General features: G+C 37.9%; 5 protein-coding genes across 17 annotated transcripts; 4 read left to right on the plus strand and 1 right to left on the minus strand.

Moving 5' to 3' along the window:
* The first annotated feature begins 20,151 nt into the window (after positions 1-20,151).
* On the plus strand, positions 20,152-61,486 carry SCYL3 (SCY1 like pseudokinase 3). Of its 7 annotated transcripts, XM_037825384.1 has the most exons (14): positions 20,155-20,349; positions 25,512-25,725; positions 42,178-42,363; positions 44,181-44,294; positions 46,201-46,257; positions 47,326-47,428; positions 48,572-48,683; positions 50,616-50,693; positions 52,773-52,912; positions 54,057-54,241; positions 56,827-56,998; positions 58,843-59,004; positions 59,871-60,562; positions 61,095-61,486. In XM_037825384.1, the coding sequence occupies exons 2-14, from the start codon at positions 25,561-25,563 to the stop codon at positions 61,149-61,151; spliced, it is 2,223 nt and encodes a 740-aa protein (XP_037681312.1). In that variant the 5' UTR covers positions 20,155-20,349; positions 25,512-25,560; the 3' UTR covers positions 61,152-61,486. The 7 variants fall into 7 exon arrangements, with proteins under 7 accessions (XP_037681313.1, XP_037681315.1, XP_037681314.1 ...); XM_037825387.1 differs by lacking the exon at positions 58,843-59,004 and having other exon boundaries at positions 20,153-20,349; XM_037825382.1 differs by having other exon boundaries at positions 20,154-20,349; positions 59,871-61,486.
* C2H1orf112 (chromosome 2 C1orf112 homolog) lies at positions 58,079-149,645 on the minus strand. 6 transcript variants are annotated; one of them, XR_005215167.1, is made up of 25 exons: positions 131,296-131,428; positions 128,203-128,242; positions 127,053-127,141; positions 125,077-125,181; positions 124,458-124,598; positions 123,523-123,688; positions 122,415-122,499; positions 113,143-113,281; positions 110,869-110,949; positions 109,475-109,539; positions 95,678-95,826; positions 95,294-95,423; positions 93,332-93,518; positions 92,428-92,510; positions 91,983-92,034; positions 90,606-90,695; positions 86,912-87,097; positions 75,197-75,319; positions 67,695-67,790; positions 65,903-66,016; positions 65,364-65,468; positions 64,657-64,737; positions 63,431-63,550; positions 61,834-62,101; positions 58,079-61,439 (listed from the first exon to the last, which is right to left on the minus strand). XR_005215167.1 is itself a non-coding variant. In XM_037825377.1 (24 exons), the coding sequence occupies exons 1-24, from the start codon at positions 131,404-131,406 to the stop codon at positions 61,901-61,903; spliced, it is 2,739 nt and encodes a 912-aa protein (XP_037681305.1). In that variant the 5' UTR covers positions 131,407-131,428; the 3' UTR covers positions 61,812-61,900. The 6 variants fall into 6 exon arrangements, 4 of the variants coding, with proteins under 4 accessions (XP_037681305.1, XP_037681306.1, XP_037681307.1 ...); XM_037825377.1 differs by lacking the exon at positions 58,079-61,439 and having other exon boundaries at positions 61,812-62,101; XM_037825378.1 differs by lacking the exons at positions 58,079-61,439; positions 128,203-128,242; positions 131,296-131,428 and adding an exon at positions 149,617-149,645 and having other exon boundaries at positions 61,812-62,101.
* Positions 131,563-133,910, plus strand: METTL18 (methyltransferase like 18). 2 transcript variants are annotated; one of them, XM_037825392.1, is made up of 2 exons: positions 131,563-131,684; positions 132,534-133,910. In XM_037825392.1, the coding sequence occupies exon 2, from the start codon at positions 132,748-132,750 to the stop codon at positions 133,864-133,866; it is 1,119 nt and encodes a 372-aa protein (XP_037681320.1). In that variant the 5' UTR covers positions 131,563-131,684; positions 132,534-132,747; the 3' UTR covers positions 133,867-133,910. The 2 variants fall into 2 exon arrangements, with proteins under 2 accessions (XP_037681320.1, XP_037681319.1); XM_037825391.1 differs by having other exon boundaries at positions 131,590-131,702.
* A 55,404-nt stretch (positions 149,646-205,049) lies between the features above and the next one.
* On the plus strand, positions 205,050-212,026 carry SELE (selectin E). The gene is made up of 12 exons (XM_037825393.1): positions 205,050-205,086; positions 205,720-206,106; positions 206,581-206,688; positions 207,111-207,296; positions 208,055-208,240; positions 208,344-208,532; positions 209,484-209,672; positions 209,782-209,970; positions 210,186-210,362; positions 210,883-210,993; positions 211,767-211,788; positions 211,895-212,026. Exons 1-12 carry the CDS (start codon positions 205,050-205,052, stop codon positions 211,950-211,952), a joined length of 1,839 nt encoding a protein of 612 aa, XP_037681321.1. The 3' UTR covers positions 211,953-212,026.
* Positions 212,027-221,660: 9,634 nt separating this feature from the next.
* SELL (selectin L) lies at positions 221,661-240,652 on the plus strand. The gene is made up of 9 exons (XM_037825389.1): positions 221,661-221,813; positions 222,673-222,754; positions 224,579-224,965; positions 225,862-225,969; positions 229,162-229,347; positions 230,482-230,667; positions 232,066-232,194; positions 236,166-236,184; positions 240,483-240,652. Exons 1-9 carry the CDS (start codon positions 221,811-221,813, stop codon positions 240,499-240,501), a joined length of 1,119 nt encoding a protein of 372 aa, XP_037681317.1. The 5' UTR covers positions 221,661-221,810; the 3' UTR covers positions 240,502-240,652.
* Positions 240,653-279,995: the final 39,343 nt, after the last annotated feature.

The raw sequence follows: 279,995 nt of genomic DNA on the forward strand, positions 1-279,995 counted from the left end.
GGGTGCACCCAAGGCCACTGTCCACTGTCCCAGGCAGGAATGTCGCCAGCATGCAGGGAAGCTGGCTGCAAGGGGCATGGTTTCTTTCTCCTTTTGGCTCCCCTCTGTCCCTCTGGCCCTGGGACAATCAGCTGCATGTGTGTGTGGGGGGGGGGCTGTCCTCCACGCCAGACACCAAGGCATTGACTACAGCCCGCTCCTGCAGTGCTTCACTGTGCGGTTCTCACTGCCGTATCTGCAGCTGCTCCTGGGTTTTTTTGATTTGTTTTTTTTTTTAAAAAGAACTAGTCCGTCTCCAAACGCCACCCCACAGTTTCCCCACACCACGGTATGGCCGCGGGACTTTCAGCTGGCTTACCCATTTCAGAACGCAGACTCCCGGTTTCACCAAGTGCACGTTCCCTGTGGTTTTAGCAGACCTTGTCCAGCTGGTGCATTCCTGGAAGTGGTATTCTGGATCACTTTCTGGTTTTTATCTAGTATTTTTCACAGAGGTGTTTTTTTCCCGTCTCACCTAGCTGCCATCTTAGGTTCTCCTCGGAACCTTAACTTTTTAAGCCTTAACTTCCCATTCCCTATCCTCTGGTAGCCTATATTCTAGATTCTGACTCCATGAGTTTGTTTATTCTAATTGTTTCAAAACAGTAAGCTCATACAATATTTGTCTTTCTGTGTCTGGCTTATTTCACTCAACATAATGTCTTCAAGTTTCCTCCATGTTGTCACATGTATCAGGACCTCATTCCTTTTTGTGGCTGAATAATATTCCATTGTATGTATATACAACTTTTGGTTTATCCATTCATTGGTTGACAGACACTTAGGTTGCTTCCATCTTTTGACAATTGTGAATAATGCTGCTATGAACTTTTGTGTGCAAATATCAGTTTGAGTCTTTGATTTCAATTCTTTGGGGTACATAAATAGTAGTTGGCATTCTGTATCATATGGCAGTTCTATACTTAGTTTTCTGAAGAACTGCCAAACTGTCTTCCACCATTTTATATTGCCACCAGCAATGAATGTGTTCCTATTTCTCCACTTCCTCTCATATTTTTAATATTAGCCATTCTAATGGGTGTGATATGGTATTTCATTGTGGTTTTGATTTGCATTTCCCTGATGGCTAATGATGTTGAGCATCTTTACATGTGCTTTTTGTCCATTTGTATATCTTCTTTGGAAAGATGTCTGTTCAAGTCTTTTGCCCATTTTTAAATTGGGTTGTCTTTTGTTTTTAAGTTGAAGGATTTATTTACGTATTCTGGATATTAATCCTTTATTGGATATGTGGTTTCCAAATATTTCCTCCTATTGTGTAGGTTGTCATTTTATTTTCATGATAAAGTCCTTTGAGGAACATAAGTTTTAATTTTGATGGAGTCCAATTTTTCTTGCTTGTGCTTTGGGTGTAAAGTCTAAGAAATCATTGCCTAACATAAGATCCTGAAGATGCTTCCTTACATTTTCTTCTAGGAGTTTATAATCCTGGTTCTTATATTTAGGTCCTTGATCCATTTTGAGTTGATTTTTGTATATGGTGTGAGGTAGGGGGTCCTCCTTCTTTGTTTTGCAAATGGAGATCTAGTTTTTCCAGTACCATTTGTTGAAGATACTATTGTTTACAAAATGAGTGGTCTTTGCCATAAATCAGTTAGCCATAAATGTCAGGGTTGATTTCTGAGCCCTTAATTCTATTCCATTGGGGAAGATGGCAGAGTAGGTGAGGCAGACGGGCTTCTCCTCCATCAGAGTAACTAGAAAGGGGCAGAACAGGGACCATGGTTCCAGAGTGTGACTGGCCATAGAGGGTCTCCCACAGTATGCGGAGGGGACACCCAACAAAAATGGGGGAAAGACAGTGGCTCAAGGAACGGGATGAGTTTGTCCTGACCAGACTGCCCCACCTCACCCCAAGCCAGCAGCAGCAAATCTGCTGCTAGACAAGGGAATAAAAAGCAGCTCTCTGCTCCCATTCACCTACCTTGACAGTTTGCTGGAGGTGATCCTCCACAGCCAGGTGGCAGGGAGCACCTGTGAGGGAGCCTGGCAGGCTGCAATTGCTCTCCCTCCATGGAAGTCCAGGGGGATGCAGTGGTGAGAACGGGGGAAGGGAGAGGTGCCACATTTGTGATCAGGATCCTCTCCCACACCCCAGAGACTCTCAGGTGCAGGGCAGGCAGAGAACCTGCAGGCAAGGCCCATGTCCCACCTGCAGGGTACCCTTGATCAGGCTCCCTGCCTACCTGCTCAGGGCCCATGTCACTGCCCCAGGACCAGGATTCCCAAGAACACATGGACATCTAGTGCACTGATTGGTTCCCCACCCAGTTTGTATTCGGCTCACCCCAAGGGAGAAGTTCATGGAAGATGTACTTGAGAGCTCCACCTGCTGGTAGGTTAGTGAAACTGCATGGCAGCAAGCTGTGCCTCAAGAGTACCACCTGCTAGTAGACTTGGGAAACTGCACTCCAGCAAACAAAATAATATATAAATACTCAATTATTCTGCACTTCCCAAAATAAACATATCAAGATAAGCAAATGTCCAAAGTCAGCAGAAAATTACAAAGCACTTGAATGATACAGAAAATGTGGACAAGTGAAACAAACAAATTAAAAAGCCAGAAGAGACACAAATTTGTAGCAATTGATCAAAGAAGTACTCACAAATATCAATATTATGGCTAAGGATATAAAAGACATGGAGAAGACCCTAGAAAAGCATAAAGAAGAATGTGTAAGAGTAAATTAAAAAAAAAAAATAGTGGATCTTATGGAAATAAAAGATACTGTTAATCAAATTAAAATATTCTTGAGACACATAACACCAGATTTGAAAAAGTAGAGGAACGAATTAGTGAACTTGAAGATAGGCTGATGAAAAGTGAAAGCACAAAAGAATGATTGGTGAAAAAAATCAAAAAATTTGAAATGGATCTCAGGGAAACGATGCACAACATAGTGCACGCAAATATAAGAATCATTGGTGTTCCAGAAGGGGAAGAGAAGAGTAAAGGCTAGGAAGTGTATTCAAAGAAAGTGTTGGGGGAAAACTTCCCAACTCTTCTTAATGACATACATATCCAAATTAAAAATGTCCACTGAACTCCAAAAAGAATAAATCCAAATAAACCTACTCTAAGACATAATACTGATTATAGACTGTCAAATGCTGAAAAGAAGGAGAGACTTCTCAAAGCAGCAAAGGAGAAGCAATTCAACATATACAATGGAAACAACATAAGACTAAGTACTGACCACTCGGTGGGCATCCTGGAGGCAAGAAAGTGGTATGACATATTTCAGATTCTAGAAGAGAAAAATTCTCAGCCAAGAATACTTTATCCAGTAAAGCTCTCCTTCAAAATTGAGGGAGAGATTAAAATCTTCACAAACAAATGCTGAGAGAATTTGTTAACAAGAGACCTGCCCTGCAAGAAATACTAAAGGGAGCTCTACCAGCTTAGAAAAAAAGAATGGAAAGAGAAATCTGGAGAAGCCCACAGAATTGAAGAGTTGTTAGTAAGGGTAACTTAAAGGAAAAAAAGAAAGGGGAAAAATATATCTAACAACTAAAAACCAAAGGATAAGATGGCTGGTTCAAGAACTCCCTTCACAATAACTTAGAATGTGAATGGATTAAACTCTCCAATTAAAAGATACAGACTGGTAGAATGGATTACAAAATATAACCCAGGGATATGCTGTTTCCAAGAGACTCATCTCAAACCCTGTGACACAAAGAGACTGAAAGTGAAAGGATGGAAAAAAATGTACCACACAAACTGCAATAAAAAGAAAGCTGGGGTAGTGTGCCAATTTGAATGTATTATGTCCCCCAGAAAAAGCCATATTCTTTGATGCAATCTTGTGGGGCAGACATATTAGTGGGGATTAAGTTGGAACATTTGGATTAGATTGTTTGCATGGAAATGAGCCCCACCCAACTGTAGGTGATAGCTCTGATGAGATAATTTCCATGGAGGCATGGCCCCGCCCATTCAGGGTGGGCCTTGATCAGTGGGGCCATATAAATGAGCTGACAAACAGAAGGAACTCAGTGCAGCTGTGAGTGACATTCTGAAGAGGAGCTACAGCCAAGAGGGACACTTTGAAGAAAGCACAGGAGGTGCAGATGAGAAACAGTTTGAAGACGGCTGTTGAAAGCAGACTCTTGCTCTGGAGAAGGTAAGAGCGGACAAATACCCCAAGTGCAACTAAGAGTGACATTTTTGAGGAACTGCTGCCTAGAGAGTAATGTCCTGGGAGAAAGCCATTTTGAAACCAGAACTTTGGAGCAGACTCCAGCCACGTGCCTAAGCCTAATGAATATAGATGCAAAAATCCTCAACAAAATACTTGCAAATCGAATCCAAAGACACATTAAAAAAATCATACACCATGACCAAGTGGGGTTTATTCCAGGCATGCAAGGATGGTTCAACATAAGAAAATCAATCAATGTATTACAACACATTAACAAGTCAAAAGGGAAAAATCAATTGATCATCTCAACAGATGCTGAAAAAGCATTTGACAAAATCCAACATCCGTTTTTGATAAAAACACTTCAAAAGGTAGGAATTGAAGGAAACTTCCTCAACATGATAAAGAGCATATATGAAAAACCCACAGCCAGCATAGTACTCAATGGTGAGAGACTGAAAGCCTTCCCTCTAAGATCAGGAACAAGACAAGGATGCCCGCTGTCACCACTGTTATTCAACATTGTGCTGGAAGTGCTAGCCAGGGCAATCCGGCAAGACAAAGAAATAAAAGGCATCCAAATTGGAAAAGAAGAAGTAAAACTGTCATTGTTTGCAGATGATACGATCTTATATCTAGAAAACCCTGAGAAATCGACGATACAGCTACTAGAGCTAATAAACAAATTTAGCAAAGTAGCGGGATACAAGGTTAATGCACGTAAGTCAGTAATGTTTCTATATGCTAGAAATGAACAAACTGAAGAGACACTCAAGAAAAAGATACCATTTTCAATAGCAACTAAAAAAATCAAGTACCTAGGAATAAATTTAACCAAAGATGTAAAAGACCTATACAAAGAAAACTACATAACTCTACTAAAAGAAATAGAAGGGGACCTTAAAAGATGGAAAAATATTCCATGTTCATGGATAGGAAGACTAAATGTCATTAAGATGTCAATTCTACCCAAACTCATCTACAGATTCAATGCAATCCCAATCAAAATTCCAACAACCTACTTTGCAGACTTGGAAAAGCTAGTTATCAAATTTATTTGGAAAGGGAAGATGCCTCGAATTGCTAAAGACACTCTAAAAAAGAAAAATGAAGTGGGAGGACTTACACTCCCTGACTTTGAAGCTTATTATAAAGCCACAGTTGCCAAAACAGCATGGTACTGGCACAAAGATAGACATATAGATCAATGGAATCGAATTGAGAATTCGGAGATAGACCCTCAGATCTATGGCTGACTGATCTTTGATAAGGCCCCCAAAGTCACTGAACTGAGTCATAATGGTCTTTTCAACAAATGGGGCTGGGAGAGTTGGATATCCATATCCAAAAGAATGAAAGAGGACCCCTACCTCACCCCCTACACAAAAATTAACTCCAAATGGACCAAAGATCTCAATATAAAAGAAAGTACCATAAAACTCCTAGAAGATAATGTAGGAAAACATCTTCAAGACCTTGTATTAGGCGGCCACTTCCTAGACTTTACACCCAAAGCACAAGCAACAAAAGAGAAAATAGATAAATGGGAACTCCTCAAGCTTAGAAGTTTCTGCACCTCAAAGGAATTTCTCAAAAAGGCAAAGAGGCAGCCAACTCAATGGGAAAAAATTTTTGGAAACCATGTATCTGACAAAAGACTGATATCTTGCATATATAAAGAACTCCTACAACTCAGTGACAATAGTACAGTCGGCCCAATTATAAAATGGGCAAAAGAGATGAAAAGACAGTTCTCTGAAGAGGAAATACAAATGGCCAAGAAACACATGAAAAAATGTTCAGCTTCACTAGCTATTAGAGAGATGCAAATTAAGACCACAATGAGATACCATCTAACACCGGTTAGAATGGCTGCCATTAAACAAACAGGAAACTACAAATGCTGGAGGGGATGTGGAGAAATTGGAACTCTTATTCATTGTTGGTGGGACTGTATAATGGTTCAGCCACTCTGGAAGTCAGTCTGGCAGTTCCTTAGAAAACTAGATATAGAGTTACCATTCGATCCAGCGATTGCACTTCTCAGTATATACCCTGAAGGTCGGAAAGCAGTGACACGAACAGATATCTGCACGCCAATGTTCATAGCAGCATTATTCACAGTTGCCAAGAGATGGAAACAACCCAAATGTCCTTCAATAGATGAGTGAATAAATAAAATGTGGTATATACACACGATGGAATACTACGCGGCAGTAAGAAGGAACGATCTCGTGAAACATATGACAACATGGATGAACCTTGAAGACATAATGCTGAGCGAAATAAGCCAGGCACAAAAAGAGAAATATTATATGCTACCACTAATGTGAACTTTGAAAAATGTAAAACAAATGGTTTATAATGTAGAATGTAGGGGAACTAGCAATAGAGAGCAATTAAGGAAGGGGGAACAATAATCCAAGAAGAACAGATAAGCTATTTAACATTCTGGGGATGCCCAGGAATGACTATGGTCTGTTAATTTCTGATGGATATAGTAGGAGCAAGTTCACAGAAATGTTGCTATATTAGGTGACTTTCTTGGGGTAAAGTAGGAACATGTTGGAAGTTAAGCAGTTATCTTAGGTTAGTTGTCTTTTTCTTACTCCCTTGTTATGGTCTCTTTGAAATGTTCTTTTATTGTATGTTTGTTTTCTTTTTAACTTTTTTTTTCATACAGTTGATTTAAAAAAGAAGGGAAAGTAAAAAAAAAAAAAAAAAAACAACTGTGTGACGGTAATACACTATTGTAAGTACACTGAACAAAAAATGTCTGTGAGTGAAGCTCAGAGGGGTGGGCTGGGGGCATGTATGAACCAGAGGTAAAGATAGACAACAGGGACTTGGACTGTATGACTTGGTAAAAGCTGGAGTGGTCGATGATGATGATTGACAAAATGTACAAATGTGGGGATGTTTTTACATGTGGGAGAACAAATGAATGTCAACCATGCAAATTATTGAAAAAGGGATGGTATTGGGGAAAAAATAGAATCAAAGAAAACTGGAGTCCATGGTCAACAGTAACACTGTAATATGCTTCCATTAAATGTAACAAAGGCAAAATACCAAAGCTAAATGTGTATGAGAGGGGGATGTAAGGGAAGGATATGGGATTCTTGGTAATGGTATTGTTGTCTGACTTTACTATTATATTACATTGTATGATATTTTATTTTTCTTTTTATTATCTCTTTCATTAATCATTTAAAAAACTTTTTTTCATAGTAATCAATATGTTCAAGTGCTGACTGTAGTGATAAATGCACAACTGTATGATGATACTGTGAACAACTGATTGTACACTGTGGATAATTGTATGGTATGTGACTATATCTCTATAAAATTGTAGGAAAAAATATAAATAGGGATAAAAGTGCTAGAGAAAACATGGAGAAAGGGATGTACCTAATTACTGTTGGTGGGGAAGTAGAATGTTGTAGCCTTTCTGGAGGACAGTGTGGTGGTTACTCAGGAAGCTAAACATGTGGGTGCCATAAGGTCCTGCAACCTCATTATGGGGTATATACTTGGAAGAGCTGAGAGCAGGTACATGAATGGACATTTGCACACTGGTGTTTATGGAGGTAGTATTCATCATTTGCAATGGGTGGAGGTGGCCTAAGAGTATCAACTGAGGAAAAGAATGTTGAAATGTGGTGTATGCATACAATGGAATATTGAGCAACTGTAAGAACGAGTGAAGCTGTGAGACATGCAGCGAGGTGAATGGATCCTGTGGACAGCATTTTGTGTGAAGTTCACCAAAAACAAAGACAACACTATAATGCCTCACCAATATGGACTAACTGCAATGTGTAAACTCAGAATAGAATCTTAGAGCACAGCTTATCAGGGGAATGCTTATTGTAATGGTCCCTAGATTGTAAGCTCTTACAGCAGTCACATCTATTCCTGAATTGTAATGGCTATCTCCAAATTCTCAGATGCTGATCCCTTTGTGTATAACCTAATTGGTCTCTGGAACTTTGGATATCTGAGTGACACCTGAAACTCAAGAGCTAGAGCTCGGCAGATACGAATGTCAATATTAGCGCATACAGCCACTGTTTTAAAAGGTGAAAAAGAGTCTCCACTTCAATTAGAAATATGAATGAAACAAATCTCATTAGGACTAGGGCAAATCAGGCCAAAAGGTAAAGGACGATACTGTGTTTTAAAACTTCAACTTCCATGTGAGACCGAGGGAAGAGATGTTTATCTGGTTCAGGATCTATATTTTCTGTAGTACCCTAAACAATTTGACTTGTCTAGTCAACTTGTTCAAACACCATAATTGCATGGAACTTTGAATAGGAAGTGAGATCTAGTAGCTTTGCACAGGTTAGTGTGAAACAGCAATACATCCCAAAGAATTTGGGCAAAGAAAAAATATATATATGTGCAGGACCCCTCTGAGGAGCTGGGGGAAATGCAGAAGTGTTGGACTTCCTCACCTGGGTTGTGGCTCATGTTCTCATAAACGTTGAGGACTGAAGGTTTGGTATGCCAAGCCATCTCTCTTGGGGCTTGCCCTTCTGAAACTCGTTGCTGCAAAATTGCTTATGATTGTGCCTAAGATTCTCCCCCTGAGTACTTCTTTGTTGCTCAGATGTGGCCATTACTGCCTAGCTAAGCCAACTTGGCAGGTGAATTCACTGCCCTCCCCACTAGGGGGGACCTGACTCCCAGGGGTGTAAATCTCCCTGACAATGCAGGATATGACTCCCAGGGATAAACCTGGACCTGGCATCATGGGATTGAGAACATCTTCTTGACCAAAAGGGAAACAGAATGAAACAAAATAAAGTTTCAGTGGCTGAGAGATTTCAAACGGAGTCAAGAGATCACTCTGGTGGGCATTCTCATGCACTATATAGATATCCCTTTTTAGGTTTTAGTGTATTGGAATAGCTAGAAGTAAATACCTGAAACCATCAAACTGCAACCCAGTAGCCTTGACTCTAGAAGATCATTGTATAACTATGTAGCTTCAAGGGGTGACAGTGTGATTGTGAAAACCTTGTGGATCACACTCCCTTTACCCAGTGTATGGATGGATGAGTAGAAAAATTGTTTCAAAAACTAAATGCAAAATAGGGTGAGATGGAGGGGATGATTTGGGTGCTCTTTTTTACTTTTACTTTTTATTCTTATTTTTATTCTTTCTGGTGTAAGGAAAATGTTCAAAAATAGATTGGGGTGATGAATGCACAACTATATGATGGTGCTGTGAACAGCTGATTGTACACCATAGATGGTTGTATGGTATGTGAATAAAACTGAATTTAAATACCAAAACAAAAACAAACAAACAAAGACTAATAAGCAATCCCTTTCATTCTTATTCACCTTTAATACAGCTCTGATACTTATAATCCCATTAACAAACAATTGTCACCCCCATCCATTACCACACCTTTGAATTCACCATCATTAACATATCTGAACATATAAGACTATTTATTCCCCCTTGCTAGCTACTGTCCATTACTAAGTCCTCAATATTCTTACATTATAAGACATTGATTTTACATTGTTCAGATAGTTCATGGAAGTGGTAACATACAATATCTCTCCTTTTGCATCTGAGTTATTTCACTCTGAATTATATCTTCAAGGTTCTTCCATGTTGCCATATGTTTCAAGACCACATTGCTTCTTACTGTTGCATAGTATTCCATCATATGTATATACCACATTTTGTTTATCCACTCATCTGTTGAAGGACATTGGGTTGTTTCCATCTCTTGGCAATTGTGAACAATGCTGCTATGAACATCAGTGTACAAATGTCTGTTCGTGTCATTGCCTTCAAATTTTCTGGGTATATACCGAGAAGTGGAATTGCCAGATCATAGGGTAATTCAATATCTAGTTTTCTGAGAAACTGCCAAACTGTCTTCCAGAGTGGCTGTACCATTATACAGTCCCAAAGCAATGAATAAAAATTCCAATTTCTCCACATCCTCTCCAGCATTTGTAGTTTCTTGTCTGTTGAATGGCAGCCACTCTAATTGGTGTGAGATGATATCTCCTTGTGGTCTTGATTTGCAAGTCCCTAATAACTAGTGAAGATGAACATTTTTTCATGTGTTCTGTATTTCCTCTTTGGAGAAATGTCTTTTCATATCTTTTGACCATTTCATAATTGGGCTGTTTGTACTATTTTTTTGTTGAGTTGTAGGATTTCTTTATATATGCAAGATATTAGTCTCTTATCAGATACATGGTTCCAAATATTTTTTTCCATTGAGTTGGCCACCTCTTCACCTTTTTGACAAATTCCTTTGAGGTACAGAAGCTTTTGAATTTGAGAAGTTCCCATTTATCTAACTTTTCTTTCATTGCCTATGCTTTGAGCATAAGGTCTAGGAAGTAACCTCCTAATACTAGGTTTGGAAGATGTTTCCCTACATTATCTTCTAGGAGTTTTATGGTACTGTCTCTTATATTGAGGTCTTTGATCCACTTTGAGTTGGTTTTTGTATAGGGTGTGAAGTATGGGTCCTCTTTCATCCTTTTTGTTATGGCTATCCAGTTCTCACAGCTCCAGTTGTTGAAGAGACTGTTCTGTCCCAGTTCAGTAGAGTTGGGGGCCTTATCAAAAATCAGTCAACTGTATATACAGGGGTGTATTTCTGAACTCTCAATTCAATTCCATTGATCAATATGTCTATCTTTATGCCACTACCATGCTGTTTTGACCACTGTGGCATCATAGTAGGCTTCAAAATCTGGAAGTGAAAGTCATCCCACTTTGTTCTTTTTTAGAATATTTTTGGCAATTCAAGGCCCTTTTCCCTTCCAAATAAATTTGATAACTAGCTTTTCCAAGTCTGCAAACTAGGTTGTTGGAATTTTGATTGGAATTCTGTTGAATCTGTAGATCACTTTGGTAGAATTGAAATATTAAAAATATTTTGTCTTCCTATCCATAAGCATGGAATATTTTTCCACCTATTTAGGCCCTTTGTTATTTCTTTTAGTAAAATTTTGTAATTTTCTGTGTAGAGGTCTTTTATATCCTTGGTTACATTTATTCTTAGGTAACTGATTTTTTTAGTTGTGAATTTTTTTTTATTGCCTCTTCAATTAGGTCATTACTAGTGCATAAGAACATTACTGACTTACGAGCATTAATCTTATAACCCACCACTCTGCTGAATTATTAGCTCAAGTAGCTTTGTGGTTGAATTCCCAGGATTTTTCAAATATAAGATCATATCATCTGCAAATAATGTCAGTTTTACTTCTTCCTTTCCAATTTGGGTACCTTTTATATCTTTATCTTGATGAACTGGTCTAGCTAGAACTTCTAGCACAATGTTGAATAATAGAGGTGACAGTGGGCATCCTTGTCTCATTCCTGATGTTAGGGGGAAGACCTTCAGCCTCTCACCATTGATTTATGCTGGCTGTGGGTTTTTCATATATGCCCTTTATCATACTGAGGAAGTTTCTTTCAATTCCTATCTTTTGAAGTGTTTTTATCAAACAGGGATGTTAAATTTTGTCAAACGCTTTTGTAGCATCTAACTAGATGACAATTTGATTTTTCCCTTTTGATTTGTTAATGTGTTGAATTACATTAATTGATTTTCTTATGTTGAACCACCCTTGCATGCCAGGAATGAACCCCACTTGTTCATAGTGTATAATTCTAATAATGGGCCTTTGGATTCAATTTGCAAATCTTCTTGAGAATTTTTGCATCTATATTGATTAGAGAGATTGCCTATAGTTTTTCGATTTTGCAGTATCTTTATCTGATTTGGTATCAGAGTGATATCAGCTTCATAAAATGAGTTAGGCAATGTTCTTTTGTCTTCAATTTTTTGAAAGAGTTTGAGCAGGAATGGTGTCAATTCTTTTTGGAAAGTTTGGTAAAATTCCCCCTGGGAAGCCTCTGGCCCCAGGCTTTTATTTGTAGTAGATTCTTGATGACTGACTGGATCTCTTTGCTTGAGATTAGTGTGTTGAGGTCTTCTATTTCTTCTTGGGTCAGTCTAGTTTGTTCATGTGTTTTCAGAAAATTTGTCCATTTCCTCTAAATTGTCTAGTTTGTTGTCATACAGTTGTTCAAAGTAGCCTCTTATGATTTTTTTTTATTTCTTCAGGATCCACAGTTATTTTCCTGTTGTCATTTCTGATTCTGTTTATTTGGATCATCTCTCTTTTTGACTTTGGCAGTCTAGCTAAGGGTTTTTCTATCTTGTTGACGTTCTCAAAGAACCAACTTTTGGTTTTATTTATTCTATTGTTTTTTGTTCTCCAGCTCATTTATTTCTGCTTTAATCTTTTTTATTTCTTTTCTTCTTCTTGCTTAGGGTTAGTTTGCAGATCATTCTCTAGCCTCCTAGATCTTTGGTTTTAGCTCTTTCTTGCTTTCTGAAATATACAGTTAGAGTTATAAATTTCTCTCTCAACACTGCCTTTACAGCATCCCATAGGTCTTGATATGTTGTGTTCTTGTTTTCATATGTCACTAGATATTAACCTATTTCTCTTGCAATTTCTTCTTTGACCCACTGATTGTTTAAGAGTATGTTGTTTAACCTCCATATATTTGTGAAAGTTTTGGTTCTTTGGTAGTTAGTGATTTCTAGTTGCATTCCATTATGGTCAGAGAATGTACTTTGAATAATTTCCACCTTTTTAAATTTATTAAGACTTGTTTTGTGTCCCAGCATATGATCTCTCTTGGAGAATGTTCCATGGGCACTAGAGAAGAATTATATCCCAGTACTTTGGGATGCAATGATCTATAAATATGTTAACTCTAATTCATTTATCATATTGTTTAGGTTCTCAATTTGTTTATTGCTCCTCTCTCTAGTTGTTCCATCTATAGAAGAGAGTGGTGCATTGAAGTCTTCCACTATTATTGTAGATGTGTCTATTGCTTCCTTTAGTTTAGCTAATGTTTGTCTCATTTACTTTGGAGCTCCTTGATTGGGTACATAAATATTTATGATTGTTATTTCTTCTTTGTAAATTGTCTCTTTTATTAATATATAGTGTCCTCCTTTGTCTCTTATGACATCTTAGCATTTAAAGTCTATTTTTTCTGATATTAGTATAGGTATCCCCACTTTCTTTTGGTTGCAGCTTGCATAGAATATTTGTTTTCATCCTTTCACTTTCAGTGTCTTTGTGTCACAGGGTCTAAGATGAGTCTCTTGTAAACAACATATCGATGGGTCAGACTTTTTTTTTTAAATATTCATTTTATTGAGATATATTCACATACCACACACTCATACAAAACAAATCGTACATTCAATTGTTCACAGTACCATTATGTAGTTGTACATTCATCACCAAAATCAATCCCTGACACCTTCATTAGCACACACACAAAAATAACAAGAATAATAATTAAAGTGAAAAAGAGCAATTAAAGTAAAAAAGAACACTGGGTGCCTTTGTTTGTTTCCTTTCCCCATTTTTCTACTCATCCATCCATAAACTAGACAAAGGGGAGTGTGGACCTTATGGCTTTCCCAATCCCATTGTCACCCCTCATAAGCTACATTTTTATACAATTGTCTTCAAGATTCATGGGTTTTGAGTTGTAGTTTGATAGTTTCAGGTATCTACCACCAGCTACTCCAATTCATTAGAACCTAAAAAGGGTTGTCTATAACCTATGCATGGGTCATACTTTTTAATCCATTCTACTAGTCTGTATCTTTTAATTGGAAAGTTTAATCCATTCACATTCAAAGTTATTACTGTGAAATGAGTTCTTGAACCAGCCATCTTACCCTTTGGTTTTTAATTGTCTGATCTATTTTTCCCCTCTCTCTCTTTTTTTCCTTTAAGGTACACTTACTAATAACTCTTCAGTTCTGTGGTCTTCTCCAGACCTCTCTCTCCTTTCCTTTTTTCTCAGCTGGTAGAGCTCCCTTTAGTATTTCTTGCAGGGCAAATCTGTTGTCAACAAGTTCTCTCAGGATTTGTTTGTCTGTGAAAATTTTAAACTCTTCCTCAATTTTGAAGGAGAGTTTTGCTGGATAAAGAATTCTTTGCTGGCAATTTTTCTCTTTCAGAATCTTAAATATGTCATACCTCTTCCTTCTCTCTTCCATGGTGCCTGCTGAGTAGTCAGTACTTAGTCTTCTGTTGTTTCCCTTGTATGTGGTGAATTGCTTTTCTCTTGCTGCTTTCAGAACTTTCTCCTTTTGAGCATTTCACAATCTGATCAATACATGTCTCAGAGTGTGTTTATTTGGATTTATTCTATTTGGTGTTCATTGGGCATCTCTGATTTACATATTTGTGTAAATCAAATCTGTGTGGGAAGTTTTACCCAACTATATCTTGAAATAGGTCTTCCTAGCCCTTTACTCTTCTTTTCTTCTTCTGGGACATCAATGATTCTTATATTTGTTTGCTTCATGTTGTCCATCATTTCCCTGAGCTCTACTGCAAATTTTTTTTTCACCATTTGTTCTTTTGTGTGTTTGCATTCAATTGATTTATCCTCCAGTTCACTTATCCTTTCTTCTGCCTCTTCCAATCTGCTCTTCTGTGTCTCTAGCATATTTTTAATTTGATCAAGAGTATCTTATTTCCATAAGATCTGATATTTTTTATTTACTCTTTCAAATTCTTCTTTACGCTTGTCAGGGGTCTTCTTGATATCCTTTATGTCTTTAGCCATCTTGTTGAAGTTGTTTTGGAGATTTGTGTTTACTTCTTTAATTAATTGCTCCAAATTTTGTGACTCTTCCAGCTTTTTAACTTGTTCATTTAGCTTTTACATGTCTTCTAGAATCTTGAAGTGCTTTATGATTTTCTGTTGGCTTTGGGGCATTTGCTTGTGTTGATAAGGTTATTTGGGGAAATGCAGGATTATATATATAATAATATATAATATATAATTATATATATAACATATAATTTGCTGGCATGCTGTTTCTCTATCCTACCAACAGGTGGTGATATTGAGCCACCTTTTACTCCCAAGCCAGCCTTCCCTAAACTCCTCCTCTGAGCTGGGTGGAGCCCAAATGGGGTGGGGAAACAACAGTGCACCAGTTCTCCATGTGCAGTGCGGAATACCTGCCCTTGGGGTGCAGTGTGGGTCCTGTGCAATTCATCAGGGAATTCACTGAAGGGCACCCTCCAGCTCAAATGTGCCCCACTCCCTGACTGCCTTTTGTCTGTGAGCCTCTGGGGTGTGGGGGTGTGGGGCTCCTGATGGGACTGTATGCCACCCTCTCCTATCATTGCTCTTGCCAGCCTACCACCCAGGCTTCCATGGAGAGGAGAGTAAATGCTGCCTCCCAGGTTCCCTCATGGGAGCTCCCAGCCATACGGCTGTGGTGTATCACCTCCCCAGCTAACTGCCAAGGTAGGTGCACAGGAGTGGAGAGACACTCCTCACTCCCGTGCTGAGGTCATCTCCTAGCTGCCAGCCCCGGGAGGCAGTCCCAGCCAAACCAACTCTATCCCTGAGCTGCCATCTCTCTGCGTTTTTGTCCACATCCCCACCACATACCATAGGGGTACCTCTTTAGCCAGCACCCTCCAGCCCTCTCTACTTTCTTTCACAGAGGGGAAGCTCGCCCTACCTTACCCACTCCACCATCTTCCAGAATGTCTCATTTTTGCGAAAAGGAAATGGAAGAAAATCATTTTGTCCAGCCTTATAAAAAGGAACCATGGCTCACACCAACACACAAGAGCTTACTGTTGGCTTCAGGAATTTTGCAAGCCAGTTGTTAAACACAGCCATTATTGAAAATTAAATTATACAAAACTATTAACTAGATTATATTTAAAAAGGTAATAAAAACTAAAAATGCATCACTTCTAATTATTGTACTATGTTTTATTACTATTTATGCCCATGAGGTTACTTATATCAATTGTATCTGTGTGGTGGAAATACTATTTAATTGTGGATGGAGTACTGCACATCTCCTAACTCTATGTTCAGTGACATCACATTGGTATTTTGAGAGTGGTCATGACAGGAGCATTTACATACAGATACTGGCAAATGTTAAACATCAAGGACTTTGTTTATTGTTTTGTTGATTTAGAAAGTGATTTAGAAATGTCAATAGTAATGCAGATTAAACTTAAAATTGCTTTTTGCCTATAGCAACTACATTGTGATAACACAAAAAATAACGGAAATACTCTTATGTTTGAAAACTATCAGATTCAGCATGAAAATCACTCATGTCATTCATGAATGAGTGAAATTCCAACATACATTTTTGCCACTTCATACTTGTCTAGTTGTTTATGTAAATGAAAATATTAACCAGTATCCATGTCAGAAACTACACTCATTTGTCAGTTGCAATCATAGGTTGGCTATGGATGCAAGAGTATGGCGAAAATCAACAAAAGCATTTTTTAAGAATCGATTGGTTATATGAATTTACAATAAAGAATATTATATGTTTTAGTATATTTATAAATTATTTTATGCATCCTTCATATCTTTTATATCAGTAAAAAAACACATAAAATTCCCTGCAGAGACAGTTGTTAAACATTTAGCAGCACATCACTGAATAATGGACAAAGAATCTTGCAAAGAGTGAAAGTAATCTCTAAAGATTATTTATTCAGATACTGTGTTGTAATTGTTTTTCTCTGTGTTGATGATGAAGCTGAAAAACATAGAATATTTACAACCTTGTGAGTCCATGGCTCCTAAATTTATATCTCCTGCCACTAAGAAGCTCTCCACAGAGCTTCAGACTTTTGAATCCATCAACTGACTTGTTAGCTCCACTTGGATGTATAACAAGTTCTACAAATTTGATATGGTTTATACCAAACACCCAATTGCTCAAGGCAAACACCAAAGCATCAACCTTGATTCCTCATTTCTTATCAGCAAATCCCACTATCGCCAAAATATGATTCTGTCCACTTAACTCCATCTCTACTCCTTCTCTCCTAGTCCAAGTCACTATTACCTTCTGTATAAACTATTGCTGAAATCTCTTAACTGGTCTGCCTGTTACCATTCTCACTTCTTCATGATCCATTCTCCATATAACAGTTAGTGTGATTTTTTAAAAATATAAGCTAGATATTACTCTCCTACTTAAAATCTTAAATGGCTTCCAAATGCCTCCTCATGAACCACTCTGTCCTTCACTCACTGCACTCCAGCCACACTAGCCTTCCTGTTATTCCTTAAACAAACCAAGTCAATTCCTGCTGTCGAGCCTTCACAGCTGCTGCTCCCTCTGCCAGGAACTCTTTGCCTCTAGATCTTCATATTCCTTCAGTTTTCAGATTGAATGTCACCTTTGCTGAGAGGTCCTATTTGGCGGCCCATTTAAAGTAGTAATACACCCCCCCCCCCCGGGTGTGCCTTTCTTCCCTCCCACCCTGTTGCTCTCTATCACAACAGTGTGGAGGTGAGGCACAGCCATCAAGAACGTGAAATCTGTAGATAAATTCCTTGGTATCATTACCAGCCGTGTGACTGTGGTCCAACTTACCTAACCTCTCTGTGATTCAGTTTTCTCTTCGGTAGAGTTGCTGTCGGCTTATAAGAATTAATACATATAAAGTATCTGATACATAGTAAGTGCTCAATAAGTGTTAGCTGCTATTATTATTACTAAATTACCCTGTTTTACTTTTTTCATAGCATTTACCATTATCTGAATTTATCTTTGTTCAATTATATTCTTATTGTCTATCTCTTCCCTTACCTCCCAAGTAAGATGTGAGAGCAGGGAGCTGATCTTTTTCATTCACTGGTGTTTCCCCAATTTCCATTCCCAAGAGCAGAGGCTGGTACATAGCACTTCTAAGGTGTTTACTGACCAAGTGAATGAACAAGGAGTGAATATCAGAGAGGCCTGAGAAGAATCAGGGAAGTGCAGAGTCATTTAGCACATATCCAGCATCACACACATTAGCTTGGAACTGATATGTTGGTGGTGGGGCAGGGCACTTTCCAAAATCAAAATCAAATTCCTAGGGCTAAAGTATTGACACATCCGCAATCACTTAATAAAAAAATTAAGCCACATTTGGGCCCCACAAAGAACCCCATTTTCTGCAGTGATTGGGTCTTCTTCCTTCTTTTCTTATGGGGCAGTTTAGTGCCTAACACAGAAAAAGTGTGCATTAAATATCTGTGGAAATAAACAGTCTCCAACATGAAGTTGTAAGATAAATGTGTGTAGTGTTTCACAGTTTACAAAGTAGGCCAGTATTCTGTATAACAATCACATAGGTGTCATCATGTCTGAGACTGACTTCAAATTACTTCTGCATCAACAGTGTGATATTCAGCATGGGTTAATTGGTTGAAGCTATGCCCTAGGAACAACTTATATTCTAATAGTCAAGAATCAACACTCCAGGAGAAGTCAGGTAGCATCATACCAGAAAGGCTACATTCTGGAGATGGATCTACAAATACTTCAGCCAACTTGATCTGTGATGACACCAAATGTTTTGTTATCTATCATGGTAAGTGTTGGAAATGGATTTTTATTGCTTAAAATACAGGCTTCTTAATTAATCCAACAAATGTTAGAAATGGGCTCTCAATTAAAAGATAGATAGATTTGCTAAAATAGTTTATAGAATGGTCTCCATACTTGAATAAAGAGGGTCTAAGAATTCAAGGAGGTCTCAGCCTTTCCACTGGGGATTCCATCCAAGCCTTCATCACTAAATGGACCTGGATTTAACACTGGTCTGGAGGATTTTTGGTTGCTGGATGTTGATGCTGACTACGATGGTAAGAGAATGTGACTCTGCAGCGCTCTACCTCTGCCTCCGAACTTTCTAATGCAAGGTGGTGGTCAGACCACCCAGAACTGCACTCTTCAATGTGGTGGTCACTAATCATATGTGGCTACTGAGAATTAAAATGGCTAGTCCAAATTATAAAAAATATATATTGCATTTTAAAGGCAATACAAAAAAGAATTTAAAGTATCTCATCAATGATTTTTATATTAATTGTATGTTTAAATGATAATCCTTTGGATATATTGGTTTAAAATATAATATTACAATTAACTTGTTTTTACTGTTCACCTCTTTCTTTTTACTGTTTTTAGTGCAGCTACTAGAAAATTAAAAACTACACATGTGGCTCACATTTTATTTCTATAGGACAGAGAGTTTGGTTAAATTAACTATTGTGCCTATCTTCTAACAAATATTTGTTTAAAACCTTTCTGATTAAGAGGTAAATTTGGGCTGAAATTTGCTTTCATTTAACCTGGCGAAGAAATTTGGAGTCCTTATCCATCTTAAACTTTCCCAGCAATTGTTATCGACCAGAAAGGACCTAAAAGTTGTACAGGATCAAATGATTTAGGCCAGTTGCCAACTCTAAGATGGTAGAAACATTAAGTTGTAGTAACGATGACTACTACAAAGATAATGAAAATAATAGCTATCATATAGTGAATTACTGTGTGCTATGCACTGTTTTAAAACCATTACTTATATTTCACCTAATTCTCAACAGGATTAAGTACTATTAATATTAATATTCCCAATTTTACTTTTTGCTGAATTAAGAGTGATTTGGGACTTCCAGTCTCTAGGCTTCAGCCTGAATCACCACGAGCTCTGTCATTTTCAGCTGTCTTTCCGTCCACGCAGCTCGGCCAATCGTAACTAATTTCCTTACTCCTATTTTTTGATTCCCGCCCCGCCCCTTTGCTATAAGTAAAAGGCAACAGGCGGCCATTTTTGTTTAGGGCGGAAATCAAGTTAAAACCGCGGGGTTATGCCTAAAAATTAAAAATCAAGACAAATTTTTGCGTTTACTGAAGCCCTAGAGAGGAGGAATTGTTACAGAACAAGTAGGCTGCTGGAGGAAGGGAGGGAAACAGGACCGGCGCCGGCGCCCGCACTCAAGATGGCACCTGCCTGAGAATCACCTGTGCGGGCCGCTCTATCTCGGTTCCGGGTTCGTTCGCTTTAGTGGTGTCGGAGGTGCGAAGGCTGGCATTCTGTCCCGTTTCCGGGTCCGTCTCTATGGTGTCGGAGGGACGAGGTCCCGAGAAGAGTGTGGTTGTAGTGGCTACAGCCTCACGGGGGAGGCGAGGGTGGTTGGTGTCAACAGGGGGACCGGAGCCAAGACCCTCCGCCGCCTGCCCCCGCCACCCTTCCGCAGGTAACTCGTTGCCCTGCGCTGTGTCCTCCGACAGCGCGGATCGGCGGCTGGGAGGAGAGCCGGGGCAGGAGGGCAGGCGAGGGGCGCGCGCCCGGCTCGCGAAACCGCGAGGGGTGAGTTCGGCCCGGCGCCGGCTGCCGGTTGAGCTCTGCTCTCCGCCTCCCGCACCTTCCTCCTGCTTTATTTCGGGGGCGCCCTTATAATCTGGGCTTTGCTGGGTGCGGCGCAGGCTGCCGGAACTGTCGGAGGAAACTACGAACCGGGCCTCGCTTGGAGGTGTGGAAGGTGAGGGGCCGGCGCAGCGAGAGCGCCGTCCCCGCCCTTCAGCGACCCGGCTGGTCGCGGTTGTACTCCCCCGCACCCAGCCCACGGGCCGCCCTCCCCGCTGCGGGTCTGGCTGGTTTGCGCGGCGGGGATGGACACTGCCTTGACAGCAACGTTGTCCCAGCGGTGGGGAGCTTAGGGTCGCGCCGGTCCTGGGAAGGCGGCTTCAGCCGGGGAGGCTTCATTCTTGACCCAAACCCGTGTCCGTCTCCACTGCCTTCCTCCTCTTTCCTCAGGCCGGCTGGCTCTTGACTTCGGGTAATGCATTTTATTTAGAATAAAGATGAAATACATTTTTAGGAAGATCATATTTAGGAAACCATGTGAATACTGAGAGTTGGGTCCTGCATTTTGGAATAACCGGTACTGCAGTTTTTACAGATCCCTATGCATATCCACATAAAATCTCATCTTTTAACAGAGATCATACTTCATTCTCTTGATGCATAAAGGCTTCATTATGTATTGCTTGTCAGCTAGCAGTGCTAGACAGAGTACAGTATAGGGCCTGTACACCTGAAACGGATCAAAGGAAAGGGCCGGGAGTATAGTTGGTAACTGATGACCAGATAAAATATCAGGCAATACAGAGTGTTCTTAGAACCCACAGTACAAGCCTCTGTACTTGTCCACAATACACGTTCCATTATCTTCGGAACTTCCAGGCTAAGTGAGCTAGGACCTACATAATCATGATTAATTTCTGGGGAAAAAAAAACAGATATTTCCCCCATAGGAAAGGGGTTTCTTATTGAGCATATGAGTTACCCAGCTACCTAGACAAGGGCTTTTGGAATGCACAACTGGTCGGGAAACTTTATGTGCCCCCAAGGAAGCAAAAGGATGGAGGAAGATAGATGAACACATTTTTTAAGGCAAGACTCTGATGCACATTCAAGTTGGAGACTGCCAACTCAATATTTTATTATAGAGAGTGGAGATGATAAATTCTGCAAAATATCTGTGCTGTGGGAATATCCTTTTCTACATGTGACTTTTTTTATTCTAAAGCTAACAAGATTTCATTTTCCCCTTCACTTCTCAGAGCAACAAGAAAGAAAACATTTTGGAAATCCAAGTGGTCTTGTTTATCAGTCTTACATTTCAGCAAGTTCATTTTAACTGAATTATTTTTTAAGCACTGTTTATGTCAACAGTCTTTATGCCTCTTTGGATACAGTGTGTGTCATAGAGAATTAAAAATTATTGCTTTTAAGACATTCTTAAATTGCAGTCATCAGCACATCTTTTTATTTCCTCCTGATAAAGGCAAAACTTTTAGAGGACATAGAATATAATCACTCCTTCTACTCTGCCAGTGTGGCATTCATGATATCAATACACTTCTGTCACCGTTAACCATACTTTCAAAACAATAAAATGACACCTTTTCTCCCCAGTCCTCGTAAGACACCATGTATCCCTTTTAAATTTTTAAGTGCTATTTACTAGGGTTTTCGACATAAAGTACACCGTGAAGAAAAATTACCATTTTTTTTAACCTCTTCCTAAAGCTTTCATAGCCCTATCTTAGTTATCTTGTAGTGGAATTCATAATATTAAATTAAAGGTTAGTAGATATAAAGCAGACTTTTCTCACAAGGAAGTATTTTGCGATTTAGAAATGGCTAATTAAATTAAATGCCCATTGTTATTGCCTGTGCTGGCTGCCATTCATCTAGCCAGAGTCCTGGTAACCATTTTATCTCCTTTGGGAACTAACACAATTTATAACTAAATAACATGATTTTCTGCCAAGAGGATTATCATTTACTTGCAGTTCCTTATTCTCGAATTTTCCCTTTCCAAATATATATAGAGTCAATACTTTATTTAATATTTTTGAAGGAATCTTTGGACAGAGGGGTCTGTTAAATGATACCATATGGATGCAATCAGCAAAATCCAACCTGGGAAATCATAAGACAACCCAGTTTCTCCAACCAATAAGTTGCATGGAATAAAAGAGAGGAAACCTATCCATTAAGAGGCTTAAGAAACATCAAATAAATATGTAACTCTAGTTTTAATTTGATTTAAAAAACAAAAGTTTATGAGAATCAGGGAGATTTGAGCAAGAATTGTCAGTTTTGTTGAGTGTGATAATGGTTTTTAGTCTTTTTTTTTAAAATGAATCCTAGAGTTGCATACTGAAACTGCTTACTGATGACATGGGGGTGGGGACTTTAGAGTACTTTATATCACAGGAAAGCTATATTTTGTGGCTAAGAGAAAAGGAAGTTAGACTAGCTGTAGATAAACATGTTTCAAAGTAACACTTCTGTAACTCATTCCTCTAGTCTGACTAGTTTTTCAGGCAAGAGAAGCTGAAGAAGAGTTCAGTATTCTGCTTATTAACTAGCAATTGGATTCAAAGAACTAGACCCACTCAAGCCACCTTGGGTAAAGGGGGTTGATTGTAAGGCTGTCAGGGAGGCCTGAGGGAAATGGATCTGAAACTGAAACTGGGCTTCCTGTGGTCTTGAGATGGAGGGTGGTAATGTGACCTGTAAATATTACTAAGAACACTCTCCTAGTTTTGCTTTTCTTCTACCAGCTGGCCTCCTCTGCTTCCACATGGCTTTGCTTGCCATAGCCTGGACTCTACTTCACCCTTTTACCTTTAGCTATGCTAATAGACAAAAATATCTCTCATTTGGAATTCCTGGGGGAGACAAGGATCTGGCCATTTTAGCCCTTCACCCAGGCCATGGGTCCTAGAGATGTCCAGTCTGTGGATTAACTGCTCTTTGGCACAGGGTAGGCACCTGACAAGTTAATTATTCCCAAGAAGGGGTGGCAGTTGTGTGGGCAGGGGCAAAGTCAGAGTACTAAACATGACCCTCCCTACTTGGCAGGGGATTGTTGGAGGCTGGGCAACACCACATCTCCACAATAGGGGAATTCACAATAGCTGCTTTTCTCAGTGATCCTACATAAACACACTCTTTTTTTGTAGCCCCAGTAGAAAAGTGAATGTTCCATATAATTGAGATACTTGGCATTTTTTGTCCTGTTTTTACTGCTCTATCAATCTTAAGGAAGATACATTGCTAGGTAGGTGGTTAACTCAGTGGATTTGTTACAAGGCAGACTTAATTCTTACCCTCAAAAACATTCTTGAATTTTGCAAATCTTCGGTTTTGGATGACTTTAGTCCTTGTACATTTTGTGTTCTCTATGATAATGATGTGTGGGAGCCTATAGGCACTCTAAATTCTCCACTTTAGGATAGTGCCTTGAGCAGCATTGCATGCTCTGATGACAGAGAAAGCGTTTCATGAACTTCACCAAAGTGGAAAAAAAAAAAAAATCCAAGTAGAGGGTCTGTTTGTAATGATTATTGGGTTTATATTTATCTAAAGAATAAAGATTTAAAAATGAAAATTTTGGGGTGCATTGTTTAGCACTGGCGTTTACCACATTGCCAGAATTAGTAATTTTTTTTTTTTTAATTATGGTAAAGTCAGAACTAAAATTGGCTGTTTCAACTTTGCAGACATATTTTGTTTGGTTTAAACTTTTTTTGGAGCCAGCGTTTTAAAAACCTGGAGACTTCCACATAAGTATTCAGGCTGCTGGCTTCTCATGATAAATGGCATGGAACTGCAGGCCTGAATGCAACGGGAGGCTGGAACTTTGTGATGGCTGCTTCCTTCATGGTGCATGCCTCCCACAGTAGGTACCCGTGCACACAGTAGGCCCTTTGCAACTCTGCAGATATCAGTGGACTGCTGTGCGTTACCTGCTGTAACCACGTGAGTTTGTTCCTCTGTTGTAAAGAAAGGTTCAAATTACAGAAAATTTGGGATATCTAGGCAAATCTGCATATATGTATGCATGTATTTATGTGTGTATGTATATGTGAAGGAAAAATTACCTATAATCTGACCATCCACAACAAACTCTGTTAAAACTTAAGCATATTTCTTTCAAGCCTTTGTGTATGTATTTTTAAAACAACTTTATTGAGGTATAATTGATATATAATAAACTGAATATATTCAAAGTGTAGTTTTATAAGTTTTGATGTTTGTAATCATCCATCCTCATGATGATGATCATCAAGATAATGAACATATCCACTTCCCCAAAAGCTTCCTCATACCCTTCAGTAATCCTTCCTTCCCCCTAGCCTTTCCTTCTCCTACCCCAGACACCTACACCTCCTGATCCCCCCCTCACCCCCTTCTCTCGCTAGCATTTGAGATTATAAATATTGCAATTTCCCTTTTTTATTTAGTATTACTTTGAAGAGTAGTGAGATTACTTTTTTTCTCGTGGTTACTGTCATTTGTATTTCTTCAATGACTTTTGTGTTTCCTTTCCCATTATTCTACTGGTGTTTTGGTCTTTTACTTGGTTTATATGAGCTCTCCATTTGTTAAACATGTTTTTTATTATTACAAATATTCTCCATTTGTGTTGTTTTCCTTTATAATTTTAAGTTAATTTTAAAATACAGAAGTTTTAACATTTTTGAATAAAATTTTGCAATATTTTCCTTGTGGAGCAGCCTTGTGAGTGGTGTGAATTATCTTACTCTATTTTTGACTGCTTTTCCTCACTGAAAGTTCTAAATGTGTGTGTGTGGTGGTCAGTGGGGCAGTAACTGCATGTGACTGTTTAGTCGAATACATCTGCTCTACAGCTATTACTTCATAGTACTCGTGGTAATTTGCTGAACATTTATTGTTTTCCTTGTCAGATTTCTTAGTTTATGAGGATTGCAGAAGCTAGTAGTTTCAAATGACCATATCAGCTGACTCTTAGATACATTTCTCTTGCTCATATTGCAGGCAGATTTAATGTTTGAATATTTTTTATATTTTCACTAGGTCTGTTTGGCTTAGAGGAGGAGCTGCAGTACACCTTACTGCAAAAGTGATGGGATCAGAGAATAGTGCTTTAAAGAGCTATACACTGAAAGAACCACCATTTACCTTACCCTCTGGACTTGCTGTTTATCCAGCTGTTCTGCAAGATGGCAAATTTGCTTCTGTTTTTGTGTATAAGAGAGAAAATGAAGACAAGGTTAATAAAGCTGCCAAGGTACCGTAATAGGTGACTACTTAATAGTTAGTACTTTTTACTATCTTCTTTTCTATTAAAAAAATGTGGAATCAATAAAAATAAAAGTAGGTAAGGTCATAAGGAATAGTTTTTATTCATGTTCTTCAAAAACAGTTGTCCTTACTTCACGGAAATATCTCCAAATTCCGTGACATGGTCAATTACCATAGCTATAGCCAAAAAGCTTCATAAAACCCAGTGTGATGGCATTTATCATCATTTTATTTTGTAGTGAGAAAGTTAGGGAACCTAATTTTACATGGCTAATGTAAGATAAAGGAAGTTAATTTAGCTTAGCAAAAATGCCATAGAATTGACAACATTTTTATTAGTGTATTTATGGTGGGCATGAAAATAAAAGTAATACATTTTAAGAACTTTATTATTTTTTCTTTTCCTGAAGCACTGTGATGTCTTAGAAAGAATGTTGGACTGGAGACCAAGGGACTTGGGCTCTAGTTCTTGCTGAAGGACCTGAGATCATTAACTCTGGAGGCTTCAGTTTCCTCCCTAGGAAGGAGGTCTTTCTGGGTCTCACCTTCTAATTGCTGCTCATGGCAAATAGTACTAGTGTGTTAGCATGTTGTCTGATGTATCAGGGGACACCGGTCTCTTCTTAGAATGATTCTAAGTTGGAATGTAATTCAGTGACATGACCTTAAGTCTTGGAATTGGAGAAGGAGGCGGCATTAGTTGATATTGCCTTTGATAGTTAGCACCTTAGATTTTGGGCCATTCAAATCATTTTCAGAAGGTTTCTGAAAAGGCAAATATGGTTGTATTAATTAATTCTGCAGAGTTCACTATGGCAAGCACAGTAGTTTCAGGTGAAATGTATTTATTTATTTATTTGCTCACTCACTCGCTTACTTACTTACTTACTTACAATCTGTATTACCTGGAGTTCCTTTGTGCTATCAACAAGTATGGAACATTGATATTTCTTCCATGGATCTCTTTAAACGTTCTGTTGTTCTCGTTTTTTAACAATTATATAGACTTAGATTGGTAATATAATTTTGGCATTTCATTGGTCATACCAGTTACTTATTTGCTATTGTTGTCTTCAGTCAGGCATAAAATTCACAGTTACAAGATGGTTCCTAAGGAAAAATACATCTATAGCAATCCTCTCAAGATGTGTTTTCCAGTAGAGCATTGAGATAAAAAGCATAGCTGCATATTTTATTGCTAGGTAATTTTGCTTTTTGATAAAAACTGTTTTCATCTCTTTTCCACCCATCTAGGTATTGTTAAGAATTTCTTTTGTGATTTTGCAAAAGATCTAATGCTTTCCTTTGCTGTCTTATTTTTATGAGCAGTTAATTTCTGATATAATTCCTGTTCTTTACATCTAATAAGATTTCACATATTGTTTTTCTTAATAAATTAGAATGGAGAACTAGAGATTTATAATCTTTCTTAGGTTCTTTTTTTTCCTTAAGACTATAAGATTTTTTGAATTGTATTGCCCTTAATGGCATATGTACCAAGAAAGTTGAATCACTCAAGTTATGTTTTTAAAGGGAAAAAAAAACAAACATTCACTCTCAATGTTTGAGGACTTCTGTGCTGTAGGAGTTGCAAGGCTTGAAAGAAGTTTTCTCCCTTAGTGTCTATAGGTACCCTTCTAAGCATGACCAAGTCTTTGCAAAAAGTTCAAACTTGTCTCTTTATGTTCTTCAGGCTATCCTGTGGTTTTGAAAATACCAGGCATGAATCTGGGAAATTTGAAATGCCAACAAGGTGATAAGGAGTTTAGATTATCAGAATGTTTCTGAACTAGGTCACAGTACTTAAGAAATGTGTGGCATTTGATACCCTCTCTCTCTCTATATATATATATATACACACACATTATTTATTGTGAAATTTAACATATATACATAACAGTGATAACTTTCAAAGTATGATTTAAGGTAATTAGCAAATTTCAAAGAATGTTATGGGTTACTGATGCATTGTATTTTGGAACTTGATTTCATAAGCATCTGAAATACTAAAATATATAGTTAGCTTGCCTCTCTTTCTCCTGAAAGTTTGGGTTCCTGATCCTAGAATTTGGTTACTGTAGTTTGCTGTAATCCAAGTGTTCAGTTAGGTCTTCATGGTAAGTAGAAGCTTATAAAAACTATTCCTGCATGTCCTTATACAAGGCAGTCACATAAGACTTTAGGAATATATGTGCTGTACAGATATTCTGTTTAGTGACTTGGACACATTTTGCCTTCTTCATACTAAATTCAGGCTGCTGTGTAAGAAGCGTTGGTCAACATATCTTGAGAACCCACAGTGGACTTGCAAGAGAAATGGAAGAGATGATTGCAGTGCTCAAAGGAACTTTATTTGGGGAATATTGTACTGTTCTTTCTCATATTGACATTTCCTTAGTCCTTTCCTATGTTATTTACAATCCTTATTCCATTGTAAATCAACTTCCCTACATTCTTCACTTTTTAAGAAATAATTTCCTTCTTCTCATAATAGAAAGTGACGATCTTAAAGGCTCCTGGGCATCATCGATTCAGGAGAACTTCAAAGGCATTCCTCCGTCCCTCCCCCCACCCACCACCAGCATAGTTTTTAGACTTTGCTTTATCAGCCTTTCTCCTTTGATGCCACAACCAACCAGCCATGTCACCTTCTACCCCAAACTAATTATCTGCCAAAACCTCGTCTGAGCTCCACATCTATATTTCCACCTGCCTTTTGTCTGTCTCCACCCTGCTGTTCTACCAGCACCTCAAACACAAGCACTCCAAAATGGAATTCTTTATCCCTTCTTCGTTCTGCATTTTATTCCTAGTTTATGGTCTAATCTCCAGACCATGAGTGTTTAAAAACAGCATGTTCTTCCATCTCTGTCCCAGATTTTCATCCTCAGGGAAGAAGAAAGAACGCTTTTCCCTGAACTCTTGCTCTTTGTCGCTTGGGCATCTTGGTTATTTTGTTATATTTATCTGACAGAATGAAATCATAATGAACTTGTCACTGTCAAAGGCTTGCAAGTGAATGTGAGTTATAGATAAAAGCACTAAGCCAGTTAACTTTGTTTAGTTCTTATAGTCAAAAACAAACAGGCAGAACAGCAATGAAAAGTTAAGCCTCTAACCCTTGAGTTAGTTCTCTGGATAAGTGAGTCATAACTGATTTCTGGAAAGTGGGAAAAATTTATATTGGAGACAAGAATCTAACACTTTAAATCTCTGTATGGGGATAGATAAGCATAAATATTGATGTATTATGTAGTACTGTTCTTATTTATCAGTAAAGGTCCTTACTTAGAATCCTCTTTCAAAGAGGAATCTTAAAACTAGCACATACAACAGTGTATGATATGACATAGATATTCACAATAACTTTGAGGCATATATTTTCAAGGCACTTTCATTCAACAACAGTTACCTGTCTCCCTTAGAATAAGAGCCATTTATTTGTTTAACTGATGCTCATTGAAAAAATATCTAAGTTACGCTTAACCCACAGTGCATCTTGTTGCTCCCTTGTTCTTTTGAGCAACAGAAGTTTGAATCAAGAAATGTTTCTATTTGATTCTTAACTGCTAGCCTTTCCTGTGAATATTTATGCATAATTTATGCCTAATACTGAGTGTGCCAAAGAGGAGTGACAAATAAGATTCCTGCTAAGTTAGTGCCTTACATCAGAATGATGCAGTGGCTCATTCCTTCTCTCCTTCCTTCAGTAAACAGGGAAGAAGTTACTTTGTACAAAATATTTTGCTGGGCATTGTTCTAGTTTGCTAATACTGCCAGAATGCAAAACACCAGAAATGGATTGTCTTTTATAAAAGGGGGTTTATTGTGGTTACACAGTTACAGCCTTAAGGCCATAAAGTGTCCAAGGTAACGCTTCAACAATCGAGTACCTTCACTGGAGGATGGCCAATGGTGTCCGGGAAACCTCTGTTAGCTGGGAAGGCACGTGGCTGGTGTCTGCTCTAAAGTTCTGGTTTCAAAATGGCTTTCTCCCAGGACATTCCTCCCGAGGCTGCAGTTCCTCAGAAATGTCACTCTTAATTGCCCTTGGGGTATTTATCCTCTCTTAGCTTCTCCAGAGCAAGAGTCTGCTTTCAATGGCCATCTTCAAACTGTCTCTCATCTACAGCTCCTGTGCTTTCTTCAAAGTGTCCCTCTTGGCTATAGCAGCTTGCTCTTTCTGTCTGATCTTATATAGTGCTCCAGTAATTTAATTCAGACCCACCCTGAATGGGCAGGCCAACACCTCCATGGAAATTATCCAATCAGAGTCATCACCCACAGTTGGGTGGGGTGAAAAGAATTATAGTCTAATCAACACTGATAGGTCTGCCCACACAAGATTACATCAAAGATAATGGCATTTGGGGGACATAATACATTCAAACTGGCACAGGCGTGTAGGCTAAAAAAATAAGCAGAAATCAAAAATGAAATTTCCTTCTGATTTACTTGTCTGCCCTGGATACTAGATGGAGAATGAAAGAAGGTACATAAAATAAGAGCCTAAAGATTTAAAAGCTGAGTGAGTTTTTCCTGAGCAGGCAAAAGTGAAACATACCGTATTTGGTTTGAAGATTATTTGTAATGGTTCTTAAAGTGAAAACCTGAAGGCAGTTGAATAATTTTTACACATTTGTAAGAAGTTCTCCCCATTAATCACAGTAATTTGACCAACCTGCTAGCACAGTTCTTGGCTCATCTGTGTCTGTGCTGTATTTATATGCATATGTGGATTGTTTTAAATGCACATACATGTATTAATAGTTCATAATTCTAGTTAAAGACACTTTTGTTCAGTATTTTCTTAATCATCTTTTTGTTTATTGGAGTAATCCAGGGGAGGGAAACAGTGTCCCATCTAAAGAATAAACAAAAATACCTACTGGAGCTATTCCCCGAGTTAGCAAAATTTGTGATTCTTGAAAGAAAAGAAGTTGGAGAAACCAACCCACTCAGAAGATCTTCCTATAAACTCTGCCTGGGAGAAGTTGATAGACAAGTTACAGGCAAACTGATAAAAAATCGTACCAGTGCTGGGTTTTGGATGCTTCTGCTATACCATATTCTCCTGAGGAGGTGTTTTGAAACATTCTGTACTACCTGCTTATTTGAAAATGAAACCTGGTGTTATATTGAGGGTTATTCCCCTAATGAACAGTGTTTACCAATCTGATGATCGGTTTATAAGGTTTGCCCCGTGGCCACAGTACAGGGTAAACCCTAGAGATTTAAGATCATGTAATTTCTTTTAGAAAGCCTAGGTGATTTGTAAAGAAAGCCACTATTCCATCAGTTTTAAGTTTTATTGTAAATACATAATACAATTACTGTTGTCTGGACTGGAGTGGGAATTTTAGACTATAGGTCTCTTAAGTTAGTCAGGTCAAAATTTTCAGAATATACAGTATTGGTGGGAATAGGAAAATCAGGGATCTGGTCGGGCTTTTACAGGACCAACCCAAGAAGGAAAGAAACCCATGCAAATACCGATCAGATCGGGTGATTTCTATTGTTCTAGTTTCTAGTTCACTGGAATTCTTTCCTCTGTCCCCTCCAGTCTGCTATTGAACCCATCGATTCAGTTTGTTATTTCAATTATTGAAATCTTCAGTTATAAAATTTTTATTTGGTTCTCCTTTATACCTTCTGTTTCTTTGTTGAGCCTTTCTCTTTTTTGCTGACTCTTTTAAAGTGTTTGTAATTGTGTATTGAAACATCTTTTATGATGGCTGCTTTAAAATATTTATCAGATAATTCTACTATCGCATGTCTTCTTGGTGTTGGCATCTATTGATTGTCCTTTTTCACTCAATTTGAGATCATCCTGGCTTTTTGTATGACAAGGTATTTTGTTTTGTTTTGTTTTAATTGAAACATGGATATTTTGGGTATTATGTTTTGAGACAATAATTTATTTAAATATCCTCTTTGGCTGGCTTTCATGGACACTGCTCTGTCAGGGGAAGTGAGAATGTGCCATTTTGTTACTGCCAGGTGGGGCAGAAGTCTGAGTCTCCCTCTCCGTTTCTGTTGACACCCAAGCAAGTAGGTCCTCCTTACGTATGGGCATGGGTCAGAGTTTGGCTCTCACCAGTTCTCCACGGAACCTTCCCTGACTATTAGGGGAAGGAACATCTCACTACTGCTCCTCACAAAGCCTCCACTGATGCCACAGAGTTCGGGGGTGACCCTGTTACCTCTGGGAAGTAGGGTGAATGTTGACTCTCCACCTAGTCTCCTCTGACACAACCTACTGTGGGGAGGCGGGGGGTTTGCCATATTGCCACCAGATTTGAGTGGAAATCCAGGCTCCCCAAGGGTTTCTGCTGGCACTGCCTGGAGGTGGGCTTGTTACTGCCCTGTGGGGATGAGTGGCCTGGAGCTCTACTTTGCCTCCTCTGGTTCCACCCTGGCTGGTGGTTTTGGGGCCTTGTTCCAGCCTGGCAAGGAGAGAAGTCTAGGCTCCCCACTGGGCTTTTGCTGGTGTAGGTGGGGACAGGGACCACAGTTTTTTCCTGTCTTGTATGGCTGACTAGAGTGATTATTGCCTAAAATTTTCTATCTTGCTAAGCTGCCTTTTTTGGTCCTTTGGCTAGAGAGCGCAGGTTTTCATTGGGGCTGTTTTCTCTGCACCTGTTGTTGTTTTGGGGTTGCCACCTTCTTCAGCTCCAAATCTGGGTTATCTGAGATTAAAAGAAAACTCATAGAAGTCACCACCACTTCATTTCTTGGGTCCTGGTTCAGTCTGCCTTCTGCTCTCCACTTTTCAGAGTCTTCCTTTGTTTGTTTTATATTTATCAATTTTTTTCTTTTATCATTCATCCTTTTAATATTCTGTCTGTGAAATCTTTGGCAATCTCTGAAAAAGCTTGTATAAGATTTGTATTTCTTCCTTGAATTTTTGATAGAATCACCAATGAAACTGTCTGGGTCTGTAGTTTTATTTTTTGGAAGGTATTTTTTTTTTTTTTTGGAAGGTATTTTAAAAGAACAAATTCAATTTCTTTAGTAATTTTAGGGTTCTCACAATGTGAATTTTCTTGTGTTTTTTCCAAGTTGTATTTTCAAGAAACTTAACCGTTTCATCTGTGTTATTCAATTTGTCAGCATTAAGTTTCTCATAGTAGTCTCTTATCCTTCTTATGACTCTGGAGTGATAACCCCTTCGATATTTCTGAGGTTGATGATTTGTGTTCTCTTACTTTTCTCTTGATTCATTTAGCTGGGGATGTGTTCCTATTTTTGTCTTCTCAAAGAACCAGCCTTTGATTTTTAAAAAATTTTCTGTTTTCTGTTTTGTTGAATTCTGCTGTTATCTCTATTTATTTCCTTCTACTTACTTTGGATTTACTCTGTACTTTCCTAGCTTCGTAAGGTGGAACCATAGGGTCATTGCTTTTTAGATCTTTCTAAAAATTTTGTAATATTTAGAATATTTTTAATATTCCTAATATTTTCTAATGTAAGCATCTCTAGGTACTGTTTTAGCTGTATTCCACAAACTTTGTATTTGTTCTATTTTTCATTGTCATTTGGTTCAAATGATTTTCTGGTCTCTATTTTGATTTCATCTTTTATCTATAGATTATTTAGAAGTACATTGTATAGTTTCCAGGTATTCATTGTTTTCATAGACATCGTATTGTCTAGGCATCTTACTGATTTCTCATTTAATTCCACTGTGGTCAGAGATCACAACCTGAGTGATTTTGGTCCTTTCAAATTCATTCAGAATTGTTTTATTGTTCAGAATATAGTCAACTTTCGTGAATGTTTCTTGTGCATTTATAAAAAATGTGTATTCTGCTGTTGTTGTAATGTTTTTTAAATGTCAATTACACCAAGGTGATTCATATTCAGATTTCCTGTGTTTTAATTTTTTGTAGGGAGGGGATAGTGGCTAGTTCTGCTGATTATTATAAGAGGGTTGTTAAAATCCCCAACCATGATTGTGGAATTGTCTGTTTCTCCCTTTTACTTTGCCTGTTTCTGTTTCATGAGTATTTTGAGCCTGTGCTATTATGCATGTACATATTTATAATTATGTCTTTCTGATGAATTGTCCCTTTATTTTTTGAGATTTCCTCTTTATTCCTAGCAATTCTCTTTGTCTTGAAGTCTGTTTTGTCTGATATATAGCCCCTCAAGCCTCCTTATGTGCCTCATTTTCATGGTGTATCCTGTTCTATCCAGTCTGCTTATCTGTGTCTTTATATTTACAGTGTTCCTTTTTAGGCAACATACAGTTGAGTCTTGTTTACTTGCTCTTAATTGGAGTGTTTAGCCCATTAAAATTTAATGTAATTATTAATATGGTTAGATTTGGTCTCCTAGTCTATTATCTTTTTTCTATTTGGCCTCTTCATTTCTTGTTCTGTTCTCCTTTTCTTCTTTTGGATTATTTGATTTTTTTTTTTTTTTTTTTTTTTTTTTGTATTCCATTTTAACGTATCTGTTGATTTTGGGGGGCTATGTTTCTTTGTATTTTTTAAATGATTTCTCTATGGATTACAGTATACATAACTAGTCTTTTGTAGTAACTAGCCTACTTGGAAGTAATATGGTATCACTTCACATAAAATGTGAAATTCTTACAGTGTTATAGGTATCTCTGTCTCCCACCACCTACTATCCTTTTGTTACAGTTGTTATATACCATGTTCATTCATTTAGTATATATCATATATACACATATATTTGTCATTCAGTTATATGTATTATCACATATTGAAAACCTCACTGGGCAGTGATAAAATATGTGCTTTAAAGTAATTATGTATTTTAAATAACTTAAGAGGAGTAGCCTTCATATTTATCCCAATGCTTAGCATTTTTGATGCACTTCCTTTATTACTGAAGATCCTAGTTTCCTTTTGCTATCATTTGTCTTCAGCCTGAAGAACTTTCTTAGCATTTTTTATAGGTCATGTCTACTAGAAACATATTTTCATAGTTGTCCTTTATCTTTTTTTTTCACTTTTTTTTATTGTGAACTTCTAACATATGTACCTAACAGTGATAACTTTCAAAGTATGATTTCACACGTTAGTGAGCAAATTTCAAAGAATGTCATGGGTCAAAGTTTCACAACTTCAGCCATTTCCTTATTGTAAAATATAACATGCATACAAAAAGGTGTCAACTCTCGATGTACAGCTCAACAAGCATTTATACAGGTGATTTCAAAAATTGTTATCACCAGCATCTTTTTTTTTTTTTTTTTTTAATTTTTATTGGGATTGTTCAGATACCATACAATTATCCAAAGATCCAAAGTATACAATCAGTTGCCCCTGGTACCCTCACACAGCTGTGCATTCATCACCGCACTTAATTTTTGTTCAATTTTTAAAAACTTTTCATTACTCCAGACAAGAAATAAAGTGAAAGATGAAAAATGAAAAAAAAAAAAAAAGAAAGAAAAGGAAACTTGAATCCTCCCATATCCCTAACCAGCCTCCCTCAACTGTTGACTCGTAGTGTTGGTATAGTACGTTTGCTACTGTTTATGAAAGAATGTTGAAATACTACTAACTGTAGTATATAGTTTGCAATAGGTATTTATTTCTTCCCTATATGCCCCTCTGTTGTTAACTTCTAGTTTTATTGTCATACATTTGTTCTGGTTCATGGAAGTGTTTTTCTAATATTTGTACAGTTAATCATGGACATTGCCCACATAGGATTCAGTTTTATACATTCCCATCTTTTGACCTCCAACTTTCCTTCTGGTGACACATACGACTCTGAGCTTTCCCTTTCCACCTCATTCACGCGCCATTCGGCACTGTTAGTTATTCTCACATCTTGCTACTGACACCTTTGTTCATTTCCAAATATTTAAGTTCATCCTAGTTGAACATTCTGCTCATAGTAAGCAACCACCCCCCATTCTTAAGCCTTGTCCTATATCTTGGTACCTTACATTTCATGTCTATGAGTTTACATATGATAATTAGTTCTTATCAGTGAGACCCTGCAATATTTGTCCTTTTGTGTCTGGCTTATTTCACTCAGTATATTGCCCTTGAGGTTTTGTCATCAACCCATTTTTTTTTTTTTTTTAAGATGGTTTTGTTCACACACCATACATTCCATCCTAAGTAAACAATTGATGGTTCTCTGTATGGCCACATATTGATGTGTTCACCACCTTCACCACTATCTATATAAGGGCATCTACATTTCTTCCACAAGGCAGGAGGGAGAGTCAAAGAAGGTAGAGAGGCAAAAGAAAGAGAAAAAAAAATGACAGCTAGGAAGTAGCAAAAGGAAAAGTAACTTTAAATCAAAGTAGAGTAAAGAGTCAGACAACACAACCGATGTCAAGTGTCTAACATGCCTCCCCTATCTCCACCTCTTATTTGCTTTTATCTTGGTATATCACCTTTGTTACATTAAAGGAAGCATAATACAATGATTCTGTTAGTTAAAGTCTCTAATTTATGTTGATTGCATCCCTCCCCCAATGCCTCCCCATTTTTAACACCTCGCAAGGTTGACATTTGCTTGTTCTCCCTCGTAAAAGAACATATTTGTACATTTTATCACAATTGTTGAACACTCTAGATTTCACCAAGTTACACAGTCCCATTCTTTGTCTTTCCTCCTTTCTTGTGGTGTCTCACATGCTCCCCACCTTCCTCTCTCAACCGTATTCATAGTTATCTTTGTTCAGTGTACTTACATTGCTGTGCTACCATCTCCCAAAATTGTGTTCCAAACCACGCACTCCTGTCTTCTATCACTCTGTAGTGCTCCCTTTAGTATTTCCTGTAGGATAGGTGTCTTGTTCACAAAGTCTCTCGTTGTCTGTCGGAAAATATTTTGAGCTCTCCCTCATATTTGAAGGACAGCTTTGCTGGATATAGGATTCTTGGTTGGCAGTTTTTCTCTTCCAGTGTCTTAAATATATCACACCACTTCCTTCTTGCCTCCATGGTTTCTGCTGAGAGATCCGCACATAGTCTTATTAAGCTTCCTTTGTATGTGATGGATTGCTTTTCTCTTCCTGCTTTCAGGATTCTCTCTTTGTCTTTGACATTTGATAATCTGATTATTAAGTGTTTTGACGTAGGCCTGTTCAGATCTATTCTGTTTGGAGTACGCTGTGCTGCTTGAATCTGTAATTTTATGTCTTTCATAAAAGACAGGAAATTTTCGTTGATTATTTCCTCTGTTATTGCCTCTGCCCCCTTTCCCTTCTCTTCTCCTTCTGGGACACCAGTGATACGTACATTCTTGTATTTTGTTTCATCTTTAAGTTCCCAGAGATGTTGCTCATATTTTTTCACTCTTTTCTCCATCTGCTCCTTTGCATGTAGGCTTTCAGGTGTTTTGTTCTCCAGTTCTTGAGTGTTTTCTTCTGCCTCTTGAGATCTGCTGTTGTATGTTTCCATTGTTTCTTTCGTCTCTTGTGTTGTGCCTTTCATTTCAATAGATTCTACAAGTTGTTTTTTTGAACTTTCGATTTCTGCCTTATGTATGCCCAGTGTTTTCTTTACAGCCTCTATCTCTTTTGCAAAATCTTCTCTAAACTTTTTGAATTGATTTAGCATTAGTTGTTTAAATTCCTGTATCTCAGTTGAAGTGTACGTTTGTTCCTTTGACTGGGCCATAGCTTCGTTTTTCTTAGTGTAGGTTCTAGTTTTCTGTTGTCTAGGCATCTGACGTCCTGGGCCACCCCAATCAGGTTTTCCCAGACGAGAACAGGCTCAGGTCACAGCAGGAAAAATATTCAGTATCCAGTTTCCCTGATGGTTTTTCTTAGAGGATTGATACACCTGTGCTTTTCTGCCTGGCAGGTGCACCTGTCAGCCTGTCACCAGCTGTTGTAAGAGGGTGTGGCCTGTGGCTCTCCACCCCCAGGCTTTGGGGTCTGGTTCCGGGAAGGCAGGCAGTGGAGCTGGGCCCCTTCCTTTCCTTTTGGGAAGCTATGCCCCCTCCAGAGAGGTCAGCTGCATATCAGTAAGTTCTTTGTTTCTCTGACTCTGCTGATCAAAGTGTTTTGATTTTAAAATGGCTGAGGCTGTCTTTACTGCAAAGCACTGCGGGCTGAAAACGGCTGAGGTTTTCTCCACAGAGAGAGAAAGGGACAGAAAAGCTCCCAGGTTCTCCCATCAGCCAGAGATAGCACACGATCCTCTGGGCTTCTGGTCCTGAGACAGATATGTTCCCTGACTCTCCCAAGGTCAGTTGTCACCAGAAGCTTCTGTCTGCTTGTTGAGGATTCGCTGTCTGTATTGAGCAGTTAACATTAAAACCCCAGTTGGAGCTGGGCTGAGAGAGTGCTGCTCTCTAGCACCGCGAGGCTTCCGGGAGGGAGGGGCTCTCGGCTCTCGGCTCTCAGCGTGGGTCCGCAGTTTTACTTACCGATTTTATGCTGCGATCTCAGGCATTCCTCCCAATTCAGGTTGGTGGATGATGAGTGGACAGTCATGTTTGTCTCCCCGCAGTTATTCCAGGTTATTTACTAGCTTTTTGGTCATTTATGAATTGTTCCAGGGGGTGACTAACAGTCTTCCACTCCTCTCTATGCCACCATCTTAGCTCCTCTTGTCCTTTATCTTTTAAAATGCCTTTATTTACCTCCATTCCTGAAGGCTGTTTTTGCTAGAAATAGAAGTCAGGAGTGATAATTTTTTTCTTTCACTACTTAAAAAATGTGTTCCACTGTCTTTTGGTCCTCATGTTTTTGGATGAGAAATTTGCAGTCATTAGAATTGTTCCACTCCATGTAATTGTTGTTTTTCCCTAGGCACTCCCAGGATTATTTCTTTATTTTTAGTTTTTGGCTGTTTGGTGGTGATGTGTTTGGGTGTGGCTTTCTTTGAATTAATCTTCTTTGATAAATTCACTGAATCTCTTAAATCTGTAAATTTAAATATTTAGGCAAGTTTGAAAAGTTTTTGTCCATAATATTTATTATGCCTGTTTTGGTTTCCCAGATGCTAAAACAAGTACCATAGGATGGGTTGGTTAAATAATGGGAATTTATTGGCTCATGATTTGGGGGCTAGAAGAAGTCCAAAATCGAGGCATCCTCAAGATGGTGCTTTCTCCTCAAAGACTGTAGTGTTCTGCGACTGGCTGCTGGTGATCCTTGGTCCTTGGCTTTTCTGTCCATGAAAATACACACAGCTGTCTTCACCATTCTCTTCTGGTTCTGTTGACTTCCAGCTTCTTGTTATTCCCTTGGCTTTTTTTCTGAGTCCAATTTCCTTTGCTAATAAGAACTTCATCCATATTGGATTAAGGCCCACCCTCATTCATTTTGGGGACAATTTAACTAATAATGGATGTGTTCATAACCTGTCTACAAATGGGCTAACCCCACAGGACCAGGGGTTGGGACCTGAACGTGCTTGTTGTGAAGGACGTGATTCAGTCTGCAACAGTCCACTTTCTGGACTCCAAAAAGACATTCTCCCACATGCAAAATACATTCATTCCATCAGAGAATTCCTGAAGCTTTAAGTCATTTCAGTAACAATGCTAAGTACAAAGTCTTATCAAAATCAGTTGTGGGTGTGGTCTGTCCTGAGGCAAAATTCTTTTCTGTCTCTGGTCCTGTGAACCTAGAAAACATGTTATCTGCTTCCAATATACAATGGTAGGACAGGCATAGGATAAATGTTACCATTCTAGAAAGGAGAAATTGGCAGGAAAACAGGGGCCACAGGTCCCAAAGAAGCCTGAAACTTAGTGGAGCAAACTCCATTAGATTTCAAGGTCTAAGAGTCATCTCTGGCTTGATTGTTTGTCATTGGGACCTGGTGGAGTGGCAGCCCCACCCCTTCCAAGAACTTAAGCAATGGCCATGCTCTCCTCAAATTCTGGGATATAGGCCCCACCCTCTCTGAGCATCAGAATGGCAGCCAGAGTCTCCACAAATGCTGGGGCACAGATCCCACTCTGTCTGAGCATTGGAATGGTAACCAGGTCTTTGCAAACACAGAGGCACAGTCCTCACCATCTCCAAGCATCGTGATGGCAGCCAGGTTCTCTGCAAAATCCAGGCCCCGCTATCTCCGAGTATTCGGGTGGTGGCACTCTCCCTGAACAAGGGGTTGCAAGGCCCACCTCCTCCAAGCACTGGGGCAGATAGATAGGCTGTCCCCTCCAAGTGCAGTAGCAAATCTGCCCTGTTTACACATGTGGATGGACCTGCTCTCTTAGCCTGAGATCTCATTGGTCCAGACCTCACCTTCCATGGTTCTCCCTTCGAGGTCATTCTTCCTTCAGTGTGTCCCTTCTCTGTCCCTTTCAGGCATTGTTCATACAGAGTCCACAGAAATCTTGCTGGCTTTGTGTGTAGTTCCAGGGATTTCAAACCATCAGACAGTAGAGCTTTTGGCAGATCCTTTCTGCATTTCCAGACCTGAGTTCCACTGAAATGTCTTGACTGTATCCATGTTTAGTCACACCCTCTTTAGCAAAGCGTTATTCAGTTAAACCCTCCCATAGAGCCCAGCCTTCTGGGGACTCAGTTCCTGAAAGCTCAGGAGTACTTCTGATAGAGATGCTTCTGGCTCTAGTCTCAGCACACACTATTTGAATAGGCTGAGAATTTTCCAAATCGTCATTTGCTGATTTCTTTGCGTTTAACAGTTCAGTCCTTAGTTTATCTCTTTCTGCTTGTATTTCATTATAAGCTGCAAAGAGAAACCAGGCTGCACCTTCTACAGTAAACTCGGAAACCTCTTCAGCTAAGTATCCAAATTCTTCACTTTCAAGTTCTGCCTTCTGTCAACACAATTTTGCCACATTCTCTAGCCCTTGATAATGAGGATCACCTTTCCTCCAGTTCCCAGTAACACACTTATTATTTCCTCCTATGTCTTTGTTGGAAGAACCTTTAATTTCTGTATTTCTGCCGAAAGTCTCTTCAAAGCATTCTAGGCTTTCTCTATCACGTGCCCCACAGTTTTCCATCTTCTACCTGGTGCCCAATTCCAAAGCATTTTCCACTTGATTAAGTATTTGTAATATCAAGACCCTTCCTCCTGGTACCAAAAACTGTTTTAATTTTCAAGCTGCTAAAACAAATACCATTAACAGTGGGTTGGCTTAAGCAGCAGGGATTTATTGGCTCACAGTTTTGAGGGTAGGAGAAGTGCACACTAGAGCCAGGACAATGCACATGGTGTGTCTTCCTTTTCTTCCAGGTTCCATTGACTTCTGCTTCTGGCTGCTCCCCATGGCTTCCTTTCCGTGTCCAATTTCCTTTGTTTGTAAGGACTTCAGCAATACTGGAATAAGGCCAACCCTCATTCAGTTTGAGCTTACCTTAACTAATAATTTCAAAGGTACTATTTTAAAAGGAGTCACACCCACAGGACCAGGAGTTGGGACCTGAACATGCCTTTTGTGAGGGACGTGATTCCACCTCCACATTGTCCTGATCTTTTTCTCTCATTTTGGGACTCCAGATTCATTGTTCTTTTGTTATTTTTCCAGAGGTTCCTGAGTCTCTGTTCATTTTCTTCAGATTGTATAATTTCCGTTGATCCAGTTTCATATTCACTGACCTTTTCTTCTTTCATCTTCGTTCTTTTATTTAGCTCATCTATTGAATTTTAATTTTAATTTTTAAAATTTTCTGTTTAGTTCTTTTTTGTATTTTTCATTTCTCTGTTGAGAACTTCTGTCTTTCCATTTATTTCATAGCTGTTTTCCTTTACCTCTAGGAGAATGGTTATAATAGCTGCTTTAAGTTCTTTCTTGATAATTCCAACATCTGGATTATCTTGAGGTTGGCATTTGCTGATTGTTTTTTCTATTAAGAATTGGTCACATTTTCCTTATTCTTTGTATACTGAGTAATTTTGGATCACATTCTGGAGATTTTAAATGTCATGTTGTGTAGACTCTTGGTTTTATAATCCTCTGGAGAATGTTGATATATTTAACAAGCATTCAGTTCCATTAGGCTCAAGCTTCATATTCTTGAACTACTTACCCCCTAACTGTGGGTGGTGGTTCAAACATCAGTTCAGTCCTTCAAACTTTACTGTTTGTTTTGGGTATGTCCTGTTCATGCTTAGTTCAAGTGATAGAATTGTGTTGGTGTGCACCAGATTAGGGCATCTCATTCTCCAGCTCCAATCTCAGTTGGTTGTTTTTGGTACTTACTTTAGAGTTTATAGCAATAATTATTGGGAGGTCTAGGCTCTAGGAGGCACTGCCATAGTGGAACTGGAAGTCTCTGTAGAGTTATTTAAATGTTGGTATAGTGAAAATCAGAACAAGCCATAGATTCCTCTTCATCTTACTTGAAATTTGGGGGATAGAAAGGGGGAAGTAGGGTGTTGGAGAGGACCTTGAATCCAAGTGTACTTTTTCTGATTTTTACAGGAATAAATATGAAACTATAATTAATCTGGTTTAGAGTACATTAAGTTCATCAACTCTTCTGTTTGCATTCTTAAAGCACTTGAAGACACTACGACACCCTTGCTTGCTAAGATTTTTGTCTTGTACTGTGGAAGCAGATGGCATTCATCTTGTCACTGAGCGTGTGCAGCCTCTGGAAGTGGCTCTGGAAACATTGTCTTCTGCAGAGGTCTGTGCTGGGATCTATGACATATTGCTGGCACTTATCTTCCTTCATGACAGAGTGAGTAACCCATGCACCATCTGCATCATAGACCTTGGTGTAGTCCAGAGAAGATGATTTGTGTCGCTGTGCTTGTAAATTATACTATGTGTAGAAATTATAAATTACTATTATTATTAAAAAACTTCCTCAGGAAAAACAGCACATTGGAAAGCACAGGAAGTGCTACAGATAGCTGGTTTGTGGAATGGGGTCTTTGTCCCTGGGCAGTTGTTTATGGAACTTTATCAGTTTACTGTAACCTACCTCTAGTATTGGATAAGTCTTTGCTTAAAAGTAGCTGCAGCTGGTATTTGTTATTAAGACAAAAAGGTTTAACATCAGTCCTTCTATAGACCAAAGTTCATATTTGTTTTCAGGCGTTTTGTCCCATTTTAGATTTTGAAGTAAGAAACAATCATTTCTTAGGAAGAGGCAGAACTTATACACATCCCTTCTCTTTTGAGTGGGTGGAGCCAACGGAGACAGCCCCTTTACCATGTTACAGCCAATGAGCTTTGCTCTCTGGTGCTGTGTGCTATTATAGGGAAAGTGTGGTAGTTGCTATGTTTACTTCTGGTTGATTTTTTGATGGTTTTATTGAGATCCTGTTTCTTAATGATTTTACACTCTGAAGTATTAAGGCCCTTGGTAGCCATCCAAGATTTAAAAAAAAAAAAAAAAATCACAGGTTAAAAGCACTTGTTTTTTGTTTTTTTCCTGTTAATGAGAGACAGACTCTCCAAACATCAGGTTCAATTTATGGTCTCTTAGAAGTATGTTTAAGTGTTCAAGTAATAACAACTAATATTAATACTTCACTGGGTGAAATATTTTCTTTGTTGAAGAAAGTGCATGCACATGGCAAAAAATTCAAATGGTATGCAAGTGGATGCAGGTTAAAGTACCCTGTCCCGCCTCTGATTCCAGTGCCCTAATTCTCTCCAGAGGCAACCATGGTTATCAGTGAATTATTCCAGAGAATGTGTTTTTTGTATATATAATATCTGTGTATCTATTCCACTTTTTTTTTCTCAAATGGAGACATACCATACATACTATTCTGAACCTACTTTATACACACACACACAGTGTATATTAGAGTATTCTATATAAAAATACACACATTTTTAGTGTAGCAGTTAGAATATTTTAGTGTTCTTTTGTCTATTGGCATGATTTCTAGTTTGGAAAAACTTATATACTTGAACTCTGTTCTCATTTTCTACCTCTCTTTTATTTATTTGTGCTATTTTTATAGTTGAAAAATGGGCTCTTCTATGGTTTGTGGCATATTTCTGGTGGTCCTTATTCCATTTTCCTCTTCTTCAGGCAGAATTTTTTTAATGTCTACTGACAAGATTTCAGGTGAAGTGGATCTGGGTTCGTGATAGAATGTAGGTGAGAAAGAATTTAGAGGAGAAAATTAATAAAATAATCTATGGGAGCAAAATAACTTTTATCTCTAAAGGCATTGAAACAATATAGGCTATAAAGACTTGTAAATTTATGTTTAAGGGCACTTGAATCTCCTGACTCCTTTAGAAATGGGGATGTGACTGTGTCTGTTTAATAGCTTTACTGTATTAACCTGCCCACCAGCCAGGAGTAGCTAATAAACATAAGCCCTTCCATTGCATTTTTCCCTTTTTTCTAACCTCATAATGCTTAAACAGCCTCATTCAATTTGTTGTTCCTTAAAATTGTAGTTGCATTTATTATGCCGCAAGTGGGAAGACTTGTCAGAATCTTTTTTGGTTATTAGTACTTTTTCTTTTAACTTTTTCTTCAAAGATTGGAGTGTCAGCCTTCTTTCTGTTTTTTTTTTTTTTTCCCAGGGAAACCTAACACACAACAATGTCTGCTTGTCATCCATATTTGTGAGTGAAGATGGGCATTGGAAGCTAGGAGGAATGGAAACTGTTTGTAAAGTTCCTGAGGCCACCCCGGAGGTAAGCCAGGTGATAGTCCCTCTTTGTTACTCAAGGTTTGACAGCATCTTGGTGTGTGGTTCCTGCCCAGGGACCGTCCCTCGGTGTTAGGTGACTTATATTTGAAGACTTGACTTTTTTGTCAGTGCTCATATTCATAGAATGGTAGGATTTTAATTACTCAAAGGGGTACTAGAGATCATTTCTTCCTTTCTCCTCATTTTATAGATGAGGAACCTGAGACAGAGATAAAATGGTTTGTTCAAATATTTTAATTGAATGAATTAATCACCCTCCTGCTTGCTGCTGTAGCACCTTGTACTTCTTTCACGCCACTTAGTGCTTAAGACTGAAATCACTTTGAACTGTCTGCCTTCTCTACCAATAGTGAAGCTCCCTGAGGGTGTGCTAGTGTCTTATATTTTATCTTTGTAGCTCTCCTTAGACTGGTGGTTGGCACATATTAGGTGCTCAAGAAATGTTCATCAGTTGTCCAAGTTGCCCAAAGTCATAGATTATGTCACAGGAGAGCTGGAATTAGGACCACTACACCTTAACTCCTCCTAGTGGGCTGTGCTGCTGTTGCTTGTGGTACTTCTTAATCATTTTTTTCTGAAAAAGATCTACTTTTCTGTCTTAGGTAGTTAATGAACCTTTTTCTTCCCTGTTCGTTTCTTCTTTTGAGCATTATGCATGTTCTCCTAGATTCCTTTTAAAACAAAGAGAAAAAAAAAGAAACACACACTCCCATCATAATACCCCTAAGGAAGTGGTAGCTCACTGTTTGACTTATTGGCTCCACCTTAATTTCCTCTACTCTCTAGGGTGCATCTTTCACACTTAACTGGGCCTTGTCTCATGTGCACCTTCATGACTTCCTGCTCAGTTCAGTTACTGCTTCTGCCACGAAGACGTCTCTGATTATTTCTGCCCCACTGATCACTTTCGGCTTTGAATTCAACTTAGGCTTAATTAGTATAATAAAGTTGAGAGTGTAATCACTCTTGTGGTGGGTATACTCAAAATTCCTTACCATGGCATAGAAGGCCCTGCACCAGCTCTTCCCCAGTGTACCTTCAGCTTCAGATGCTCTCACAGTTATTGAGCCACACTCTGGTTACATCCTGCTCCACACAGCTCACTTCTTCCTTTGTATGCCTTTCTGCTGCCCGAATGCCTTCCTTCCCCTCAGCTACCTGGAATACGCAAACTCATTTGAGATCAAGCTTTAATTTCCTCTCTGTGCAGCCCTCCCCCGCAGTCCTTCCCCTACTCAACAAAATCGGTCACTTTTCCTCTGCTTCCATAGCACTCAGCACATTTTTTTTTTTTTGAAATTTTTAGTTTGCATTCTCGGTTTTGAGAACCTGGTTGGGGGGCAGGGAATTTATTGCACTCATTTTGTTTTCCTAATACCCTAAAACCCCAAATCTTTGAGCAAATGAATGTGCTTGTCCTCTGGGTGTTAGGGCTGTCTCCTTAGCTCATAAGGTCTTCAACTTTTATATCTCATGTGGTGGTCAGCCTTAGGATTGATAATGAGAAGATTAATGATAGATTCATTCTAGGCTAGAAAAGCCTCATATTTGTTAATATATGTAGAAGTAGAATGAGAAGAAAGTATTCTAATTTTCATTTGGGGATTCAGATGCAGAGCTGCTTCTGAACAGCAGGGGGTGTCTGTCAAACCATGAAAGCAAGAGGAAAGGGAACTCAACATATGTTTTCTACTAAGCCTTGTGCTCTGCCAGCTGGATGTGTATTTTTTAATCAGGAAGATTTTAAATTGGTGTGTTTAATGTGTGGCATTGTTTTGACAATTTCATTACTGTTATATCCATTGCTTTGCTTTTGTAACTTGGTGTTTAAGAGATTGGGTCACCAAACTATGTATGAATTATTTTCCTTAATTTATTTCTCTGTCCAGTTTCTGAGGAGTATTCAGTCAGTAAGAGACCCAGCATCTATCCCTCCTGAAGAGATGGTAAGATGATACATTTCAGATGAAGCAAAAGCTTCTTTGTATGAAACTTAGAACAACTTTCCTCTGCCTACCTCTTTCTCTGCTAAATTGTGGATACTTCATAATTCCTTTGGTCTTGGAGAGAGAATCTTATGACCATAGCCAGGGAGCCTTTTTCTTCACACTCAGCATACATTTTTGGTTGTACTACTTAGAGATACTCAGTGTGAACAGGGTTAATGACTCATAACTATTTCATGGTAAGTCTTTTGCTGGAAGCCATAATACTTAGGGAAGCAGCATCCCTGGTCTTTAACTGTGTTTTATTCAAGCCATTCATCTTATTTGGCCATTAGTTAGGATTCTCTAGATGCGTAGAAGAGTGATTATTAATTGTGTAGTGCTGGTAAAGAAGGTTACATTTACTAATAAATTAAAAAGCAGATGCTCTCTCTGAACTTGTTCATATTATAATCACTTTTATTAAACATTGAACCCCAAAGAATTATTTAGTGTGCTTCAAAGGAAATACAAACACATCTTTAAACTTACGTAAAGGCCTAAGACTTGAAGTAAGTCAGATTTATCCAAATCATTGTTATGTATATATGTATATACTAGTGTTTTTTAGAGTGGTGGTTTATGGGTTTTAAATCAATTTAGGGGTCATGACCAGCATTTTGAAAAAAAAAATAAAAGAGAAAATATCATTGGCATCTGAGGTAGTAAGGCAGGGTATTATTTTCTGAAACTTTTGTTTCTATATGTGTGTATTTACACAAATGTATGTGTGTATACTGGGTTATGATTGAAATAAATTTTTTACTCTCCTACAGTCAAAATATTTTTGAAAGCCACAGATGTATATCATACTCTGACCTCTTATTTTTCCTTTTTCCCTGTTTGATATTTTAAAATCTTTTATTAATTCCATTCACTAATAATTTAAGAGCCTATAAATTAATGTATGCTAATATATAGTTAGCTTTGAGCATAATAAATGTAAACATGGGAGGAAGTGCTTCAGAGAAAATTAGGAATGACTTGTAAGGCAGATCTTCTCATTTTAATGGTCCTAACTGCTTTTAGTCTCCAGAATTCACCACTCTACCAGAGTCCCATGGACATGCCCGAGATGCCTATTCATTTGGAACATTGGTGGCAAGTTTGCTCACAATCATAAGTGAACAGGGTGAGTTCATCTACAGAACAGTAGGAAAATCATGTATGGTCTGTTCTTTGTGGAATTAAAAGGACTGCAGTCTTTGGTCAGAGTAAGGACCCTGTTGCTTATCAAGTAATTCATTTAGGGCAGATGTTAACATAAGGAAAGAAGCTTTGAGTCTTACTGGTTTGCCTAAGAATTTTAAGTAGGAAGCACTTTGAACTATGGGGTGATTGTCTTATTAACTGGTCTTAGTATTTCTGGCATAAAGACTGCATTGTTTATTAAAGCCAATGAGTAAATAAATGCTACTCTTGATTTATATGTAATAATCTGAAGTAGAGAGTAAGATTCTAAAATTTTTATTAATTTCTACATCAGGCTTAACATTTCCTTGTTTTTTCAAAGTCTTTTTGATTTTTTTTTCTCTATATAATTTACTCATTACTTTTTTCTTCCATTGCTCCTTAAAGTCCCAGCTGCTAGAGACATTGATTTCTACTCTGCTCCATTTTCTCAGATTGCATTCTTTGCAGCGTGTGTTACTCTCCTCCAACCGCTCCAGGCCTTTATTTTGCACTAAGTTTACCAGGACACATGCCACATTAGGCCCCTTACTGGCTTATATCTCACATTGCTGAAGCTTTGTGCAGACTAGAACTTCTAATGCAGTTTCTTCTCCCAGGCTTCTGCAGTGTTCTAATGTTAGAAGCACCATTCCGTGTCAGCTCTGTGTTGTCACAGCCTAAATACTTAAGAATTAGACTCTGAAGGTCCTAAGGCTTCCATTATGTAATGAATTTATTTCCCTCCTAAGTATCTAGAACAGTGGCACTGAAATAATTTTCTGTGTTCTGTGGTTCAGATGAAGAGCCCTGGTTGAGAAGATTCCTCAGACCTGCCACTTATTCCTTCTTGGGTTTGAGTGAATTAAACTGAATAGCAAGAAATGAGAGGGCATAGAAGGGAGGGCTTGGGTGTGCTGGCAGGTCAGTTCAACACCAGCCACGGAGTTTGGCTTAAGACATCAGTAACCTGTTTAGCAATAGCCAGGGCTTTGTTTGGGTTTTTACAGGTTGGTTTTTGCTCTCCAGCTATACAGTCTCCAGCTATAGAGGTCCTGAAAAGAGGGAGAAGGCTTTGGAAACTAACTGTAGCTCTGGATTTCAGTTTCAGCGGATGTTCTCTCCAGCTTTCAACAGACCTTGCACTCATCTTTCCTGAATACCATTCCAAAATGTCGGCCAGCGCTCTGCACCTTACTGTCCCATGACTTCTTCAGGTGAGGCTGTCTATCTAGTGTGATACTCTGGCTGCTTCCTGTGGCTGCCTGCTCTCTCTAGTACACTGAGTTCCACTGGTGGGCCTCAAAGGACCAAATGACGCAGTTCCTTATTTTGTTGTTGCTAATTATTAATAGAGAGTGAATCGTGTCCACAGGAGAAAACAGAGGGAGAAATTGGAGTGCCTGTCACAGATAGGAAAGTTTAGAAATCCTTAATTGTCATGAAGCCTTGGGTTTAGAAATTATAGCGATTTATTAGGGCTTCTGATTGTGAAGAAGCTAGCCTGTGTCCAGTGTTTTACATTTGTACGTTAATTTAGAAAATGATTAAATATAGCCTCTCCTTTCTGTTGCCGTTGTATTATTGTTATGAGTATGTTATTGTTAAATGTGTTCTTGTCTTGGGGGAAATGAGCTTGTTTTTCTTCAGGCAGAAGATTTGTTTTCTTGGCCCATGATGGTTTAGAAGGAGATATACAATATAAACTGTTGCCACTTTTGCTGGATTCAGATGTATTTTGAACTTCTCTTCAAGATTAGTTTTAACTATGTGTCCTTCATTTTTAACTTCCATGACTGCAGAACTTTCACACAGGGTAGTTCCATATTCATGAGTTATATTAAAAAAGGCAACCTTATGTCAGTTTTGAAACTAAAAATCCTTAGGTGTTTGCGATAGGAGAGGCTGGGAAAAGCCAGAGTGATGAGGAAGCTAGTATCCTCCCTGGAAGGGAAAAATTTACCTCTAGAATAGGGTTGAAGGATATATTAAGGCAAAAGGGATATTTTCATTGTAGTTATTGGGCTTATATTTTTATCATTTATGTTTCAAAGAAAGTGTTCAAAACCCTGCCTATTACAAGGGTCTTTGAACCAAGGTATTTCCTTTCAGATGGTTCATAGAAATATTTATCTTATTTGAATCTCTACAAAGAATAATCCTTTACTGCGAGGTAAATAGATTCTCTAATGTATGTGAGTAATAAGAGATCTGTTTTAAAAATTGTATTTTAAATAGGGGAGGGAAAGGTAAACACACTGCCCCCTTCCCAAAATCCGATAGTAACCGGTGAGGAGAAAACCCAGAAGCAACAGGAGGAAGCAGTGCCAGCACCCCTAATGAGGCAGCTGAGCCAGTTTGAGCAGACTTAAAACTAGTGTTCTGTATAAACTAGTCTGTTCTATGCTGTTGAGCCAGAAGGAAATAGGGGTAAACAGAAGATGTGAAGACCTCAGTGGTCAAGCTGAGCTTACCAGGACCACAGTGTAAGGCTGTGCACGTTGTGTGCTGATCCATCCAGAGGCAACATTCCCATACGATGTGATGTGAGTGTCACTCCCTTGGAGCTGAGCAGAGCACAGATTTTGTGACCCCCTCGTGGCCCTGTAGGAAATTGACCACTCCTCTCACACTCGTGCTTGCATCCATCACTGAAAAAATGATTACAACTTACAAAACAGGAAAAAAAAAAATGAGAAGATTCCTGTGACTTGTACAAGAAATTCCTTTTTGCACAACTCTAATACTTTTTTCCTTCACTAAAGAAGACTCGGGAATCACTTGTTCTTCCAGGATATTCCATTTAACCACATCCTATTATAAAAAAAAATTTAAATGATTATAATGACCATTAAAACCATAAAGCTTGTTAGAATGTGTGTGTTTAAACTTATGTCATCTTCACAGATCTCTTTTTGATACTGTTAAAATACTGTATTCCCTATGGGCTTGTTCTGTTGCATTTGTCTCCTACATTACTTAGTTACAATAATCTTTTAAATGGCATAGGAGAATGTTTCTTTATTGAAAATTGTTATGGTGTGATATTGAAAATTGTTATGGTGTGATCTGTGGTTATGGGTTTAGTATTTAGCATGCCTTCTCTAATCTGATGTCCTGAATATTTTTTTTTTCTTTTTGGCATTTAGAAATGATTTTCTAGAAGTTGTCAATTTCTTGAAAAGTTTAACATTGAAGAGCGAAGAGGAAAAAACTGAATTTTTCAAGTAAGTTAAGAAAATTTAGTAACTGTATTAAGTCCACCTAATCACTTAAAGTATTCTAGAGAAGATGGGTCAGACGTTTTATTTATTTAACAAAGTTTATAGACCATTTCCTATAGGTCAGGCTTTTGCTGGGCCCTAGGATAGATAGCTCTGGTGTGGAAAACAGGGCCACAGACTGATAATCATTAAAAAGTGGGTGAGTGAAGTGATCAGGCATGCATGTGGAGTACTGAGAGCAGAGTAAGAGACTGATTAGCAAAAAGGTCTTCTAGGTCTGCACAGGGGCAGTGTGAACAAATGCACAAAGGCAACACACAGTATGTTTGGCACAGGGAGAGGCAGTTGAGTTCTGATGGAGTGCAAATTCTAAGACAAGGAGGGTTGAGAGGTGAGGCTTACAAGGTGCGTAGGGCCAGATTACAAGCACTTTATATGTGGTGGGCGGTGAGCAGTGACACAGTTTTGTAAGTAGTGGCCTTCAGGCGTTGGAGCCATCGAAGGGTGCTTCAGGCTGTGAACCAGGTAGATTGTCCTTCTAGGTGGGTCACTCTGCTGTCTGTGGAGGGGATGGACTTAAATCGTATATGACTTGGTCCAGTTAGTAGACCACGTGAATCCTGACAATTGATGTGAGACCTCAACGTTGATGGTAGCAAGGAAGAAGGCACTGAGATAAGAAAGGTAAAAGGTAAAACCGGCAAGCTTTAATGATTACCTCCGACTGAAATAGAGAACACTGGAGGGGAGGACCTACTATGCAAAGAAAGTGATGAATTCAGTGTTGGATGTGTTGTGTTTGAGGTGTCTGTGGGACTTTAGCTAGAGATGGATGTGGGCATTTGGCCAGGTGGGTCTGAAGGTCAGAAGGGATCTTAAGCTGAAAAGCTAGAAGTGAAATATATTAGGGAGTCATCAGCCTGTTGGTGGTGATGTTTTTCCAGAGAAAATGGGAAGGGACAGTGGGGCCCAAGTTGGAACCCTGAGGCCTCCAACCTTGTAAGAGTGTGGGTGTGAAGGAGTGGCTGATGAATGTGACAAAGACATGATGGTCAGAGGAGATTCAGAGAGCCACAAAGGCTGTGGTACTCCCAAAGGAGTAGGGAATGTCAGAAATATCAGAGGAATCAACAGTTACCTGTTCATTTAGCAATCAAGAAAGCAGTGGGACCTTGTCTTAACAAGAGCAGTTTCAGCAGAGTCAGACAGCAGTGGTTTGAGAAGTAAATGGGATGTCAGAAAGTAGACAGTGGGTAAAAACTCCTGAAATCTGGAAGAGAGAGAACATATTGCTAAAGAAGGAAATGGAGTCAAAGAAGGACTTTTTTAAGGATTGAAGAGATGTGAGCATGTTGATAGGCTGAGGAAAAGGATTAAGTGGAGGAGTGAAGGCGTTGAAACCCCAGTCATGTAGGGGGTTCTGTCAGTGCATGGTCCTGGAGGAGAAAGAAATATCTGAAGAGGCTTGGTGGGGATGGCCTTTAATGGGAGGAGGCCCTAATGTCCTTGGTAACTGGAAAGTAGGTAGGAATAATGAGTATGGATGTTGATCGTGGTCTGGGAATTTGAAGGCGATCACATGTGATGTGGTCTGTTTCCTTTAAAAAGCTGGAGGCAAGATTTTTTATATAGAAGGGTGATATTGCTATTAATGTCTGATTATCTGTGTATTCAAAGTACTTTTATACCATTTTATACCAGTGCTTTTTTACCATTTTAATTTAGTGAGGTTAGTAACAAAAGCCTGCATTTTGTTTGCTATGGAAACTAGGTAATCTAATTTCCAACATCTTTTAAATTTGAGAAAGTAGCTTTTATTGACTAGAAAGTCTCTGGATTATGAGGCATTTGTTTGTTGAAAACATTTCCTAGCTTGGATTTGAGGTTGTGTATGTGTTGACTAGCTGGTGTTGCCTCATGCCTTCTGCATTTTTCTTAAGTACCTGGGGACTGACCTGTTCACATTGCCTAGCTAAATTTCAAAATACATCACTTTGATAAAGTGGGAGAGGTATATGTGGCTAAACTGTACAGGTAAATTGATACAGTGTCACAACCCAGGCTTTCCTTATTTGCCCTCAGGTTTCTGTTGGACAGAGTCAGCTGCTTATCGGAGGAATTAATAGCTTCTAGGTTGGTGCCTCTTCTGCTTAACCAGTTGGTATTTGCAGAACCAGTTGCTGTTAAAAGTTTTCTTCCTCATCTGCTTGGCCCCAGAAAAGGTGAATTTTTCCAAAGTATTATTGATAATTAGGAGTTTTGTGATTATTAGTCCATATTGAGCAAAGTGAGATTACTGCATGGTATAGTTAATATTGTCTAGTTTTAAAAATGGAAAACAATTATTGGCCCCGATGTGATACCTTTGACTCAAATCTGGGTACCAAAGACACATAACAAGTATAGAGCACCTTTCTGAGGAGCCTGTGCTTCTTGATTTCCCAAGAGCAATCCATTTATTTTCTATTTTCAGTGGAAAGATTGAGAAGAACATGAAAGTATTTAACTTCTTGTGACTTCAGTTTTTTTCTGCATGTGAATTGAGGTTATTAACTCTGAAGCTTTCTAGCCCTATAGATGATAACACATTAGGTTAGAGAATATAACATTAATATAATACTATACACTTTCACGTTAGGAAGGATTCTGCTTTCAGAATGTATTTTCTTAAAAGATTTCAATCCAACAAAACAGTGTTACACGTAACTATGGAGAATTTCCTTATATCTCTACCTTGATGTCATTGACTTAATCATGAGTTCGTATCTCTATAGTATCCTTACTCAGTAGATCATAGAAAAGGTGGTATCTCCAAATCACCTGGGGAACTTTGTAAACATTTCCCTGTATGCCTTATCCACTGGGTCAGAGCCAGGGCATGGGTATAGTTTTTAAAAGGGTCCCAAATGATTCTGAAGCATATCTCTGTTTGATAACCACAACGTTACTACAAAGAGAGGAGTATCCAGTACCAAAATCCTGTTGTAGCATTTAACATCTCCCAGTTTTGCAAATAAAATTGCAACAATATCAATGTCACTCATCTAATCTAGTATATGAAATTCTTCATTGAGTAAACATAAATTTATAAGTTAGTGATTCAGGATTCTATTAAAATACAAGCTTTCTTTGTAGTGCATTAAGTATGGGCGATATTTCAAGAACATCATTTTTACAAGGGAGTGTATACTTATCAGTGAGATAATTAAACCTTGAGTAATTCTGGGTCAAAAGAACTTTCCTTACTAGAAGAGTACTTCAAGTGTACTGAGTCTAGTGTCTGGAGTCAGTTTATGAATAGTGCTTTGTGCTCCTTTCACTGACATGACAATTTTTTTTTCATCTGTAACCTGTTTTCTCGGGTAGATAATGCACAGGGAGAAACTGTTTGCTTGCTGTCACCAGCCCTGTTCCAATCCCGAGTGATCCCCGTGCTTCTGCAGTTGTTTGAGGTCCATGAGGAGCACGTGCGGATGGTGCTGCTGTCTCACATTGAGGCCTATGTGGAACACTTCACTCAGGAGCAGCTGAAGAAAGTCATCTTGCCACAGGTCAGAGACAGAGGCGGCAGTTGGGTTGTCACAGAGCCTCCAAAGGAAGGGCGAAGCTAGATTGGGCAAAACACTTGCTCATAATTTGGGGAGCTGAATAGGAAGAGGTTTGGGGTATTCCAATACTAGCTTAAAAGGCCTTGGGGCAGCAGTCTGGTTTAGAATACAAAGGGCTGAAATTCAAATTGTACTTCATTCCACTCATACAAACAAATTAGTTAAACTGACTTATATTTGGTCTTAACCTGGGAGAAACTATAATTCCGTTTGCTAAATCTTCGAAGGAAAATAATCATTTATGGGATGCTTTGTGAATATAACTATAAGAGAGTCTATTGGTAATGCCATAAAATAATTAAATTAGAACCAAAAGGAGCCTGAGATTATTCATATCAGTAGTTCTCAACCTGGTAGCCACCAGGAACTTTCTGTGATTTGCCCACTCAAGGCTTCCAGGTTTTAAAAGATTTTGTTAATCACATGTTACTTTCAAATAATTTGTTTTCCTATGAGGTTAATTTACTTTAAAAATCATTATGCCAGGTCTTGTGCTCAGGTTCTGGGGCCATCAAGGTATGTCATGATGTTTTGGTTTGACTGGGCTCGCTTAGGGGTTCTATTAGTCCACCTGTCAGCTGAGGCTACAGTCATCTGAGGCCTCACCTGGACTGACACATCCAGGCTGGGTGTAGGTGGGACAGGTCCTCTCTCTCTGTGAAGTCTCAGGACCTATATCCCACCACGTGACATCTCTACATAATTTCCCTAGCACAGAAGCTAGACTAATATATGGCTGCTCAGAACCCCCCAAAGCACAAAAGCAGAAGCCTCTAGGCCTTCTTAAGTTTGGGAAATGGCAGTGTCAGCACACAAGGACATGGATACTAGAGTTGTGGTTCACTGGGGGCTAACTTCAGAGACTAGCTACCACAAAATAGCACTTCACATTTCCTTCCGCAGCAGTAATTGTTATCTATGTAGAGTTGCTTGTGTCTGAAAATACAGAAGAGGAATGATGCACCCTAACTCTGAAATAGAGGTTATCATCATAGGTCTCAGATTTACCCTTGAGCTGAGGTCAAAGAATGAGCAGATGTTTGGCATGTGAAAGATAGTGAAATTGGTTAGGAATTTGCATTTCCCTACAAGGAAATAAATAACATGGCTAGTTTGTATAAGTAAGTTAGGAAGTTCATTTTATAGTGTGGAAGACAGACTAGAGAAAGAGATCAGCTAGGAAGCATTAGAATAGTCCAGTTAAGAGATGACAAAGACTGGGGGAAATGAAGTGGCAGTGGATAAGGGCAAGGGGCGAATAATGGGTAGAGGGGCAGGACTTGGTTTCTCATGAGATGGAAGAGGTATTGAGGATGACTGTTGGATTTTTGGATTCGGTGGATTGTTTTATTATTACCATATTCAGTTGAAAGAATTCCAGTCATATGCATGAGAAACTTGCTTTAGCTTAACTTGTACAGCTTTGTCTTGAGAACGTGCCTGCTCTGTTAACATGGGACCTATTAACCACTTTCCTGAGTCCTGTCGGAAACCTTTGATCTTACTATATAAATGAGGAAATTGGACCAGAAAAACAAAATGATGGATTGGTCAAGTCATATTGAGAATTACTGGCAGAACTGAGACCAGAACACATGATACTTTGCTGCGTCCATTAGGCAGGCTGGTCACCCTGGCTTTTTGTCTAGCTGACACAGATGCTTTGTGTATCATCTCCTTCCATGTATACATCTTTGCCAGTTATGAGCACAATTTCCGACGCTTGGATGTGACTACCTTAGTTAAGTTTCTTTTGGTTTCAAGTAACTGAAACCCACTTTAAACAAGTTAAAGCACAAATAGAAGAATGTTAGACTACCTTAAATGGAAACCAAATGCATCCAGTTCTTACAAGCCAGATGGTCTTCATTTCTCTGCATGTTTCACTTTCTGACTCTCTGAAGACCATCTTTCATTGTTTTGGGGTATACATGGCCTGGTTGTCCCATAAGTCCCCATTTTAAGCAAACCACCAAGATTACCAGTTTCTCTAATTTCCAATTTAAATTACTGGGAAAGAGATCACGATTGGCTCAGTTTCAGGCAGGTGTTATATGTGCATCATATAGTACAAAGAAAGTTTTCAGGGTCCTACCCTCTGGGTATATTAAAAGCTCAGAAAAGAGCGGTGAGGACTGGGACAGTTATTCTTAGTGACCTAGAACAGTGGTTCAAAGTGTGGTAGGCAGAAAATTGCCAGTCAGCCAACTGTTAAGGTTCTGCAGTGAGTATAGATTTAAAACCTTTTACATAAATTGGCAGGAAAATTTTATGTTCTTTTTCGACATTTGTCTATTTAAATTTTATTTTTATTATATTTTAAAAGGTATCAGTCCATGATGGATTGGGAGGAGAAAATATTGGTCCTTTACACAGATGGTCTGAGAGCCACTGACCCAGAACACACATTTAAGAACATGAAGCTCATGAGAACAAGCAGAATTTGATTGCAGCCCAACTGCATGTTTACATGGGAGAAAAAGACAGGCAATGTGGTTGTCTATACTTATTACCTGATTTGTTCCTAGGTATTACTAGGCTTGCGTGACACCAGTGATTCCATTGTGGCGATTACTCTTCATAGCCTCGCAGTGCTGGTCTCCCTGCTTGGACCAGAGGTGGTTGTGGGAGGAGAAAGAACCAAGATCTTTAAACGTACTGCCCCAAGTTTTACTAAAACTACTGACCTTTCCCCAGAAGGTAAGAATAATTAAAAAGTCTAGTGGTGGTGTTGCTTTAGCTTATTAGATTTTTTAAATTATACAAGTAATGTAGATGGGTTGTTTTCAGTCAAGTGACACAGAAAAGTATAAGGAGAAAGTTAATAATTTTCTCCTCCCAACTCCTTTTATGGGGTAAGGTAACCAGTGTTAATAGTGGGAATCCTTTCATACTTTTAGACTATAAAAAGGCACACAGATGTATGTATATAAATATAAATAGGCTTGTTTTTTTAAAAAAGAGAAAATACTATACACAATTCTACAATGTGCTTTTTCCATGTAGCAATATATCAGGGGTCTGTCTTCTGGTCAATACATGGAAATCTAGCTCACTTTTTTTGATAGCTGCCTAGTATTTCAGTGAATATAATTCATTCAGTGATATTCCTGTTAATGGACATTGCATCCTTCTCCAGATGTTTACTACCAACAGTACTGCAATAAATATCTTCATACATACATCTGCATACTTCAGGTTTTACTTCTATAGAATAGATACTCAGAAATGGACTTGCTGGATCAAAATATGTCATTTTGGAAGATGAAGTAATTCTCATTAACACTAGATGTTAAAGTTCTTATGATGTTGTTATTAGCCTGTTGCGTGAAAATCTGTTAATTTAGATACTTTAAGAAACCTATTTCTGGTATGCTCCCATTGGATGTTACCTGGGAGGCTATAAAAATCAGGGATAAGGATTCTATTTTAATGATGTCATTGCTTCTTTGTTCCTTTGTATAACCTTGAATGGGACTGACTTTGTTATAAAACTCTAGATCTCTAATTCACTTCATATTGATGTTCAGAAAGCAAGAAAGCAGTCATTATAAGAGAAAGACTCATCACAGGCTGTTCTCTAATTTTGATGCTAAGAGAATTTTTAAAGTACTAGCTTACTGAAGTTTTGAAGAAAGTGCAACTCTTACTTGATGCTAATGAAACCAGTGTCAATGTGGCTTGAAAAGCATAATATAAAGGTCTCATCTTCTTCCATGAAATGTACTTATCAAAATGGGTAGATATCTGTTACCAATTCTACTTTTAGCAGATTGCACCAAAAAGCAAATGAGAGATTTATTTAAATATCATACAAGAGGAATTCTGGGAGGTGTGTGGGGGATACAGTTTTGAGGCAGAGTGTAGAGCAACTTTGCATGCTAAATTAACAATAACAAAAAACCCATTCCTAATATTAGTTTTATTTGTTGAATGGAATTTTCTAGTTGTTCGCATTATACTCATTTATTTGCATCCAAATGGATTACCCTAATCTTAGTAAGAAACCAGAAAGACACCAAAGCACCAGTAATAGATTAGTTTTTCTTTAGACATTAATGAAAATATAAGACAAATCGTAGGTCTAATCTCACTGACTTTTAAGACTCTTCATTGAAGATGAATTGTGAGCCCTGGCTGCAGCCTACACTCCAAAAACAGCCTTCTACTGAAGGACTTGGGAGAAGGGGCAAAAGGTAGAATCAATTACAGTTTCAAATTACCATCAGTATGTATTTAAAGGCTGTAACTATTATAACGAGATATCCTAAAGGTTACCTAATTCAACTCCCATCTAATATTTGAATCCTTTCTGTTCCATCACCACCATGTGGACAGCCAGCCTGTGTTTAAACATCTCTAGGGCCAGGCAGTCCATTTCATAATAGGTATATTTCTTCAAATATTTGAAGATGTGCTATCCCTGCAACTTATCTTTTATTTGTGTTAAATATGCCCATTTCCCTTAACCATTTCTTACCTAGCATGTCACAAGAAACAGTTTACTATCCCTTTCATTTTATGGATTTTTTTTTTACCTTCAGATTCTCCCACGCACGTCGTCTGCAGCCAGCACAGTCAGATCTTGCCAATCTCAGAGAAACCCTCCTCTAGCATGTTCCCTAAATATTTATTTTCTGGCAACATGCCCATCAACAGCAAGAAGCACATGCAGCAAGATTACTACAATACTGTTTTGCAGACAGGTAGAAATATTAAATTTATATAGCCTTTCTATTGGTTGAATGAATGCTTTCCCGAGAGTAATACGTTTAAATTCTGAAAGTAAGGGCACTTGGGGAATTTTGAGACTGATTTCTTTCATTATTTATAATTATATAGTCATCTTTGACCTTATCTTGTTTCCCTGGGTTATTGGATATATGCCCACCCTCTTTCCTCTTAACTGATGAGAAGAGCAGGTTGACACTACCTGAATTCTTTTTTGGGACTTGTGATGCCTTAGTGCAGTATATCCCAAATTGTACTGAAGAACAATATTTCTGGAAGATGTAAAGAGTTGTCATAATGAAAAAAAAAATAGAGTTCTGTGGTTAAATATGTTTAGCAAAATGTTGGTAGCAGAAATGCATAACATTTTGCATAAGACTTAGTGCCTTGATTACATGTAAGGAAATCTGTTTAAAACTATAGACTATGTTGGGTTAGGCAAACTTATTTAAACACCCAACACTTTTTCAGGGTATATGTAATTAAAATCTTGAGGGAAACAGTGTCTGGTTTAGAGTATTCTGTATTGTTGAAAGACAAGTATACCAATAAATAGAATGTTTGAATATTTATTAAAGGACTGGATGCTCTGGTTAGTTGTTACTTAGTATGTTTCCAATGTATTACAATTCAAGTATTTGAGTAACTTACATGACATCTTTTATATTGAGTTATATTCTACTAGGATATCATCTCTTCTGCAGTTTAGTGTGCATGGATATTTCCAAATCATCATATCTGTAATTCTTTAGCTTGGGTTAGTGCTAACCTTCCCCTAAATATATATTGTTTGCTCTGAACCAACAATTTATCACAATAATTCTTGTACATATCCCCTTAGGTGATCAGTTTTCTCAGCCTATTCATTTTCCCATGAATGGCATCTCAGATGTGGAAAATATTAGACAGGACAGTGAGAACTTCAGCTCTAAAAAGTCTGAAGAGTGGCCTGACTGGAGCGAGCCCGAGGAGCCTGAAAACAAAACTGTCAACAAACAAATTTGGCCTAGAGAGCCATGTGATGCTGCCAAGTCACTGTTTACTAACCTGAATGCAGAGGAGGAGTCATGGGATGACTTTGAGCTCAGTAGCTTGGATTCTAAAATAAACCCAGGAGGTGGGATCACTGCTACAAGACCTGTTACCTTAGGGGAGCAAACATCCATTCCTACTTCACTTCCACTCACTGAGGAGGCTAAGCCTTTGAAATCAAGCCTGTCCCCAAAAACCAGTCTTGTACAAAGCAGGGATGACTCAAAGCAGATAAAGTCACCAAAAGTGTTCTCACAAGAAAGGCCTCGTAAGGTTCCATCAGAACTTGGTTTAGGAGAGGAGTTTACCATTCAAGTGAAAAAGAAGCCAGTGCAGGATCCTGAATTGGATTGGTTTGCTGATATGATCCCAGAAATTAAACCTTCAGCTGCTTTTCTTATTTTACCTGAACTGAGGACAGAAATGATGGTTCCTAACAAGGATGATGGCTCATCAGTGATGCAGTTTTCCTCAAAATTTGCTGCAGCAGAAATTACTGAGGTGAGGATTAATTGTGCTGTTAGTTTAAGCATTTCCTTCACAGGTCTCAGTTACACTGCCTCATTAATAACAACATGCTGTTTTCCCAGTGAGGGAAAAGGCTGATGTATACAACTGGTAAAAATGACTAAGTACAGCATAAATTGAATAAAATCAGTTCCTAGAAATGCTCTCTTTCCTTCATCAGAAAAACATAGTGATGCTTGTGCTAAGTATTTAAAGGTTCATTTATTACATGAGTAACTTTTGTTTTGGAAGAAAAGGGATTAAACCAAGAATATGGTGTCACCAGACTGATATTATTGGATTATATGATCCTTGAAAAGTTACTTGCCAACTATGTGGTTTTGTGACCCTGGAATAAAAGTAATCCTCTTTAGTCAGCTTTCAATTATAGCTTTAAGTTATTTTACTTAGCCTGAGAAATCAAAGACAAGTAATAAGCCCCTATTGCTCTTAAGCTCCTGATTTTTAAAATTTGGATATGATCTGCTTCAGTAAGTTGCTTTCGGTGTGTTTTATCTTGTTGCAGGGAGAGGCTGAAGGCTGGGGAGAAGAAGGGGAGCTGAACTGGGAAGATAACTGGTGACACCAGTTGTGAATTAAACTTTAAGAAAAAAAGATTCTTTTTTTCTGTCTTTAAATCTAATACCTCAAAAGACCCAAAAGGAACCTGTTTTTCCTATACCAGGAGCTCTTTTTCTAGTCTGCCCACATGTGTGAGACCTCAAGTGCTGGCTAAAAACTATACATGGGAAAGAGACTCACAATACTAGTTTCTAGGAGAAAGAGCCTGTGTGCATTTGACTGAGGCCAATTTCTATGAAGAGCAAGTAGCTGTGGAAAGGTTGAATTTTCTGTTTTTTCCAGGACAATTCTGGAAGTAAAGAAAATAAATATAAAAATTCAAGCTGATTAGCTTAATCTTGTGCCATTTCTTTAACAGAAGAATAAGCTCTATTGTGAACTATGACAGTGAAAAATTTTAGTTATAAAGTATATAAATGATTTAAATTAGTAAGGTTTCCTTAGGCAGCTTATTTATTTGTTTACAGTTGTACTATCTGAGTTAATGGTCCTGAGTGGACTTGGACAGTTCCTGGCTGTTCCAAATGTATTATGTTGTACCAAAGTTCTTTATGAGAAATGTCCCCAACAATCCTGTTCTCTAAATATCCAATAAAGACTATTTTCACTAGATTCAACTTTACAAAAGCAGTTTCATGTGCTAGAAAATGTACAGACATAATTACATCAGTATTTTTACTTACAAAATATAACATGGATTGACAAAGCATCAAGCCCAGTTCTGTCCAATGATAGTATGGTCCAGTCCATTCAAGTTTCACCTTGGAGTATATGATGTTTTAGCTTATCAATCCTTTCCTGAAATGCATCTATTTCCATTAGGAGCCAGTCTGGAGCAGGAGATTTTTGGAGTAATGACTCAATTGTCTCCAAAGCCCCTTTTGCTGTTTGTAAGGCTGACTTGTACTCTTCTTTCAAGGGGAACTCATGACGAGCTCTTTTTACACAAGGCTGCAAAGTGAGAAAAATATGTGACAGGAAATGCCATAATACCCACACTAAAATGATAAAAATAAAGAACATTCCTTTTGGACTACAGTAAAACTTATTAGAACAAATTGAAATTCTGTAAGAAAGTTTATGTGGAAATTTCATTCCAGTTCATTGGTTCTCCTTAAGGGCAGAGAACAACCTTTCCCATCCGTCCTTCCCACCCCTGCCCCTCCCCGTCACCAGCTCACCTGGAAAAATATGTAAAGTCACTTTTGGTTTGCACAGTGATGATATGGAATGTTATTACCAATTATTGCCCAAGGGCCAAGGAAACTAAATGCCTTGCTGTATGTAGTATACAACAAAGAAATGTCCTGTCTAATGGCCCCCATGAGAAATGCTGCCTAACCAAATAATGACAAATGAGTATTCTTCAGACATATCTCATAATTTGTCCTTACAAAAAAAGGGCAGAAATGTGAGTTTTCTAAATGCTTCCAGTTTTTCTTTTTAATGCTAAATTTGTATTGATGCACTCTGTAGTCTTCCAGATGCTTTTGGAGCCAGTTCAATAAACTGTCAGCCTCTCAAATGTCATAAGGAGCGGGGGGTGGGGGGACATGGTATTTTGGGGTCAAGACATGTTTATAATCACTCTTCCTAAGGAAGGTCATGAAGGCTTATTTAAACTGCTGTGATACATTTAACTTTATAGATTTCAGGCATGAAAGTTACATAGCTTGAAAACAAGTTATTGATATACACTTTAACTTTTCTTTTTATAAGAGTTGTAACTAAAACTTAACAGAACATTGTTTCTTTTATGTTTTACTATTCTAAATATACTGTTGGTGTTCAGAATAATAGTTTGATTATCCTTAGTGGTGTCAAATTTCTGCCTTTCAATCGGTAGATATGATTTTTAGACAAGGTAAAATATTAGGATGTTAGTGTGAGGAATAAGGCAAGGGATCAAACTAAACATTTTGGAAGGTAAGTTAACTGGTTTTCTTCTACCGTATTTATAACATTATTAGTACAACTTTTCCCAAAGTTTACTATAAATAATTGAAAGTTGTCTTTAGAGTATATTTGATATGATGCTTAAAACTATTTTTTTTTCTAGTTCCACCTATATACTATGTATTGGTAACCTTTCAGGAAGAAGAAATGTGGTTTTTAAAAGAACTACTATAAAATAGGAAAATTTTACATATCTAGTCTATTTGATTTATTTGAAATTCAGTATGAGGCCAAGAATCATATTAATTTCTGTTTTTATTATCACTAAGTAATAAGGCAGACTTCCCTTATTAAAGTTTGATCCATACTGAAAGAAGCTCATACCTGTAAGGATGACCCCCTTGCTTCTTCTGTAGTCACTTTAGCAAAGGGTCCCCAGAAAATACCTTTTTCCTGTTTAACACGTTCCACTCTGGCAGCCTCCGATTCATCCACAAACACAGTCTGCAAGAGACCATGAAAAGTAAGTAAAAATCAAATTTTAAGTGTTCTCTACTAGATAGCAAATGGTATAATATTCAGAAAATGAAAAGGCCAACAATTTGTGAATTTTAGTGTAAGATGATGAGTGTTAAACCATTCTGGCTTAGCCTCTGAACCAGGCAATCTTGGCAAGTTAGTTAAACTCATTTGTAACTCTGGCAGTTGTTATTAAATGCTTCTTAGTGTACTTTGGATAAAATCACTCTGCAATGCTCTCCGTCCTATGGAAAAGTTGTAGAGTCCTGTTTTCAGGAAAAAAGGAGTCTGCTAACCATGTACAGGCTGAGTAATTGGCAATAGCAATGTACACAAACATGTTCTTAAATCCAACTTATATACAATATATATTATGTATAATTATATATAATACAATATGGATGAAATGAATTGGATTTGATAGGTCTGTCAATAAGCATATTACAAAAAACAAAGAAATGTAGAATTTAAACATAATTCATTTTCTCCCAGTGTTCTAAATTTGTGATCGAACAGTTCTGCCAGTACTTAAATTAACCATGAACTTACAGTCTAACAGTATAGCCATGTAAGTTTCAAAGTATACATTAACATAGGGACCAAACTATTCAAAATTTTGGTTCCAACTATAAAAATGGCTTTAAAAATAATGTCATGGTCTTTGGAAAAACAGATCTCAGTCTCAGTCAGTGAGAAAAGCTGTGCCTAAATTATATCTGAAACACAGTAATAAAGGTGATCCTCTCAGGACTGCTATTGTACATGTGTAGCTAATTGTGATTAGTAATAACATAGGGAGGGATCCTCAAGTGCAGTGATTTTCCACATTAGCCAACTCACTGCTTGAATTATCAGTGCTATGCTATCCCAAACCCAGGCCAGGTAACCCCCAGTGTTTCACTTCTGTAACTTGTCATATGTGACTTGTAATATGGCCTCTGTTATTTAATACTCTGTGTCACCACTGTAAACACTGAAAAGATGAAACTAAGATGATATTCAAGTTGTTTACAATCATAATTTCAAAACCAAAGTTAAAGTGATAAAGAATAGAACATGGAATAGTACTATTTTGAGTCTATATAAAATACCTTCTCCAAAAAGGATACAACTTTGTTCTTAGTGTCTTCAGAACTGAGACACTGTGGAATTATCTCTTCATGATTTGTTCCCTATTAAGATTGATAAACAAGACCAATTTTAATATATTTTAACAATTTATATATACATACATTTAAGAGCTACTTTAAAAACTTTAAAAGAAAATAACTCAGTGCCAGAGGATACTCAAAAGATGATAACCTCATAGGTCTTTCCGAGTGCCTTAGGATAATGTAAATAATAACTTCTGCCCAAGTATAGTGTAGTAAGCTTTAATTACTTTTGATTAATTACTTTTGATCAGTCATAATTCCTCTGGACTCCCTTATACCAACGACATGACTGCCCAGCAACAGATAAAAGTGAAGGTACATGGAAGAATTTACTTCTTGGTAAAACCAAACAGGTTTAGGTCCATCAAACCTAACCCCTGAGTGTGAGTTGTATTATTATTCATCCCAGAAATGCTGTCAGGAAGAAAGTGCCTGTCTTAGTTTGAATGCTGTTTTGGTCCTTGCTAAATAAATAAATGGGAAAGTCACTTCATTTCTTGATCTCACTTGTAGATCCCGTAATTAGATAGTCAGTCAGTAATGTCCACCCCTGCAGAAAATTCTATGTCTAAGATATAGAAACACTTAAGAAATGTTTTTGGAATATTAATGAGGTCATACTGATTGATTGGTCTTATGCTTACCTCAGCAAACTGAGTAAATGCCTCTAAGGTATGCTGCTCTAGCAACCAATTCCTGTCAGCTAGCAGTAAGGCAAAAATACAAGACAGGCTGGGCAGAATTTTGTCCTAAAAAGAGAACCAAACCTTATTAAATAGAGAAAAAGAAACCTAAGATACATCCAATATGTCAGTTTTCTTAATTCTGTCCCAGTGAAAGCATTACAAAGAAGATTGCTGAGATAGCCCTTTGTCTTTATATTTCTTCTAAGAATCTTGGCTCAGCTGCTTTTAAGGAGCTACTAGCTGCAGGTGCATCTGAAGTCAAAAGATATAAATAAAAACAAAACAGGAAAGTAACTCCAGAACGGACAATTAACTTTTTATTACAGCATTCCTGCAAAAGCACCCTCTCTTTGTAAAATATATTTCTTTTTTTTTTCAAATTTCATGGTTAGCAATTCATGGAATGTCAGATATTTAAGGCCTAAAAATCCCTTAATTAATCTTACAGAGGTTTTCGGTTTAGTAACATAGGAAAAATGGAGTTGAGAGAGTACTACCTGGATAGCTTGCGGTATAAAAAGCTTTCCTAGAGAAGACAGAAAATCCAGCATTGCCAAACGTACATGGTCAGGAGGCTGTAATTCAAGTAGTGAGGTCTGCAAAGTTACCATCTAAAGAAGTGAAAACCAAAGAACAGTTATAAATGAAAACAATATTTTGTATCGATACAATGACTATCTAAGATTTGGATGGCAATGCAGGGGGAGAAGAAAAAACAAAACCCGCAACAGACAAATATTCCACAAAGCCTAAACTTCAAAGGTGGAATTTGAATAAAACAAATTAATGAGTCAGTTATTACAGTATTTCTTCCTACAACATCCTCCTGCCTCTAACCACTATAAAAATCACGTTTCTGAAAAACTTTATATACCGAGTCTTTAAAAATTATTTTGTATTTTAAATGTAGCAAGGGAAGTTATTATTTAAAGCAGGGATTAGCAAACTTTTCCTGTAAAGGACGAGCTATTTTCGGTTTTGCAGGCAACATGTTCTCTGTTACATATTCTTTATTTTACAACCCTTTAAAAGTGTAAAAACCATTAGCTCTTGCAGAGGGTCGAATTTAGCCAGGAGGCCAGTTTGCCAATCCTTGATTTAAAGGAACACTGAGGAAAAGGCTTCTATAAAGGAAGCAATATATGAAGCAAATGATCGCCTTCTCTTTGAAAAATGTACTGATGTTGAAATTTTAGAATTTTGGTTATTAATTTTTCAATAAAGGATTTTAGAACCTTTAGAAAATCAGTGAATTCATATTGTTGTATGCAGTATAATCTGAGTTATTTTACGGTATTCCCATTCTTTATAAATTAGTAATCCATGTTATACATATAGTAATTAAGAAATAAATTTAGTTAATAAATATCTGTTAAGGCTAACTTCTTGTATGTTACCATTAAGCAGAGCTACTAAAAAAAAATTTACTAGTTTCACTTCTCTTCCTCCTACCAGAAGATGTCATCTCTTCCATCATTTTCCTAAATAAGAAGAATTAGTTTCACCTTTTAACAGTTTTGGTCTTTTTCTTTTGCTACCTGACCCCAAGCTTAAAACAACTCTTGATTTTGGGGATCAATTCTGTCTAGCAAGGACTCATGGCAAAGTCTCTGAATCACTTCTGATAAGAATAAAATCCTTCCGTTTTCTCTCTTCATTGGCTTGGAACCTCCAAAAGAAGTGCATAACCAAGGAGCTACCAACAAGGGTACACCAGACAGTGACCCAAACTCTGAATGTCCTGGCCATATAAGCTGGTGGCCAGAAGGAAAGGTCATTTTATTTATTCAAAATTATTTTTGAATAAATTATTTTATTTATTCAAGATTATTTATTCAAAATTATTTCATTTATTCAAGGAAAGAATGAGAGTTATCCTTGATGTCGGTCACATGCCACACTTCCACAGTTGCTGAAATGCCTTTGAAAATGTTATAAATGCAAGTTCAGCAGATAAGCTGTTTACAACTCCTCAGGAATTTTTCTTGAGCAGTTAACAGCAACAACAAAAAGTTTTAACTGCTCAGTATCAGGGTAATAGTGAAGAAAATATAAGAGCTGAATTAACAGCTCAGTACACTAACAAGAATACTAGATGGAAGAAAAGAAACAAGAAGACATCCTTGAGAAAGACAAGCAAATGTGTGAAGCTTATGTTCAGTTCAATAATAAAGGAGTAACAAGCACACCGAGCAATAAGTCATTAAAAAGGACTGTAGGAAAATTACTTCAAAACATACCAGTCTCACAATTTCCTTAGCAAAGTATCAACTTGCTCACTTTTCTTACCTGACTTATCAGCTTAGGATCTAGAGTTTGAATGAAAAATCCCAGTAGTGGAAGTAAAAGGCTGAGTGTCTGTTGAACATAAAGTTGAGCAGTTACCTTCAATAAGAAACACAAAATAATTTTGGTGAAATTTTTTAATTACATGAGAAGAACTATAATAATAGCGACCTTTTACTGAGCATTTATTATACACCAAGTAATATGCTAAGTGCTTTATAGTGATTGCCTCCTTTAGGCCTTACAACAATTCTATGAGGTAGACATTATCCCCACTTTACTAATAAGTAAATAGGGTCAGAGAAGTTAAATAATTTGCTCAAGATCACATGGCTAGGAAAAAACAAAACCATGATTCAAACCCAACCTTGAAAGGGGATCCAATTGCTTTTGTCTGCCACTGGAAAACTTGTATTTTCTTTAGTCTTCTTAAATTTCTCTATTTTTAATTACAGAGGTTGTGGGTTCACAGAACAATCATGCACACAATACAGGACTCCCATATTACCACCCTATTATTAACACTTCCCATTGGTGTGGCACATTTGTTACAATTAATGAAATCACATTTTTATAACTGCACTATTAACTATAGTTCATGGTTTAACTTAAGGTTCGCTATTTGTGTTGTGCAATTCCATGTATTTTTTTAAAATGTTTATTCTGTTATATATACAATGTAACATTTCCGCTTTTAACTACATTCAAATATATAATTCAGTGATGTTAATTACATTCACAATGTTGTGCTACCATCACCAAAACTTTTACAACTGAAATAGAAACTCTGTACCTTTTAAACATTAACTCTCCATTCCCTACCTCCACCCTACCCCCTGGTAATCTATAATCTAGATTCTGACTCTAAAACTTTGTTAATTCTGATGATTTCTTATCAATGAGGTCATACAATAGTTGTCCTTTTGTGTCTGGCGTGTTGCAGTCAACATCTTCAAAGTTCATCAATACTACTGCATGCACCAGAAGTTCATTCCTTTTTAGGGCTGAATAATATTCCATCGTGTGTACATAATACATTTTGTTTATCCACCAGTGGAGGGGCACTTGGATTGCTTCAATTGTTTGGCAATTGTGAACATGCAGCTATGAACATCAGTGTGAAAATATCTGTTCAAATCCCTGCTTTTAATTCTTTTGGGTATATACCTAGAAGTGGGATTGCCAGGTCATACGGTGTGCCGGTTTGAATGTATTGTGTCCCCCAAATGCCATTATCTTTGTAGTTTTGTGGGGCAGGCGTTTTGGTGATGGTTGGATTTGCTTGGAATGTGCCCCACCCAGCTGTGGAAGATGATTCTGATGAGATATTCCCATGGAGGCGTGGCCCCGCCCATTCAGGGTGGGTCTTGATCGGTGGAGCTATATAAATGAGCTGAATCAGGGGGAGGAAAGGGAGTGCAGCTGGGAGTGATGTTTTGAAGAGGAGCAAGCTTGCTGGAGAGGAACGTCCTGGGAGAAAGCCGTTTTGAGGCCAGAGTTTTGGAGCAGACGCCAGCTGCCTTCCTAGCTAGCAGAGGTTTTCCGGACACCATTGGCCATCCTCCGGTGAAGGTACCCGATTGCTGATGTGTTTCCTTGGACGTTTTGTGGCCTTAAGACTGTAACTGTGTAGCGAAATAAACCCCCATTTTATAAAAGCCTATCCATCTCTGGTGTTTTGCATTCTGCAGCATTAGCAAACTAGAACATACGGTAATTCTGTAACTTTCTGAGGAACTGCCAAACTGTCTTCCACGGCAGCTACACCGTTTTACATTCCCACCAGCAATAAGTGGAACATGTTCCTGTTTCTCCACATCCTCTCCAACACTTGCAATTTTCCTTTTGTTTTAATAGTAGCCATTCTAGTGGGTGAAATACTATATCTTTGTGGTTTTGATTTGCCTTTCCCTAATGGCTAATGATGTTGAGCATCTTTTCATGTGCTTTCTGGTCACTTATGTATCTTCTTTGGAGAAATGTCTGTTCAAGTCTATTGACCATTTTTAAATTGGGTTGTCTGTCTTTTCGTTGTTGAGTTGAAGGATTTCTTTATATATTCTGGACACTAAACCTTTGTTGGATATGTGGTTTCCAAATATTTTCTCCATTGTGTAGCTTGCCATTTTACTTTCAGGCTAAGGTACTTTGAGGTGCAAAGGTTTTAATTTTGATGAGGTCCCACTTATCCATTTTTTCTTTTGTTGCTTGTGCTTTCAGTATAAAGCCTAAGAAACTATTGCCTGACACAAGGTTCTGAGATGGTTCCCTACATTTTCTTCTAGTTTTATAGTTCTGGCTCTTATATTTTAGGTCTTTGATCCATTTTGAGTTGATTTTTATATAGGGTGTGAAGTAGGGGCTCGTTCACCTTCATTCTTTTGCAAATGGAGATCCAGTTTTCCCAGCACCATATATTGAAGAGACTATTCCCAATTGAGTACCCTTGTAAAAAATCAGTTGGCCATAAATGTGAGGGTCAATTTCCATTGGTCTGTATGTCTGTCTTTGTGCTGGTACTACGCTGTTTTGATTACTGTGGCTTGTAATAAAGTTTAAATCCTCCAACTTCATTCTTCTTGAAAATTTCAAGATGGCTCTGGTTATTTGGGGCCACTTACTTTTCTGTATAAATTTGATGATTTTGCTTTTCCATTTCTGTAAAGAAGATTGTTGGTATTTTGCTTGGGATTGCATTAAATCTGTAAATTGTTTGGGGAGAATTGACTTAATATTTAGTTTTCCATTCCATGAACACAGAATATCCTAACATTTACTTTGGTCTTCTTTGGTTTCTTTTAGCAATGTTTTGTAGTTTTCTGTGTACAAGTCCTTTACATTCTTGGTTAGATTTATTCCTAGATATTTGATTCTTTTAGTTGCTATTGTAAATGGAATTCTTTTTCTTGATTTATTCTTCTGGTTGTTCACTGCTTATGTATATTAACACTACTAATTTTTGGGTGTTGACCTTGTACCCTGCCACTTTGCTGAATTTATTTATAAGCTCCAGAAGCTTTGTTGTAGATTTTTCAAAATTTTCTGCACATAGGATCATGTCATCTGCAAATAGGGAAAGTTTCACTTCTTTCTTTCCAATTTGGATTTGGATGCCTTTTAATTTCTTTTTTTTTTTTTTTTTTTTTTTTTTGGTCTAATTGCTCTAGTAGAACTTCTAGTACAATGTTCAATAATGGTGGTGACAGTGGGCATTCTTGTCTTGTTCCTGATCTTAGAAGGAAAGCTTTCAGTTGCTCACCATTGTGTATGATTTAGCAATTAGCTTTTCATATGGAAAGCTTTCAGTTGCTCACCATTGTGTATGATTTAGCAATTAGCTTTTCATATATGCCCTTTATTGTGTTCAGTAAGTTTCCTTCTATTCCTATTTTTCTACATGTTTTTTATCAAGAAGGAGTGCTGGATTTTGTCAGATGCCTTTTCTGCATCAATTGGAATGATCATGTGGTATTTTTCCTTCATTCTGTTAATGTGGTGTATTACATTAATGGCTTTTCTTATGCTGAACCACCCTGCATAACAGGGATAAATACCACTTGACCACAGTGTATTATTCTTTTAAAATGCTTTTGGATTCAGTTTGTTAGTATTTTGTTGAAGATTTCTGCATCTATAATCATGAAAAATATTGGTCCGTAATTTTCTTTCATTGTGGTATCTTTATCTGCTTTGGTATGGCCTTGCAGAATGAATTAAGAAGTGGTCTCTCCACTTGAATTTTTTAAAGATTATGAGCAGGACTGGTGTTCGTTATTCTACGCATATTCAGTAAATTTCCCCTGTGAAGCCATCTTATCCTGAGCTTTTCTTTGTTGTGAGGTTTTTGTTAACTGAATTCTCCCTTCGCATCTGTCAGCATTAGCTTCATATATTTTGGGGTTCTGATGTTAGGTGCATATATATTTATAATTGTTACATCTTCTTGTTGAGTTGCATGTCAGTAAATAATGACAGTCTTTGTCCCTTGTAACTGTTTTTGTCTGATAGCCTATTTTATCTAATATTAGTAGAGCCACCACAGACAGCCTTCTTGGTTACTACTTGCATGTTATGTATTTTTCTATCCTTTCACTTTCAACCTACTTATGTCTTTGAATTTAAGGTGAGTCTCTTGTAGAAAGCAGATGGCTGGGTCAGGCTTTTTATTCATTCTGCAATCTCTGCCTTTTGAGGGGAGAATTTAAACCATTTTCCTTTAAAGTCTACTGATAAAGTAGAACTTTCTTCTGCTATTTTGGTATTTAGTCTTAGTACATCGTATACCTTTTTTGTCCTTCAATTCTTCCATTAATATTTACTTTCATATTTATTCAGTTTTTTGTATTGTAGCGTATTGAGTCCCTTCTCATTTCTAGCTATATTTTTCAGTTATTTTCTTTGAATTTATCATGGAGTTAAAATTTAACATCTTAAAAATATAACAAGCATATCTGATTTGATACCAACTTGATTTCAATAGCAGACATCTACACTGTACCTATGTCCCTCTATCCCCTACCTTTTTTATACTTGTTACAGATTACACAGATATAATGGACTGTATATCCAAACCATAGATTTATCATTACTTTTTATGCATTTGCATTTTAGCACCTGTATGAAGTGAGGAGTTACCTACCAAACAATACAATAATACTGGCATTTATAACTACCCAAATGGTTAACTTTACCAGAGATCTTTATTTCTTTATGCTGCTTTGATTCACTGTCTAGCATCCTTTCCTTTCAGTCTGAAGACCTCCCTTTAGCATTGATTGTAGGGCAGGTCTAGTGGGGATGAACTTCCTCAGCTTTTGTTTTTCTCGGAATGTCTTAGTCTCTCCCTCATTTTTTGACAGAAAGTCCCTCCATATACATACTTCTTGGTTGGCAATTGTTTTCTTTCAGCACTTCAAGTATTTCAACCCACTTCCTTCTTGCCACCGTGGTTTCTATTGAGAAATTGGCACTTAATGTAATTGGGACTCCCTTGTACATAAACACTGCTTTTCTCTTGCAGCTTTCAGAACTCATTCCTTGTCCTCTGCATTTGGCAATTTGATCAGTATGTGACAGGCATGTATTTCTTCAAGTTTATTCTGTTTGGTGTTCTCTGGGCTTTTAGATGGGCATATTCACATCTTTTGCTACATTTGGGAAGTTTTCTGTCATTCTTTCAATATTCCTTCTGCTCCTTTCTGTCTCCCTCTGAGACTCCCATAATACATATATTGGTACACTTGATATCTCACAGGTCTCTTAGGCATTTTCACTTTTTAAAATTCTTTTTTTCTTTCTGTTCTCAGCTTGAGTCATTTCAATTATCTTGTCTTCAAGTTCATTCATTCTTTCTTCTGCCAACTCCAATCTGCTGTTTAAACCTTCCTGGGAATTTTTCATTTCATACATTGTGGCCTTCAACTCCAGTAGTTCTGTTTGGTTCCTTTTTAAAATTTCTATCTCTTTATAAAAATTCTCATATTGCTCATTCATTCTTTTCCTGTTATCCTTTGATTATTTCTCTGTATATTTCATTATCTCCTTGAACATACTTAAGATCAGTTTTTTAAAGTCTTTGTCTGGTATGTCCAGAATCTGGTTTTGTTCATTGGTATTTTTTTTAATTTTTATCCTCTTCCTTTGGATGGCCCATCATTTCCTGTTGTAATCTTTTGTTGCACACTGAACATTTTAATATTTTAAGATGTTAACTCTGGGATTTATTCCCTGAGATGTCTGTTTCTTTATTTGTAACCAGCTGGTTTTATGACAGATTTTCTTGAGTGTCAACCCTCCTATCCATCCAAGGTGAATGCAAAGTACAGGATCCTTCCTCTCTTTTGTTGGGCACGACTTATCCTGAGCTTATGCTTGCTAGTGGCATTAGGAGTTCCCCTGTTTGCAGAAGACTGACCCCTCTGCTTCCCAGGAGACAGAGCTTCTCCCTCTCCTTCAACTCCTGGACTAAAAGCAGGTAATTCTTTGCCCCAGGCTGTCTGCCTCATTGCTTTTTTACACTGCTTTCGTTGTCTCAAGCTGCTTTTGTCTGGATTGCAAAATCTGGTGGATGGGGTGCAAACTGGAGAGGAGTTTCCCAAGTCAGTCTTTCTAAGCTGGAAAAAGGCCAGGGAACCACAAGGGGAGTGCTGGCCAGCTCTAAAGTGCCCTGGAGACAAGATGAGGGAGGGGCCAGGAAGGAAGCCAGGGGTGTCTTCCACTTCTCCCCAAAGCTGTACTTTCTTGACCTGCTGAACAAATTCAGCCCTCCAACTGTCCTCCACAGCCTTTGTCCAGAGTGGGCTGGAACAATGGCCACCCTCAGCGCGAGTACCCAAGCGATCAGAAGTAGCTTATCAAAAGCTGGGATCAGTAAATAACCCTTGCCCACCCTGGATCCTGGGGAAGTAGATTTGTCTGTCCCTTTCTGGCATCAGCAATCTATGCCAAGGGCCAGACAATACTTCTCTCAGGTACCTGCCGCAAGAGTGGGGGGTGGGCAACCTCTGCAGAGAAATCAGTTCACTGGTATTTACCATAATTTACTAGCCTCTTCCTCCTGCTCTTCCCTGCATGCTATACAGTGTTCTACTGGACTCTGGAGTTTTGAAATAGTTGATTCAGACAGTTCCTGTCCGTTTAATAGATGTTCTGGTGGAGAGGCTGATTCTTGGAGCCTCCCACAATCCTCCTCCTCAAATTTCTATTACTCTTTTCCATAATTACTATTTATATCATATTGTAAGCTTTATCCCTGGCACAGAGATACTCAATGAATACTTGTTGAATAATTTTTGAAGAGCAAAAGAAAGCACTTGTTGAAGTCAAAATACTGCAGCAGGGAAGTCTCTGACCATACATATACACTAATGATAAAACCTTATCTGCAAAATCATTTCTTTTATATCCAAAAAGTATGGATGTTGCCTTCAGCTTCCACTGGTTTAGTCAAAGAAAAATATGTTCCTACTTAGTCAAAGAAAACAAATGGCATATTTGTTATATTTTTAAACTTAGAAACTTAAGTGAAGTTTATCACGTGAGATATATATCATATCATATATCTTAGTAATTCTACTCTAATCATCACTCAGTCTCTTGGTGGTGCTGGGAAAGAGGAATATAAATTAGCAAAATCCATTCATTTGTCTCTTCAAGCCAGATGACGCTCTGTTGCCCAAAAGACTTTATAAATGATCCTAGAATCACAGAAATAGGTGACATTAACTTAATAGTAAACAGGAACAATTAGTAGGGGCAGAATTTTTTGTTGTTGTTAAAGTTTTAGAGTTCAACTGACTGTCATTGTCACTAGTAATTATATTACAGTACAATTCTATCACATTCTAAAAAAGAATACAAATAGGTAGTTTAACTTCATATTACACATTCTACCAAGCATACAAAGAAATGAAATTAATTTTACCTTATAGAGAAATTCCAATTCTGTTCTCTTTTCAGTATTCCTTTATTTGTTCTTCAAGCAAATAATGAGTTGTTTTCCTTACCTGTTCAATATTTAAAAAAGCCCACAGCTGACTTCCAACTTCCATAACTGCAGTTTGTTGTCCAATATCCAAAGCTTCACCAGAAGAATTACAAACAGCAAGTAAAGTGGAAAGTGCAGTGTTCTAAAGGGGAGAGAGAGAAGGAAAGGCCTTTAGACACTCTCAGAAGCCCAATTACCCAGAGGTTATAAGAGTTAATAATTCTTTGCCAAAATCCATAATAATAATCTCAAGAATACTGGTGCCAAAGCCATCTTTTCAGTTATTTCTTTAATAAAAGTATATTTTATTAAAACTATGTACAACACCATTTGCTTCATTTTTCTAAATCTTTTTTCTTTTTAGGATGAAAATAACTTGAAATGAAACTAGCATTATATTTCAATAGTTTTCATAAAAATGGTCAGTTATTGTTAAGCTAATTGATAATATTCAGCATTTAAAACTTTTTCCCCCACGTTATAGACCCAAAAGTGTTTTCACTTTAGTAGATTTTTAGTTGCTGTTGTTTTATAATTAATTTTTAAAATTCCTCACAAGAGTGACATCATCAACATGGTGATGTAAACAGCTACTGAAAACTTCTCTCCAGAGATTCAACAACAAAAAAGGACAATTCTGAATTACCTGAAACTCTAATATAGACTGGAGAAAGACCGTGCAAAGGCCGAACTGAAGAAAGAGAAGAAACATCAGCAGGCAGACAAGCAAATAAGTGTCCGGCCTGGAAAACCGCCAGGGATAGGGCAGCCAAGCCATAGATGAACAGGTGAGGGTCCAGCCTGGAAAGTCGCCAGGGGAACAGACAGCCGAGCCACAGACAAGTAGACCCGCAGCAAAGAACCCCTGTGCCAGGGACAGGCCATTGCAGCTGGCAGAGGAGAGTGGAAGGGGTTAGCTCTCCACGCCCTATGCAGCCATCTTTGCAGCTGGCTGGGAGACACCACTGCACAATGCCACAGCTGAAAGCCTCCTTAATGGAATTCAGGATTTGATGGGCTTGTGACAGCATCCACCCTTCCTCCACAGGAGCCTACAGTGTGCACAGACTAGAGGCAAGGGTTCCACATGGAATTGCCAGGAACCCTCCCCAAATCCAAATCTCAGGGATCTGTGGTTACCCCGCAGAGGGACTGCAGAGCATTTGAACTGGGGGTGGGGGGAGGGGGAGATACACAGGTCTGTAGCCCCAGGGTACACTACCTGCAGCCCCAGGAAGGCTTGGATCACTGTGTTCTGAAGCGGTCTCCTTGCCAAACTACATAGGGCATGCCCCTTCACCCCAGGTCTGGCGGTCCCCACTGCACAAGAAAATTGGTACACTGATAGGACTTCCACATGGTTTGGACCCCATTTAACGCAGAGACGAAATTTGAGAGACCTAGCTTGAGGGTAAGAGGTGGCTCAGGAGTGCCATCTGCTGATAGCTTAGGGAAAGTGCACTCCCCCAAGCTGTAGCTCTGTCAAATTATAGATAAGCATTCAAATAAGCCTACATACCCTAAAAGAACCCTTTCAAGATAAGCAAATGCCAAGAGGCCAAAAACAACAGAAAATTATAAAGCATATGACAAAACCAGAACACATGGGTAACCCAAATGCCCAAGTTAAAAAGCCAGAGGAGAATTTGGAGCAATTAGTCAAAGAAGTACTCACCAACATCAATATCATGGCTCAGGATGTAAAGAATATGAAGAAGACCCTAGAAGAGCATAAAGAAGAATCTGAAAGAGTAAATTAAAAAAAGAAAATAGCAGATCTTATGGAAATAAAAGATTCTGTTGATCCACGTAAGACCATATTTGAAAAAGTAGAGGAAAGAATTAGCAGACTCAAAGATAGTGTGGTAGAAAGTGAAAGCACAAAAGAAATGATGAAAAAAATAGAAAAATTTGAAGTAGATCTCAGGAAATGGACAACATGAAGCACACAAATATAAGAATCATCGGCATTCCAGAAGGGGAATTGAAAGTAAAGGGCTAGGAAGACTACTCAAAGACACTGTTGGGGAAAACCTCCCAACCCTTCTAAAAGACATAAATATGCAAATCATAGATGCCCAATGAATTCCAAATAGAATAAATCCAATAAACCCACTCCAAGACATATTCTGATCAGATTATCAAATGCTGAAGAGAAGGAAAAAGTTCTGAAAGCAGCAAGAGAGAAGCAATTCAACACATAAAAGGGAGACAACATAAGACTAAGTAGTGACTACTCAGTGGCCACCATGGAGGTGAGAAGGCAGTGGTATGACATATTTAACATTCTGAAAGAGAAAAATTGCCAACCAAGAATTATTTGTCCAGCAAAGCTCTCCTTCAAATTTGAGGGAGAGCTTAAAATTTTCACAGACAAACAAATGCTGAGAGAATTTTCCAACAAGAGACCTGTTCTACAAGAAATACTAAAGGGAGCTCTACTCTCTGAGAAAAAAAAGAAAGGAGAGGTCTGGAGAAGGGCACAGAACTGAAGAGCTTTAGTAAGGGTAACTTAAAGGAAACAAAGGGAGAGGAAAAAATACATCTCACAAATAAAACCCAAAAGATATGATGGCTGATTCAAGAACTGCCTTCACAATAATAACATTGAATGTGAATGGATTAAACACCCCAATTAAAAGATATAGATTGGGAGAGAGATCCAAGATGGCAGCACAGAGAGGAGTGGAAGACTGTTAGTCCCCCCTGGAACAATTCATAAACGACCAAAAAGCTAGTAAATAACCTGGAATAACTGTGGGGAGACAAACGTGACTGTCCATACATCATCCACCAACCTGAACTGGGAGGAATGCCTGAGATCGCAGCATAAAATCTGTAAGTAAAAACTGTGGACCCACACCGAGAGCCAAGAGCCCCTCCCTCACGGAAGCCTCGCTGTGCTAGAGAGCAGCACTCTCTCAGCCCAGCTCCAACTAGGGTTTTAATGTTAACTGCTCAATACAGATAGCGAATCCCCAAGAAGCAGACAGAGGCTTTTGGTGACAACTGACCTTGGGAGAGTCAGAGGACATATCTATCTCAGGATGGGGAACACAGAGGATCAGGTGCTATCTCTGGCTGACGGGTGAATCTGGGAGCTTTCTGTCCCTTTCTCTCTCTGTGGTTCTCCAGCCTCAGCTGTTTTCAGCCTGTAGTGCTTTGCAGTAAAGAAAGCCTCAGCCATTTTTAAATCGCAGCACTATGACCAGCAGAGTCACAGAAACAAACAACTTATTGATATGCAGCTGACCTCTCTGGAGGGGGCACAGCTTCCCAAGAGGAAAGGGAGGGGCCTAGCTCTAAGGGCCTGCCTTATCGGAACCAGACCCCAAAGCCTGGGGGAGGAGAGCCATGGGCCACACCTCCTTATACCAGCCAGTGACAGGCTGACAGGTGCACCTGTCAATCCTCTAAGAAAAACCGTCAGGGAAACCGGATACTGAATATTTCCTCCTGCTGTGACCTGAGCCTGTTCTTGTCTGGGAAAACTTGATTGGGGTGGCCTAGGAGGTCAGATGCCTAGACAACAGAAAACTACAACCTACACTAAGAAAAACGAAGTTATGGCCCAGTCAAAGGAACAAACATACACTTCAACTGAGATACAGGAATTTAAATAACTAATGCTAAATCAATTCAAAAAGTTTAGAGAAGATTTGGCAAAAGAGATAAAGACTATAAAGAAAACACTGGGCATAATAAGGCAGAAATCAAAAGTTCAAAAAAACAACTAGTAGAATCTATGGAAATGAAAGGCACAACACAAGAGACGAAAGACACAATGGAAACATACAACAGCAGATCTCAAGAGGCAGAAGAAGACACTCAGGAACTGGAGAACAAAACACCTGAAAGCCTACATACAAAGGAACAGATGGAGAAAAGAATGAAAAAATATGAGCAACGTCTCCGGGAACTTAAGGATGAAACAAAGTACAAGAATGTATGTATCATCGGTGTCCCAGAAGGAGAAGAGAAGGGAAAAGGGGCAGAAGCAATAATAGAGGAAATAATCAATGAAAATTTCCCATCTCTTACGAAAGACATAAAATTACAGATCCAAGAAGTGCAGCCGTACTCCAAACAGAATAGATCTGAATATGCCTATGCCAAGACACTTAATAATCAGATTCTCTAACATCAAAGACAAAGAGAGAATCCTGAAAGCAGCAAGAGAAAAGCAATCCATCACATATGAAGGAAGCTTAATAAGACTATGTGCGGATCTCTCAGCAGAAACCATGGAGGCAAGAAAGAAGTAGTGTGATATATTTAAGATACTGAAAGAGAAAAACTGCCAACCAAGAATCCTATATCCAGCAAAGCTGTCCTTCAAATATGAGGGAGAGCTCAAAATATTTTCTGACGGACAATGAGACACTTTGTGAACAAGACACCCACCCTACAGGAAATATTAAAGGGAGCACTATAGAGTGATAGGAGAAGACAGGAGTGCGTGGTTTGGAACACCATTTTGGGAGATGGTAGCACAGCAATGTAAGTACACTGAACAAAGATAACTATGAATAAGGTTGAGAGAGGAAGGTTGGGAGCATGTGAGACACCAGAAGAATGGAGGAAAGATAAAGAATGGGACTGTGTAACTTGGTGAAATCTAGAGTGTTCAACAATTGTGATAAAATGTACAAATATGTTCTTTTACGAGGGAGAACAAGCAAATGTCAACCTTGCAAGTTGTTAAAAATGAGGAGGCATTGGGGAAGGGATGCAATCAACATAAATTAGAGACTGTAACTAACAGAATCATTGTATTATGCTTCCTTTAATGTAACAAAGGCAATATACCAAGGTAAATGCAGATAAGAGGGGGGTATAGGGGAGGCGTGTTAAGACACTTGACATTGGTTGTGTTGTCTGACTCTTTACTTTGATTTAAGGTTATCTTTCCTTTTGCTGCTTCCTAGCTGTCATTCTTTTTTCCTCTTTCTTTTTTCTTTCTCTTTTGCCTCTCTACCTTCTTTGACTCTCCCTCCTGCCTTGTGGAAGAAATGTAGATGCCCTTATATAGATAGTGGTGAAGGTGATAAACACATAAATATGGGACCATAGAGAGACCCATCAATTGTTTACTTAGGATGGAATGTATGACGTGAATAAAACCATCTAAAAAAGAAAATGGGTTGATGAATAAACCTCAAGGGCAATATACTGAATGAAATAAGCCAGACACATAAGGACAAATATTGCAGGGTCTCACTGATAGGAACTAATTATAATATGTAAACTCATAGACATGAAATATAAAGTACCAAGATATAGGATAAGGCTAAAGAATGGGGAGTGGTTGCTTAGTATGAGCAGAATGTTCAACTAGGATGAACTTAAATGTTTGGAAATGAACAGAGGTGTCAGTAGCAAGATGTGAGAATAACTAACAGTGCTGAATGGTACGTGAATGAGGTGGAAAGGGGAAGCTCAGAGTCATATATGTCACCAGAAGGAAAGTTGGAGGTCAAAAGATGGGAATGTATTAAACTGAATCTTTTGGTGGGCAATGTCCATGATTAACTGTACAAATATTAGAAATCTCTTCCATGAACCAAAAAAAATGTATGACAATACAATTAGAAGTTAATAATAGAGGGGCATATAGAGAAAAATATATACCTGTTGCAAACTATATACTACAGTTAGTAGTATTTCAACATTCTTTCATAAACAGTAACAAATGTACTATACCAGTACTACGAGTCAACAATTAAGGGGGATTGGTTAGGGATATGGGAGGATTCGAGTTTCCTTTTTTTTTTTTTTTCCCCTTTTTTTTCTTTTCTCATCTTTCGCTTTATTTCTTGTCTGGAGTAATGAAAAGTGTCTAAAAATTGAAAAAAAATTAAGTGTGGTGATGGATGCACAGCTGTATGAGGGTACCAGGAGCAACTGATTATATACTTTGAATCTCTGGATAACTGTATGATATATGAACAATCTCAATAAAAATTAAAAAAAAAAAAAGGATAGATTGGCAGGATGGATTAAAAAATACGAACCATCAATATGTTACTTACGAGAGACTCATCTTAGACCTAGAAACACAAAGAAATTGAAAGTGAAGGATGGAAAAAAATATTCCATGCAAGCTATAGCCAGAAGAAAGCAGGGGTAGCAATATTAATCTCAGACAAAATAGACTTTAAATGCAAGGATGTCAAAAGAGACAAAGAAGGACACTACACACTAATAAAAGGGACAATTCAACAAGAAGAAATAACAATCATAAATGTCTATGAGCACAATCAAGGTGCCCCAAAGTACATGAGACAAACACGGCAAAACGGAAGGAAGCAATAGATGTTTGCACAATAATAGTGGGAAACTTCAATACTTCACTCTCTTGTATAGATAGATCAATCAGACAGAGGACCAATAAGGAAACTGAAAAAGTAAACAATGTGATAAATGAATTTGACTTAACGGACTTATATAGAGCATTACACCCCAAATCACAAGGATACACATTGTTCTCTAGTGCTCATGGAACTTTCTCCAGGATGGATCATATGCTGGGGCATAAAACAAGACTCAGTAAATTTAAAAAGACCAAAATTATTCCAAGCACATTCTCTGACCACAATGAAATACAACTCGAAGTTAATAACTATCAAAATCTAGAACATTCACAAATATCTGGAAGTTAAACAACACACTCCTAAACAATCAGAGGGTTAAAGATGAAATTTTAAGAGAAACTGCTAAATATTTAGAGATGAATGAAAACAAGAACACAACATATCAAAACTTAGGGGATGCAGCAAAGGCAGTATTGAGGGGGAAATTCATAGCTCTAAATGCATACATTAAAAAGGAAGAAAGAGCTAAAATCAAAGAACTAATGAAGCAACTGAAGAAGCTAGAAAACGAATAGCAAACTAATCCTAAATCAAGAGGAAGAAAAGAAATAACAAGTATTAAAGCAGAAATAAATGATAAAGAAAACAAAAAAATGAGAATAAATAAAACCAAAAGCTGGTTCTTTGAGAAGATCAACAAGATTGACCACCCCTTAGCTAGACCGACAAAATAAAAAAGAGAGAAGACCCAAATAAAATTATAAATGAGAGAAGGGACATTACTGCAGATCCCGAAGAAATTTAAAAATTCATAAGAGGATACTATGAACAACTGTACACCAACAAACCAGATAATTTAGAGGAAATGGACAACTTCCTGGAAACACATGTACAAAGCAGACTGACCAAAGAAGAAATAGAAGAACTCAATGAACTAATCACAAGCAGAGATCCAATCAGTCTTCAAAAAGCTTCCCACAAATAAAAGCCCAGGACCAGATGGCTTTACAGGGGAATTCTACCAAACTTTCCAAAAAGAATGGACACCAATCTTAATTAAACTCTTTCAAAAAATTGAAGAAAATGTAATACAACCTAACTCATTTTATGAAGCCAACATCACTCTAATACCAAAACCAGGTTAAGATGCTACAAGAAAACTATAGGCCAATCTCCTTCATGAATACAGAGGAAAAAATTCTCAACAAAATACTTGCAAATCGAATCCAAAGACACATTTAAAAAATCATACACCATGAGCAAGTGGGGTTCATTCCAGGCACGCAAGCATGGTTCAGCATAAGAAAATCAATTAATATAATATAACACATTAACAAATCAAAAGGGAAAAATCAAACGATCATCTCAATAGATGCTGAAAAAGCAGTTGACAATATCCAGCATCCTTTTTTGATAAAAACACTTCAGAAACCAGGACTTGAAGGAAACTTCCTCAATATGATAAAAGGCATATATGAAAAACCCACAGCCAGCATAGTACTCAATGGCAAAAGACTGAAAGCCTTCCCTTTAAGATCAGGAACGAGACAAGGATGCCCACTGTCACCAACGTTATTCAACATTGTGCTAGAAGTCCTAGCCTGAGCAATCCAGCAAGACAAAGAAATAAAAGTCATCCAGATTGGAAAGGAAGAAGTAAAACTGTCATTATTTGCAGATGACAGGATCTTATATTTGGAAAACCCTGAGAAATCGATGACACAGCTACTTGAGCTAATTAATTTAGCAAAGTAGCAGGATACAAGATTAATGCACATAAGTCAGTAATGTTCCTATACACTAGAAATGACCTAACTGAGGAGGCAAGCAAGAAAAAGATTCCATTCTCAATAGCAACTAAAAAAATCAAGTACCTAGGAATAAACTTAACCAAAGATGTAAAAGACCTATACACAGAATATTACATAACTTAACTAAAAGAAACAGCAGGGTACCTAAAAAGATAGAAAATATTCCATGTTCATGAATAGGAAGGCTAAATGTCGTTAAGATGTCAATTCTACCCAAATTCATCTACGGATTCAATGCAATTCCAATCAAAATTCCAATAACCCACTTTGCAGACTTGGAAAAGCTAATTATCAGATTTATTTGGAAAGGAACGATGCCTGACATTGGTAAAAACATTCTAAAAAAGAAATAAGAAGTGAGAGGTCTTACTTTGAAGCTTACTATAAAGCCACAGTAGTCAAAACAGCATGATATTGGCACAAAGACAGACTTATTTATCAATGGAATGAAATTGAGAATTCGGAAATAGACCCCAGATCTAGAGTTGATTGATCTTTGATAAGGCCCCCAAACCCACTGTGCTGGTTTGTATATATTATGTCCCCCAGAAAAAGCTATATTCTTTAATGCAATCTTGTAGGGGCAGACGTATTAGTGTTGATAAGGTTGGAATCTTTGGATTAGAATGTTTCCATGGAAATATGACCCACCCTACTGTGGGTAAAAAGTTTGATTAGATTATTTCCATGGAGGTGTGGCTCCATCCATTCAGCATGGATTTTGATTGGTTACTGGAGTACTTTAAAAAGAGCCACATAGGCCCAGACGCTTGCTGTAGCTTACAGATACATTTTGAAGACAGCCGTTGAAAGCTGACATTTTGGAGAATGCCATTTTGAAATGCAACCTGGGAGCAAGCCGACTCCAGCCACGTGCCTTCCCAGCTAACAGAAGTTTTCTGGATGCCAATGGCCTTGCTCCAGTGAAGGTACCCTATTGTTGATGCCTTACCTTGGACACTTATGCCCTTAATACAGTAACTTTGTAACCAAATAAACCCCCTTTAAAAAAGCCAATCCACTTCTGGTATTTTACATGAATGGCAGCATTAGCAAACTGGAACACCCACTGAACTGGGACATATCAGTCATTTAACAAATGGGGCTGGGAAAACTGGATATACATATCCAAAAGAATGCAATAGGACCCCTACCTCATACCCTACACAAAAATTAACTCAAAGTGGATCAAAGACCTCAGTATAAGCGACAGTACCATAAAACTCCTGGAAGATAATATGGGGAAACATCTTCAAGACCTCATATTAGGAGGTCGCTTCTTAGACCTTACACCCAAAGTACAAGCAACAAAAGAAAAAATAGATAAATGGGAACGCCTCAAAATTAAAAGCTTCTGTACCTGAAAGGAATTTGTCAACAAGGTGAAGAGGCAGACAACTCAATGGGAAAAAATATTTGGAAACCATGTATCTGATAAAAGACTGAATCTTTCATATATTAAGAAATCCTACAACTCAATGACAATAGTACAAACTACCGAATTATAAAACGGGCAAAAGATATGAAAAGATATTTCTCTGAAGAAGAAATACAAATGGCTAAAAAAGATAGGAAAAAATGTTCATCTTCACTAGCTATTAGGGAGACGCAAATTAAGACTACAATGAGATATCTTATACCAGTTAGAACGGCTGCCATTAAACAAACAGGAAACTACAAATGCTGGAGAGGATGTGGAGAAATTGGAACTCTTATTCATTGCTGGTGGGACTGTATAATGGTACAGCCACTCTGGAAGACAGTCTGGCAGTTCCTTAGAAAACTAGATATTGAGTTACCCTTTGATCCAGCAATTTCACTTCTCAGTATATACCCAGAAGATCTGAAAGCAGTGACACGAACAGATATTTGCACACTGATGTTCACACGGGCATTATTCACAATGCCAAGAGATGGAAACAATCCAAATGTCCTTCAACAGATGAGTAGATAAACAAAATGTGGTATAAACATATGATGGAATACTATGCAACAGTAAGAAGGAATGAGGTCATGAAACATATGACAACATGGATGAAACTTGAGGACATAATGCTGAGTGAAATAAGCCAGACATAAAAAGAGAAATATTGTATGTTACCACTAATGTGAACTCTGTGAAAAATGTAAAATAAATGTTTTATATTGTAGAATGTAGGGAACCCTTCAGATAGACAGCAACTAGTGAAAGGAGAACGATAATCTAATATGAACTCATAAAATATGGAGAGTAATCTTAATGATATGGGAATGCTCAGGAATGACTATGGTTTGTTAAATTTCTTGGGGTATGGTAGGAACATGTTGAAAGCAATGTAGTTAATTTTAGGTTATTCGTTTTTCTTATTCCTTTGTTTTGTTTTGTTTGAAATGTTTCTTTTTAATTTTTTGATAAAGTATTAAAAAATTCCTCAGCAACAATGCATTTAATAATCAAACACAGCATGTAAGAAATATAAATGTTTATAACTTGAAACTAAAAGTCTTTTCGGTCTTTTCTGGATTCACTCTTATCGACATGTGAAAATATCCAAATCTCTCTGAAGGGCCAGGCATAGGGTTGGTTGAGATACTATCGGGGTAGGGAGACGATCATACAAGAATGCAATGATCAGTAACAATGCTTTTATTCCATTATACTTCAACAACCACACCAAAAATTATGTAATTACCATACAACTGTTTATTTAAGATCTACCTATTTCTTTTACAAATAAACATGTTAAATGACCTACTGGACTAAAATTTTGGTCCTAGCCCAAACTTGTATTCAATTTTTAAAAATTGGTGCCTTTATTTTACCTAATATAAAACAAAATATCTTTTGTCTTTAGTGTAGAAATCAGTACACATTAAATGCAAAACTTGGACAAATCTAACACACTCCTAACCAGGTATTTAAAAGATTTCCCAAAATAAAGGTATATAAAAGGTTATATATTCCCTTGCTTGCTTTTTTCCAATTATTATAAACCTGATATATGTTTCTTATTTTATCTGTACACTGCTAATCTAGACTGTAAGTCCGTAAGAGTAGGAAATGTTTGTTTTTTTCCCACATATATTCCCTTTACCCAGAAAGGAGCTTGACACAAAATATTTGTTGAATGAATGAATAAATGAACAAATACTAAAATGAAAAATTCAACCACATGTCCTATGTTCAATCAATTGCAAAAAATTATAAGTTGCCTACCTTCTGTAGGTCTCAGTCACTTTCTTATTATATTATTTTAGGAGGGAGCATTTGAAGTAGAAAGGTACATCAAGGCTCAGAGTAGGTTTGCACAAAATGGGAGTTGTACTTTGTAAAATAGAATCATGTCTAATGCATCAGCAAACATACTATAAATAATTTCACTCTATATTTAATTTTGCTCCAATATGTCTTAAGAAACAAACCATGTTCCCTATTACAATTTACATCATTCAAGATAATAGTAAGCTTTTCATAGACCCTTTTATGGTCAAGAAATCTGAAAATCCTGCCAGTTTCCAACCTGAGAACAAAGACTGTGTGTCCATCTTATTTACAACTTACTCCCAGTACGTAAAACAGTGCTAAATAAATTGCTGCTGAATGAATCAAATCAATCAAAATTATCTTACCAGAGACTCAAGTTCTCCCAAAGTATGACTGCTACTCAGCCATTTCCTGCAAAGTGCAATGCTCACTCTTGTGACCTCACTTGCAGTTTGTTTCCTAATGTCAGCAGATAAAGCCTGGAAGGAAATATACTGCCACAGAGGCAGATTTTCTGCTTCTTTTGGGGAAAATTTCTGGATAAACTCTACCTGAAATAAATTGTTAAAGAAACAAGAGGAAATGAGACTCTCTGATGAATGGATGCCCAAAACCCAAGCATTAGCCTCCATATTTAATATTTTAGAATAGTTTAATTGCATGGTAATATTGCAAGCAAACATTATATCTGTTGTATTTCTGTTTCCAAAATAAAAACAGTTTAAGTAGAACACAGTTTAAATGCAATAAAAAATGTTTAAAAATGTAATTCATTATTAATGTCAGGTATTTTATCACACTCCTACCAGTAAGTCCATCATTTTCCTAAGTATATGTTTATTCCTCACCTCATACAGTTAAAAGCAAGATTTCAAATATGCCAACAAGACTGACTCAGCAAACCTCTGTGGTTTATTATTATTATCTCAGTCAACTACAGCAAAGTACTCAAAGCAGCAAAGATCCCAGTTCCGTTTTCATGTGGGTGAGCTGGCTCTAATCTACTTTAGACTAACTCAGTTTTAGACAACATACTAAATTAAATTCACAAACGTAAGTCGCCAGAGTGTGGCTGGCAAATCCATTCTACCACTGAAATAATAATTCAAAGTGCTTGCCCAGTTAGTAAAGAAGCAGTACTCTTTTGCTAAAATGTAGGCATCAGCAGACTAGATTAAAATGGAAAACAAAAGCTCTGAAAAATGTTAAATTAGTTTTTGGTGGAAAATCAAAAACAACAGGGTCCTTAGTTACTAAATTAAGTATAATCCAAATAGGAAATATATTAGTCTATTTTTTAAGAACTGGCATAATTCAAATTACAATATCCAAAATCTGCTTGATGAATTAAAACTTTTCCTACCTCAAAAAGTTTTTTTTAAAAAAAAGCTGCTTTAAGCCTACAGCAATGAAACACTATATATAGCACTTGACAGAAAACTCTCATGTTATATGCTATATTTCTATTTGAATTATACTTCTTTAGAAGAAAATAGTTATCTGTCAAAACAAGGGAGAATCCATGTAGCTACTATAGCCAGAAAAATGGATACCTTGACAACCTACATGTCTGCTATAATAAGCAGTTTTATATGAATCAAACTGTATCAAAAAGCCACAAGAATTGCATCAACTGATTTAAAAAAAAAAAAATCACCTTTCTTTATAATAAAATCCAATGAGTATATGAACTAGTTTCCTTCCTAAAATAGGAACTATAAACAATAATGCCATGGACAACATAAAAGAGTAGGTGCTTTTACTCTTTCATGCTACATAGAAAGAGTTAAAGATTCTGAGGTTGAAAACCCTGGTCTTAACACAATTTTAAAGATTTAAAACTGTTAGAGTCAACAGCAATAGTTCACTAGAGTGAAATATGGGTGGATAATTCACATAGAAAGCCAAGAGAGCCAATTTTCTCTGATTAAAGGAGGCAGAATCAGCAACCCACAAATGGAAGAGGGCCCTGAAATAGTTCATAGAACAGTTGGAAAGAGCAGTGGAAAGAGCACAGACTTTGGAGGAAGACAGATCTGATCCCTGTCCAGCCATTTAACTTCCTGAGATACTATTTCTTCATTTCATCATCTGTAAAATGGACATATCACCTATTCCACAGGGGTGCTGAGTAAGGACTAAATAAACTAAAAGTGCCCACTACAAAGCCTAGCCCATATTATAGTCTTGAAAATGTCAGTTCCTTCCTCTTTCCTTTAAAGGGAGGGACCATGTCTTAAGGGAAAGGAAAAAGAGCTTGGTGGAGTAGAAATAACATTTAAGTGCCCACTTCATACCATGTGTGGGTGTGGGTGTATATACATGCTTTATCTCATTAAGTCTCAATTGCCATGAGGTAAGTATTAGTATCTCAATTTTATGAATAACTCTCCCAAGGACTCTCAAGAAGGAAGGGATTCAAATTCAGGTTTGTCTCCTAATCTTAAATTTTAGCACAGTGACTTATTCACAGAAGGAAATCAGTACCTATTTGTTGACAAAGAACAAATTAAAAGCAACTCCTCATTTATCTATACCTTACATATCTGATAGCCTCACTCATTTGGAAACATTTAGAAAACTGAGAAGTATGCAAAAGAGAGCTCTAAGCATAGACTAAAGTTTATCTACTTTATTTATAAACAGTTCCTAGACCTTACTCAGAACAATCTGAGTATAATTCAATCTGAAATATATTATTCTCAGGTTAAAATTTACCAGCCAATATGGAAAGATGGCAGTTTTATTCCAAAATTAGGTAACTGAAGCTAAAAGAAAAAAGACTTGCATAAGGTCACATGGCTAGTAAATACTGGACTCACTCATACCTACCTTTCCCTTCCCAATTCCATTTCTTCAGGAAGGGCCTCCCAGTTAACAGGGCCTCTATGAAGAACATGTACAAGGAACCAAGGGCAAGCAAGACCTTTGATAGGGGGAGTGAAAGGGATTAAAATTCTAAGAGACCTGAAGTTGACACCTCTTGTGGAGTTCTGAAAGGAAGAACTGTGATTGTTTCTGGAAGGCTAACAGGTGGAGCCGGTGTGCTTTCCGTCTTGCAGACACTTTTAAGGAAGAGAACTAAGTAGGTCAGAATGGTTCCTCTGGTGCCTGGCCATCTTCTCTAGGGCAAGGAGGCAGACATGGACTTGGGGTAAATACCCTAGTCAAAAATAATTCCTAGCATTTATTAAGTTCTTCTCTTGAGGCTAATACTACATAAATATTTTGCATACACTGTCTCCTTACAAAATTAGTCCTTATAAAATATTTCCAAACAGATAAGCATCTCCCACATCTTGAAGACAGGGAAATTGTGAAGTTCAGAAAGGATGACTTGCACAAGGTCACAATGTGCCAGGATTCAAACCAAGACCTGTAAGAGGTCAACTCCCATCACTAACATAGTGGTTCCCAAGCTTGGAACCACGTCAGAACCATGTAAGAACTTAACAACAACAAAAACAAATTCCTGAGCCTCACTCCTACCCATGACATTCACAGATTAGGGTCCAGGGCCTGTATTTTTAAAAAAGCTCCTACAGGAGTTCTGATGTGACCAGTCTGAAGGATACCCTACTCTACACTGGTTCATGTAACTGGATAATATCCTCTATTATGGCTGAGCTTGTTTTCCTTACAATAGCAGACAACTAAGGCTTATCATACTTTCAGTGTTCCCCTACAAATTCAACTTATTTACTATAAAAAAATTCTCTAGAGACATTATTAAGGGCATTAATAATATTGTAGCTATTTAAAGTAACTTAAAAGGGGCAGGGATATAGAACCATTTCAAATATGTATGAAAAAACAGGGGAGAGATATATTTCAAGAAGACAGAATTAGAATGATTATCTATAACTTGGAGCAAGGATATTAGAATCTAAACCCAGGTAAAACAATAAACAAATCAATCAGTACATTAAAATTTTATGCTTAGATCATGTCAACATTCAAATTTAGAATAAACAGAAAAAGGGGGGGCGGGCATTCAAAGAAGTCTGAACTCAATTCTCAGCAGTTGCTCAAAGACAGTCACAAAGATAATATCCTTGCCTGATGGGGTGGGGCCATGAAGAAGAACAGACGCCTCAACAATACTGATAGTTTAGTGCGTTGATAACATTCTCCAGGGCAAGATTTTACCTGGGAAAAGAGAAAGAGGAGAGACTGAATGATATATTAACAGTAGCTCTTTCTGTTAATTTTAATTTTTACTTTGGGACTTTTCTTCATATAATTTTTTTCTTTAATGAACCAAGATTACTTTCAATATCAAAAAATATTTGTCATTATCTTTAAAAATAACAGTTTTTAATTTCTATTTCCAGTCATCATGTTGATGGCAACTGAGGTAAGTTAATCCTCCTACTCAAAGACTATTCATGGAACTTTTTAAGATCTAAGCTCTAGCAAACACTATAAGATGGTAGAAACTTCAGAAAAGATTTTAAACTCAATTTTCTGGAAATCAATTCCTATTGTAATGCACTAGATCTTTTATTTAAAGAAAACCAGTGACAAAATACACAATATAAAAATCATTCCTTATTTAACTGTTTTGTAAATTCAGGCTTCTGCAAGATGTGTTAAGGATTTAGTAAAGGTAAGTGATGATCAAGACCATTAGCCATAGAGACACAGATGTCAGTGGCTCAAGCTATTATACATCTCACTGGATTTAGTCCACAAAATCCTTAAAAATGCAAACCAAGAACTATATCTAACAGTAAGTCCACTAGGAAACAAAAGTGGCATGGAACCACATAAGTTCTTTATCAAAGGACAAGGATGGAGAGAAAAAAACACAAAACAGGTCAAAACCATCTAATATGGAACATATCAAACATTTCACAATTTAAAAGCAAAGAAACTTCTACACTGAAAAGATTAAAAGAAATCATTATGAAATCATTTTGCTCTTTGTACCCATTCACAAAGCATTACTTCTTTTTCCAAAGGGCATCACTCTTTACTAGATTTATCCATCCCAAATAATCCTAACAGAACAAGAAACAACAAAATCAAGAGTTAGCTTCTCTAAGTCATATTAAAAACAGAGAGAAAGAGAGAGAAACAGAGACAGAGAGAGAGAGAAATATGAACTCTTGGCTTTCAACTTACAACTATTTTCTTATCCTTTAGTTTGCATTTAATTTTAAATTTATTCACAAATAATCTAGTCTTCCTTTCCTAGAACAATTACTGGAACTCTAAAAATTTTGAAAACATGAGATGATTTCCCCAGTTTTACACATATTGTTTCTAGTCTGCCTTTCTCAATAGCATCCGCATTAACGCAGCAAAGAAAATGTCAATACAATTTTAGCAACATGCCATTTCTGCTTTTGATTTTCACATTTTCAAAGATTATCAGATCTCCAAAGGAACTATATGGCAAGTGAGTGTTTTAGGCCTTGTAATTCTACTCACCAAATGAGCCACTATGCTGACATGGTGTGCACAGAGTTCAGCAGTCCCGTATCTAAGATATAAAAAGGCAAACAGGTTTTATACAATTACTCAGAAAACAAAGGAGATGAACTTCCATAAAGTACAAAATATTCTGATGGGGGAATATAAACTGCAGTTAATTCCATGGCCAAGAAACAACATAATAGTTTTGACGCACTATTATGGTCAAAACTATTTTGGTTCAAGCAATAACCATCTATTGGCTTGAACCAAAGAAGGGAAAACCATTTCCTAATTAGCACTGTGATATGAAATCAAGTCTTTTTGGGGGAGGGGGAAATAGAGAGAAAGGGGTGTTAGAGGATTACTGAAACAAAATTTTTCTATAAATTTACAGGTATAAAATCATTTACTGTTGGTTACCACTATAAATCAATCCAAAAATCAAAGAAATATGTTGTACCGAGCAAGGAAACACCACGCATCCATTGCTAACAAAGAGGTGATCATTTTAGCACTAAGCACAGCATTCAACAGAGCAGCATCCTAATGAAAAACAGAAAGGTTACATTAAAATTATTATTAATATGGCATTTCTTAAAACAAAGCACTATCAGAATCCAAATAACAACAGAGCCTCACTGGGAAGTACTACTGTATCGACAGAAGCTATGCTGCTATTCCCTCAACATTTATTGAGTACCAACTAGATGTTAAGGATTGTACTGAGCTATGGGGATTCAGTGGTTTTAAATGTGGTTACTCACTCACTAGTGTCCACAAAGATTCTCTACGTAGCCTGAAATCTCTAAAACAATGTATAAAACAGTATGCCTATCATTTTGTTTCTGCCTTTTACTATTCAAATATAATATTTCATATGTGCCAGATATTACCCAGTGGTATATCTTAATTGATACTGATCCTTTGTAAATTACAGAATTTTTTTCCAAGAATTTTCTCAACTTTGTTTCTAATCCAATTGCATTTTTTTTTTAAAAAGTCTACATCATACCAAATAACTATAGGAGACCTAGTACTACATCCTTCCCATTTTATGAAACTGAATTAGGTGAAATCCTACACATTTTTCTTCTCACACTCTTTCATTCCTCCCAATCCAAAATGTTTCCCCAAATACTTTAGTTAGTATATTTTAATATATTAGTATCTAAATACTACAGGAATCTAGGGTAGCCATTTCCTAGGGACAGGAGAAAATGAAAAGGCAAAATGTGTAAGCCAAGAGAATGACATTCAAAAATGACATACATTGGCTTTTCCCACATATTCCTCTGTTTCTGAATTATAATTTCAATAAAAAGAAGAATGTAACCTCAGCTTAGCCCAGCAAGTCACAAGCTTACCAGTTCAGGAAACAGTGAAGGATGAAAAGAAGCAATAAATGTACATAGATGAACACAAACATGCTGATATAAGGTGACAGCAACCTCAGCTTGCCCTTTACTCTTTACACCCTGTAAATGAACAGGTAGAGAGAGTTCACCAGAACACTGCTCAAAACTGTAGAAAATGGCTTTGAGTAGAGATACCCTGCAGGGAAAAATGAGAACATTGAACCCAACATTATTAACATTTAATAATTAGCAGCTATAATAACAATATGACATTTTGAGGGTTATTTTAGCAAAGCATAATGTCTTGAGAGGTATATATCAACAATAGTTTCCAATATGTGTGAATATGCATACATAAAATAAATATATTCACTGACAGAGAAATTCCTTCAATGAGAAGAATTTTCCTAGACATTTTTTTTCTGATCATCTGTCAAGTGTTTACCATAGTACTGAGCTGTAAATGGTCAAAGACAACGTTCCTCTAGAAACGTCAACTTTAAATTACTAAAGTAGATATCTATATCTATATAGCTCAGACAAGGAGGAATCATTTTAAGACTGAAATGACTAAAGAAACTTTCATAAAGAAATTAAATACTTTAAAAATTGGCAACATATAAATAGGTAAAGATGAGAAAGCATGAGTAAAAGGCAGACATGAATAACCAGTCTGACAAAAGCAAGATATGTGTAGGAAATGAATTACTGGATGAGGAGCGAAAGTAGAAGCTGGTGACAGACTGAAATAGGCTTTAAATGCAAAGCTGAGGAGTTCTAACATTATGCTTTGGATTTTGAGCAAGAGAACAGAAAGCTCAGAGCCAGGCTTTAGGGAGACTAAACTGGTTGTGGGACATAAAATATGTAAAGGAAGGGGCAAAAATCTAGAGGATAGCAATAATCCAGGCAGAAAGAAATGAGGGCCTGGATTACAGTGCTGGCAAGGTAGATGAATACAAGTAAAATTTCCCAGGAGATAACTTATTATAAAGTATCCAGCATTCTATTTATGATAACTCATTCCTAAATGTTATTTATTACATCTACTCTATTAGTCAATGTTTGTAACACTGACCATTTGGCAATGCCTTCTAAAACACTGAACAAAAAACATGTTATACCTTTATGCATTTGTGCCAGTTTGAATGTATTATGCCCCACCAAAAACCATTACCTTTGATGTAATCTTGTGTAGGCAGACCTATCAGTGTTAATTAGGTTGTAATTCTTTGAGTGTTTCCATGGAGATGTGCCCCACCCAACTGTAGATGATAACTCTGATGAGATAATTTCCATGGAGGTGTGGCCCCACCCATTCAGGGTGGGCCTTGATTACTGGAGCAGTATATAAGCTCAGACAGAAGAAGCAAGCTTACTACAGCCAAGAGGGACACACTGAAGAAAGCACAAGGAGCTGCAGGTGAGAGACAGTTTGAAGACAGCCACTGAAAGCAGACTCTTGCTCTGGAGAAGCTAAGAGAGGACAAACGCCCCAAGAGCAAATAAGAGTGACATTTTTGAGGCGCTGAAGCCTAGAGAGGAACATCCTGAGAAAAAGCCATTTTGAAACCAGAACTTGGAGCAGACGCTGGCCACGTGCCTTCCCAGCTAACAGAGGTTTTCCGGACGCCACTGGCCATCCTCCAGTGAAGGTACCCTACTGTTGATGTGTTACCTTAGACACTTTATGGCCTGAAGACTGTAAATGGGTAACCAAATAAACCCCCTTTTATAAAAGCCAATCCATTTCTGGTGTTTTGCATTCCGGCAGCATTAGCAAACTAGAACAGTATTTTATATTAATCTAATTATTATAAGGTAATAATATATAAGAGGTCTATGCAATAACTATGAAATAGAATATTTGAAATAACAAAAACCTTGACTTCAGGACCATCCCAAACAAGGTATTCACTATAGTAAACCACCTGTAACATAACTGGATATAAACAACAGCATGCTTGCTACCTGGCTGTGGCTTCTGAGAACTGGCTTTCTGTGCACCACAGAGTCTGCACATCCAAAGGCTGAGAAGGTAGCTTATCCATGATGGCAACCAGAAGTAGACATTGTGGTAACTGTAGTTCACATGGCAGGTCTTAGAGGAAATGAAAAGACAACAAATTATGACAAATTGGGGCAGAAGAAAAATATGAAACTTTTTCACCAGATATCTGATTGATCTGTAAAGAACTTACAGAGATTTTTTTTTTTTAAAGAGAAATATGTTTGGAGAAAACTAAGTTCAAATGAAAGTAGAAGGAATTTTAAAGCTACATAAGGGAAAATAACCTTGTTTCTAATATTTCATAATTAATAGATGATAGAACATTAAATCTGCTCTGAGCTTACCTAATTTACTGTCCAAAACCACTTGCACAAAAGGTTGGAATGTGAGAAGCTGAGTGATGAGTGGATCCAGTGTCACTAGGAAAATACCTGCTATTTCCTCCTGCTGTGTTTTCGAAACCATGGCAGCATATAGGCTCGGAGGAAATTTGCTGGAAAGGGAGCGGAAAAAAACCACATACGTTAACAGTTATCTTCTAATTTCAGTTAAAGGTAAGTCCTGGACACAAATGTTCTTCTATAGTGAAAATATATAAAAAAGAAGTACTTTGAAACAAACTTCAAAGTACTGAATTGGAACTGGAATTATATGAAGATTTCTGAACTAAATAACATGGCTATAATTCTATACAAGTAAGAATTTATAATCTTAGAGAAATCTTTGGTATTGTTTTGATGCATTTTTTTAATACCACATTTTGACAATGGTTTCCTTAAAAATACTCTAAAAATACGAATCTTAAGTCAACTAGTAAAACATTAAATAAAAAAATGACATTTCTGATCCATTCTAGCTTAAACAATTCTATTAAAAGTTCATTTAGAACAGGTTAGAATGCTAGAATTTGCCATGAATCAATGCTCAGTTTCTCCAAAGCAAGCACTGTACAAGAAATAAATTGTGCACTAACACTAAAGGAAGATAAAAAGACTTTTTCATGTAAAATATCTCTAACTGGAATTTAAACTAAACTTCAAACCCTATGTGAAATAGGAAGAGATTTATTCAATATTTCTGTCATTATTTTAATTCTGGTAAATTTCACAGCAAAGGACAACAGCATTTAAAAGGATACACTTAAGCACTTATAAGCAATGAAACTTCATAGACTGGATGCTAAAGTTACAGAAGATCAAAGCAACTATTTAAGCTTTGCAATCAAATGATGTATTTTTTAATTTATTTTTCAAATGTTTATTAAGTGCCAATTATAAGCCTAACATTGTTTGAGGAGTAAGTGATAAAACATAAACAGAATATACAAAGTCACTGCAGTTGTGGTTTACATTATAGTGATGGGACAGTTAAACAAGTAAAAAAGATGAATAAATAATACAGATGTTAATAAGTGACTTGAAGGAAAAATAAAACAGGGTAATTTGGACAAGTAGTTCTAGAGATTTTATTCAGATGAAAGCCACTGGAGGCTTTCAGTAGAGAAGTGCCATGATCTGACTCATGTTTTTATCACTCACTTTTGCCACTGTAAGGCAAACAGTCTATAGCAAGGCAAGCATGGAAACAGAGATTGCAGTTAGAACAGACTTTTGCAAAACTCCAGGCAAGAAAATCATGGACCAAATCAGTAGTAGCTAAGGTGGTGGGAAGTGGATGGATTCTGTGTATATACATTCTGTATGTCTACATTACTAAAGCTAATGCTGACAGAATTTGCTAAGAGACTAGATGTGAGGCAAAGAGCAAGAAAAGAGCATAGAAGATGAAGACAAAATTTGACTTTATCTATTTGAAGAATGAAGTTGCCATTTAAACTGTGATGAGGAAGACAACAAGAGATGGGGTGTGGGGATGAGAGGTGGCAATCAAGAGTTCAATTTGGGACTGGCAGTTAAACATACACATCTGACATTCAGGAGAGAGACACAAATTTAGTCTAGAGACTAAATGCTGAGAGAGAAGGAAATGTGAGGACTAAGCACTAGGCCACACCCAACTTACAGAAACTGGGGAGAGGAGAAAGAACATGCTAAGGAGACAGAGAAGCAGCCAGTGAGATCAGAAGATAATCAAGAAGATAATCAGGAGGGGGAGGTACCCTGGAAGCCCAACAGAAGAAAGTGTCCAAAAGAAGCGTCAAATGCTGACAGCTGACATAAGATGAGGACTGGATGACCACAGGATATAGCTACATGGAAGCCACTGATGACCTTGACAAGAACTGTTTTGATGAAATGGTGGTACAGATGAAATGGTAGTACTGAAAAGGCATCAAGAAAGGAGGAACAGTGGTATAGAAACTTTTTAGGAGTTTTGTGTAAAGAGGCAGAGAAATGGAAAGATAGCAGGAGGAGGATATAAAGTCAAGAGATTTTGTTTGTTTTGTATTGTTCTGAAGATGGGAGAAATAGCAGTGTGTTTATATACTCATGAGAATGATCCACTATGGAGGAAAAATTGGTGATGTAAAGAGAAAGGTCATAAATGCTAGAGTGAGGTCCCTGAGCATGCAAGAGAGGATAAAATCCAACAAGATTCAACACACAAATGGAGACGCTGGCCTTAGATAAACACACAGACAGTTCATTCAGTAATGAGGAAATACGGGCCTAGATACAGGTAGAATAGTCGATGTATTCGAAGGAATACAATTGCTTTCATTTTTCTCAGTGACATAGGAAGTAAGGTCATTGAGTAAGGTGCTGCATACAGGAAGTTTGAAGAGGGAGAGATGTCAAAAAGTTTTCTAGGAGACTAAATGGTTTAGGGAAATGAATGACTGCTGGATAAATGGGCTGACATTATTTTAGTGTCAAATTTAGGACTCTCTAGATTAACTGTCTATTTCATATGTCACTTAGCCCCTATCTAAATTATGATACTACTTTGTAATTCAGGTTTTTCTTTCATAAGATGAAATTTGCCAAAGAAGAAATACAAATGGTTAAAAAACAGGAAAAACTGTTCATCTTCATTAGGTATGAGAGAAATGCAAATTGAAACTACAATGAAATATCATCCCACACCAATAAGAATGGCTGCCATTAAACAAACAGAAAACTACAAATGCTGGAGAGTATGTGGAGAAATTTGAACTCTTATTTCTTGCTAGTGGGAATGCATAATGATACAGCCGCTGTGGAAGACAGTTAAGCGGTTCCTCAGAAAACTAGATTTCAAGTAACCCTACAATCTGGCAATTTCACTTCTTAGCATATACCCAGAAGATCTGAAAGCAATGACACAGACAGACATTTGCACACTGATGTTCAAAGCAGCAATGTTCACAACTGCCAAGAGATGGAAACAATCTAAGTGTCCTCCAATAGAAGAATGGATAAACAAAATGTAGTGTATACATATAATGGAATACTATGCCAGCAGTAAGAAGGAACAAGGTTCTGAAACATATGACAACATGGATGAATCTTGAAGACACAATGCTGAGAGAAATAAGTCAGACACAAAAGGAGAGATACTGTATATTACCACTTATGTGAACTCCCTGAACAATGTAAAATAAGTGTCTTATAATGTAGAATATAGGGGACTGAGAGACAGAGAGAAGCTAATGAAGAGGAAATGATAACCAAATATGTATAGACACCATAATGAGGGCAAACTTAAAGATACAGGAATGGACAGGGGTGATGATTGTTCGTTAATGGGATTATAAGTATCAGTGCCATACTGAAGGCAAACATGACTGAAAGTGGTTGTTTAAAGTCATGTAGCCAACAAACTAGTACTATAAATATAAATAAGTATTTACATGATATACTTCTAAGGTATGACACTGGTACAAAGAGTTAACAACAGAGTGGTGTATGTAAAAACTACCCACTACATATTATAGACTGTATTTAATAGGAATATCTTAACAGCACTACACCAATACTAGGGGTGAATAATTAGTGTCTGATAAGAGCTTTGGGATGTTTCGTATTATGATAATTGTTTCAAATTGAGAGTGATGATTTTGTACGACTAAGTGAAGATAATGTGGGATACTGATTGTTTACCTTGGACAGACTACATGCTATGTGAAATTAGGAACCCCTTACTTAATAAGTCAAGCCCTCAACCTTCAGGTTTGCTCTTGCGAAACTTATGACTGTAAGAGGGAGGCTAAGCCTTTTTATAATTATACCTAAGAGGCACCTCCAGAGACCCTCTTTTGTTGCTCAGATAAGGCCTTTCTCTCTCTAAGCCCAATTTGGCAAATAAACTCATTAACCTACCCCCTACGTGGGACATGACTCCCAGGTGAGTGATTCTCCATGGCGACGTGGGACATGACCCCCTGGAAGGGGCCTAGCCCTGGCATCAAGGAATTGAAAATTTCTTCGCCAAAAGGGGGAAAAGAAAGGTAACGAAATAAGGTTACAGTGGCTAAGAGATTTCAAATAGAGTTGAGAGGCTATCCTAGAGGTTACTCTTATGGAAGCTCCAGCTGGATACCCCAAATGGCCACAGTATGCCAAGCACTAACAAACAGTAGTCCTAAAATACCTAGGTCCCTATCTGAGACTCTATAAAAGTTTCACTCACTAGGTTTATTTTTTCAGAAACTTAAATCCACCAGAGGGTTCCTATGCCAGATAAGTCCTAAAACCCAGAGGCAACAGCCTCTTTAAGAACATCAAACAGATGCAGATCCTGCCCCATAATGTCAACCCCCCATTTTTAATATGAACAAGTTAGGGTGGTCACTGCCTAAATACTGCTGAAGACTGAGAAAGTGATTAAATGAGAGGAATGGGCTAGCAACAGATGAGATAGGATATAACAAAGGATTATGAATACTGAATGTTTATAAAAATATATATATATAATTTTATTTGAGATGCTTGGTTATTAGAATAACTAGAAGGAAATGGCCGAAATGGTGGAACTGTAACCAACGGCATTCTTTGAAATTTGCTCTATAGTTACTTGTTTAAAACTTACCTATTTAACTACTTGTTAAATCATACTTTGAAAGTTAACACCTTTCCATATTTATGTTATATATGAAAATAAGGAAATACCTGAAATTGTCGAAATGTAACCCATAGCATTCTTTGAAATTTGCTCTCTAACTACTTGTTGGGACATACTTTGAAAGTCGTCACTGTTCTGTATATATGTTGAATTTCACAATGAGAAATGTATTAAAAGAAAAAAAAGATGAAGTTATTACTACTCAACTGAAATCTCATAGAAGTAAGATAAAAATTGATAAAGATAAAAAAGATCATGCCAATACAATATACGAAACCTATTTTTTGGCCTTTGATATTACATGATACCACTAGATAAGACTACAAAGAATAAGTAAAACTCACATGGAATCTATCTTTTAAAAGCTTCCATCCTGATTCAGCTGTGAAGGGTGGGGCAAGATGGCGAAGTGGTGAGGTGTGGAATTTAGTTACTCCTCTAGGGCATCTGGTAAATAGCCAGGAACTGTATAGAACACCTGTTTCAGGTACTTCTCTGACCAACACACATCGTACAACAGTCTGGAACAGGTGGAATGGCTGAGATCGCAGCAAAGAACTGTAAGTTTCCCTGGCCAGGGGGATGGTGCCCACCCCACCCCTCTGCCCCAGGCATGGCAGACTATCTTGGAGCTGGATCCCCAAGGGAAAAAGAAATAATCTGTGCTGGGAGGAAGGAGGGGGGCTCAACCAGGCCCCAAATGCCAAATTAATTAACAAATTTGGACTGCTGACTAAAACCTTCAAACACAGATAAACCAAGAGCAGGCAAGAAAGGAACTGGGAGGATTCAGCCCAGCAGAGAGAAGGAAGGGCTAACAACAACAACAAAAAAACCCAGAGACTTTTGGAGTTGGTGTTCAGAATACTGGGAAAGGGCTGGGCTCCAAGAAAACAGGGCATATAGAAATGGGTACCAACTCTGGCTCTCATTTACAAGCCCAGGGAGCTGAGGTCTGGCTCTGAAAAGGGTTTTTCTTCTTTCATATCCTTTTCTTTCTCTCTGACTTTATTTTTTTACTTTTCAGTAGCTCATCAGGCTTTAGCACCACCATGAGCAAGGGTGGAATTTAAGTTGACTAAGAGTAACAAGTCAGGTGAAAGAGATATTTCCCTAAAGGGCATTTTTTCAAATATTCTATACTGAGACTGACAAAACATGGGGGCTGGGTAAAGGCCTGGAAAAGGGATTTCTTTTTGTTGTTGTTGTTTAAATTATTCTAAGTAGCTCATTAGAGAAAGGCTCAGAAATTTGCTGTTGGCAGTTGGACCCAGGCAAGGACAGAGCTAAGATAGGTCGGAGAGATAATCCCCTAAAGAACATAACTTCCCCAAGACAAGGGGAGGCAGGGCCCTGCTCAAGTGGTGGCCTTTATTCAGAGAACTCAGACACCAGGGATTGGATAACAGAAACAGCTTGAGTCAGCCATGCACCTGGCAGGAACAAGATCTGCTAAGAATTAAAGGCACCACGCCTCTTTACATCAGTGGGGAGCTGTGAGCCAACAAGTGCCACTTGCTGGACAGGATAGGAAAGGAACAGAGCCTGGAGGCTTCACAGGAGGGTCTGACAATGCGCGGGGTTTCATTCTCAGGGAAACTTCATGCGTAATACACTCTCCTCCTGAGACCTGGGCCTGTCTGCACTGGGAAAATCTGACTGGGATCGATCATATTTGGGAAGACCCTCTCAGAAAAAGGTTACATAGAGACAGGGCAAGGAACAAAAATCAAGAGCTGAAAAATTCTGATCAACTAAACATGTCAGAGGTCCAGAATAAGTTGAACTGAGTACCAAATGGAAAAATACAAGGTTCTTAGGGAACTGAGTGACAAAATGAAGTGCATGAATATATGAGCTATGGGCATCCCAGAAGGAGAAAAGGCGCAGAAAGAATATTAGAAGAAATAATCATTGAAAATTTCCCAACTCTTATGAAAGACATAAAACTACAGATTCAAGAAGTGCAGGGTACACCAAACAGAATAGATCCCAATAGACCTACTCCAAGACACTTACTGATCAGACTGTCCAATGTAAAAGACAAAGAGAGAATTCTGAAAGCAGAAAGAGAAAAGCAATCCATCACATACAAGGGAAGCTCAATAAGACTATATACAGATTTCTGCACAGAAACCATGGGGGTGAGAAGGCAGTGGTATGATATATTTAAGATACTGAAAGAGAAAAACTGGAAACCAAGAATTCTATATCCAGCAAAACTATCCTTCAAAAATGAGGTGGAGATTAAAATATTTTCAGACAAACAGACACTGTGAATAAGAGAACTGTGCTACAAGAAATACTAAAGGGAGTGCTATAGGCTAATAGGAAAAGGCAGGAGAGAGAATTTGGAGAAGAGTGCAGAAATGAAGACTATCAGGAAGGGTAAAAGGAGAGAGAGAAAAACAAATGAGAAATGACATATAAAATACAAAAGACAAAATGGTAGAAGAAAGTACTGCCTTTACAGTTATAACACTAAATGTTAATGGATTAAACACCCCAATAAAAAGACACAGACTGGCAGGCTGGATTAAAAAACAGGACCCATCTATATACTGTCTACAAGAGACTCACTTTAGACACAAGGACAAAAATAAGCTGAAAGAGAAAGGTTGGAAAAAGATATTTCATGCAAACAACAACCAGAAAAGAGTGCAGGTAACTATATTAATATCAGACAGATTAGACTACAAATGTGAAATAATTAAAAGAGACAAAGAAGGACACTGTATATTAATAAAAGGGACAATTCATCAAGAAGACATAACAATCATAAACATTTATGCACCAAGCCAGAGTGCCCCAAAATACATGAGGCAACACTGAAGGGAGAAGTAAATACCACTACAATAACAGTTGGAGACTTCAATACATCACTCTCATCAATGGATAAAACATCTAGACAGAGGATCAATAAGGAAACAGAAATGTTGAATTGTACAATAAATGAACTAGACTTGACAGACATCTATAGAACACTACACCCACAACAGCAGGATACACATTTTCTCAGGTGCTCATGGATCATTCTCTAGGATACAACACATGTTGGGTCACAAAGCAAGTCTCAACAAATTTTAAAATATTGATATTATACAAAACACTTTCTTGGATGATAATGTAAGGAAGTTGGAAATCAGTAACAGGCAGACGGTCAGAAAATTAAAAAATATATAGAAGCTAAACAACACGCTCTTAGAAAACCAGTGGGTAAAGGAAGAAATTAAAAGAGAAATTAGTAAATATCTCGAGTCAAATGAAAATGAAAACACAACATGTCAAAACTTATGGGATGCAGCAAAGGCAGTGCTGATAGGGAAATTTATTGCCCTAAATGCCAATATTAAAAGAGAAGAGCAAGCAAAAATTAAGGAATTAACTGTTCACCTGGAGGAACTAGAGAAAGAACAGCAAACTAACCCCAAAGCAAACAGAAGGAAAGAAATAATAAAGGTTAGAGCAGAAATAAATGAAACTGAGAACAGGAAAACAGTAAAGAGAATCAACAAAACCAGAAGTTGGTTCTTTGAGAAAATCAATAAACTCAGTGGACCCTTAGCTAGGCTTAAAAAAAAAAAAAAAAAGGGCAGCGGCAAATACTGTAAACACAACAGAAACGGGAAAGGGGACAAAAATACTGACCTTGCAGAAATAAAGGAGATAATTAATGATACTATGAGAAACAATATGCTAACAAACTAGACAACATAGATGAAAATGGACAACTTCCTAGGAAAGCATGAACCAACATTGACTTGAGAAGAAATAGATGACCTCAACAAACCAATCACAAGTAAAGAGACTTGAGTCAGTCATCAAAAAGCTCCCAAAAAAGAAAAGCCCAGGACCAGATGGCTCACATGTGAATTCTACCAAGCATTCAAGAAAGAATTAGTACCAATCCTGCTCAAATGCTTTAAAAAAATTGAAGAGAAGGGAAAGCTACCTAACTCATTCTATGAAGCCAACATCACCATAATTCCAAGGTCAGAAAAAGATACTAAAAAAAAAAGAAAATTACAGACCAATCTCTTTAATGAATGTAGATACAAAAAATCCTTGACAAAATACTCACAAAGCAAATCCACCAACACATTAGCATAATAATAAACCATGAACAAATAGGGTTTATTCCAGGTATGCAAGGCTGGTTCAACACAAGAAAATCAATTAATGTAATATACCACATCAATAAATCAAAGCCAAAGAACCACATGATCATCTTGATCGACGCAGAAAAGGGATATGACAAAATTCAACATACTTTCTTGATAAAAATACTCAAAAGGATAGCAATAGAAGGAAACTTTCTCAATATGATCAAGGCAATATATGAAAAGCTCACAGCTAACATCATACTCAATGGGGAAAGACTGAACGCTTTCCCTTGTAAGATCATGATCAAGACAGGGATGCCCACTGTGACCACCGTTATTCAACATTGTGCTGGAAGTTCTAGGTAGAGCAATTAGGCAAGAAAAAGAAATAAAAGGCTCACGTGTTGGACAGGAAGAAGGAAAACTTTCATTTTTGCAGATGACATGATCCTATATGTAGAAAATCCAGAAAAATCTACGGCAAAGCTACTAGAGCTAATAAATAAATACAGCAAAGTGGCAACATACAAGATCAACACGGAAAAATCAGCAGTGTTCATATACACAAGTAATGAGCACCAGGGGTAGAAAATCAAGAAGAAAATTCCATTTAAAATAGCAACCAAAAGAATCAAGTATTTAGGAATAAACTTAACCAAGACCACAAAAGACCTATACACAGAAAACTACAAGAACCTGCTAAAAGAAATCAAACAGGACCTAAAAAAAAATAGAACATACCATGTTCATGAATTGGAAGACTAAATATAGTTAAGATGCCAATTCTACCTAAACTGATTTATAGTTTCAATGCACTATCAATTAAAATCCCAAGAATTTACTTTGCAGAAATAGAAAAACCAATATCCAAATTTACTTGGAAGGGCAGTGTGCCCCAAATAGCCAAAAATATCTTGAGAAAGAGGAATGAAGTGGGAGGTCCCACACTACCTGACTTTTTAGCATACTACAAAGCTAAAGTGGTCAAAATAGCATGGTACTGGCATAAAGATAGATATACCGACCAATGGAATTAAATTGAGTGTTCAGAAACAGACCCTCTCATCTATGGACTATTGATCTTTGATAAGGCAGTCAAGCCAGCACAACTAGGACAGAGCAGCCTCTTCAATAAATGGTGTTTGGAGAACTGGAAATCCGTATCCAAAAGAATGAAAGAGGACCCCTATATCTCACACCTTATACAAAAATTAACTCAAAATAGATCAAAGCCTAAACATCAGCACTAAGACCATAAGAGTTTTAGAAGAAAATGTAGGGAAATATCTTAAAGATCTTGTGATAGGAGGTGGTTTCCTAGACCTTAAACCCAAAATGCGGGCAATGAAAGAAGAAATAAATAAATGGGATCTCCTCAAAATTAAACACTTTTGTACCTCAAAGGACTTTGTCGGAAAAGTAAAAAGGCAGCCTACGCCTATGCCGAGACAATATTTGGAAACCACAGATCAGATAAGGGTTTAATATCCAGAATACATAGAGATCTTACTACTCAACAACAGAAAGACAAACAACACAATTAAAAAATGGGCAAAAGATATGGACAGACACTTTTGTGAAGAGGAAATACAAATTAAGAAAAGATGCTCAACTTCACTCACTATTAGGAAAATGCAAATCAAAACCACAATGAGGTACCATCTCACACCTACTAGAATGGCCATTCATTATCAAGGAAAAAAAAAAAAGAAACAGAAAATTACAAGTGCTAGAGAGGATGTGGAGAAAGAGGCACAGTTATTCACTACTGGTGGAAATGAAGAATGGTGTAGCCACTCTGGAAGGCACTGTGGCAGTTCCTCAGGAAGCTAAGCATAGAATTGCAATATGATCCAGCAATTCCATTGCTAGGTATGTACTCAGAGGAACTGAAAACTAAGACACAAACGGACATTTGTAAACCAATGGCATTAGTCACAATTGCCAAGAGATAGAAACAGCTCAAATGTCCATCAACAGACAAGTGGATAACCAAACTGTGGTATATGTGTGTGTACGTAAGTGTGTGTATACATATATATATATATATATATATATATATATATGACGGAATATTACACAGCTGTAAGACAGAGCAAAGTCACAGAACATATAACAACGTGGATGAATCCTGAGGAAATTATGTTGAGCGAAGTTAGCCACAAACTAACAGACAAAATACTGTATGGTCTCACTAATATGAACTAACATTAACGAACAAACTTTGAGAGTTAAAGCTGAGAACACAGGTTATCAGGAGATACAAAGAAGGTAGAGATCAGGCATTTGATGCTGAAGGAGTATAGAAGGTTCAACATGATTGATTATATAGATCCAGAAATGGATAGCACAATACTGTGTGATGATGGCACAGTATTGTAAGTACACAGAACAAAGATGTCTGTGAGTAAAGTTGAAAGAGGAAGGCTAGGGGCATGTATGACACCAGAAGAAAAGACAGATGATAAAGACTGATACTGTATAACTTAGTGAAATCTAGAGTTGTCAGTGATGATGACTAAATGTCAAAATATTAAAATGTTTTTACATGTGGGAGAACAAATGAACGTCAACCTTGCAAGGTGTTGAAAAAGGGATGGTATTTGGGAAAAAATATAATCAATGCAAACTGGAGTCTACAGTTAACAGTAACATTGTAATATGCTTCCATTAAATGTAACAAAGGCAATACACAAAAGCTAAATGTCTTTAAGAGGGGGATATAAGGTGAGGCTATGGGATTCTTGGTGGTGGTAGTGGTGTCTGACCTTATTGCATTTTTTTTTTCTATTATTCTTTTTCAACATTTATTTTTTTTTTTTTGGAGTAATGAATATATTCAAGTGCCAAGTGTGATTATAAAGGCACAACTAAATGATGACACTATGAACTGACTGTACACCATGGATGACTGTACAGTATGTGAATATATCTCTATAAGATCGCAGTGGGAAAAAATAAATAAATAGATGGATACAAGTGCTGAAGAAAACATGGAGAGAAGGATGTACCTATTCACTGTTGGTGGGGAAGCAAAATGGTGTAGCCTATCTGGAGGACAGTGTGGCGGTTCCATAAGAGCCATGTATGTGGGTGCCATAAGGTCCTGGAACCTCATTATTGGGTATATACTTTGAAGAACTGAGAGCAGGGACATGAATGTTTATGGAGGGAGTATTCATGATTTGCAATGGATGGAGGTGGCCTAAGGGTACATTGACCGATGAAAAGTATGATGAACTGTGGTGTATGCATAGAGCAGAATACTGAACAGCCGCAAGAAGGAATGAAGTTGTGAGACATGAAACTAGGTGAATGGATCTTGAGAACAGCATTTTGAGTGAAATACACTGGAAATGAAAAGACAAACATTATAATGTCTCACTAATATGGATCAACTATAATGTGTAAACTCTGAGAATTGAATCTCAGAGCACAGGTTATCAGGGGAAGGCTTATGGTAAAGGTTCCTAGATTGTAAGCTCTTACAAAAGTCTCATCTAATCCTGAGTTGTAATGCTTAGCTCTAAATTCTGAGATGCCGTGCTCTTTGTGTATAACCTGGTGAGTCTTTGGAACTTTGGGTATCAGTTCCATAGTGTGACACCTGAGACTGAGAGCTAGAGTTCGGCAGCTATGAATATCAGTATTACCTCATACAGCAACTGTTAAAAAAGCTGAAAAAGAGTTCAGACTTCAATTAGAGCTATGAATGAAACAGATCTGGTAGGACTAAGGTAAATCAGGCCACAGGGTAAAGGACGATATTGACTGTTTTAAAACCTCAACCAAGGTGAGACCAAGGGAAATGATGTTTATTTGGTACAGTTTTTATATTTTCTGTAGCATACTAAATAATTTAACTTGTATGGTCAGTTTATTCAAACACCATAATTATACGGAACTTAGAATTGGAAGTGAGATCTGGTTGATTTTTACAGGTTAGTGTGAAATCCTGATATATCCCAAAGTAATTTGGGCAGGGAATAAAAATGTATTTGCAGGGCCCCCCTGAGGAACTGGAGGAAAATGTGGAAATACTAAACTTGCCCACCTGGGGAATTACTGATATTCTCACAAGCATTGAAGACTACCAATTTAGTAGGCCAAGCCCCCATCTTGGGGCTTTCCCTTATGAAGCTCGTTACTGCAAAGGAGCGGCTAAGCCTACTTATGATTGTGCCTAAGAGTCTCCCCAAGAGAACTTCTTTTGTTGCTCAGAAGTGGCCACTCTCCCTAAGCCCACTCAGCAGGTAAACTCACTGCCCTCCCCACTACGTGGGACATGAGTCCCAGAAGTGAAAATCTCCCTGCCAACATGGGACATGACACCCAGGGATCAGTCTGACCCGGCATTGTGGGATTGAGAAAGTCTTCTTGCCCTAAAGGGGGAAGCAACATGAAATAAAACAAAGTTTCAGTGGCTGAGAGATTTCACATGGTGTTAAGAGGTCATTCTGGAGGGTATTCTTACGCGCTATACAGATATCCCTTTGCAGTTTTTAGTGTACTGGAATAGCTAGAAAGGAATACCTGAAACCGTCTAACTCCAACCCAGTAGCCTTGATTCATGAAGACGATTGTGTAACTATGTATCTTACATGGTGTGACTATGGGATTGTGAAAACTTTGTGGCTCACACTCCCTTTTATCCAGTGTATGGACAGATGAGTAGAAAAATGGGGACAAAAATTAATTGAAAAATAGGGTGGGATAGGGAGAATGGGATGTTTTAGGTGTCTTTTTAAATTTTATTTTTATTCTTATTTTTGTTTTTTACTTTTTTGGATGAAAATGTTCAAACACTTATTGCAGTGATGAAATACAACTATATGACAGTACTATGAATGATTGTACATTGTGAATGACCGTATGGTACATGAACATATCTCAATAAAACTGTATTTTTTAATAAAAGCTTCCATTCTCCAATTATTTTAAGCAAGCAGATAAAAATTTGCAAAAACATTAAGAAAATTTACTCTGATGTTTTAAATTTAAATAATTCACACTTAAAATCTGCAACATCCTTACCTGTGTATCTGAAGATAAAGCTGGTGCAATGCACAGCAAGAATCAGAGAGGAAAGGAAGAAATTCCTATAATAAAATAATTCTAATCATTCTTTGTATAAGATGTGCCTTGCTAATACATATCCTTTCACAAAGGCATGCAAAACAAAATCAAATATTGGATGTGTCACATAAGAAAATAAAGGAAGACGAGGTTAAACACCTAAAATTCTTTACTGTTATTAGCAACTATCATTTACTGAGCAACTACTACCTAACAGTCATATACCAGTTGGTTTTATGTCTATTACTTTAACTTGAGTCCTCTCAAAAATCTTATGACATTATCAACCCCATTACACAGATTAGAATGCTGAGGCTCAGATATCAAGTAACTTGGCCAAGTCACATAGCTAAAAACCAGTAACACTAGGAATCAAGCACAGTGTGACTGCTCCAGCCATTTGGGTTAGGCTATCTATTGTGAAGTAAAAGAAGAAGTCCCCACTATAGTATACAATCACAGGAAAAATTTGATGAGATTAAAATGGCATAATTAGTGGTGATTTTTCCACCCACTCATCAAGCAAACACGAAATGGGTAACTACCCATCAAGCGTGATTGGTGCGGACACCTTCCTACACTGTACTACCACTGGAATATATACCCTACAAGCCGCAGAGAATCCAGTCTAAGAGCAGCTGATTACTCTAAATGGCAGCTGCCCAGAACCAATTTGGTCAGCAAACCAAAACAAGATGGCAATGCATCAGTCACTGGTTGCTTGCCATGGAATTCCGATTGCAATCCACAATCACGGGAGATACTCATCTTTTGCTTAAAAAGGAGGAAGACAAAGGCAAAAATAAATTCAACATGGACAACAGTTTTAAAAAGTTACTAATGTCTATTATTAATTATGTTCCTATCACTAACAACTCCTCTTTCCAAAAGATTTGTCTTGATAACTTATCCATTATCTTCATGTATCTTCCACTATCACTACTACTCTGATGACTACCAAAAATACAGGTCTTCTTAAAATCATTATGCAGTTTTAAAGGTCTGAACTTCTAAATTTTAACATGTAACTTACAGATATGGTAGAAATAATTTGTAAAATGAATTTAAAGGCAAATTGAATTATCCTCTAAAAATTTATTTATGTTTATGGTTAGAGAAATAATTTTCTTCAGAGAACTGAATAAAAATAACAATGTTAAGGTAACATCATAAATTACATAACAGATGCTCAATATTTATCAATTGACAATATTATACCACAAAAAAAATCTGCAACATGCTCTTGACAAAATAAATTCAAAAGATTGTTTTTGGGAAGAATGATTAAAAGCATGGTAATTTACAATTTACTGTAGGTTTTGCATTCACACATTGTAAAAAACAAGCCTTACCTTAGTGTAATGCAAAAGGGAGTTGGCAAAGAAACGACACAATTTGAGTGTTTTATGGAATAATCTGTAGTCAGCATTATCCTGTTCCAAGAAAACAAATAAATATGAAATTAACTTGTGAATGAGAAGATCTTTTTTAAAGACTTCTAAATAAACACAGTGTTAAAGTTTTCAAGAAAACCTGATTCCTCTCTGAATTGTTTGAAGCAGTACCAACACACACTAATGACTATAAAGGCTTTCTGTAAAAATTTGTAACTACACTACTGAAAAGAAACCTTGATCTTGGTTGGTTTGAAAGTGAAAAATTTAAATATCTTATTGTTCTTTGCTATTCCAGGATCAAGTCAACAGTAACCTTTAAACAGTGGCTGATACTTGGTCAACCTAGCTCAAAAATATTGGTTGTTACATCACAGAAATCTGTAATACATACTATCCAAAGAGCTTTAAATTAAGTTGAATATATTATTTTCAATTTTGAAAACAACTTCACATGAAAGTAACATGTCAACTTTAATGTTAATTAACTGTTCAATTTCTTTTCCAAGAATATAGCAAAACCTTATTAAATGCAATGAAAAGGAAATTGGATCCACTAATATGACCTTTCATTTTTACCTTTATTAAAAATATTTGAAATCAATATTCCTCAGCAGAAATGAGTTAGATGAAAATTCATCTATCTTTGATTATTATGAACATGAATTCTCTTATATAGTGCTATACAAGTTTGAAGGTATAGTGATTAAGGATGAATTTACACTGAACTTATAATATGCTCAACAAATTTTATTCAGTCATATCACTGTAAGAAATCTTCAAGACTGGGTACCTACCTTGTACTACCAAGTCTCCAAAGAATACACTACTCCCTAACTATCTGCTTATTTGTTTCCCAGGTGAAACTCTAAGCTGTTAAGGGCACATTATATGACTAACTTAGCACCTAGTATTTTGCAGCACAGAATGAGCACTCTAGAAATATCTGTTAAATGAATGAATGATGACAAAACTGATTAACAATTTGCTTAGCTTAAATTTTTCCTTTTCATTAAAGGAGATATTGTGCAAGATTAGGTTGAAGGGCTCTAATTTCACTTCCTTACATACTACTAATTAAACCAAGTGCTTTTATTTTGACATTTTCAAAAAGCAAGTGAACACAAATATATTAATGGTCACATCTTTATATACTCAAATGCTTAAAGTAGAAAGTTTGTATCCCAATGCCAACAAAAAAGGGATGGGGAATATAAGCACAGAAGAGGAATTGGTCTGAGCATTTTTCAATGCATCCAGATGTGAGAATTCATTCTTCCTTTTTTATATAAAACATGGGAAATACTGGTAAGACCTAAATGCAGCAGGCAATAAATCTAATGGTAGGCAATACATATAATAGCATATGTTTATTTTCTAACTAACACAAATTTCTTTAAGTATTAAATAAACAAAAATAGGAATTACAGTGGAAATTAAATTATTTCTAAGGCCCTTACAAATAAATCTCCCTATCTTTATAGAAAAACTAAATTGTTGGTGGCTTAATAACCATGTTAAAAAGTCTAATACAATGTTTTCTTTTTGAAAGCAAGTACAAGACTTATTAGAGAATAAATAACTTAAAAGGACTGACACATCCATTAACTTCCATAAATAGCACACTACTAATTAAATCTAGTGATTTTATTTTGATGTTTTCAAAAAGCAAGGTGAAAAAACTGCTTGGAAAATTTAAATATCATATAAAAAGAAGTTTGACTCCCAAATAAAAATCAGAAGTGAACAGCAGAGGGTGGTGTTGATCAGAATTTAGAGCAAAGAATGGAAAAATGATAGACTAGATCTCAAAGCTCCATTTCCGGTAAGAGACAGGGACTACTGATGATCACGTATATCAGTGTCTGATTTGCACAATAAATAAAAACATGAACATTTGCTTCAACAGTTCGGAGAAGTCACATTATAAATTGTCTGATTTTCATATATAAGCAGTTTATGTAAGCTGAGCTAATAAACTTTAAGTACAAATAGCAACTCTAGCTAGGCACCCCTAGGACTTCCCTTCTGTCCTTCTAGACTTTATTCTTGCAATGTTCTAGGTGAGTAATTATGAGCTGGAAATGATCCCAGATATTTAAAAAAAAAAAAAAAAAAGAAGAAACAAAATCCTTTTACATAAACTGATGAACAAATTCAAATTAGATATTATTAACAGCTAAAGTAAATAAGAGCTACTGTTTTAAAGTGCTATTAGACTTTAGCAATTACCTGTAAGTCTGACTGTGTCATCTGCTCAGCTAACTGTAAACAAGAATAGAAGGAGAGAAGAATGTCTTCACACAAACCAGTAATTATATCTTTGTGTTTCAACTGGCTCTTTATAACAGACTGGTGCTTAAGGCTCTGCCTAAATGAATAAAAAGAAAAGAATACAATCACCAAAAATAATGCATCAAGTAACTTAGGTCCATAAAATATTCCTTTATAGAATATAAAAAAATTACAATGCATCATTTAAAGTAAACATTACAATGCATCACTGAAAGTAAACATATAATAAGGGGTCCTGACTTTACATCTGAAGTAGTTATATTTAAGTTGCTAATTATTTATTTTTCATTGTAAACTATTAATTGAACTGTTACTATGTCCCAGGAACTCTGCTAGGCCCTGAGGATAAAGAGGTAGATCAAAGACACAATCTCTGTCTGCATGGAGCTTTTGGTCTGACATAAGAGAGAATATTAAATAATTATAGGAATAATTAATTACAGTTGTGATGAATACTAAGCTAGAAAAGTCTAAGGTGTTGTGAGGACATACAACAGGGATACCTAATTTATTTTATCCTTAGGGTAAGAATTGCAAAGAACGCTACCATGAAGATGAGACATCTAAGATGAGATAAGCAGGTGTCGGTGAGGTGTGGAGTTGGGGAAGAAGAGGTATGTCCTAGACAGAGGGAAAGCCATGAAACAATTCTGGGACAGGAGAGTGTGGTATGTTTGAGGAATTAAGAACTGGGACAGGTGACGTCATCAACATGGCAACATAAAACATCAATGCCCTGAAAAAACCTCTCCAGAGATTCAGTGAATAAAACGACAAGTCCCACTTGCTTAAAACTCTAAGGATAGTACTGACTGGATGAGGACTCCACAAAGGCTGAAGTGAAGAAAAAGAAAAATACCAGGAAGGAAACTGCCATCCCAGAGCACCAGTCCCACTGCCTCCCCTCACTCAATCCTTTACAGCATGGGAGTCCCCCAGAGACAGAGAGGACAGGATCTCTCCCTCCCACCATGGTCACAGACTTCAGAGCCACTCACAAGAGCATGCTACAACCCCATACATATCCAAGCACCAGGTCCCAAATCTACAGAGATCCAGGACAGAACACAAGCCACTTGGGCGTATTGCACACATAAGGGTTCTGCTGGGTGGGGAGGGGGCAGCGGCTGCAAAGTGGTGCGCTCACTCAATCCAATTTCTATTGGCTGAAACACCTAAATTTAAAATGGACTCTTCTGGAGTGAACCACCTTTGGCCCCCCAGGGCACTCTAAAGGGGAAGAAATGGGAGGCAGAAAAGCCTCAGGGAGAGGGGAAAAAAAAAGGGAATGAGGGGAATGTTCAATTGAACTGCTAGAAGACAGGAGATTCCCAGAACTGAAAGGAGCAAATAAGGGCACAAGTGAGGAAAGGGCACAAGTGAGGAGAGAATTTAAATCAGAGAAGCTGGAGAGAAAATTCTACACAAAAACAAACAGAAGAGATCAAGATTCCTGGAAATGAAATAAAGGAAAGTAAGCTTCCTCCTGGAAGTGTAATAGCACAAAAAGTACAATCTCAAAAATTGTACCGCATATCCAAGGTAAGAAGATTGTAAAAATCTGATCAGTTAAACACTGGCTATTCTAAAGGTCTAGAATAAGGCAGACTAAGCATCAAAAAAGAGCCTTAACACAAGGCCAATGAACAATAAAATTCTAGGCAAGAGTAAGAAGCCGAACTTCAGAGTAAACTGACAAAGATAATCAGATGCCTAGACATCAGCAAAAATACTAGGCAAGCCATACTAAGAAACAGGAAGATATGGGCCAGTCAAAGAACACATTAAAACTTCAGAGACACAGAATTTGGAACAACTTATCAAAGAAGTTCAAACAAATCTCCTAAATAAATTCAAGGAAATGAAGGAAAATATGAAGGAAGACACTGTGAGCATAAAGAAGAATTTGAAAGTATAAACAAAAAAATAACAGAAATTATGGGGATGAAAGGCAAAATAGAAGAGATTAAAATTTACTACAGGCATACAATAGCAGATTTGATCAGGCAGACAAAAAAAATAAGCAAGCTAGAAGAGAAGACAATAGAATTCTTACAGAGAGAAGGACAGAAAAAATAGAAAAAATTGAGCAGGGTCTCAGGGATTTGAGTGATAGCACAAAGCACACAAACATACATGCCATGGTGTCCCAGAAGGAAAAGAGAAGGGAAAAGGGGCAGAAAGAATATTTGAGGAAATAACACCTGAAAATTTCCCAATTCTTATAAAAAAACATAAATATACATGTCCATGAAGTGTAACATACTCTAAACAGAATAAAACCTAATGAATTGCTCCAGGACACATACTAACGAGAATATCAAACACCAAAGTTAAAAGAGAATCCTGAAAGCAGCAAGAGAGAAGCAATTTATCACATAGAAGTGATCCTCAATAACACTAAGTGCAGATTTCTCACCAGAAATCATAGAGGCAAGAAGGCAGTGGTATATTTAAGGTACTGAAAGAGAAAAACTGCCTGTCGAAAGTTCTTTATCTGGCAAAACTTCCTTCAAAAATTAGGGAGAGTTCAAAATATTCACCAATAAACAGAAATTGAGACAGTTCATTTACAAGATACCTACCTTACAAGAAATACTAAAGGGAGTTCTGCAGGTTGAAAGAAGAGAAAGTAAAGAAATGAAAATTATTAGTAAGGGTAACTAAAGGGGTAAAAAAAAGAGACAAAAAAAGATTTGACCAAAGGATAAAATCATTGAAGTAAATACTGCCTTTACAGTAATAACACTAAATTTTAATGGATTAAATTCCCCAATCAAAAGATACAGATTGTAAGAAGAGATAAAAAAGCATTATCCAAATTTAGGTTGTTTACAAGAATCTGACCTAAGATCCAAAGACACAAATAGGTTGAAAGTAAAAGGCTGGAAAAAGATATTCCATGGAAATAGTGACCAGAAAAGAGTTGGGGTAGCTATACTATTATCAGACAAAACAGACTTTAAATGCAAAACTGTCATCAGAGACAAAGACTCTATATATGAATAAAAGGGGCAACCCACCAAGAAGAAACAACAATCATAAATATTTATGCACCTAACCACAGCACCCCAAAATAGATGAGGCAATCACTGGTAGAACTGAAGGGTGAAATAGACATCTCTACAGTTATAGTTGGGGACGTCAATACACCACTCACGTCATTAGATAGAACATCTAGACAGAGGATCAATAAGGAAACAGAGAACTTGAATACAATGAACTAGATCTAACAGACATATATAGAACACTGCACCCCAAAACAGCAGGATATACATTCTTCTCAAGTGCTCATGAATCATTCTCCAGGATGGATGACATGTTGGGTCACAAAAGAAGTATCAAGATTGTAATTATTCAAAGCACATTCTCTGACCATAATGGAATGAAGCTGGAAAGCTATAACAGGCAGAGGACTGGAAAATTCACAAATATATGGAAGTTAACACACACCTAAATAATCAGTAGGTCAAAGAAGACATTACAAGAGAAATCAGTAAATATCTTGAGACAAATGAAAATGACAACACAACATATCAAACTGCGAAGGCAATGCAGAGAGGGCAATTTACAGCCCTACACACCTACCTTAAAAAAGAAGAAAGAGTTAAATTCAAAGACCCAGTTGCATACCTGGAAGAATTAGAGAAAGAACAGCTAATCCCAAAGCAAACAGGAGGAAAGACATTACAAAGCTTGGAGGAGAAATAAATGAAGTGAAGAATAAAAAATAGAAAGAATCAACAAAACCAAACATTGTTTCTTTGAGAATACTTAGCTAGACTGACAAAGAAAAAAGAGAGAAGATGCAAATAAATAAAATCAGAAATGAGAGAAGGGACATTATTACTGACCCCACATAAATAAAAAGGATTATAAGAGTACCCGAGAACAACTGTATACCAACAAACTAGACAACTTAGAGAAAATGGACAAATTCCTAGAAACACATGAACAACCTACACTGACTCTAGGAGAAATAGAAGACCTCAAGAAACCAATTACAACTAGAGATCGAATCAGTAATCAAAATTTGCCAACAAAGAAAAGCCCAGGACCAGATGGCTTCACAGGTGAATTCTACCAATCATTCCAAGAAGAATTAATACCAATCCTGCTCAAACTTTTCCCAAAAATCGAAGGCAAGGGAACACTAACTCATTCTATGAGGCCAATATCACACTAACATCAAAGACAGATAAAGATACCACAAGGAAAGAAAATTTCAGACCAATTCCTCTGATGAATATGGATGCAAAAATCCTCAATAAAATACTTGCAAATTGAATTCAAGAGCACATTAAGAGAGTTATACACCATGATCAAGTGGATTTTATCCCAGGTATGCGAGGCTGGTTTAATGTAAGAAAAAAATTTAATGTAATACAACACTTTAACAAAATGAAGGGGAACAGACCACACAATCATCTCAATTGATACAGAAAAAGCATTTGACAAAATCCAGCATCTTTTCTTGATAAGAATACTTCAAAACTAGGAATAAAGGGAAACTTCCTGAACAAGATAAAGCGCACATATATCAAATCCACAGATAACATCATACTCATTGGCGAAAGACTGAAAGCTTTCCCTCTAAGATCTGGAACATGACAAGGATTCTCACTGTCACCACTGTTATTTGACACTGTGCTGGAAGTTCTAGCCAGAGCTCTTAGGCAAGAAAAACAAATACAGGCATCCAAATTGGAAAGGAAGAATAAAACTTTCACTGTTTGCAGACGATATGACCTTGTATTTGGAAAATCCTGAAAAATCTGCAACAAAGTTACTAGAGCTAATAAATGAGTTCAGCAAAGTGAAGGGATATTAAATCAACATGCAAAAATCAATAATGTTTCTATACACTAGTAACAAGCAATCTTACAAAGAAATCAAGAAAAAAATCCCATTTATAACAGCAACCAAAAGAATCAAATATCCTGCAATACAATTTACCAAGGATGTAAAGGACTTCTTCCCAGAGAACTACAAAACATTGCTAAAAGAAATCAAAGAAGATCTAAATAAATGGAAGGACATTCAGTGTTCATGGAGTGGAAGACTAAGTATCATTAAGATGTCAATTCTACCCAAATTGATATACAGATTCAACACAATCCCAATCAATATTCCAACAGCCTACTTTGCAGAAACGGAAAAGCTAATTATAAAATTTATTTGGAAGAGTAAGGGGCCCCAAACAGCCAAAAACATCTTGGAAAAGAAAAATGAAGTTGGAGGACTGATACTTACTTACTTTGGAGCATATTACAGAGCTACAGTGGTCAAAACAGCATAGTACTGGCAAAAGGATTGCTATATTGACAAATAGAATTGAATTGAGACTTCATAAACAGACCCTCACATGTTTGGCCAATTGATGACAAGGCTGCCAAGTCAACTCAACTGGGAAAGAAGTCTCTCTTCAACAAACGGTACTGGGAGAACTGGATAATCCACAAGAAAAAAGAATGAAAAAGGATGCCTATCTCACACCATATACATAAGTTAACTGAAAATGGATCGACGACCTAAATATAAGAACCAGGACCATAAAACTCCTAGAAGAAAACATAGGGAAGGATTTTCAAGATCTTGTGGTAGGGAATGGTTTCTTAAGACTTTAAACCTAAAGCACAAGCAACAAAAGAAAAAAGTAGATAAATGGGACCTCTTCAAAAATTAAAAACTTTTGTGCAAAGGACTTTGTCATGAAAAGTGAAGAAAACCTACTTGATGGGAGAAAATATTTGGAAACCACAAATCTGATAAGTGTTTATTATCTAGAAGATATAAAGATTTTCTACAGCTTAACAATAAAAAGACAAACAACCAAATTTTAAAAATGGGCAAAAGCCTTGAACAGACATTTCCCCATAGAAGAAGTACAAATGGCTAAAAAGTACATGAAAAGATGGTCAACATCACTAGCTATGTGGAAATGCAAATCAAAACCACAATGAGATATGACTTTAAATCCACTAGACTGGTCACAATTAAAAAACAAACAAACAAACAGAAATCTACCAGTGTTGTAGAGGCTGTGGAGAAAGGAACACTCATTCACTGCTGGTGAGAATGTAAAATGGTGCAGCCACTGTGGAAGACAGTTTGGCAGTTCCTTGGGAAGGTAGGTATAGAATTACCACATGATCCAGCAATCCTGCTATTAGGTATATACCAGAAGAATTGAAAACAGGGACTTGAACAGATATTTGCACACCAATGTTCATTGCAGCATTATTCACAATTGCCAAAAGACGGAAGCAACCCAAATGTCCGTCTACTGAAGAATGGATACACAAAATGTGGTATATACATACAATGGAGTATTATTCAACTACAAGAAGGAATGAAGTCCTAATGCATCAACAACATGGATGCCCCTTGAGGACATTATGTTGAGTGAAATAAGTCAGATACCAAAGGGCAACTATTGTATGATATCACTGACATGATCTAATTATAATAAGCAAACTCAAAGATATAAAATCTAGTTACAGGTAACCAGTAGACAGAGTGGAGTTAGAGAATGGGGAGTTGATGCTTGACATGCACAGAATTTCTATTTAGGTTGATGATAAAAGTTTAGAAATGGATGGTGACAATGGTAGCACAATACACAATACTGTGATTGTAATGAACAGCACTGAACTATAGAGGTTAGTGAGGTTAAAAGGGGAAACTTTAGGACATATGTATTACTAGAATAAAAATTAAAAGATAAAATATAGAACTTTAAAATACAGTGAACCCTATTGTAGACAATGGACTATAATCTTATAATACAAGTATAAGAATGTTCTTTCATGAATTATAAGAAATGTATGATACTAATACAAGGGTGGTATTAATACTAGGGTGGTATATGGGGAAAAAATAAACCTAATGTAAATTACAGGTGATAGATGATAATACGATTTTAATAGTCTTTCATCAAATGTAACAAAGGTAACTACTCCTAAAAAAAAAGTACAATTATTAACAAGTACAGTCATCAATTGCAACAAATGTTTCACACCAACGCAAGGTAGTAGTCGTGGTATGTTGTATGGGAATCCTGTATTTTATGCATGACTATTCTGTAAACCCACAATTTCTCAAACAAAAAAAATGTAATTTTTTTAAAAAAAAAAGAAGGAATAGTGTGACTACAAATTCTTAATGAAAGGAGCAAGATGGCAGAATAAGATGCTCTAGGCTAATGACCCAAAAGAACAGGGACAGTGAATGCCACTTCATTGCTCAAATGTGGCCCTCTTTTCTAGCTAAGCCAACTTGGCAGGTGAAATCACTGCCCTCCCCTCTACGTGGGATCTGACACCCAGGGGAGTGAATCTCCCTGGCAATGTGGAATATGACTCCCAGGGAGGAATGTAGACCCGGCATCGTGGGATGGAGAACATCTTCTTGACAAAAAGGGGGATGTGAAAAGAAATGAAATAAGCTTCAGTGGCAAAGAGATTCCAAAAGGAGCTGAGAGGTCACTCTGGTGGGCACTCTTACGTACAATATAGACAACCCTTTTCAGGTTTTAATGAATTGGAATAGCTAGCAGTAAATACCTAAAACTATCAAACTACAACCCAGAACCCATGAATCTTGAAGACAATTGTATAAAAATGTAGCTTAGAGGGGTGACAATGTGATTGGGAAAGCCACATGGACCACACTCCCCTTTGTCTCATTTATGGATGGATGAGTAGAAAAATGGGGGAAGGAAAAAAAAAAAGGGCACCCAGTGTTCTTTTTTTACTTTAATTGTTCTTTTTCACTTTAATTTTTATTCTTATTATTTTTTTGTGTGTTGTAATGAAAATGTCAAAAATTAATTTTGGTGATGAATGTACAACTATATAATGGTATTATAAACAAATGAATGTGCACTTTGTTTTATATGACTGCATGGTATGTGAATTTATCTCAATAAAAATGAATTTAAAAAATTAAAAAAGCCACTCAATTTCTGGTGTTTTGCCTAATGGCAGCATTAGCAAACCAGAATAAAATATTTGAGAAAGAAAAGAGTGTTTGTTATAAGTATACATACACCCATCAATGTGTCTTTATTTAAATTCAATTAATTTATATATAATGCATTCACTCTAGAGGAAAATACACCTTGGCACCTTAGCAATTAAAAAAAAAAAAAAAGAACAGGGACGAGAAAAGGTGGTATTTTTGAGGAACTAAGAGCAGAACAGTGTTTTACAGTGGGGAGGTTGAGGAGGACAGCGGCATGAGATGGGTGGAGAGGGAGGCAAGGGACCAGGGAGGAAGTAGGTTGTTACTCTTAATAAAATGGGATTGATTTTAAGCACAGCAACATCATTTGGTTTACATTTTTAAAGGATCACTCTGAATGCTGGGTAGAAAATGAGCTGGAACGGGGCAAAGTGGAAGATATTTGATGATGATGATGGTTATGTTGCTAATGTTTTGAGAACTCACTATGTGCCAGACATAACTGTAAGCATTTCACACTTGTAAACTCAATTAATTCTCACTATCAAGAAGGGGCTATTATTATTATTCTCCTTTTCAGATGAGCAAACTGAGGTTAACCAACTTGCCCAAAGGGATAGGACAAGTAAGTGATTTCAGAATGGCTCCAGATCGATACTCTTAACCACCATACTATTACTTGTTGAGAACTTAATGATCTGGTGAGCCAAGAAAAGTACCAAACTTGAAAATATAACACTGACCTTTAATGTTTTATGCATGTGTATAGAGCAGAGATTCTTAACCATTTTTATATCTTCAACCGTATCTCCCCCAGCCCTAAGAATCTGATGAAAGCTATGGTACTCTCCCTAGTAACTCTCAGTTTCACAAAATTAAAATTACTTTATAATTGTAATTAAACTTGAACAGCTTAAAAGTATATAATGAATGGCTTATATTCAGCTCTAATTATAATTTCTAATCTTCTAAGCCTGGAATAGACTATTTGATAGTTGAACAAAAGTGGCAACAGACAAATAGTTACATCTGCTTCAGGAGTATTAGCTTTATAGAATGTTTTTATTTTATAGGCAAGGGGGTAAGGAAGTTCAATTTGGCCTTATCAAAGTATTGTCGGTGAACATTATACACACCCACACAAAATGTTTCAAATGCAATTAAAAAACACATATAAATAAGCATATAAAATATGGAAAATATACAATTAAAAGTAAAAAAGTAAAAAATCAAAACCAACTTACTTAATTATAAACTTCCAAGTATTGGCATGAAATGCATGGTCCATACTGGAAATAACACAGCAGATATCCAGCAATGAATGAATCACTACAAAGAAAGATAACAGAACTCTTAGGACATTCAAATGACTCAAAAAGTTCTTGAGCACTGTAGCTTGCTCTTAGCTTGCTGCTCATGAAAACTCAAAGACCACCACCAGGTAAATGAGCCAGAGCTAGTCCACTCAACTGTAACACCACACACAGCTGGCCCAGTATTTCTACCTCTGCCAACAGTCAGCCACTTGCCAAATGTGTGAGTAAGATCACTGATCACAAACACAACTGGAGCCAACTATACCACGGAGAGCAGAGACAGCTAAACTGTTGACACACAGAACCATGAACAAATAAAATTATGGTGTTTTAGTCAACAAATTTGGGGCTGGTTTGTTACAGAGGAAAATGTACCTGATACACTGTACAAAACCAACTTACACTGTTTATACCCAAATTATAAATGCAATCTTTTCCCTTAAACTTTTGAGAACTGTTTTTCACACTCTTTTAACAATCCATTAGTGAGTGATAAAATCAATGTAGTAGGTTACAACCAGTAATTTTTAAAAAATGAAATAAAATACAATAGTGTGCATCATATGTAAAAGGGCATTATTTCATGTATATTAATTAAATATTTATGTGGATGTTTACATACACACTTTAAACACACATTTATACATATTTATATGTATTCTGGGTAGTAATATTAAATGTATTTTTTATTATGGGTTAAGATTTTAAAAATCTGAAAGCTACTACCTTAGAATATGGACTATTGAGAAGATACAAAATAGCATACATTTATTTTGTTAATAGTTGTGGGGGAACTACCTATGAATGTTAACTGAATATACAAATCAATGTTAAGGCATCAAAAATCAGTTTCACAAATTCCAAAATTTAAAAGACTGTTTCCAGTAGGATTTAAATTTTTTGTACTCATAATGAGTGACTAAGACATCAAGAATCATTAGAAACAGTGCAGGACTCAATAATTTGACACAGAGTTTCTATAATGTTATTGACAATGGGCATCATATCTTAAACAGGTTAAGATTTCTTCACTTACCTATTACCATATCCAAAATATTATCATTCTCATCCACCAAAGGGTCCAGGCAAACCATATCCAGCAATTCCATTAGTTGCTTTTGAAGAGAATAGGCTTCCTTGAAAAGAGCCTGGAGAAGGTCTGAAACCAGATGTAAACGCCCAGAATAGACAGATTCACTGTTCTAGTCAAAAATAAATAAAAATGAGAGAAAAAGCAAATTATAAAATGCTCAAGAGCCAAATTTTCTTTAACTCATACTATCAGAGATCTTAAATTCAATGCTTTTTATTGAATCATGTATTCAATCACTAAATGTTTAGTGACTACCCATTATGTAAAGGGCACTTGAAAAGATGCAGGTGTGTATAAAATATAACTTCTGACTTCTGTGATCTTGCAAATACAGAACTAAAAGGGAGATAAGTAACATTAGGTTGGTTGCATGACATTTTAGCACCGTCTCTCCAAAGAGAAGCATAAATTAACTGGTGATTTCTATTCACCCAAGAAACAGCAATGTCAAAACTGCCTGTAACCTACAAATCCTAGGCCAGCTTTTGTGCCTTAAAGCTGCCTCAGGAAGGATGGACAAGTGTTAACTTCCCTTCACAGGCACCAAATCATTAATGAACTCATCTGATCCACCAATGCCATATGACAAAACTATTTCAGGATCCCTGTGACTCAATACAAATTCATATCATCTCTTTCTTTATAGAGGGGAAATAAGATTTTCACAAAAACAAAACAAAACAAATCTCCACTTTTTATGACATTCCTATCCCCGCTTATTTTCAAACAAATATTTATATACATCGTCTTTGTTCTACGTAAAAGTTATATTCCAATAATACAGATTAAAATGTAAAATCTTATATACAAACAATTTTGCTTGGCCGCTTTACAATGGATTCTAGACCTTTTAAAATGTACTTGGACCCACTACTCACCTTACAATGTACAAATGTACTTTTAATTACATGAAGGACTGAGGAAGGGAGACTGTGAATATTTTCTAGAATGATAGATTCCTGTGTGGCGCAGATATGCTGAACACATCCTGTAAGAGCTCCTAAGACCTGCACCATTGTCTGGAAATAAGGAAAGAAGTTTCAAACAAGAACATATTCTTTGTGTACCTAAAAGGTGCTAGACATTACAAAGGGTGCTAGGGATACAGCAATAAACAAAACACACTCTATTTCTCCTTTTATAGAGTTTCAGTCTATCAGAACTATAAATATTGGGACAACTGGCTAGCCATTTGGTAAAATAAGAAAAAAAAAAAAAGTTGGAATCCTTACCCACACACCAAAGCACATGGTAGGTGTTCTGCACATGTGCTTTGAAAAGACATGTAGGACATCTTTTCTTGATTACTTGTCTTCTCGTAAGAGCACAAAATTATATAAAACATCTGGAATGGTTTCTATATTCCTATCTTTAATTCTACCATTATAATTCCAGCATTAGACTATTTACATAAAGGATACATGGCTAATTAATATCAGTATAAAAATTCACACTTTCTTTTAAGCTCCCTCCCTCTCTCCAATACATTTGACTTACTTTTAAAATATTCCTTAGCGTACTCTGGATTTCTGAATTTTGGCTGGATAGTTCTCTTGCTTGACTGGTTAATTCATACATCATGCCATCAAATAATTCCACAGTCTGAGAGAACAAAGTAAGTTATAAAAGGAATAACAGAAAAGATATATCTTTAAAGAAAATCTATAATAGGATAACTTTATTTTGCATTGGTAACATCCATGAGATACTGTCTAGTTTAACTGTACTTAAAAATATAAATATGGATATAAGTATTCCCACACCACAATTTCTTAAAAATAGAAAGCCTCAGACAGAAATTAATTTATTTTTCCATTTCTGTCTATGGTTTGAATCTATTTAACAATATCAATAAAAAATCAAAGTTCATTTTGGAGACTACAACAAATCTAAGTACTGCTCTCTGCACAATAAATGACGATTATCTTGACCAAACAAGATTTACACATGGGGATTTACACGGGTATTTTCTGGTAGTGATAATGAATTTTGTGCTGAATCACCTGTTCACTTATATTCTAACCAATTTTCCCTTTTTGACCAAGATATCCTTCCTGGGTTAGAGGTACATTACATAGCCTCAGAACTATGTTTTTGTGTGTGAAGTTAGCCACCCTAATATCTTAATACTCAGATCTTTCTAAACAAATTAAACGGCTTAAACACTGCAAAGAATAACAACAGTTAACAATACAACGTAACTAAAGAGGATATTATTTCCCTGTTTCCATCTACATAATATATGGACCTTTTTCTGAGGGTCAAGAACAAATTCTAAGAAATTTTTCAGACAGAGAATAATCAAGTGAATATTAGTAAAAGCAATTCTGATGATTATTTGCTTAAAAGCTAAACTTGGAAATCTATTCCAAGAAGAGATAAGTCATCACAAATAAATCTCTTTCATTTTGGCACCAAAGCACCTTTAGTTCTTCCAATTTAAAAAAAAATGTATGACTGCACTTTTCAGAGAAAAAGCATACTATATATCTAAAAAGTAGGAATACAGTTTGTGAATTGAATGTTTTCTCTTGCTTACTTGATTTTACCAATATGCAGCCTTTTTTAAAATGGAATTTTATTGAGAGATATTCACACACCATACAATACATCCAAGGTATACTATCAGTGGCTCACATAGTTGTGCATTCATCACCACAATTTTCATTACTCCAAAAAATAAAAAAAAAATTAAAAATCCAAAACAGCCCGTACCCCTTATCCCCAGCTATTACTGTGTGGTACTTTGGTTATCGTTAATGAAAGAATATTAAGATATTGCTGTTAACTATAGTCTATAGTTTGCAATAGGTACATTTTCTCCATATACCATTCTATTATTAACTCCTTGTAATAGTGTCATACATTTGTTTTAGTTCATGAAAGAACTTTTTAATATTTGTACTGCTAATCACAGTCATCATCCACCACATGAGTCGCTGTGTTCTACAGTCCCATGTTTTAACCTCCAGCTTTCCTTCTACTGACATACATGACTCTGAACTTCCCCTTTCAATTACATTCATACATCATTCAGCACTGTTAATTATACTCACTATAACATATGCAGCCTTTTTCATTCTAAGATTTCTTTAACAAAATTTGACTTTCTCCAAAAAATTAAATTTAGCAATTATTAATAATATACTGAGAAGATAAAATGAACTTACCTTATATCACCACCTATCCCAAATTTTCATCTAATAGCTTTAAAATACAAGATTATTTAAAATTAGCAACAAATAATTTAAATTCAATTATTAAGGATCTGTACAAATATAAAATTAATCACCTAATGATTACCCTAATACCATATTCTCACACGAAATCTATTTTTCCTACTTTATTTGTATTTAACATTATGTTTGATACATTAGAAAAACAGAGCCACCTTTAAGGAAAAATCATCTAAAACTGAGACTAATTTTAACAAACTTTATGACATGTAGATTGATTAACTACTAATAATATACCTTTGGTAGTACTTTAGAAAAGAAAGTCTGTTCCAATGTCAGGTAGTTCATATGAGGTAGAAACATTTCTACAATAATTTTCAGAATTCCTATAAAGAAAAATATTAAAGTCATGCGAGCCAACAAAGATCATTGCTCTTTACCAAATGCAAGAACATGTAAATACTATTGATGTACAGTTTCAAAATGTTATACTCTATGAAGAAAAACTATTAAGTATCTGAAATCGCAAACAACAGTATCAACATATATGTTTATCAACTGGGGACCAGTTAAATAGATGTAGGTACACCTATTGAATAGACTCATCTGCTATTCTGCTATCATTAAAATATTAGAGATTATTTTAAAAGAGAGGAAAAATGCTAAAAAAGTTCTCAAAATAGTATGACCCCAATTTAAAATATATAAACATGTACATATTAAGATTGACAGACAGGATGGCAGAAATGCATAAAAATGAGATGAGAATGTTCTATATCAAAATATGAACAACCGTTTCTGATTAGCGGATTTTTTTTTTATCTTTTGTGCTTTTCTGCATGTTTTGAATTTTCTACAATGAAGATGTATAATTCTTACATTCAAGATAAAAAACAATTTTGTTACTTAAAAAATAAATTATATACCACTGGCAACATAGAGTCAAAATTATAAACAAATATTCCACAACCAAGGGAAATGTAAACAGAAAAAAACCAACAGCTGAAGATGAGAAAGTCAACTTTTTCCAAATGACAAATTTGTCATCACTTGAGCAATTAGCTTTTTTAACTTAGAAACTATTTTCATTTTAAACAACACTAAACATGCTAAAGGCTGAAGGTATTAAACAGACTGCAAATTATGTTTTATATAGTTTTAATAACATTTTAACAATATTTAAAATATACAATATGCTTATACACATATCATCAAACAGAACACTTTGCTGTCTATCCAAAAATGGAAATAAAACTTTTTTAAGTAGTGTAATTTGAAGGAATTTGGTCATTCTAAGTTCAATGAAAGTTACAGAGGCTGCACCACAATGGGAAATAATTACATTTGAAAGGAATACAAAAATTTAAAGTCATATCCATTGAAATATGTGAGACTCAGAACTAAATGACATCAAAGTGAATTATACCATTAAGATAATTCTACTTACGCATATGCTCAATCCAACTGTCAGAATGTTGATACATAGAGTAAAATAATTAAGGAAGACAGTAGTATTGTAGTAATAAAATATCCACCAATTGTGTAAATTCACAAAAAGACCCTTCTTTAGAATTAAGCAATGATCTCTAAGAGACTGAAATTAGACTTAAATTATTGGCTTAACTCTGTTTTTATAAATTTAATGTTTATTAGGTAAACAAACAATATTATGAAAGTACTCTAGAAAGTATTTTCAAAATTGCTGAGATAAACTTGCCTTTTCAAACCATGGCTACCCATGAAATACTTTTGACAGATGAGAAACTGTAACATAATAATCCATGGACTTCTTTTTTTCTTTCCCTTTAATTTTTTTTAATTTTAATTAACGTTATCAAAAAATAAAAAATAAAAAACCCATTTTTAAAATTAATCCATGGATTTCTGGTTTCTAACACAGAAATGAAATTTTCCCTCCTCTGTACCTGTCTTATATTACCCCTTACTTTCTATATTCTTTTCATGTTATTTGTAGATCTATCTCACCAATCTCATCCCGAAACGCTTCTGCATGCAGCAAGAGCTTATAAATATGGGGCAATGAATTCTTATTTTCAATACATAAGTTAACAGTAATCATCTTATAAACTATCACTTGTAGTTCAAGAATTGTTAGAAATATTGTATTATAAACACAATATAACAATCATTAAAGAATATGCCAGTTTGCAAACTTTCTTGGGTATGGTAGAATCATTTTGGAAGCAATGTAGTTATTTTAGGTTATTTGATTTTCTTATTCCTTTGTTTTGTTAGGGTTTGTTAATTTTCTTGGGTATGGTAGGGACATATTGGAAGCAATACAATTATTTTAGGTTAAAAAAAAAAGAATAGGTCAACAAATAACCCATCACACTAATATAAGAATTGATTCCTCTTATGAAATCTTACTTTGTTTAAACATTTTTACAGCCGCAACCAAAATGAGACATAGTTATTAATTAACTCATTTGAGTTAAGTAGGGTAGAATTTTTCTTATGGAAAAGCTCAAAAAAAAAAAAAAAAAAAAACTCTAGCTACTTTCAAAATTAAACGTAAATTAAAATTATGTAGACATGCAATTAAAGACTAGAAAATAATATGTAGAATACAAACACGAATATGTTAGGTGATAGGATTGTGGATTTATTGCAAACTTTTCTCTCTTTGTTGAAAATACAATACTACCAAAAACTGGAAAAAAATGTCTAATGAGATTTCCAAGCATTTTTAAAATATGAAATGTTTTAGCTCTTTACTTTGTGGTTACTATGTGCCAGGCACAGTTCTTGTTGCTAGGGATAATGCAGTGAATGAGATAAAGTTCTTGGCTTTATGGACATTACATTACAGTATAGTGAGTCAAAATAGAAAAAAAAACAAGACAGCAAACAAGATTACTTCAATTTGTTCATGATAAAGTGCTATTTGGAAAAATGACAGGGCGATGTGGTAAGACAGTGACAGATGGCGTTTGGGAGAGCTGCCTGGTTCAGGGCTCTGAAAAGGCCCCTCTGAGGAGGTGACATTTGAGATGAGACCTGAATAATAATGAGATGCACAAAAGAATGGAAGAAGAGCGAACTAGGCTGAAGGATCAGCAAACACAAAGATCCTGAGGGAGGTGAGCTTGGTTTATTTGTGGCTAGTGTAAAGATCTAGATCACTAGGAGACTTGAATGTAAGCTTGGATTTCATTCCAAATTTGATAAGCCATTGGGGGACAATGGGACTATTAACAATAGTGTGGGTGAGGGTCTGGAATAGGGTGGTAGCTATGGAGATGAGAAAAGTGGATTGATTCAAGTTTGAAGTCACACAACATAAACTTACTGACTAGGGGTGAAATATAGAGGATTGTGAAACCATTACTAAGATTAAGGAAACTGGGGAAGAACTGGTTTGAATTCTTTTGAGTATGTTAAGTTTGAGATGCACAGCCAATTGAAAATGCTGCATTTCAATTTAATAAAGTACCCTAAAAGCTTAAGGCAGGAAGAGAAACCATGTTCCTTATCTTTATTTCCCAAAAGCCTAGCACAGTGCCTTGTACATATTATGCACTCAGTAAATGTTTCTGAGTGGAACATGGCTATTTGTTTCCCAAGTTGAAACTCCTTGAAGACAGCAATAATATCTTACTTCCCGATCTGTACAATGACTAAAAACGGGGTCTGGTACCTGGTGAGATTTTGCTAATGCCTACCTGAATGATTTCTACATGACAGCATTATTTAGAAATATTTGCTTGCAGTTGTAAAAAATTATTTGTGAAGTGTTGAGCCGCTCTGAAATGAAGGTCGTTTTTTTTGAGTGTAGTTTTATGTTGAATGTGAAATCAAAGAAGATGTTAAAAAATTATCTTTTACTATGAAGGTGGGCTAAGATTCCAGGTGCATTTATGATCACAAAGGCATGAGACTACTAAAGAATGGTCTGCACTTGGACAACAGAGGTATTAAGCAACTTAAACCCAGCAGCAGATGAAAGTCAACAAGAGGAAGAACTCCTTCTAACCCACAATAAGGGAAAAAGAGGTGAAAGAGACAGAGAACATTTTTGTTTTTTGAACATCTTTTACAGATTTGGTAGCAGGCTAAAACTCCATCCTTTAATTCTCAAAACACTAAGGCAGGTATCATGCATATTCACCACCCATTGTAGAGCATCTCTCTCGCTCTAGCTCCTCCCAGCTATTAATAGCCAGAACTGGCCTTAGTTAGAGCTCAGGTTTAAGTCCTTGCCTCCTCCACTCTCCACCACGCTCAACGTATTCACACTTAATCGCACGAATTGTGTACATAAGAACTCAAAGAACAGAGAAATGGAAGAAAGCACCACATCTACCGCCAAAACCTTAAGGCAGAAAGAACACCTCGGCGAGCCTCGTCCAGTGCCAAAGCCAGACATGCATGCTCCCAATCTCAGCGCCCACGGTTTCACTCACCCTCCTTTCCCTCACTTGTTCATCCCACTATCAACACAGAGGGGAGAAGACTCAGGCCGCAGGAACACCGCACGGCCTAGCCCTCTCTAGATGAAAGTGGCAACCAAGGATATAAGGAGCCGGGGCAAGACGGACGGAAGTTCCTGGCGGCATAGTTCCTCCGGCCAACTACTTAATTCTTCCAGGGAAACCTCGTTTGCCGGGGCCGCGCGACCCTGAGACATGCTTTCTCTAAGGAATACGGCTTCAAACACTTCCCGCCACAGCCAGAGCCGGAAACTCCCACCGTCCCAGCAAGCCTTGCGAACTCTCTGCCAGCACCCAAACCATAGAGAGGAAGCGGGCAGGGTTCCTTGGTGGAGTCCGAGCCCCTCCCAGCTGGGGACTGAGCTTGGGCTTGTCTGGCCCGCGGAAGACTCCGCTCACTGGTGCGCTCTTCTTTCTGACAGGAAGATCATGCGTGGTCAGGGATTTCTCGCTGCTGTGAACCGAGAACCCGCCGGTGAGCGAGGACCCTCAGGTCTGGTTCGCTGTAAACAATTTCTTCCTGGTAGGGGCGATTTGGAAAGGTGATGGCCGGAAGCCCCCACAGTTTGTTGCCCCCAGTCCCACAGGGTTTGGAAATTCCACAGCTGGGGTCGGGTTTGGCCTGGGACCTGCAGCAGGAAATGATCTCAAGTCCCGCAAGGGGTGGGGTAGAAATAAGGCATGTTCCTACCCACTCGTCTGTGTGACCTTACTTTCTACATTTTGTGTAAGGGAAATAAAGGTCCCATCCCTTCTCTACTGCTATTATCCCTAGCAGTAGAGAACTGCTAGTCTCTACTAAATGTTTGGAGTTAAGTCATCTGGATGAATTTACACTCACCAAAGGATGCCTGTGCATGTTTTTAAAGGGATGCTCACCAAAATAAAATCTTGAATTCCCATTATTTGAGACGGTAACAGACTGAAGTGAAGAAATTTTGGCAGTTTAGGGGGTGAATATGTTTAGGCATTTGGACACGGTCAAGATGGGTCTTTCACAAGTAGCTAGGCTTGTCATTTCCTGTCTGAAAATCTTGGGCTTTATCTTTTTGTTGCTGATGCTGTGGTATTGTTTGTTTTTGCAGTTTATTCTCTTCTCCAACTTCTGAACCCTTAAAGTACGTGTGTGTGTGTGTGTGTGTGTGTGTGTGTGTGTGTTTCTCCAAATCACCATCTCTCTCCCTTTTTTAGAAAAAGCAGCTATTTGGGGGAGTGGGGAGGTCAGGTTGGAAGGGGTAGAGGGAGGAGAGATATTTAATAGTACATTTTAGTGAAATGTGTCATTTTGCTTTAATATTCATTTTATTTCTTTTATTTTCTCCAGAGCTAAATTGAAGAAAACACAAAGACTTCTGAAAGTTAATTTGGAAACATCTCTAAATATTTGTAACTGAGCATCAACAACCAAAGAGAAATTAACCCTAACAAAACTAATTGAATAATTGAGGCAGGTTTGTCTATACGTGTGTCATCAATTTCCATCCAGAGATTGAAAGATCTTCCTTTGAATTTAAGGATTCTGTGCATTTAATGAGAGGATGACCTTTCAATTTAATTTCACTATAGAAGACCATCTGGAACATGAGTTAACATCCCTTGGAGATGAAACTTTGACCCTGGATTCCTCAAAGGAGTCATCAATCTTAGAAAGTCAGAAAGAAAAACAGAGGGACAGAAAATGTTCTCCAGACCTATTTGACTTTTCTCAGGATCACCTGTGGGAACACAAGTCACTGGGAAATACAGCTCCCTCTCAAAACAGAAACTGTCCAATCAATGAAGCTAACAGTTCAAGTAAGTTGGAACTTCGTGAAAATCAGCCCTGCTTGAGAGCTCCCAAACAGCATGCTATGCCTAAAGATTTAAAGAAAGTGTTAGAAGATAAAGTCATAGAAACTTTACCAGGTCTCCAGCATGTTAACATATCTATAGTGAAAACCGTCTTGTTGAAAAAGAACTTCCCTGGAGAAAACATAGTTTCAAAAAGCTTTTCTTCTCATTCTGATCTGATTACAGGTGTTTATGAGGGAGGGTTAAAAATCTGGGAATGTACATTTGACCTTCTGGCGTATTTCACAAAGACCAAAGTGAAGTTTGCTGGGAAAAAAGTATTGGATCTTGGCTGTGGATCAGGATTGCTGGGTATAGTTGCATTCAAGGGAGGAGCCAAAGAAATTCATTTTCAAGATTATAACAGTATGGTGATTGATGAAGTAACCATTCCCAATGTAGTGGCTAATTCTACTTTGGAAGCGGAAGATGATGTAAATGAACCAGATGTGAAAAGGTGCAGAAATTCAAAACTAGCACAGAAGCTGTGCAAATGTCTGTTCTTTTCAGGGGAGTGGTCTGAGTTTTGTAAGCTTGTACTAAGCAGTGAGAAACGCTTTGTAAAGTATGATCTCATTCTCACCTCAGAAACCATTTACAATCCAGATTATTATAGTACCTTGCATCAAACATTCCTTAGCTTGTTAGATAAAAATGGACGGGTGCTTTTGGCCAGTAAAGCTCATTATTTTGGTGTAGGTGGGGGTGTTCATCTCTTTCAGAAGTTTGTAGAAGAAAGGAATGTGTTTGACACTAGAACACTTGAAATAATTGATGAAGGACTAAAGAGGTTCCTAATTGAAATAACTTTTAAGCATTCCAGGTAATGTCCACTGAGTGTCCTAAGTGAAATAAACAGAATGACCAAAAACTTTGTTTTGAATGTTCAATTTCTGCTTTGCTATAATTTTTGTCTGAAATTCTGATGTTGTTTGTTTAGTTTTATTTATCCAAATAATAGACTGCCTATATTAGCAAGCTTGTACCTGCCAGGTGAGATTGAGAAAATAGTGTCCCTGAGCATTTTTTTAGTTATTTTTATTGTCGCAGCATATATACAACACAAGATTTCCCACAACACACCAAAACTTTTTCATCATCCCAAACAGAAACTATTTACCCCTTAAGCAATAACTCTTCATTCGTTTCCCACCCCTTCCCACAGCCCCTGGGAAACGGTAATCTGTGTTATGTCTCTATGAATTTGCTTATTCTAAGGATTTCATATTAGTGAAATCAGATAGTATTTGTCTCTGTGTCTGGCTTTCTTCACTTCACATAATGTCTTTGAGGTACATGTTGTCATTTGTGTCAAAACATCATTCCTTTTTATGGCTGCATAATATTCCATTTATGTGTATACCCCATTTTGTTTATCCATCCATTTGTTGATGGACACTTAGGTTGTTTCCAACTTTTGCTGCTATAAACATTGGTGTACATTTCTGTGCATTTTGATATCTGGAAAATTGTTTTGTGGGATAGTTATCTCTACCTTCATTCTATTTGACCTTTCTTCCATCTTTGACTTTATAAAATTGCTCCCAAGAAACCTGCCATTTCTTATCTCAGGTTGGTGAATTTCTTCTCAGTCTTTAAAAATCATATTCACGGGAAGTGCCCAGTCAGATCACTATGCCATTAATTATAAGGGCATAAATAATATGCATACCCACGTGGTACTGAACTTAAAGTAACTGGGAAAAAGTTTTATTTTTAACATTGTCAACTATAGTTTATTGAAAACAATATAAATTCTTTCTTTAAATTTGGTGACCTACACAAAGTAGAAGCTCCATCCTGGCCTCCCTGGGCTTTTGTTGCTCTTGCTGGCATCACCTTCACCCCAGTTATGCAGGTGGGAAAACTTGGAGATGGAACAAATTCCTTCCTCCCCCTCATTCCCCAGCCTACTAGTTACCAGGTACTGCCACCTTCCCCTCTGTGTTGGTTAGGTTCATGTGTCAACTTGGCCAGGTGATGGTACCCAGGTGTCTGGTCAAGCAAGCACTGGCCTAACCATTACTGCAAGGACATTTGTCACTGGTTAATAAACCAGAAGGCTGGTTTATTAAATCATCAGTCAATTGGCTGTAGTTGTGACTAATTACATCAATGATGGGTATGTCTTCCACAATGAGATAATTCAATCAGCTGGATTTGATCCAATCAGTTGAATACTTTTAAGCAAGACAGATAGAGGACCTTCACTTCTTTGGCTAGCCAGCGAAGCATTTCCTGAGGAGTTCATAGAACGTCTTCATTGGAGTTGCCTGTTTGCTGCCTGCCCTATGGAATTTGGACTCATGTATACCCACAGTTATGTGAAACATTTTTATAAAATCTTACAGATATCTCTTATTGATTCTGTTTCCCTAGAGAACCCTCTCCATCTTTCCTACTTCAAATTCAGCTGTCACCATCACCTATGCTCATCTCTCCACATCTGAATGATATAAACTCTTAATAAAGCCACCATTCCTGCTCAGCTAAAGAACAGAAACAAGCTCCACTTGGAGCCTAGTGGAAACCTGAAGGGCTGTCTGGTGCTTAGCTCTGGCAGAGTGACAGGAAAGACTGATCCCAGCCATTGTGCTCATGGGCTGCTCCGTAGCTGGGAGGAGAGCAAAGGCCTCTGGGAGGAGAGGGTGGACCCTCCCACTAAGCTGGGATGGAGCAGAGCCCAGCAACTTTGGCCAGATACTGGACAGCTTCATCTCTGTTGGCTTTCAAGGGGAGAGCGCAGCTGGGCTCTCTGGAGCAAAAAAACCATGGCTTGACCTGCCTGTATCCACCCTCGTGGTTCAGGGCTGTAGGCTCACTAAGAGTCAGAAACCCTCCGTTTAAAAATACGTTTTTGAATGACTGGCTTTGGCTCGGATTTTAATGCATAGCCAGAATGGGGACAAGAGAGGGTCCAGCTGCCTCCCGTCCATTCCCTGCCCTCCCCTTCCTACTTTGGTTCATGTTATGAAGAGAATAGACTATTTTTGTTTTATTTTTAATATTCATTTACTTTGTATAATAAGATAGAGGGTTTAAGCAGTTGAGTTCACAGAGAGATGAAGGAAATAAAGGGTAGTTGATGATAGAGTATAAAGTAATTGAGAAAACTAATAGATCTTAACGTCAACCCCTTGTGGTCAAATAAGTCAGAGACCCTAGGGTCTTGGTGGGACGAAAAAGAATAGGAAAGGGGAATTGCACATTCTGGAGAGTATAGAGTCCTCTCCAGTTGTTAAATAGAAGGAAAGAGAAGGGAGGGGAAAAAAGCATTTTGTTTTTTCTAGTATGGAAATGCTCACATTTTAGCATCTCTGAAATTGAGATATGCCCTTCTATCCATACCAATAAAATAATTGGCAACACTTTTTTTCTTTCTCAGTGGTACCTAGAATAATGGTACATCTTGTCTTCAATGAAATTTGATAATTACTAGACATCTACTTTGCTGGTTTGAATCTATTATATACCCCAGAAAAGCTGTATTCTTTTAATTCCATCTTGTGGATGCAGACTTATTGTGGGTAGAATCTTTTGATTAGGTTGTTTCCATGGAGATGTGACCCGGCCCATTCAAGGTGGGTCTTAATTAGTTTACTGGCATCCTCTCTGAGAGGATGAAAGGCAGAGACATTTTGAAGAGAGCAGAGAGAGACGCTTAGAGAGAAAATGCTCAAAGACATTTTTGAGACAGCTGTTGAAACCAGAGGTTTGGAGTTGGTAAGCTAAGAGATGAAGCCCCGAGTTTGCCCCCAGAAGCTAAATGAGAACCCACAGATGCTTAAAGAGAAGGCCACTGGAATCAGGAGCTGAAAGCAACACAACCAGGGAACAAAGGACCAGCAGATGCCAGCCAGTGGCCTCCCCAGCTGACAGAGGTGTTCCAGACGCCATCAGCTTTTCCACAGTGACGGTATCCTCTTGCTAATGCCTTAGTTTGGACACTTTTATGGCCTTAGAACTGTACATTTGGAACTTAAAAAACCCGTTTATAAAAGCCAAATCCTTTTCTGGTATTTTGCATTCCAGCAGCTTTAGCAAACTGGTGCCTTATGTATAGCATCTTGCTGAATACTTGTAACCTTATGTAGTAGATATCATTCTCATTGTAGTAATAAAATAGCTAACAGTTTTCAGCATTTACTAGATGCAGGGTAGAAGAACTTTACATATCCTAACACTAATATTTACAACAGCCCTGAATTAGGTTTTAATTACTGTCCCCATTTTATAGATAAAGAAACTGAGGCTAAAGGAAATTAAATACTTTGCTCCCAATCACATTCCTCACCTTGAACCAGAATCAGAACTGAGGTCTTTTTAAACCCTTGGCTCTTTTTGCCAGATCGTGGTCTCAACCTTAACAATTAATGCCTGTTTTTCATCACAAAAATTTCTTAGCACCCATTTATTATTCTGAAAAGAAAGAATTAAACTTATTTATATAAATTATTTAAAATTATATATGTATGTATGTACGTGTGTGTGTGTGTATATATCCCTAACTATAATATGAAGAATGTAATTTATAATCAAATCATTCATATTTCATTAAGCAAAGGTACAGGTGTTCCTACACAAGAAGATACAAATTAGCCAGATGCTTGCATCTAGAATGCCACAGCTACAATTCCAGACTCACCTACTAGATAAAATAGAACAGGCCCTGGCAGCTGGGTTGGCTAAGTAAGAAGATACAAAGCATTGGATAGAGCCCCATGGTACAAGTCAGTATCAATGACTTAGGAAAAAATAGGTGTCTCTCAGTTCTCCAAGATGAAGTAGACTCTGATGAGGTGTCAGGTCATTGTTCAGGAGGCCTGTCCATGAGCAGCACAGGCTCTCTCTCTAGGGAGGGGATCCAGCAAAAGCAGAAATATTCAAAGCAAAGTCCAGTCCCAGGAACTAGACAATTCTGGGCATCAAAGATAATTCTAGGGGAAACAAAGAGCCAAATCACCTACCCAAGATACTGGCAGCAAGAGCCTTGAAATACAAATTATGACTCTAGATCCAAGAGAAGGATGCATAGTAAACTATCTCACGTCCACAGTTTAACTTAATTATTTAAGGAGGCATATATATTAACACCATGGACTCTGGTGTTCAAGACCTTGACTTAAAATACAGTTTCCCCATCTGAAAACAGGGTTTATAATAATATTTCCCTAATAGAGTTCTTGTGAAGAATGAGTTAATACTGAGTACTTATCATGGTTCCTATCACATGGTTCCAATATATATGCTAGCTGTTATTATTTCCAAGAATTCTCATAATATTTAGTTACCTTGTTTACACAATCATATAGGAAGCTCCACACACTTTCATTAAAAACAGGGTTGTGTCTTTAAGATTTAGAAATCTCAACTCAGATCTTGGAGAAGCAAGTAAGTTCCAGACCTTGCATTGCCCACACCAATCTCCATTCTCTCCTCCTCCACCTCCCAACTTCTAAGTTGTCCTGTTTTGAAACTTTGCAGATAATTAAACATGAAGAACAGCACATCTTGTAAATCTGTTTCTAAAAACTCAGTCTCAAATGCACTGTGTTCTGCATTTAAACTTCCCGTTTCTCAGATGTGCCTGTAGTCTTAGTTCTGGTTCCACTGCCCCACAAATAGCTTTCTCCCATGGTTCAGAAACAGGGTGATGGGAAATCTCAGGGCTGATCAGGAGCTGTAGTTTCCCAATGTCAAATGCAATCACCAATGACATATGTGTTGTACTGTCCTTGGGATAGAGACTTATCACCTATCAACTCAGGAATAAGCTTTCTGAGGAGAGGAAATATGTCTTCACTTTTCAGTACCCTCCTGCTTAGTCTGCCAGAGCTGCTATGACAAATACCACACACTGGTTGGCTTAAAGAAAGGAATTTATTAGGTCACTGTTTTGTAGGCTAGATGTCCAAAATCAAGGTGTCAGCAAGGCCATTCTTTCTCCAAAGTCTTTGCGATTCTGGTGATGGCAAACGTCCCTCACGTAGCAATCACTCTCTCTCTCTCTCTGGCTTCTCCGCAACTTCCATGTCCAATTCCTTTGCTTATAAGGACTTCAGCCTTCTTGGACTAAGGCCCACCCTTGTTCAGTTTGACCACACTTTACTAATAATAACATCTTCAAAGACCCTATTTACAAATGGGTTCACACTCCCAGGACTAGGGGTTAGCACTTGGACATGTCTTTTGTTGAGGGCATGATTCAATCACCAACACCTCTATCAGGTTTTATGAAGGTGCTTAATAAATACCAATTTGAAAAAGAAGAATATAGCAAGGAAACCATGTGACACTATGAACTTGATTCTTTACCTCCACTTCAGCTGAATTTCCCAAACTTTTCATACCATGTTTATGGTGGCATTGTGCTAGTTGATATTAATGCTTTTTTTTTTGCGGGGGGGAGCACACATTAAAAATTGGCATCATAACTTGGGTACAGCCCAGCAGAGACATTGCCCTGTGCCATAAAAGAATCGTAGCCAAGTGATGCTGCTTTTATTCAATCAGGATGGTCGGAGGAAGCCATGGTACATTTATTACCACTAGATATTCTCTCACAATGACAATTTTGTCTCTTTAAGAAAATAAAGATGATCTCAGATAACCATTAAAAGTACATTCAAGGAAACTAAGATGGCGGCTAGGTGAGACAGGGCAAAAAAAAACACCTCCGTGAAAAACAGTAGATAAAAACCAGAAAGTGACCCAGAATACCAGTTACAGCGATGTGCCAGCTGGATGAGGTCTGCTAGTACCACAGGGGCTGTATACTTGGTGAAACTGGGAGTCTGCATTCTGAAACAAGTGAGTAAGCTGGCTGGAAGACCCGCAGCCACGTGGCAGTGTGGGGAAGCCAGGGGTTGGCATTTGGAGACCGACTGGTATGTTTAAAAAAAAAAAAAAAGGAAAAACCCAGGAGTGGCTGCAGTTGTGAAAGTAGGAACCATGCAGTAAAACACAGCAAGAGGGGGCTGGGCTGGCCTCTCGGTGTCTGGCCTGGAGGATAGCCCGCTGCAGATACCCTCGAGGCCAGGGGAGCAGAGGGGAGAGCCAGAAGCAGAAAGAAACCCTGCGGCTAGCAGCTGGCTCCCCGGAGGGCTGGATAAACTCCTGCCTGGGACCATGCCCACAGCCCAGAGCCCCGCCTGTTGTCCCGGAGCTGGGAAGGAGGAACTGTGCGAGGAGGAGGGGGTTGAGACACCCCATTCGGCCATCTTTCCATCAGGCTGAGAGCACCCCCGCACAGCCTGGTGGCCTGGGGCTTCCCTTGAGGGATGGTGTGCACTGGTGATGTAGCACGGCATTCCCTTGGCAGAGGTCCTGGAGGATCACAACTGGGAGATGGGGCCCACTCAGAGAACCCAGGGATGCTACGCCAAGTCAGGTGGTTTGTGGGACAGTGAGAGAGAGGGTCTGGGGCTGAACTGAAATGAAGGCTTAGACTCTTGCGGTGGCCTTGAATCTCCGGGAACCTGGGGGTTTGAATATTAAAGCCGCCCTTCCTCCCTGGCCACCTGTACACATGCCCCACATTCAGGGCAGACATCTCCAGCAACACACCCAAACTGAGTTCTCCAACTGAACCCCACAAGAATCACTTCCCCACACACCGCAGGGACAAGGTTGAGAACTGACTTGAGGGGTATAGGTGACTCACAGACGCCATCTGCTGGTTAGTTAGAAAAAGTGTACGCCACCAAACTGTGTTTCTGAAAAATTAGATTGGTGTCTTGTTTTTACAAGTTGAAAGAACCCTATCAAGCAAAGCAAATGCCAAGAGGCCAATAACAACAGAAAATCTTAATATATATGATAAAACCAGACAATATGGGGAATCTGATTCCAAACACCCAAATCAAAATATCAGAAGAGACACAGTACTTGGCACAATTAATCAAAGAACTACAATCGAGGAATGAAAACATGGCAAAGAATTTAAAGGACATCAAGAAGACCATGGCCCAGGATATAAGTGACATAAAGAAGACCCTAGAAGAGCATAAAGAAGACATTGCAAGAGTAAATAAAAAAATAGAAGATCTTATGGAAATAAAAGAAACTGTTGGCCAAATTAAAAAGACTCTGGATATTCACAGTACAAGATTAGAGGAAGTTGAACAACATCTCAGTGTCCTAGAAGTCCACAGAACAGAAAATGAAAGAACAAAAGAAAGAATGGAGAAAAAAATCAAAAAAATCAAAATGGATCTCAGGGATACGATAGATAAAATAAAATGTCCAAACTTGAGACTCATTGGTGTCCCAGAAGGGGAAGAGAAGGGTAAAGGTCTAGAAAGAGTATTCAAAGAAATTGTTGGGGAAAACTTCCCAAACCTTCTACACAATATAAATACACAAAGCATAAATGCCCAGCGAACTCCAAATAGAATAAATCCAAATAAACCCACTCCGAGACATATTCTGATCAGACTCTCAAATACTGAAGAGAAGGAGCAAGTTCTGAAAGCAGCAAGAGAAAAGCAATTCACCACATACAAAGGAAACAACATAAGACTAAGTTGTGACTACTCAGCAGCCACTATGCAGGCGAGAAGGCAGTGGCATGACATATTTAAAAATCTGAGAGAGAAAAATTTCCAACCAAGAATAGTTTATCCAGCAAAACTGTCCTTCAAATTTGAGGGAGAGCTTAAATTTTTCACAGACAAACAAATGCTGAGAGACTTTGCCAATAAAAGACCTGCCCTACTTCAGATGCTAAAGGGAGCCCTACCAACAGAGAAACAAAGAAAGGAGAAAGAGATATAGAGAATTTTAACAGACATATATAGAACCTTACATCCCAAATCGCCAGGACACTCATTTTTCTCTAGTGATCACAGATCTTTCTCCAGAAGGGACCATAAGCTGGGACATAAAACAAGCCTCAAGAAATTAAAAAAAAAAAAAAAATGAATATACTCAAAGCACATTCTTCAACCACAATGGAATACAAATAGAAGTCAATAATTTTTGAATTGTAACTCCACTATTTACTTCCTACATGATATAAAATACACAAACTCTAATGACAAATCAGTGGTTTTGAACTCAACGTAAAATATGTAATTTTAGACAACTATATAAAGGTGGGGGAATGGAGGAGTATAGGAACATAGTTTATGTACCCTATTGAAGTGAAGGTGGTATCAAAGAAAAACAAGATTGTTATGGATTTAAGAGGTTAATTTTAAGCCCCACAGTAAGCACAAAGAAATTATCAGAGAATATGACCATAGAGATGAAAAGTAGAGTATGGGTTAAGAGAAATGGGGGAAGGGGCACTGAGGAGTTAAGAAATGAGTGTAGGGTTGCTGTTTGAGGTGAAGGGAAATTTCTAGTAATGGATGGTGGGAAAAAGCATTACAACATTCTAAATGTGATTAATCCCACTAATGGAATGCTAGGGAGGGGATGGAATGGGAAGATTTAGGCTGTATATATGTTTCCACAATTGAAAAAAAAAAAAAAGACAGTCTAAATAGATGACAATTGAATGCCAAGGATGAACCTGGATGGGACTGGAGGATGGACAGGAGGGTAAAAGGGACACAGTTGAGACATAAGGAAAAGGAAATATAGAATGTAAGCTTTGTATCATTGTTGACTCTCTTGTACTTCTTAGTTATGCTTAATGGAATTGCATAAAAGAATGTTCTTGTTCATGGGAAGTGTATATGTGAATTATAGTGTATGTTCAAGGATGTGTGCAGCTAGCTCTTATATGTTCAGAAGACAGAGCAATAGATGATGGATGATAGATAGGGAGGGAGGGAGGGAAAGAAATAGCGATGTGACAGCATGTTAAAGTTGGTGGATTGAGCTATCGGGGGGGGGGTTAGGGTATGATGGAATTCTGTGTATGGGGTTAGTATTGTTTTTGCAACTGTTCCTTTAACTTCGAATTTATTTCAAAATAAATAAATAAAAATAAATAAAAAATAAAAAATAAAAAAAATAAAAAAGTAGATTCAAGCTACAAGGAAATACCTGAAACTGTTGGACTGCAACCTAGTCGCCTTTATTCTTGAAGATGATTGTATAATTATATAGCTTACACTGTGTGACCATGTGACTATGAAAACTTTCTGGCTCCCACTCCCTTTAAACAGTGTATGGACAGATGAATAGAAAAATGAGGACAAAAAATAAACAAATAATAGGGAGGGATGGTATGGGTGGTATGGGATGTTTTGGGTGTCCTTTCTTACTTTAACTTTTATTCTTATTCTTTTTTGTGTGTGGTAATGAAAATGTTCAAAAATTTATTGTGGTTATGAATGCACTTTTGATGGTACTGTGAACAATTGATTGTACCCCATGGATGATTGTATGGTGTGTGAATATATCTCAATAAAATTGAATTTTTTTTAAAAAAAGTAGATTCATCATTTATAGGGGAAATGGTCAAAAAGAAGTAATTTGTCAGGGTGAAGATTAATACTCCATTTGAAAGAAACTATGTCAAAATTACAACAGTGATAAACACCTTGGTAGCTTAAGTATTACTAAAAGAGGTGGGGCATTTGACTCCACACAGAACAGGATAAATGACCAATAGAGTTATGATCTGAAAAAATGTGATGAAAGGGATGCTGGTGCTTCTTTTCCATGGTGTATACTGATGGAATGGAAAATGTAGATGTGAAGGCTTGCTTTTGCTGGTTTCTCTCTTAAACTTTTGCAATGGAATCCAGTGTCCTCAGTCTCAGGAAGCCCCAGGAACCTCTACGTCTCAGCAATGCTGCAGCTGGATGCTGTGGTGCCTTCATGCAAAGAAAGAGGAGCTCCTTCCTTCAGGCAGATTCACACACGTTAGGAAACGCAGCTGGGCAAGCAGAACAAAGGCTGTATTTCAGCCCCACTTGCTCACTCAGCTTTTCTTAGTGGCCCTGTGGCTTAGTCTTACAAATGCCCACATTGTTATGACTGATCGGGTATAGGGAAATGGACAATAAACTGATGAACATCAAGAGCACCATATGGAAGAGGGTTGTAAGAGATGGGTTTTTTCTTCTTACAGTGATTTGGTGCTCACAACAGGCTTTCTGTTGGGAGCATCCAGCTTGGAGAAATGGAATAAGACCTTAGTTATCTTCTTGTGCAGCACATGAACTCAAAGAAAACGTTTGAACTAGAGTGTTAGAGCTAGGGAGGCAAGTATTCCCACATGAGCCTCCCCCTGCAAATCTGCAGTGAAGGTATCATGTGAGCGGTGGAGTCAGAAGCCTACTGAAATCTGTCCCTGTCATCCTAACCAAGTGTTTTTGGGGCTCTTGGGCTGTCCTTCCCATATAGCAGCAGCAGGAAGGGGCCACCCAGTTGTGTGTGAGCGTTTGTGTGTCAGCAGCAGCAGCACAATTTTGGAAAACCTAACATATATCTAGTTCACTAGTTGGTACAGATGCAGCTTCAGCAATTTTCTCAATCTACTCGGAAATCTCCACCAGGAACCAGTGAGGTACCTACTCGTGGTCCCAGTACATTAGTCATGGACTATTCAACCAGCCCGGTCACCTCTTAGATCAATATGGGGAAGTTGATATGCCTCAGAACACAATGACAGCAAACTTGCCCTTTTCACTCCTTCTCACTTCAAGACCCTGAGAAATCTATTTAGCCAAGGAGATAAATGTAAAAATTTATTATCCCCATTATACTCATTGAAATTTGAGGTGGGAAAGGTCAAGTCTTGTTTAAACTCCCTGTGTGTAGCTAAACCGTCCAAGAAATTAAGATTCTAGATCTCTGCTATTCTAGGCTGAATAACTTCTATAAACTTCATTCTGAATTTAAATAGATCAAAAAGGAGTGTTCCAGAGGGGATATTTTTGTTTTTTTAGGAGAGAATTTGTGTGGAAAGAGAGAATAAAGTCTAGAAACTCAAAACACACTCAGTCAGCTCACTGGCACACCACACTCTTTATTAACTGATCTCTATGCCAGCTATTTAATTATCATTGCTTCCCCCTGCTTTGTGTTTTAAGACTCTTCAGAAGGAACCACATTTTTTTCTCATTTGTTTTTCTCCCCTGAGCTTTCCACAAATTGAATTCTGTTTCCTGTTATCCAGTTTTCTTTGCTGTTTTAAAGTTTCTCCAGGATTTTTACAATGAGAACTAAAAAGATTCTCTCTTCTAAGGAAAATACCCCATAGAAACATTTTCTAGGAAGAATGACCCAGATGTTTCTAATACTCTGAATTTTAGTTCTTTTAACAGGAAATGAGTGCAAGCCTACATTTTAAACCTAAAAACACCACTCTCTTTATAGTGACTGGTTTTCATTTTCCCAGGGTGTAAATACGATCTTTCATAACCTCCCCCCAACATACTTTAGAAACTCTTTGGTCATGTCTCCTAAAGTAGTACAACATAAAGAGAAATAGATTCAGTTAGAATCAAAATCATTAGAGACTGTTATGTCTCTGATAATTTATATTAGTTTGCTATCATCTATTACTATCATATACACATTTATCCAATTGCTTAAAAATAAATGACAAGGCCAAATGTCAGGGTCCGAATGTTAATTATTTAACCCATAATAGGTCTAAAGAGACATCCTGGACGGGCCTGCTATTTGATCATATGTAAACATGCACATTGTTTTCTATCTCTCTGGAGTATTTTAAAAATAGGAAGAATTGAGCCCCTCTTAAGTGCCACCTCCTAGGTGCCAGTCCCTTCATATTGAACTTTCTCCAATTTTTGCCAATCAACCAGAATCCTATTCTACTCTAAAGCCCAAACATGTTCTCATTCCAACAATTCACCAAATACTTACTGTATGTAGAGAGGACAACTGTGTCTTCTGTGTGTAGAGAGGACAATTTCTGTCAAAGAAATTTAATACTTGGAAGAAAAGTTTACTCTTGTGTTCTACAGTTGCTCACCACACTTCCAGTTACAACCTATTTCCCCCACTCTTTTTAAGAGTAGTATGATGAATAGACTAGTCCCCAAGTATATTTGTGTTCTGTGTGCCCTATCTGCTGCAACTTGTGTATTTCCTTTGTTAAGGGACTTTGTCAAATTTAATTTATGAAGGGTCAAAGATTAACTAACAGGAAACAGAACAATAGATAACTCACAGCTTTTGACACAAGCCTACCCTGAAGAAGAGAGATGGGTAAAAAAAATAAAACCAACCAACCAACCAACCAACCAACCAACCAACCAACCAAACAACTGAACAAACACAAAGCTGGGGGAAGGGTGTCTATGGAGGAGATGAAGAATGACAGAGAGACAAATATGGGCTTACATTAATTAAAATTTGGAGGAGCAGAAAGACTGCTGGGAAAGGTAAGATAGTGGAGTCCAAGGAAAAAGTCCAGCAGTCAGAGAGTCAAGGGGTTGCCTGGAATTCACACAACAGTAATTTCCTTTTGTGAACTTTTAAACAAGTGGCTGAGGATGGGAATACTGGTGATTCATGCAAGAAAGACAATAAAGGGTCAAGGTTATGTGACTCAGGTAAGAGGTGGAGGAGAAGCCTTTGATGACAACCCAAATGACTTCGCTGCTCCCCAGGCATTTCATCCCAGTTGGAGTGTCAGGTTGTGGGGCAACACTGCTGAGCTTTATACCTGGAATGTCCATACTTCCCCATTTGCCCAAGACAGCCCTGGTTAGCCAGTAGTCCTGGTGTCCCATGTGGCTTAACATTCTAGCAGTCTAGTTTGGATGATAATTATATGGTCAGCCTATTTAAACCAATTTATTTCAATCCTGCAGAGCTATCCTTAACTTTATAATTCAGTGGTGTGAGCCATGATTAAAATTAAAAATCATTCAATAAATAAATAATAACTTCCAATTGTCTGCCAGGCACTGAGCTTGAAAATGAATCATATAGATACATTCTGTGCTTTTAGAGAGTTTCCAGTCCAGGGTGGAAACAGTAACACAACTAGCTCCTGTTTTTGTCTGTGTGAATCTCTGTGAGTTTGTTACACATAAAATGCAGGTTTCTGATGAGGTTGTCCTTTTGACGCCACAGTGCCTTAACTCTGTAATGGGGTTGGCAAGGGGGAAAGTTGAAGGGGAAGGAGATAGGTGGATATCTCCCAGTATAATCATCTGGTGTCGACTGAGTAGCTTTTCAGACAGGAAACCAGAACTTGGAACATTGGCCACTGAGCGAGGGACTCCTGCCTCTCTTCTAGTGACTCTGGACTTCAAGAATTGAGACAGTTCCCAATCGTGGGGGAAAACATGGTCTCTGCCATGTAGATGAATAAACTATATCTAATAAGGGGAATGTTGGGTGAACACTCCTGCCCCTTTCCCGATTAGAGTCCTCTCCACTGTCAACCCTAAAGGTCAGGGATTTTATTTTATTAGGGGAAATAAGAGAAATATTTTGTATAAATATGCAAGCAAACAATTAACACACAATAGGGGGACAGCAATAATGGCAGTCAGCGTTTGGGACAGTGCTAACATAGGGGAGAAACTCCTTTGGGCAATGAGAAAAGACTTCTCAGAAGGTTAACACTTGCCCTCAGTCTCCAAATGTAAGTAGATTTACATCAGACTGATAGGGAAGAGAGGCTGGAGGGGCAGAAAGCTGAGAATTTAAAAGGCAGAGGGCTGGTCTGTGAAAAAGCACTTGTAAAGATTATCAAAAACCTTCTACAACTTCCACAACAGCTTTGGACACCAACTATACAGGTATCAGATACTTTGATAAGCTCAATTCTAACTTTAACTACCTGGAGTCAGGCCAGACCCCACAGATTAAGGGCACAATTCTCTACGAGACTGTATTTCAGGTACCAGCTGCAAGTTCGGGGGCTGAGGCCACCTGCACTTCTGGCTAACTGGCTATAAATTTGGGAGTTCCCACCACCCCTCAGGTTTGATAATTCACTAGAATGACTCCCAGAAGTAACCGAAAGTGCTGTACTCACAATTATAGTTTCATTATAGTAAAAGGATACAAATAAGAAGCTGTGGGAGCCTCTGGCCCCCAAGTGTCTTGAAAACTGCACACAGCAGTTTGCATGACCTAGGACAACTGAGGTTTGACCTATTCTCCTTGTAATATCAGATGCTAAATGTAAGCTATACCGGAAACTACCTCCTCCCTGAGACTCCCTGAGAAACTGTTATCTCTATAATCCTCCCCTCCTCCCTGTTGATTACAATCAACCCCTCCCTGCGGTGCACGGTGCACGGTGCACGACCCCTGCTCCTCGCCTTATGCTCTCACAGCCATTGGAATGCTGGGTATTATAAACAGCTTATTCATAATAATACATAATAATTCATTATAATACATAATAATTCATTATATATTATATTATATTATATTCATATAATTCATATTATAGTCATATAATTCATTATAATACCCAGCTTATGCTGGGTATTATGAACAGCTTATTCAGTCCCCCAAAGTGCAGACTCCCCAAGTTGTGCTCTGAACATGCCACCATTCAGAGCAGCTCCTGAATCCATTCAGAGAAGCTCCTTATTTCAGGGCAACGTGGCTTGACTTCCCCACCCTGTAGGTAGACCCTATAATAAAAGCTCATGGCTCAGAATGTGTCCCGTGCTTTCTTTAGTCCTTAGGCTACAAAAGCCCTCTTGGGCCATGACAGAAGTCAAAAAAGGGATGCATATAGTGAGGTTTGGGAAGGTCTCAAATGCAAGCTTCCGTGTCCCTTCCTCAGGGAGTCAGACATGTCAACCTCCTGGCACAGCAGTGAGGTATTTTCTTAATCTTAGGTCACTGAAGCTTTAAATATCCTGAGTTTATATGGGGTCTCACTATGTAGGCATGATTAACAGAATCAATACCCATGTGGTTGAACACAATCTGCAGCCCCCCTGCCCTCCCAGAGGTTGGGAAGGTGGGTTGATATGACTTGGCTCAAAGACTCAAGCCCCTAATTATATGCTTGGTCTTTCTGGTGGGGCCAGCCTGTCATTTTATTAGCACATGAACTGTCAGGCATGGCCCTGGACTCTCCACAAAGAACTTACCACAGGAAATTCCAAAGATTCAGAGGAGTTGAGGAAACACGACCAGCTAAATTTTTCATTATACTGCAGCACTGAACTCTGAAAGCAGGTTAATTCATTAACTTATTGAATGTTTATTGAGCACCTACTATATGCCCAGCACAGGTATAGATGCTGAGGTGGAGGACATTCTTCATTTCTAACAAGCCCCCGCATGATGTGGAGAGCACCACAAGTAGTAAGGCTCCAAATCACTGAGCTGTATGAGTTCAGTCAGATGAGAAGCTGGCTCAGTGACTTATAAAAGCTCCCAACTTCATTAATTTTTTTGTTAAAATTTGCTATCAATTAAATTTCCTAGAACCTTAGTTTTGCCAATATAAATCATATGATGTATGGGCACTTTTAAAATTGGCATTCTTTTAAAACAATCTAACAGTTTAGTGCATTAGTTTTAAATTTTATCATTGAGAAATCATTTTTTAAAGAATAAGTCCAGTCATTTTAAAACCTACACTCAAGATTCAATGAAAATGCCACCCTTCCTGTTAAACAGATAAATGACCTCTGGAAAATAAGCCCTTATATTTTACTTACCAGACACAATGATCAATCTGTGAAGTGTGTTTGTGTCGTGTAAGGAAGTGACTGATATGTTAAGTAAAATGAAATAGTTACCTCTACTGGGTCTACTGGGTGTTGCAAGAAGAAGACCTCTTTCCTAGAAGGGCTTTTCCGGAAGACAAAAACAATTGACCTCAGAAGTGTTCTGAGAACACAGAGCACACTCGACAGAGTTGCTGATAAGCAACACTGGGTGATAAAACTAGTTTTGGTTCAGTAGAGAGAGCTTATCAGAGTGGATAAGCATACCCTACTAATCAAAGTATATCTGCTCCCCATTTTGTAAGGACCACTAGCCCTCCCAGCACCCATGTAAAGCAGAAACCTAATGTCAGCCAACCAGAACATTTCTTCACTTGTTTCTGCCTTTGCCATATATTAATTTCCCCTTTCTGTTCCCTTCTACTTTCTGAACAGGATGCTGCCCAATTCATGAATCACTCAATAAAGCTGTGGGATCCTAAACTGCATGAAAAGTTTTTCTTTTATCAATTTAAAGTGGAATTTAGATTCAGGCTTCATTCCTTTTTCAGCCTGGTAGGCTAATGGGTCAGTAAGTCTATAAAGCCCTCAGGGGAAGTACTACAAAACTTACTGGCCTGAATATTTCTTGTGGGCATTTTCCATACACTTCTTTTACTGACCTTCATGCTGGAGTCTTGGGATTTTCTGTTGCTTCTCAACCACACACTACATCTCAGAACCAGCAGCACTGAGCAAAGGGAAGTATCCAAGAAAGAGGCAGGCAATACAGTGTGGTGGAAAGGGAACTGGAATGGAAATCAAACAGACTCAAGTCTTAAGCCTGACTCTTGGCCTTGGTAACTGTCATTATGCCCTTCATCCAGTGACCAGGATCTCTCTAATAGTTTCCTCTTCAGTAAAACACAGGATAATGATGTGTGTCCTGTCCACCCATTGAGTTATGAGTTCCACATGTAACACTGTACATTAAAATGTCATATAAACCTGGGATATAATATTATTTAAAACCACCGTTCTTGATTTATACTTCCTTTTTGTCCCCATATTTGACTAAAACAAACAAGCTTCTCTAGTGTCACCATTGCCAATATTTAGTTAATTGCTTCCTTAGTTTATCTGTCCCTAATCGAGGATGCCAGCAATTCCCCTTGCCCACTGCGAATCCGTTCAACCCCTGCCACCAGATGATAGTTTTCATAACATCCCAACTTCATCTCATCTCTTCCCTGAGTAAAGCCCTTAACAGCTTCCCATTTTCAAAAACTGTGGTTTCCAAAGTGGAGTTCCAAGGCATTTCACTGTAATGCAAAAAAAAAAAAAAAAAAAAAAAAAAAAAAAAAAAAAAAAAAATTAGACTTTATGTTTACATCATTTTTTAAATTTAAAACCTAAGAAAGAAATTAATTCTTGATTCATTGCCCATGGCTTAGGTTACACCAGAGGTTAATTCAAGCTCCTGATAGTCTGCCAACACAGCTGTCACTGTCTTCACATTGCCTCAGGACCTTAGGGACCATGTCTACAGGGAAGAGGGCTCATGGTAGTCTTCATAAAGAAAGTGGAGTCATCATGGAAGAATATCCAGGGGAAATTTTGAGAAGGATTTGCACTGGCACCACTGACTACTTCAGGAACAGCCTGCCCTTAACAAACTTCTTACAAAAGGCCAGAGTACTGTTGGCCTAAGAAAATAGTGCTTTATCACATCACTCCTTTGCTCATAAACGCTCTATGATTTCCAGAAAATTCTAAAACAGTTTTCAAAATTTGGTTTTGTTTAAATTTTTTACATTGACAAATGAATGCCTTTACATAGGCAGAGAGAGAGAGAGATTGTGAAATCCTTAAGAAAATTGCAAGCTGTATTTTTTAAAAATTGATACCTTGTGCACCCCTGGCATGTGGGCTGGTGATGGGACATGGGATTAAGTTTGAATAAGGAATATGAAGACATTTGCAAAGAAGTCAAAAGTCTCAATTCAAGGTTTTTTATGAATGTGAGGTTGGATTAGTGATCTCTGTGATGCACCGGGGCGGGTGCTAGTCTTTAGCGGATCTGACTGGGTTGGAAGCTAGTCTTTAAATGGATCCGGCACACAAGAAGGTCTGCAGACAAAGACGAGATTGTGGAAGAATGGCTATTACCAGGTCAAAGTCAGTCTTTGTTTAGTGCTGGGTGCTGCTGGGAACAAATGAGAGCAGTCAGGTAATGGTGTGTACCTCTCTCCATCCCCTACAAAAACGAAAACAAAAACCTTGGCTCTCTGTTATCTCAAGCATAAAGTTCAAATCCCTGCATCTGCAATCAAGGATCTCCTTCATTTAACACAAACTACCATTTCCATCTTTTCTCAAGATCATTGCTCCGACTATTCCTTCTAAAGCAACCTCTGCCTTTCATTTTCAAGGATACTTACTCGGTTATGCCCACCTGGGCTTCCTCCCTCTTTCTTCTTGATTTTAAAATTTCTGCCCCTTATTTGAGGCCCATCTCAAAGCCTACCTCTGTGAAACCAACCCTGACCTGTTGATTCATTGTGATGGCTCCTTTGTCTGAACTCCTCTAGAATGTGTCCGTGTAATTCTTTTGCTACTTAAATAGAAAGCTTGATAGTTAGCATGACTATACAACTTATCATCAAACTGGGACACTTTTGAAAGTGAAATGAAGTGGTGTGTGTGTCTGTGTGTGTATCTGTGTGTGTGTGTGTGTGTGTGTATATATATATATATATATATATATATATATATATATATATATATAAATATAGCCAGGAACAACAGGTGTAAACCAGGACTGTTGTGGGTAAACCAGAAATGTTGATCACTCTGATTATAATGCTTATTACTCTACTGAAGAGATTTTAGCTTCTTCAAAGTCAGAACTGTGTGTCTTATGTTCTTTTATTAGCTGGTGCTTTATAAATAGTAGGAGTTTGTTATATATCAATAAATGGTTTAATTGATGTGTGAAAATATTCAGAACCACCAGATTAGATATTATTTCTACAATCATTAACATTTACATGCAAGAAATCAAGCTTGAAAAGAATTACAGTCCTTTTTATGCAGGAAAGAACAAAACATTGAACCATGGCACAGAAGAAGTCCTACTCCTCAAATCTTGTTCTAAAATTAATAAAAAGGCTAACAGATGTGAAAAGCTGATAAGTGGAGACTTGAGTCATTTCTGTTTCGTGTTTATGTGGGATCTCTTGATCTCGTTGTGTTTCCTGGGCAGCATGGAGCTGCTATACCACAGCCCTAGCAATCCTTCGTCTCAGGCCAACAGACACAAATACACAAAGCAGCGAATCTGTGCATTGTTATCCTCAGGTCTTTTGGCCCCTGGAGTATTCAGTCCTGGAGTAGATCATGCAAGCATGCTTTCTGCTATCATTTCTCAGGAGACGCTTCCAAGCTCTACGTTAAAGGAAGGCTGGCCTTTCCTTCTCGATGCCCCTTAGTTGTCATGTCATGTGGAATCAAATAAAGGAATACTGCCTCTTACTGGGCACCATTGTCTCTCTTCAGGAGCTACTCTCCTTGCTGGGGACTCACAATTCTTCCAGGGGCACCACCGGTCCTGGTATCTCGTATCAAGCACCTCCACTTTCCATGGGCACAGCTCCAAGCCAAGATGACAAAGCTGTTCTGATATGAAGTATAGACATAAGCCTTCCCTGGCCTCTGTCATGAGTTCATTGCAGACCTGGGCCAGTATACAAAACTGGGAGAAAAACACACACGTTAATTTGAAATACACTTCCCTTTTGTCTTCTAAGGGTTTATTACAGAATCAAGCTCTTCCTCGAGGATGGATCAGTTCTCTTCCAGATAGAGTTGTCAGATAAATATTCCATGGGACAGACTTACACTAAAAAAGTATTAGTTGTTTATCCAAAATGCAAATTTAACTGTACATCCTGTATTTTTGTTTGCCAAATCTGATAACCCAACTCCCAAGAGGATCCTTAGTCCCTCATAAACTGACTTTTGGTGGGCCAAAAGTCCAACTATAGTCCAACTATATTTTGTTATACCAGTGCAAATATTTGTTCAGTTTCCTTGACTGTACATCAATGGATGTAAAAGAGGCAGTCAAGAAGCATAAAGGATGACATAGAAGAATTGGATTGGATATAAATAAAAGTATGCCCCTTAGGAAGAAAATCACCTTCTTCCTAATAAAAGAATTGACCATGTAATATTGTAAGTGACCACTGCCATCAACATTCACTGGATAAGAAAACATAATATACCTCCAAACCAGCAAAGGGGACTGAGACTAGAAGAGCATATAAGAGGGAAAACAGGAGAATGTAATTTTCTGGAAATAAAATCAAAGGAGGGAGAGACTGGCAGTGTCAAATGTTGTAAAAGGCCAAGAAACATGAGGGGCTCTGGATTTAGCAATGTGGAGTCAATGGTGATGTTGACATGAGCAGTTCTGGTGGAGTAATGGGGGTCAAAGCCTAAGTAGAGTATGTTCAAAAGAAATCAGGAGGAACAGAACTGGAAAGAATATTACATATAACTAGTTTAAGGAGATTTTCTTTTTTTAAAAAAAGGAGTAGATAAATTAGGTGACATCTAGATGAAGAAGTGGGATCTGGAGTGGGGTTTCCTGAGCTGTGGTGGGAAAAAGAAAAAAAAAAACACAGCATGTTTGTGTGATGACAGGTGATGCAGGAAAGAGAGAGGGGAATTTCTGAAACAAAGGCCTTGGTTGGCAAGAGCTGATTATATTCAAAGTTCAAGTGGAAGGGTTGGCCTTAGATAGAAGAACAGATAGGAGTTATATTCATGGTCACAAGAGGAAAGGCAAAGTTTACCTTTTACGTAAGGCAGTGGGAGTCTGTGGAGGTTCTCTACTAACAGCTTCTATATTCTCAGTGTAATAGGAAACAAGGTTCAGAGTGAGGGTAGGGGAGAAGATGGGAGAGGGCTGAGGGGAGAAGGAACAGAATGGAGCCTTCATCTAAGAGAGTGGACAAATGAATGGAACTTGGGAAAGAAAATATGATTGTCAGATAGCAGAGAAGGGCCCACTTGAAGTTGGTGGTTATGAACTTAAAAGGAGACCAGTGAGCAAGGTTTTGTGGTTTTCCCAAAGCATGATCAGCTGCAGGGGTACAGATCCATAGCAGGCAGAGAGTGGGACTTAGGCTTGGGCTTTAGCCAAAAGAGATTAATGACCCAAGACAGGACAGTCCAAAGACTTATCTGCAGGATAACAATGGAGAGTACTTATAATGGGACTATGTCTCCTCCCTAGTACAAGGGAACAACCTGGAGCAGTGGGCTGTCAAGAGACCCCTGATAGTAACACTTGGTAGAATTCTTGCATTGTGTTGCCTAAAGTAAAGGATTAGTATGAAACACCCAAATGATGCCTCCAACTGTGCTAAAAAAAAAAAAACATGACTTGGTCCAGATAACCTTCAATTCAAATTTCCACTCATTAGCGGTTCATAAGCTTCATATCTTTTTGCATTTTGCTAACTTGGATCAAGATGAGAAAGAAGTTTGGCTCCTGCTGGGGAGTTTTTCTATACCACAATTCAATTTTTTGTGTTTTCCTGTATTAGAGTATTGCTGTTTCCTCACTTTTTTTTTTTTTTAATTCAGTTTTATTGAAATACATTCACACATCATACAATCATCCATGATATGCAATCCACTGTCCACAGTATTATAACATAGTTATGCGTTCATCACCACAATCTATCTCTGAACATTTTCCTTACATCAGAAAGAACCAGAACAAGAATAAAAAATAAAAGTGAAAAAAAAAACACCCAAATCATCCCCCCATCCCACCCCATTTGTCCTTTAGTTTTTATCCCCATTCCTCCACTCATCCATACACTAGATAAAGGGGGTGTGATCCACAAGGTCTTCAAAATCACACTGTCACCCCTTGTAATCTACATTATTATATAATTGTCTTCAGGAGTCCAGGCTGCTGGGTTGGAGCTTGGTAGTGTCAGGTATTTACTTCTAGCTATTCCAATACATTAAAGCCTAAGAGGTGTTATCTATATAGTGCATAAGAATGTCCACCAGAGTGACCTCTCGACTCCATTTGGAATCTCTCAGCCACTGTGTTTCCTCACTTTTGATTGTTGATGAGGATAGAAATAAAATGTAGTCTCTGATAACTTTGAATATTTCCATACACTGATTAACTTATCAACCACATTTACCTAACACCTATTATATGCAAGGCTTTGGTGGATGTAAGAGTGTAAGATACATAGTTTCTCACTTTGAAGGCTCTAAAATCTTATTGGGTAAGTAATAAACACTAAAACCCTTTTATCTAAATGGCAAATGATGTGTAAAAACACATTCTCTAGAAGTTCAGAGTAAAAGCTGTGGGCCAGGTGGTTAGGGCAGGCTTCACAGAGATACGTATTGAGGTGTAGAATCTGTGGAATTGGGGAAGGAAAGGGAAGCAGTCCAGGAGAAGGCTCTGGTGTAAGGAAGATTTGATAAGGAAAGGTTGAAGGTGCTCAAGGGAAGGAAACACTTCAGCCTGGTTGGAACAGCATTCATGAAAACGGTGGTTTGAGCCAAATCATAGCAAGCCTTAAAAGCAGGTAAGGAATTTCACCCTTGTCCTTGAGACTATGGAAAGCTATCTAAGATTTTCAGCCAAGGAGTGGTTTGATGAAATATTGATACTCAATAGCTAAACTCTCATGGCACCTAGGTATTTTTACAGAATGTTGTTAGGGCAGGCTATATTTTGAAGAGGGGTTGGAAGGAAACAAATACCCGTATAATATTAATTATATGTGCAACAAGGAATGTGCTACGGTTTACAATCTCAATCTGTATTTTTTTTTTTTTTTTAGCATTTAGGTCATTTCCAATTTTTCAGTATTAAAAATTATACTGCAACAGACATTCTTGAATGTAAATCTTTGTGCACATCCTTAATTATGCTGGCCAAATTACTAAGTCAGAGTGTATAAATATTTTGTAAGATTTTTGATAATGATTGACAAATGACCAACCAGAAAATTTGCTCCAATTACATGCCCAACTGTGGTGTATAAAAATATTTTATTTTTTTCCAGAAACACTCACAGCCCAATATTCTTATATATTTTTGCCTATTTGTTGAGGAAAAAAAAGATATTTCATTGGTTCAATGTGTATTTCTTTGATTGAGAGTGAGATTGAACTTTTTCATATATGTGTATGGATCATTTAGATTTTTTTTGTTTGAATTGTTTTTTCAGCAGTTTATTTTTCTATTTGGGACATTCACTGTTTTCTTACTGTTTTGTAAAGGTTCTTTACATATGTGTGTGAGCCTGTATGTGTGTATACATATTTTCCATATATATATATATTCCCCATGTATATATTTATCATAAATGCTTAAAATAATTTTGTTTTCTCTTTGCTTTTTAAGTTTATATAAAATGGAAATTTTCATATAAATTAATTTTTAAAAATCAGTATTTAAAAAAACTTCTCATTTATGATAACATGGCATTATGTTCAAAAACATCCCATTAAAAGATTATTTGCCTAATAGTCCATATTTCCTTCAAGTAGTTTGTGGGTAGTTTCCTTTTTTTTTTTTTTAACATTTACATATAATCCTTCTGGAATTTATTTTAGTGTAAGATATGAGGTTGGAACCTAATTTTATTCACATTCCTACCCAGTGATTAGCTAGCAGTCTTACCCCCATCTAGGCCTATCCTTTCTCTGCTGATTTGATATGTCCTATTTATCATATTTTTAATCCTTATCATCTTTAGATATACTTCTAGACTTTCTATTCTGTTTCATTGATTTGTTTCTGTTTCTGTACTAGCACTAATCAATGTACCTTTATGATGTAACTTTCTTTCAGGCAAGACTCTTCTTGCTCTGTTTCCTTTTCAGACCTTATTTGGGGGTGCGGGGTGCTATTCATTATTTATACTTGTTAATTTTCCCAGGTAAACTTTATAATCATTCTGACAATTTGTAAACAATTCCTTTGTTATCTTGTTTGACATTAATAATGCACAGATTAATTAGGGGATTTGAAAATCAGGAACTTCAGACTATTAAATAATTTAGTCTAGTAATATGGCTTATCTATGCCCTCATGTATACAAGTCATATTTTTAAGTCCTTTGTTAAAGTTTTTCAGTTTCTTTACATGTCTGCCAAATTTCTTACGTTTATTACTATGTGCCCTCTTTTTTTAAAATTGTTAAAGTGAATTGGAATTTTCCCTCTATGTTTTAAGCTAATAGTTTCTGGTAAATAGGAGAGCTATTTATTTTGGACTTTTCCTTTTCTTTGAAAGCTTCTTTTCCCTTGTCTTTTTGACACTCCTCTTTTCTGAGATTCCTCAAATCTTACCTAGTGAAGCAGCATAGAGTAGTTTGAAAAGCTTTGAGTTGAAACTGTGGTTCTGTTCTTTGGTAAATGCATGACCTTGAACAAGTTTAACATCTCTGCATCTTGGTTTCTTCATCTATAAAATAGGGATCATAAAACTAATCATGGGTTTGCTGTCAGGATGAAATGAAATAATACTTGCAAAATATTTACATGCTGGTCTCTAGCATGTTTTACATAATACATGCTCAGTAAATGTTTGTAGAATAAATACCGTCAACAGAGAGCCCTAGTTACCCAAAGTCAACCATGAGTGTTTCCCTTATGTTTTTAAAGGGAAGACAGTAATCCATTATCAGAGGAAGGGTAACAAAGCAATTTTGATCTGAAATCTGGTGTCAAGGGTGAATAAACTTAGGAATGAGAGGAGGGAGGTGTAATCTATAGATGACGGGGTTGGCTGCATGGGCAGCATGTTTGGAGGGGAGTCCAGAACCCCCTACTTATATGTACTTCCCAACCTTTGGCCCATAGCATTTGAGATAAAGTAGCCAGCTTGCTGTTGAGCCAAACAGTGTTCTCCCCTTGGGATCCATTTGAAAATACAAATACATTTAGACACTATTGTTTTCACATAACTTAGTTTATCAATTCACTTTTGTTCTGTACAGGTAAGACCCAGGGACCATGATACCTCTGGTGTCTATGGAGGGAGAAGACACAAAACAGGGGAAAGGAGGACTCCAAAGACTGGTTTTGTATGCATGACATTTTCCCCAATAGTTGCTCTGAGAAAAGGAATCCACTTGCAAATGACCAATTCTCATTTGCAGTTCAGGGTATTTCCTGTTGGTTACCATCAAAGCTTATAAATCTGTCCATTGTGAGTTTGCTCAATGTACAGCAATCCCCCAGAAGCTGTTCAGCCCTTGGTAAATTTATGACTTCAACAATTTCAGGAACCAAGGGTTGAGAGGTAAGGGACAGCAAGCGTGATATTGGGTGGAAACAGCTAATACCCTTTGTGTTACTATGTTAGTCACTGAAGACTATTGTCTGCTATGAAAGTGTTTTCTTAAAATAAACCTTGTTTGAGAATTTGTCTTTCTGTTGTCTAGACCAGTCAAATGTACTAATGATTTTCTTGTTATGACAGAGTTTTGGAAATAGTTAATTCTAAGATCCTGGTAGACCTTGAACTTTCTAAATGGGGCTCCAAGTTTTCTCCTGAACGAGAAGCAATTTTGCAACATTATTAGCCACAACCAGTAAAACCCCAAAAATGTTAGAAACAGAGCAATATCAACAGTCATGTTTAAAACTCTAAGCAAACAATTGTGTCCAATATTCTAGGGACTCTTCTAGAGTTATCCTTTCATGTCTCACTGACATCAAAGTTAGAATAAAAATCTAAGTCTCCTGTCTCCAAAATTATTTAATATCTACTACCAGTGCCCTACTCTCAGCAAATCACATCATCCATCCATCCATCCATCTAGTCATTTAGCCATTAAGAATTGAGAACATACTTAATGAGTATAGCAATATGCTAGAGAGAATAGGGGTAGAGAAAAAAGAATAAAATACTGTCCTTGGTCTTAAACCTTTTACATTTCTCATGGAAAGATAAGACATGCTGACTCCATGTGTTATGACTTAAATCATGTGCCTCACAAAGATATGTTCAAGTCCTAATGCTCAGTCCTATGGATGTGAACTGGTCTGTAAATAGGATCTAAAAAGAACCTATTAAAAGGTGCCAAACTGAATCAGAGTGGATCTTAATCCAGTATGACTGGAGTCCATGTAAGCAGAGGAAATTTACAAAGTAGTAATAGGAGACAGATTACCACGTGATGGATGCAGTTTGAGTTATGAATTGCCAACAATTATCGCCAGAATGCTTCAGACTTCAGAGGAAACATGGCGCTTGATTTTGGACTTTAAGCCTCCAAAACTGTGAGAAAATAAATTCCTAGTTAAGCCAACCTGTCTGTGATTCTCTTTACAGAAAATATCTCTTCTCTAAAGAATTGTCTCTACTCCGTAGTCTACATTTTCTTGTTTCTTATTCTCTCCTCAACTCACTCTAATTGGGCTTCTGTCTCACCTCTCCATTTAAAGTGCTCATCAAGAAAAACTTCCGTATTTTCAAAGCCAGTGGGATTTGTACCCAATGGATCCAATCCGAAGGGATAAAGTTCTGAGTCCTTAGTTTCCTTGACTGCCCCTCAGCTGATGACTGCCTCCTTGAAAACCTCTCTTCTCTTGCCTTTTATGCTACACCTTTCTGGTTTTCCTCCCTCAACATTGGCTGCTCCATCTTAATCTCCTTTGGTTGTCCCTACTCCTGTTAACCCTCTAAATGCACCATAGAGTGCTAGCTTTCATTGCTTCATTATCTTCACCTATTGTATTTCATCTACTCCCACGACTTTAAATACCATGCATATGCCAATGACTCACAAATTATTTTTTTTGTTCCTTGTCTTCCTACTGAGCTCCACTCGTACGTATACAACCATATGCTTGAACTCTCTACTTGGATGTATAATAGGCTTCTCAAAATTAGTATGGGCAAAAAAAGCTTTGTGATTCTTATTCCTCTTCCTAACCCCCATTGTCTCAATACACAGTACCCATTATTAATTCAATTGATCAAGCACAAACTTGGGAATCATTATTAATTTCTCTCTTTTCCTTCCTCCCATGCATGACACATAAACAATCCTATTAGCCTATACCTCCAAAATAGATCTTAAATATGTTTTACTCTTATTTATTTCCATTGCTATCAGCCTAGTCCAAGCTACCATATCTCTTGTCTGGCTACTGAAAAAGCTCCTAACTTACTTCCCTCTTGCCACTTCATAATTAATTCTCCAGAGTAATCTTTTAAAAATATAAATCAGATGTCCTATCTCTGCCTAAAACTTCTAATGGTTTTCAAATGTTTGGAATACATAAGGGACTATATTTTCTGGCCCACTTATAATAATTACATTCTCAGCATATGACATTTTTTTCCTCCTTGATCACCACACTGCAGGCACACTGGCCTTTTTTTTTTTTTTTTTTTTCTTTTTTTGGTTTCTTGAACAGGCCAAACTTGCTCTCATGTAACAACATTTGTACTTTCCATTCACTCTGAAAATTTCCCCCGATAATTACACAGCCCATTTGTTGGTATCCTTCAGGTCTCAGCTCAAATGTGGTCACCTTCTCAGAATGGCCTTTCCTAACCATCCAAAGTTAAGTAGTCTTCCTTCCATCTTGTTTTGTTCTATTTTCTTTCCAATACATACCACTGTCTGAAATTATCTTGTTCAATGAAATGTTTACTTATTTATTGTCTCTCTCTCCCTCTCTGGAATGTAAATGTGCTTAGAATAGTGCTCTGCACATAAAAATGGTCTCAATCAATATTTGTTGAGTGAATGAATAAGTAAATGAAAGACCCTTCAGCTGCTCCCCGTTGCACTTAGGATATGGTCCAAAGTTCTTCACAGGGTTTACAAGCTGGTCTCTGCTTCCTTCTCTAGCCTCATCCTTCAGTTCTCTGATCCCCCCTGAACTCTTCTTGGCTTTGAACATGTATGGTCACTATTTACCACTTTTGGACGTTTGCATATGCTGTCCTCTTTCCCTGGATGCTCGTATCTATCCCTCTGTATCCATTTTTTACTTAGGTGATTTCTACCTATCCTTTATGTCTTAGCTTTGACTGCATTTCCTCTGTGGTGGTGGTTGATAATCTTGCCCAGCTGCTTCCTGTTCATACCAGAGAGTTTGGAGTCCTCATTTAGAAAGTTCAGAGGTCTCTGACTTCTTGGAATTTTGGGTATTTCCATAAATGTCAATAACAAAAAAAAACGGTGGTGTTGACTAAGACAATAGTGAGAAAATTCTTAATGAAGGCTTGTTTTAAGCAGTCTATCACCATAGCGGTTACCATAGCAAATATTTTAGTGACTAATATAGTAATAAAAATTTGAAAGGTTAGGTTAGACAACGTGTTTCCTATGCGAATTAATGACTTTAGGTTCCTTACCCCTCTGCCGTGGGACCCTTTAGCTTTTGACTGCATATATTTTCCAGGGAGTGCTCCTGTTTGGGAATATGTCTCTAATCACCGAGTTCTGTGAGCATATGTCTAAGTCAAAGTCAGATGTATGATTAATTTAAATTGGGCAATGCTCTTGAACTTAAGAATGGTAGTTTGTCATCTGCAAAAGGCATTCCTTTCTTCAGAGCGGATGACTGAGGGGGAGAAAAATGAGCAAGTACTACTTCATTTACAAAACTGTCTTGATCTTGAAGTGTCTTTCCTGAATTCCCAGCGTGGATTAAATTCCCCCTGCTACATGCACCACTACATCTCCTATCACAAAACTTACTACATCATAATTATCTTTTTTACTTGTCAGTAAGCAAATAGAATCTCAGGTATTTCTGTAATCTGCTTAAAGGTAATAATCTTATTCTAACTTGGCATTCAATAAATATTAGTTGAATTTATTAAATGAATAAATGAATTGGGTGAAAATTAAAAGTAAACAAGTCAACATGAAATATAACAAGATCATACATGAGAGACTGTAAGTTATGGAGTCAGCAATATGGTCCTGAAGTTTGGAGTCAGTAAAAATCACTGTGTTGAAGGAGTTGGGACAAGAACTGGGCCTTGAAGGTTGGATACAGTCGAGTAACCAAAATGGAGAGAGGCCACTATTTCAGAAACAATAGAGAAGACAGGTCAGTCAAGAGATGCACAAGGCCAGTTAGTGGACAAGTACTGCAGTAGAATTGGTGTCACAATATCAGGTTGGAGTCTGACTGGGGAGAGCTTTGATGCCCAGGTGAAGGAATCTGAACTTTTCCCCTGTAGACAATGGGAAGACATTGAAACTTTTTAATCATTCAAATACTATTCTGCAAATTTGATTTAAGGAAAATGTATCCTGTTATAGAATGAAGGATGTGTTAGAAGGAGGAGGAACTGTAGTCAAGAAAACCAGTTTGGAGTCTCTCATGAGGTGTGAAAGGAATGCTTAGATTTGGCAAGTGTCTTGGCAAGATGTGGTAGGATGAGAGAAGGATAGCAGCCAAAGGTGAGGTTGCAAAGCATCAGGGAGGTGGTGATTCGTGAATCCTTTCCTTAAAAGAGTATGAATACTGGACTTCATGGTGATCTTTGTGGTCTTCCTATATTCTTTACATACACAGTCTCAAACATCCCTTATTAATTTTAAATTGACTCCAGAATCCTTACAATTAGGGGTTTTCTTCTTTTCTTTTTTCTTCCCTCCTTTTTCCCTTCCCTCCTTCCTCCCTTCTTTCCTTAACAGCTTTATTGAGGTATTACAGATGTACAATAAATGGAACATTTTCAAGTATACAATTTGAGGAGCTTTGAAATATGTATATACCTGTGAAACCCCACCACAAATAAGATAATAAATTCATCCATCACCCTTAGAATTTTCCCTTGTGCATCTTTTTTAATCCATTCTTTCCTCCCCACATACCCTGCAGCCTCTGCCCCTACCAGGCAACCACTGATCTGCTTTTGTCACTATAGATGAGTTTTTGTTTTCTAGAATAATATATATAGAATTACTGGTATGTATTGTTTTTTTGTCTGACTTCTTTCATTCAGCATTATTTTGAGATTCATTCTTGTTGCTGTGTATATCAATAGTTTGCTTTTTATTGCTATGTTGTATTCCATTTTATGAATATGCCATGATTTGTTTATGCATTCACCTGTTTGATTCCAGTTTACAAATTACAAACGAAGCTGCTATAATCATTTAGGTATGCACATATGTGTGTACAAATGTTTTTATTTATCTTATGTAAATACCTAAGAGTCAAATGGCTGGGCTGGTGGTAGATAGGCTTAACTTTTTAGTAATTGTTAAAACTGTTTTCCAAAATGGCTACTCCATTTTACATTCCTACTAGCAGTGTATGAGCGTTCTAATTCCTCCACATCCTCACCACAAGTTGGTTTTGTCAGTAGTCTTAATTTTAGCTTATCTAATGGGGTGTATATTCATATCTCATTGTACTTTTAATTTGGATTTCCCTAATAAATGAACTAATATACGATAATGTTGAGCATCTTTCCATGTACTTATTTGACATCCATATATCTTTTCTGCAGAATTGTTGGTTCAAATCTTTAGCCCGTTTTAAAAATTGAATTGCCGTTTTATTATTTGAGTTGTAAGTATTCTGTTTATACCCTAGATATAAAGATGTGGTCAGATATATGTTTTGAAAGTATTTTCACCCAGTATTTGGCTTTCCTTTTAATTGACTTAACAGGGTATTTTGAACAGGAAAATTTTTAATTTTGATAAAGTCCAGTATATTGAATATTTTCTTTAATTGATTATGCTTTTTTGTGTACTATTTTAAAAAATCTTTGCCAAACTGAAGGCCAGTAAGATTTTCTCCTATGTTTTATTCTAGAAGTTTTAGGGTTTTGGCTCATATATTTAGGTCATAATCCATCTTGAATTCATTTTTGTATATGGTGTATGATAAATGCCAAGTTCCATTTTTTTTGCATCTACTTTGCCAACTGTTCTAGCTCCATTTGCTAGGAAGATTATTCTTTTGCCATTGAATTGCCTTGGCACCTTTGTAAAAAATCAATTGACCATATATGTGTGAGTCTATTTCTAGATTCTCTTGTCTGTTCTACTGACCTATAAGTCTATTTTTAATCTAATACCACACTGTCTTGATTATTATGGCTTTATAATCAGTCTTGAAAATCGGGTAGCCCATGTCCTACAACTTAATTCTTCTTCAAAGTTGTTTTGAAAAAGATAAAAATTTTAGAAGTACCTTGTCAATTTCTACCAAAAACAGCTTGCTGGGATTTTGATTTGGGGAACTGACTTCTTGACAACACTGAGTCTTCTGATCCATGAACACAGTATTATCTTTCCATTTACTTAGGTTGTCTTTAATTTGTCTCAACAATGTTTTCTCTAGTTTTCAATGATCAGATCTTCCACATACTTTGTCAAATTCATTCCTAAGTAATGCATATCTTTTCATGCTATTGTGAATAGTATTTTCTTAAATTTTAGTTTCTGGTTATTGCTATTGTATAGAAATACAGTTGATTGAAGAGCACACAAGAAATGCTGGCAGTACTGAAAGGAATGTTAGATACTAACTGCAATAACATATAAATTTAGTCATCCATTCTTTCTTTCATTCATTCAGCAAAAATATATTGAGAAACCACTAGGCACTGGAGCTATGATACTACATAATATGTGGTTCCTGATCTCATGGAGTTTACAAACTTTTGGTGGAGACAAACAAAAAACCCAGATATTTATAACATTAAAACATAGTATGACAAATGCTATCATTTTAATATAATGTGGCAAGTGCTTACGATAAGAACAAATAAGAAGGTGAAAAAACAGTCTAGGGGATGTCAGGGAAGGTTTTTAGGAGAAAGTAGCATCTATGTTGAGAATTAAGCAGTTAGTACGGCTATTTGTATTGAAGAGGAAAGGGGTAAGGAGAGAGAGAATGAAATGTTCAAAGGATGGAAGGGAAAAAGAGGACATAGAACATTCAAGGTGTCGAAAGAGGTTTATTGAAGTAGAGTATAGTTTGAAACAGAAAGGATAAATTTGAAAAAGCAGAGCAAAGTCATGGAAGATCTCTTAAACCAGGTAAGTAATTTTCACTGGGTGCAATGAGAAGCCATTGATAGGTTTAAACCAAGGGAGTGTAATACTGGCTGCAGTTCAGCTTCTGGGTAAAGAGGGTATTGGAGAGGGCAAGACAGAGAAAGGAAATCAGTCAGGAACTAGTTCGAAATTCAGGTGAGAGATGCTGTGGTTCTTAACTAGGACTGGTAGTGGAGATGGAGGGAAGTGGATGCATTTTAGAATTTAGAAAGGGGAGCCAACAGGACTTGGTAGTTGAATTAATGTAAGCAAGAGGAAGAAGTCAAACACGATGACCAGGTTTATAGATCCAGCTCTTGGGCGTATGACACTCCTTTCACTGAGTCAAGGGAAAGAGGTTGAGGAGCAGGTTTGGAGCGGAAAGTAACCAGTTTTATTGGATACATCTTATTCTCTTGGGGAAAGAATATACATTATTATCTGCCACAGCATCTTTTTTTTTTTTTTTTTTTTGGCTTAATCTCAAGTGTACCCAAATTCACAGTTACATTAAAGCAATGAGTTTTCAAATTATTTTTATCCATATTGTTTTCTGATCACAAAAGGAATATATAACCACTGTAAAATACATTAAACCATTATAAATTATGTGAAGTAGAATGTGAAACTGCTTCTTAATCTCACCCTCCAAAGACAACTACTCTTGAATTTTCTGGCTGCTTTTTTCTGTTCATATACCAAAAGAAAAATATTTGGGGGCACATACCAAAAGATAAACATCATCTTAAAAAGGACCTTCAGCCTTCTCGTTGATAGACTTCAAGAGTTGCAGTCAAAATGAACCAAAGGTGGTTTCTTGCTCACGAGCCTACTTGAGAATGTCTACACTGGATCCGTCTGCAGGGACATCTGGTTAGAGCAGAATCCAGACGCATCTTGTAACTGCTGGTGCAGCAAGAACAGAACAGAGTTTTCATGTATATTCTTTTCTTTTCTTTTTTTCTTTTTTTTTTTTGGTGCATAGAGGAAACTGAATGAACCCCAATATTCCAGCACACTCTTTAGGGAGAGGAGAAACACTGTCCCCCAAATAACCTAATGGATGGATTTTAATGGATTTCCTAACAATTCTTGTTGGTGAAGGGCAAGCTAGATTTGAATTGATTTAGAAAAATAACATATGCTAGTTGCAATGGAGAATTGTGAAGAAAATCCATGTCATTTCAAATGTTTAAACCTTTATGTCTTCCTTTAACAACTACGGAAACATGGGCCCACTATGAAAAAAGGGGAAAATACACCTCTGCCCTCCTCTCAAATTTAGTTAGTGTTCACTGGGATTCATGACTCCATGTAATAATGATAATTAAATAATAAATAAAATAATAATAAAATAATAATAAACATTATTATTTTTACATTGTATACCTTTTCTTTCAATAATGTGACTTTACATTCTGTAAATCACCAAGAAATTGGGCCTTAGTTTTGTATTTAAATTGTATCATTGCTTTGGCTAAATTAAATTATCAAATAGTTATTCAGGAAAGAATGATTAGTTCTGTATTATCTGAGTCCTTATGTACTTTAGAATGTCCTCCTATTAACTATGCATGAGTACCAAGAAAGCATTCTTTGATCATACTGTAAAAACTATAGAAGTTGCAACATTATTTTTTGTCATCAGATGTTACTGTGAAGAAATAGAAAGCCAGGTTAATTTTCTGTCCTTGGTGACCTACATTTTTTGCTTTTAGGATATATCCAATTTCATCATCAAGTTTCTCTTTTTTTTTTTTTTTTTTTCTAGTTTATAGTTAGTCTTTATTCTGAGAAAGTTTTTTTTTATTTTTATCTTAATACTTTACTTGTTTCAATATTTTCTATTTTCTGCTTCAGGGAAATCAATTGTTTGTATTCTGGATCTTTATGTCCTCTATCTTTACTATATAGCCCTTGTCTACTTTCTAATTTTTTCTTCTACATGATTTCAAATTTTTATTGAGGTCTCTTCAATAACATGTGCATATTTTAAGTTTACAGTTCAATGAGCTTACAAAACACATGCATACATGTAACTATCATACAAATCAAGATACAGAACATTCTTTATCACACCAAAGAATTTTCTCATACCTTTTGTAGCCAGTTGCCCTTACATTCCATCCCAGGCAACCACTGCTCTGATTTCTTCATTATAGGTTGATTTTGCCTAATCTAAAATTTCATATAAATAGAAGTATACATGTCGTTGCAGGTTTCAAAAGTTTGCCCTTTTATTTCTGAGTAGTAGTCTATCATATGGGTATATCACAATTTGTTTATCCGTTCACCAGTCTATGAATATCTGGTTTATTTCCTGTTTTTATCTAATAGGAATAAAGCTACCATGAAGATTCATGTACAAGTCATTTTATAAATATATGTAGATATATTACTTTTCTTGGGTAAATACTAAGGAGTAGAAATTGCTGGATCATATACTAAGTGTACGTCAAACTTTTAAAAAAACTGACAAAATGTTTTCCAAAGTGAATGTACTATTTTATATACCCACCAACAATAAATGAGAGTTCCAGTTGCTACACATTATTGAAAATAATAGGGATTTCCATTCTTTTTAATTTTAGACATTTTAGTGGGTGTTTAATATCTCGTGGTATAATTTGCATTTCCCTTATAACTAATGATGTTGAGCATAATTTCACATGCTTGTTGGCCATTCCTATTTTTTCTTTTGTAAATATGTTCAAAGTTCCACCCAGTTTTAAATTCAGTTGCTTATCTTCTTATTCTTGAGTTTTAGGTACACTTTATATATTCTGGATACTTGTCCTATGACAGATGTATGTATTGCAAACTCAAGAGGGAAGAGAGTGGAAACAGGTGGCTAATTGACTGGGTCAAATGGGTAAATTTGAGTAATCATGACAGTGAAAGAGATAACAGATAAGGAGATCAGCTATTTTTCAGGAAAGATATCTGTTCTAGTTTGCTAATGCTGCAGAATGCAAAACACCAGAGATGGATTGGCTTTTATAAAAAGGGGGTTTATTTGGCTACACAGTTAAAGTCTTAAGGCCATGAAGTGTCCAAGGTAACATATCAGCAGCCGGGTCCCTTCACTGGAGGATGGCCGATGGTGTCCGGAAAACTTCTGTTAGCTGGGAAGGCACGTGACTGGGGTCTGCTCCAAGCTCTGGTTTCAAAATGGCTTTCTCCCAGGACATTCCTCTCTAAGCCTTAGCTCTGCTTCAGAATGTTACTCTCAGTTGCTCTTGGGGCATTTGTCTTCTCTTAGCTTCTCCAGAGCAAGAGTCTGCTTTCAACGGCCACCTTCAAACTGTCTCTCATCTGCACTCCTCTCTCAGCTTCTGTGCATTCTTCAAAGTGTCCCTCTTGGCTGTAGCAAGCTCCCTCCTTCTCTCTGAGCTTATATAGTGCTCCAGTGAACTAATCAAGTCCCATGCTGAATGGGTGGGGCCACACCTCCATGGAAATTGTCCAATGAAAGATCTCACCCACAGTTCAGTGATCACATCTCCACAGAAACATCCAATCGAAAGTCTGCAACCCAATCAATACCAATAGGTTTCTTGCCCACACAAGACTGCATCAAAGACAATGGTGTTTGGGGGGTACATAATACAACCAAACCAGCACACTGGCTATTTTGAACAAATTTTTGGTAATTTATGTGTTAAGAATTGAGGTTTATTTTTTCCTGTAGGATATCTAGTTTTTCCGGCACTATTTGTTGGAAAGATTATCCTTTGCCCATTGAATACCTCATTGTTTTTGTAAAAAATCAATTGATCATATATATGTAGGTCTCTATTTGGACTCTCTGATAAACCTCATGTAGCCTTGGCCTTTGTACGCTCAGCCCAGCTCTTGACCAGGAACTCACAGAAAATCTCCACGTAGACTTCTGGGTCCCTAACTTCTGCAGTTTCCTTTACTCTAGTGCTATGTATGTTATGACAATTCAAAACACCTCAGCATCTGTGCCAGTTTGAATGTCCCGCAAAGGCCATTATCTTTGATGTAATCTTGTGTGGGCAGACCTTATCAGTGTTGATTAGATTGTAATTCTTTGAGTGTTTCTTTGGAATGCTCCCCACCCAGCTGTAGGTGATAACTGATTAGATATTTCCATGGAGGCGTGGCCCCAACCATTCAGGGTGGGCCTTGATCAGTGGAGCTATATAAATGAGCTGACAGGCAGAGGGAACTCAGTGCAGCTGTAAGTGATGTTTTGAAGAGCTTGCTACAGCCAAGAGGGACACTTTGAAGAAAGCACAGGAGCTGCAGATGAGAGACAGTTCGAAGATGGCCGTTGAGAGCAGACTTTTGCTCCAGAGAAGATAAGAGAGGAAAAACACTCCAAGAGCAACTAAGAGTGACATTTTTGAGGAACTGCAGCCTAGAGAGGAACATCCTGGGAGAAAGCCATTTTGAAACCAGAACTTTGAAGCAGATGCCAGCCATGTGCCTTCCCAACTAACAGAGGTTTTCTGGACACCACTGGCCATCCTCCAGTGAAGGTACCCAATTGCTGATATGTTACCTTGGACACTTTATGGCCTTAAGACTGTAACTGTGTAACCAAATAAATCCCCTTTTATAAAAGCCAATCCATCTCTGGTGTTTTGCATTCCAGCAGCATTAGCAAACCAGAACAGCATCCCAGAATTCTGATCTTTGTCTCCTCGGCTCAGTGGTACCTCCACGTTCTGCTTTTACTTCAACTTGCTGTGGCACATTCGGTAAATTCTTCCAAGCAGAGAGCTGGGTGATTAAGGCACTCATCTAATGAGTTTCCCTCCTCTGAGGGATTTCATTTTTGCCTTGTCTGTCCAATGCCTACAAACATTTTTCTTTTCTATTTTGTCCAGTTTTCCAATTGTTAGTATATGATGGCTTGTCCAGTTGGTACTGTCATGGGCAAAGCAGGACTCATTTATATGATTTTACAAGCATGTTCCAGCTTGGTTTCCTCCTCATTTCTACTCCTTGAAGTGTCTAGTTAGTTCTACAAGTCTACAGTTTCTTTCTTTAGCTCTGTCACTTCTCTAGTTACCTTATTCAGTTATCAGCTCATTTTTGGTCCCTTCTTTCATAAAATGTATGTTCTTAATTGTTAAGGGAATGCAAAGCATTTAAAAATTTCTTTGGTTTCCTGGATTAATGGTTTTTCATATGCATATTAATGTATCTTTTGTATTGTATATTAAGTTCTGTTTCTTCATTTTATTTAGATGTGCTATTTTCATGGATTGTCCAAGGTAGTTCTATATGGGTCTCTCATATATCCCAAAATAGAGTCACTAGATTCTCCAGGACATCTGGCCTGTGTTTCTCCCTACCTCTAAAAATGAGCATGAGAGATGGATGCTGATACTATCTCTTTTATGTTCTACCTTTTCTATGTTCTGTTCTTTAGCCATATGGGAGTGAGATAGAAAGGATTCAAATACTGAGCAGCTGGAGTTTGTGGATTTTGTCCTTATTCTCTATCTATAATTCTGTTAAAAGTCATACATTAGAGCCATTCTATCTGGATGGGGATGTGTCTGGTTCCATTGGAGGGTTGTCTTCAGACTCTAGCTTATGCTCCAACCTGACTTTACAGTAAACCCTCTGCTTGCATTTACTATTTTCACTTCTATTGCTTCTTTCAGTTCTTCTACCTGCTTTTATAATAGACACACCTGGAAGTGATAAAGTCACCCATTACTCAAAACATTTCCATAGCTTTCTCTAGGCCAAGAACGACATTCCTTAGCAGTGACTCAAAGCCATTCATGGTCTGTTGCTGTCTAACTCTCAAGCTTCATTCTGCGACCCCCCTCTTTCCTGTTTCTAGCCACACTGACTTCCTTTCAGTCCCCTAAAATCTCATGCAATTTTTGCATGTTATTATTCCCTATCCAATTACATTCTCCCCACTTATTTTTTCCTAGTTAAGAACTACCCATTCTTTAAACCTTAGCTCACATATCACTTCCACATGGCCTCCCTGGATCTCTCACTCCACCACAGGGTATGCCAGGTTTCTTTGTTAAATGCTTTCTTAGGAGCACATTCCTTTCCTTCCAATAACATGTCACAGTTATTTCTTTAGTATCTGTCTCCCTCCCCCATTATACTGGAAGCTACATGAGAACAAGAATTATGTCTTTATTTTGCCATAGTTGTATTTCCAGGGCCTAGCATTGAGAATGGTGCAGAATAAGTGCTTGCTATATGATTGAGAAGACAGCAATTGTTCATATCAAAGAACGGGAAGAAAGCAGAAGGAGTTTTTTTGTTTTTGTTTTTGTTTTGTTTTGTTTTGTTTTGTTTATTGCTGGGTGCTAAAGCTTGTTCAAGCTCCTTTTTGGAACTTTGGTTTGAGTTCCAAATGGGTTTGGCTGTGATATAGAAGAAAGTCCTCCACACCTTGCCACACCCTTAGTTTACTTGCTTACTACAAATTTGAACTAGGATAGTTTTCTCCACACTTCCAAATATCTTCTTAGTTGAAAGAAATAGATGATAACTTTTGTAAGCCTTCTGACTAGGGCAAAGGCCATGTTTATCAGCAAGTTTAGCTCCAACAAAATGAGGGAGGGTTTTAGTGAGAATTTCCCCAAATTTTATCTTATCTCTTTCTCCCTTGGAGGGTAGAAATTTATATTGACCTCCAGAGTATCCTCTTCACTGCTGCAAGCGCCTCTGTTTCTGGATGAACTGTTCTTGAAGGTTCTGGGATGTTGTTATGGATTAAGGAGGCTGTTCTGGTTTGCTAATGCTGCTGTTTTACAAAATATCAGAAATGGATTGGCTTTTATAAAGGGGGTTTATTTGGTTACAAATTTACAGTCCAAAGGCCATGAAAATGTTCAAATTAAGGCTTCAACATGAGTATACCTTCACCGAAGGAAGGCCAGTGGCGCCTGGAAAACCTCTGTTAGTTGGGAAGGCACGTGGCTGGCGTCTACTGATCCCAGATTGTGTTCCAGCTCCTCTCTCAGCTCCTGTGCTTTCTTCAAAATGTTGCTCTTGGGGCGTTTTGTCTTCTCTTGGTTTCTCTGGGGCAAACATTGGGCTAGCTTCTCCAAAGTTTCTGCAAAGGTCTGCTTTCAGCGGCCATCTCCAAAATGTCCCTCTCAGCTGCTCTTAGCTCTTTCTGATTGTGAACTCTATTATAGGACTCAGTGGTTTAATTAAGACCCACCTTGAGTGGGTAGGGTCACAACTCCATGGAAATTATCCAATCAAAGGCCTCGCCCATAATTGAGTGAGTCACATCTCCATGGAAACACTCATCAATCTAATCAACACTAGTATGTCTGCCCCCACAAGATTGCATTAAAGAACATGGCATTTGGGGGGACATAATATATCCAAACTGGCACAGACCCTTTCCTGTTTTCAGTGCTGCTGGCATTTACTGTTTTCACTTCTTTTTGTGCATTTCATCTGGGAGAGGGAAGTTCTCTGAGCTTGTGTCTACATAACTGTCATTTTCAGTAGACTTAAAGCAGACTTTAAAAAAAGCTACCAACTAAGGAAACTAATCAATTCCTTAGCACTAACTTTTGGCTATATATTAATTATGTTTTAAATTTTTATTTTGAAATAATTATTGATTCAAAGAAGGTTGAAAAAATTTATAAAAGAAGGTCCTGTGTACCCTTCACTCAGTTTCCCCTAATGATAATATACAACTATGGTAGAATATGAAAACTAGGATATTGGCATTAGTACAATACACAGAACTTATTCAGATTTCAGCAGTTTTATATGCTCTTGTGTGTGTGGGTGTGTGTTTGTGTCTATTTTATCACACAAGATTTGTGTAACCACAACCACAATCAAGATACAGAACTATTCCACTACAAAGCTCTTTATAGCCACCCCCTACCCTTTCCCCATTCCCCACTCCAAAATCCTGGTAATCACCAATCTGTTCTCCATCTCTATAATTTTATCTTGGAATGTTACATAAATGGAATTGTACAGTATGTATTATTTTGAGATTGGTTTTTATATTTTTACTCATCATAAATTCCCTTGAGATCCATCCAGGTTGTTACATGTATCAGTAGTTTATTCCCTTTAATTGCTGAGTTGTATTCCATAGTATGGCTCTATCACAGTTTGCTTAACCATTTTCCATTGAAGGACCTTTGAGGTGTCTCCAGTTTGTATGCATAAAGTTTCTATAGACATTCATGTACAGGTTGTTGTTTAAACATAAGATTTTCATTTCTCTGAGATAAATGCCTAAGAGTGCAATTGTTGAATTGTATGGTAAGTACATTTTTAGGATTTTAAGAAACTGCCAAACTATTTTCCAGAGTAGCTAAACCATTTTCCATTCCCACAAGTTTTAGTCATACTTGTCTTCTAGGCTCTACATCTTTGTTTCCAATTATTGTTGAGTAAATTTACCTGGTATTTCACAATCTGGAAATCAGCTTGTTAAACATTTAGCTCATTATCTGGCCCCCAAACCAATTACTCCTCCTCTATTTTCTGTCTTGACTAACAGAACTATTTAGTACCTAAGCCAGACACTGAGAACCCCTTTAGATTCCTCTCTCTCACTTATTCTCACATTTAATCCATCTAGTGTATCAGTCAATTTTATCTCCTAACAATCTCTCAAATAGAGGAGAAAACAGTTACATCATCCATCAGCAATTATGGCTATCCAAATATTCAAGCAAGGATTTCCCAACTCGGGGTATTTTTGTGAAATTGAGAGCAGATATTTAGCATTGGTGGGTATCTTAATGCTTAAAGCACAGAGAAGTGACATAGACTTGCGGGTCACATACAAACAGGCCTAAATTGCAACTGAACTCAAATCTCTCTATGGAGTAGTGAAGAGAGAAACACAGACATAATTTGGGCAGGAACCTTGTGCCTGTGTAGGAAGTTCAAATGAATTCTAATGTACTTATGAAACAATGTACTTTAGCAGTGTGGACACTGTCAATCAGACATCTATGGCACACTCTGCTAGCTTGGATCAACTGTCAGATAATAATACGTAGAAATATCCCTGAAAGTAACCCAGGAATCTAGTGCCTTATGGGCTTCATTACAAAGTCTCTGCATTTAAGATTTCTGAAGAAATTTTTAAACTACCTTGTGAGGTGGTCTAGCGTGGACTTGTTCCTGGTCAACACTTTGGGTATTCAATAGAATTTAAGAGTCATTACTCACCATTGTTAATAACTATGCTACTTAGGTAGATCAATTATTAAACTCCAGATTAAGTCCTTGCAGTCCAAGGAACAAATTATCCTTGAATCTAATCCTCAGAGATATGATTTAATATTCATGAAACTGGCATTCTGAAATAAAGACCATGCTAGTGCTGAGAAGCAAAACAAGGGAATTTGCAACCTGGAATCAGGTATTAATCTTCTTTTGACTTCCTGGAGATCACCTGCTTCCTACCTTCCCTTCCAGTTGGGTAGCTAATTCTAGTTTTGCTGGAATATAGGCCATTGACACTTTGCTCTTAGTATAAATGTCTATTAACTAGTCGCTGTGTTAACAAGGAGCACTCATATTACATCCCTAGAGACTGTGTAGTGCGACTGCTTGGCATAATTGTAGGTGAGGAAGCCAACCCGGTTTCCTAACAATAGGGAATATGTTCAGGAAATTCCCCATTTAAGCTCATTTCCAACTGTCTTTGTTCAGCTAGTGTTATGGGACATGAGAGTTCTTGAAATCAGGGTCATTGACACTGTTATTTCCTCCATTATGATCCAGGTTCCATAGGATTACTCTAACTGCCAAGGACAGTTCTCAAAGTGGTAAAGCTCACAAGACTGCAGCCTGAGAAATATAAGAAAAAGAGACCAGCCCCCTCTACTTGTCGTCTTACTACGAGCATAACTCGTTTCCAATCCCCTTTTTCTTTCCAGTTACTCAGGATCCAACTTTGACTTTCCTATGCATACAGAGGACATGCAGTGAGTCTAAAAAAAGTGTGGCTGGAGGACTGGTCATTATAGTTTGCTAGAGAACCTGCGAATCATCTATAAAGCTTGCCCAACAAAGGCCCAGATATCTGGAAAACATCAAGAAAGGATTCACTTTCTCAATTATGCTTGTATTTCATTACTGCAGGAACAAATTACCACAAACCTAGCAGTTTACAACACACATTTTTTATCTTTCAGTCCTACAGGTCAGAAATCCAACTAGGGTCTCACTGGGCTAAAACCAAAGTGCCTGCAGGGCTGTGTTCCTTTCTGGAGGCTCAAGGGAAGGGTCAGTTTCCTTGCTTACTTGAGTTGTTGATAGAGTTCAGTTCCTTGCTGTTGTAGGACAGGTCCCCATTTTCTTGCTCTTCCCAACCTCTCAAGGTCACTCACATTTCTTGGCTCATGACTCCCTTCCTCCATCCTTAAAGTGAGCAATGGTGGGTCAAGTCTCTTTCACATTTTGAATCTCCCCTCCTTCTTGCAGCTCATCTTTCTCTAACTCAGCAAGGAAAGGGTCTGTGGCTTTAAGTTCTCATGTGATTAGATTGACTCTTGTCCCCAAGATAATCCAGGACAATCTCACCATCTTAATATCTGTACCCTTCATCAAATCCGCAAAATCCCTTTTGCTATGTAATATAACATATTCACAGGTTCCGGGGATTAGGGTAAAGGCATCTTTAGGGGCCATACTATCTAAAGGAATTATAGCTTATTCATCAGTTTGTTCATTCATCCATCAAGCATTTATTTAGGGCTTACTATTTAGTGCCTACAGACATTTTGCAAGGCCCCAGGTACTCCATTCTGCCACACTTGGGAACTGTGAGTGGCAATAAAGTAGTTGCTCATCCGGTAAATTTTGCCTGTTGAATTTTTTCTTGAACCAAAGACTGTCCGCAAGGAGAAGAGGCCTTGGTGGAAACTGTTGACATAGGAGATTCACAGAAAGCCATAGCATTTGTGCATGGTCACCCACCTCTAACTCCCATGCAGAGCCACTTCACTTTTCATCGATTAGGGGCTGGGTGTGAAACAAGGATTATGATGTGGTAGCGTGACTGTGAAGTATTGTCAAATGAGAGCTATCTTTAAGTCAGAAAGAATCAATTTATGTAACGATATATAAGGGCTTATGTTGTGTGCTGTGTTCTATCAGGCACCACCATACGTAAATACAGTTTTTGCTCTGCAGGAGCTGCCAATTTAATCCAGGAGATGGGACATTTCAAGAAGGCAGATAACACTGCAGAGCAATATTTCATATGATTAAAGAAAAAGTCATGGGTCAGACCATAGGGAGCCAGAGAAGAGCATAACCAGTGGAGCTAGAGATATGGGAAAGTTTCCTTCTCTTCCTGTGCATGTTGGAAGCAAGGCTAATACAGGAGAAGATCAGAATGAAAAATACTGTTTGGCCAGAGCACCTCATTAGTGGATGGACTATAACTAAAAGACAATCTGGTCATTAGACATCCTTTCTGTATTATCTGTTATCTTGCTTCCTTGAAAGAAAATCTTGGGAAAATTGTATCAAAATGCCTATTTTTCAAGCACTTATTTTCTGCCAGATACCATGCCAGGCTGAGTATGTCAGTCATCTGTAGTCCTCACAGCCATCCCCATGATATAGATGGTGTTAGCTTTGTTCTACAAATAAGAAACCTGGAATTTATGGAGATTAAGTGTTTCCCTCAAGGCTTTAGCCCTGGTGATCTGGCTCCAAAATCCATGCAACCTTTTGCTCTACTAAATCATTGTTCAAATAATAAGCAAAAATATGTTTTCTTTTTATAAATAGAGCAGCTATATTGTATTTAACAATATGGAGTATACTTGATCATGGTTACTGAATCTTCCAGTACAGAAATTGACTTACAAAGTAAGGAAATAAAAAGAACACAATTGAGAAAAACAGGAAATACAAAGCAAATAGCTGAAAGACCAATCCAAAGAAAAATGCTGCTCAAAGGCCAGTTATACTCAGGAACTTCTGGCTTCCAGTTATGGAGAAATAGTCACTATCAAATCAACTCTCCCACAGATGACAAGTACAAACTCTGGATTCCCTTTTGTTTTCTTTTTTAAATTACTTTATTTATCAAATAAAAAACACCCCAAACAAAATAAAGCAAAACTTCAGGAAAAACAAACACCCTGAGACAACCTCACCCCCTCCAATATACTCCCATCACTCTAAAAGAAAACCAATGAACCACAGAAAAAGAAAAATAAATATCTGAAGGTACTGGAGAGCAACCAAAGGCAGGTAGACATTGGAGGGGTGTCTACACTTGAAAGAAGGGAATGGCACCAATGGTTTCCATTTTTTTTTTTTTTTTTTTTTTACAACTTTTTGCCTAAGAGCAGGATAAAGCTCAGTTAGAAACTTCACAGTCTTACTGGCTTGAAGAACCAGAGGACAAAGTTCAGGGCAACCACAGTAGCTGGAAAGTGAGAGAAGAAATCCAGAAAAGGAGAAAGCCACAAAAGAGGACTCAAATTCTGTATATAAGCTGCCCAAATCTCTAGCTGACCTATAAACTACTTGTGTGCATGTCAGCCTTCAAGGAGTATTGCTAAGGCTAAAAGAGCTGATCCAAGATTTCTGCTGCTGCCCATCACAGAGGAGTTAGAGTTTGGAGTCTGAGTCCAGTCAAGTTACCTGTCTTGTGGAAAAAAATTCAGTAGTCTTCACAGAATCCAAAGTTTCAACAATGTATAATTCAAAATGTCCAGCACATGGCCAAAAATTAGTAGGCATATGAAGAAACACGACTCTGTGACCTGCACTTTAAAATAGAAGCAATATAAAAGAGACTTATCCCTAAGTAATTCAGATGTTGGAAATTTCAGACAAGGATTTTAGAATAGCCGTTGTAACTATGCTCAGAAATGTAGGGGAAAATATGCTCATAATGAATAAACAAATAAATCTCAGCAGAGAAATAGAATCTATAAAAGTTATATGGAAATTCTAGGACTAAAAATATAGTATCTAAAATTAAACACTTACTGGATAGACTTATCAGATTAAGTGAGAATAAAGTCAGTGAACTTGAAGTTAGCACAACAGAAATCATCTAATCTGAAGAACAGAGAGAAAAGATGGAAAAAAATAAAAAAAAAAAAGAACATCTCAGAAATATGTGGAAATGATAGTGTGTGCGGGGTGAGATAAGACAAAGATGACCTTTTACCTACTGATCATAACACATATTCTTTACAGTCAACGTGCATACTTCCCATCTACACTAAATCTGCTCCCTTTCAGGATGATGTCAATATCTGGCTCACAGTTTTCTTTCCATGAGCTCTGCTGTTCTGATCCTTAGTAGCTTTATTATTTTATTCACCAAATTTTTATGAGCATTTTTATTGCCAGCCACTGTGCTAACTGCTGTAGAAAATAAAGAGACAAAGTATTCTTCTTGAAATAGCATGAACTGTATGCTACACAGAAGATGTAGGTGAGAGGCCAGGAGTGTTATTATGTGGGTGGTTCACTAGAGTAATCTTTTTGGCCTCCTCCAGCCCATACATTGGAAGGCTCAAGAGAAGGAATTAACCACAGTGTCTCAGCCCCTTTCGCTTCAGGATCCAACTGCCTGCAGTAAGCATGCACCCTGTTCCTGTCTATGATATGTGGTGTAAGGGATCTGCCCCTGTAGGACAAGCTCAGGTTGCCCAGCAAGTGGGTACGTCTAATTCTGGGATGCAATGTTAAGATGACAGTTTTCTGAACATCTAAGCCAAGTTCTCCAAAAATTAGTATTTTTAGTGGTGGTTTAGTACTTCTGTGGTTTAAATGTACCATAGTTTAGGTTGTTTCTGATTTTTTTCTTTTTGCTATTATAAATGATACTGCAAGGAACAACTTTTTATATGTCTTTGAATATTGGCAGATATTTTGGCAGAAAGAAAGTCCTAGAAAAGCAGTTTCTGGGTCAATGGTAATCTTTTGAAATTCTGATAGCTATAGAAAAAATTTCTCCCGGAACACATTGTAACAATTTTTACTCTCATTAATATTTAACAATATTTTATTTTTTCATTTGGGCCATCAATCTGTCCTCCTGAGACTTGCAGAAGCTTCATTGTGACTTCTCTATTTATTAATATCTCAGTACTGTTAGTAGCCATAAATCCCTCAGGGCTCTACAGTCTTGGAAATTCTATATAAGATACAATATTTGCTGAAAAATGTATAGTCCTCTATCTCTCTGATAATATCTCTCCAATCTAGATTTAGATGACCCAAATACAACCAGTGTTCAAATATATAGTTTGAACATGTGAATGTCAAACACTAAACAAGGTTTCTTTTTAACTGTGCAGGATTTGTTGCTTCTTGAGGGCTTGCTGATGAGAAAAACGAAATGATAAAAATAGGATGGAAGTTGTGAGATTTTGAGGCCAAAGCCTTTTAATTCCATACTCACTGAGCCTAGAACAAAGCAGAATTAGACCCAACAAATCTGCTATCATGATCTTGGAATGACTTAACCAACAAAATGATAATAGTAATTTGGATGTGTTTAGGTTATAGAGCTTACAAAGCACTTTCTTCAAACTTTACGACTATGTGAGGCAAAGGGGCATGAATTATTATTCCCATTTTACAAACGGAGAAACTGAGGTTCAGAGGACAAAAGTGTCTTGCCCAGGGTCACATTGTAAGTGACATGACAGGAACTCAAACTTGGGTCTATCGTCTGTCTTGAACCTATAAAACAGAAGACAAAGTCAACAGTTTGGTGAATGGCTGAGGAAAACTTGGTTTTCTTTCCTCTACCTCCAGACATATAAGGGTAAGCAGCTGAAAGGGAAACCTTAGGTGGGGAGTTAGCAAACAGCTGGTTTTTAACCTAAGTACTGCTCCTGAGTGCTCACCTTGCTGTGTGCTCTGGAACTACTCTGCCTTCCCAAGACATACTCTTCCAGGGGTTGGTCCTGTCACCTCTACAGAGGACCTCCACGGGGCACTGATTCTTCCCCTGCTCTCCTCTCCCACCATACCCTGGGTTTGAGAAAACACAGTCAGTAACAACCATTTATTAACTGTCTTCCATGTGCCACTTACTGTGCTGGGTTCCTTTACTAAGTAGCATCTCCAGATTGGAATTAGTATCCCCATTTGTTACCTGAGGAAACTGCCAAACTCCGGTAAGAACAAAATAGTCAAAAAACTCTTTCCCCTTAAAGTGGCAAAAATAAGTGGCATATTCATTTGCACTTTTAAATTAAAATAAAATTTCAAAATGTTAAAGAAAAAAATTAAAACAGGAAAAGCTGTAATTCCACCAACCTAATGCTACTATTTTTTGCATATCACCTTATCCTTATGCATACTTATTTTTCTAGAAGTTGCAACTGGAGTGTATATAAATTCTGTATTGTGCTTCTAAGATTTAGCATCATAAACATCTTCTATGTTAACCACAATCTTTGTTATGAGTGTTTTAATGGTTGCATGGTGAATGATTTCCCTAATGGACATTTAGGTTGTTTCCAGCATTTGGTTGCCCAAATTAAATTATGTTTTTGCTGATAGTGTTTTGTTACTATTAAATTATTTCCCTGGAATAAATTCTCAAGAGTGATATTATTGAATAAAAGGGTATAAACATGTTTATAGCCCTTGCCACATGGTACCTCATTACTAGGTAAAAAGGGTGTATGAATCTAAATGACACACACAAATAAATGTGGAGTTAGACATTTACAAAAGAAACCATGCTGTTTTTCATTTCTGGTAATATGATGAGTTAGAAACCCTGAAAGACAGCCAAAATCTTTAATAAAATATAAAAAATCATTATCTTAAATACATTACTGAGCTGACAAGAATGTAAGGAAACTAACACTCCTGAAATGAATTAAAAACAGGAATGCTGGGGAGTGACAATGCTGGCCTTTACTCTGGGTGTAAGGCTGAACCCTGGAAACCCTTACTTTGGCTTGAAGACTTGAGGAGTATGAGGTAAAACTCAGGGCTTACTCAAGATAAGAAATCTAATAGGAAATCCCTCCATAAAGGTAGGGACCAGAAAGGGCTATACACACCTTATAAAGGAAAAGGAAAAATAAACATTTTATTACAGAAGGTGACAATAAGGAAAGCTGTCTCTTGACCCTGGCACCAAGTAGAGGGGAAAAAAGTCACCCTGAAAATTTGTAGTCACAAGCCTGTCTTTGTGTGAGTTTATGGTCCAATTCATATTATATGTGTGGTGAAAAATATCTTCAAGTGGATCATTTAATATGAGGTTGTTCTGTGTTCATAGTGTCCTCAGGCACTGGAAAAAGCTATTGCAAATCTCCTCTACATCAGAGATGTCCAACAGAAATACAATGCAAGCCACATATGTAATTATAATTTCTCTAGTGACCACATTAAAAAATAAAAAAAAAGATAAATTCGTTTTGAACATATTTTACTTAACCCAAAATATGTAAAATACTAACATTTCAACATGTAATCAACATAAACAATTATTGAGATATTTTACATTCTTTTTGTTGTTTTTATTCTAAGTCTTAAAAAGCTGATATGTATTTGAACTAGTCACATTTCAAGTACAATATAACTATGTAACCAATGGCTACCATACTGGACAGCACAACTCTAGAGAACTAAACTGCAAATCATTAGGCCTCAAAGAACTCCCACAGATAAAGTTCCAAGGAAATATGTTGCTCATAGTAAAAACACACAAGACACCAGAAACAATAGCAGAGACAGATAATTAAAGAATTCAGCTACTGAGAAAACTATATTTAATTTATTTAAAGAAATAAAAAGTTTAAAAATATGAGGACACAAGCATTTGTAGAAATCACTTCGTAAAAATAGAAAATATAATTGAAATTTAAAACTCAATAAAAGGATTATTCAGAATATTAGATACACTAATATATATATATGGAAACCCTTCAATAAATGGAAAATACATAAAAACAATCCGTCTCTCCAAATTGATTCAATTTTATTGCAATCAAAACCACCCACTTTGTGTGTGTCTGTGTGTGTGTGCAGCTACATAAGCTAATTGTAAATTTTTTTGGTAGAGTAAAGCACCAAGAAGAGCCCAGATAACCCTGAATAATGAGACAAGGGGGGATGACTTGCCCTTTCAGATATCAAGCTAAATTAATTAAGAAAGTGGGTATTAGCATAGAGATAGGCAAGTAGACCAATGGAATAGAATAGGGCTAGTAAACGAACTCATGCACATATAGGAACTTTATTTATGACTGAGTATGTATTTTAGATCAGTGGGGAAAGCATGGACTATTAAATATACTGTGCAAGGACGATTGGTTAACCAATAAACTGATACTCAGAATATATAAAGAACTTTACAAATAAGTTTAAAAAGGACAGCCAATCAATAGAAAAATGGACAAAAGACCTAGATATTTTACAAAAGAAGAAATGCAAATAAGCCATAAATGTATAAAGAGATGCTCAACCTCATTAATAAGCAGGGCAATGCATATTTTAAAAACTACAGTGAGATACCATTTCCCATCTACCACTTTGAGAAAAATTAGAAAATTCAAAAATAAATTACTGATGAGAATGTGGAGCCATGGGTACACTCACCCACTACTGTGGGAGTAAAACTGGTATAACCACTTTAGAAAACATTCTGCTATTATGGAGTATCATTGAACATGTATACAACCTATGACCTGATAATTCTCCTAGGAATAAAACTTGAAGAAGCTTTTGAACATATATGTCAGGAGACTTATATAAGCAGTTTAAAGTCACTTGGGAAAAAAAGAAAAAGGCAATAACCCACTGTTTAGCAACAGTCAAATAGATTAATAAATTATGGTATATTTATTCATTCATATAATTGAATACTATACAGTAGTAAAAATATATGAACTATAGCTACATACATGGAAATGAACTAATTGCCCACATAAAATGTTGAGCATACAAGTAAGATACAGAAGAACACATTCAGGGTGTGTTCATTTACATAAATTTCCAAAGCAGGCAAAACTATATATTATTTATGGATATATGCATGGATAGTAAAATTATAAAGAAAAACAAAGAACTGATTATCCAAAATTCAGTATTATGATTACCTCTTAGGGACTAAGAGAATGGAGAGAGGCATACAGAAGCATCTAAGGGATTGGTTATGTTCTATTTTTAATCTGGGACATGGATACACAGGTCTTTTTTATTATAGTCTTAAACATACATAAACGCTTCACATACTGTTATATGTATGATACGGTTCCCACAAAAAAATTCTCAATTAGAAAAACCAAACAACAAAACCTCCACCTTCTACATCTAAGAAAACTGGAAGAAAAGCACAATAAAGAAAGCACAAAGCCATAAAAAGCAAACAGGTTTATATAGCACAGATTTCTTACCCCAACCTAGTTAAATTCTAATCAAACAATAGCTTTGTTGGTACAATTATTAGGCTTCATTTATTTTCTTACCTTAAATATGCTTAAATCAGATTCTAGTCCAGCCTACTCAGATTGGGTAGCTTTAGACTGACATCACCACCACCTGGACATTTAGGGTCCCCTAACCTCATCGTCCCCTCATCTGGTTGTTAGCCTACTTTTTGTCATGGGCTCTGGCTCCAGCTCCTCTGACCTTGGGTGATGCTGGTTTTCCACTGTGCAGATCCTCTGTTTTTTTCAGTTCCTGCTCTGATCCATATCCCCCCAACAGAGGAAGTTTCAATCACCAAATCTTTCTTGGGAGGTTCTGTCCTGATCTTGCAGTTACCTTCTCCATCCCCCTTGAGTCGGTAGATTGGCTCCAGTCCCTGAACAAACCACTCTGGCTCTGGTGTTTCCATTTGTCCCCTTCAGTATGGTTGAGGAAACTTCCATTGCTGATTAAATATCATGCTATTGATTTATTTATTCCTTTATTCTTTCAATAAATGTTGGAAAGTCTATTAAGTGCCAAGTGCCAAAGTTTTATTTCTTCGCCTCTTGGTTGTAGTCTTCACAAGTGCTATTTCCTCTGCCTGGGACATTTCTCTCTGCTCCACACATGCCTGCCCGTCGCTCACATAGCTAACTAGTCACTCATCCCAGCTGAGGTGTCACTTCTTCAGGGAGGCTACCTGACCCTCCAGACAAGGTTAACTCCTCTCCTTCATACTCCTGTAGCTCATATAAAACTTTCTCTATATAGAGGCAATACCGTCTTACATTCATACCAGTAACGGATGAAAGTGGATGTTTGCCCTCAGCTTTGAAGACATCTCTTTTTAAATAGATTATCCTTATATGGCACCTTTATTCTCTTTCTTCTTCACACCTGCCCCCATAATTTTTATAATTTTTTGCAAACACAAAGGAGTTTCTTTGATTCTGTTAAGTCTTAAGAAATAGTACAGAATAGGAGTTTTACCATTTTTGCCTTGGAATTTTTACATTTGCAATATTTGAGAGAAGCTGCTTATTTGTAAGCAGTCTGCTTCAAGGCAGGAAGATTTTGTTTCACATTCCTAAAACCCGTAAATCAATAAAAAAAAAAACAGTTCTAAACAATATTTACTCTGAAAATTTTACACACTATCATGCTGAACTTTGCAAAAGCAAAGCCAAAGTATTTTTAGGGACTCATCACTCAGCAAAACAAATTTCAAAACAAGTTTTTCTTACCTTGAACTTTTACATGGCTATGTGCAAAAGGGAAAATAAGTGTTCAGGCCAGTACTAAAAGTTGTATGATAGGTGGAAAAAATGATAGGAAAACATCTAACATTTTCACATATGTAGGTAGAAAGCCTAGTGAATCTTATTCTCGTACAAAATGTTTTCCGTATTTTTGTCAACAGGATTATTTTCTTTGGATGAGAACCAATGCTTATAGAAGCATTTGTCTATACAGTGGCCCCTTGGCTTACAAAGATTTAATGTTTGCAGCTTTGAGTATCAGGTGGACATGATGTTTGGTAATTTATAGTTTTGCTGATACTGGAATTTAAATTGTACTTGTGTGCACTGCACACAGAAAGGCAAGTGTATGTTGGTTAGAATGTTCTTTAGCTGGTGAGTGAGCCATTCTCCTTAGGGCCTTGTTGGTCTTAATTATACATACCTAGTTTATGGAGAAAAGGTAAGTGCCATATATCTATATTTAGATTGTTCTTAATATTATGTTATTAAAAATATACCATATGGATATCCCTGTGCCTATAGTTTCTCATGTTGTTGGACATATTCCAGAGAATGGTATTATGGGAAAAAATATCCATAATCAAGTAGATTAGTAAAATACGGAGCTAAAGAGAATTAAAGAACATTTCTATTCTGTAGGACTTATTAGAGTCTTTAACATGTTAAGATGAGTTATGACTCTTCAGGAAGGGAGCTATACTATGCAGTGTTTCAAACACTTATTCAGCCATGGTACCCCTTTTTCACTGAGCACTTCTGGAAAGTAGTGTTTTATGGAACATATTTTGTAAACCATTGTTATGGTGGCATTTATACAATAGGGGATTCTAGAGGATCCTGCTACCTCTCTTAGTTTGCCAGGCTGCTATGATAAATACCAAACAATGCATTGGCTTAAACAACAGGAATTTATTGTCTCACAGTTTCAGAGTCTAGAGGCTTACATTCTCCTGGGGTTGGTAGCATCCTGGTGTTGGCTAACCGCAATATTAGGATTCCTTGGCTTTCCCATCACACGGTGATGTCCTCTCTTTTTTCTTCCAGGTTCCAGCCAACTTCTTGCATCTGGCTCCTTTCCATGGCTTTCTTTTTATAAGGCCTCCAGGAATCTGGATTAAGTCTAACCTCATTTAGATGGGCTACACCTTAACTAAAAATAACATCTTTAATAGGTCCTATTTACAGTCATCCCTCATTTTATTGCACTTCACATAACTGCGCGTCACACATTTCCTTTTTTACAAATTGAAGGTTTGTGGCAACCTTATGTGGAATAAGTCTATCAGTGCCATTTTTCCAACAACATGTGCTCCTTTGAGTTTATCTGTCACACTTGAGTAATTCTCAAAATATTTCAAATTTTTTCATTATTATTATATCTGTTTCAGTGATCTGTGATCTGCAATCTTTATTATAGTAATTGTTTTGGGGCTCCATAACCACATCCAAATATGACAGCAAACTTAATTGATAAATGGTGTGTGTGTTCTGACTGCTCCATCAACTGGCCATTCTTTGTCTCTCTCCCTCTCCTCAGGCCTCTCTATTCCCCGAGACACAAAAGTAATGAAATTAGGCCCATTAGTATCTCTACAATGGCCTCTAAGTGTTCAAGTGAAAGGAAGAATCAATCAATGAGGCAAACTTCATTGTTGTCTTATTTTAAGAAATTGTCACAGCCACCCCAACCTTCAGCAACCACCACCCTAATTGTTCAGCAGCCACCAACATCGAGGCAAGTCCCTCCACTAGCAAAAAGAGGACGAGTCTCTGAAGGCTCAGATGATGGTTAGCAATTTTTACAATTCTTTTAAAGACATAATGCTATTGCACACTTAATAGACTACAGTATACAGTAAACACAACTTTTATATGCACTGGGAAACCAAAAACTCGTGTGGCTTACTTTACTGAAATATTTGCTCTTTTTTAGTGACCTGGAACTAAACGTGCAGTATCTCCAAGGTTTGCCTATACCGGGGACTCACACTCACAGTTATGCAGATTAAGGTTAAGAACATGTCTAAGTTGGGATTCATAATTCAATCTACCACACTCCCCATGACAGAGAAAGGCCAAGTATCTTCTCTACTTCATCTTCCAGAATTCAGTCCATCCTCTCCAGAGCCTTTGGAGGGCCTTGTCACTTAACCATGGACAGCATTTTCTCTTTCTTTTCCTTCACTCAACCCAGGACCTGTTTCTCAAAGAATGAGTTTCAAAAACTTTCCTGGCAATTTCCCAGAATGGTAGAGCTTTTTTTTCTTCCTTCTAGATTGATGTGTTGCTGGGAGTTATTTAATCCTGCTCCAGTTGACCCCTGGCATAGCCAGCTTTGGCTGATCATCTCTGAAAGGTTAAATATAAACTTAGCCTTTTAAAAGGTATCTTTACAAGACACTATTTATTTAGTGACTAAATGTGCCATGTGCTTTTTAATATTATTTCATCTATTTTCACTTTTTTTAATTAAGCCACAGTAGTATGATATAAAAAGTATTCCCGTTTTAGAGATTAACCTATTTCACAAATGAAAAATCCAAAATTCAGAGATTAAACACACTTGCTCTATTGTCATATGGCCGTTTGTGACAATAAGCAGTTTTTTGCTTGTTTGTTTGCAGATTTGCATGATTGCAATGACTAGAGTTTTCTTCTTTTCCATCTGCTTCCCAGCAATTTAGCAAAGTGGAAAACTAAGCTGATTGTTGATTAGACAAGAGCAACCCAAAAAGAATTGTCCTTTTGATTCGACTCTCTGGATATTACAAAGGGAGAAAATGATTCATTTCTGACCACTCCAGATAACCGGTTTATTTCTCCCGGGTGCTTTATGAGCGGGATTGTGGCCTTCCCGGTGGGAGAAAGTGTTTCATTTCCCTGAGTCAGACAAGGTTCTTTTAATTAAGGAAAGCATTCCACTCCACAGAATCACAGATGAAGATGCTCCAATGTCCACTGCCCTTAGCCAGACTGACTGGAGGCATCTTTTCATGAGATGAAGCGATAAGGCTGAGCTTCTTGAAAAGGTATTGTTCATCTCTTCCTTTCTTCCTATCTATTATAAGCAGAGATGAGGCTTTACTGGCTTTGTGAAACTGCCCTCTGTATTCCTGTAACATTCCTTGGGGAATGACCTGTGGGTTTTTGAACTCTGTTTTCAATCCAAAACCAACATTGTTGAACAACTAAAGGAACCTCTAAACGTCAGAGGTCAAGTAAGCCAACGCCCAGAGAGCAAGAAAATTCTGTTTTGAAATTCAGCCCAAAATCTTCTTCCGCTATCCTCTTTCTTGACAATGTATGCATGCTACTCATTGTCAGATTTATCCTTTCATCATCCGGGATGCTCTGCTCCACATAAACATTTACTTTTCAATCGGTAACACTGGCAAACAAGGTGAAGAGGATGCAGGGTGACCATTCTGACTCCTGTATCTCAGGGAGATGGCCTTTGTGTGACAAAACACCCCAATGCACATGCACAGGCAGTGGCTGGGTGGTAGCCGGCTAAGGTGGGGCTTCCAGACTAGAACTCACTGGGCCTGCTGCCCACCCTTCTTTACTGACATCCTTATCTTAGAAGATACCAGTTTCCTATGTCTGTGCTAGGGTTGTCTGGTTTTGATATGAAGGCTATAACCTCCTAGAATTAGTTGGAATGGTTGAACTCACTCTTCTAGAATTTTAAGATGTTTTAAGGAGAGCTTGTTAATGCTATAAGTAGGAGCGCATCTTTTTTGAGCAAATCTTCTGCTACCTTTCAGCCATGTACATAATATTTGAGTCTCATTATTTCCAGTGTAGAAATGTGTTCTTAGAGGGGTGTTCCCTGCTCTCCTGTGATCTGACTATTCCCTGGGCTGTCACTATGCTGAGGGACATAGGTAAGTCTCATCAATCCTTTCATTCAGCTTCTCAAAGTCTATACTCAGTTTGGTATTAGGAGGTACAGAGGCTGACAGCTTTCCCCAGATGATTTTCTTTCTTTATATTTTGAAAAGTTAAAGGAGGAAGAACAGTATGCATGCCTTATTTTGAGGATGCCAACTATTCGGAAATCCATGAGGAGGACACATGAATAAATGCTTTTTGTGCCACACGTGACTTCATTTATTCATTCAATAAATATTTTTTTGATCTTTATCAAAAGCTTGGCTGAGTTTGGATCAGGGGAAGCAACAGTAAATAAAACACCCTATGAGAAGAAGGCAGCTTAATGATTTGCAAAACAAAACAAAACAAAACAAAACCCCCAATTTCCAGTAAAAGCTTGGTTACCAGAAACTAATGGATAATAAGTAAAATTGGATTATAGCAAGTATCACACATTGAAATGAAGCTGTTCAGTGAATGGACCCTTCCATATCTCATACATGTTTTCTGTGCTGCTTGTGATCTTCAGGCAGGTGTACTGGGGTAAAGACAATAGGGTCTGAATATTGAAGTGAAGCCACAACTTGGTTAAAGCAGAGACAATGTGTTAGACAAGAACATTGACTGTGCTTTCAGATAGACTTGGGTTTGGGTTCTGGTTCTACCACTTACAACCATTCCCTGGTAGTTGCAATCAAGTTATTTAAACTCTCTAAGCCTCGGTGTCCCCATCTGTAAAATGGGGATAGTAATAACTTATTTCTAATAATATAATGATCAAATGAGGTAGTATCTTCAAAATTATTAATACCATGCCTGGTGTGAAGTGCTTAATTAAGGGCAGCCACTAGATTAAGAATAATAGTAATTATTCAAGTAATAGGACTGGTCAAATGAAGTGTCTATGAATGGGATATCAGTTCACATAGGGAAGAGACAAATGAGGTATAAAAACTAGTATAGCTGTTTTTTTCAGGAAACGTTGAGTGCCAGGTGTTTATTGTATACCCCCAATGTCTACTATATTTTTACAATTAATTCCCACTGAAAGATCTGAACTATCCCTGGATTCAGAGCTCAGTCTAATATCTATGCAGAGAAGATATAATAAACACCAGCTCAGAAAAGGCACACCACAGTCTTGGCCTTAGCACCTCTGGCATAGTTTCTGGACTGTGTCTCTCTGCTGAAGTCCCTACAGGGGCAGGCATAATGCTAAAGTTGTTCCCCAGAAATTCCCATTCTCTGGTTATTCAATCAAACACTACTCTAGGTACTGCTGTGAAGGGATTTTGCAGATGTAATAAAGGTTACTAATCAGGTGACCTCAAAATAGACTTTTACTATTTTGGTGGGCCCAATGTAATCAATCACATGCACCCTTAAAAACAGAAGTAGATGAAGAAGAGTTAGTCAGAGGTGTGTTGAAAGTAGAAAAGAGTTGATACAGAAGGGGAAGTTGGAGAGATCTGAAGCATGAGCGGGACTCAACTTGCCATTTGAAGGTAAAGAGAAGCCACAGATCAGAGAATGGGGGTGACCTCTGATAGCTGAGAATGGCTCCTGGCTGACAGCCAGCAATGAAACAGGGATCCTCCCAGGGCCTCCCAGTAAGAGCCCAGACACCTTGATTATGGCAATGTGAAACCCAGAGCAGAGAAACCAGTGGAGCTAGCCTGAACTTACAGAACTGTGAGATAATAAATTTGTGTTGTTTTAAGCTGCTAAAATTTGTAGCAATTATTATGGCAATGATAAAAAAAACTAATATATTGGGGGAACTTCCAAGGAAGATGGCAGAATAGGGAGCTCCAGGACTCACTCTTCCTCCAAAACAGCTAGTAGACAGGCAGGAACTGTCTGAAACAACTGTTCTGGGGCTCTAGAGGCCAGGGGAGCACTGTATACACCCAGGAAAGAGTGGGAAGAAGAGGTTGAGAAACTGTAGTAAAGAACTGCGAGTGGCTCACTCAGTGGTGATTGCTGGCACCAACCCCCACCCTCAAAGTGGGGTCTGCTTTCAGGCTGTCAATTGCAGATGGAAAGGAACGTGGAAGTCCTCTTCGGCCAAGCAATGATCATGGCTTTTGATTGTGAATTTGGATCTCTGGGTCCTGCATCTGAGCTGCTGTTTCAAACCTGCCTCCAATGCACCCCCACCCCCACCCCAGAGCTGGTAGACATTTAAAGACACAGTGCCTCCCTAGGGCTATGGGGAACAGTTTGTTGAAGGGTGCCATCAGCTGACTAGGCCAGGAATGTACAGCTTCAGGGACTGTTCTGGTTTGCTAATGTTGCTGTTTTGCAAAACACCAGAAATGGATTGGCTTTCATAAAGGGGATTTGTTTGGTTACAAAGTTACAGTCTTAAGGCCATAAAGTGTCTTAGGTAAGGCATCAACAATGGTATACCTTCACTGAAGGATGGCCAATGGTGTCTGGAAAACCTCTTTAGCTTGGAAGGCATATGGTTGGTGTCTACTTGCTCCCAGGTTGTGTTTAAAAATGTTTTTCCAAAATGTTGCTCTTGGGGTGTTTTTTCCTCTTTCAGCTGCTGCTCCTCTTCAAATGTCACTCTCAGTTGCTCTGAGGTCCTTCTGTCTGTGAACTCCTTTATATGACTCCAGTGATCCAATTAACGCCCATCCTGAATGGGCGGGGCCACACCTCTATGGAAGTTATCCAATTAGAGGTCTTGCCCATACTTGATTGAGTCACATCTCCATGGAAACAATCAATAGGTTCCAATCTAATCAACACTAATACATCTGCCCCAAGATTGCATCAAAGATAATGGCATTTTGGGGGACATAATACATCTAAACTGACACAGGGATTCACCAAAAAGACTTTGGTGTCTTTCCTGACCCTCTTCCAGGGCTCTCTGGAACTGGTCTGTACCCTTTTGTGATTCCCTGGCCTTGTTTTGTCTGGGAAATACTGACTTGGGAAAGTCCTTTCCTGGGTGACCCTCCTTGCAGAATTTACCCTCCAGGCAAAAGCAGCTAGAGGCAGCAAGAGGTGAAACAAAAACAAGCAGAATGGATCAGGATTCCTGGAGAAGGAATGGAAGAAAGGAAGTTTTCTCCAAGGGATGAAACAATTGCACAAATAGTGCAATCTTAAAAACTGCACTGCATATCCAGGCAAGCATCAGATAAAGAAGAGCTGAAAAAAATCTGATCAAACACAGGCTATTCTAAGGTCTAAAATAAGTTGAGACAAGTATAAAAGAAGAACCTTAAAACAAATCCAATCAATAATAAAACCCTAGGCAAGTGAGAGAAACTGACCTTAGGAGTAAATTCAAGATAATCAGATGCATAGAAATCAGCAAAAAATTACAAGCCATACTAAGAAACAGGAAGATATGGCCCAGTCAAAGGAACAAATTAAAACTTCAGAGGAGATACAGAACTTGGAACAACTACTCAAAGATGTTCAAACAAATACCCTGAATCAATTCAAGGAGATGAAGGAAAATATACAGAAAGAGATAAAGGATATTAAGAAGACATTGGGGGAGCATAAAGAAGAATTTGAAGTATAAAAAGAAACATAACAGAAATTATGGGAATGAAAGGCACAATAGAAAATGTGCTAGAAGCATACAAGAGCAGATTTGAAACGGCAGAAGAAAGAATCAGCAAACTTGATGACAGGACAATAAAAATCTTACAGACAGAAGAACAACTAAAGAAAAGAATGGAAAAAAATTGAGCAAGGTATCAGAGATTTCAATGACAGCATGAAGAGAACAAAAATATGCATCATGGGTGTCCCAGAAGGAGAAGATGAGGGAAAATGGGCAGAAAGAATATTTGAGGAAAAAATGGCCAAAAATTTCCCAACTCTTCTGAAAGACATAAATATACACAATCAAGAAGCACAATGCTCCCCAAGCAGAATAAATTCTAATAGAACTACTCCAAGACACATACAGAATGCCAAATGCCAAGGATAAAGAGAGAATGCTAAAAACAGCAAGAGAAAAGTAATTGGTCACATACAAGGGAACTGAAGTAAGACTATGTACCAATTTCTCATCAGAAACCATGGAGGCAAGAAGGCAGTGCTATGATATATTTAAGGTACTGAAAGAGAAAAACTGCCAGCCAAGAATTTTTTATCCAGCAAAACTGTCCTTCAAAAACGAAGGATAGTTTAAAATATTCACAGATAAACAGAAATTGAGAGACTTCATCAAAACAAGCCTGCCCTACAAGAAATATTAAAGGGAATGCTGCAGGGTTGAAAGGAAAAGAGAGGAGTGAGAGGCTTGGAGGAGAGTGTAGAAATGAAGATTATCAGTAAGGGTAACTAAAAGGTTAAAAGAGACAAAAATAAGATATGACATGTAAAAACCAAAGTATAAAATGGTTGAAGTAAGTATTGCCTTTAAGTAAGAACATTGTATGTTAATTGATTAAACTCCCAAATTAAAAAAAGACACAGATTAACAGAATGGATAAAAAAGTATGATACAACTATACGCTGCCTACAAGAGACTCAAGTACCTTAGACACACAGACAGAAATAACTTGAAAGTGAAAGTTTGGAAAAAGATATTCCATGCAGATGTAACCATTAAAAAGAAAAAGGAGCTGGAGCAGCTATACTAATATCAGACAAAATAGACTTTAAATGCAAAATGGTTATAGGACACTATATATATTAATAAAAGCAGAATTCCACCAAGAAGAAATAACAATCATAAATATTTAGGCACCTAACCATGGCATCCCAAAACACATGAGGTAAACACTGGCAAAACTGAAGGGAGAAACAGACATCGCTACAATAATTGTTGGAGACTTCAATACACCACTCTATCAATAGATAGAACATCTAGACAGAGGATCAATAAGGAAACAAAGAACTTGAATAATATGATAAATAACTAGACCTAAAAGACATATACAGAACATTGTACCCCAAAACAGCAGGATATACATTCTTCCCATGAGCTCATGGATCATTCTCCAGGATAAACCGCATGTTGGGTCACAAAACAAGTATCAATAAATTTTAGAAGACAGAAATTATTCAAAGCATTTTCTGTGACCATAATGGGATGATGATGGAAATCAATAACAGATGGGGAACTGGAAAATTCACAAATATCTGGAAGTTAAACAACATATTCCTAAAAACCAGTGGGTCAAAGAAGAAATTGCAAGAGAAACCAGTAAATATCTTGAGATTATTGAACATGAGAAATCCACACCTGGAGGAACTAGATAAAGAACAGCAAACTAATCCCAAAACAAGAATAAGGAAAGAAATAAAAAGCTTAGAGCAGAAACAAATGAAATGCAGAATAAAAAACAATAGAGAGACTCTGCAAAACCGAAAGTTAGTTCTTTGGGAAGATCAATAAAATTGACAAACCCTTAGCTAGACTGACAAAAAAAAGAGAGATGATGTAAATAAATAAACTCAGAAATTAGAAGAGGGTCAATATTAATGACCCTACAGAAACAGAAAGGGCCATAAAAGGATACAATGAACAACTACATGCCAACAAGGTAGACAACTTAGATGAAATGGGCAAATTCCTAGAAACACTCAAACAATCTATATTGACACTAGAAGAAATACAAGATCTCAGCAGACCAATTATAAGTAAAGAGATTGAATCAGTCATCAAAAACCTGCTAACAAAGAAAAGCCCAGGACCAATGGCTTCACAGGTGAATTCTACGAATCATTCCAAGAAGAATTAACACCATTCCTGCTCAAATTCTTCCAAAAAATTGAAGAAGCAGGAACACTACTTAACTCATTCTATGAAGCCAACAATCACCCTAATACCAAAGCCAGATAAAGATACTATAAGAAAGGAAAATTTCAGACCAACTCCTCTGATGAATATAGATACAAAAATCCTCAACAAAATACTTGCCAACTGAATTTAAGAGCACATTAAAAGAATTATACACCATGATCAAGTGGATTTTACCCCAGGTATGCTAGGGTAGTTCAACACAAGATAATCAATTAATGTAATACACCACATTAACAAATCGAAGGGGAAATAAACACATGGTCATCTTGATTGATGTGGAAAAGGCATTTGACAAAATCCAGCATCTTTTCTTGATTAAAAACACTTCCAAAGAAAAAAAAAAAACAGGAATAAAAGGAAACTTCCTCAACATGATAAAGGGCATATATGTAAAACCCAAAGCTAACATTGTACTAAATGTTAAACTGAAAGTTTCCTTTTAAGATCTGGAATGAGACAAGGTTGCCCACTGTCATTCAACATTGTGCTAGAATTCTAGTCAGAGCAGTTATGCAAGAAAAAGACGTAAAAGACATCCAAATTGGAAAAGAAGAAGTAAAGCTTCCCCTGTTTGTAAATGACATGATCCTATGTAAAGAAAGTCCCCCAAAATCTACTACAAAGCTACTAGAACTAATAAATGCATTCAGCAAAGTGGTGAGATACAGATCAACACACAAAAATCAGTAGCCTATCAATGCATTAGTAATGAGCAATTTGAAGAGGACATTAAAACATTCCATTTACAATAGCAACTAAAAGAAGCAAACACCTTGGAATAAATTTAACCAAGGATGGAAAGGACTTGTACACAGAAAACTACCAAACATTGCCAAAAAAGTAAAAGAAGTCCAAATAAATGAAAGGAAATTCTGTGTTCATGGATTGGAAGACTAAATATCATTAAGATGTCAGTTCTACCCAAATTGATGTATATATTCAATGCAATCCCAATCAAAATTCCAACAGCCTACTTTGAAGAAATCAAAAGCCAATTATCAAATTTATCTGGAAGGGTAAGGGGCCCTGAAAAGCCAAAAATATCCTGAAAAAGAAGAACAAAGTTGGAGGGCTCACACTTCCTGACTTTAATGCATATTGCTAACCTATGGTGGTCAAACAGCATGGTACTAGCATAAAGGTAGATACATTGTCCAATGGGATCAAACTGAGTGTTCAGACATACACCTTCGCATCTGTGGTCAATTGATATTTCAGAAGACTGCCAAGTCCACTCAACCGGGATGGAATAGACTCTTCAAAAAATGGTGCTGGAAGAACTGGATATCCATATGAAAAAAATGAAAGGGGATTCTGATCTCACACCTTATACAAAAATTAACTCAAAATGGATCAAAGACCTAAATAGAAGAGCCAGGACCATAAAACTCCTAGAAGAAAATGTAGGGAAGCATCTTCAAGATCTTGTGGTAGACAATAGTTTCTTAGACTTTACACCCAAAGCAAAAGCAACAAAAGACAAAATAGATAAATGGGATGTCATCAAAGTTAAAAAAACATTTGTGCTTCAAAGGACTTTGTCAAGAAATTGAAAAGGTAATCTACTGAATGGGAGAAAATATTTGGACACCACACATCCAATAAGGGTTTATTATCCAGAATATATAAAGAAATCCTACAACTCAAAAATAAAAAGACAAACAACTCAATTTAAAAATAGGCAAAGGACTTGGGGAAGTTGTGGAGAAATAAGAACACTCATTCACGGCTGGTGGGAATGTACAGTGGTGCAGCTGTTATGGATGATCATTTGGTAGTTCCTCAAGAAACTAAGTTTAGAATTGCCATATGATCCAGCAATCCTGCTGCTAGGTATATATCCAGAAGAATTAAAAGCAGGAATGCAAACAGACATTTACACACAACGTTCATGTGGCATTATTCACAACTGCCAAAAGTTGGAAGCAACCCAAGTGCCCATCAACTGTTAAATGGATAAACAAAAGTGGTATATACATATGATGGAATATTATTCAGCTGTAAAAAGGAATGAAGTCCTGATGCATGCGACAACATGGTTGCACCTTGAGGACATTTTACTGAGTGAAATAAGCCAGACAGAAAAGGATAAATATTGCATGATTTCATTAACATGAACTAATTATAGTAAGCAAATTCACAGAGCTGGAATCTAGAATACATGTTACCAGGGAATAGAATGGGGGTAGAAAATGGGGAACTGATGCTTAATTTGTGCAGAATTTCCATTTAGGTTGATTGTAGATGTATGGACATGGATATGGGTGATGGTAGCACATGTTTGTGAGTATAATTAACAGGACTGAATTATATTTGTGAATGTGGTTCAAAGGGTAGTTTTGGGTCATGCATGTTACTAGAAGGAAAGTTAGAAGATACGGGACTGTAAACACAGGGAACCCTGTTGTGGAAGATGGACTGTGATTAATAGTACAAATCTAAGAATGTTCTTTCATGAATTATAACAAATTCTTGACACTATTACAAGGTGTTAGTAATAAGATGGTATATGGGAAAAAATAAACCTAATGTAAACTATGGACTATAGTTAACAGTAGTATTTTAATATTCTTTCATCAATTGTAGCAAAGGTACCACACTAATGCAAAGTATCAACAACAGGGGAATGTATTTTTACATGACTCTTCTGTAAACATACAACCTCTATAATTAAAAAATAATAATAACAATAATTTAAAACCCATGTTATGCTAAATGAAAGAAACCAGACACACAAAGTACTGGTTGTATGATTCCATTTATGTAAAATGTAAATATGAATAAATCTATAGAGACTGAATTAGATTAGTGGTTATATAGGGCTGGGAAGGATAGAGGGATTGAGAGGTGACTGCTAAGGGATATGGGGTGTTTTTTTTTTTTTTTTTTTTGGAGTAATGAAAATATTCTAAAATTGATTGTGGTGAAGAATGCACATTTTGGGATTGTACTAAAAGCCGTTGATTGTACACTTTGGATGGATTTTATGGTGTGTGAACATATCTCAATAAAACTGCTTTAAAAACAAACAAACAAACTTTGTTCCAATGCAGCATACAGATCATCCTTTAACACCTGAGTCATATGATGACATTTCCAACCACGGCACCTGCAACTCTTTGTGGAGGACTTTTACTGGCCACAGGAAATCACTTCATGTCATCCCTGCATGGGGATACTACAAGGTATTTTCTAAACTATCTCCCAGAATTCCACAATCTGAGCCCCAGTTTCCCACAGCGGTACCCCACTTGTTAAAAGCCAATAGGCTTCCTTCCTTTCCCTGTCTCGTTTCCTCATTCCCAGTGTTGCCTGGGATCACCTCCCAAGTAAACAGCTTGCACCACACCCTTGTCTCAGAGTCTATTTCTAAGATCCTAAGCTTACAGGATTGGGATGTCGGGTGGGGCACAGGAAGCCAAGAAGGTGGCTCTAACATCTTCCCGTGCAAAAACCAAGGGCTGCTTCCCTGCTCGAGCAGGCATGGAGTCAATGAAAAGAATGTGGGCTTCAGAATAACACAGCTGTGTATCTGAATCTCAACTCTACCATTTAAGCGAAAGTTATTTAACCTCCTAGGTCTCCACTCATCATGTATATGATGAACTAATTTGCCCACCTTTGATTTTGTGAAGTTTGTATGAAATAATGTAGGTAAAGTGCGTGGCACCAGTAGGCACTCTGTATGTGATTTCTTCTTACTATTATTTAGTTAAAAACCTCAGAGCAAGGAAAAATATGAACACTTCTATTTAAATTAATGTATTTTCCCCTATTATATATTATGCCATAATATATCACAGCTGGCAGGACTGTAGTCAAGCACCTTTGGTTCCCAGATGGGAAATCTGAGACTTAAAGAGGCAAAGAAGCTTGCTCTAAATCACAGAGCTAAGTAGTATAAAATAGCAATCCCTGCTGTTAAATTATATGTTTTAATACTCTACAGTTATCAGACTAATTCAGTCATTTCCAAATATAAATGCTTACTGATTACCAGTTAATAAGCTATAAAGAGACCTAGCAAATTCCAATTGTTCTCCTCCCTCTTTATCTGAAAATCACCTATTTATAATTTTTAGAAAAAAAAATGTGACCCTTTTCCTCACTACTTAATGTCTTTAATTGTTACGTTTTCTTTCTGATACAATAAAATCAAAGTGGTGCTTTTAAAAGTGACCAGGCAGAAATTTTTCCACTGTGAGGCACTGAGAACAAAGCTAAGAATAATCTTTTAGGAAACTTCTGACTTACAAAACAAGTAGCAAAAGTGGCCAAAGAAAACAGGCAAGGGGCTTTTCTAAAATCCAGAGGTATTTTTTCCCCTCTGTTAACAACTGTCGGCAAACAGTCTGGCTGCATTCAGGAAAAGCTCTGTAAATTAATCAGCCAACGCACACTGCTTTGGGAATTCACCAGATTTGGCCCGTTTTGAAGATATTCCCATTAGTTCTTAGTACCGACACAGTAAGAGGAAATTTCAAGATAAGGTGCTGCCAAATAGGAAGCAAGGAAACGCATTAAAATCCTAAGATGCAGAATCATCTAGGGAAGCTCAAAAGGGGAATTAGTGGAAATACAGAGTCCTCTTGAATCAGAAGCGAAAAGAGAATAAATTAATATATACATACCTATGTTAATTATTTAGCAGCTATTGCCTCTTCTTTGGTTAAAAACTATTCACTTTCCCTGTGCAAGAATTCAAAACATTGACTCATTCTAAATATTGCTCATATTCCCTAGCATAGGCAGACTGTCAGAAATAACTGCAGAACTAGAATAAAAATTAAAAATTAAAAAAAACAACACAGTGACCCTTCTTGTAAATGATGGACCATTGTTAATAGTATAATTATAAAAATGTTCTTTCATGAATTGTAACAAATGTACCACACTAATGCAAGGTGTGATATATGGGAACTCTGTATTTTATGTGTGATTTTTCTGTAAACCTACAACTTTTCTAATTAAAAAAAAGTATTTACTAAAAAAAAAATTAACTGTAGAGAAATTTAGATAAACTGTAGAGAAATTTTGGTCAAAATTCTAGTACCTATAGTTAGGCATCAACCATGGAGTATTCTAGATATTCTCTCCCAATTTAGGGTCGTCCTGGGCCAATACCTCAAAATATGCTTGGGCTTAGACATCTACATCTGAGATTCATTTAAAAGGCAGATTCCTGTGCCCTACCCCAGACCTTCTGCATCAGTCTCTGACTGTTGAACCTGAAGATTTACATTTTAAATGAGCTGTCAAGATGATTCTTGTTCACACTGACATTGGAAGACCCAGCTCTTCCCTCTGGGTATGGGAGGGCAGACGGTAGAACCCAGGGCTCCTCCCTGACTGAGATCTCTAAAATGTCTATAAATCCAAGTTGTGACCATGCATTCCTGGGGAATGAGTTTAGGAACTAGAACAATTTTCCATGAAATATGCTTATATTTTGATCAAACAATAAATGCCATTCTACACAGTAATGGTAGGTTGAATATTATCTTTATTTCACAATTTGGGAGTGTAAAATTTTTTACATTTATATTCTCTAAATAGAATTGAAACTTTCTTGGAATTTCCTCTCTCTCCATAAGACTCTGCAAAGGAACTTGAGATGTAAGCAGAAGGGAATGTGGGGAGAGGACCTAGGCTGTCAAAAATAATACTGCCCAGAGGAGAGGGAACCCAGCGCCTCGGGATGGTGGGAGAAGGCCACTGCCCAGGCTTCCCAGTTGCATTCAGCAGGGAGGAACCACACATAAATTCATACTTCCATAGATGGTCTTGCCACATGTGGTTATGGACAGGCCTGTTTTCCACTGAACACAATAACCTTCTGTTCATAGCTTTTATTTGTTCCTAGCTGTTGAAGGTGAACAGGATACCTATTTTCGTTTACTAAAACTGCTAGAACACAGTATGTCAGAAATGGGTTGGCTTTTAACAACGGGGATTTATTAGTTTACAAGTTTACAATTCTAAGGCCGTTTAAATGTCCAAATTAAAGCATCAACAGGACAACACCTTCTCTGAAGATGGGTTATTGGTTAGCTTGGACTCCTCCATCAGATAGCATGGCTCATGGTGACATCTGCCTTCTCTCCAGGGTTTCGTTGCTTCTAGCTTCTGGCTTCAGTGGCTTCCTCTCAGCTTCTCCGAGGTTTTTTTCTGTGAGCTTCTTTTAATTTCATCTCCGTGTTTTATCCTCTTAGAAACGACTCCAGTAAGAGAATGAAGAACCCACTTTGAATGAAGTAGGTCACATCTCAGTTGAAATAACCTAATCAAAATGTCCCACCTACAGTAGGTCCGCACCCACAGGAATGAATTAAATTTAAGAACATGATTTTCTGGGGTGCATAAAAGCTTCAAACTACCACAGTTCCCTTGATTAAAATTGTCTTGGAGACATCAACTTCCTCTTTCTGGTTCTCTCTCATTCCCTCAGGGATGTTCCTTCACCATAAAGTGAGAAGGAATTGGCTTGGGCACAGAAGTGAAAGTGGTTAGTCTTCAGTGCTGCATTAAAGGGTGTGGAGGAGATGGCCAGGAACTTCCAGGAAAAGGGATGATGAAGCCGGGAAGTGCGGCGCCTCAGAGACAAATCACACTGGTGGCGCAGCCTGGGGTGCGTCTGTGTTTGCACTGCCATCTTTCATTTTCTGGGTCTGATCCATTTAGGGAATGACTTCCCCAAGATGGAACTTGTAAAGAGGGTCCATATGAGGCCCAGGGTGGAAAACCAAGCAGTTCAGGAACAGCCAGTTACACCGTCAGAGTCTGAGAGACTTGGTGGACTTTTGAGGCACCTCTAACCAGACAGTTACTTGGGAAAGTTTTAGTTTTTCAGAGGGATAGTGTTCAACTCTCTCCCAACTTCCTAGTCAACCTTCCCATCCCCAATAAGTGGGTTTTGCCCCTCATCAAATCCTGAAGGAAAACCCAGGTGAAGAGGCTACAATCGTGCGATAACCCCATTCCTGCCCCTCACCGTCCTGACAGGAAAACTGGGTCTATGTCAGCCTGTTCACTAACCCTGAGGAACCTGAAAAAAGCCTGTCATTTCCCAGCACCCAGGTACCTGATATGTGAGCCCAGGCTCAGGGCAGGACATAGAAAATTTTCTGGGAGACCACAAGATAATTGTGAGAGCCAGTGGGTTTGGAATAACATATCTCTGGTAAAATAGTAACAGCAGTGATAAATTACCATTATCGTGCCACTCTTTTCCACTCCCTATTTCTCTTCCCTCCTTCTGGTATTGGTTTCTCTCCCTGACACTTTCTCAGTGTCAATTTAAAGTAGTAATTTTGCCCATTAGCCTTAGAGTAAATTTGCTTTTGTATCAGAATCTTCTGGAAAGTGTGGCTTAGGAGTCAACAACTTTTCCTGTCTCACTGCATCCTCTCTGTACTGATTACCACCCTGGCATCGCCTCCCTGCCCCCATGCTACAGTACTTACATCCACAGTCCTTCTGAATCCAGGACACAGCCCTCTTGATGAAGAGCTGGGATGATCAAAGTTCTCTTGGAAAGAAAAGGGCCACAGGAGGATGGGAGACGTGGGCAGAACAGGGAGGCTCAGTGTGGGGCATGAAGCAGCAAAAGAAACCACAGTTTGGGGTAGTGGTTAAAGGGGTTGGCCCTGGAGACTAACTGATCTTGAATGAGAAAGGTAAAACCCTCAGTTTCTCAATTTCCTCATCTGTAAAATGGGATCAGAGTACCTATTTCATACAGCTCCCATGAGGATTAAATCATCATATAGAAGAACATGCAAAATGTTCACAACAGAACCTGGAACATAGTGAGTGATCAATAAATGTTAGTGATTATAACTGGACATTTATTTTTAGATGAAATAGGGACTGTATCAACATTGGGGCTAATTTTAGATATCTTTGAACTAAAAAGAAAGGGAAGAGAAAAAATTTAAACTTAGTTCAATTATGAAAAATTTATAATAAATGTAGTAATCTAGGGTCACTTATGACAAATTTCTACTCTCAAAATAATTATCAGGCACTTCATTAATGTGTCAGATAATTTTTTAAACATTTAGTTACAATACACATTTGGCTATGCATTTTTAAATGGCAGATCATGTATTCCCAACTTAATGAAAAAATAAAATATATACAGATTATGCATTAACCCAACTTCATATCCTTCCCTGAAATCTAAACATTGCTGAGTGATCAATCTTCTACATCTATCACGCAACAAAACCACGTAAAGTGGGATAAAGAATTGATGCAATGTCAGCACATAGTGGAAAGGCGGGGGTATAAATCCTCTGTTAAAAGTTGGGCTTCTTGAGAGTGGGTTGAATTAAATTAGCTATTTTGGTTTTCACCTATTTTAAAAACCTGTAATCCTAGAATATTAGATTGGATTGAACACTGAAAACCTACAGAATATAGAATATTCTATATATTCAAATATTATAATAAAGTATTCTAATAAAATGATTCCCCATTCATTGTCTCTATCATTTAAATTAGATAAGATGTAGAAATGGAAACTGGATAGTTACTCAAAAAATGTCAATATGATGAAGACAGGAATACATTATTATATACACATACATATATCTGAAAATATGGTTGTGTGTGTGTGTGTGTGTGTTCACACGTGCATCTTTCAGTTACATTTGGTCAAGGCACCCATTCTTGTATTCTTTGGATTATAAAAGCAAAAGAAGACCATTGCAAAAAACATGAGATGCTGAAAATAATAATGAAAAACATAAATATTACCCAAAACCCTGCCAACCAGAGATAGCTACTCAACATTTTTTTACATTTTCTTTCAGATTTAATTTTCTGCACATCCACACTTTTTCACTTTTAAACACAAATGAAATTTGAGTTTAAAGTTCATTTTTAACCACAAATGATATTTGAGTCAAATATATGTACATATAGTTTTTCATCTTCATTTTTTTCACTGAACAAATACTGAACATCTAGGGCTATTTCCCATTTTTTCTTATTTTTAAGAAATCAGGCATTATTTCAAGCATTTAGTGGAAGATATTATTTTTAGTAATTTAGCCATAGCTGGTGCACAGAATCTGAGGATTGTTGTATACCTGTGAAGTATACCTCTCTGAGGCACTGCACCTTAAAAGGCATTGAGTTGATAGGTGAGAGAGGAATTAAAAATGAGTGGTGACACTTTATTGACAGCTACTGATGAGAAAATCAAGAGTAGTTAGCATTTCATGGTTGACAAAACTATTCTTAGTTATTTTTACAAAATTCTTATCACTAACACAATTTTATGAGCGACTGCTAATAATCAGTCTTTACACTTTTTAAAAACATAGATTTTATGTTATTTGAATTAAAAATCATTCATTTGTGCAATATTAATAGAATTTCATATAAAATATAAAGGGTTTCTGACATCACTGTAATTTTTAGCATTGTGGATATTCCCGGGAAACTTTTTGGATGTTGTTGGGGAATTCCTCTTTCCTTGATTTGGACATATCCTCCTATTATTCACAGGAAGTAAGCCATCCTATAAAGGGACTCCAGCGGGTTCAGTGTTTAGCTGTTCTTGGCTGACTTCACATCAACCGCGGTGTGGTGTGGACAGAGCACCAACCTCACACAGGAGGATTCCAAGCCCGAACAACTGCTTCACAGTACGGTAAGCTCAGAAGCCTTCACTAGAGCAGTGCTGGGACACGAAACATAGATTATTAACAGTAATAGACAGGCAAAAAGCACTCTGAAAAAAGATTCTGTGCAAGCTCTTATTGTATTTGGACTAGTTAAAACCTGGGTTTTCTCTTTGACCTAAATGAAAATTTAAAATCTAAAATTTTGCATTTATTCATCCAAGTAAATTTTTGTTATAAAAACTGTTGTGGCACTGGAATCCTTTACCAAAATCTTATGATGCTGCCCTACACTATCATTGTAGAGTGATGTATTTGGCTACCTGGAATTGCATTGTATAATTTATTTTGTACTTTTTCTCCCCAGAAAAGTATTCTGAGTCTAATCTTTTGAGGGAAGAAAACTCTTGAAGTCATGATTGTACCACAGTTTCTATCTGCTCTCATTTTTGGTAAGTTGTGTCATTAGTCACATCAAGATTTCTCATCCTCAGCACTCCTGACATTTTGGACTGGCTAATTCTTCACTGTGGGGTGTGTTCCTGTGCTTGGTGGGGTGTTTAGCAACATCCCTGGCCTCTACCCACAATGAGTTCCGCCCTCAGCCAGGGACATTTACTTACCTCTCTGTGTCTCAGTTTCCTTATGTGTACAATGTTGATTGCAAATTGCCTATTTCCCAGAGGCGCTGTGAGGATTCAGTGTGATGATCCACGTCAAGTGCTTCAGACAGTGCTTGCCGGCACATATTCAGTGCTCAGCAAAGCTTAGTTATCCTGATCTTTGCTCTTCGGTACAGTGGATAGGCTAACAGGTTATGGTGGGAAAGTGCTGGGAATGCGTCTAGTGGAGGACCAGTCATGAAGGAGATGCCCCACAAATGGCAGTTCCTCCGCATTTCCCCTTTTTATTTCTGAAAAACAAAAACATTTTGAGTCACTCCAAGGGCCATTGTGCTCAATATTACATTTTTGGTTCCTGAGTGGTGGGGAGGGGTGTGCAAATTAAGAAAAGAAAAAGCCCAGTCAATTGAGTCAATTCATAGCAGGGCTAAATGCTACCACTCCTTTTCCATTTTCCTCTAGCACTTCTGCTGGTTGAAGAGAGTGGAGCCTGGTCTTACAGTGCCTCCACAGAAAACATGACTTACGATGAGGCGAGTGCGTACTGTCAGCAAAGGTACACACATCTGGTAGCAATTCAAAACAGGGAAGAGATCGAGTACCTGAACTCCATATTGAGCTATTCACCAAGCTACTACTGGATAGGAATCAGAAAGGTCAACGGAGTGTGGACCTGGGTAGGGACCCAGAAGCCCCTCACCAAAGAAGCTGAGAACTGGGCTCCACATGAACCAAACAACAAACAAAACAACGAGGACTGTGTGGAGATCTATATCAAGAGAGAAAAGGACATGGGCATGTGGAATGATGAGAGATGCAGCAAAAAGAAGCTTGCCTTGTGCTATACAGGTAAGGAGTTCGGTGCAGCAGAGGAAGGTAGTTTGAATGTGTGGGCATCTTGACAAGTTGTTTACAGTACGCAACACTTGATCTCTATTATGGCAATAGTATGTTCTAAAAGATAGATTTTAAAATGTTCTATTTAACTGATAAAGGATCTCTTTTTACTTCTCTGTGTGAATTTAGACTGGAGTACATATACATATTTTAGTTACTTGTTTATTTGTGATGGAGATCTGTGTTCAGAGTCTGTAAAATAAAGTGAATTTTCTGTGCTTCTGGCTAGCTCCAGCTATCCCTAATTGTAATATGCCATACACCAACATCAAGGTTTAAAAGAGATGAACCTAAAACTCTGATTTGGCATTTTGTAAAGCACTTCAGTTAAAATCTCCGGCACACTGTGCCACTGAACCTAAATTCGAGCAAAATTGTTATAAGCACAGTAATAATCATCCTCATCTTTGATGGTGTTTTCCACAGCTGCCTGTACCAATACATCCTGCAGCGGCCACGGGGAATGCGTGGAGACCATCAATAACTATACTTGCCGGTGCTACCCAGGCTTCAGCGGACTCAAGTGTGAGCAAGGTAAGTCTTAGTCTCATTTGAGGAGGCAGTCCCATCTCATGGCCTAGCTGACTTTGAAGTCTGGTCCCCACGCCTTCTCTCCCCTTGCCCGGGGCTGTGTAATATGGTGGTTAAGAGACTAGGTGATGGAGTCCCATCCCCCTGGGTACGAATCCCAGATTCATCACTTACTAACTATGGGACCTTGACAAGGTACACAAACTCTCCGTGCCCCAGCTTCTTCGTTTGTAAAGCAGAGTAATAGCAGTACCAACTTCGTAGGCTTGTGGCAAGGATTATGTGAACAAATGCCAATAGAATGTTTTTATAGTACCTGGCGGGTAGTAAGCATTCAATGAACAATAGTTGCAGTTTTCAATGTTCTTTCCACCTGATACAAGGTATTAGATGAGCAGAACTGATTTGGTTTCTTTTCTTTTCAGTTGTGACCTGTAATGCACGGAAAGACCCTGAGCACGGAAGCCTGGTTTGCACCCATCCTTTCGGGGACTTCAGCTACAATTCTTCCTGCTCTGTCAGCTGTGAAAAGGGCTACGTCCCAAGCAGCCCCGAGGCCATGCAGTGCACTTCCTCTGGGGAATGGAGCGCTCCTAATCCAGTCTGCAATGGTAAACCTCTCTTGAAACGTACAGAAAATTCTGTGACTTGTTCCTGATATCCATCGTTTTTATTCCCCTTATACCATTTTCAAAACTCTAGGGAAAGTTCTTGATATTCTTGTTTTTAATAAAACTTGTTCTCTCTGCTAATATGTATGGCCAATCTAGACCCACTTGGTTTGGGAGAGATTTTTATTCTGTGTTGTAAATGGGTGTTTCTGAGGCTCTGGTGATTTATAAGGGTACACATAAAACGGTGGAACCACACCACAGACATTTTAATGACTTCCTCATCTTTTTTTTCTATTTAACTTCTCCCATGCAATGGCCTAATTTAAGACTATGATAATCAAATAGTCCTAATATCTCGTTTTCTCTCTCAACCTTACCTTTCTGGGCCTGAGACAAAAAATTTCTTTCCTCCAAGTCTTGCTGAGCTAAAATATACAAACATCCTATCCATATCAGTAAAAAGTAGTCATATATCTTGGTCTAGAATCTGTCCCCCCCGCCCTCTTTTTTTTTTTTTTTTTTTTTTTTTTTTGCCTTATGATAACTTAGTATGGTCTTCTATCAGAGAAGATAAAAATATCAATAAAAAAGGAGAAAAAAGCTTTACTGTGGGTGTGCATGTCCTGAAGGCTTTTCATAATGCTTTGGGACCTACCTTTCAAAGGCAACTCCTCACTCCATCATAAACTCCAATTCAATAGGAAATTAAAATATCATTCTTCTGTAAAATTCATGGTGTTCTTTCAAATCCCCAGTGGTTGAGTGTGATGCTTTGACAAGTCCTGCCAGTGGATCTGTGGAATGTTCCTCAAGCCCTGGAAACTTCCCATGGAACACAACCTGTGCATTTGACTGTGAGGAAGGATTTGAACTAGTGGGAGCCAGGAGTCTCCAGTGTACCTCATCTGGAAAGTGGGACAATGAGAGGCCAACGTGTAAAGGTAGAGTTGCTTTACATCAAGACTTACTGTAAACATTCTTGTTGTCAACCTATACCTGAGATGGGTAAACCAGACCTTATATAAATGGGTATCTGTGTTACAGCTGTGACGTGTGATGCTGTCAGCCAGCTTCAGAATGGCTCTGTGAGCTGCAGCTACTCCCCTGCTGGGGAGCTCACCTTCAAGTCATCTTGCGACTTCACCTGCGAGGAAGGCTTCATGCTGCAGGGACCAGCCCACATTGAATGCACTGCACAAGGGCAGTGGACACAGCAGATCCCGGCTTGTGAAGGTAGGCACAAGATTCTCTCCTTTACACGTTCCCTTTCTTAAAGAGCACCAAACGTGTGTAGTGAACATGAAACCAGATGCCATCTTTAACTATAGAAATCCGATTTGATGGACATCATTCACCTCAAATGTTTGAGAATCATACAAAAGGACCCATGCTTGGCCTGGGAAAAAACTGAACATAATAAGTAGCTGATGCGCTGCTTGTTTCTTAACCGTGCAGGGCTAACAACTTTATACACATTGGCATGGAGTGGGCAAAATTCTTAATCTAAGTGGAAATTACATTAGAAAAATTTAAAAATAGGGTTATGAGAACTTGACTTGAATCTAAAACTCTTGTCATAACTTTCTTCTGAAATTGCCCACAAATAGCAGGGATGAGAATGTTTCAGGCATGGGGTCAGATACAGAAGACACAAAATATAAACATGAGCACTAAAATTTAATTCACTTTAAAGTAAGAATGAGGATATCGAAAACAAGCAACTTTCTCTATCAGGTACTGGCATTCTTGTAGCCAAATACAGCACAAAATGATTTCCAGTGACAAAAAGCCATAATACCAAAACCAAACTGCAAAGCAGAAAAATTTTATGAGGCTGCTTTATCTTATTTTCCTTTTGGCATCATCTGTAAATATCCAGGATCCATAGTTAAATTCTGGCTGCATAAAATATTTCCCTTGACCCTAATTTTTCCTGCATGTCAGAAGAACCATGCTCAGGAACCATTGTTCTTGTTAAAGGCTGTCCTTAAATTAATGCCACTGTCAATGAAGGGACTGGGTTCAAAGAAAACACAACCATCTTCTTAGTTGTTCAGGGAATAATGAAGAATCTTTAGTTTTCCAAGTGTTGCTTCATTCAGAATGAACAGGGCTTACTCATCAAGTGCCCAGTTCTCTCCAGTCCTCCTGCAATATTTTCTGACTATCATTTTGATGTCTCAGCTTTCCAGTGTAAAGCCTTGTCCAGTCCAGAGAACGGCTACATGAATTGTCTTCCTAGTGCTTCTGGAAGTTTCCAAAGTGGGTCCAGCTGTGAGTTCTCCTGTGAGCAGGGATTTGTGCTGAAGGGATCTCAAAGGCTCCAGTGTGGCCCCTCAGGGGAGTGGGACAGCAAGAAGCCCACATGCGAAGGTAGAGTATTAATCTGGTTTTCAGTTTTTGTTTGTTGCTTGGTTACCTTGAGAAATCTGTTGCTGCCTGATGCAGACAAACTTCTAACATGCTCTCTGGTATCTTCCAGCTGTGAAATGTGATGCTGTCAGCCAGCCCCAGAGTGGTTCAGTGAGGTGTACCCATTCCTCTGCTGGCAAATTCACCTACAAGTCCTCCTGTGACTTCAGTTGTGAGGAAGGCTTTGAATTACATGGATCAGCTCAACTTGAGTGCACAGCTCAGGGACAATGGACACAGGAGGTCCCCTCTTGCCAAGGTAGGACAGAGTTAATACTTTCGGCTGTACAGATCTAGTACCTCCTAAGTTCCTGGACCTAGATTGCCCCAAGGGGTCTGATACTAATTTTCTGTGTGCTGAAAACTAAGTTATGCTTATAAGTTACATTAATTGGTGACTTGACTTGTAAACCAGTTTTACAAATTTTTTGGTAGTTTTTCCTTAACCTCTACCCCTGTGTCTATCACTTGCAGTGGTAAAATGTCCAAACCTGGCAGTTGCCGGGAAGGTCAACATGAGCTGCAGTGGGGAGCCTGTGTTTGGCACCATGTGTACGTTTGCGTGTCCTGAAGGATGGATGCTCAACGGTTCTGAAGTTCTGACCTGTGGCACCACAGGACACTGGTCTGGGATGCTGCCCACCTGTGAAGGTGATGCATTGATTGACGGTGGTGGGCTGGGGGACTGGAGAGAAGGAGGCAATCTGTCTGGCTACAATAATATAACTATCCGTTTTGTACAGAGAGGTTGCCCAGATTAACAAAGTGGGCATATAATTTCATGGGCATGGAGAGAAAACAGAAGAGGTGGCATGCTGGTGACTGAGTAGAGTTCTGACTATGATAAAAAGGAGAGTTAGAGGGGAAAGGAGGATGGAAAAGGGAAATGATAGAATGACAAAAGGAGAGAGAGCAAGAAAGCATGACTAACCAAGATTGGCAAGCTTGGCAAGTCCGAGTTCTGCCTGGGCCGTGGTAGGAAGTAAGCCTGCAGAGGTGGGTTAGGGCAGATCTCAAAGGCCTTTAATATCATGTCTCCACCCCATGCATTGGACTAGGCAGCTTTTCTGCTTCTAGGATCGATGTACAGTGGAAAGGACAAATAGAAAGGGCAGAAAGGCTTTAAAGTCAATTCCTTCTCATGACAGTTCTCCCCCTCTTGTTTTCTTAGCCCCCCTCGAGTCCAACATTCCCTTGGCAGTTGGACTTTCTGCTGCTGGAACTTCCTTCCTGGCATTAGCGTCATTTCTCTTCTGGCTTCTGAAACGCCTTCGGAAGAAAGGTGAGGGAGTTCATGAATGTACTCCACATATATTTTAAAAATATATATTTTTTTCCTCAGGGGGATGAGTTATTGACATCATGGTCTCTATTGCAAATTTAAACAATAATTCATATCTAATTATTAAATGCTGGTAAGCTGCAGTATAATTAAGTGGAAGTCTTAGGAAAAGAGTGTACAGTGCAACATAAAGTGGGAAGAGTTTTAGGAAATACCATGTTAGCTGCGCTACCAGTGTACAACTCCAGGAGGCACTATTCACATTAAATTCTATGCTGCCCCCTGGAGTTATGAAATGAGGCTGCCATGGTTAGTGCTCCCAGGAAAATAGACAAAATGTTTCCTAAAAAGACTTTTTTGGAATATTGGCTTAAATTTGGGAATATCTCATAGGGAATATGCAAAGACATCCAAACAAACTGGGACTGCAGAGCATTTGAAATGTTTTTGAACTAAGTTCTCACATTTACAAAATTGGATGGTTCACAAAAAGATCCAGATTTTTGATTTCTCATGAAAAATTGTAAGATGAATCTGACAAACTTAGCCTGCAACTATTTCCTGGAGTTAGGTAGCTACTGTGCTCTTTGAATGGGATGTTCACTTTGCATTTTACCCCAGTGGCTACCAAGCTGGGATTGTGCTCTGATTATTAGAGAGGCTCTGAAGGCATTGCATTTGTAACCCCTGATGAATTAAGTCACATTGTTTCAGGATTTGATGTGTCCCTAAAAGTCATTTAGTCCAAATTAATGGTTTTCTTTCTCTTGCAGCAAAGAAATTTGTCCCTTCCAGGTAAGTTGCATTCTTTTTACAAAGCATGCCATTGAACATTTGACATACTTTTCTCTCCTTGTGTTGGAAAACAGTGCTATACTTAGTGTTCTCATGTATTCCACAGCAGCTGTCAGAGCCTTGAGTCAGATGGAACCTACCATTTTCCTTCTGAGTTGATTTGAGTACAAAGGAATCAGGTAAGAGTTGATAATCACATATTACTATAGTGATGTCCTCTCTACATGCTTTATTGCTTCTTATACCCTCCCAAACCTACCAAATTCTGGGAAAAATAACTACTTTGAAAGTATTTTCTCGAAAGTTGTTCCATCTCTTTGAAAAGAAAAGGAAGGGAACAAGCAATCTGGACTTTATTGAGTAATTTCATGTATGAAAGATGATGATGATAGCTAATCTTTATACAATACTTACTGTAAGTAGGGATTATTATTGTATTTCTCATTATCCAGGTGATGAAAATGAGGCACAGAGAAGTTAAGTAACTTCCCTAAAGTGTCAAAGCTAGTAAATGGTATAATCAGATTCAACCCCAGGTAGCCTTAACCACTCTGGGTGCTTAACCACTCTGCTAGGCTATGTGACGATTTGGAAGGGTCAGGTCCCCCTGAGTAGCATTTTGATGTTGGGACAGTGAGAGTGTGCACAGTTGCTATGCTAGAAGCTGAATTGTTATTGCTATTAGCATGCAGAAATGTTAGGTGTTCTGATGACATACACTCTTGTCTTTGCAGGAACATAACTGCATCCAGGAAACTAGAGTGATACACTGAAGACCACAGAGAGAGGTTTCCTCGGGTCTCTGGCCCTGCTCACTTTAAAGCTGGGATCGTGGCACCCACAAAGTGACTTCGATGGATCAAAATCCAGTGGATAAGGCCAGAGTTCCCCAACAAAGACGCAGTTTTCTCTTTTCTGGTCTCAGAATCAGGAAAGTGCTGGGTACTGGAAGGAAAGGATATTCTCTTCTAGGCAAAACTGAAGAGAATGAGGCTCTAGAGGCTCAGAATTCCTTTCTTAACCCTAAGTCACCCTTGCTTGCTGTGAAATCTTGGTGATGAAACACTGGTGATTTTGTTTCTTTTGCCCTTCAAAGTGTTTCAACTGCTGATTACAGATTTGCTGTTAAGGGGATGAGTACTAATTATCAAGAGTTTAGAGGAGACAAATTGCCAAAAATATTCTATTGCTAACTTGAAAAATATCAAATTTGTATTGCTCACAGGTGACAGTATGGAAAGGATGTTATGGTGCAAATTCTACCTAAAACACTGTGTGAGGATTATGGAGCAGTCTTAATTATTTCAATCCCAATGGGATTCAGTTCTTTTTCAAGTGTTCTTAGAGACTGTAACGTTCCATAATCTTAATTCAGTAAAAGTGCCATAGGCAGGTGCTCTAGTAATAATTAAAAATAATTTTTAAAAGTCTTGTAGGGACTTCAAAAATATGCAAATGTTATGGACTACAATAGTGTAAAAGTTACTTTTCCTAGCTCACCACCACATCTGTAGTAAATTTATTTCAAAAAAGGACAAATATTGTCCCCTAGAAATGCAAAAAGTTAACCAGTATAAAGGACCAAGTGGTTTTCTACAGTTGCTTTTAAAACTAGAAGTAAAATTAGGGGAGTAAAAACTGAACGGAGGATTTATACAAAGGAATTATTTTCAGAAATGTGTGATTCCGTGATGAAACTTCCATGAGACCAAATGTTCTGATTTGGTAAAAGCAAGAATGCAAACAAATGAAGGTACAATTTTATGAATGTCATTGTTGAAAAATATCAGAAATATGAATGCGCTTTGACATTCCTACAATGATGTTTTTCAGATGTGATATGTAAATATACAATTCTTGTATATTACATAAGATTAAATGTATGATAGGAATTTACCATGTAAAGGAATTGGCCAGTGGATTTTTAAAAAGTGAAGATGTCTAATAATTATTTCCTAGTTGTTTTATTCTGAATGTCAGGGTGATCTTGAAGAAGAGAAAGCCTCCATGAGCAAGTCTTTGTGTTTATTTATAAGCAGAATTTAAAATTTCCAATGAATTCCCAGTCGTCAGTTGATCACTGGCCATGGGAAATTCTCAGTCAGTAATTGCCAGTGCTGCACCAGCCCTGCAGGGTATGAGAACAAAACTCTCCCATAGGTCCATTAACTTAGCAGGTGTTGAAAAGGAGAGTTTGTAAGTGCTTACTGCATACTGGCAGTGGGAATGTCAAAAGTAAACAGGGAGATATGATAAAGATAAGGATGGCAGAGGCTTTAAAAAGGGCAGAACTCTGGTAAATAAGAGAGAGGAAAAAAAACTATTGTGATCAGGGTACATATGGATTATTTTCTCTGAAATTGTTCAAATGTTGTAAATATGTTTATACATATGCTGCATTGTAAATAGTTGTATGGAAATATAAATGTGCTCTGTGTTCGGGTTTTATAAAGTATTTTAAATTATGCTTTAAAATATTTTACAGATTTTAAACTATGTATTTATTTAAGCTTATGTCAGACCTATTGTATCTGACATGGCACTATAAAGTTTAACAATAAAAATGTTTATATTTATCTCAGCATTTAAGATCTCCTTTTATTTTATTTAGACAAAATTCACATACCATAAAATTCACCCTTTTAAATTGTACAATTTAATGGTTTTTAGTATATTTATGTTTACAAAGTTGTGCATCCCTCACCACTATCTAATTCCAGAAGATTTTTGTCATCTCAAAAAGAAACCCAATGCCTATTAACAGCCCTTCCCCATTCTTCCTACTAATTTGCTTTCTGTCTCTATGAATTTGCCTTTTCTGGACATTTCATATAAATGGAATCATACACTATTTTGCCTTTTGTTCCTGGCTTCTTTCACCTAGTATGACATTTTTAGGGTTCATCCCTGTTTTATTCTGTAGCTGTACTTCGTTCCTTCCTATAGTTGAAAAATATTCCATTGTATGGATATATTAAATCTTGTTTAGCCATTTATCAGTTGATGGACACTTCGGTTGTTTTACCTTTTGGCTATTATAAATAATACTGCTATGAACATTCATGTACAGGTTTGGAATGGATATATGTTTTCCCTTCTCTTGGGTATATACCTAGGAGTAGAATTGCTGGGTCATATGGTAACTCTATGTTTCACTTCTTGAGGAAATACCCAACTGTTTTCCAAAGTGGCTGCAACATTTTACATTCCCACAAGGAGGGTATCCATATCCTCATCAACACTTATTATTGTCCATCTTTTTTATTATAGTCATCCCAATGGGTATCAGATGATATGTGCATAAATTCTTGCACCAATAATATACAGCTGTCTGAAAAATATTAATAATATAAAAAAATCATTAGGATCAATGAAACAAAGGCCCTTCTTACCCTAGTGTCTTTGCCTCATGCCAGCTTCAATTCTGGGTGGTTCAAGTTAACCAGCTCATCTTTATTTATGCTCCAGGACTGGAACCAGAGAAGTTATTTCCTCTTGAAATGTGCTACTTCTCTCTTCTGGAGTAGCCCCAGTCCACAAGGCTTCTTGTATACCAAGCTAAAAACTACCCAGAGGACCTCATTGTTATCGAATAATCAGAACATCTGAAATTTCTAAGAAAACATGGTTTAGTTTTTGGCTCAGTTACCCAGGTTAAAAAAAAAAAAAATTGTGGCTATAACATTATCATGCTACCATAGCTTAGAGTTGGTTTCACTTTGATTTTTTACTTCATCTTCGTTCAAAAGTATCATTTAAGAGAATCTTAAAGAAAAAACAGAAAACAAGCATAGATACGGCTAAAAGAGAGTATGTATGTGGGTTTTCCCAGGTATAAAATCAATATATAAATTGACCAAATTAAATTTATCCAGAAGGGATACAGGTGCCCAAGTCAAATGAACGTGGGCAAGTGGGAAGCACAGAAGTCGGAAGTGGAGCAATTCTCAGTGTTCATGCCATGGGATTAGAATAGAGATTTTTATAGAAGAAAGCAGAAATCTTTCCAAAAGGCAGGAGATTCTGGTCCTTTTTCAGTTAGAAATAATATGTATAGCTTCCACCTTGAAATTTTAGCTGCCCTCTTCCAAGCCAAAAGAAATCAAATCTTTTTTCTCTTCATATACACATAAGCAGGCTGCTGGATTATAAAATCATTTGATTGCCAAAGGGCATGTAGCATTAAGATAAGCCTTCTGTCTTTGTCAAAAATAAGAATAAAGCCACAACAGGGTTTTAGTCTACAATCAAGGAGATTTTTTCCTCTCCCTGATCTGCCAGGGGTGCCAAATCCTATCAATAGTTCATAACACTCAGTGGCTATGTTCCATTCCTACTGACAGCCCTCATAACCACCCCTGGATTATATGATAAAATTCTCATAAATTCATTAGTCTCCAGGTTCTCAGTATGCTGTTAGGGTGCACAGCTCACAAGGCAATACAAAATCTGGTCCTAATCCATCTCCTACACTCATCTCACACTACACCCTCTCATGTGTTGCTCTCCGGCCACACTGGCTTACTTTCTGTTCCTGCACATTTTGGTGCCTTTGAACATCTTCCTTCCTATACTTGGAATTGTCCACCCTCCGACGGCACCCATCCTTTGCCTGATTAAGTCCTACTTACCCTTCAGGTCCCTACTTAAACATCCCTGCATGAGAATTGACTCCTCAAGGTAGGTTAGGTGCTCTCTCTAATGCTCTCACAGCTCATTATTTTTCTTCTCTCCTTTAATTGTTATTAAATAATTATTTGTATAAATGTCTGTTTAATGCCTGCTTCCCCACTAGACTCTAAGCTCCATAGGAGCAGGGACAAATTACATCAGTCAATGGTATATTTTCAGAACCTAGCATATTCCCAACACATAGTAGTTGCTCAACAAATATTTATTGCATGAATAAACTAATAATGGATTTGGGCTAATCATAATGAGCTGGGCTGCTTTTCACAAATGGAATGAGTTTTCTCAGAAGGCAAGAATTTAAAATCCAGTTTTGGAAATAAGATGTCTGGTAATAGTGCAGAACAGGATGGCAAGCAAAGAAGGAGGAAGCTGATGGTTAGAATTAAAGGAATGAGTTAATGGCATGGAGGTTCAATGAGGCAGGATAAAGACGGGTAGAAATGGGATACAATAACCTATGAGAATAGGAGACTATTTTTAGATTATCAAGTCATTATTAATAATATGACTTTGGAGATGATACAGTATGTGGTGATATCAAGGTTGAGACTGTGTTCTGGGAGAAGGGCTGAAGTTGAGCAGAGGAGAATGTTATTGGAGAACCCAGGTTGCAGGATGGCTTGTTCACATTTAGTTGAAGTCACGTAGGATTATGGAAAGTGCTGACATGGAGAGGAATACCGAGAGCTAGGTACAAACCCTCAACAGTGCATGAGAGGCCTATAGTGAGGATGGTGAGAAGATGGTATACCTAAATGTGATGAGTTTAAGGAACCAAGATTATTTTTATTTCTTCTTTTCTTTCCTTTTCTTTTCTTTCCTTTTTTTTTTTTTTTTTTTTTTTGTTTTGTTTTGTTTTGTTTTACAAGAAACTGGAAGAACAAAAGATCTGAAAGAGGCACTCATCATAAAGGAAGAAAACAACTCTGCCTTCCAGCCCTGAGGTATGTGGGGAGTGACAGAATAAGCATTATCATCTTGAGAGATCTGCAGGGGAAGTGATGCCCTATGAGGCAGCCAGGTTTCTGTTAAACAAAGAGGTACACGGAAGCTTTGGAAAGGAAATGGAGTATATTGGGGACTTTTTAGGAATCCCAGGGGCAGCGTGGAAGAGTTTGGGAGGGAAGGCGGGGTTATGTCAGGGGAGAGCAGCGTGGGAGAGCTGTCCAGAAGGTGACAGATGACCATGGGGGCTTACACTCCAGGTGTAAGGAAAACAGGTACGTGAGCCACCGTGGATTTGATCGTGATAGGACCTTGGAGGTGGATGGGTATTTCGGTCTAACTCCGGCCTGGAGTGAGGCCTAATGGTTGTTGTGGGGAACTGTGCATTTTTTCTATCCATGATAATCTGATGTTGGCAACTGCAGCAAGTGCAGCATCGGTTGGTAGCAACAGACAAGTAAGTCTTGTGGTCATCTGTGGTGGGGGTGTAAGCTAGGGAAGTATTATTCCTTTCATTGGCATTCAGTGGCACTACCCTTAATCATCTCATGGTGGGCAAATGGTCCTCCAGCATTTGTTCTCCTCTGCTTGGTTTTATAACAGTCACACACTAAATATAGTTCTAGCTTTTTGAGGGCTTGGAATAGACTAACAAGCACTCTTTCCATGGCCACTGTTCCAATGGTGGTTCACATGTCCCTATTCTACTCCAAATCTCTTTAGATTGAAATCTAAATCTGAAAGTTCTGTAATTTTAAACTAATTTTCTCACTGTGTCTTTATGAAAAATATTCTCAACAAACACACAAGATATAACCATATGATTCAGAAGCATCCATATGAAAGTGTTTTGGTAGCAGCCAAAGAACATAGCATTGATTAACTTAGTGAGAGGAACTCAGTGAGGGGCTAAGTTATGTGGTCCAAGTATATTCTAGACATCTAAATGAGGTTAAGGGCAGAATTTAAAATGTGTACACAAGTGAATAGATTGCATATGTATATGACAACATTCACTAAATATTATTCTCCTCTACCTCCTCTCCCTCCCTCTCTTTCTTTCTTTCTTTCTTTCTTCCTTCAAAACTTTGGACGGAATCTGAGGTCTTTCTGTCTGACGAGAATCTAAAGCACTAGTATGTCCTGTGGATATGATGTAACTCTGCATCCCGAACAAACCCTCAACTGGGTTTTACCTCTGTGATACCTAGAATTGCTAGATTAATTACAATAACTCGCCTTAAATGAATGGCTGAGCTTTTACAAAAGAATGGAAATCTCAGAGGACAAAAATGATTAGGAAGCAGGGAACCAGATCATATAAGACCCTGTAAACCAGAGTAAGGACTACAAGCAGAGGAGTGATATGGTCTGGCTTGTGTCACTTTGTGCTTGCTATCTTGTGTATGATCCTCCCTGTCCACCCTGTTCTGTGTCCCAGGAAGCTGACCCCTGCAGACAGCAACACACAATCTCCGGTGAGCTGGTTTCCAATCGGTTTTACTAAGAGGGTGACCTAAATGGGATCAGAGAGTGAGAGGATGGGGAGGTCAGTGTGTTTCTCTCCATCCTCTCCTGGGTTTGGTGCTCTGTTCCTGGAAGCAGCTGTATCTTTCCTCCACTACAGCTTCTAGTGGGTGGTTCCTCCTCTAGAGTTGAAGTTCTCACTGGGTGACACTATTCTCTCCCCTTGGATCTTCAGCTGCAGGGGTGGCAACTGCTTCCTGCCATTGCTGGTCTTTGATTGTCTCGTTTTCTCTTGTTTTTCTCTTAAACTTGCCTAATTTCTGTAAGTGGTCCCTCCGTTAAAGGCTTTTCAATGGAACCATCTGGGGCAAATTCTATTTCTGGCTAGGCTGCTGAATGATGCTCAATTTAACAGAAATATTCAGGTTCTTTTGTTGAAAACAGGCCATAGAGGGCAAGGGCAGAGACAAGGAGTCCAGTCAGAAGGCTTTTGCAATAATCTAGGTGAGAGATGATAGTGATTTAGATTCACAGTACAGCAGAAGTGACTGAATGCTGAGAATAGTTTGAAGGTAAAGTCAACAAAATTTGCTGAAAGATTGGATATGAATTGTGAGAAAAAGAAAGGACTCACAATTAACTTCAAAGACTTTGGCCTAAGCAACTGGAAGGATGGAGGTATAATTTACTGAGATGGGAAAGACTGTGGAAGAAGCCCTCTGGGTTGGAGAAGTTTGGAAGTTCAATTAGGGATATGCAAAGTTTGAGAGGCTTATAAACAGCTAAATGGAGATGTTGAGTAGGCATCTGGGTACAGGAGAAAGGTCCTGGGTGGTCCCATAACTCAACAACAAAAGGATAAACAACCTACTTTTAAAATGGGCAATGGATTTGATAAATATTTCTCCAAAGAAGATCTACAAATGACCAAAAGCACATGAAAAGATGCTCAACATCATTTTCTACTAGGGAAATTCACATCAAAAATACAATGTGATACTACCTCACACCCACTAAAATGGACACTATTAAAAAACAGAAAATTACAAATGCTGGAGGTGGAGAAATAGAACACTCATTCAGTGTTGGTGAGAATTTAAAATGTTGTAGCCACTGTGGAACAGTTTGGAAGTTCCTCAGAGAGTTAAGTGCAGAACTACCATATGACCCCATATTCCCACTCCAAAGAATTGGAAACAGCACTCGAACAGATATGTGCACACCAATTTTCATAGCGGCCTTACTGAAAATTGCCAAAAGATGGAAGCAATCCAAGTGTCTTTCAACTGATGAATGGATAAATAAAAGGTGGTGTATATATACGATGGAATATTATTGAGCCATCAAAAGGAATGAAGTTCTGTTACCTGTGATAACAAGGATGAACCTTGAAGACATCATGTTGAGTAAAATAAGCCAGACACAAAAGGATAAATATTGTATGATCTTACTGATATGAAATAATTAGAACAAGCAAATTCATAGAGTCAGAAACTAGACTATAGGTCACCAGGGTCAAGGGTGGGGGTAGAGAATGGGGAGTTAATGCTTACATTGTACAGAGTTTCTATTTGGATTGATGGAAAATGGAGTGATAGCACAACATTGTGAACAAAATTTATAGCACTGAATTATATATCTGAATGTGGTTACAAGGGGAAATTTTTGGTTGTATATATGTTACTAGAATAAATTAAAAAAGAAAACAGGACTATACAACCCAAACAGTGAGCCCTATTGCAAATGATGGACTATAGCTAATAGTACAATTCTAAAAATGTGCTTTCATCAATTGTAACAAATATATCACACTAATGCAAAGTGTTAATAATAGGGTGACATACCAGAACCCTGTATTTTATGTATAATTTTTCTGCAAACCTACAATTTCTCTATTAAAAAATAGGAAAAAGTATTGCTATACAGATTAAATAAGGAAATAAATATGGAGTGTTTAGCTATATAGGTACATTTTTTTCCTAAAAATGCACATCTGTTTATGTCAGTGAGTCTTCCCCAAATTCCTCAGTTCTTTTCCAGAGTCTTCATCATATGGATCTGAATTTCATAAGCAGTCTTATCTCCCTTACATTTAATACTCCAGAATTATAAAGGTATTTGTAGGCTCTCAACTTCACTTAGGGTAAAAGCTAGTGCTGCTCTCTTCAGGACCCAGCTTTAGAAAGTGCCATGACAAGGACCTGCACTAGAGGGTGAGCGAGGAAAGAGGAAGGAGAAGAAACTGAAACTAATCAGATCTGCCAGCAGACATCACACATTTGTCTGAAACACAATTCTGATTGTGTGGTGTTTGTAATTATCAGGGTCCCTCTACCACAGATAGATAAGAGTTACCTATGTGTTTATAAAAAAAAAAAAGTTGAGACAGAGAGAGAATAGAAGAAAGAGAAAGAATGAAAGAGACAGAGGAAAAAGAGAGAGAAGAAGGAAGGATGGAAAGAGAGACGGGAGAATGGAAGGAAGGATGGATGGAGAAAAGGAAGGAAGGATGGAAGTAGGGATGGGAGAATAGAAGGAAGGAAGGCAGGAAAGAGGATGAATGGAAGGAAGGAAGTGGGAAGGAGAGGGAGGAGAAAGGGAGGAAGGAAGGAAAATCTGACAATAATTGATACCTTCCCAGTGAAGTTGGAGGCTTGTTTTCCTCAGGGGGAGGTGCTAGAGGTCAGGCTAGGAAAGGGGTGGGGAAAGGAGAGAGAGAGAAGAGGAGGGGGGATGGGGAAGAAGAAGAGGATGTGAGACTTGGTTAGAGAAATAAAGGAAAGTGAGCATCTCCGGTGAAGCACAGACAGTCTCCATGCCACACAGCACACTCCCCTTGGGCAAGACCTGGAGACTTTTGCCACTGAGTCGAGAGGCTGAAGGGCTGCATAAGAATTAGAGAAGCATCAAGCAAAGCCATGGTAAGCCTTTCAGCCTAAAAGATTTCCAGATGCTCAGACAAAACCCTTTCTTGGTATTATAGGGTCAGGTGGCAAAGGACAAGCAGCAACACATTTCATTTTTGGATTTAAAAAATTTAAAAATTAAGAATATTGTCAGAGTCTCAAAAAAGTGAGCCTAAAATCTGTTTTCTCAGACATGCTGATATCCTCTCTTTGACTTTTCTCTGATGAGATTCTTGAAAAGGTGCTATCTTGTTGAAATGAGCACTTTTGCAACTAAATGCTGCGATTACCTAGAAGTGATATGCTTCAGAAAAGATGACACTAAGGAGTGCAGAAAAATTAGGGATCTTGTCATTTGAGTTGCTCAAAAATGTACTTCATTTTATTTGAGAAAAAAATATGAACAGCTTGCCTTTACTTGTGTCTGTTTTGATATCTAATTGTTTCAGGTATTTGAAGAACTGACCCATTATAATCAATGTGAGATTGTGACATTAAATTTAGACATCATTAAGTCACTGGGCACCACAGAACATTTTTTAAAAATGTATACTAAATATCAGGTAGTTTAATCTAACACTCAGCAGCAAAATAGGTACAAAAAATTACTGAAATGTAGGGGGAAGATTCAGAGCAGTAATGATCAGCAACTTGAGACTAAAACATGAAAAAAAAATCCACATATCATCACTTTTGAGGGAAATTTAATGCTACTTTTTCACATTGTGTCTGAGAAATCTATTACCTTGGACATGGTTAAAGACATATGCGTTTTATTTTGAACTTTAAGAAAGTTGGAGGCACCTCCTGAAGGTGCTGCGAACTTGTGGTTGAAGAGTATAAATCTAAATAAAATTTTGCACTTTATTTGCAGATATTTCCATGGAAATGTCAGCACCCTCAGAAGCGCTTATGGAATGTCTTCAAGTTGTGGGTCTGGACAGTGCTTTGTTGTGGTATGTTATGATATTTATATATTACTAAGCCTTTTTTACTTGTGCTCATTTTTCTTAACTACCACTGGGTGTACATAATATAAGAGAAAACTATTAGGTAGGCAGCTATTAATCGTGCCCTTTCTACAAATGTCTCTTTTTCCCCTCCTATCCTTAGTGCTTTCCCATTACTCGTTACACCCGCTGCTGTGTGGTAAAAATCCTGATAATCCCATAAAAGTCTTCATTTGTAAAGGAATAAAGTCCATAAAGAAATATCTAGTCAGGAACCTTCAATATGCACCAAATATTTAGCATGCCACTTTCTATTTTTAAATAATGGTTCAATATACAGCAATGCCATTTCTACCACTAACCTGTGAGCTGTCTGAGGACGGGGGACGTGGTTGATAGCTTTTTGGTACTTCTCCCATTGATACAAGTTTTATGTCTGATTCTTGAAGACCTTCAGGCAATTACTTTGAACCTTCCTTCTCATTCCCTAAGCTAATGTCTTCTTACTCCCCGGACTGGATTCTTAACTCTACCAAGCAAACAGGCTTATTGTAATGCCTCACAAAACCTACTCCTTATACCGTGTCTGCCTTGTGCCACTTGTGGAACCCAGAGCTGTCTTCATTCAACAAATATTTTCTGAGTCCCTACAATGTACCAAACACTATTCTAGGCAGTGAGGATACAGCAGTAAACCAATCTATTTCATCCCTCTTAGAACTCATATTCAAATGGGATGCTCCTTTAAAACTCTGTTCAAAGCATTTATGACATTTTCAACCCATTAATCATACCTGCTTCCTAGCTCTCTGTCCATTTTTAATATATTTAATTTAATCAAGATTAGTTATGTTTTCTTTGCATATGTTATTTCCTTTTCAGAATCCTTAGGAAACTATAAGAATTATTTCTATATTTTCTTTGGTATTTCTCCGGGGTACTTGCCCTGCACATAGTGAAAATTCAATAAATGTTGATAGCTGTGAAAGCTTTTACCTTACTGTATAATGTTTCACACAGATCATACCATGCTTGAATGGTATATATTATTATGGGGTCATTGTATAATTATGTGTTTATTACTGTTTCTTCAAAGCTCTCATATTTAAATGATTATTTGATGTTTAATTAAAATGATTATTGAATACTTTCAGTTGAGTATCTTTCTGCACAGAGTGTGATCTAATCAATTCTATAATCCTATATCATTTGGTTTTGTAAATTGGTCTCTTTTTTATTATGCAATTATATATATAAGGCTTTGACTATGTTTTGAGGCTTTCCCAGCAGTAGCTCTTCCTATGGTAAAATATTATCTTTGTGATATGAAAGAGATTACAAAAAGGTATGGCATTGTTCCTGCCCTTATTTTGCTTCTCCTTTAAGCACATAAATGCTGGCCTCTTGGGAATTGCCTCAGGATCAAAAAGTGGTTTGAAAATCTTACAAAGTTACACTTAAGTTAGATTTAAGTGATTCACAGCCACTGAGCAAAAGAAATACGAGTTTCTGAAATATGTGGGTTAAATGTCACTGAAAGAATTTTGAGAAAAAAATTTATGAAAATAAATCTGAGAAAGTCATCACATTTGTCTAAAATAGAGTTATGAGTAAAAGCAGCATATTATGGTGAAATGCAATTGGAGTCAGGAAGTCTAGGTTCTACTTTGAATTCACAACCAACTAGTTTGTGAGCTTAGGCGGGTTGCTTATAACTGTCAGGGTCCCAGTTTCCTCATCTTTAAGTGTCGGGTTGGCTTGGATGAGCTGTTGGCTATTTTCAGCTGTAACATTATGTGAGTCTACAGAATTTGCATTGACGTCTTTCAGATTTCCTGGTACATCATGGAACCCATGGCTGGACTTACCATTATTCTCAACATCCTATGGACTGGAGAATGGCTAGAAGGTTCTGCCAAAAAGATTACACGGATTTAGTTGCCATACAAAACAAGGGGGAAATTGAGTACCTGGAGAAGACACTTCCCCACAGTTCTACTTACTACTGGATAGGAATCCGGAAGGTGGGAGGGGTATGGACTTGGGTGGGAACCAACAAGTCTCTCACTGAAGAAGCAAAAAACTGGGGTACTGGGGAGCCCAACAACAAGAAGACCAAAGAGGACTGTGTGGAGATCTATATCAAGAGGCCCCAAGACTCGGGAAAGTGGAATGATGACTCCTGCCTCAAAAAGAAGGTAGCCCTCTGCTACACAGGTAGGGAGTGACCAAACTGCTTGGGACTTGGGGCACCGGAAGGGCCAGAGTTAAGAGAAGAATTGGATTAACCCCAGGGAAATGCTGGGGAAAGAGAACAAGCTGCTAGTTGATTTTAAAATACCTCCAATCCTCTAAGTAAACTTGAATCATGCCACTTCTGAGAATTTCTGGTGTTTGAAGCTGCTCCCTATACTCTAAATCAAGTTACATCAAAATGATAGGTATATATAGGAAGTAAAGATGAAGAACTGGATACCCAGTGCCCCCTGATAACAAGGCAATGGAATGGAAGCAGAGAGAGGGGGCCAGTGGAGAGCCTAGGCTCACATCACCTCAGTTTCCTCATTGCAAAATCGGGCGCTAGGTGCTAGACCTTAGCTTCCTGGCCAAATATGATGTAATTCTATATAATGAAACATTGCATTATCTGAGGTGAGTGAACATTTCTGTAAACACTATGCTGTTTCCAAAAGGGTCAATATTTTTCCAAGTCATATTTTTACAGTGAAATATAGATACTGTGATCTCTTGTAAATTGAACTCTCTGCTAATTTTAGCAAGTATGAACTTCTTAATCTCCATACTTTCTATAGAGAAAGTGATTGCCAAGCATATTGCAAAACTCATTGGGGTCAAGGAATCATTTAATCTACTTATCACATTAAAAGTGAGTAATTTCAAGAGTTTCAATGAATGCCACTAAGTTTCCCCTAAATGTTATAGAGTGTTATTATTGGCAAATTCATTCTGAGAACAAATCAATGTCTATGGCTATATGGCTAATATACTACATAAATAAAATCTCACTAAAAAAGTTTTCAAGGTCAAAAGAAATGATTATGACTACTAAAAAGTAATCACATTAAAATAATGTTTTTCTGACTTCCTAAAAGCTTCTTGTCAGCCCTGGTCATGCAGCGGTCATGGGGAATGTGTGGAAACCATCAATAATTACACCTGCAACTGTGATGTGGGGTATTATGGACCCCAGTGTCAATTTGGTAAGCTCCTTTCTTGTTTTTTTTTTTCCTATACAACTATTCTGAGAAATGGGAAGTTTCTATCAGAAAGCTATGCTTTCACAATGTTTCTAGCTTCCCGTGGAGATTTCATAAGTCAGTATGAAATTTCAATTCACCTCTAAAGAAGTCTTTTTAAGCACTCACAAAGAACACAGTTTTGGGATAAAGCTATAAGGGTTGCAATAATGGATCGGGTATGTTAGATTCCCGCTCTCAAAAATCTCATGATATAATGAATTTTTTGGGTTAATTAGAACTCTAAAGTCTGAAAGATACTATAGCATTTATCATTATGAGAGTGAGTTATCTGTAAGGTAATCTTGCTTTTTAACATAATTCTCAAAGTCACGACAGGACAAGGCCAAAGAGGAAAGTACATATAATGATACATTATTAAATATTGCAGAGATATATACATATATATATGTATATATACATAGATTATATAGATATATACTAATAAATTCAACAAATTCATTTGGGCTGGGTATTTCAGAAGGATTCAAAGAGCTCTATCACAGATTCTGCTCCTAAGGGATTTATAATTAACTAGTGGAAATGACATATGCTCATAATTAATTGAGTTTGATGGAAAGAAAAGCTGGAGTAAGTTTGTCAAGACTGGGGACTCCTTAAGGAAGAAGGCTGGTCTTTATTTGGCAACACCTGAATTTAGGGCACTTCTAGAAACAGTTCATAGAATGGACTGGAGAGCAGAGAGAGAAGAGCAGAGAAACATTAGGAGTCTATTGAAATCATTCAGAGATGTGGTGGTGGAAATGGAAAGGAAAGAAAACACAGATTCAAAGTCAAGGAGTCTTTGACCCAGTCAGCTCTCTACTGAAAGAAATATAAAATCCTTTGATGTTAGTTGAGTTTCAAAATTATGTGTATGAAGTGTCTGGCACATAAAATAGAAAATTATAAAAAGAAAAAAGTGATATTTGTAAGAACAAAAAATTAAAGCCAAAATAAATTTAAATGTCAACCAACTAGAATAGATCTAACTCATTTTACTCCATCCCTGAGTCATGACTCCTACATAATACTTTACCCCAGATAATGCTTACCCCATTCCTGAACTTAGTTTTTTAATCCTTTTATATCATTGGCATGCCTATTTCACTCCTTTTGAATATCTTACTACTTTTTCCCATCATATTGCTCTTTCCTGGTTCTCTTTCAACATGTGATCATTTCTCCTAGGGTTTCTTCATTGACATGTACCTAACTAAGCCTATTAACTGTTATTATTTCTCAGCTTCTGTCTTTTACCCACTGCTCTTCTGACTCCACATGCTCCCTTTTGTCAAACTCATGACTCTTGTATACTCAAAAATCTATGTGAGGTTAGGACTGACAAATCTGTGTCTCCAGTCTTGAACCCCAAATATGCTAGACATATCCTTTTGGATACCCAAAGGACTTTGTAAAATCCATTGTCACCAGCCAGCTTTCCTTTTTGAATTTGTTATATCGGTATGTGGTACCACCATTTACATGGACCCTCTTTTGTGGGACTCTCCTCCCCCTACCTTTATGCAAGGTAATACATTACCAATTTTTATAATTTCTTATTTCTCCTGTTTGCCTCCTACTTGCCAACTCTACTATCATTGCTTTCATTATCTTTCTCCTGGATTATTGCAATAGTCTCCTAGCTGAGTTCCACAACTTCAAATTAGCTGTCCTGAAATACATTATTCCTACTGCTGGCAGGCTGGTCAATTAAAAACAATCAAACAAACATCACACAAATGTGACCATCCACTCTTTAATTTCTCCCCATCATTTGCCCTACAGGATGAAATCTAAGCTCCTCAAGGCTTAATATATATAGAAGTACTCAATAAATAAATGAAAAACATTTAAGAGCATTTTGTCTTGGTTCCCATCTTTCTCTCTCACCACTCTCTGTCTCCTTTTTCCTTCTAGTAACAACAAAATGCTTGTAGTTTTCCACACTCTCCACCCATCTGCTTTGTATCTCCTTGATGTTGCTCATGGCTTTCTCTATCATTTTGCATATGGCTAACATACCTGTTCATCTTTAAGTCAAAGTTTAAAGACCATTTCTTCCAGGAAGTTTTGTTTGGATCCCAAGGCAGGCTAAGTGTTCCTATTCTGGGTTCTCATTCTGTGTTCCCATAGTCATCCGCATTTCTTTCTTATTTCTCCCACATTTGTGGAAGTTATCTGTTTTCTTGTCCATCTACCCTGGTAGCTTGACAACTCCTTGAGGTCAGTAAGTGTCTTATTTATCATCACATCTGTAGGATTCTGTGCTACAACTGGAATGTATCAGGCTTTTGTTTGTGGGCCTGAAATGAATTGGACAGTATAATTTACTTTAATTTGGACTTGTCCTATCAGGGGATAATATCAAAATTCTTCTAATTCCTAGAGTCCTTTCTTCATTTAGATCTCAAGAACTAGATCAGAATGATGGCTCAAATTTGGTAGATAAGAAATAAAACACAAGTGTTCCATATTTGCATGTATTTGCCCAAATGATATGTCAGGGCCTAAAATTCAAAGACTTTATTTTGCAAGTCTTCATTGGATCTACCAGACCACCAATCAGATCAGGGAAATAGATACAGTTTCTGAAGAGGATTATCAAAATCAGAACCACTAAAGTTCAGGAACTGAGCTATAGTGGATAAAGACAGAATCAAGGCCAAGATGCTTCCGGAAGCTTATAAAGAATTTATGATCTTTATGGAGATCTCACTCTCCGATCATGGAAGCCCACTCTCTAAATCTCCTTCTCCTGATACTCTAGTATACTCGGGGGCTCCAGTGTAATAGCTATTTCCAAAGTCTAACTGGTCATTTCCATGTAAACCGATCTGGGTTTAAGTACTCTTTCCCCCCAGATAGTGCTCAAGACAAAACAAAGAAGACAAGCTCACATTTAGTTAGGACTTTCTAATTAACCAGGCTCTGTTCTAACTTACTGACTTGCATTAAATCATTTAATTCCTGCACCAATTCTATGAAGTTGATACAATTATCATTATCCCCTTGTTGTAGATGAAGAAACTGAAGCAGGAGAGGTTAAGTAACCTTGCTTAATGGCACATGGCTATTAAGTAGCAGAGCTAGGATTCAAACCCAGGCATAAAGTCCTCTTAATATTACCTTATACTGTTTCTTTTCTCATTGAAGTGGTTCAGTGTGAGCCTTTGGAAGCTCCTGATTTGGGTACCATGGTCTGTACCCACCCTGTGGGAAACTTCAGTTTCAGCTCACAGTGTGCCTTCAACTGCTCTAAGGGAACAGACTTAATTGGGATTGAAGAAACCACCTGTGGACCATTTGGAAACTGGTCATCTCCAGAACCAGCCTGTCAATGTGAGTAACCGTTCAGATAAGAAGCTTTGTTTCAGTAGTCCTGGGTCTACAGCCTGGGAAAATGCACAGTCTTGCTGAGAAATCTGTCTCTTCTGGAACACAATTTCAACTTAGATTATACTATGATGCTTTTCAAGTGATTTATTGTTACTAAAGCTAAAAGGAAAACACCAAACAAAAGAATAGCAACCGAATCCCCTGTCTCTAAAGCCATCTCACAGTGTGTATGCAATTTACAGCAATATAGTGTGTTACTCTGCATTTTTTCTTCTTTTTTTTCTCATTGCCATGGCATGAATGAACAGTCTTGTTGAACATCAGTTAAATTTTGGTTGTCCTCTCTTCTCAGGAGCACCTATTTTATGTGGTGTTCTACTTAACACCAACCAATTTCCTCTCAGATGGGAAGGGGTCTTTTTTTTGAGTTTTTTTTTGTTTTGTTTTGTTTTGTTTTGTTTTGGTTTATTCTTGAAGTCTTCTTTTAGTTTTCCTCCTCCATGAACTCTGCAGAATAACAATTGTTGTGTAAAATAAAAACATAACCTCTTAACTTTGTTCATTGGAAATATGTGTTGTCATTTTTTCCTTCTTAATTGCCAAGAAGATTAGCCTTATAAGAGAGAAAACTGGTGGCATCCAAACTTTTTGAAGTTTTGGTTATGCTGTCTACATGTATGCTCCTGAAGCACTAGTTTAAGTGGTTTAATTCTCAAAAGAACTGTCAAAATTCTTTATTTAAGCCTAAGAACTACACCAAACAACCTGCTGAATTTTATAGAAGTGGGGTGACTTGTTTCAGGGACTTGGGATGTTTTACAAAATGACTTTTGTAGACTTTAGAACAAGTGAAAGTGAAAATTCTCTACAATCACTGAGAATATTCCATGAGAGCCTTTGGGTAGAGACAATGTGGCATGGCACTTCCAGCAGAATTGGAGAGCCACCATAGCTGGGCACCAAAGCTCCCCCAGGTTTTTTTATTTTTTTATTTTTATTTTATTACCCCCAGGTTTTGAGTGCTCTTATTGCTAGAAGGTTCATATGAATGATTAAGTCAGACAGCTTTGGCTAAAAACCTTTAGTTAAGGGAGGATCTCTGCCCAGAAATACTGTTTTTTTTCTTTCTTGTTGAAGTGATTCGGTGTGAGCCTCTAACAGCACCCGATTTGGGGACCGTGGACTGTAATCACCCCCTGGCAAACTTCAGCTTCACCTCTGCATGCACCTTCCACTGCTCAGAGGGAACTGAGCTAATTGGGGAGAAGGAAACTATTTGTGGATCATCTGGAATCTGGTCCAGCCCTAGTCCAATATGTCAAAGTAAGTTTGCCCAGATATACTTTTGTTTCTTTTTTTCAGCCAATTCTCAACTCCTCTTCACATCTTAACTCTTAAAATCTAAACCCACTGTCTCTACTACTTCATATTTTATTCATTTTTCTATTCCACTACAATCTGATTTCTCTGTTAGTCCATTGAAATGCCTCTACATTGGTCAGCAGTGGCAGTCAAATTCCCCAAATAGTGGGTACTTTTCAATTAGCCCATATCTGTCTTTGCATGAGAAGGATTATGTCTTCCTCAGCTTTGTACATCTTCCCCTTGACACAGAGCCTGACAATTGGTGCTAAAAATATGCATATTAAATTAGCATGTGAAAAAATAGCCACCCAAGTATACCCCAAGGCTACCTGCACCAATGGAAAAAGTCTTTAAATGGTAGGATCTGTAGAGGCTGTCAGAGAAGCAGATCTCCGTGTGGCCCAGGGCTTGGGAATAGAGTGGGGAGCAGCGAGTAGGCATGGGGTCATTAAGGGAGGAATTTGTATCAGGCTTATCAGGATGTTTCCTGTTAAGGCTGGCCTATTGTCATCTCCTCATCCAGCCAATAGATGCCCTCTGTTTGGATCCTCTGGGAACTTGTTTGGGTTGGGGATGGAAGCACCTTAAAAGGGTTTAACAAAACCCTTTTTGTTAATATGAAGTAATATGAAGAATAAGGAACACAGTCAGACCCTAAGTCAATATGCAAAAGTAGCTTCCTTCAGATGGTGGGATCAGAGGACAGATTTTGTAGGTTTGTCATATTGGTATTTTTTTCAATAAAGCTCCCAAATGAACTTAGTTTACACTTCCAAGAGGATATGTAGATGCATCCTTTTACATTTTTGTCAAGGAAGTGGAAGGAAGTGGTAGGGCTACATCATTTGAGAGCTAGATTGGTACAGGTCCTTAGCATATAAACATCAAGTGCATATTATTTGCGCAGCAACTTTAACATAACTGCTTTAATAGTCCCCTTTGATTGACAAGTTATCTGGTTCAGATCATTGTCTTTTATTTTTCCTGAAGTTGTATTAGATGTTTCAGTTCTTCTCAGTGTTTTGGTGTCCCAAGGCCATGGAGCTAAATACAGCAGTGACCACTTCTTGTCAAGAATTTTAGATACCTTTCCATGACTTGCAAATCTGGGGATCAGGATTCTATAGGTGTTGGGCAAGGGAGGCTGGTCCAGTCTTTGCCTCTGCCACGGACTTATCATGGGCCTTGCCATGCCGGTTTCCTCATCTGTCAGATGGCATTAAATGAACTACCTCTGGTATCAAATGGGTTATTATGGGGAGACCTAAGGAGGAAAAAATTCAAATATCATGAGATGGCCCTAAGACAATAATGCTTGTGGCTTCATGTTATGTGTCTTACTGATTTCTCTTTCAGAATTAGACAGGAGTTTTTCAATGATCAAGGAGGGTGACTATAACCCCCTCTTCATTCCGGTGGCTGTCATGGTTACGGCATTCTCTGGGCTGGCATTTATCATTTGGCTGGCAAGGCGATTAAAAAAAGGTTTGTGAGTTTAACTTCATATAAAATAATACAACTTTAAGGTGAAAAAAATGTAGAGAGACCCACAGGAAATTAAATGTGATAGATTCAACTGAAACAGGATGCCAAGCTTTACGTGCTAAAGACACCCGTCCCTAGGGACATGTGAAGCAGCTTGGTACAACCTTCAGTAAACAAGCTGGCTGTTGTTTGCTTTTCAATCAACAAACATTTAACAAATACCTGCTATGTTCAAGACACCTTGCTAGGGTGGTAACTGAGTTAAATTAGATATTTTAATAGTTCTTTGATCTTATTTAATTTTGCAAAAAAAAAGGACACATAATCCTTTTCAGTGGCTCTAAGAGCTTACATGCCTTTGGCTTCAATGCTACAATTCCACTAGAAAGTGAATCTAAGGTCCACTAAGGTTTTCCAGGCACTGCTTCCAAATAGCTGACCTCTTCTAAAGTCACATAGTTCTCTGGCTCCTGTGTGGGAGTGCACGTCTCTGGGAGAAGTCCCCATGTGTTCTTGGCATTGCCTCTTCAGCAAGGCCACAAGTTCTAACCATTTGTACCACATGCTCATGTTTTCCCTCCATCCTGGAATGGAGAAGAAAAGGGAAGAAGGAGGGCTGCCTTGAGAAGCTACTACCTGCTGCCCAGAACAGTAGATGGAACACCACCAGAGAAGAGCAACAGTATCACTTCCCTTGCCTCCATCCTGAGTGTGTCCAAGCCCTATAGTGGGACGATCGTGCTGGTTACAGGCCCATGGCCCTCCACAGGCCTTGAGTGTGCACTGTCACGTTTGGCAGCATTCACATAGCAGAAACATTCAAGACTATGGAATTCATGCACATTAGGCATTCCTGGCTCAAGTTCAGAGGTCATGCATGGTTGACCTCCAACAACTGATTATCAACTTCTCTGTACTCCCATTTAGTGGAGTCAGTTGATTGGCAATTTAATTCCACTTCCATCAGATTAATTAGCATGCATCCTATTTGCTGAACATGGTGTGTAAAGGCTGCCCCCACCCACATTGACAATTATAGGAATATTATCCACCAAAATCCTTAATGGTCTTCCACCATGATCTCATCACTCATCCCAAGTTTAAGAATAGGGGGAGTTAGGTTAGTTTTCTAGCCAACTCAGAAAGATAATAGGAACGATACTGTCAATGGCCAAGAATTTCATTAACTGTACTCTGAGAGCAGGGAGCAGTTACAATGTGTCTGTTCTTATTAGAAATTCTGCCAAATTTGGATCCAACCACCTTAAAATACTGTATAACTTATGCAAAAGAAGAACAGCATTTTTCTCCCGCCATTGCTATTCCTTTCCTCTGAGACTACATAGCCTGATCCCAATCAACCTTTCTTTCCTCCTGCCTTGACTGATGATGGCAGAAATGAGGGAGTAAAAAAATAGTGTGGGCAATTGTACACCTTCCTCTGCAATAAGGTGGCTATTCTCTAAATTAACCTCAATGACTTTGGACCTGTGCGTTACTTCAATAAGGGGGATATTTATTCCCAAATTCCAAAATCTGTTAATACATTTTTGTAAAATCAAAGTCACGTATATTTAGTGAGGAGATTATCTGGCTAAGGCTGTTTTACAATCAGTGGTGAGAAAAGCAGAGGGGTTGTTTTCAAATTTTTTACCTTGGAGTCATTTCTGTACAAGATCTCAAACTGATAACTTGAAAACTTACATGCCCCTGCTGTGGGAATCAGTGTGGGGCAAACAGGAAACTAGCGGGCAGTTAGGGTAGTTACAGTTATGCCAACAAAGAAAACAGAAGCCCCAAAAGATCACTGATGTTGTAGGAAAGTCAGGGCATTTTCAATGTAACATTTTAATACTCCCCATTTGTAAAACATCTTCCAATATTGTCTTCTACAACAAATGACTTGTGTTCCAAAATTTTAGTTGTAAGTTGGTTATGAAATACAAAGAATATTTTTTTCCTATAGAGACAATGTTAGACATGATAGTTAGGTTCCCAGGCTAAAACCCCAGAGCTTTCTAACAGAAAATGTAGCTGATTCATTTGCAATGATAAAAATGAAAACAATAAAGCTGTATATATACATTATTCATCTACATTGAGAATTTTATAGGTTTTTACGTTCAGAAAACAGGAGAAAGGGAACCGCTGAATATTTAGAGCACAGTAGCCAACAAAATGACTGGAATCTTGACTCCTGTTCTGTCCTTGGATGCACTGTCTGAACCCTGGCATTTTACTGCTTCCCTAGTTATCTTGGTATCCAAGATATCAGAGAGAGTTCTCTCTGATATAGGAATAAGGAAGTCTCCAGAAACATGCTCCCCTGCTCATGGGCTATCTAGAAATACTTTGTGTTCCTTGCATCATCATTCTCTGATCATTCATTATTATTGATCCTATTTCCTTAATGAGTAAGGCAATGATGTCTTTGGCTAAATCTTTAAAATCCCGTATCATCGGGGCCGAGTCAGAGCTCAGACTTTTTCTTTAAAAATTTTTTAAATTTTATTTTGAAATAAATTCAAACTTACAGGAACAGTTGCAAAAACAATACAAACCCCATACACAGAACTCCAGCATACCCTGACCCCCCTCCCCTGATACCCCAATCCACCAACTTTAACATCTGTCACACCACCATTTCTTTCTTTCCCTCCTTCCCTATCTATCATCCATCATCTATTGCAGAGCTCAGACTTTTATCCATGTGTCCCCTAGTACCACTGGCCTTTAGATTAATTAGACTCTGTTTTTCTCTTGGTTGGAAGACTTTTCCACCTGAACCAACACACGGGTTAGAAAAGGGCATGAAACTGAACACGTGCCCACTTAGTTCCCTTTTCTTCAAAAATAAACCCTCACAGTAGGAACAGATTCTTGCTCATTTATTGCTGTGTTTCATTGCTTCTAATGTATATCTATATGAAGAGAAACAAATGAAACCCAAAATTAATTCAGATTTGATTCCCCCTGCTCAGAGGCATTTGCTGCATGTCATCAGCAAGCTGAATTTTGGAGGAAAGTTTTAAATCAGTAATCAGTAACACTTTAAAGGTTTAAAATAGTAATGGAACAATGTTAGGCCATGGCCCAAATACTTTGAATACATTTTCTTTTACTAACCCAAAGAAGAAGGTACAATTATTATATCCCTTTTACAGAAAAAGAAATTGTACTTCAGAGAAGATAAGCAGCTGTTCAAAGATGCACTACAGGTGGCAAAATAAGACTTACACTTTGGCTGGATGATTCTCGAGCTCTGGTTTACAACCACAGAAATATATTGCCTCCCAGATGACTTTATCTACTCAAAGAGTTTTTCTGCTTTTATTTCCTCTGGAGCCAAACATTGCAGTTGATTCATTTACCTGCTTATTCACACTCTGCTTTTTTCAAAAAGAATATAAGTTCATAAAATGCATTCAATATAGCAAATTTAAATTAGTTAAAAAAAAATAAGAATAAGACGGCAAAATTTAGGGTACCAAGGTAAATTGGAGCCAGGAGTGAAGTTAGGACACAAAAATGTGTGTCACAAAGTCCTATACACTTGATAGAAGGGGGTCTCAGATCTGACTCTGAGTTACCTGGCAGCCAACAAAAGAAAGAGGCATAACCACTTGTGGTATTTGCTATGTTTACAAGATAAAAATATACCAGTCACTCAGATGAGACTATGAAATTCCTACCACTGAGAATAGAGTGAAATTTCTCTTATGTATTCTTGTAGAGAAGATGCTGCGTGAGGTAATGACACATGTTATTATAGTATTAATAGCTAGGTCTGTTAGGGAAGAATATCTAATTCCCTTAGATACAGTTGGGATCCACCTGACAATACATAATACACTTCAAAAGACAGTTGTGAAGGTGGGACCCTCCTTCTCCCTTACTTTAAGGATTATTATCTTATTATTATTGACTACTTTTTACTGATGCTATTTCTTTCTTTTCTTTTCCATTTTTAGACAAGAAGTCTAAAAAAAGGTAAGTTTTATCAGAAAAGAATTTCCATATCTGTTAATTCCTTCTCTTCTTTCCTTAAGATAATTCCTATGACAGCTATACATATTAATTTCTAAAGTAGTTATTTATATGGAGTCTTCATCCAAAGGAAGTTTCTAAGGAAAGTGATAAATTTACTAGTCTCCTTTGAACACTATTTTTTGTTGCTATTGGAGCTGAGTGAGTGAATGAATAAATAATGCCCTAGAAGGAAAGGGAAGTTTATGTAAAAGGAGCTTTTTGTCCCCGAATTTTCTTTGAGGATTGGAAGCAATGGGGTATATTCTTCTTGTCCTGACTCAACGTGAGGACCTAAAGACAGTATTCATGAAACATGAAATTCAGCCAGCATTTATTGAGAAACAAGTATATCCCAGACCCTAAGAAGAAGGCACACCTCTGGAACCCAAAGCCTCATTGCCCAGCACATGACGGCAAATGGCCACTTGTCTCATGAATGTTATCCTTCAGAAGTATGGACGAGGTGGGGTGCATGAGTTCTATCTATGGATTCCCCCAAAGAAGCAATTTTTTAGTTTGATCTTGAAGCTCAGATAAAGTATGGGCTTTATCCTGAGGTCTTTGGGGTACCATTAAGGGGTTTAAGCAGGTGAGTGTCATGCTCAAATTTGCATCTTATGCAGATCACTCCGTACAGCAGTATGGCAAACATGGGAGGTGGGTGAGACTAGAGGCAAAGAGACTCGTTTTGCAGGGTTTTGAAGTTATTTAGGTTAAAGCTGGTGATGCCTGTCTAGAGAAATAGCAGAGAGGAAGGGTTCATGAGATAAGAGGAGGAAGAAACAACAGATTATGGTTATTAATTGGCTAAGAGGAAGAGAGAAGAATCAAGGAAATTGCCACATTTCTGACCTGAGAACTGGTGGATGATGGTGCTATTTACTGAGAAGGGAACACAAAACAATGATGAGTTTTATAGAGATGAAAATCATGGGCTTAGTTTGAAGTTTTAGGCATCTGTAGTTCACTTACCGTCCACAGCACAGGGCATCTGGGAGTTCTCATATTACAGGAGGTAACTGCCACCCCAGGGCTGGGTGCCATCAGCCAGGGAGGCTGTGCATGTGAGAATCAAAGACAACCTGGGAGAGAGGAACATCAATATCTAACCGGGGGTGTGGGGTGGTAAGAAAAGGAGAATGAGAAGAAGTTGCCAGAGAAACAGAAGGAAAGTGAGGAGAGGAGGGGGGTAGGGAATGCGAAGGAAAGAAGAGGGAATGGGAGGGCTTTCAAACACTGCTGGGAGAGCCATGAATTTCCCAGTGGATGTTAACAAGGGTTTCAGTGGGGAGATCATGACAGAAATCATGACAGGAGTTGAGGATGAGCGGGGATGAGGAAACAGAAGCAGAACACGTATTCCTCTCTTTCAATAAGTTTGGCCATGAAAGACACGGTTTGGGGGTAAATGGATGGAGACAGAGAGTCAGTGGAGGTTCTTTTTGGTTCGATTTTATTTTATTACCCTTTCTTCTCATTGATAGGGATGGCTGGGGTCCTAGATCCTGACCTTCCTGTCTCTGTGGGCAGGAAACCCACAAGATGTAAAGATTTCCTCCTTGTTCACACCCATTGAGTGACAGTCTTCTGGCACAGTCTACTCAGAGCCGTTTCCTGGTCACAGGAACCACCTGCGTGTTAATTGCCACTAGATGGAAGCAAATTGATTCAGAATGTATTTAGAGGTCCTTGGGGAACGTGAATTGTTGCTGGCAGGAAGAGGTTTAGCATTAAGTTAATTACCGTATGAAGAAAATTGTCATATTGTTTTTTCTTTCTTTTTTAATTTTTAAAACCAGAGCAGTTTGTAGGTTTACAGAAAAATCATGCAGAAAGTACAAAGTTCCCATATAACCACACTATCCACACAGTTTTCCCTCTTTTTAAAATTTTTCATTAGTGTGTCACCTTTGTTACAACTGATGAAACAATATTATTATACTATTAACTATAGTCCCTAGCTTACATTAGGGTAATGAGTCAATCAACAGTTGTTTATTGAACACCTTTGTGGTGGCACACTGCTAAACTTAACTGAAACACCAAGTGGGATAAGCTGTGCCTCTGATCTCAGGGAGATTGTTATCTTGTTGGGGGACTTAGTTAGGAAGCTGGGAAAAAATTCAGAACAAAAATACAAAGCAGAGTATGGTAATGGCCAAAGAATTCCGTATTGGAGAAAGGAAAGATGATTCCAGCTTAGTGATCACAGAAACTCTTATAAAGAAAGTGGAACTCTTTTTCTGATACAAGGAAAATGTTTAAAAAATAGATCAGAGTGATCAACGAACAACTACATGATGGTAATGTGATCAATTGATTGTATACTTTGGATGATTGTATGGTGTGTGAATAAATCTTAAAAAAAAAAAAAGTGGAACCTGGGTTGGTTTTTGAAGGATGGATAGGACTTAGGTGCAGGGAGAGAAACAGAGATGTCAGTCTAGAGGAGGGAACTGATGCAGATAAAAGTCTGGCAGTGGGACTGTGAATGGCATGTTTGGGTGTCCGTGAGTCCGTGGTGTATGGGGGAGCTGTGGGAGAGGGGGGAAGGGAGCCCTGGCCCCATCCAAGTGGCCCTTGTGTGCGTCACTAGATGGTCTACAAGGACCTAGCAAGGAATTATTTTCCCAGCTGTCTCAGAACACCTCTCATTTGTTGACCAAGGTGACTTTGATTCTGAGAACCACAAAATTTTAGGTCTGGAAAGTATCTTGATGGACACCACATTCAAAATCTCTTTATAGTTTCACAATTAAATGTTTCCTATAGGCCCTTGGTGACAGCCTATAAATAAGTTTCCTATAGGCCCTATAGGAGCCAGTGACAGAGCTAGTTAAAATAACAATAAACACTTACCAAGCATTTATTCCATGCTGGCATTGGTCTGAGTGTTTAACTCGCCTTAAATCTTTAAATATTGCCTACACGCCTGTTGGGGTAGGTACTACTAATATCCTCATTTTATAGTTTAAAGAGAAATGAAGTTGCTACCTTGAGGTCATTGAATAAACAGGAAAGCTGAGATTTGAATCCGTCCGGATCCGGAGATCATACTCTTAACCCCTTATGCCTCTAGAACTCAGGACTCTTGACTTGCAGGTTAGAGTTGTACCTAAACACACTCCTCTCCCAATAAGGTGATTTTTTTTTTTTTTCTATCACACTGAAACCATTGTGTGAAGGCACTGAGGAAGGGAGGGGTAGAAGAAGTAGGGTGTGTTCTAGAACAAGACAAAGGTTAAATGAACAGGATCATACCAAACACTGTGTGTCAATTTTTTTAAAGCCCTTGAGTTAATTCTCATGGTCCTATTTACACCTTCCTATTAACTTTCGGTTGGTAAATGACTGACTTCTTGGGCATTTGTGGTTTCATCTCTTGCTGGGTTATTTTGACTCTTCTGCAAACTGGTTCTGTTTATCACCTCATTTGGTTTCTAGTGGCTAAATTCTGCCTGGGTAAAGGCTACACCCAAGATACACAGGAAGATATGATGCCAACCTCAGAGGAGGGTAAATGTGAAATTTTGCTTTCTGAAACCTTTTTCTCTCCATATTGGCAAGCAGGTTTGCAGCTGCTGAATTGTGGTTTACCTTGGCAGTTCACCATGAGAGCAGAGCCTCAGAATCTAGCTCTCCCTTTGAAAGGTGTTATTAGGACGTACCATATTTGGTTCTCCCCTGTCATTTCCAAGAATATGTGACAACTGTGTTGCAGAAGAGTTCCTTTTATTTCATGAAGCTAAATTTGTCACCATCTCCTTAAATCATATCCCATCAGAATCAGAACAACCACTGATTGTAGACAATCAAATCATGAGTTTTGATTTTTCTGATTCCTCTACATTTGAGCATGTCTTCCATTTCCCTGGCTTTCCACTGGTCCAAATCTGCCTAAAATGTCCTTCAAACTCATTACATATGGAGACAAAGCCTGTACTGCAGAAATTTCCCAAAGTGGTCTGTGGAGCAGCAGTGTCAGCATCACTTGGGAGCTTGTGAGAAACGCAGAATTTCATGTCCCACCCAGACCTACTGTATCAGATTCTGCATTTTAACACGACCCTAGGATTCAATATCCATAAAAGTGTGAAAAGCACTGTCTAAGGTTCTCTTCCCATTCCTTAATGTCCAACTCTCAATGTCCTTTGCTCCTCTCCCCACCTTTAATTACTATTTACCTTTACTATTAAGATGTTAATTTTTGTGATTTTTTAGCTCCTTAATTCAATTTATTATCTCTTGTTTTCATTCAGCATGGATGGCCCATATTAAACCACCTTCTGAAAAGAAAATTCTTGGGATACAAAAGAATCATTGGGTACTTCAAATCCCTCCTTGAAAAGTTTTTCATGGTGATGCCTCCTGCATTGAAGAAGAGAAGTGTTTCAGTGCATCTGAAAAGATTTGTATATGCGACCGGCAGCTCCTTCTGCTCTCCTCTACTCCCTCCTTCCAGCCCACAGTTGTGGTTTATATAGCTCAGCCTTTTATACTCTTTTCCATGGAGAAACAAACTAGACTGCAGGGGGTGGGGGGGTGGGGGAGTTGGGAATTACCGTCAAATATGAAGTCATCTGATTTTGCTCTCTTTCTTGACTCTTATTTCCAGTTTCAATTCAGTGAGCAGTACCTGATGACATACACTTCTGAATACAGTGAAACTTGGTTGCATATGTAACTACAAACTCACTTTTGTTGCATATCAGAGATCAGATTTTACCTCCCCTCTGTACACTGTCAGGTACACTCTTATAGAAAGGTCCTAAAAGTGGGATTATCCTAGCTTTCCAACTCGTGGTAATGGGGTTCTGCTAAAGTTGGACACCTGGCTACAAAATTCTTATTTGCACTGCAGCCCCATCTTTTGTAAATGAGAAAGAGAAATGTAACTGGTACTGTTTTTTAGTTTTGATTTTGCTGTCTGCTTTTATTAGGCTCATCCAGATTTCTTGTAATCAATGCTTCTTTTATGACTGCTATATTGTTTGATGTTATACAAATGAATTAAAACAATTAGAAAGAGATTTCTGGGCTCATGCTGAAATGCTCCCCCTTCCCCTGCCCCTAAACCTCTTATCTACCTACCTATATTCTATCTATTCTCTAAGATTCATCTTAGGCATCCCCCACTGTCACAACTTCTTTCATAAATCCTTCCTTAACTTGTCCAGCTCATAGAAATCTCCCCTTCCTGACTTCTCACTGCAAGATTACTCTGTAAAATGCAATTCTGCAAATAAACGCAACTGGCTTTTTTTTTAATGTTGCCTAATTAATTTTAAAAATTAACCTCTGCATGTTTTCTGCCTAATGAGATTGTATGTTTGTTAACAGAAAAGATTGTGCTGCATCACTGGTGTGTCTGATTTATTACTTGACATTCAATAAATGTGTGTTCAAATAAATCCAAAAGAATGTATAGCATGCTGGTTGATATAAGTCTTAGCAGACTCCCTCCATGGCCTCAACAGATATTCACCTAATGACAAGGGCTGATTTTTCATGAGACATGAAACTAGCTGGAAATAACAACTTGTCTCATGCCCAGTTCAAGTGTTATATACAGTTGATGCATGTTATGAAAATGACTTGTTAGTAAGGATTATATTTTCCTTTCTCAAAGCCATTTTGGATTCTGCATTGCAGCCAGGGCTGCTACAAAAGGTCCCTCATGTTGAGCACTATATAATTTAGAGTGTGCCATTCACATAGGTTAGGGTGTACCTCCTGAAGTTGTACAGTGCACAATATGCACAGCCTCACATGGTGAACCTGACTGCAAGGGCTTATCTGCAGAGTACACATTCAACCAAGGCATCAGGGTCAAGAGACCCAAGTGGAGGCTACTTCTTGGGATTAAAAAACACAATCTTTGGTTCAAGCCCTAAGGCCACCATGTGATTTTAGGAATTATGTCATATTAAATCCCTTAAATAAAGGTTCATAAGATAAATTTCTCCAAAGACCATGAGCTTAATCTCCCTGAGACTTAGTTTCCTTACTTGTAAAATAAGAATGAAATCTGCCTTGCTTACCTCACAAGGTAATTGCAAGGATTGAATCAGGTGTGTAACTGCTTTGTGATCTGAACCTTAAACTTAGATTTTTCCCCCCACTCAAATCTTGCCTTTCATGCCTTCCTGGTATAGGTTTCTGGATCTCATCCAAGGGCTTGTACAGAAGCAGCCCTGAGGCTTCCTCCTGAGATTAGACCCTCCAGAGGGTCCTTCACTTATGTTAACATTGGAACCCAGTTCTGAGATTTTCCCCACAGACATCAGCTCTGCTACCTGCAGCTGTGCAGTAGGGTTGTTGGTAGATCATGGGCTGGGCAGCCACACACACTTGGTTGGGATCCCACCTCTACCTCGATGGTGTGATGCAGGCAAATAATTTTCTTCCCCAGACTTCAGATTTATATACAAAATGGGGATACCATTATCTACCTCACACAGTTGTGCTCTAGATTAAATGAAATAACCCCTTTTCATCCATAATCCAGATGATCGGCCTTCATGAAATCATCAGAGTATAAGGGACATGGACTTATCCATTCTTCTGGATTTGTAGTTTCCTGCAGAAATAGTTTATGAAATTAAGATCTAATTTTATGATCTTAGCTTTGATAAGAAATATTTGTCACCTGAGTGTCACACACTTCCTATGAAAGACACCAGCTTTCACCCGTTGGCCTCCCTGAGACTGTCCTCTCTTCAGTGATACACGTCCCCAACAGACCAGCTCCATATTGAGTTAATGAAAATAGATGAGGCAAGAAAGAGGCTTTGTATTCAAATCACACTGTGGAAAATTAATAAAGTTATACTCTAGACATCTGTGTTCTTTCCTCTCATTTCTTATTGCCTGCCAACCGACTCACCTTTTCACTTCCTCTTTACTACAAATATTTTCTAAAATTGCCCTCTCTTGACTCCAGCAATTTTGTTCTTCCCTTCTGTTCACCTGTCCCATTTGGGAAAGCAAAGAAAAACAAACAAACAAGCCTGTGATAAGCCAAAAAGGACAATTGCTTTCTTCTCAATTCCAACCCCACATCCAAAGCAGTTTAGCTCCAGATTTACCAAATATTCTCAGTAAGACCCGATTTTAGGAAGGTTAGGAGTGGGTATAAATCTGTTGCTAAAAAAAATTTTATCTTAAAAAAATAAGTATTTTGCTCTCTATTTTCATTCAAAGAACATTTTGTATCTTTTGCTAAACTATAGTCAAAGGCATTATCCTATTCAATATCTCTTTTTTTTCCCTCAGAATATCAAACACTCCTTTATTCAAGTGAAAGTACAAAAGCACATTCTTAAACCAGATGAACACATGTGATTTTCATGTATTCTGCTACTTAGGGATTACTTTATCCTCATTTCATAGACACCAGAAGTAACTACTGGTCTCTGTAAGGGTACATTTACTGATAGGGAAAAAATAACATGCATTTTTCATTTAGACTGATTTCAATTCGATCCCTACCTTGCCCTCATGAAATCATATGCTTCCTGAGGGCAGAGCTAAAATATAGTGGCAGAACTACCCTTCAGGTTAGCTGCAAAGGTATGTCTCAGCGGCAAATTTTTATATATTTATTGGGAATCTCTAATGAGTTATTATAATAACATCTGAACTATGAAGGCCTCATATGCTGGGTTGACAACTAGAATTTCAAGTAACACTTGTCTTAGTCACAAAATGTTATTTAGCGTAAGATGGAAAGAAACATAATAAAATGCTAAGACACTACCTAAAGAAGCATGAACTCTTACTATGCACATGAGAGCGACCCTGCTATTCAATATCTTTTAATTAAGATTCATTAGATAAATTTCCTCTAAGATTTAATGACTGAAAAATCTTGTCTCCCAGACAAAATGTTATGATTTCTTTATCAATAAGGAGAACTATAGCCTCAATGGGTTTTCTTCCTTAGCTAGATTAATGAGGAATCTCTAGACCAAACTTATTGTTCAATTACAGTATCTGACTTATACCATGTACCCAGCACAACAATTTCTTTGACAAGTTTAGTGCATTTTTTTTCTCCAAGGAAAGAGCTTCAATAATTGTAAGTCACCTTGAATCCATTTTGAAAGTAGGTGGAGTATTAAGTCATAAATAAAAGTCCTTGAAGACCTTATTAGTATCATTAACTTTACAATCAGTAAATGGAGCTCACTGGAGCGCTAGCCATATCTGCCAAGGCCCCTTTGCCTTATGCAGTGGATGGCTCTGGCTCTACAAAAAGCAGATAATAAGAAAGACAAGAATTAAACTGAGGTGTCTCTTACTACATCCTATTCATAACCTTGAAAAGCAATGTGGAGTTACAACTACTTCTGTTTTCTGGTTTTCATTGGCTAGGAAAGCAGATACATGTGTTGGTTTAATGATGGCTATATTTATGGTCTAGAGGGGCTCATGATCACGAACCATTCATTCATTCATTCATTCAACAAATATTTATTGATCATGTACTAGGACAAGATACTCTTCCAGATACTTTAGATACTGAATAAACAAGACAAACATGATTCCTCTGTCATGGAACTTACACATGACATATCACAGACGTGAACTGAGATTTAGAGCTGTGACTCTAAATCTAAAGTCTCCTTCACATGTATCTATTATGGAATCAACCCACTTATTTTACTTATTTTCTTAAAAATTATTTATATGGCACTTTCTGTGTGCCAGATGTTCTAAGCACTCTCCAAATGCTACTTCTTTTAATCCTTGTAAAAACATGAGGTAGGGCCTATTATTTTTCTCAGATGATAAAACTGAGGCACAGAGAAGTTAAGTGTGTTATCTGAGCTTATTCAGCTTGTGCGAGATAGAACTAGGATTCAAATCCATGTTCATTTGAATAAATTCAAATCCTATTTATTTTTTCCTAAAGAGTAGTGTAGTGTAGTGAGGCACTTTACACCTCCGTATTAGTGGTCTGCTGGAATTGTACTAGTTTAGATAATAATGAAGTTCAAGGCTCCAAACTGGTTCAATGGATTGAAATGCTGGAACAAAACAATAATACAAAATTCCACAAGGAAAAAAGTCCCATATTTAGGTTCAAAGCTTAAATTGTACATATAGTCTCAGAGACCCCAAGCTTGGCAATAGCAGCTGTTAATGTGAGAAAGATCTAATGATTTTAATGGATCACAAGCTTATTTGCACAAACTGTGTTAGTAGTGCTATAAGGATACACTCAGGTAGCATTAATAGAGATAAGAGGTCCAAGACGGGGGATGTAAGAGAAAATGCAAGAGGGAGGTAGAAAATGGGAGGAGAAGGAAGGGGAGGGAAGAGGAAGAAAGGGAGAGTTTTAGCCAGACTATATCTGGAGTATGGTTTTTCCAATCTTATTGTCACAATTTAAGAAGCAGATAAACAAAATAGGATGTATTCTGAAGAGAATTATCAGGATAGTTAGTAGCATAAAATTTATGCCATATAAAAATTCATTGGAGGACCCACTGCACCCTGTTACTACCTTGTATTACTGCTCTTATATTCTATTTTAAGTAGTTTGTGTGTAGGCTTTCCTGCTAGATTACAGTGTTATCAATACTAGGAGCTCCAGTTTGGTAGCTACAGCCTATCCAAAACTTGGTGTAATCTTAATCTTGTGATTAATCTAATTTACAAAATCTTGGAAAATTACTGATATGATATCCGTTGGCTCTTTGGAAGCAAACTATGGATATCTTCAACCTGGTGTCAAAGAGTCCATTTTTGCCAACTCTTATGTAAGTAACAAACATTCCTTCTCCAATTACAGTATTTGGAAACTTTTCTTGTCTCTTCTCTCACCTGCTACCATTCCTCAAAACAACCTATGACAAGGGAAAGGGAAATTTTTAAGAGAAATAATGAGTCACTTCCCTTGGGTCTTGGAGGTTTCATCCACTCTTCCAGAAGGCCCTTGTGATTTTATGAGATAAAGCTGAAAACTTTTTAGCCGTAACTAAGCTTTACTCATCATTTTGATGTGAAGTTTGGCCCAAATACCAGATCTGATAGTGCGTTTCCAGTATGAGTAGCTCTAAGAGCTGATAACCATTGACCCAAACTGTTTTCTTTTCCCTTGACCAAGCTGCCAGCCTTACCCCTTGTGAGCCCCTACACACTCCCTTCCCCATCTCACTACCTTGAAACTAATCTTGCAACAATGGGACTGCACAGAAAAACAACCCAGACTGCAGGGGAAAAAAAGGAGGAAAAGACAACTTTAGACCCTAAATATTCTAAATATCACTCTCGCCCCTTTAGCTCCCCTTCCCCTCTCTGTCTCAACAGGGCACCCAGGCACCTGAGAGACTCCTAACTAGGTAGTTCTTCATCTCTCTCCTCCTGCCTCCCTGCCCTACGGACTCCAGGTGGCCCAATGACCAAAAATATTCAGAACCAAGTGTTCCTAATCACAGTCTCAGAAAATCCCTTTCAGCCCTTAAAAAGTTTTATTTTGACGGAGTTGAGTTCCACTTTCTCTTCCCTGCTGTAGCACCCTCTGAATGAAGCCATCGTTGCTGGTTTAACATTGTCTGGTGTAGTTTTTTCTTTGACGCCACGATGTTGATAACAGTAGGGTGACAGGAAAAATAACCCATAAACAAAAATGAAAGATTACTCTCTTGATAGTTGCCATTCAAATTCCTTTTAAGGGGAAAAAAAAAAAAAACCCTGCCTGGTCTGTTTAAAAAAGAAAGCTGGGAAGTTAGTTTTCTTTGCTGTTGTGAGGATGTGAGGAGAAGGAAAGGAGAAGGTAACGAAGGTAGAAAGAGAAGAGCTGGAAAAGTTGTGAGAAGCTGAAGTAGTCTTTGAGGCAGCCATATTTAATTAATATAGAGATTAAATAGTGGGAACCCCTCCCGCCCATATTGCATAAACCTGCTGAAAACACTACCACACACACAAGCCGGTACTCAGGTCACTCTGAAGGAGTAGCTTAAGGTGCCTTGCAGGGGGAAACAGTAGATATGACGGAACTGCCACAAAAACAAAAGTGGGGCAAAATATTTTGGCAGAAACAAGATGTTCAGAAGAAAACTAGTGCTGAGTTGAGCATGAAAATTAAGACTCTGGGAATGTGGGGAATTTGAAGAACTTTTAGAGCTTTTGAGCTCCCCAAATCCATGAAATCAGTATTTTGAATCTATTTTATTTGGATTTTAAAGGGCAGAGAAGTCCCTGGCTGACATGTTACATTCCTCATAGCATTTAACCCTTGGCCACAGATATTATTTCCCCATTGTAAACTTTAGGAAACTGAGGCTCAGAGTTTTAAATAACTTGTCTAAGTCCAGGAGCTAGTAAGTGACTGTTTCTTAGGTAAAGAAATGTGGCATAAAAAGAACCCTGTGTCTAATGATGAAGAGAAAAGAGAATGAAGAATTACTCAAAACTGATTTAATTTCAAACATGAATGCTAAAAGGGGCAGTCCAAAAGGATGTGGCTGTTTCCCGATTCACACCAAAATCGCCCTCAAACGTGATCTTGTGCCTTCAAGATCAGGTTGAGTCTTCATCTCAGCATCTTCAGAACCAATCCCCATATCTGCAGGACAATAGGTGCTCAAAATGGCCATCAAGCGGTCAGTGATCTGGGCGTACATACCAAGGAGAAGAGAGGCCTAAAGTGTGGGGTGGTGGTTTCCAATGAACCAATTAAACATTTGCTAAAAATTCACTATTGCAAGAAATTACTAGGGTTTGTCAGACACACAAGGGCAGAGTCCCTGCTCTGGAGCACCCAGCACCTAAGCACCCTGACAGCAAGTCCAGGTGATGTGTACTGCGGTTGCACTGAGTGTGAAGCAGAGGGCAGTGGAATCCCCACACAAAATTAGATCCTGGAGAAGTCTAATTAGCAACCAGAGGAAGAGTCAAATATCTACAACAAAAAGTATTAAAGTCAGAGGTGTCATCCAGGTTTTATTGGTTTAGCAGAGATGCGAGGATGAAAAAGTTATAGAGCAGCTTTGACCCCAGGCTGAAGCTTGTGAATTTTATCCTGTAGTTTCTGGGAAAACTTGAGCAAGAGAGGGACAGCATCACAATGGTATTCTGGGAAGATGAGACTCATCTGAGGGGTTAGGAGGGGAGAGGAAAAGAAGCAGGGAGATGAATTAGTCAGTACATGCAACTGTTCAGGCATGATGGTTAGGTGGGGCCAGGAAAGCTTCAATGGGAAACACGTGAAGGCTTTGGTCTCCACCTAGTTGGGGTCTGGGGAGCGGGGATGGCAGGTGGGGTGTGGAGTGGGGGGTTGGGAGGGCTGTTTAAAGGTGGAACAAAGCATCCACAAAGGAAAAACATAAAACAAACATTCTGGTTAAATATGGTTTATGCAAATGTTCCATTTTCAAAGATCTTGTAGGAAAGTCCCTCCTTTGTTATATTTCCTCTACATGAACGTATCTCCTTTATTCTTAATATAGGATTGAGTCAAGGATGTGGTCAAAAGAGCTATGGATTCAAGGAGACAAATGGAGGAAACTGGGCATGGGAAAAGTCCCAGAACTAAGAGTTCTTAAACATATGGGTCTGAATCCATTCTGACTCCTTAAACGAAAGCAACTTAGTTTAGTTTCAGAAATGCCATTTTGACCGAGACCCTGATGCAGACTTGTGAGCTCCAAAAATGCCTTTGGAGCTTACCTTTGTCTGTGTGATCAATTTCATGTGGAGTTGAGTAAACAGGCAGAATGCACGTTGGAAGGTGTACATGATTTGCATAATTATGCTTATTACTTCTGCAGAATTGTATGAATGTTCTCAAGAAATCAGTATCCTATTATAAAGCATATACATGTAACAATGGATCCCGAACTTTTTTGTTAAGAAGAACACTCATTAACAACAAAAACAACAACAAAAAGCAAGTTATCCTTTTATATTTTACTCCCCACTAATTGAGAAAACACATTTGTGCATATGGATTAAAAAAATACCTATTGCCCCCAAGGAAATTTAAGGCCCAGAGATTAGAAATTACTGCTGGTTCCTACACTCTACAATACCTTTCAAGAGTCCCAGTTTACAGGTATCAGATATTTCACCCTCAGCAGATTGTATATTCACCCATAGTTCACATGCAAAAACTGTATCTATGAATGACTCATAGCTTTAGTCTTTTGCACTGTAATTTTTAATGACTCTGTGACTTCAAGTGTCCTTCCCACACCTTTGAAGTTTAAGAGAAAACTGAACAACCTTGTGGATTCACCATTTACCGGCTGTGTGACTTGGGCAAGTTACTTAAACTCTTTATGCCACTTTTCTCATCTGTTAAATGGTGGCAACGATAATACATCCCTCATATGGTGGTTGTGTGGATTGAATGGGTTATTACATGTGAGGAATTTAGAATAGTAACTGGCAAAGAGTAAGTACTCAATAAATGATAGCTACTTGTATTAGAATAATAATACAAATTATTATTCTTATTGTTAGAAGACTTGCATCTGGGTTCTGGTACCTAGTGTGATCGTAAGTGAGTCACGTGGCATCTCTGACTAGTACCCTTCATAGACTTGGGCAAGAGTGGCCCCTGTTCAGGACTCTATGCTTTAAAAGGCCTCACCCTGAGCCTCCTCCAGCTGGGGCCCTCCCCATAAGGGTGAGGAATTCATTGAGTTAGGAAAACATGTCTTCTGGAGTCTGTGCCCTCCCTTGCAGGTCACATTTCCCAAATTGTCCCAAGCTTGCTTCTAAAGCCTGCATAGACCTCTTCTCCAGGTCATCCAAGGGTTGGTCTATGTCCCAGTCTGTATATTCCTAGGCTTGAGAGGTGGCCAGCTGAAGAGTCTGATTTGGGCTTGAACTTACAGGCTGGGGTGATCGTGTGTGTGTGTGTGTGTGTGTGTGTGTGTGTGTGTGTGTATGCATGCAAAGGCCTTGTGGTGAAGGGAGGGTGCGTGTACTATAGACTGGGAACCAGCTCAGCCTGTGCCCCCATGTTTCAGTGTGAGACTCTGAAGCATCAAAGATTTCTAAGTTTGAACCTGGCCCTCCAGGTTTACCTGTCAAGGTAGAAGCTAGAACATGTTTTATTTCACACTTTTAAAAGCTCAAATTATAATTTCTAAATGTTTAGTTATCGGATTTGTGGCCCTCCATGTGTTTCTTTATATCCACCAGTGCTTTCATGCCCAGGCCACATGTCCCTGAGGCAACACCCACCCGATGACTGAGCATTCTTGCGGTTCTAGCACAAGCCCGTCATGTGGGTGTGGGACTCCTCTAATAGATGCTGTTTTACTTTCCTAGGCTGTTTAAGCAAATACCGTGAAATGATTCAGGTTAAACAATGGGAATTTATTTGCTCATGGTTTTAAGGCTGGGAAAATTAAGGTATCATCAAGGTGATGCTTTCTTCCTGAACACCAGCGCTCTGGGGCTAGCTGCTGGTGATCCTTGGCTCCTCTGTCACATGGCAAGGCACATGATGGCATCTGCTGGTCTCCCCTTCTCTTCCAGATTTCACTGATTGCAGCGTCTTGCATCTATGGCTTTCTCTCTCTCTATGTCTGCATTTCCCTCCCTTATAAAGGACTCCAGTAGTAGCGTTAAGACCCATCCTGAATGAGGTGGGTCACACCTTAACTGAAGTAACCTCATCAAAAGGTCCTACTTACAATGGTTCACACCCACAGGAATAGATTCCCTTTAAGAACATGTTTTTCTGGGGTACATACAGTTCCAAACCACCACAGACGTCCATGGCCTGTTTCAGTTAGAACTGAATTAAGATCAAAACCTAATCCATCTATTTATGTCTTGTAAATAATAGCACAATACATTTTCACTTAATCCGCCGTTCTTCATTACAGGGATAATAGTATAAAATAGGATGAATCTAAACCCTGAATAATTCTGGTTAGTTGCAAGATAATTTTAGCTTTCAATCTTCTGCAGGAGAGACACATCACAATTTCATGAGAAAAACTATGGTTCCCACATGCAATTAACCAGGCATTCAGAAAGTTCTACTTTGTGTCTAGCTTAAATTCCTCTTGCTGCAACATTAGTATATTTTCTCTTCTGTGGTAGAGTTGAAGCAGACAGATGTGATTACCCAATTCTTTCAAAAAGAGAGAGCCAGTATTCTACTTACAGTTAAACCAAGATCATTTATTTTGGCTAACACTGGTGCTTCTAAAATTTTAACAGAATCTGGTGGTGGTCCTGAACTATTACCCATGAGCAAGGGTCTGCTTCTCCTGGTTACAGTTTTCATTTCTTCTTTGTGTGCTGCTCTTCTAGGATGGCTCACTTCCTCAGAACAGGAGAGAGATTGGGGTGGATCTTTTGGCAAAGTTCCCTGAGGTTACAGGCCACCATTTCCCCTTCCTGCTCTATTGAAATGCAAAGCCCAAGCTATGCCAAAGCCTCTCTGGCAAAGTCCTAACCATCCCCCAGGACTGTCCTCCTGTGTGCTAACCTACCACTGCTCATTAAACACTTTAGATGGTGCCCAGAAAAAAAGACCTAGGGACACTCGTGGGCTGGGGTCCTGATTCATGCATGGGGCAGCAATATAGCAGACGCTAACAGGCAACACTTTTGTCCAACAGAGTATGCTGGTATAAGTGAGGATAAATTTAGTTTTTAGCTTTGTAATGCTGACAAGAAACATGCTAGGAACAAGCCCTGTTGACCCAGAAACTCACTCTTCCTCAAAGGCAACTTGCTATTGCCAAATATCCTGTTCATCTGATTAGAGAGGAGGCTCTAAGTCTGTAACTATATCCTGACTGTGGATACCACTTCCCAATAAGTACAAGTTGAACTGAGTTTAACCCGGGATGCAAGAGAGAGCTGGGGTATAGGATAGTCAGGAGTTTCAAGCTCTGAGCATCTGGTAGAGATGTTCAATGAACAGTGAGGCACATAGTACAAACACCAACACTAACTTGTTTATTCAGGGAGTTTACCCTTCTCCCTCACTGCATTTATTGCATTTTAGAGAATGGTGAACTAGTAATTAAAAGATCTGAGCCTAAATCTAGGTGTTCAGTTTATGCAAGGTGTCTCAGTTTCTATGGCTTTGAAATGAGAAGATCTCTGAAGCTAATATTAACCCTAAATCACTCTTAAGAACCCCAAATACCTCCAACCTGATAGATTCTGATAAAGGCCACCTTGTATTTTTATGAACTGCAAAGCTTACTGTGGAAACTTTCAGATCTCCTTACACTACCCTAATTCAGGGGACACCTTTTACATCACATGCCATGTGAAAGGTTATACAAAGCAGTGGCTCTGGATACTATAATCTAATATTTACACTGAAATAGCAATTTACTGATAAACTTACATATGCTGTCTCAAATGTCTACAACATTGCAAGAAAGAATCATCATATCCATTTTATAAATGGGAAATTGGAGGATCAGACAAGCTGAATACGTTATCCAGAGGAAATAATTGAGGATGAGGGAACAAGGTTTTGCATCCTGTCTGCTTGACTCCAAAATTTGGCCTTTCCCCCCATGCCATCAATATCAAATACTTTAGCAGAATGTGGGCATTTCTTCATTCATTCAATGCATATTAATTGAATGTCATTAATAATAGTCAACAACTATTGAACACATGCTGTGTACTGTGCTGAGGATTCAATGCTGAACAAGACTGACATGGTCCCTGCACCCACGGAGCTTAGTGAAAAGAGAACATTAAGCAAATAAGACAATAGCTAATATATTTGTGTTTAATATGTGGCAGACATTGTTCTAAGTGTTTTAGATACATTGATTTAATCCTCACACCAGCCCTGTGAGGCAGCTATTGTTTTTATCTTGATTTTACAGATGAAGAAACAGTGACACAAGAACAATTTGCCGAAGATCTGGGAGATCCAGCTTTCGAGTCTGTGTTCTTAACTGTTATCATTACTAACAGGAACCATATCAATCATTATTTCATGACTTCTGTAATAAATGCTACAAAGCAAAAGCACATTTTTTAAAAATATTAATGTCCAGGTTTATTTCACATAAATTGCCCCCCCACACACACCTTTTTTCTCTTGAGTGAAATGCATTATGAACAATACTCAGTGGATATTAAGGTGCTTTCCATTTGCATTTCTTTGGGGAACCCTCCCTGGCCCTCATCTGCTCTCTCAAAGCTGGCTCTGGGGGTGAGAGATAAAGAAACCATACTGGGTGAGAAAGAGTCTCCAGGGACTCAGGGAACAGATCCAGGAAGTGAAGAAAGAGAAGTCTAGACCCTCCAGCCTATAGCATTAATTTATTTATTTTCAAATTATTTTCCCCTGGCAAATTTTAAATAATTTTTACTCTATCTGGTATGACATAGACACCAAGTTTCTCTTGCCAGTGTCTTTTCCCTGTTTACTAAGTGTTGTTAAATGCCGTGGATCAAGTATTCAAGAAGAAACTGTCTCTTTATAAAAAAAAATACAAAATTTTCTGTCTCCCTTATGGCTGGAATTAAGGAATAAAATCCATGTTGTTGTAACATGTAGAGAATCTGACCCCCTAAACCTAAAATTTGAATTTTTAGCCCAGCTTTCCCCCCTAATTTGTCCATTCTTAACATGATTGATAGCCTTTGTTCTGGCAAGGTAAAACCATGATCAAGCCAGAGTGCTCTTAGTTTGAGATGTAAGAAATTTTTAAACTTTTTTGAAGTAGAATATAAATACAAAAAAGGGTACATATGAAAATGTACGGTTCAATGAATTTTCACAAACTGAACACATTCATGCAAACAGCACCCACATCAAGAAACATCATCACCACACCCAGAATCTTTCCTCATGCCCTATCCAGTCGTTAACTGCTCCCACCCCCACTCCCAGCTCTCAAGGATAACCATACTCCCGATTTCCAACAGCACAGATCGGTCCCACCTGTTGTGGAACTTCACATAAACAGAATCTTCAGTATGTACTTTAGTTGATCTGGTTTCTTTCACTCAATTTTTCACTGTAAGATTCACCCATATTGGTGAGTGCAGTTAAAGATGGCTCACCAGTGTCACTTCACATGAATATATTTGTAGGTGTAAAAAATTATTTTGATCAGAAATTCATTTTCATTACTGAAAGTGAAAAATAATTATGCTCTGAAATTGTTTTCTTTTCCATTTTCCTAGCCCTCAAAAGAAAGGAGTTTCTTAAAAGAATTAGACAAGGAAGCTTTTCTCTATAGAAAGGAAGATGTTGGATTCCCGTTAATTCTGGTTTGTTTAGATTTTCCACAATGGGAGGTGTTAACAGGGGAAGTTTAATGCTTTGGGGGAAAGGCATGCCCTATTTATCAGCCAAGTAAGCGAGTTCCTGTGTAATTCCCTAGGTGCGTGAAGACAGGAAGCGATGCGCCATCTTGCTGCTCCTGTCCTGCTGTCCAAGCCAAAGCTGGGGCCAGGCCCAACTGTGAAGTCCCTTAAACTGGTCTCTGGTCCTGCTACATTCTCCTTTCTATATGGCTAGCTGCCTTCTCCTATTGCTCATTAAGGAGACTGTGATTACAATCTTCTTTTTCATCAGTAGGTACACACCACCTAAAAGTGATAACTCAGTGGTTTGTGATTGTTTCTCCATTACTTACCACTCCTGTTGGGATCTTAGAGATGATATGAATAAGGTGATTTTCCTAGGCCAGGCTATGACCCTTTGCATGTAACTGTGTCTTTCTATCAGAAATACTTGGAGATTAAACATCTTCAAAGAAGAGAAAAATGAGTTTACCAAACTAGTAAGATATAGGGAACCATGATAAAAGTATGAATCTTCTACAGGTAATAGAGAGCAACTTATTCCATACTAAAGAACAATGTCTACTAGTAACGTCACCTTTCTGCTGCAATGGTGAGGTCTGTCACCTACAGGAGAGCCAGAAAAACAGTACCTCATTCCGTCTATGTTTCTCTTGATCTGATCTTTTCCTGCTCACATTGGGGAAACTCAGATTAATTCACTCTTCAATATATTGGTATTCTCTTCCTTTTTCTTAGTTTCTTGGTATCTGCTTTATAAGATGTTAGATAGTTGTTAATAAATTTGCCCTGACCAAAGAAGATACTCAACAGTAATTATAATATTGTAATGTCTACCTCTCCCAAGGGATGTTGCCTTTTTAACAGAGGATCCTGAGTGTCTCAACCCAAAGAATAAACGCCAAGCTTATTGGTTTGAATAATAATAGGCAGTATTTTAAAGAGCATTTGCTATGTACTGGGTATTGTGTCAAGTGCTATAAATGCATTATCTTTTTTGATCCTCCTATTATCCTCATTTTAGAAACTTAGAGGAGTTGCTCTAGTAACTTGCTCAGGGCCATACAGCTATTAAGTGGCAGAATTGTAATTCAATTAGAGCTCTCACTCCAGAGGCCAATTTTTTAATCATTACAATATATAGCCTCTTTTTTTTTGTATTGTGAATTTATTTTCTGCAGTAACAATTCTTTCTTTTTACTGTGTATTCATTGTTTTCTATGCCCTCTCATTTTTTAATTCATTGAATGTGCTTTCTCTCCCGTTTCTGATACCATAGCTTCTTTTATCTTGCTGAGCATAGCAAATAGCCAAATGTCTAAAATAGTCTTCAGATTCATGAAGCAATTTTTATAGGGAAAAGGTTTTTCCCAATTTATGACTTTGTTCCTTTTCATTATGGAGCATGGGATGGTTAGGTTCATGTGTCAACTTAGCCAGTTGATAGTACCCAGCTGTCTGGTCAAGCACTGGCCTAACCAACAGGCTGGTTTATTAAATCATCAGTCAACTGGCTGCAGCTGTGACTGATGACTCACCAAAGGGCATGTCTTCCACAATGAGAGAATGCAGTTGGCTGGATTTAATCTAATCAATCAGTTGAAGACTTTTAAGCAAGAGAGATAGAAGACCTTCACTTCTTTCTCAGCTGACCAGCGAAGCGTTTCCTGAGGAGTTTGTCAAAGTTGCCAGTTCATTTCCTGAGGAGTTCATTGAACACATTCATTGAAGATCCCAGTTCATTTCCTGAGGAGTTCGTTGAAGTTGCCAGTTCGTTTCCTGAGGAGTTCATCGAAAATCTTTGTTGGAGTTGCCAGTTTGCTGACTGCCCTACGGAATTTGGACTTGTGCATACCCACAGTTGCGTGAGACACTTTTATAAATCTTATATTCACAGATATCTCTCATTGATTCTGTTTCCCTAGAGAACCCTAACTAATACAACTTGGTACCGGGAGTGGTTCTTGAGAAACAGGATCTTAAAATGGGCTTTTACAATTTGTTTTCTACTCTGATTAGATTCAAAGGCACTAATGACTCCATTTCCAATAATCAAGAGGGCACTGACAGTCCATGGCATGAGTTGGCAAAGGAGATATGCAAAATAGAGCCGTTTAATTCTCCTAATCATACTCTTGTATGAAGCAAGGCTCTGGGCGACAGTGTTTTCGACACCTTCACAGAGTTTTGCCGAATTAAGAGGTATAATGATGTTAGCTGGCTGCTCTTAGATACATTGGATAAAGTTGTAAGAGAAAAGGATGAGCTAAAGGCTTCAAATTTGAAACTTAAACACCGTATGACAGACGTAAAGGTTTCTACGTGTGCCCTGAAAGAAAATCTTATTTCCTGTAGCCGCAGACTTGAGATTTTTGAAAACCAGATGCAGACTCTCATTGTGTGAGTAGCAGATTTACAACATAACTAAAATCTCAACCTCTCAGGGTGTCTGCTGTTAAAGTAAAAGCATTGATTGGAAAAGAATGGGATCTGGAAACTTGGGATGGGGACATATGGATTGATAACAATGGCAGTGAGGACATTGGAACCCTGGATTCTGCTGAGTCATTGTTAGATTTACCTGTAGAGGGCTGTCCTAAGGAAACAGCTTCCCCACCTCCAGGCTGCCCTAAGGAGCCTGCCATCCAACTCCCACCTAAAGAGAGTAACCCTTCAGTGCCTGCTAATCCTGTAATCACCTCCTCTGAGGAAGCAGCCCTCACTCCTCTGTCTGGAGAGATTAATCCTGTTTTAAGAGATGAAAATGCAACAGAATGTCCTAAGGTAAATGGCTTAAGGGATAATTCTCTTTTCCTGACCCACCCCCACCACCAGTCTTTGCTTCAAGACCTATAACTAGACTGAAGTCACAACAGGCCCTGAAGGGTGAGGTACAAAGTGTGACCCATGAAGAAGTACGCTATAATCCAAGAACTGTATGAGTTTTCCAACTTATACAAACAGAAACCAGGGGAATATGTGTGGGAATGGATATTAAAGTTGTGGGATAATGGTGGAAGGAATATAAGGTTGGATCAGGATGAATTTACCAATATGGGCCCACTAAGCAGAGATTCTGCATTCAATGTTGTAGCTCGAGGGGTTAGAAAGGGCATAATAGTTTGTTTGGGTGGTTGGCTGAAACATGGATCAAAAGGTGGCCAGCATAACTGGAGGTTGAAATGCCAGAACTGCCCTGGTACAATGTGGAGGAGGGGATTCAAAGGCTTAGAGACATTGGAGTGTTAGAGTAGATTTATCACCGAAGACCTGCTCACACACCCCTGGAATGTCCAGAGGACACACCTTTTACCAGGACTGTGAGGAATAAATTTGTGCTACTAGCTTCATCATCCCTGAAGAGCTCTGTAGTTGCCATTCTCTGTAGGTCAGATATTACTGTAGGAACTGCTGTCACTGAACTGGAATCCTTAAACACAATGGGGATAATCGGGTCCCTAGTCGGCAGAAGCCAAGTGGCTGCAGTTAATCGCCACAGACAAGGTGGGCGTGGCTACCATAATGGAAAACAGGCTCAAAGCAGCATCAAGATAGTATGTCTTGCAGAGACTTATGGCATTGGCTAGTAGATTATGGAGTACCAAGTAGTAAAATAGAAGGGCAATCAACAAAATTCTTGTTTCAACTATATAGGCAGAAGAATTCTAGGTCAAGTAAACAAAAGTCTCCCTTGAATGACAAAAACAGAGAGTCACGGCCCCTTAATCAATTCCCAGACTTGAGACAGTTTACAGATCCAGAGCCTCTTGAATGAAGGGAAGGCTGAGTACCCTTGGGGAAGGACCCTGTTATACTGCCAAAAATTTTTACTGTTAATCTTCCTCCCATCCTTCCCCAGGGGGACCTATGGCCTTTTACCAGGGTAACTGTGCATTGGGGAAAAGGAAATGATCAGATATTTTGTGGATTATTACACACTGGTTCAAAAGTGACATTAATTCCAGGAGACCCAAAACATCACTCTGGTCCACGAGTCAGAGTTGGGGCTTAAGGAGGTCAGGGATCAATGGAGTTTTAGCTCAGATCCATCTCACAGTGGGTCCAGTGGGTCCCCGGACCCATTCTATGGTTACTTCTCCAGTGCCGGAATGCAAAATTGGAATAGACATACTCAGCAACTGGCAGAATCCTCACATTGGTTCCCTGACTTGTGGAGTGAGGGCTATTATGGTGGGACAGGTCAAGTGGAAGCCACTAGAACTGCTCCTGCCTAGTAAAATAGTAAACCAGAAGCAATACCAGGTTCCTGGAGGGATTGCAGAGATTAATGCCACTCTTAAGGACTTGAAGGATGCAGGGGTGGTGATTCCCACCACATCCCCATTCAACTCTCCTATTTGGCCTGTGCAGAAAACAGATGGGTCTTGGAGGATGACAGTGGATTATCGTAAGCTTAACCAGGTGGTGACTCCAATTGCAGCTGCTGTTCAAGATGTGGTATCATTGCTTGAGCAAATCAACACATCCCCTGGTACATGGTATGCAGCTAATGATCTGGCAAATGCTTTTTTCTCAATTGCTGTCAGTAAGGAACACCAGAAACAGTTTGCATTCAGCTGGCAAGGCCAGCAGTTTACATTCACTGTGCTACTTCAGGGTTATATCAACTCTCCAGCCCTATGTCATAATATTGTCTGCAGGGATCTTGATCATTTCTCCCTCCCACAAGACATCGCACTGGTTCATTATATTGATGATATCATGTTGATTGGACCTAGTGAGCAAGAAGCAGCAACTACTCTAGATTTGTTGGTAAGGTATTTGTGTGGCAGAGGATGGAAGAAAAATTCAAAAATACAGGGGCCTTCCATCTCAGTAAAATTTCTAGGTGTCCAGTGGTGTGGGGCCTGTCGAGATATCCCTTCTAAGGTGAAGGATAAGCTGTTGCATCTGACCCCTCCTGTGACCAAAAAAGAGGCAGAATGCTTGGTTGGCCTCTTTGAATTTTGGAGACAACATATTCCTCATTTGGATGTGCTACTCCGGCCCATTTATGAGTGACCAGAAAAGCTTCTAGTTTTGAGTGGGGACCAGTACAAGATGAGACTCTTCAACAGGTCCAGGCTGCTGTGCAAGCTGCTCTGCCATGTGGACCATATGATCCAGCTGACCCAATGGTGCTGGAAGTGTCAGTGGCAAATGGAGATGCTGTTTGAAGCCTTTGGCAGCCTCCTATAGGAGAATCACAATGCAGGCCCTTAGGATTTTGAAGTAAAGTTTTACCATCCTCTGCAGATAACTATTCTCCATTTGAGAAACAGCTGTTGGCCTGCTACTGGGCCTGAGTAGAGACAGAATGCTTAACCATGGGCCACCAAGTTACCAATCATGAGCTGGGTGTTGTCCGACACACCAAGCCATAAAGTTGGGCATGCATAGCAGCACTCCATTATAAAATGGAAATGGTATATACGAGACAGAGCTTGAGCAAGTCCTGAAGGTACAAGTAAGTTACATGAGGAAGTGGCCCAAATGCCCATGCCCCCCACTCCTTCCACCTTATCTTCTCTTTCCCAGCCCATAGCTATGGCATCTTGAGGAATTCCTTACAATCAGTTGACTGAGGAAGAGAAAACTCAGGCCTGGTTTACAGATGGTTCTGCACGATATGCAGGCACAACCCAAAAGTGGACAGCTGCAGCACTGCAGCCCCTTTCTGGGATGTCCCTGAAGGACAGTGGTGAGGGGAAATCCTCCCAGTGGCAGAACTCAGAGCAGTGCACCTGGTTGTTCACTTTGCTTGGAAGGAGAACTGGCCAGAGGTGTGTTTGTATAGTGATTCATGGGCTGTTGCTAATGGTTTGGCTGGATGGTCAGGGACTTGGAAGGAACATGATTGGAAGACTGGTGACAAAGAAGTCTGGGGAAGGGGTATGTGGATAGACCTTTCTGAGTGGGCAAAAAACATGAAGATATTTGTGTCCCATGTGAATGCTCACCAGACGGTGACTTCAGCAGAAGATTTTAATAACCAGGTGGATAAAATGACCCGTTTGGTGGATACCAATCAGCCTCTTTCTCTAGCAACTCCTGTCATTGCCCAATGGGCTCATGAACAAAGTGGTCATGGTGGTAGGGATGGAGGTTATGCATGGGCTCAGCAACATAGACTTCCACTCACCAAGGCTGACGTGGCCACAGCCACTTCTGAGTGCCCAATCTACCAGCAGCAGAGACCCACACTCAGTCCCCGATATGGCACAATTCCCCGAGATGATCAGCCTGCTACCTAGTGGCAGGTTGATTACATTGGATGACTTCCATCATGGAAGGGGCAGCAATTTGTCCACAGGAATAGACACATACTCCGGATATGGGTTTGCCTTCCCTGCATGACATGCTTCTGCCAAAACTACGATCCATGGACTTACAGAATGCCTCATCCACCGTCATGGTATTCCACACAGCATTGCTTCTGACTAAGGAACCTACTTCACAGCAAATGAAGTGAGGGAATGGGCACATGCTCATGGAATTCTGTGGTCTTACCATGTTCCCCATCATCCAGAGGCAGCTGGGTTGATAGAATGGTGGAATGGCCTGTTGAAGACTCAATTATGGCACCAACTAGGTGGTGATACCTTGCAGGGCTGGGGCAGTGTTCTCCAGGAGGCTGTGTATGCTCTGAATCAGCGTCCACTCTATGGTGCTACTATCCTCCAATAGCCAGGATTCATGGGTCCAGGAATCAAGAGGTGGAAACAGGAGTGGCACCACTCACTATCATTCCTAGTGATCCACTAGGAAAATTTTTGTTTCCTCTGCCTGCAAGCTTAAGCTCTGCTGGTCTACAAGTCTTTGCTCCAAAAGGAGGAGTGCTTCCACCAGGAAACACAACAATAATCCCATTGAACTGGAAGTTAAGACTGCCACCTGGTCACTTTGGGCTTCTTGCGCCTCTGAAACAACAGGCAAGGAAGGGGATTACTGTACTGGCTGGGGTGATTGATCCTGACTATCAAGGGAAAACAGCACTGCAACTATACAATGGAAGTAAAGAAGAGTTTTCCTGGAATACAAGAGATCCCCTAGGACGTCTGTTAGTACTACCATGCCCTGTGATTAAAGTCAATGGAAAACTGCAACAACCCAATCCAGGCAGGACTACCAATGGCCAAGAAACTTCAGGAATGAAGGTTTGGGTCACCCCACCAGGCAAAGAACCACGGCCAGCTGAAGTGCTTGCTGAGGGTAGAGGGAACATGGAATGGGTAGTGGAAGAAGGTCGTGATAAATATGAACTACGGCCATGTGACCAGTTATAGAAATGAGGGCTATGATGGCATGAATATTTCCTCCTTGTTTTGTTATGAGTATGTTTGTATTTGTCTGTAAAGCAAATACCTTTGCTTTCTTCTCTGTTTTATCCCCTTATTCATATGGCATAAGCTGTACTGTTCATTTTGCTGTATTTAAGCTAAAGGAAATCAATTTTAAGAGTTAATGTCACCCAAGGACTTGCAACCTATTCTGGAGAGATTTAGTGTATTTCCCGTTGTACGCTGGCACAGCAGAGTATTGTTAGGTGAAATATATGTCTGTTATTGTTCTCTACTTAGAGATAAAGTATGGTTTTAGGTGATATGTATAACTTCCAAGTTGACAAGAGGTGGACTGTGATGGTTAGGTTCATGTATCAACTTGGCCAGATGATAGTACCCAGGCGTTTGGTCAAGCAAGCACTGGCCTAACCGTTACTGCAAGGACATTTGTCACTGGTTAATAAACCAGAAGGCTGGTTTATTAAATCATCAGTCAATTGACTGTAGCTGTAACTGTTTATATCAACAAAGGGTGTGTCTTTCACAATGAGAGAATGCAATCAGATGGATTTAATCCAATCAGTTGAAGACTTTTAAGTGAGACAGATAGAGAACCTTCACTTCTTCAGCTGACCAGTGAAGTGTTTCCTGAGGAGTTCATTGAAGATGCCAGTTCGTTTCCTGAGGAGTTCATCGAACATCTTCATTGGAGTTGCCAGTTTGCTGACTGCCCTATAGAATTTGGACTCATGCATACCCAAGTTGCGTGAGTCACTTTTATAAATCTTATATTCATAGATATCTCTCATTGATTCTGTTTCCCTAGAGAACCCTAACTAATACAGAGCATTTCTTTTTTTCTGTGTTATGTAGCTTCCATGATTTTGACTTGTTGATCCTCATTCTTATTCTCAAATCTGAAAAGATAGCTGTTTGGGCCCAGAGCAAGCTCACACAGAGCCCAGGAGGGTGTGGCTGCTGGACCAAAAACTACACCAGGCACAGACATGTACGTGGGTTTATCGAGACTTACAAACAGGAGAGGTTTTCTGGTGACGGCCAGCTGGATGTTAGCGTTTGGCAAAGGGAACAGAAATGCAAAAGGCAATATTTGATTTCAGAACAAAGACATTGCATATAGTATGGGGACATTAGGTCTCTAGTATAATCATTAAGGTTACTGTTTAAGACTAAGATACACACTCAATGCCATTTTTTACATCCATAATTACAATTTTTCCCACTTTGGGGAGATTGTTTACTTTCTTGACCTTTGTCCTTGGCTAAAGCAGGTTTGTTACGGGCTTTTAGGAGGGAGCCTGGGAATTGGGCTGCCACAGTAGCCGAAATACTTGTCTTGAATGTCCTAGGATGAGGCTGAGGTAGCAGACCAGTGGAGTGGCAGCTCTGGACTCCTACCAGTTGAGGTCTGGGGTTTCATTTGCAGAACCCAGGGTACAGGTCTGCTGTAGCATCTCTGAGGTATAGTTGTGCATAGATGGAAAGAGCTTGTCAGATTTATTACCCTTGGGTTAAAACTTTGGCTCTAATATTTACCAGCTCTGTGATCCTAGATAAGGGAACTTACCTTGTTTAAGCTTCAATTTCATCATCTGTACAATGCCAACGACACAGCATACAATCAATATATCACACTAGTAAATACTTATTTTAAGTCAGTTTCTCCCACTAGACTAAGGTCCATAAGGATTAGGACTTCACATGTGTTTCGCTCATTGCCATGTCCTTCTGTGCCTCATAGAGTGTCTGGAAAGGGCTAGTGCTCAGTAAAGATTTACTAAGTTAACATGAGAAAGGAGCATGCACAAGGCAAGTATACAATCAATGGGAGTTTTATCGCTTAGAAAAACTACGTTGTTGCCTCATTCTAGGCACATTTGAATGTATCAGACTAGTACAAACACAAGGGGCTAGACTGCATTTAAAATGTCCTTGAAAAAAAACCAGTGAGCTTGAATTACATTGGAAGTAGTGCCTTTGATTTAGCAGTGATCACCAAGAAGACTCTGTCGCAGCAAACATGACTAAAGACTGCAATCACAATGTCAGGTGAACTTGAAAGAATCCGGAACAGAATGAAGCATGATTAAGAATTCAGTATCTGTGTAACTCTTTACCAAAGGATTTGGTCATCTGATAAAATTCTCCACACCCACCTTTCTTTTCACTAATACTCTCTTCACTGTATTGAAAGTAAAGGGACAGCATACAAAAGAGGAGAAGACTAGAATAGGAAAGAAAGGCTAAAGAGGCTTTCAAAGATAGTGTTGCTATTTCTAATTGGGTTGCAATTTGTCTACTTCCTATTGGGAAGAGTTGCTTACTATATATAGCTATAGATCAGCTTCAGCCTTGTGGGTGAATAAGCGTCGCAGTTTTAATGGTACATATATACGTTGGACATGGCACATTCCATGGCTCTGTGTTCCAAATGCATGTTTCACCTCCCTTCCACTCCTTTATTTTTAATGCTGTATCAGATAGTTTCCCTGAATGCCTTTGTTTTTTCCTCTAGACATTTTGCCATTCCTCATTCTTCTAATTTTTATTTACTAATAAAATATTTATTGGCTACCTATATGCTCTAAACATTGTTGTTAAACTCTACACAGATATTTACATTTAGTCATCACAAAATGTTATCAAGTTGGTTTATTATGCCCATTTCACCAATAAGGATATGGAGGCTCAGTAAAGTTAATTAACTTGCGTCACATTTTAGCACTTAGTCAGCAGTAATCCTGGAATTTAAATCTGACTCCAAATCCATGAACTTTCCACTATACCTACACTACCTCACATGTAAAGAACATCACCAGTAAGTCTTCGATAGTTGTTAAGTCAATTCAATCAATAATTGAATTTCTAGTAAGTACCTTTGGTATAGCTATTCTATATGGAACAATAATTGCCACAATTTTGGGAGCAGTTATAGTGGGCTTGGCACTTAATATAGATGACCTTTATTCTTTATAATACCACTTCAAGGTAGATATTGTCTATTCCTGTTAAATGAATAAGGAAACTAAGGCTGAAGAACTTAAATAATTTACCCAAGATCAAAAATTATTACATAGAGGAGCTGGGATTCAAACCAAAGCTGTCTGACTCTCCAAACTTGGCACATTTTTCTCTACATGGAGCCATGCGTGTCTTACTCAAACCTACCTCCTGGCCTCATTAATTCTTTTTGAGTCAGCTGAAATATTGTATCCTCTGTGAAATCTTTTCTGACTGCCACAGAGAGTTTGTGCTCCCATCTCTGATTTCATAGCAGTTTGTATATACCTCTATTAGAACTCTTCCCACAAGGAATTGCAGTTATTTGTATCCTTTCTGTCTTCCCTGCTAGGCAACAAGATAAATAATTTTGCTTGGGCAAGGGCAGTGGAATGCCTAAAGGAATACACGGCATAAATCCAAATTAGTAATGCTGCATTATCTCCTTTTTGAAAATATCGCAACCCCTTTATTGTTTATATAGGGAAAAGGAAACAGAGAGAAATTGGATCACTTGCCCAAGGTCACAAGCCCAAGTATTTGTAAAAGGCAGATGATTGAAACCTTGAAGATCTGAGTAATATATACTGGGAGAAATGACTTCAACCTGAAAGGTATTTGGATATCACTAGCAGACCACTAGTGAAAATACACTCTGCCCCTTGGTTAATGGCACACAAAATGAAACTTGCCTTGCAGCACTGCCCTCTGGGGCCCTGAGGTTCCACTTAGGGTCAGTGGAGGCAAAGTCCCCATCACCTTCTAAACAAATCCCTGGGGGTGTTTTTTATACAGCTCCCTCTTCTTAGGAGCCAGGCTCAGAATTAATTGAGGATTAAAAAATCAGACTTGATTTGATTACTTCCAGCTAAATTACTTTAAACAGTTGATATTTCTTTATTTCTTTATTTTATTTATTCTTTATTAATCTATTATTTAGATTAATAACTCACCATTGGAGTTTATATGCATTTCAATAAATAACCCATTTGAAAATCTAAATATTTAGGTGCTGAATGCTGTTTTACAGTATATACAGAACTTTTTATTATACGGTCTAATATGTTTACCAGAATTACCCTCTTCATATCTAACAGGTTTCTGGCAATGCAGAGACATAACATACAGGGTAGTTAAAAGAAAGTGTTTTCTAAATAATGAGTCAACTAACAAGTCCTGCAGAAAGAAGTCAGGTAGAAGGTGAACAAACGCAAACGCAGCAGCCACTAAACCAAGAAAGGAGTCAATGTTTGTGTCTTGGACACCTATCTTTCCATTAATTTTTCCAATTTGTTGAGGCTGCCACCTTCCAGACCTCACTGCTAGTGACTATGCCAAGGTCTCCAAGCTGGGGCTGGGGGGAGGGAGGTGACAGGAAGTGACATCCATGGACATCTTTATGCAACGTCCTCAGTTTTTGTGTTACCTCTCCAAACATTACATATCAGATAAGCTCCACAGTGATCAAAGTTATAAAAATTAAACAAATGAGATTGTTGTTATTGATGTTTCTTAAAATTGACAAAGCTGAGTGTTGGAGCAGGAATAGGGGAATGGAGCACTCTCATACACTGTTGGTGAGAGTTCAAATTTGTACTTAAATCTGGAGGATAGTTGAATAATATCTATCAACATTTTAAGTGCACATACAGTTTGGTCTTTTAATTCCCTTCTACCAGTTTTTCTAAAGAAATTACGGAACAAGTATATGCAAAGATAAATATATTTGTATATTTTGCAATGTCTTCTATGATAGCAAGAAATTAGGAATAGCAATATTTTCTCAATATGGGATATAGTAAATAAATTATGGAGCATTACACAATGGAATATTATACACTCATTTCAAAGGATGGTGACTACCCATACTTATTAGCATGAAAAGATCCCCTTAATATATGATTTAGTTTAAAAAAACACTAAAATACAGAAAAGAAATCCTGCAAATACTTTTGTTGAAAATTTATTTGTGGCCATAAGAATTTAAAAATTCTGAAAGCCTGCCAACATGTTAACAGTGGTTATCTTTGGGGTATGATGTAGTGGATGATTTCTTTATGCTTTTCTGTATAGTATTAATCTTTTATAAGAGAATGCATTGCTTTTATATTTTAATTTTAGCAAAAGACTAAATTTTTGTGGAAATTTGTTAACAGGTGATCTACAAAATTAAAACAACAAACTCTAGTTATAGGAAGAGAACAACATTTAGCACAGTTTAAGAACGAACAATTCTAGCCAATGTTCATGAAGAGCAACGTCCTTAGAACTGTGCCGCTAATTAAAGAAAATCCTATCTAAGAAGGTGCATTTCTTCACCAGAGCTGTGTCACACCAACGTTTGGGCCCTCTGCTGGAAAAGTAGAATCAAGTCTCAAATAATGCCTTTTTAATTATATCCTTTAGTATTACAGATGTAGGACAATACTGTATCATACCTCTGTGAATGTAAAATATCTTGTACCTGCTTTATGATAGGTAGTAGTGACTGTGCTATATCAGACCTGTTTTTAATGATGTTATTCTAGAATGTTTTCTTTCCCGATGATGATTGAGAAGCTAATAAAAAATGGGTGCCAGGTACCATAACAGTAACAGAACTTACTGTTTTCTGGGATTTTTATTTTTTACTTTTTTTGTTTCCTTTTTTTTTTTTAATGGAGTGTGCTGGATGACTCTATAATTTTGTTCAGATGACTGCAGAACCTGGAAAAGCTGTTGCTGCTATTGATGCATAACATACTGCTATGGTCTTTTTATATAAATATATATATATATACACACATATATATATAATTTGAATTTTTGGAAACTTTAGCTGTGCTGTCAACTTTGGAAAAAGTATCCCAGTTGTACTGTGTTGAGTTGGCATTATACAGAAATTAACAGCCATATTGGTCTAGAAATGTTAAATTTAACTTTTTTTCCATTTGTACAGGGGTAATGCACTGTATTAAATATGTAAGGTCTTATCTACATGAGTTTGATTACAGAAACTAATAAAGTATTCTCTAAATAATGAAAAAAAAAAACAGAACGAACAATTCACCCCAATAAAAATCTCAAGTGAGGCCTTTTCCTGCTTCTTCATTGTTAAAGGGAATGCAAATCCCTACGGGGCTATTATACCTCTGGCTAAGATAATTCCCTCTAATCAGGAGCTAGGATGATGGAATTATTTACTCTTCAAAAATTGGACTTGATTTGATTACTTCCAGCCAAGTGACTTTAAAAAGCTGCCATTTTTCTGTTTCTTTATTTTATTATAATCTATTGTTTAATGTCAAAGTTGGAGTTTGTATGTATTTCAATAAATGACCCATTTGTTAACCAAGATATTTATAAGAAAAGAAAGCAATTTTTAAGCAGATACATCAATTTTGAAACATAGTTCCAAAATTATCTGTCTACCTCTAGGACTTACTCAGAGGACTGTAGCCAGTGGGAGGCACAATTAAAGTTGCTTTTGCTTTAGTCATGCCCGGGGACCCTGCATTCTCTCTGTAAGAACCCACTCGATTAGATTGCACAAGGAAACTTCCTAGTCCCAGCGTCAGAGCAGGGATACTACTCAGAAAGCCATTTCCAAAAGTACATCTCCAAACATGTGTGTGTATACATATATATATATATATATATATATAGGACAAAATCTAGTATTTCCTCCATTCTCTCACATTTTTGTTCTAACGAAAAATATGTGATGAATAGAATGTGTGTCTACTGTGTGATGAGAAGAGAACGTGTGTTCATGGCTCCTGAATGTGAGGGAACATGAGCTACAAGCTAAAGGGGCCATGGAGAGGGTGACAGACTGACGAGAAGCTGTAGAGAAAATATCACTGCACCAAATAGCTTATTGAGAGAGAGAATATCACAGATGCAGTGAATCTGATGTAACTTAAATTGAATTTTTAATGAGTATACTAAGAGTACACGAAGGCGACAGAAAAACAAATAAGGCTTGCTCCTCTGCATTCAAGAAACTTACAGTCCGGTGAGGAGACTGGCATCCAGGCCCAATGCGGCGAGTTGATGGATGTGGGATGTAGAGAGAGGCCAGAGCCCAGTGGGCTTTACCGTAGCTGCCTTCATGTGCCTCCATCCACATGCCCGACCCACGTGTGCCACTTAGAGCTCTGTAGGAAAACACAATTTCTCTTCCACGCAGCAGTCCTTCAAGCACTTGAAGAACTACTGCTGATCTTAAACCCGTATCCTTCCCTGCACCCCCTGCTAAGTTTTCTTTTGAGAATGAAGTAGATGATGTTTGCATTTTTTGACATCCTTTCTGACCCCTCTGTGCGATAAGCCAGGCTGACCAAGAAAGATAACGGACTCCTCTCTTTCATTGCAGCCCATTCGCCCACTGTCCCTTGATCTCCCTTCCCTTTCAAGGCCCCTCTGCTACTCTCTGGGCTTGATGTTGTTATGTGGCCTCCTGGCTCTGACTCTTACAGCTCCTAAAGGATTTGGGCCCAGATGTGCCCCTGTGGTTCTTTCCTGCCAGGGTCTCCTTCATTCAGTTCCCAGGGACTCAGTCCTAAACTTCAACTGGCCCAGCTCTGGACCATTCAGACACTTACTTGCTGCTTTATTATTATTGCCAGGACAAGGCCAGGGTCTTAAAGAGGGGCCATATTTTGATTGTTTGAATTTAGAAACCTACAATAGGGGCAAATGTTAAATTAAAAGTCTACATTCACATATAATACTCTTCATATTTGAAAATGGCCTTTAGGCTGACTCTGCACAAGATGCAGCTTCTGCCCCGTATCCTTGGTGCTCAGCTCCCTCAACCTCTCCCCTAAGCTCTGGTTTCCTCATCAACTGCACAGGGCACGCACTATCTCACGCGGTTATTTCTCCTTTCTTTATGTCTGGCCTCAATCTCCAACCAGCACTAAAGACAGGAACTGAATTCATATCTTTGTAAAGTCCTGAATCCTAGAACAATGTCCTACATGTAACAGACACTCAATAAATTGTTGATGATGATAATAATGTTACATAGACAGATGCTGGTCTGAGAGATCTTATTGCATAAACTGCTTAATCCTCAGTGTAACAAAAAGTTTAATTAACTGGAAAAACACTTTTCTGAACAACAGCAGGTGCCCCTGAATGTTAAATTAGTAGATGAAAAATATTTGTTTGTCTAGCCTCTAAAACACTAAAGAGGAAACAGACCAAGAGAACATGTGAACCATGTGAGGTTTGACAGTTTGGATCATGAAATGAGCTTTACTGGATAAAAATTTTTAAGGAAAAAAATTATATGCATGTTTCTATAAATTCAGTATCTACCTGTAAATTCAGGGGTGTATCTCAAAAGGAAACCAATGACTGCAAAGAGCATAATCACCATTAAGGGATGGCATTCCCCTGCATGCATGCAAAAGAGAACAAATTATGTCATGCAAATATTAGCAGCTTTTTAATCTTTTATAACATTTGATCATGGAAAACAGCAGAGCAATCAACTGGAAAAGTCACAGGAAACTCATAGCCACATATTCTTAGATGCAGTGATTGGATAGGAGCTCAGAAATTAGCCAGTCCTACTTCCCATCCAAACTGTTCTTCTTTTTTTCTTTCTTTGAATTAGGGCATTTTTATGTTTCTCACATTTCCAGACAAACAATACATTCCCCAGAAAACTGCCCTATGCAATCAAGGCAATTTTTAACCCAAGCGAGTTTCATTAACAGAACAATTGGAGATAAGTCTTGACACTGTTGTGAGAACTAGCTTAGTTTAGTTTCAGTTTTAATTAATCTTAAAACTTTTTTTAAAAAATTCAACATTAAAAAAATTAGACCAGTTGTAAGTTTACAGAAAAATCATGCAGATGGTTCAGAGCTCCATATAACCACCCCAAACACACACGGATTTCCTAGTTATTAACATTTTGTATTAGTGTCGTACCTTTGTTACAACTGATGAAATGAACAATATAATTATACTATTATCTATAGCCCAAAATTTGTATTAGGGTTTACTCTTTGTGTTGTATAGTTATATGGTGTTTTTTGTTTTGTTTTGTTTTTATCCTGGTAACACATACACAATTTTAAATTTCTCATTTTAACCACTTTCAAATATGCAATTCAATGGTGTTAATTACATTCATCATGTTGTCTTACAATCACCACCATCTGTCTTAGTTTTCTAGCTGCTAAAATAAATACCATACAATGGGTTGGCTTAACAACGGGAGTGTATATGGTCATGGTTTTGGATACCAGGAGACTTGCTCCCTCCTGGCGTCAGAATCTTCTGGCTGGCCAGCACATGGCAATGCACATGGCGGCACCTTCTCCTCTCTCTTCTGGATTCTGTTGACGTCCAGCTTCTTGCTACTCTCTGTGACTTCTCCCTCCATGTCCAATTTCTTTTGTTTGTAAGGACTTCAGCCATACTGGAATAAAGCCTATCCTCACTCAATTTGGGCACAACTTAATTAATACCAACTTCAAAGATAATATTTACAAATGGATTCATCTTCACAGGAACAGGGATTGGGACCTGAACATGCCTTGTGTGAAGGACATTATTCAACTCCCAAATCTGTCCATTATGAAAACTATTCCATCACCCCAAAAAGAAACTCTGTTCTAATAAAGCATTAAATCCCCATTCCCTAACCCCACTGCACCCATGAAACTGCATTCTGGTTTCTATGAATTTGCAAATTAATTATTTCATATCAATGAGATCATATAATATTTGTCCTTTTGTGCTAGCTTATTTCACTCAACATGATGTCTTCAAGGATCATCCACATTGTCACATGTATCAGGACTTCATTCCTTTTAACGGTTCATTAATAGTCCATTGCATGTATATACCACATTTTACTATCCATTCATAGGTTGATGGACACTTAGGTTGCTTCTACCCCTTGGCAACTGTGAATAATGCCACTATGAACATCAGTGTACAAATATCTGTTTGAGCCCCTGATTTCAGTTCTTTTGGGAGTATATCCAGAAGTGGGATTGCCAGGTGATATGGTAATTCTATACATAATTCCCGAATAACTGCCTGTGGTGGTTTGAAACTATGTATCCAGAAAAACATGCTCTTAAATTTAATTCCTTTCTGTGGGTGTGAATGCATTGTAAGTAGGATCTTCTGATCAGACTAATTCAGCCAAGGTGTGGCCCAGCCCAATTGGGATGGGTCTTAGTCTTAAAACTGGAGTCCTTTATAAGAGATTGAAATTCAGACAGAGAGAGAAAGCCACAGGAAACAAGAAGCTGAAACAGAACCCAGAAGAAGAGTAGGAGACCAGAAGACATAGCCATGTGACAGAGGAACCAAGGATCACTGGCAGCCAGTCCCAGAACACTACAGTATTTGGGGAGAAAGCACTGTCTTGATGATGCCTTGATTTGGACATTTTCCCAGCCTCAAATTGTGAATGAATAAATTCCCATTATCTAACCCAACCCATTTCATGGTATTTTCTTAAGCAACCTAAGAAACTAAAATATCACCAAACTGTTTTCCACAGCAGTTGTGCCATTTTACATTCTTACCAACAATGTATGAGTGTTCCTATTTCTCCACATCCTCCCCAACACTTGTTTCCCTTTTTTTTTTTTTTTTAATAGCAGCCATTCTAGTGAATGTGCAGTGGTATCTCATTGTGGATTTGATTTTCATTTCCCTATTGGTTAATGATGTTGAGCATATTTTCATGTGCTTATTGGCCATTAGTATATTCTTTGGAGAAATGTCTATGCAAGTCTTTTGCCCATTTTAAAAAATTGGGTTGTCTGTCTTTTTGTTGGTGAGTTGTAGCGTTCCTTATATATTCTGGATATTAAGCTCCTTATAAGATATAGTTTCCAAATATTTTTCTCCCATTCTGTGGGTTGTCATTTTACTTTCTCAATGAAGTCCTTTGCTGCAAAAAAATTTTTAATTTTGATAAGATCCCATTAATCTATTTTTTTTTTTTTTTTTTTTTGTCACTTGTGCTTTGGGTGTAAAATCTAAGAAACTATTGCCTAACACAAGGTCCTGAAGATACTTCCCTATGATTTCTTCTAGGAGTTTTATAATTCTGGCTCTTATATTTGGGTCTTTGATCCATTTTTGAGTTAATTTTGGGATATGGTGTGAGCTAAGGGTCCACCTTCGTTTATTGTTATTTTTTGTATATGGACATACAGTTTTCTCAGCACCATTTATTGAAAAGACTATTCTTTTCCAATTGAGTGGACTTGGCACCCTTGTCAAAAATCAGTTGGAAATACACCATACTAATGCAAGATGTTAATAATAGGGAGGTTGGGCTGATTTGGAACTGTAATGTAGCCCAGAAAAGACCATGTTCTTTCAATCCATTCTTGTGGAGGCAGACCTATTGTGGGTGAGACCTTTTGGTTAGGCTATTTCAATTGAGATGTGACCCAGCCCATTCAAGGTGGATCGTCATCCTTCGGTGGAGTGCTCTATGAGAAGATAAAAGGCAGGTAAAGCAGGAGAGCATAGAAAGAAATGTCAAGAGACATTTGGAGACAGCTGTTGAAAGGAACAGCAGATGTTGTCATGTGCCTTCCCATGTGACAGAGGAACCCCAGATGCCACCAGCCTTTCCTCACAGAAGGTATCTTCCTTTTGCTGCCTTAATTTGGACATTTTCATGGCCTTAGAACCGTAAATTTGCAACCTAATAAATCCCCATTGAAAAAGCCAACCCATTTCTAGTATACTGCATTCTGGCAGCTTTAGCAAACTGAAACAGTGGTATATGGGAAATCTGTATTTTATGCATGATTTTTCTGTAAACCTACAACTTTTCTAATAAGAAAAATCATTTGGCCATAGATGTGAGGGTTTATTTCTGAATTCTCAATTTGATTTCATTCGTCTATATGTCTGTCCGTGTGCAAGTATGACACTATTTTGATTACTGTATCTTTGTAATAAGTTTTAAAATGAGGAAGGGTGTCCTCCAACTTCTTTCTTCTTTTTCATGATGGCTTTGTTATTTGGGGCTGCTTACCCTTCCATATGAATTTGATGATTAGCTTTCCACTTAGGCAAAGAAAGCTGATGGAATTTTGATTGGGATTGCATTGAGTATGTAAATCACTTTAAGTAGAATTGACACCTTAATATATAGCCTTCCAACCCATTAACATGGAATGTTTTTACATTTATTTAGGTCATCCTGGATTTCTTTTAGCAATGTTTTGTAATTTTCCATGCACAAGTCCTTTACATCCTTGGTTAGACTTTTCCTAAATATCTGTATCTTTTAGTTGCTATTGTAAATGAAATTTTATTCTTGATTTCCTCTTCTAGTTGTTCATTACTAGTTTATGGAAACATCACTGTTATTGTGCATTGACTTTTTACCCCACTAATTTGCTGAATCCATTTATTAGCTCTAGTAGCTTTGTTGTGGATTTTTCAAGATTATCTATATATACGATCATGCCATCTGCAAATAGGGAAAATTTTACTTCTTCCTTTCCAATTTGGATGCCTTTTATTTCTTTTACTTGCCTAATTTATCTAGCTAGAACTTTCAGTACAATGTTGAATAACAGTGGTGACAGTGGGCATCCATGACTTGTTCCTTATACTAGAGGGAAAGCTTTCAGTCATTCAACACTGAATATGATGTTAGCTGTGGGTTTTTCATATATGCTCCTTATCATGTTAATCATGGTTCCTTCTATTTCTAGTTTTCTAAATGTTTTTATCAAGAAGGGTTGCTGGGTTCTGTCAAATGTATTTTCTGCAACAATTGAGATGATAATGTGTTTTTTTCCTTCATTCTATTGATGTGGTATATTACATTATTTGATTTTCTTATTTTTAATGACCCTTGCATTCCTGGGATGAATCCTACTTGATTATGGTCTTTAATAGTTTTAATGTGTGGTTTGTTTCAGTTTGCCAGTATATTGTTGAGGATTTTTGCATCTCTATTCTTGAGGAATATAGGTCTGTAATTTTATATTCTTATGTTATCTTTATCTGGCTTTGGTGTTTGGTGATGCTGGCCTCATAGAATATGTTAGGCATTGTTGCTTCCTCTTCCATTTTTTTGGAAGGATTTGAGCAGGATTTGGTGTTAATTCTTCCTGGAGTGTTCAGTAAAATTCACCAGTGAAACCATCTAGTACTGGGCTTTTATTTGTTGGGATATTTTTGATTACTGATTCAATCTCTCTAGTTTTTATTTGTCTGTTTAGCTATTCTATTTTTTCTTGAGTCAGTATAGCTAGTTTATATGTTTCCAGTAATTTGCCCATTTCATCCAGGTTATCTAGGTTGACTAAATTGTTCATAGTATCCTCTTATAGTCCTTTTATTTCTGTGGGGTCAGTGGTAATGCCTCCCTTTTCATTTCTGATTTTAGTTATTTATGCCCTCTCTTTTGTTCTTTGTCAGGCTAGTGAAAGGTTTGTCAATTTTATTGATCTTTTCAAAGAACCAAATTTGGTTTCATTGATTCTATTTTTTAATTCTCTTTCATTTATTTCTGCTCTAAACTTTTATTTCCTCTTACTCACTCTGGGTTTAGTTTGCTCTTCTTTTTCTAGAGCCTTCAGTTATTGGCCTAAGTCTCTGAATCGAGAACTTTCTTTTTTTTAAATTTACAGCATTTAGAGCTATAAATTCCCCTCTGAGCACTGCCTTTGTTGCATCCCATAACTTTTGGTATGTTGTGTTTTCATTTTCATTTGCCTCAAGTTATTTTCTAATCTCCCTTGTAATTTTTTCTTTGACCCATAAGTTGTTTAAGAGTACAGTGTTTAATTTCCAGGGATTTGTGAATTTTCCATTTTTCCCTGTTATTGGTTTCTAGCTTCATTTCATTATGGTTGGAGAATATATAGTGTATGATTTCAATATTTTTTAATTTATTGAGAATATTCTGGAGAATGATCCATGTGTACTAGAGAAGGATGTGCATTGTACTGCTGTTGGGTGAATTGTTCTATGTGTTTGTTAGCTCTAGTCCATTTAGATTATCATTCAAGTTTTCTATTTCCTTACTGATCTTCTGTCTAGATGTCCTATCCATTATTGAAATTGGTGTATTGAATTCTCCTACTATTAATGTAGAAAAGTCTATTTCTCGCTTAAAATCTGTCAATTTTTGATTCATGTGTTTTGGGGCTCTATTGTTAAGTGCATATATATTTATAATTTTTATGACTTCTTGTTGAATTGACCCTTTTATCATTATATAGTGACCCTCTTTGTCCCTCGTTATATTTTTTTGTCTTCATGTCTATTTTATCTGATATAACTGTAGCTATCCCAGCTATCTTTTGGTTACTACATGCATGGTATATGTTTTCCATCTTTTCAATTTGAACATAGTTATGTCTTTGAGTTTAAGGTGAGTGTCTTGTAGAAAGCATATTGTTGGTTCTTGCTTTTTTTTTTCATTCTGCCAATCTCTGCCTTTTGACTGGGAGTTTAATCCATTTACATTTAAAGTAAATATTGATAATGCAGGATTTTCTTCTGCCCTTTTGTTATTTTGCCTTTGTCTTATACCTTTTTTGACCCTCAATTTTTCCATTAATACCTACTTCCATATTTATTTGTGTTTTTTTTTTTTTTTATTTTACCATTTGGAGTCTCTTCTTCTTTCTGAATGTATTTTTAGTGCAATTTTATTGAGATATATTCACATAACATACAATAATTCAAAGTCTGAATGTATTTTTAATGTATTTTCTTTGTGATTACTATGGGTTAAAATTTAACATCATAAACCTATAATAATCATATTCAATTTCATACTAATTTGTCTTCAAAAGCATTCACATACAGTGTTCCTATAACCTTTCATCCCTCTACTTTTCTGTACTTGTTACAGATTATATCTTTGTACGTTGTATATCCAAAACCATTGATTTTTCATTACTTTTTATGCATTTATATTTCAGCATCTGCAAGAAGTAAGAAGAGGAGTTGCATACCAAAAAATACAATATGATAGTTCTGGCATTTATAATTACCTATATGGTTACTTTTACCAAAGGTCTTTATTTCTTTATGCTGCTTTGATCCACTGTCTAGTGTCCTTCCCTTTCAGTCTGAAGAACTTCCTCTAGCCTTGCTTGTAGGGCAGGTCTAGTGTTAACAAATTCCCTCAGCTTTTATTTATCTAAGAATGTCTTAATTGCTTCCTAATTTTTGATAGAAAGTCTTGCCAAATATAATATTCTGGGCTGTCAATTCTTTCAGGATTTTAAATATTTCATACCACTGCCTTCTTGTCTCCATGGTTTCTGATGAGAAATTGGTACTTAATCTTATCGGGATTCCCTTTACACAACTCATTGCTTTTCTCTTGCAGCTTTCAGAAGTCTCTTCTTGTCCTTGGCTTTGGACAATTTGATTGCTATGTGTCTGGGTGTAGTTATCTCTGAATTTATCTTGTTTGGGTTTTGTTGGGCTTCTTGAATGTGCATATTCATGTCTTTTGTTAAATTTGGAAAGTTTTCTGTCATTATTTCTTTGAATATTTCTTTTGCCCTTTCTTTCTTTTCCTTCTGGGACTCCTGTAATATGTGTTTTGGTATGCTTGATGATTTCCCAAGGTATCCTAGGCTCTGTTCACTTTTCTTCATTGTTTTTTGTTTCTGCTCCTCTGTCTGTATCATTTCAATTATCTTATATTTGATTTTACTGATTCTTTCTTCTGTCAGCTCCAATCTATTCTTGAAACCCTCTAGAGAATCTCTTATTTCATTATTGTGCTCTTCAATTCCAGTATTTTTTGGTTTCTTATTATAATTTCTATGTCTTTATTGAGATTCTCATTTTGTTCGTTTATCATTTTCATGCTATATTGTTGTTGTGTCCTTGTGCTTTCCTTTAGCTCTTTGAACATATTGAAGATCATTTGTTTAAAGTCTTTGTCTGGCATTTTGCAAGTGTGGTTTTCCTGGTTGATGGTTTCTAAAGTTTGATCTTGTTTCTTTGTTGGGCCAACATTTCTCATCTCTGTGTTCATCTTGCATTCTTTTGAGCAAACAATTTAATATTTTGATGTGTTGACTCTGTAATTTACTTCCTTAACTGTCTGTTCCTTAAGTTTTATCTAGTTGGTGATTTGACAGAAATTTCCTTGAGTCCCAAGAGCCAATAAAAACAAAGAACCTAAAACAAAAATGCCTTTCACCAGTTTTGCAAATTGATTCTATGTTGACTCTTGGGCTCCTTCAGAGTTTAGCCCCCCTACCAAGGAGATCATTCTGTGGCAAAAGCATGGGTCCTCTCTCTCTCAATCTTTCTCTCTCTCTCTCTCTCTCTTTTTGATATGTGTCTGTGTGTGAGCATGTGTCCTGTCCTAGGCATGCATTTGTGGCCTAAGGAATTACCCTGTTTACAGGGATCTGAATGCCTACTCCCTTTGAAGTAGACCACTCCCTATCCTGGGTGCTTTATTGTGTATCTTAAAGCCAACAATTCTTTGCCCAGACCACTCTGATTTGATCATTTGTACACTGCTTTAGCTGTCTGCAAGCTTCTTCTACCAGCATGTCAAGTTCTGAGAGGGCCAGCCAGAGACAAGTGTCTTGGTTCAGTTCTTCAGGCTGCCACCCAGTAGATTGGCACCAATGTATAAACACCCCAAAATGAGCGTAGAAATTACTCTACTCCCTTCAGAGAGGGATCAGAAACCTACAGTGACAGCATAGACCAGCTCCACACTGCAGCAGAGAGGGTGTGCAAAAAGGACCAAAAAGGGTGCCATAAGTTTCTCCTACCATTTTTAGCTGCATTTGCTTGGTTCAGCATTTTCTCTATTATTGCAACCCTCTGTTTTCTGGAGCTCTGAAGAAGATGACTCTGCCAGCTTTTGCTAGTTTTTCAAAAAAGGGAGGGGGGTGTTAAGCATAATACCCTGGAGCATCCCACACTGCTATCTTAGTTGATTAGAAGTCCTTAATTAATCTTTAGTTACCAAAGAATTTTAGTATAGGATACCCACAAGAAAACCAAGTGAAGCAGGTCAAAAGGACCTCTTCTCCTCCTAGAGATTCTTTTTTAAATAAATTTAATGAAAAAGTCCAAATTTTTAGTGTAGTGTCTTGGATTTTAATCCCATCTTTCCCTCTTATCAGCTATGTCATCCTGAGAAAGGTATTTAACCTTCCAAGTCTCAACTTCCTTTGTAATAAAGTGCATATAATAATATCTACCTCATGGTATGAGGATTCAATGAGATGAAACGTTTCAACTGCTTAGCACAGTCTGGCCATAGAATAAGTGCTCAATAACAGTGGCTAATGAATGTAGCAATAGCTCTGCTTCACTTCCTCAGTGACCTTTAAAAGTCTAGAGGTTGTGTTCATTTATAAATAGGTCACCCATTTATGTGTTTGTCTCATGTAGGTGATAACCCTTCTGTGGTTATCACGGCCTTCTGTCAGTGAAAGGGCCGGGTACCATATGTTTTTTGAAGGGTAAAATTACTTTTAATGTGAAAAACCACTTCCTATTCATCTGCTGAGTTTACAGTATTTTGTGTGTGCATATATTTAACCACTGAGTTTGCACAAAATGATCTTACTTTTGCTACTCAGAGGTCATCTCTTCTAAGAACCCTTTCCAGCCACCTCCTACCTTTCCTCACCCCATCTCCACCATCAATGTATATTCTGTCTCCTACCACACTGTTTACAACTATCTGTTTATATGCCCACCTCTCTCCTGGTCTTTGAGCTCTTTGAGGGTGGGGACTGTGCCTTATCCATCTTTGTTTCTCCAGAGCGTAGTTTAGGTTGTAACACAGGGTGGGTCCTTGCAAAACATGTCAAATGACTAAATGAATCTGTAGATGGGGCTAAGTGGGCATAAATATGGCAATGTGGAGTGTGTCATGAATTCTATTTCTATTTGTTACGTGGGTGGACAGTTTTGTGAAAGTTCAATTCACTATTCAGGACCTTTGGCAAGCTGACTGATATCCTTGCTTTTCCTTCCCCTCAGAAAACTGCAGAGGAAAGACAGAGAAAATAAATGCTTAAGCATAACACCACAGACCAATTTAAAAAGAATTTCATCAGGAAGAGGTAGAAATTCATGAAACTTGTGTACGATACCTTCCAAAAGCTACAAGGGGAAAGCTGAAATCTTTGGCCATGACGATTAGCCATCAGGGGACAGAAACTTCAGGCAAAAAAAGGCCAGAAAGGTTCC

Source organism: Choloepus didactylus, chromosome 2 (assembly GCF_015220235.1).
Source record: "Choloepus didactylus isolate mChoDid1 chromosome 2, mChoDid1.pri, whole genome shotgun sequence".
NCBI classification, from domain to species: domain Eukaryota; kingdom Metazoa; phylum Chordata; class Mammalia; order Pilosa; family Megalonychidae; genus Choloepus; species Choloepus didactylus.

Bases quoted from the DNA above. Each gene is read 5' to 3' on its own strand.
- SCYL3 (XM_037825382.1), top strand. From the start codon at position 25,561: ATGGGATCAGAGAATAGTGCTTTAAAGAGCTATACACTGAAAGAACCA. The intron at 50,694-52,772 runs GTAAGTTAAGAA...ATTTGCCCTCAG, and splicing joins GAAAAAACTGAATTTTTCAA to GTTTCTGTTGGACAGAGTCA. The intron at 59,005-59,870 runs GTAGAAATATTA...ATATCCCCTTAG, and splicing joins CAATACTGTTTTGCAGACAG to GTGATCAGTTTTCTCAGCCT.
- C2H1orf112 (XM_037825377.1), bottom strand. From the start codon at position 131,406: ATGTCTCAGGGTCGCGCGGCCCCGGCAAACGAGGTTTCCCTGGAAGAA. The intron at 125,182-127,052 runs GTATATTATTAG...TTGTTCTCTCAG, and splicing joins TTTCTAAAGTACTACCAAAG to ACTGTGGAATTATTTGATGG. The intron at 90,696-91,982 runs GTGAGTAGAATT...CTCTTTTCCCAG, and splicing joins TCAGCATAGTGGCTCATTTG to GTAAAATCTTGCCCTGGAGA.
- METTL18 (XM_037825392.1), top strand. From the start codon at position 132,748: ATGACCTTTCAATTTAATTTCACTATAGAAGACCATCTGGAACATGAG.
- SELE (XM_037825393.1), top strand. From the start codon at position 205,050: ATGATTGTACCACAGTTTCTATCTGCTCTCATTTTTG. The intron at 208,241-208,343 runs GTAGAGTTGCTT...TCTGTGTTACAG, and splicing joins TGAGAGGCCAACGTGTAAAG to CTGTGACGTGTGATGCTGTC. The intron at 210,994-211,766 runs GTGAGGGAGTTC...TTTCTCTTGCAG, and splicing joins GAAACGCCTTCGGAAGAAAG to CAAAGAAATTTGTCCCTTCC.
- SELL (XM_037825389.1), top strand. The intron at 229,348-230,481 runs GTGAGTAACCGT...TTCTTGTTGAAG, and splicing joins TCCAGAACCAGCCTGTCAAT to TGATTCGGTGTGAGCCTCTA. The intron at 230,668-232,065 runs GTAAGTTTGCCC...TTTCTCTTTCAG, and splicing joins CCCTAGTCCAATATGTCAAA to AATTAGACAGGAGTTTTTCA.